The sequence below is a fragment of the Manacus vitellinus genome, unplaced genomic scaffold, assembly GCF_001715985.3.
Source record: "Manacus vitellinus isolate BGI_N305 unplaced genomic scaffold, ASM171598v3 scaffold_50_pilon, whole genome shotgun sequence".
In the NCBI taxonomy this organism is placed as follows: domain Eukaryota; kingdom Metazoa; phylum Chordata; class Aves; order Passeriformes; family Pipridae; genus Manacus; species Manacus vitellinus.
Window position 1 is genome coordinate 376,670 of NW_021940612.1, and position 264,760 is coordinate 641,429.

At 37.1% G+C, this 264,760-nt stretch overlaps 1 protein-coding gene across 1 annotated transcript; it reads left to right on the forward strand.

Annotated features, from left to right (window-relative positions):
• Window positions 1–36,420: 36,420 nt before the first annotated feature.
• On the forward strand, window positions 36,421–230,385 carry CNTLN (centlein). Its single transcript, XM_018080913.2, has 27 exons — window positions 36,421–36,694; window positions 53,935–54,023; window positions 69,675–69,759; window positions 78,709–78,753; window positions 82,859–82,993; window positions 83,581–83,760; window positions 89,577–89,710; window positions 98,132–98,294; window positions 106,115–106,309; window positions 124,609–124,734; window positions 129,765–129,886; window positions 132,583–132,708; window positions 156,005–156,054; window positions 160,811–160,902; window positions 163,803–164,323; window positions 166,899–167,052; window positions 170,286–170,379; window positions 171,061–171,284; window positions 193,277–193,441; window positions 196,818–196,915; window positions 198,572–198,698; window positions 200,327–200,464; window positions 200,831–201,016; window positions 219,390–219,575; window positions 220,861–220,938; window positions 225,049–225,139; window positions 229,253–230,385. Exons 1-27 carry the CDS (start codon window positions 36,602–36,604, stop codon window positions 229,300–229,302), a joined length of 3,747 nt encoding a protein of 1,248 aa, XP_017936402.2. The 5' UTR covers window positions 36,421–36,601; the 3' UTR covers window positions 229,303–230,385.
• The last annotated feature ends 34,375 nt before the right edge of the window (window positions 230,386–264,760 follow it).

The window sequence follows — 264,760 nt, forward strand, 5'->3', positions numbered from 1 at the left end:
CCTTCTTCCAAAGTCTGCATATTCCTACCCAAAGCTCTTCAGCTCGTTTCTGTCTGGCTTCTGCAATTTTCTATCTTCCTTGTAGTGGGTTCCATTTTGACCAGTTATCTTTTTCTGGCTTATGCAAGGAGAAGCATCTGACAATGTTGGCCAGACATACAGCATTCGGCTTCAGTTCCTAGAAATGCAAAAGGAGATTGGCCCAAGATTTGAATATACTCTTTACTGAGATACTAATCAGGTCTGAAAAGGTAATTACCTAGTTTGTTACACAGGTCTGACAGTTTTCCTTAAGAATTCTCCACCAAGCATATGCTGATTGTCGTTGCTTCTGAGAGATTATAAATTGTCATTGCTTGCAAAGACTAAAGCTTCTAGCAGACTGAAACTAGGTCTTCCCAAAAAATATATCTGATAGTGAATGTCACCCTGAATAGATGGTAGGGATTAGAGGGCAAATTTATGCATAAGATAAAATGGTATTTAAATACAGGAATAAATAATATATTTTTTTAATAATAATTTATCTTTTGGCTTCCTAAAAGCCTTTTAAAAAACAAGGATGTAGTATGTGCATATGTGTGTGTTTGTGGCCCTATAATGAACTTTTGCCTTTTTTTTGCTGTGTGGTCTGGAGTGTACATTTCCCTTTGCTTGTACTGAGTACTGTGTAAACAAGCACTCTTTTAAGAAATTTGTTCTGAGAACTTTTACATTCTCAACTTTGCAACTGAACTTTGTCTTCTTGAGACTATCATGTTGTTTGTGATGACAGGCTATGCAGGAACAAAAAATAAACCAAAACCAAAGCAATGTAACAGCTTAACTGTGGTGAGTGCAGGCAGCTGTAACCCCAGTGGAAAGGCACTCCCAAGCACAGAGCACCTGTGGGCAGCCTGTGCTCAGACTTCTCTTGGAACAGCCCTGCACTGAATTTCAGCAAAAAACCTAAATGGGATATTGAGTGGATTTCCAAAGCCAGATATAATCAGTATTTAGATAATTATTCTACTCATTTAGAGACTAATTTTGACCTTAAATTATGAGTGCATAAATAGGTCTATGTATGAAGAGGTCAGACAATAATAAAATAAGCATTGTATCAAATCTAATTAGGTACCAAGTTTTGTAATTATAGATTAGTCTTTCTGTACTATTGGTCACAGTTCAGAATCAATGGTATATTGTGGTTGTGGAAAAATTCTGCACAAGTGGCAGACATACATCAAAGTATATTGTGAAAGACAAAGAATCAGAATGGGGAAAATCTCAGAAATGGAAAAATATGTACAGTGATTGAGTGGACTTTATGATGCAGGCTTGTCATGGTTTGAGAGCTCCAAAATCCAATTCCCTAGTCCAAGCCCCCTCCTACATCTCAAGCCAGTGTGAGATGGGTTTTTCAGACACCACACGAGACTCAAAATGGGGAGAAAGGATTATATATTACAATGACTGTACAAAATAAATACTACAATACATTATATACAATCTTAACTATCTCTACCATGACATAAAAATATTTACAATGGATCAAATCTCTTCTCCCCTCCAAATAAAAGTCCAGGAGGGAAAGGAAAAGATCCTTTCCATTCTCAGAGCAGCAGTGTCTCTAAGGCAGCAGGCATCTCTTCTTCCCATGCAGCAGCTGTAGCTGGATCTCTGCCAGTACACACGACAGGGGTATTCAAGCCCTCTTGGCCACTCGTCTTCAAGCGAGGGTCTTATCTTCCGTGGGCTGCGTTCACCCGGACATGGTCGCCTCACCACGGTCATATCAACGAAGCTCAGGGGTCTTCGTGACGGTCCATATCTTCAGGGGATTCAAATTCCCTTTGCAGAACTCTGTGCTCTGTCTCAAGCCGGGGGGGGGGGGGGCAAGGTCCCCCCCTCCGCATTCCTTCTGAGCTTTTCAGCTCCTTTCGGCAGTGCTGTAGCACTCCAAGACCCTTTCAAGTAGGAGTCCATCATCCTCCTCTCTCTAGGAGGGGTCTCCAAGGAGTTTGGGGGGTTTCTGGTTCAGTTCTTGCCCCAAAAACTCTCTCTCTGTAGAGCTTAGTTCTGCTCTCTGCTGCTGGCTCTCTCTCTCGGCTCTCTCAGACAGCTTTGTGTCTTCCTGCTCGGCTGCATGCTTGTTTCTGCTGCTTCTCCCTTATCTCTTTCTGGCTCTCTGCCACCGTTTCTCTGGCCAGTGCTGTTTTTGCTGCTGCTTCTGCTGCTCACGGTGGAGAAAAAAAACTTCTAGCTTCTCAGTCACAGACCTCAGTCCAGTTTAACACTGTTTCCGAGTTTCTATGACCCCAGCCGGGGGCTGGTGGAGGGCCAGAGCCCCCCAGGGGGGCTCCTGCCCTCTCAGCTCGTGGCTTCAGAACATGGCCACCTCTCCAACAACTACAACTACACCTTCTCTTCCCGTCTGCTTGTGATATGTTTATATTTTGCAAAAGCACTCATTGGCTCAAAACTTCAAGGGTCACCACCCCCTGGGGATTTACCATTTTAGAACTTTCGGGGGAAAACTGTTTCCCCCCACCACAAGGCTTTATAGTTATTATGTATACACACATTGTATGTTCCCCCTGAGTTTGTATCTTCCAGGCATATCCCAGCCTGTCCACCTCCCTGCTCCCCTGTTTCTCTGCCGATTGGCTGAAGGAGCTGCAGGGAGGAAACAACCTCCATTCGCCCCTTCTCTCCCTGGTTCCTCCCACATTCCTCCCTCTTTCGCCTGTGCCTGTCCTGATTTGCTGCCCCATTTGTCTGTCTGATACCCCACCCTATGTTCTGGTCCTTTCCCTACCTGAACCGATAAGAATCCGGCGCACGCCTGAATAAACCATTCTACCTGCATCCCACCCTTGTGTCCCGGACTCGTGTAGTGCCACGGTCCCATCCCCTCTTCAGACCACGGCAGTACATGAAGTCAAAAACCCATCAGTGTATGTTACTCTTTACAAGAGAAATGAAATAAGAGCTTGTGCAAGTTCTACATTTATAAATCCTTAGTCATTATGCAAAGAAAGAGATACCTGTTCTCTAGTTATTTACAAGTTTGTCTTAATTCTTTCTAACCATAAAATCACTGAACAGCTCAGAGGTTGTGAGGGCCCTCAAAAGATCTGGTCTTCATGGGAAAGGGAGCCTGCATTATAGAGCACCCTGTCCAATCACATCTTGAAAACCTCCAGTGATACCTGAGGAGGTTGTTCCAGTGAACGATTCATCTTTCTTATGAAAAGATGAAAGCTCCCTCACTGCAATTTGTATCCACTACCCCTCGTCTTCTCCACGTGGCTCCAAGTGAAGAGAGAGCCTCTATCCTCTTTGTAGCTGCCCTTTAAGTGACCATCTCCAAACCAAACAAACCCCCCCCACCATTCTGTGTCATACTGAGTGTAATCACAGAATAAATTACAGCTGTGGTTAGTGATTATTAGCTTGGCATACAAGCATTTCTACAGTAAAATTAAATTCTGTCCTGACAAATTCCAAGATAGAATTTCTTCTCTATTTCTTATGATGAAAGAGGCTTTGTTTGCTGCATACAAGAGAAAAATATTTGACAAAACAAAATGTCCTCAATCAAGACAGTGGGTTCCAAATCATACAAAGGCTGATGACTTAGTTTTGCCCAAACAGCTTTAGACTAGTCCTAGATTATTATAGCCCCGTCCATCTGAATGAGACGTTTATTTCTTTCAGTATTTGGGCCACACTGTCTTTTGTTTTAAACTGAGGCGGGTGATTATTTTCTTCAGGTGCTTAGTGGTAAAGCATAGCTGATATGGCTTGGTGATGGCTGCTTTGCACAGTTTTATTAAAGCTTCACAGAAGAGATCCATCTTATATACAAAGTCATGTGCTGAGTTCCAGCAGAAAATCTAGACTGATAAACTTCTAGCTTATTTGTTGGGGTTTAGGGAATATAATTCTTTTTCTGAATATTTATTTTGCTGAAATGGGACATTAATTTAAAAAAACCCAAAACTCTGACTTAAGTATTTGTTTAGGATCAAGCACTTTGGTTAAGTGCTTTGCAGAATTAGGTCATGAAATAAGAAATACAGATTAACTTGTGTCTATCACCACATACGGAGAGCCTCTGCAGTAAATTTAGTATTCTCAAATAGATACATGCCTATGCCTCAAGTTCTGCTTTCAAAGATCAGAATCAGTGATTTCTAACTGATTTAATACAGTAACATTTAATCATTTACTGTTTCTGTGGAGAGAGACATGAAAAAATCAGTCATTACAGCAAGGGACAAATATATAATACACTCAAAACAATGTGGAAGAAATAAGCTATATGCCAGCTACATGCCAAGAAAAATAATATTGGGTGTAGAACTGATCTATATGCACATGAATAAAATATAGACATCAGGACTGAAATCTGCTGCTGTAAAATCCTGTGTTATCAATGCCTGACATGTAATTAGAAATTGTAGTTGTGGCTCTTGATTGCCCTATATGCCTTGGCATGCCCGTCTATGGTGTTGCTACAGAGTCATCCATTGAGAAAGGAAAATTATTTAACAGGGTTGTTTACATAGCAAATAAGCAACAAATTACGTACATAGAGGTCTTAAAATGCTTTGTTCTCATATAAATTCCAAATACAGATGTCAAAAGCAAGAGAACTTACTGTATTGGTAGCATTATACATACAATATTAGAAATTATTGCTTAGAAATCACATAGACTAATACATTTTTATTACTTCTGTGATACATGTTTCACAAGTAGAAAAGCATGTCAGGCAGATACATGGAAAATCGTTCTGGGAGCTATATTGCATATGGCATGCACAGATTCCTGTGGGATATCTTCAATAGAGTTTATTTACTTCCATGACAATAAATTACACTTTAAACTTCAACAATTTCATACTATTTAAACATGGTGCCTTTTTGAGAGGTGTTACTACTGAAGTCGGCTGTATTCCTATCATTTCATGGTAAAACACAATGGAGAAAAAAATATCTGTACAATAATCACAATGGAGATCATGGCATCCAAATTCAGAGAAGAAAATTCAGAGAAGAAAATTCAGAGAAGAAAATGTGAAACTGTACACCATCAATCACAGTTAAATAAAAAAACTCCAAAATTTCTGTCATACAGATTATAGTGTCCTTCATACACACCTGAAATTAAGAATTATTAGTGTTCACACCACCTCTACTCCTGGTACCTTTAGCAGCAAATGTAGTTCCTATTTGACCAATGTGTTTTCATTTCTTGGTCCAAGTAAACATAGTACAGTGTTTACAGCTTACAGTTTAAAAGATTTTTGCCATACATCACTGTTCCTTCATCTCAGTTTGTAGATTATTTTTGCTGAGTATTTCATTCTGCAAGGAAAATATAATTTATGAAATAATTAAGCAAATATATAAATAGGTCATCATGCTAAAAACAAACACTTTCAGTGGAAAATGCTGATTCTAGCAGTATACTTCCATGAATACTGTAAAATAATCATTAACTTTTGCTTTGATAGTCTGAGAAACTACATTCCTTTTAATTGTCATATTATAGCATATTCTGATGAATTTATGCAGTCTTCAGTCATCCCACTTTTTCAGCTAGTCATCCCAAGCATGTAATGTTACCATGATCCAGTGACAGGTGTCATCTAAGCAAAACTTGACTTCAGTGATGTTTTTTATATGGACTGTAAACTTCTTAGAATGTAGAACAATTTTCATAAATGGTTGTTGTTGCCATAAAGCATTATAAAATCATATTTATAAGGGATAGAATGGAATAGAATAGTTCAGTTGGAAGGGACCTATAGTTATCTAGTCCAACTGTGTGATGATTTACGGGCTGACTGTAAGTTGAAGCATGTTATTAAGGACAAATGTCTCTTAAACACTGGTAAGCCTGGGGCATCAACCAGCTCTCCACAAAGGCTGTTCCAAGTGTTTAATCACCCTCTCAGTTAGGAAAAGTTTTCTTATATCTAGTTTGAACCTCTCCGGACACAGCTTTGAGCCATTCCCACATGTCCTGTCACTGAGAACAAGGAGGAAGAGCTCAGCAACTACTTCTCCAAAAGGACAAAAGAATGGCTTTGAAGGTCATTCTCCTGCCTTATGTGCAGTGATGTCAGAAAAGCTAAGGGGAAATGATGTATTGCGGTAGAAAAGAAGCACAGTTCATTTAAAATTACCAGAAAGGATTTGTTACTGAGGTTGATTGCACCAGTATATGTTGGTGTCCATGCACCAATATAAGCTGGGGGTCACCCTGGAAAGCAGCTTTGCAGGAAAGGACCTGGGAGCCCTGTTAGACCACAGGTTGTCCATGAGCCAGCACTGTGCCCTTGTGGCAAAAATAGGCAAATTGTAACCTGGGCTTGACTACTGGGAGTGTTGCCAGCAGGTCAAGGGAGAAGATCCTTCCCCTCCACTCAGCCCTAGTGAGGCCACACGTAGAGTGTTGTCTAGTCTAGTTCTGGGCTCCTCAGTACAAGAGAAACTCAAATATACATCATATAAAGATGATGGAGGACTGGAGCATCTCTTCTATGAGAAGAGGCTGAGACAACTTGGTCTGTTCAGTCTGGAGAACAGAAGGATCAGTTATGACCCATCCCAGAAAGTGAGGGTAACCTACGTTCTTGTTAACAGATACCTTGGGGCGTGAAACAACGGTTTGTAAAAACATATATGTAGGGTTTATTTTAGAACAGTTTGGTTGCAATGGAAAGCAGGTATGTAGCCATTTTGGTTATTAGTATCTATAGTAATATAGCAACATAAAAAGCATAAAAATACCAATTAAGAAAATATAAGGCAATATATTGTATTTATACTATATTTATATATTATGTATTAATATTAATATAATATTTAATATATTATATATCAATATAATTTTTATTAGATAGGATGTGTCATAATATACATATATAATATATATTGTATATTTATATTATATATAAAGTATAAGGAAAAAAAAAAAAGAAAGAGAAAGAAAGGATAAGAGAGGAAACGTATCACCACCCTTGGATCCAATGATTTTATGGTAAGAGTTAGAGCATTTAAAAGACACTAGAGACTGTGCAGTGAAAGTACAGCAAACTGAATTTTAATATCCCTCACCTCTTGCCAATCTCAAAGGAGTCAGAAACTCAAAATTCCTCCACCTTTGCTGCCTAGCAGTGATCTTGTGTCTTAGTCCTTGTCATACAGTGGCTGGAGGAAATCTCTGCCAGGGATCTTTGCAGAGTTCTGCTTTTATGAAAAAGAAACAGAAAAAGAGTCCAGGCATTTTAAGAGCCACAAACCTGTTAAGGCTTCATTCACAAAGACCCTCCATATCAGTGAGGTTCTGCAACTGTAAATAGTTTTGTTCTGCCAGGCATTTTCAGATAAATCTGAAAATGTCAGAAGCACACGTTAGAAGTGAAAAAAACCATAGTTAATAATGAGGTCATAGTCTGAAGTTCTTGTTCAGTATCTATTCAGTGAAAATTTGACCTTTGGAAAAAACTTCAGAATTTGCCCCATAGTATTCTAATATTTAGGTGATAAAGCAATACACTCTATTTCTTATGTGCTTATGCACAACATTGGTTACAACACATAAATGCAGTAGTTTACCCTGAAGAATGTATTTTATTGGAAGTCTTGCAATCAAATCTGTCCATTTTTCTGATAAAATAATAAAAAAAAATTGTTCACGCTTTGACAAAGATTAAATCATCCTTCAATGCTTATCTGTGTGCTGTATTTGTGAATATGAATAGGTCATTTTCTTCAAAGTTACTGTTCATGCATGAAAAATTCAACACATGCATGAGTTTATGTAGTATCTTGATGTTAAATAAGCATTAGAAATGTTTTGTGCTTGTATTGCTATGTCAGTGTCTTCTGGATAGAGTTTAAGGATGTTTCTGTTGCCATGAGGAGCATTCACGTCCTGCCTCTAATCCTGTAATAGTTTTGTGGTTATGTAGAAGACAGTGTGTAATGCAATTTCTTAATTTTCATGAAAATTAAAATAACTTACACAGAAGTGAAATATACTACAATATAAAAATATTAAAAGTCATTAGATGTTAAATCCCTTATTTCAAAAATTCCCTACTGAACGTTTAAGGTGGTACCTACTGAATCTCTTCTTCATTCAAAACTTTCATTATCTTCAACCAAGTCAGTTCTTTTGGAGATCAGAAGATGCATCCCACTGAATTCAGTTGAATTTTGCTAAAGAACTATTTTTAATGCAAAATTCATAACTCTGGATATACCTGGTATTTTCTAAGTGCTCGAGGTTACATTTTTAGGTTCTATGCACCCACAAAGTGAGATAGCAAAACTAGAGGCATTGAAAAGAAAAAGCTGAAAAATTACTTCTTAGATTAGACTACAATTGTTGCTTGTAAGTATCATCCTATACTGCAACATCACATAGCAGAAGCAGGTTGCACAGTCATGACAGATAATTTAATTCAGGTAACAAAAATTCCAATATTACAGGCAACTCAGATAACACTTTGATAGATCTTTAAAAAAATGGCTGCTATTCCTCATATGTGACAGAGTTTGAGGTCTTCAAAAGCAGTTCTCAGACCATTATTAAGACTAAACATAAAATAGACATGATCTTCTTCAGCTTTAACTAGCTGACTGGCCTTAACTGTAATTCCTTTCCATCTGTGCTTTGTAATGCTTTGAAACATAACTTAGTGGACACCCAGTGCTTTCTTCCCTTCCAACACATTCAGCTTCCATTGACTTCAGTGGGAAATGAAGGGCAACAACTTTGCTAGTAATGCAAATTTCAAACATTAGTCATCACAGTCTTTTCTGTTCATACAGTTCTACAGGACGTTTTAACACACACAGGGCTGTGGTTCTGAATGCAAGAAAAAACTAAGTTTTCAAAGGCAAATACTGTCTGCTTGGTTCTTTAAAATCACTGTGCGGAATTCTGGTTTTGGTGTAATCATAATTATAGGATTGCTTTCAATTTACATGGGAGTATTGGAGACAGGCATTTGTCCCACTGAGATCACTTTGTAGGGTGATGTAGCAACCCATCAAAATTAGTAAAGATAGAAGAGTTTGTCTCACAAGGGAAAACCCCTCAGGATTTATAGTCCAACTGAAAAAGTAAGAGTGCATAGAATGCCTGACTGCACTACAAGAAGGAGAAGTCTCATAATTTCTGGTTTTCTGTATTTTATACATATAAGGCAATAAAAATACTAGATACAAAGTAAAATGAATGTTACTAAAAAATGACTTTGTCCTAAAGCAACATCCCACCCATCCTAATACTGTTACATTTATGGCTATTGTTTAGATTGTCTTTCAGATTTTAGAGCAAAATGCATTCCATGGAAAGCTGGATGATGGAGTTTAAGTGACAACATAATTTTCAGCTGCTTAGAAAGTGTATCATGGTGTCTGTTTCACAGTAAAATTAACTGATGGCCATATCCATCTGGGCCCAATCCTGTAAACTGTTAAGAGTCCTCAATTTCTGCTTTTCTGTTGAGGTCAGAGGGAGTCTAGAGTTTGCTGAGCATTTTGTAGTGAAAATAAGAGGAGCAAAGAAGATCTGTCACCACCTCTCAGACTAGGGCCAACAGCCAATAACATCAACTGATCCTACCATCATTAAATTAAGTCCAAGACAGATCAGTATGAAACATGGTGCCAGTGGAAATTTGCTGTGCAAATATGAGTTGTGTCTGTTTCTCTAACATTAACTTTGGAGGTCTCTTGGATCAACAGCAAAACAGAGTATGAAAGAAGCTTGTTTTCTGCATCCCAGAGGAAAAGAATCATCTATGTGAACTGCTGTTACAATGGTAAAAGATTTCTGAAAGTACTTTATTTGCAAAATATTTATGCAATCTCTGCAAAAGAAATGAGGATTATCTTAATCTTTACATCAGTTCTTATTTTAGAGCCAAAAAATGTTGTCCACTTTGGGAGGATAACAAATTTGACACTTTTCATCTGTCTAATTGATATGGTTTGAAGCTGGCTCCCTGCCAAGTCTCCAAACCTTACCACCAGAGTTCCCCCCCCCCCTCAAACCTCAGGGAGAAGAGGGAGAAAAAACGAAAGAAAACCCGAAACGAGAGAGAGACAACCAAAGTGATATATATAAATATATTTACACTTATATATAATTAAAAAAAAAGGAAAGGGAAGGGGGAAGGGAAAAGGAACAAAACCAAAATATTATATATATATAATATTCCCAATTAGCAGCCCAATATCTATCCACTAAAAGAGTTAGCAAAGAAATAGCTCACTACTCTCCTGGGACAACGGAGAGTCACTCCGGAACGATCGCCGGCAACCTCTGTCTCCCAAGGTCGACAAGGCCTAACCAGGCCTCGCTCCCCAACACGGCAGACTCAACAGCAGGGAACCTGCACCTCCAAGCCGCCGGAAGGAAAGAGAACGAAGGCCTCTCCTCCTTTCTTCTTATAATCTGGCTTACGTAAAAATCGTAGGGAATACTGGGTAAATCTGGACCCTTCCTTGGTTACAAACTAGTCACCAAGGAAGGCCTAGCCCAAACCACCACACTAATAGATATAAATTTTCCCTTTTAGTGCCCTGAAGGAACAATATCACAGTAAGACATATTTTCTGAGGATTGTAACTTCTTTACTGTGAACTGTAGGGCTGTAATGTTGTTACTTCTTTACTTCAACTGTAATCTTTCACTGGAATGACAAGCTTCTTCTCATTTGTCAGTCAGGTCTCAAAGCCAACCAGGTTCCTCATTCAAGAGCTTTGTCTCAAACACTGAATGGCACCATCTAAATGGCAAAATGCAAATGTGCCATTGCTTTATGTAACAGTCAACCCCCTTCTCTATCACATCCCATGCCACAAACATCATCTTGATTTGATACAAGATGAAAAGAAACAAGTGTTTCCATAGGCTCTCAGCCTGATTTCTTCCTAAGAAACTTGATTTCTTTGAGTGCCAAGCTCCTTTCAAATAATGTTTTCATGGACCATTAATAGAGAAGTGGCTAAAATCTTTTCCTGTTGCTCTGATAAATTCAGAGCAAATCAGGGAAAACTGTAGTACATTCTAAAATGTCTCAAAAATGTGAGATTATTATTATTTTGCAATTTAAAAAATCTATTTAACAGAGAAGATCAATGTTCACCTGAAGTCTGAGCCTACTTTCACAAAATTTAGTCTCCCAAGTGACTTTTTTTGTCTGTGAAGTCAGTAATGTGAAAAAAGATTACTGCTGTCATAAGAGCTCCCCTAACAACTTTACCATTAACATTCTTATTATTTCCTTACAAAATAATTTGTTAAAGTGCCATCGAGGTTGATGCTGTATACTAGGTCCTTCTGTGCCCTGTATCTATTCAGAGCGAACAGAAAGGCAAAACCAAACAGAAACTCAGTTACTCTCCTGTGATCCAAATCCCATATCTCTGAAAATGGCTGTACGTTATAAACTATGATGTCAAGAAAGTCAGCAAATGCATACTTTTTATAACCAGAATAACCTGATTTTGCAGAGATGCAACTAGGAACCAGTCAAATAAAAACCTCATAGCACTTCATAGGAAACTTAGCCTAAATGCAAGGGCAAACACTCAGGTAGCCAGATATCTATACACTATTACATATCCAGATAGGAGTATTCATGACAGTTTCTTCATTTAATGATTCCCAAAGCAAACATTTCAATATTTGCTTGATGTCTTCTTTATTTTGTTGCTTCTAACAACGTTTTTAAAAACCTCTCAGGACCTTTCTCTAAATATGTTATTTCTTTCTAGGAAAAATGAAGAAAAAGGCATGTGTTACAAATACTAAAATCCACAGAAATGTTACCTGTCTAGCCCAACTGTGATATTCTTTCACTGCTTTATATTGCTGGTATCTTTCTTTGAGAAAAAACTTTTCTTAAATGAGCATTATTCCAGGCTGGCGCAACATGCTACTGAAAAACCAAACAAATAATAGCAGTTGAAGCAAAAGATACTGAAGCAGTTGAAGCAAAAGATAAGTTGGTATTCACTTAGTCTACCTTTATCCATTCTTTAAAAAAAGGGGGGTTTAGCCACTATTATGTTATAATCACTATGCTATTTTAGTCACCCTGACCCATCTACTTTTTTCAGACATGCCTTGTTAGCATTAGAACTTCCATACCAAAATATCACTCTGTAGTTATCACGAGCCAAGAGCAGGAGCAAAGAGTCAAACAAATTATTGCTGGCTATTGACATTTCAATCCATTGTAATGCAGACAAGTGAAATGTTAAATGTCATAATGCTTAAAACACCATGATCTAGCTGTAGACTGCTCCACACTAAGGCTCTTTCCAGTCCATATTGGTAAAGCTATACAGGTACCAGAAATGACAGAAGACTTGAAAGAAAATTTTAGTTTCAGTAGATCTGAGTGGAATCCACTACTGAGAGTGCAATCCTCTTTATTTTTTTTCCTATCTCTCCTTATTGAACAGGTGGTGTAATTTCAAATAATTCCACTCTGAACTATAAACTTGAGAGGGAGCAAGGAGTACAGAAATAACCTCCCTGCACAATAGGAGGCTCCTTGTGACTTCAAGAGTTCATGGTCCCTAAAATAAGAGGTCATTCAACATCCCCAGGCTCATTGCCAGGTCTCTTTAGATCAGATGCTGCTGGTCTTACTGACTGGTGCCAAATTATGTGTGATGGTTTTCCTGATAGACTCAACTGTCTGCCAGGGACTGAGCTGAGACAACTAAACTAATTTCATGTAGGAGTTCAGGTTTAAGTCATTTTTAAACAACATTAACATATTTCATATATTTTATCTCCAGGAGAAAAAAAAAAAGCCCTTAAGAGGCCAAAGCAGAATAGTTTCTATAAATTAAGGTAATCTTAAATATGATAAATGTAGGATCTGCCTATGACTTGCCATCAGTTACAGAATTTATCCCATATCAGATGAAACAAGTTTAATAAACCACTTAAGTGTTATAAGGTATGCTTCCTACCAACATGAATTATGTATCTATCTGCAGCCAAATGTACGTGTTCTATCACTCTGAATATTAAATACAAAACCCATGTTTAAATAATGTGAAGGGTCTGATTTAAAGCAACAAAGGCCAATAAATTCAAAGTTTATGCTGGCACTCTATTCTTAACTCACAGAAATTGTTTCAAACAGGTATAATGGTATGAATTACACCCCTCTTATATTTATGTTTCTACTTCCACATTTGAATTTTCCTGACTTTTGTCAGCCTAAGTTTCTCCATGAGTGCCTTTAAATAGAGTTCCAAAATGTAATTTATTAGCTTTGTTTTTATTTTTTAAGGCAAACATATGCCTTATAGAAAATTTAAAAATGCACTTTTTTTTTGTCTGAGGATGGAATGGTTCCTTTGCAATTGTTTTAGTTTTTCCAATACACAATCAGAATGTTTAAAATATTTATTAATTACTTTATTAACTTTGTATTATTTGCAGAAAAGACTGCAACAAGTCCCTCAGAGCTTTTCTGATCTCTTGGGTTATGATAGACATGGCCAGATATTTAGTATGTAATAAAATAATAATTGTTATAAATTTTGTGGAGCCTTAGCAATATCAATAATAACAAAGTGAATGTCTACAGTGTTCATGTTTCAAATACTGTATTGGGTTTTAGCTGCTTTGCTGTTTCTACCTTTTTATGCATGATCACAAAACTGTGAATAGGACTTCAAAAGCCCAAAATAGACTCTACCCAAGTGGATTTCAACTGAAGATTCTGTGTAAGGATAATAGAAAAAAAAAACCCAAACCTGTTAGAAAACACAAAGGAAAGTGTGATTTTTATATCTATGGCAAGGCTGTTAATCACATACAAGTCCTTAGTGAGAGGTGTAATGAAGCAAGATGGCATTCAACATTTTGATGTCTCAGTATAGCAAATAAATGCAAATCTCAATATATAGGCAAATACAACACAGACTTAAAATGCCATCTTACTTGTAAGCTCCTCCAGAGAGGAGTATGAATTATAGCTAAGTTGTGAGCACAGAATGTATCTCTTTACTAAACAAGAAAAGTTCTATAGCATAGTATAAAAAAAATCTCAGACTTGGGAATTAAGTTGCAACTTTTAAAGTTAACACCAAAATTTAGGGAAAGTCACTAAATCATTTTCCCTTTAGAATTTCCCATCTGTAACACAGGAATACTTACTCCACTAAAAGAATCTCAAAGTGTTATTTGTTATTGCTGCTGTAGAACAAAAAAAATATACTACCTGTATGCAAAATCCTACTATCATATACTTATCTTGTTATATGTATATAAGGAGGGTCTTTTTAGGTTTTTATTATGGGCAGCTTATCAGATCTGTTTCTAGCTTTCCCAGTGTTCTTCAGCCAGCTGAGTTTGCTCTGTGTGCATTTATTGAGTTAGTTTGAATTGAACTATTATTGAGAGGAGTACAAATCTGTTAACAAAAGTAAACCCCTTAAAAGTACGCTGGTAGATAACCTCTTTCTAATAAATGTTCAGAAAAAAACCCTTAATAGTTCTCTTCAGTTTGGTTATACATCAACTATGATTTTCACTCTGGAAATTTTTCTTCTTCACCTTAACGTGTGAGAATACAAAACCACTAGTAAATATAGAAATGACCAAACACACTTTTTCACTGTTAATCAAAAGCAGCTTTATTCTGTTGTTCTGAGTTCTGCCCATCTGAAATACATGTAATTGTATGAATTTACACTTTTAGACATGTTTTACACATCATAAAGAAGTACAAAGGTGCATACTTATCTACATCTGGCCCACCAGTGCTAACTCTTAAGATTGATTCGAGACTCTTCTGCAATGGTAAGACTTACTACACCTGATGTCCGAGCAAGTTGTAACCTTAGTGAGTTAGAGATCACAGCACAGCCAATTGTCATGGGAAATATCAAACACAGTTAATAAACTAAACAGAAGAATATTACTTACATGAAAACAGCAAAATCTATTTTGTAAAGGAATTGGACAAGTCAAGGACAAGTCTCTGTCTCTTGCACTGCAGACATTTTGACTTACTGGATTCAGTGTCTAAATTATATTTCAGATTTAGTTCTGAGGGTCATCATAATCAATTGACAATTTAATTCCTATTACATTAACACTGTGGTATTTGCTGCTATGTCAGGGGCTGTTCATCATATGAATAATTATTTAGGTCGCTGGCTAACTGTGGTTTTGAATGCAGATCCATAATCTAGTGCTAATGTTTTGCCTGAAAAAGACTATATTACAAAATTTTTTAAGTGCAAGCCCACCTGCTAGTGATTTTTCTACCTGGAGCATAACGGTCTACCAGTATATCTATGTGGCTAATGTAATTTCATAATTATGTACTACTGTGTGTTTAGAAATCGCACATGAGCATGTGCACAGGGAGAAAGAGCCAACAGGTTAAGGTTTGGCAGTTTTGTTTAGTTGGTTATATGCTGTATGTATATATGCATAGATGATTCTATACAGTTTAGAACAATGAATGTGTATAGGACTGTATGTGCATTTCTCTAAGACACAGTCAGAAAAGAAAGATAGAATACCTAATACAGAAGTGGACAGATACTGAATGCAGAAGGTCTCTAAACAAAAAAAACCTTCACAGTTTTACAGAAAAGGGAAGTGTAATATAGAGCAGGTACATGATGGTAGTTATTGTGATTTTACTTAATTTGAGTAATTTATGTCTCAAGGATTTATTCATTTTCTTTTTAAACTTTAAAGAAAACTGAAAAGGAAGATGTTTTGTATTTGGATTTGAATGCCACATCTCACTCTTCCAAATGGGATAGGGCAGGATAAGTTCATTTTACTGCTGCAGCTGATTATCAGTGGAGACTCACATTTTAGCAAACAGTGATCAAAAACAGAGGTAAAAAAGGAGCAATGAGTCTTTTTTCTCTGTTTCATGATAAGAAAAAAAGATTTTAGGTCTTGTTTTGGTTTTGGCTTGTTTTTAAAGACATTCTAAGTCTTGTAGATCTTTGAAACTTACCGTTTTCAATTGAAAGATCAAAGAAACTATTACACAGAATCACAAGTTGAGAAGTTAAGCAAGTGAAGAAAGGAAATATCTTCTGATCTTAAAAATACTGCCTATGCATGCCCACCTTTGAATATGTAAGGTTTAGCAGTCTTATCTTTATAGAGCCTCCAGTAAGCAGCTTTTGTTCTGAAAAATTCCATATAGAGCTGTGATTACTCAGCATTCCTGAAATACACCTTACCTTATTTTACATGCATAATTTCTTAACCTGATTTTCCTCTTTTGCCCTTTTCTTTTTTTTTTCCATAGGTGATGATTTCTATTTCTTGAGGTAGCTTAGAATTCTGTTATAATGAGAAAAGGGTTTTGTTGTTGCTGTTTTTACTCTAGTAGTAATGAAAAAGCAGTTGAACAAATACAGTGAAACAACCCAGGAAACTCATTCCTTGGCCAGAGAGCCTATAAAGCCTCCCTTATGACCTGGCTCAGAATTGTTTATGCCTGCATTTAGAATATTCAAAAAAGAGCACCAAGATATAAGTACTAACAATTTAAAACGTTGTAGGAATTTGGGATTTTAGGTATTTATGTACAATTTTTGAATTTGTTGGTTATAATAAATTGACCGAGTACTGAATCCTTCAGTGCCTCTAGATTCACTCATCTGCTGTCTGTATTACTGTAAAATATAGAGGTGGATCAATGAAAAGTGACTACTCCCAGTGTTTCTCAGCTGCAGAATAGCACTGTGTCTATGGCTGTGAAGTCCAGCTTGACCCAACTTTTTTACCAGGTGGGGCAGAGGTACTTGAGAGTAAAAGTGTAGTAGAGATTCTCCAGACAAGGTAATAGAAGTTATTGAAAATTTGTTAAAGTTATTAAAATTTTGGTACATATATTTAGAAACACACATAGAGAAATAGACACAAAAGAACCCCACCTAAAAAAGGAGCAGGACATAAGGATACCCAACAAAAAGGCCAAGAAATATTAAAGAAATAGTAGTTTTTCCAAAAGAAGGCCTATTGGATGAGTTCTGCTCAGCAGAATGTGAAAAATGGTAGTGACACGGATATGAATCTCATGAGCATCATGGCTCGTGAGAAAACGAAAGCTAGTAATACGAGTATTTGTTGCTTTTCTTAGATCTGAATATCTCTCTTGCTTTCTAAAGTAAGGAGTGGTTGTTCTTCTAAAATATTTTTAAAGTCTTTAAAGTCTTTTAAAGTCATGTTAGCTGTTTGTTCTATTGATTGGATGACACTGAATGGGTGAAGTGTAAATCAGAGAGAGGAGCTCCAGGAAAACATTGAGCTGCTGAGATACTTTACAAGGTATGCAATGGTGCTGTTGGGTTCAAGGCAGCTGGCATGTGAATACTCAAATCTAGAAAGTCTTCACAATGATGTACTGAGGGTACAAAATGTTCTGGTGAATTAAGAGCCTATTCAGATTTAGAAAAGTGCAAAAGAAAAAAAAATATATATAGTTTGTGGCTCCAAGCACAGAAATCTAAAACATAGCAAACTCATGCTGTAATGGATTCTAGACAACTTCTTGGAAATAATAGATCAGCTGTCTTTGCTTAAATTATGCATCTTTTAAATGGTAAAGGAATATCCCTGAAATTTTTCCGTATCTGCTAAGGTCATGTTAGTTTACATGTTGTCATTTTGTGTAAAATACTTAGTGGATCAGTTTATGAAACTAATTTTCATATCACCATAAGCATCGTTTTATTTCCTGAGAACAGATGGATGGTGACTTTTGTATGTATTTATAGGAAGACTGCAGTGCAAACTACAATGTAGAACCACATCCCCCACACTGTCTCTTTGGAAATATCTCTCAAGCAACCAATTTTGTTTTTTATCAGGGATCTTTACTGAACCACAGCTCTGCTCAAGACAGGTTTCCCCTGTGAGATTCCCACATCCAGAACAGTGAAAATTTATACAGTTGCAGGTGTTAGCTGCCATTACATTAACTGGCCTGTCTCAATTTTATTATATGCCCTGCCCCTTTTCAGACTTCAGCCTCCTTTTTCCCCTCTTACTCTTATTTCTCCTCTCTACTAATTCTCAGTTCTGTTAACAGGATTCATTTCTTCCCTTCAGGTCTTTTTACTGGTTAAGAGCAAGATTATGAGGACAGAAAATTCACCCCAGCATCTTAAAATGAAAGAAAAATTCCATTCTCCAATCAAGCTGAAAACATGAAGTTCCAGTTGAACTAACAGAATTATGGCATGGCTTGCCTATCAAGCAAGATTTGTAATATTAAAGAGCTTGGTTTTTCATTTTAATTTTTTAGAATATAGTGTTCCTGATTATTATCATTAGGAAACGCATTTCTCAGCACTTTTGTGGTCCCTAATATTTGGCTGGGAATTCTTTACCTGTATCTGCCCTTTCAGTCTTGGAATAATCAAAAGTAAAAAAAGCCTAAATTTCTATACTCAGGTTTCAGAAGTGAAAACTTATTCACAGACATCCAGAAGTTGTTGTTTCAGCAACTGAGGTCTTATACAGCAGTTTCTGATTATGACAGAGAGCAGGGTGGATTATATAACTGCTATACACTTATACAGTGTAGAGCACAGCTGGTATGGTTATGTAAAAGATTTTTGCTGAAGTATGGATAGGATTGTGTGACTGATGGTGTTAGCTGAAAGAAGGGTTAACCATCACACTCTTGTGCAGTGATCTAGACATGAAAAACTCTTAGTTCAGTTTCTGAAGAAATTACAACTACGTGCAGCTGGTACTGCATATTCTTAAGACCAGATATGAAACAGAAAACTGAACCATATATGTTATCGATGTCTGGGAAAGGTGGCTTGTTACTCTCTCCAATGCAGTAAACAGATACTTCATTTTTTTTTTAATCTCTCCTTGGATACATCAGTCTCCTTTCAATCAAGTGCTGCTTTAGCTCAGCTGTTATGCCTGTGTAGCTTTTACTAAGCCATATTTGTTTCTTCCCAGCTCCTTTTACTTGTTTGACACATAAAAGCAGAGAAGAGGTGTAGATTCAATTCCCAAGACTAGGCCAATACACAGTAGGAACTTAAAATAGCATCCAATTAATTAAACAACAATAACAAAAATGCCCAAAAACAGTAAAGCAGAATTTACCAGAATGAGAAATTCCTATATTATAGTGAGATGCTGTCTCAACCAATCCTGTGCCATTTGCCTAAATACCAGAAAAATAGGCTTAAAATCCTCATGAGAACTGCAGATCCTGCTAGTTCACTGTGCACAGAAAGGCAGTCAGAAAGTCTACTTAATAATATTCTTTTAATGGTCTGGATGAAAAAACCAAAACCAAAAACAAAAACAAAAACAAACAAACAAACCCCCCTCCCCCCCCCAAACCAACCAAAAATCCACCCTGCTCTCTGTCATAATCAGAAACTGCTGTTAAATTAAAACCGAACTGGAGCAACTAATGTGCCAGCAGTATCTTTCAGACAGGAGTAGGGACATCCCTGTCTCCTGCTGTTTTCTTGGGAGGGGAAACCTGTGAATCTCTAGGTGTACAACTTGGACAAGTGAACAGCAAAAGAAGATCCAATCCAAAATTCAATAAAGATAAGGGAGTCCTTCTGTTACCTTCATGGGCTGTACATAATGGCATATGTGACTTGCACTTACCATGATATGTGAATAGACTACAACTATTCCTAAGTGTAGCAGCAACAATGCTGTTTTGAGTATCCAAGAAATTAAATGAATAGGGATTGTGTTTGAATATGTTGCTACATTATTAATTAAATTTTAAAGTATTTTAGTTATATAGAGAAGATTCTTTATGCCCATATTAGTAGACATCTGTGAGTTATTTCCTCTGTTATCATAATAATTAATAATTGATGAAAGAAAGGAAAAGCTGTACATTACTTTTATTTTTTCTTTTTATGCTTCAGTGTATTATGCTATTTGGATAATTTATATAACAAAGTGCTCAAAAAATGTATAATTATAAATGCTGTCATCTACATGACCAAAACAGAAATATGGATGTATAAAAGGAAACATTAAAACCAGAGAAAAAAAAGAGCTGAAAAATTCCTTCCTGACTTCACCCTTGGTATTATAATAGTTATGAAAACACTGAGACAGAAATTATGAAGTCATTTGAATACAAAAGAAGGAGTGATCTGATCAGTGTTACTTTTCTGAGAAGAAAATGATCCTCACAAGAGGTTTGTGAATTTTCAGAACTCAGACATGATTTTCCATGTGTTTTCTAGCATGTAGATATTTATACTTTAAGACAGAATGATTAAAATCCATTATAATTTTGAGTTTTTAGCACTTCATAGTCATTGTGATCAGGTCTAAGTACTTACATAAAATACAAGTCTGAGGAAACATCCAGGATTGAATTGGAACATCCTTCTGATCTGGAAAGCATCTGTCATTTGAACATTAATCATACTCCAATTATGTTGCAACTCATGGTTTACTCTAGGCAAAACAAAAGAAACAATACTGAACAAGTTCCTAAAAAAACGAAACAAAGCAGGAGCTGAAACAAAAAGTAAATAAAGCTTTTATTATTTTTAATAGTTTTCTACAATCTTTGATTCTTGAATGTGTTTGTTATTTCACACATTTATTCCCACCCATCAATTTCAAGGAAGTGATAATACAGATACCAGTTCTAATAATAATGATACTACCACTGATAGTAATAACTATAGCATTAATACTATTGCTATGTTATACACACATACTCTTTAAAATTTGTAAGTCAAAACTGCATTTGGCCAATTATGTTTGGCCTTAAATAGTAACATTTCAGCATTTGTGGTGTATTGCAGGGTATCGCCTCTCAACCAAACTGAATGCTTTGTTAGCTTACAGATGGCTCATTTAGCTCTGTCCTGTTATATTATCTTAATTCTAAATTACCTATTTATGCTAAAAGCTATTGATAAATACAGCTACTTTTAGGGACAGCATAATAAAGAAATTGTACAAGAATATAATTGCAGGAACCTTAATGTTATTATTAGACTCTTGTGTTCTTTGTAGAAGGCTTATTATTTTCACTGCTTATCCTTTCTGGAAATCAGAGTATTTACACAATCCACTAATAACACAAAAACAGTTAACTGAAAGCCCATTGTTATCTTTAAACATATGGGCTAACAATGTCAGTTTTACCAGTGACAGTTTTATAGACATTTATGAAACAGCAATCAAAGTTTTAATTAACTTTTACTTCAAAGAATCATAGAATGACTAAGGTTGAAAGGGACCATCAGAGAGGTCATCTGGCCCAATCTCCCTGCTCATGCAGGGTCATCCTAGAGCACATTGCACAGGATTAGGTCCCGGTGGTTCTTGAATGTCTCCAGTGAGGGAGACTCCACAACCCCTCTGGGCAACCAAGAAGAGCCTGGCTCCATCCTCTTGACACCCTCCCTTCAATTACTTATAGACATTGATGAGGTCCCCTCTCAGTTGTCTCTTCTCAGGGTTGAACAGGTCCAGCTCCCTCCGCCTTTCCTTGTAAGAGAGATATTCCAGTGCCCTAATCACGTTTATCACCCTCCGCCGAACCTGCTGCAGGAGCTCCATGTCTGTCTTGTAGTGAGGAGACCAGAACTGGACACAGAACTACAGATGTGACCTCACCAGGACTGAACAGAGGGGCAGGATCATCTCCAGTGACCTGCTGGCAGTGCTTTTCCTAAGGCACCCCAGGATACCACTGGCCTTCTTGGCCACTGCTGGCTCATGGAGAGCTTGTTGTCCACCAGGACCCCCAGGTCCTTCTCTGTAGAGCTGCTCCCCAGCAGGTCAGTCCCCAGCCTGTACTGGTGATTCAGGTCATTCTATCCCAGGTGCAGGACCCTGCATTTGCCTTTGTTGAATTTCAGATTGTTCCTCTCTGCCCGTCTCTCCAACCTGTCGAGGTCCTTCTGAAGGGCAGCACAGCCCTCTGGCGTATCGGCCACTCCCCCCAGCTTTGTGTCATCACTGAACTTGCTGAGGAGGCATCTGCCCCTTCATCCAAGTCACTGATGGAGAAGGTAAACAATACTGGGACCAGTACTGACCCTTGGGGAACACCACTAGTGACAGGCCTCCAGCTAGACCCTGTGCCACTAATTATGATCCTCTGGGATCTGCTGCTCAGCCAGGCTACACTTCCTGAGTTTGCCTATGAGGATGTTGTGAGAAACAGTGTCAAAAGCCTTGCTGAAGTCAAGGTAGACAGTATCCACTTTACCCTCATCCATCCAGGTAATTGTAATTGTAGACCTATTGCCAGGTAACTGTAGAAAGCAAGCAGATTGATCACGCATGATTTATTTTATCTTTGGTGAATCCACGCTGACTACTCTTGATCTCCTTCTTGCCATCCATGTGGATAGGGATGGCCTGCAGAATGAGGTGCTCCATCACCATTCCAGGGATTGAAGTGAGGCTGATTTGCTGGTAATTCCCTGGGTCCTTCTTCTTGCCTTTTTTGAAGACCAGGGCGACATTTGCTTTCTTCCAGTCCTCAGGAACCTCTCCTGATCACCATGACCTTTCAATTCAAAGATGACCATGAGCAGCCCAGCTGTGGTGTCCATTAGCTCTCTCAGCACTCACGGATACATCCCATCAGGGCCCATGTGGATGTCAGGTTTGCCTAGGCATTCTCTAACCCAATCCTCCTTGACCAATGGAAAAACTTCCTTCCAGCATTCCTTTACCCTGGTCTCCTTGGTCAGAGATTCCTGGACGCTGGTCTTGTCAGTGAAGACTGAGGAAAGAAGGCATTCAGTAACTCTGCCTTCTCTGCATCCTCTGTTACCAGAGTCCCTGCTCCATTTAGTAACAGGCCCACATTATCCTTATTTTTCCTTTTGTTATTGATTTATTAGTTGTTTGCTAGTATGTTGTTCTCAGGGTTTCTATTTGGAATGCTCAGCACCCCTTTGCATCTCTTGCTTTTTGTAGTATTTGAAAATGTATAACATTAAATAAACTGAGATCTTACATCTGCTAAATTATTACGTCTCTTTAGTTTTTTGGATCACTGTTTTTCAATTGTCTATACTTCCTTCAGAGAAAAAATATGGTGGTGTTTCTGTGAAAAGTTAAGGTATCCTGATGATGTACTGATAATGATACTGAGGAAGATTTTTTTTTTTAATTTTTACTTTAATAGGAAGAATAATCTTGTTACATGTGAGACTGCAGAAGACCTATTGGTTTATATTATGCTAGTGCTGTCTAGAGACCCTGGGATACCAGTGTGAAGGAGGCTCTGCGGCCTTGATTCCTAATACTTCACATCTACTGCAGATTTAATGTTGAGGTCATACAAGCATGTTCTGATCAACTTTACAGTGCATGTAATGTTTGCCCTACTTGGAGTATAATGTATTGTGGAAGGGTTTATATTTTACAACCTGGATTTGCTGTGCAGGATAGGTGCTATATAAGGTCCCTTAGTAAGGTCTGGCAGTACATTTTTAAAAAATTGGTGTTAGGCACTAGATCAGTAATTGTTGGGTCAGAACCACCTTGTGGAGGGGCGGGGTGGTGTGTGTGAAGGAGGAAGGGATGGGTCAAAACTCATGGAGGTGGGTGGCATTGTATCCCTCATGGCAGGCCCCCGGAACCCACACGGGGAAGCCCCAGAGTAGCTGTCAGTCACAAACAGCCCAGGAAAACTACAACACAGCACACCTCCTTGCAGATTGGCAGGGACAGTGAGGACAGTGCTCCTCACCCTGGCCTGGAACCCCAGAGTGACTGGTGGATGAGAGGCCCTGCCTGGGACCAGAGCAGATAAAACCAAAGGCACATATTTGCCTCATGTTGTGGCCCTGCCACTGGATGTGTGAGAGCTGGTCTTCCACAGGGTTCCAGTGGTAGCTATACAACCTGTCTCTCCCTCTTTCTCATTCTCCTTGCTCCCTCTTGGTTTTCTTTCTTTTCTCCTTTTTTGATGCTTTGGGTGGCTTGGAGCTAGAGAGGTTGGATTTTGACTTAAGTGTTGTGGATTCCTTGGATTTTGACTTAAGTGTTGCGGATTAGTATGTGCTGGGTCAGTATTGCAGTAGAATGTTTTGTCTAGCTTGTGTAGTGCCCTTTTGAACTTTTGCCAAATTCCCTTATTTTCTCCCCTAAATTATCAATAAAAGTACCTCTTGGGGACAAGTCTGTGGCTTATTCTCATGACACTAATTTGAGGTATTAAGGAACCCTATATCTATATTTTAAAGTAAAACTCTTGGCTGAGCCCATGAGCTTGCAGCTGCGGGGCTGGAGTGTTAGAACTGGACAGTGGCGAGATCACCTAAGCCCTAAACATAACGGAAGAACTTTGTAGTATCAAAAAGAATCAGAGCATATTATGAGATTTAAAGGAATAAAAGGTATAAAAATAGATTTATGTAATAGAAAGAGTTGGTACTGCCACACTAAACAGTACAATATATGATTCAGATCCATGTTCTTTCACAGGTTTTTTTTGTTGAAAACAGGTACAATTTTTCTTGCCAATTAATGCAAGTGTCAAGGACATAGCCTAATATTTTGTTCCAACAGTGCTAATCCATACAGGAGAGCCACTTTGGAATATACTCTGAATATCTAAGATTACTCAAGATGACATAAAATAAATTCCTCTCCAAATTCATTCCCTCCCCAATGCCCCCAAGCCCCTAAAAGCCCCAAACTAATGACCAAATAAACAAAAGAAAAATTTGTATTTAACCTCTTTTGATCTCTCTCTGGCTCCCTTTTCATGGGATTGACTATCTCACAGTGGCAGTTTCTTTCTGTAAATCTTTCACTGTAAGTGAAAAGAGCCCAAAAGTTTCAGTTTTGTAATTACTGAGCCAACATTACAGAATATGCTAAGACAAGCCCTGTTAACTATACTTATATTATATCCAGGCTTTTTGTTGGTACTTTGCCTAAGTCTTCAGCATAGGCTACTAGCTAGTATGAACTGGCTTTAAAATCCAATTGAGTCATACTCTTCTGCCATCTAGATTTGAAGGAAAATTTAATTCTTAAAACTGTACTAGCACCACAGTCATCTATTAGCCAGGTCATTATAGTTGCAATAGGATGGATAAAAAGCTGGCCAACATGGTAGTAGTGAAGTGCTTGTTGGCCATTTTGTTTGAAGCAGATGGTACTTCTGTTTCCCTTCTTCCTAAAAGACTTCATCCACTTTCCTGTCGTGTGGAGCAGAAGGTGCTTAGCTCTGTGTGTGCTGCCCAGGTCTCTGTGAAACCCACAGAAAGACTTCTGAGAGGGAAAGTGGCACCATATCTCCACTGACTGCTGAAGAAGAGGGGGTACAGGGCAAGAAGTAATAGGCAAGGAAACAGATTGCCAGGAAACAGATGCCACTACTGAGTATGGGTGGGTGAGTGCTCCTTCACGGTGTCATGGCTTAACCCCAGCCAACAACCAAGCCCCACAGAGCTGCGCGCTTAGTCCATCACCAGTGGGATTGGGGAAAGAATCAGAAGGGTAAAAGCCAGAATACTCGCAGGTTGAGATAAAGAGACTGTAATAGGTAAAGCAAAAGCAGCACACACAAGCAAAGCAAAACAAGGAATTCATTCCCTGCTTCCCATGGGCAGGCAGATGTTCAGTCATCTCCAGGAAAGCAGGGCCCCATCACATGTAAAAGTGACTTGGGAAAACAAACACCATCACTCCAAACGTCATCTGTCCCTCTTTCTTCCCCCCACTTTATGTACTGAGCATGATGTCACATGGTCTGGAATATCTTTTTGGTCAGTTTGGATCACCTGTCCCAGCCGTGTCTCCTCCCAACCTCCCACGGACCCCCAGCCACCTTGCCAGCCTGGCAGTACCAAAACCCCTTGCCTCTGTGTAAGCCCTGCTCATCAATAACAAAAACATCTCTATATTATCAAACCTGTGTTCAGCACAAATCCAAAACACAGCCCCATACAAGACACTGTGAAGAAAATTGACTCTACCACAGCCAAAGCCAGCACATATGGAAAGGCCCTATACTAGTATAGTAGTACATAGTACCATTTAGTGAAATTAAATGTATGACAAACACTGTGTATGAAAGGCTTTGCACAGATATCATGTGCTCTCTGAAGCCTCAGATAAATTAAATGTACAGTCTACACAAGGATTGCCTCAGATTATGAGTAAAATGACTGTGATGCAAGTAACTAGTCTTAAGAAGAAAGTACATCCCATAATACTTGCCACTACTACTCATTACCAGCCAACTTCTATTTTAACTCCATTCAAGAGAACAGAAGGGAACAAAAATTCTGAGAGGACAGTTGCAGAGAGATGTGATGGCTCATCCAACTGAGCAGGAGAAACCCATTAATGTACACTGGATGGAAAGGTATTTTAATTTTTCCAAAGTAAAGAACAGGCAGGAAGATGACTGGCAAGGCCACATAGTGACTGCCAAACAAAGGTGACTGTGGTCAGACACTAACAGACTTTTTGGAAGACTGTCTGAAGAACAGAGAAGATGGAAATTACAGTAGTCTACAGTGTAGGTTAGAAGAACTGGAGGAGGCTAGAACACAGGAAGCTGACAGCTTACCTAAGAATTTGTCAATAGTACTGAAAAACAGAACATGGAGGGGCAACTCCTGAATAAGAGGGATGGCCCATTTAGGGATGGTCCATTTAGCAACATAACCACAGGGATAAATCAGAAGAAGGATCTGACTGAAGGAGAATAAAATCATCAGTCACCTGCACTGATGATCAAGATGGAGAAATGAGAAAAAGGTGGTACCAAGGAAGAACCAGTTTTAGAAACAGTATGTTTCTAATGTGTAGAACAGCATGCATTTTTCAGAAAAGGAAAGCAAAAATCAGAGACAGGAATGATCTAAGAGTATGCTTGAATATGCCAGAATGAAGGAAATAAAGAATGGTGTGACCTTTCTCTTGTGGTCCCATGTTCCCGAGCCATCACACACACAGACACATAAACTCACTTACTTCTGAAGATTTTAGAAGTAAATAGATGCTATTGAGTTTCATTTGGTCAGAATAAAAGGCACTGATCAGCAAAAGGGCAGGTGACAACTGACAACGATTTAAATAAAATTTTACTGTTTCAAGGAACAGAAACATGTAGTTGAAGTTTTGTTACCCATACAAAGAAAAAGAGTGTGAAAGAAAGTAGCAGGCTTCCTGTTCGGTAGAACTGCAATTCATTCTTAATATTGTCTAGACATGGGCCCAAGATTAGAAAAAAGTAGTCTCTGCTCTCATTATGGATAATGCAGGTGCTTGGAGGCAAAGGCAATATACCTACCGGGCCTAGAGACAGTGGCAGACAACTACTGCTCCAGTCCTAGATACAATAAGTTTATATAAGGGCAAAAAAACCTGAGCAAATTAATAACATGTATGCAAACCAATCTGCTGTAATTTTGGTTCTGTAAGCCATAATTCCTGCGACAAGTCCTTATCAACATAACCACTTAAATAAATATAATTATTTTAAAATCATCACATTAAGGAAGGGTATATTTTACCTTTTGTTATATATTTCTAACTTTTTTCTACTACCTGGAATTCTGATAAACATTCTGATTAATAATTTCCATTTCTTAAGTGAGTCAGAGGCTGCACAGTTACCTGCACCTTTGTGTGAAGTTAACAATGAAATATATTGGTTTTGATTACTTTGGCTACTAGAAAACAACAGACCCAAGTAACAGCACTTCTGTAAGCAGCACTCTGCTCTATATAATCCTAGATAATTATATAATCTGTACAAAGAACATTTTCACCCAAATAAGCTTTAAAACAGTATTCATACAGAGGTATTATTCAACAGGAAAAGAAATCCATTAACATGATGCAAAGAAAAAGCAAATCATGTTCTCTCAATAACTGGGCCAGATAAGATGCCAGTTATTGATTTAATCTGGGATACCAGAATACTAAATCTTCTGCTGTATCTAGGCACAGTTTATCTTTTGGAACTCTCATAGTGATGTATTTTTTATGTTTAAAAAATAAGAATCCTATTTAAGAGCAAAAACTATCTTCACAGACCCAGATTTTCTTTAGCTGCTGGGAGAAATTACTGTCCTGAAATTTTCTTGCATAAATATTGTCTTTAATTTTTTTCATTGATGCCCTCCAGGCATTGAAGCATTTTTATTTTGTACCTCTCCAATTTGATGACTTGCCCAAACGCAGGCCTTCTAATTTATCCTACTATTTCAGAGTTATTTCCTACATGTACTTACTATCTTGTAAAATATTTCCAAACAGAAAGGTCAAGCTTCTCACTACACAATGGTGGGACAGGGAAAAAGGACAATGACTGAAAATGTTTTCTACCCATAGTCAGTCAGGGGAACACAAGTGTGACCCTGGGCCCACAAACATTTCATCTACAATATAAATCAATATAATAGCTATTTTCCCTATGCTGCATGTTGTAAGAATAATAGAAGAGTTTTTTGTGAAGCATGAGGTCAGAACCATCCTCTAATAAATATTGTGCAATTGGGTAAATAATTACAGCGGGCTGAATGACCCTCATGTATTAGGTTACATTTCCTCTGTCTACTCTGATACCAAGAGGTTTCAGAATGAAGTGGGTCTCCATGAGTTGGCAGACTTCTGTATTATTAGCACCAACAAAAATGCTTAAAGTGGTATCTGAGCAAGCTGAGGCATTAGCACCAAGCTTCCCAAATTTTTCTTTAAAAAAATCAAGGTATTTGGCAGGAATGTTGCAATGTATGCAAAATACCAAATAATCCCATTAGCACAATATATGACAGATTCTTCGGATATGCCAGATGAATATTCCCCATTCATAGTAGACAAAAACAGAATTATGCACATAGATAATAAGAATTTATGCAGTCCAAGTTATATTCTTGATTGTTCCTGAAGGGTATACGACTATTATCATCTAGTAAAGCTACAACATTTTAAGAAGCTACTGTCTTCTGCAGCTTGCTCTGCTCCTCATGTAAAAGCTTCTCAGTAAGACTCAGCCATCCACAGGGGGCCAGAGATGACTAAGACTATATTTGAAGCTGCTGCTGGATTATTCAGAGGTCGTTTGTCAAAGTACTAACATCTAAATTAACTTGGCTGGATTCTCAGAAATGACACCTTGGAAAAGATAAAAGACTTAACGTCACAAAGGATTTTCTAGTTCATGAAATACCGCCAGAAAGCACATGCAGAAGATCAGAGCAACTCAGGAATCGGATAATTTTGAGCATACTTCTAAAACCAATTATGTGGTCAGGAGTCATGTGGTCAGGATACAGGACTGGTCAGGGGAGACAGACGTCAACCTGGCACTCACTGGGAATACAAAGACTTAGCTGAGAATAACGAAAAAGCAGAGTTAGTTTGCAAGATGAGGCTACTTGTATCCCTGTATTTGTAGCTATATCTCATCCCCTGAATAAAGTGGAGGGAAATCAACGCATGATCTAATGCAATTGCTGTCTTGGCTACATATTTCCTTTATATAGTTCACAGCCTCAATATGTCATATTGTAGTAAGAGTTCAGACAACTAAAGCAGTGAAAAATATTAATATCATCTTTTTAGTATCTGTATCAAGTTTTCATTGGCACATTTCTACCATTTGGGTAGTAAAATCAAATTAGCTGTTTGGTTTTTTTTCCTGTGGGTTACAAGAGATGTCTAGTGTTACCTATACTAACTGTCCAAAAACCGCAGGTCGGAATGAAAATAAAACAGTGATTTCTAATAGCTGTTTATATTTCAGTTTCAGTTTTTGAATTCTTAGATCAAATTTGGGGCATATTTTTACAGTGTGGGATAGAAGTGCTAAAAGCGTAAGAAGAAGCAACCTAGAAATTCTTATGTAATCAAAAGACTCCAGAAGGAGTTTAAAGAAAATAACAACGAGCTTGCAATAAAATTGTGAGAGCTGGCAATAATTAAATTTCATTTTCTGGAGAAAAAAATAAAAGGAATGTAATAATTCTTGGCTAACCACTCTAATAGAATGTTATTTATTTACTTTTATACTAGAATGGAAAATAAACTGTAGAAAGAATTCTATTCCTGTGTTTTTGTAAATTTGAAACTGAACATGATCTGACAACTGCCTGTCCACTCCATAAATGAGTAAGCATGAAAAGCTAACCTCTGAACCCTTACTGTCTGACTTCAGAAAATAATTAAATTCTTTTACATGCTTAAATCAATTCTTGTCTTGTGCATATTACTAGGATACAACTGCTGACAAAAATTAACCAAAACAAACACATATATCAAAATTCAGTATTAAACTCTCCTTAATTTCTGCAAGAATTACTTTTTATCTCTCAGATAATTTTAATTGCAGTCTGCATTACATTTATAATACTTTTTTAAATGAAAATATAGATATTTATATAGTATTTATTCATTAAATATTTTCTATCTCTAAAGGAAGCAACTCTGTTGAGTAAAAAGTGTCTAAAAACTTGAATCAACAGACATGAAGTCTCACTTTGTTACTCTAAACTCAACCACAGTAGGAAAGGGAAGTTCAAATGTACAACTTTGCATCGCTGCCAAAATATACGATCTCTATCTCAGTAAACTGAGTCAGTTGAGTCCCACTGTGATGATGGAGTTCAGGCTGCAAGAAAAGTTCATGTTGGGCTGAGTCTGCAGTACCACCCTAGAATGCAATGTGCAGTATCTGTTTTTTATTCTCTTTGGGCTGGGAATTTATAGCAAACAGTTCTTTTGGGAACAGTGTTAGCAACTGAAATACTGCAGCACAAAGTGGCCTCCCAGTAACTTTTAGGTACTGCCACAATGCACACAGATAATAAAAATAGAACCCTGCTTGTTCATCTGAAGTAGTTTCTGAATTTAAGTGATTGTAAGTAACTGTAACTTAAACCTGATGGTCAACTGAGACAAACAGAAGGACATTTAGCTTGGAATTTCAAGCAAAAAAATTCAGCAAGATAATTGAGGCAAAAGGAAAATTATATAACAAGATGTCAAAACCCTTTATCTTGGAGTGGGAGCAAGTATTTTTTCTTCTTTAAAAGCTAGTGTCTGTAAAATAATATATAACAGTAATTAAAGTATATTGACAAAACTAGAAAGTGTTTTAATTGCTGCAAATATTTTTTGACTAAATTACCAGTGCTTATATTTCTTTTCAACTTGTTCGTTTTCCTGAAGTCTTTTTTTTGTCTTTTTAAGACAGTATGAACTGTTAAACAAAGACCTGAAAATCATACGGCTTGGCTCTGTTCTGAGCAAAAACAGCTTTATCAACACTACTGCTGTGCACTCTGCTGTGACTTAACCTGACTACACCTTAACCTCTCCATCACGTAAAAGGAGGTAAACTATACTTATATGAATTTTGCAGCTTGCCTGAGATATTCACATTAATACTTCTGTTAAAAATTCTCTTATTATTTCTGATTGATAAAAGCTTGTAGTGTAGCAATTTTTTAAAATTAAACCTGAATTTCTTATTTAATTAATTCCAGTACTTATACTTTTAATCTGTCCGCAGTCACAAAATCAGTGTGTTTCAGTGCATTGCCCAGCAGGGTACAATTCAACGGGCTGGTAAGAGGGAGGATGTGTAGGAGTATGTTCTCAGCTGCCATCCCTAGGGTTAGGGAGAGTCTCATCTGCATCCTCTGCATACTCAACAAGTTTGGTGGTCATGGATGGTATTACCCCTTCCAACAACCACTCCTTGGGTTAAGAAGGGTCTCATGTCTTACTTACTGAGCATGGGTGGTCACGTACTCTTCATACCCTGTTTCAGGGTTATGGAATTCTGCTCTTCATTTTCCATGTAACCCTCCCATAACCAGGTGACTCTCCCAGTTATGACACAGGCTACACAATACATGCAAGGTCAAAGTCAACTCCTTCCTTGTTTAATTTCACTTAGAAACAAATTAACAATTAAACGATCAACTCCCAGTGCTCAGCTAAACACACCTCCTCATCTTATGGCAACATAAACCCAATCTCCGTCTGCCAGGACAGCTGAACTCTGGAATCTGCTTCCCCCTCTTAATGACTTCCAGCTGTCTGTCTCTCCTTCTAGGCCTCCTGTTGCTGGCAGGTGCTATGGGGTGGGGAAAACTTCATCTTCATGTCCAGGACACTGATAACCACCTCCTTCCTCTGTGCTTTTTTTCCTGCTGACGCACCCTAATTTATATTAGTAGCTTGTGTTTTTCATTGCCTTGAAGGTTGCACTACCGAGGTCTGTGACCTCATTTATGAGACAACGAAAAAACAAAGCCTTCCTGATGGCAAAGGTAAGTGGAAGACTGTGACAGGAAGGCCATGTTACAGACTCCTTCGGCATCATGATGTAGCTGCCCTGTTGATTGATGTTTACACACCCAGCCTATACACATGGTAGTGTGTACTAGAAAAGTTTGCAGTAAACCAGAGGAACTTTCCCCAGGAAGCCATGTCCTAGGAATTTTGATAAATTTTAGGAGGTTACTTGGTTTTCTGTCTTGTCTTTTTGGGGGTAGATAAGACCTCTGCTGTATTCTTCTCTGATTATGAGATGAATGGCACTTTCTTGTCACTGAGTGAAAAGTGAATAACACTAATGGTGGAACTCCAGGTCCCTGCATCAATGAATCTAGGGCTGCTATGCTGACCTTTTCCAGGTCTGTTTTTTTAAACTGTGCTAATTCAATTGAATATGTTATAAGGGTAGGAATGAGGTCTGAAGTAGTATCCTTTATAACATGCAGTTGGAAAAAAAAAGTGTAGTTTTGGTCAAATACTTTTTTCACCATTTTTTTCCATTTAAATGGTCTACCTGTTCTCTTGGTTATGACAGGTGATCCGATATCAGATACTACTTCTCCTTACAGACCTTGCCATTTTTATATCCCCAAACTATTGTTCCTATAACTATAATCACATTATTATTTATAGCCGTCACAAAAGTGAAAAGAATGTCCCCAGCAGCCCTGAATGCATACATAAGTAAAAAAACCCAAACCAAATCTACACCACAAAACATCCATAAACTTTTATTGAAAACAAGTATGTTTTGAATTCATTGTCTAAACAAGATCTAACATATTTCTAGAGTTATAATATGTTCTTGAGAAGCACATAAATTACTAAAATATTGAGAACATTGCCAAAACCTGCTAGAAATATTTTCAGCAATTTTGTGTGTAATATGAACATGATTCAATGAAAGATGTGGAATTTCCCAGCTGCAAAAAAAAACCAAACCAAAAATATCAATGCTTCTGCCTCCAAGGCAAATTAGGGAGCACTTCTCTATGAGTAACTTTCACAAACACTGTAAGTGACAAAAGCCCTAGCAACTAGGTTTGAATTGCACAATATATTTCTAGTAGACCTCTTACAAGTGGAAAAGCAACAAAAAAATTGCATGCTTACTCAACAGTTATGTATTTGGAAAATTTCTTGTGCTGACCCAATCAAACTGAATGTAGTTTCATTTGAAAAAAGTGAAATCCAGAGGGAAACATTTAGAATTGGAAGAAATCTGCCTAGCAGATTTGCATTTGATAGCTGTAAATGCAGGTATTCCAAAATACAAAGATCTGGGAGAAAGACAATACACAGAATACTCTGATACAAGGCAAGGTCTCTCAATTCACCAAAACTTGCTAACCACACACTTTAGTTTTCTAAATTATTCTAAGAATTATCATGAATACTGTTTGGGTTAATAATTGGAAAGTTTTTCTAGAGAATCAATTTATGAAATGGCAGGAAAAAAAATGCAAAGGTGATTCATTATATAAAAAAGTCCTCAAAATAAGTATCTTGCAATGGGAAAGTGTTAGTTGTGTGTTAATTGCGGTAACATATTGTGTCTACACAAAAAGCATATGCACAAAGTTCTAAGATTCTAAAGTCATAGGAAATTGTGGTCTTTTGTGTTGTGTCAAGCTGTGAACCTAGCCCCTGTAATAAGTGAATTTTTTCAGCTAAACTTTGAATGACCCTGTACTTGGAAAATGTTTTTAAATACTGTTTAGTCATTGTAGTTGTTTAGCAGTTAATCCAAGCATATTGTTTTTTAAGTAAGGTTAGCTCCTTGTTGCCCAGGTGTAATACGGAACAAACGGTCAAAGGGACAATGATAAAAATATTAGGAAACAGAAAGCAGAGAAGATGGTTATTAAAGGGCAAGGGATGTGGAAAAAGCAAAGGCTACGTAGAATCATAGTAACTGGGTAACTTATGGTAAAGGAGAATTAGAAAACCCTAAAAGCAAACAAAAAGTTTAAAATATAAACATGTTAAAATTATGACATGATAATGGTCATTATAGTCAAATGCACATGTAATCATGGCTAGGCTTTGCGAACGAAGATTTGGGAAGGCTCTATCCACATTTGTTACAGGCACGCTGGTGGCTTATGAGGCCAAAACGTGACAGACATATCTGATTGCAAAAGGCACATGTAATAACACACAAAGATAAGTAACTGAAAGTGCAAGATCACTAATATGAGATGATACAATATACAACTGTAAAAGTTACAATAAAAATTATAAAGGATGTTCTGAGGAGAGACATAGTATTGATCCAGTAATTGTTGAATCTCCTTAGATTTCCATATAACTGGAAGAAAACAGTCAGTGCAGTCTCTCACCTTGAAGTTTACATTTGTAATTGTACATGCAATAATTGCAGTAATAGTAAAAACTCTTACAAAAATATATTAAAGAAATAGATAATTTGGGCTCAAGTAGTGTAGCCACTTTTCTTTTCTGAGAAGGGACTCTAGAGATCAATATGCAGCAAAAATCAAATTTGACAGGCAAAGCTATCCCCAAGGATGCAGAAATCTTTCTCCCACAGCCAAAGGTGGAAGGATTGGGTATTTTAACATATATTCTAGTTCACACAAAGCTTAAACCTCCTTTGCTTCTCTGCAAGCACACACACACAAAGAATTTTGTTTCTTGTTACAGTGGTACTTGTTACAGGGCAACTTTTCCACAAACTGTACAAAAGTTACAAAGGAGGGGAAAAGAAAATATACTTCTTTATAAAAGCAGCTGTTTTTATAAAGGTGTAGCAAGATACTGACATCGGTGAAATGCAATTCAGTTGGTGCTTCTTTCCAGGCTAAAATATATTCTGCCCCCATGTTTCAACTTTTTTCCATTTGTCTGGGAGAAACTCTGCTTTTTATGAGTACTTTGCTTCCCAAGTAGGCTACAGGAAATGCACAAGGATTTGCTTTGGCAAATGCTATTTAACCCCTTATTGGAAAACCAGGTACTCTGCATATCCGGATCTTAAAACCAATACATTTATATAACTGCACCAGCCCAAGTATTTCACTTACTTGTAATGGTTAGATCTTCCAAGCCTTAGCTTTCAGTTGGAGGCCCTGAAATCCAACTCTGGGACTGATAAATCTGAATAACCTTCCTGTCTGAGGAGGTATGCTCACGCATCTTAAAGTGCTATCAAGACCTGCTCTAAAAACAGGTTTCTGACATTGTCTTGCAAACGTTATTACTTAATTCAGAGAAAAAGGAAAAAAAACAAACCATATAAACAAAAAGGAAAAGGCAAGATGCATCTCACTGAGGTATGCTGGAGACTCAGCACCTCACAGCAGAACACCGAGAAAAATCTCATTACCTCAGCAATATCTCTAAGTACCTGAAGGGAGGGTGTCCTCCTGGTGCTGAGCAATAGGACAAGAGGCAGAAACTGGTGCACGAGAAGCTCCATCTGAACATGAGGAAGAACTTCTTTATTGTGAGGGTGACCGTGCACCGGAACAGATTGTCCACAGATGTTGTGGAGTCTCCCTCACTGTAGATATTCAAGAACTATCCGGACACAATCCTGTGCCATGTGCTCTGGGACGACTCTGCTTGAGCAGGGGATGGGACCAGATGACCCACTGCGGTCCCTTCCAACCTGACCCATTCTGCCATTCTATGAGCCTGTGATCTGCACGGTTCATATGGAAATATCTGATATCTAAACAGAGACGCGGCACAGGTGCTCCTACAGCTCAGGAAGGGCAGGAACCCGCTGGATTCCCAGGCATTTCCAACATCCCTCTCTTAGCACCCTGGCTAGACAGCAGCTGCTCCTATAGGGACTGTGAGGAAAAAAGAAGTCTGGACTCGCACATGGGGGGGGGACTGACGGCTCACGCAGCCCACCCTTCCGAGGTGCCGTTCCTCGCCAGCAGAACGTCTCCCGCTCCCAGTCTCCCGCTCCCAGTCTCCCGCCCCGGGACCGCCCGCCCCGACAAGGCGCATGCGCGGCCGCGGCTCGGGCGGGCGAATTCAAACGCGCCCCTCGCCCCTTCTCCTTGCTGGGGCAGCGCTGACGTCATTGCACCGCGTCCTCCCCTGCCCTGCGGTTTCCGGCGCTCGCCTGCGCCTGGAGTGCGGCGGAGCGGGGCAAAGTTTTCATTTCTGTGGTTCACGGCGACGTTTCTCTCCCCCAGGCGCGGGCGGGGGTTGCGTGAGCCCGCTCCGCCCGGCGCGGACCCTCCTGTATCCTCGCCGTCCCTGCTGGAGCAGCGGCGAGGGGCTCTCGGCGATGGCTTCGTGGGGCGTGGAGGCGGCGGCACGGCGGGTGGCGGAGCTGGAGGAGGAGCTGCGGGGTCTGGCGGAGGAGCCGAGCAGCTGCCAGGTACCGGAGCGCGGGGTCGCCCGGAGCCGGGCTGGCGAGTCCCCCGGGTGCTGCGCGTTCGGGTCACGCTCCTGGGGGGCCCGGAAGGCAAGGACGGGGAGCGGGGCCCCGGGCAGTTCCGGGACGGTAATTAAGCCGGTCCGGGCCCTTGCCCTGGCTGAAACCACCTGTCCTGAGAGCTTTTTCGTTCCTCCCCAGAAGCCACGATTTGCTTGAATTGTAATGGCAGTAGTCCCGATGTGCTGCCTTGTGCAACTCCGGGGAAAAATGAACAGGCAGAGGGGTTTTAGAGAATTGTAGGTCTTGAAGGAATCTTTGGAGGTCATTTAATCTCTCGCCCAGCCTTGCAGGGGGATTAAGTATACTTGAGCCGCTTCTGGGGAGGGAGGGCTTAATGACTAATTATGGGTGCACTTTGAAAAGTTCCCCCGTGTGTCGTTCCTTGAGACCTCCATTCATAGGTACGCTGCCCTCATTTTTCTATTTAGTTGTTCATCGCTGACATTTAGGTGTATTTCCTGAAAATATGAGAGTGTTGATAATACAAAATGAGTGAAAATTCTCTACCAAACACGTGGATTACACCAGAAGTATGCAGCAGAGAGGAAGGTGACATTTAATGCTGCAGATGCTTTCTCGCTTGATGGAAGCCAAAATAGTACTTTCATGTGGCATGTGGTCTGGTTAAGGCCATGAAGGCCTGGGCTGATGTGGTCATCAGAAGAAAGCATCCACCGTGGAGTTAGTCGAGGTTCCCTTCTCCAAGCAGCTTTGGTACACCTGACAACTGGCACTGGTCCCTGCTGTGGGTAGAATTCAGACTTCTTGAAAAAACATATTGCATGGAAGATCTATGAGGAGAGGGAGCTGTTAATGAAAATCCTGTTTGGAAATGCTGAATAATGCTGAATGGTTTGGGGGTATCTTCAATGTCTTGTGGGAGAAGTTCAGAAAACTCTTTATGAAGATATATATTCCTAGTATGCAGATGTGCACTATCAGACAAAATTTGGTGGAAGCAGAAGGAAGGCCCGGTCGTCTGCTCATTTGGTAGTTGAACATAAATTATAAATTACTAAAACATAGTAGGATATAATATTTTTGAAGAGCATTAAAAATAATAGAAACTTGGAAGTAAACAGTACAAATCTGAATTCCTAATCCCTTTGATAATGTAACTTAATATACAAAAATTGTAGTTAAACATCTGATTTCCCCTTTAGATGCATTCAATTATGTGCGCGTTTCTGTTTGTCTCTTAATGAACACATTCCAGTCTTTTTAAAAGTCAGAAAACAGAAAATATTTTAAATGTATTTATTTTAATTCTCCTGCATATTATCTTGCCGTTCTTGTATCTTTGTCTTTTATTAGATCAGGTAGTTTCTAGGAGGGAAGCAGGCAAAAAAGAACAGGAAATAGTTGAAAACAGAAGCCAGTCAGTGTTCTGCAATAATCTCTCCAGCACTAGGTAGTATCCAATGTATACCATCTTTCTGATGACAGGGGATGCATGTCTGCAGGATTTATTTCAGGTTCCTAATAAAATAAAAAGAAAAGCGAGGTAGTAATCTATAAACAGGGTTTCTCTGAAAGCACTGCAATGTAGACATCTTTACCATACTAATCCGTCAATAAATTTAGACAGGTTTAAGCATGTATATGTTATGTAAAGAACAGGGAAGCCAGTAAAAGCCAGTAAAAGAGGTGATAATGTAGTAAATTATGCAGCTTTTTCAATGTAGTATTATATAAGGTAATTAACTTTTTAAAAAGAAAGTTTTGTGAAGATATTCTGAATTTGAAGGGGAACTAAAGTGGGTTTCGGTAAGATCCTTCAACTGGTTTGAAAGTCAACTGATAAAATTATTTGGGGATGATTAATCCATTTTAAGGTCATATTTTGTGAAAAATTTGTGGAAAGACAGGCTATTTGAAAACATAAATACATATAGGTAGTGTCAATGTTATGTTTTTCTACTTTCTTCACAGTTGTAATACGAAGTTTTTGCTGGCCAACTAATTCCTTTTGTGGAATTTTGTTTGATCTGCTGTGATCTACTTAGTTTCATTTAGATCTAAGAACTTCTTTGGTTCTTGTGATGTCTTTGAAAATTTGTAGGTCTTTTTAGTAGAGTTGTGAAACCATTTATGTTGAAAGGGACCTCTTGAGAGAATGTATTGCACCCCACCCTAGAGCAGATTGCTCAGGATGGTGTCCAGTTAGGTTTTGAGTGTTCCCATGGCTGGAGGCTGCAACCTCTCAGGACAACCTGTGGAGGTGTGTGAAGACCCTTGCATAAAAGTGTTTCAGTATCTAGTGAGATTTTGCTTGTGCTATGTTCCATGCTATTGGGTGAGGCTATCCCTTCTGTAGACTGCCTTAGCAGGCATTTTGGATAGAAATGTTATGTAATGTCTTTATAAAAGATTTTAGTGAGAGGGTGTTAACATTTAGTCCAGCAACTGGACAAAATTGCCTGGGATTTTTCTTTCTTTTTTTTTTTAGTCTTTTTCCTTCTGAGTAATATGTTCACAGACACATAAATTGTACTTCCAAAAAAAACTTCCCAGATGAAATCTAGTTTAGTGGTTTAACAGTGTACCGGAACAAAGGGATTAGTCTTAGGTATTTGTTTAGGTATTAGCCTCTTGAATACTTTTTTCCAAAGAAAAAAAGACATAAAATTATTGATGCTGAAAGCTTTAATTTGTTCTAGGAAACTCTACTCAAAGTTTTAGAGAAGAGATGTATGCATCCAACAGTTATTTAGCATTTGAATAAATTATGCCAAGTTTCTCTTCTACACACCTTCTCGGACCATTATATTCACTGTAATATAAACTGCACTTCTGAAACAAAGTCTTTTCAGGGAACTGCAGCCCATTGATGATATGGGGTCCATTGGCTGAATACTTGGGAGCCTTTTCCAGCTAATGCAGCTCCTGAGTCTGGTGGAAGTATTGTGCACGCTAGCTTTGCTCTAACCACAGGTATTCCAGGCGTCTACTTCTGGATGTTGTCTCTGTTCTGCAGCAGAATCCTGGAGTACCTGACCATTTTACTCATCTGGGATGGTGCCCTTTCTGTTCAAAACTAGATTCTTATTCTTATTTATTCTGCCTTTTAAGATAACACTTCCCACTAAGTGAAGGTTCGTACAGAGTCAAATATGGTATTTTTGACTTCCTTTTTTTTTTCCCCCTTTCATTCTTTTCTAAAGCTGAGATTCTACTGATAAGTCTTGAATTCTGCAGCTTAGGTTTGGAGTATTTGATATTTTCTTTAGTACTCCTCAAAACATTGTGGGAGCTTGAATCATAAGAAGCAAGATCTTGGAGTAGGACATGTTAAAATCACAACAATTTTGTTGCAGTCAGTCTGTGAAAACTCGTGTTGACTTGTAATTCTATGATAGAATTTGCAAAAATGAGAAAGCCAAGTTCCCAAATTGTCTACTGAGGAACCTTGTATAAAGCTGAAAAGATCTGTCTCTATAGTATGCTGTTTTGGGAAAGTTATGGTTGTGTCTGCAATAAAGCACTGTATAATTATTTTGATAATAATTTTTAATTTAAATACTCCTCCTTATTTTACTTGAGAAATTAAGTAATTGTTCTGGAAAACAACTGAAAACATGAAATTGTTTTTTATTTTTAAATTTCTTGTTTCCATTGGGACCTTGTTACATTTCTGTGAAGGGCTTGATGTTGTTGGGGGGCAGTGAAAAGGCAAAGATGATAGTAAGATATGACATATCTTGTCTCTAGTGTTTGTGTTAACTGCTGCATTTCATTTCAGGGTTTTATGCTGTTGCCTACGACCATAAAATTTCAAGATCCTCCCATGGAAGGTCTTTGATACCTGTGTTCTTATTACTCCCAGTAGATTTTGTTTCTGCTTGGTGTTTAAAAGATCTGGCTTATGTTTTAACCCCATATTATTTTCTGTTGTGCTGTTTTTGCAAAGCATAGTGGCTCCTGGTGAAGGAAATTAGAGTGGTTTGGTGGGTTGTGTGTGGGGTTTTTTGTTTGGTTGGTTGGGTTTTTTTGGGGTTTTTGATAAGGGAAATGATAGTGAGTGGTGTTTCTGAGCCAACAGAAACAGTACATTTTGAGTTTTCATGTACTTTAAGCTCGTATATTTCTTTAAAACCACCTATTTCGTCTGTATTGGTTCACAGCATAATATTCCCTGGTTGGTTTCTGGCAGTCTTTTTTTTTTTCTTTTTTTTGTGAAAGATACTTCATTTGGTATCAAAATGGTATTTGGTGTAAAATTTTGTTCATTCCTCAAGCAGAAGATTCGTATTTGGTGTCCTAGCTCTCATTCTCTTGCTAAGCTACAGACTCTTTCATGCACCACTATTCTGTAATTAAAAAGATAGGAATGGTTCTTTCAAGTATTCTGTGATGGGAAACATCATCAAATCCTCGCTTTGGACAAGACAGTGTGATTCAAGACTGGGTTTTCCACAACCAGCAGTATTAATGGTAATACAGAAAGCTGGAAGAAGCAAATACATATCTTCCAGTTTTACTTATGCTATTGGTGTTGTTCACAAGACGGCTTTGGTTTGTTTAGCTTTATTTCATATTTTTCAGCCTAGGATCTCTTTAATTGTTGAAAATGCTGTTTTGAGTTCAAACAAGTGTCCTAACAATTTTTCCATTATTAGTTTAAAAAAAACCCCACACTATCAGCCTTCATTTTATTCATTGCAGTTTTGCTCTCAAAGGTAAGGTGACATCTCTTACTGCTGAAAGGATGCTGTGTTTTCCTAATTGAGGACTTCCTTTCTAAAATTGTGGTTCTGCAAAAACTGAAGTGCTTATAATGCCTACTCCTTTTCTGTGTTAGAAATTTAGTACACCATTGCATGGTACTCTGCACAGTTTATGCTCATGGCCCAAAAGGTACAGTCTGTCAGCCGCCAGTGGTCTGCAGACCATATAGTTTAGTCGGAGAAACCATTCTGCCCTATATGGTTTTCATTTTACAAATGCAGTTTATACATTAAAAAATAGATAGTTCTCCATTAGTAAAAAAGTTTGGAACTGATCAGTAATATGTCTGTGACTGTTCTGCTGCTGCAGATTCACTGGCAAAATTTTCACACTTTCTGTCAGAAAGTGGTAAATACAAATGGAGAATAAAGAGATCTTCCCGTGGTTGCTGCCGTTTTTGTTTCTCTTTATTAACAGCGGTTGGAAAGCAATCTTCATGAATGGACTTTGTGTAACTGTGGGCATTTTTGGGTAGAAAAGAATCAAAAAAGGGGACTAACAGCCCTTTGTGGGAAGTGGAGTGACAGGGACTTAGTTGCTTCTGGTCTTGTTTTATGCTTTACATTTCCTGCTTGTTGTGAAAAGCTGTGCATTAGACCCATTCTGGTCTTCATGTCCTATTTCATAGTGTATTCGCAGAAAAAAAACAGTACTTTGTGGGCAGTGGAACTCTCTCATTTTGGTCACTTTGTGGTTCAGGGAGGGCAGTAAAACATTCTCATTGCAATCACTAGCATTGATAACAGATCGGATTGCTATAACCCATTTTTCTCATGGAAAATATTTCATTAGCTGAAAAAGTAGATGCATTCATTCATTCTGGACCAATTTAAGATCCAGGACACTCACTGAAAATCTAGTTATAAATGATACCATTGAATAAGTAGTTTTAACACCCCCCCTTTATTTACAAGTAAACATGAAAAATGTATTAACTAACACCAAGGCGTTACATTGCTTCATAATAGATGAAGAGGTATTGGAGATGCATGTCAATCGTACATAATAGAAATGGTTTTAAATCAATAGCTGAGAATTGAAAATAACAGTAAATTTAAAAAAACAAAACCATAGTTCTTCCCTGGTGATGTGTTTTCTGTTGACTTTGCTGTTATTCTTCTGCCTTTGTGACCAACATTGAAATTTTTGTGAACTATCAGTATGAGAATTTGAGCATGTCAGTGTTTCTTCTGAATGAATTGTTGATATCCATACTGTTCTTTCAAAATGGGGCAAAGTGTTTAATGCTTCCATTCATTAAATGCAAATTTCTTTTATTAGTGATTAAGCGAAGACCATGTATTTATTGATGCCAAGGGATGCCAGGTGTTTAGTGCTTTTGGTGTTTTTTTTGTTATTTTATACTCTTATATTTTGCCATAAGGAGTGTGAATCACATGAGTCTAATTAGTACAGGTGTTGTTAATAAAGGTCTTACTCTTTATGTATTATAGACAGAAGTAGTGTTGTTGAATAGCTAAGTTTATTTCCTTTTACTTTTGACAAATTTCAGTTCACTAGAATGAAATTTTACATACCTGGTATTCCTTTTCAAAAGTACTGGTTTAGAATATTTGAGTAAAACTGAAGATGAACTAAGAGTGAGATTTAAACAAAAAAAAGTATACTTCTGCATTCTATAAAGTAGTTACCTATTCACAGTATGTCTGTGTGTGAATATTTCAAAATACCCTAGCGTGTGAGTGGAAATTTAAGATTTTATATAGAGATCAGAATCATAGAACAGCTTGGGTTGGATGGACCTTTAAAGATTATCTCGTCCAGCCCTTCCGACAGGGATGGCTTTCAGTAGATCATGTTGCTTAAAACCCTGTCCAGCTTGTCTTTGAACACTTCCAGTCTTGAGGGGTCTGCAAGCGTCTTCCACTGCCACATCATCTTGTTGTCCACACATTCTTTATGTCCAATCTAAATCTACATTTAATCTAAATTTAAATATTTTTAAATTAAAAGGCATTCAGTTTAAAACTGTTACCCCTTCTCCTGTCACTTCAGCCATTTGTAAAAAGTCTGTCTTTCTTACAAATGCCCTTCAGGTATTGAAAGGCTGTAATCAGGTCTCTTGTAAGCATTTTCCAGGCTACACAAACCTCTCTCTCTCATCCTGTTTTCACAGAGAGGCATTCCAGGCCTCTGATCAGTTCTGTGGCCCTGCTATGGACCTGTGCTGATATGGCCATGTCTTTCTGGTGCTGGGGTCCACAGAGCTGGACACAGTACTCCTGGTGGAGGTCTCACAATAGCAGACTAGAGAGTGAGAATTGTCTCCCTTGACCTGCTTGGCTTTTGATGCAGCCCAGGATACAGCTGACGTTCTGGTCTGCAAGTGCACGTTGCTGGCTCAGGTTCAGGGTTTTTTTCCACCAGTACCCCCAAATCCTTTTCCACAGGACTCCTCTCAATCAATTTGTCTGTGTTATAGATCTTGGGATTTGCCCAACCCAGGTACAAGACCTTGCACTTGGCCGTATTTGAACTTTGAGATTTTAATGGGTCTGCTCTTCAAGCCTACCAGTGTCCCTCCCTCAGGATGGCACCTCTTCCTACTGGTGCAGAAACTGTGCCGTTCAGCTTGGTACTGTTTATATCATGAAGACATAATTATGAAGATATTAAACACTGTTGGTCTCAGTATGGACCTTGGAGGGACACCACCACTCATGATTGGTTTCCATTTCGACATTGACCTATTAACTGTAACTCTCTGGACAGGATTATCCATCCCCTTCCTTATCCATCTAGTAGTCCATCCATCAGACCCATAGCTGTCCAATGAAATGGCAAGAATGTTGTGGGGGACTGTATCAAAGGCTTTAGAAAGTCTAGGTGGGTGACATCTACAGCTCTTCATTTATCCAGTGATGCAGTCACCCCGTTTTATAGGACCATTAGATTAGTCAGGCACAGTTTGCCCTTGCTGAAGTCTTGTCTGTATCTAATCACCTCCATGTCATCCATATGCCTTGTCATAGCCTCCAGGAGGGTCTGTTCCATGATTTTACTGGGCACCATGGTAATGCTGACAGGTTGTTGGTTCCCAGGATCCTTCTTTTTACCCTTTTTAAAAAAAGGCATGGAATTACCTTTCCTCCAGTCATTGGGGAGTTCTTCTGACTGCCATGAGATAGGCATGAGTGAAAAGCTACCTGCTATGGGAATGACAAAACATTACTATTTGTCAGTAAAGGAAGCTATATTTTACATGCAGAGGTGTAGGCTCCTGCTTGTAATTTTTACAATTGCACTGAGGAAGCCTATAGAACACACTTTGATGTCCGTGTTTACCATGTAGTTACAGATTCAGTGTCAAGAAGAATGACTGTAGCTGGTTTGGTTTTCCCATCGAACTGCTTTGGTTCAGGAAGGAGGTATGCTGTTCTTAAGGAATGACTTCAGATAATCTTGCCCTTTGTTGTTATTAAGAGCGCACTGTTTCAAGTATTTCAGGTACTGTCTAGCTCATGACTTAAAAAATATGCAAATATTCTCTGATTTCTCCCCAGTTTCACAGGATTTGTAAAATACTACAGTGTCATTTCAGGCAGAGTTGACATAGTGGACCCAAATTCCTCTTGGTTAGTTGTGGTAATTCAGAGTGAATATACCCAAATATATGCATATGGTTATATTGTCTGGAAAATAAAACTATTTGTGCATTCTTGTATTCTTGAGTGCATTGAAAACCACAAATGCATTATGATTATATTAATCCAGAGCATTATATTTAAACAAAAGCCAGCTCTGAGAGCTGTGGCGAAGCTTTTAGGTTAGCCTGTGTTCTCAGATAATCAGTTGAATTGTTAAAATAACTGTCAGAATTGTAGTGCTTCCAGTAAGCACTTATGTGACTTAGAAAATTCATGTCCTATTCAATACTGTGCATCTTCCATCTAAATTACTTCAACGACTATGGTTAGTTTTAATTAAAGTAGTTTAGAGACTTACAGCTTGAAGTGAAAGCTCGCAAATGAGTTATCCTATCCTCTTGATCTATAAAGGTATTAAAAGAAAGCTTTTACAGTCTCATATCCTCTCGTCTTTGAAAAAAATTCTTACATCCACAGAGAGATGTGTCTCCAATGTTGAGCACTCAGGAAAAAGCAACTGTTGGTGGAAGGCTGTAGCAGTGAATGAAGGGATGCAGAGACCATGTGTGCTCACCGAAGAACAAAGTAATGAAGTTTTTGCTATTCAGTGAGGGTGACATTGTGTTTGATAGGTCCATGTCTATCTGGTAAGTTCTCTCTACCATTTAATGCATGTTTGTTTTGGTTCCTTCCTCCTGTGATGGTACTGATCTGATTTCTCTGATGGTAATTCATGACCAGAGAACACCTTGTATTTCTTGTCCACTGGTGCCACAACGAATCATTTATGTTATTAAGAATGTGTAATAAAATTGTTCAGTTAAGTGCACTGCTGTTATTTTTGTCAAACTGATGGAGTCTGAGAGTATGTTGATGAGAGCATTTAGTACAAGTTGTGTGGTATTTTTGCTTAGACCACTATTATTGCATCAGTGTTGTAATGTGACAACATTGTATTATTTTTATGGTGCCTGTTTGCATTCAACAGAGTTATGGGTAAGGATGCAATAATCTCTACGAGGGGTGTGTATATACACACAATTTTTTATATTCTACATATATGTGTGAGTAAAGCAGTATACTATATTTTCCCATTTTTGATTCCAGCGTATATTTGTTGTCAGGACTACTAACAGAGACAAGATAATGGGAAATTCTTTGAATAAAAAATTATACCTGGAAGTTAAATTAAACTTCTTTTTCTGTGATAATAAATTTGCATATTAGTTTTATATCACTTATAATGCTAAGGAATTGGACAGGAAGGGGGCAAAATGCTCTTTTTTGCTCATGGCATCTGTTCAAAAAAGCTATCAATCTAGATGGGTTGCTTACAGCCCTCTTACAATTCTCTACCTGGTAGTAAGGTATTATAGTACATACTGTGTGTGAACTTGAAAGTAATGCAGTATTATCTTAAAAACCTGGGGCATCCAAGTTTTCTTGTGAATTACAGATCAGTCTTCTAGTGACTCTTTAGGTTATTGAAAAGCATAGCACCTCAAAGATAGGTTCCGTAAAGAGTAAGAGCATTCTTTTCTGTAACCACTCAGCAGGACTGGATGGGTTGTAGAGAGAATATTTAGAATGTAATATGTCACTGGAAATCACAAAGAAACTCTAGCACAGCTGGGTCAAGAGAATCTGAACTGACAGCATATAGCAGTGTAAGTTTAAACATCCTGTGAGACATCAAGAAAGAATCAAGTCTGTCACTTGCATGTGAAACATATATGTCAGCTTGATTAAAGGCTTGAGCTGTTTAGTCAGAAGTGTACTAGATGTTAGGGAAGTCTGAAACAATCCACAGTAATGCTTTTGTTGTAGATGTTTCAGTTGTTTTACCACCCAGCTTATATATTTTGTGGGGTTCCCCCCCCTCCCTCTCTATGCCATGTAGTGTTTTGCATTTCTGTATGAATTCTTCCAGCCTGACAATCATGTGTTTTTAAATATTCACTTCATAATACAGAAAATTATCAGTATGTAATTATTATAGAATTATTACTGGAAATTAACAGTAAACCAATAGCTCCCTCTGTCCTCCCAACTCTTTTATTTCCTCCTTTGGGGATATCTGCTGATAAAAGAACTAAACTGAGAGTTTGTGTCCTGTACTTTTGTAGCAATGATTGGCAGGATGGGGGTGGGGAAGGGGTTGTTTGGATTGGGTTTGAAGACCTTGGAGTTTGGGTATTGTTTTTTTCTGCTCTGTTGGTATTCTCTTCCAGATTTCAAAAGATGGTATCTTCCTAATTAGTGAATAATAATTTTTAATGCTGCAAAGATTTAAGGTATGATATGAAGACTGAGAGTAGTTAGCATGCTTTGAAATAAATACAGTGGAACATGGAAAAGAGTACTGATTTAAAATTGTAGATAACTGAGATACTTGATGTATGAAATTACACTAAAGAAGGAGGTTTTTCAGTTTATCTTTGTTCTCAACACAGTGAGTGATAGACATGTAAACAAAAACTAAACATACTTGTAAATTTAATACCCAAACTGTCATGAATATACAGTTCCTGGGGGATGGGAGGGGGAAGAAAGATGCTGCTTATGCTTTTGACACTTCTTTTACTGCTAATTTAAAAGTTTTCCTATAGTAATTCAGTATAATTTCTTTTAAGAAAATGCCAGCTAATTCTCCTTGATAAAGCAGTATAAAAACACTCAAAATATTCTATGTTTAGGTCACTTTTAAGTTTCCATTAGACAAATAAATGCAATATTGATGCAGTTTTCCACTTCTGATATAAAATATCCAGAGCAGTATTTATGCTTAGATTTCCCTTTCAAAAGGAAAATAAAATGTTTTAATTTAAATAAGGGTATTTGTCTTTCACTGCTTATAAGTCAGAGGGATTCTTTGTTTTGTGGTTTATACTAATGTTTTATAAATTCACAGCTTCATTTGAAGGCAAATATTCTTGCTGTAGCTAGTCATGCCATAAAAAGGTTGTTAATGGCTCATCTTCTATTTGTCCCTGCTTTTGAGCAAGGGATATGCAGTGTGCTGGGATTTTTTTCTTTCACAACTTTTTAGTTCTGGCGTGCAAACTTGATTGCAGGTTATCTTTATCTGACATTAGATGTGTTGTGAGTAATGTTAGTTTTAATGAGTAATTTTTGCCAACTTTCAAATGACATCTGTATTCTGCCTTGTGTATATAAGATCTCAGCTGTTCAAGGTACACTCCTGCTGACCTCTTGAGCTGTTAACTTACACTTGAGTAGGCTGAATATTCCTTGGGTAAGCTGAAGATTGATACATTCCAGGCCTTGACAGCTGCAGGCTTTTTCTGTGCCAGCTTCAGACAGTCTAAGCAGCCGTTTTTCGAAAGAAATTGTTTGGCTCCCAAAACCATTCAGGGAACAGCTTTACCAAGTCCATTAATTCTGCCAAGAGCTTAAAAAGACTGTTTAAACTTCTTTTCATCTTAAAACTGTAATAATTTCTAGCTAATACTAATTCTATTATACAAAATGCTTAATTATATTACTTACATTTAAATGAAACTGTTTTAGCTATTAAAATATTTAGCATGTTAAATATAAGAAAGTAACATATTATGGTCATTTAACATTCCTTGACTATTTTTTTAATAATACTTTATTGTCATAGTAAAAAATTGGTACATTTCTGTGTAAACTTTCTTTTTGTGAAATAAAGGTCACATATTTTAACTGCAGCTGAAGTTGGTGTTTTGTTTGTTTGGTTGGTTTGGTTTGGTTTTGGGGGTTTTTTTTGTGTTGGGCGGTTTGTTTGTTTGTTACTGGTAACATATAGTTGAAGATGAATTTGTGTCCTTATTCTTTTGCCTGAAGTCCACTTAGGTAGTGGACTATGCTACTTAGTTTTGTGTACCTTTACAAAAATTCAAGTACCTATCAAGTACATAGCTTTTCATGATTTAAATTAGAATATCTGGTGATGTAATTACAATATTGCTTTATAGTTCTGTGTGTGCTTCTTCACAGATTGCTGTAATAACTTTTAATGCCAGTTCCTGTCATCATGAAAAATAAAGAACATGTATTGAAATAGCACTGGTTTGCAGTTTTGGAAATTCTGGTGACTTTTAACTTATTTCTGTAGGATTGTAAAGGCTTTTGTTTGTATTTTGTGGTGGTTGTTGTTATTTCTTTTATACTTAGCCTGTTCTGTGTAGCTGTTCCTTTGAAGTTTGTTTGGTGCACATTCAGTATTCCTTACTGCAAGAAAGATTTTTTTTTTTTTTTTTAATTTTCCAGTTAGTATGAGTTTTTAAATCTTGTTTCGTCACTGTTCTTTTAGCATAGACAGAAATGTTGTGGAACTCAGGAGTGTCAATTTCACTGACATGAGCACAATTTGGAGCTGATTTTACTCTTCCTTGGACAACTTTTAACATAGTCTGCTTGTGCAATATTTATAGCTGATTAGAGGTTAAACCAAACTGCTTATTCAGTTAAAAAAGATTGTTTGTACCTAAGTGTTTGTCTTCTCATTAGGAATGCTCATTGAAACTTTGTATTTTATATTTATCTTATCAAAAGGTCAGTTTCTGGGAGGTTTGGCAAGGTTTAGGTAGAAAGGTGGTTGCCAGAGAGTCAATACATGCTGGATACTTAGCAAAAATTATGGAAGAGATGTGAACATTTCCCTCTTCCTGTATTGTACATATATACATATTGTTCATTTAGAAAAAATCAGTATGTATTAATGTAGTTTTTCTTTTTGTTGGTTTTTTTTTGTGATAGAGGAATGCCATGCTTAGAAGTAAGTGTAGAACTAAGTGTCTGAAAGTTGTGTGCTGTTCGGTGTTCTTGTGATGCCTCAAGCCATTTCCTAGCTGGGAATTGAACTGTATAGGAGCCTGCAGGGTAGGACAATAAGCAGACACTGCCGCTTGTACAGAATCTCATGGTATTTGATAGTGCTTCTTGCAGTCATAGAGAAGCCGAGTGTCTCAGCTCTTCTAATATATAAAAATATAAGCAGAAAACCCAGCAGCTACTCCCCCAGTCTTGTATACAGGACAGTAAAAGGGAAAGCTAAGGAAGCATGATTATAAGCAAATCCAACTTGTTAAAGAGGCAAACAAAACTGAACTGAACAAAGCTCATGAGCTCGTAAATCAGCATCAGAAACTTTGACTGTTTGCTTGCCTCAAGATTTTTGAGTGTTTGCAGGTGGAATACTATTAAGACTTTTTTATGTTCGTTCTTCTCTCTGGTGTAATGATTTCATGGCCCTTAGACTAATTTGTTAGTGATTTTAAGTAGTTTAGTATAAAATACATAGTGAATTCTGTATTTAAGATATAAATAATGCTCAAATACTATTTGCACTTCAGTTCTGCTCTCCATATCAATGATCAGCTGAGCAATTTGAATTAAAATTATTTTAAAATTAGAGTTAGATACAGTGGTTTATTCCTGTTGTCATTGTTCAAACATTTCTTTATCCTGGAAGTGGTGTCCTTTAGAGTATAAGAATTACTGATTTAATGTCATTCTAAATAATTAAAAAGAAGTCACATTTCCATTGCAGTTATTTAGTGAGGTTTAGTTTGGCCACTGTGGCTTGGGCTTTGTTTCATTTTTTTTTCTCCCCCTGGCTTTTTTTAGATGTTAAAATTACTCAGAATCTGGGTTCTTTATAGATCCTAATGCTTTTTGGAAGCCTTTTGCAGCAGTTTTTCCAAATCTGAAAAACATTTTTATTTTTCATTCTGTTTCTACTTGAAAAGGAGTAGTAGGTCATGCATGGTTCAGAGTGTACAGGCATTGTGACTCTTCAGGTGGCATGGCAAGGCATTTTCAGGAGTTGGTGTCTTTTTTGAGGACACATGAAACAAGTGCACACTTTTTACTGTCTCTCAGACTAGATCCGTAAAAATTTAGAACACTTAAGTGCATAGGGTGATAACATGCAATGAGAGGTTTTACTTTAAAAAAAAAAAGGTGGATAATCGTCTTTTCATCTGAACTGAGTAACCCAATTAATATGATGCTTACTGTTGGTCTTAATTCTGAGCTGAAAGTTAACCTGTATTTAGCATTTACACTGAACAATGACTTGTATACTGATGCAAAGTCATTTGAGTTCTTATTTATATGACTTATTGTTTAGTTCTGGTATTACCTTTCTTCAGAAAGTGAATGGGATCATGCACCATAATGCAGCATAATCCAGTTAGGATTGCTTGTACACAGCAGGGTCACTTAGGGTTTTGAAAAGAGGCCTTACGCTGCTAACCCGGTTTGGTTAAGAGAGAGATTTCATTCCTTTCAAGTGTTATAAGAACAGCACAAAGTTTTTTGTTAATTGTTCGGTTTTATTTAGAAATTCAAGAAATGCAGTCTTCATGTTCAACATATTAAAAACTGTGCACAACTCGCCAAGGCAGTTGGATGAAATTTCTCTGCTTTTATGAAGTAGGAACTCTTTCTGTTGTAGTCCATTCTGCATAAGCTGATAATAGTCTTGAATTCTAAGATCTTTGTGGCCATAGCCTTTGTTTTATTTGTTTTCTAATACATTCAGAAAGGTAGTCGGACTTGTTAGCGGTGTTCTTTCTTGCAGTAGGTGGTTGAATTTTTCTGAGTTTGCAGCAATACCTTAATAATGCATCAAATCTTCATAAAGTTTCATTTCTTGCTTGGTTGAAATAGTTGATGACATCTAAAGATTTAAATAAATGTTAACTAGAAATTGCAGTTGTTGAAAGAGGAGGATATTTTTTAAACCAACAGTCATGAATCCCCTCACTTCTCACTTGCTCAGCATTTTTTCTTATGTTTTTTAGTACATTTAGCACTACCTCATTTCTCTGCAATTTTAAAAATTAAAATATGTGCATTTCTAAATTTGAAGGAAAAACATATCAGAACTTTTAAAAAAATCTTTGAAGCTTTCCTCTTAAATCACAGAAAAATAGGTGCAACTATCTCTTCTATTTCTATAATAATTTTTAAGGTTTGCTAAATCCAGAATTCAGTGTGTTTGGCTGTTGCAGTGTTACTCTTGATGAAATAATTTGGACTCAGCAAAATTATAAATCTGCATAAAATCTGCTAGCTTTAGAGAGGTCTTTTGATTTTATATTGAAGATAGCTGTTTTCTTGTTCTGAAGAAAGAGAAGTATTATGATGGAATGATTTGTTATGCACTGGTACTGATACTGCATGTAAAGTTCAAATTTCCTTCCTGGAAGGCGAAAACTGATCAGGAGCAAATGAATGAAAAAGATAGCAAAAACTGAAAAAGCATTTTCTGATACTGAGTTATACTCTAATCATACAGTGTGTGGTCTTTATTGACTCCTGTGAGGCTTGTCAAACTTGTAGTGCTGTTGAACTGTTCTGCATCTTGGATGACCATTGCTTTTAGCTGTTTCAAGTCGCGGCCTCACAATACTGTGATTAAAAGTGCAATCTGTTCTTATTCTTAAGAAATGAGAAACAGAAAACCTGTGGAGAAACCAAAGAGTGGAGTTGAAGATAGGAACTCAGGTCTTCTGTTTCATTTTATAATCAAGATAGAGTTGTGCAGAGATGAGGTACTGTGCTGTTTGTTCAGATGATTTTAATGAAGTTCTGGTTAACTAATGATATCTGTGGTATCTTACTAGATTAAGTTCCAGAAACTTGGGAGAAGAAGGAAGTAGAGGAATGGATAGCTATAATAGTGTTGGTTTTCCCTTTAGATTATGTATTACTCTCATGCAAATTCTGTTTTCTTTTTAACATTTAAATTTGGTATTAGAAAAAATTTCTTCACACACAGGGTTATGAGGCATTGCAACAGGCTGCCCAGGAAGGTGGGGGTCACCATTCCTGAAGGTATTTAAAGCTGTGTAGATGTCCCACTTAGGGATTAGTGGTGGACTTGGCAGTGTTAGGTCAGCAATTAGATGCATTGATCATAAATGTCTTTGCCACTGTAAATGATTCTAAAAAACTAGTAGACATAGCTGCACTCTCATGATTTTTGGCTGTTGAATAGACTTAGCTGCCAATAGATGATTTTGGCTTATTAGTCCCCAGTTTAGTGTTAGGCTGTGTTTCTTATTGTTCTATTTGTCTTCATCTTTTGCTGGTTTTTATTTTTCTCCACTGACATTTTTATATAATGAACATAGGGTTTTATATTGTAAAATAACTAATATTGGTGCTTCCAGTAATAAAGTGGTATTGGAATAAAAGTACACCAGTGAAAAGTAACAACTAGTATGTAGTAGAAGATATAAATCTGGGAAAGCTTTTATCTGACATCTAGTTTTCACAAACTTTCTGAAGTCTGTTTTGAAAGAACATTGTTTTCTTGCTCTCACTTGAGTTTTTTTCAGAAGCTTTTATATACGGTAGGTTAGCTGAGTGTGTGTTAGAAGACTGATTTAGTGTATATTTTGAAATAAAATGAAAGAGCTGCATGTGGTAAAACTTAATGTCGAAGCATGTATTCCAGGCTTAATATGTAATACAAATTGTTTGACTGCTAAAAATAACAGTAACAGATATAGCAAAAGACAGCCTTGTTTGAAGATCATCAGTTTCTACTGCCATATGTGACATTGTATACTCTTTTATTGTTGATTGTAGGTATTTGTGTTCAAAATTCTGTGTGGTTAAAATCTTGTTTATTCCATAGAACCATTGACCATGTTTTTGTCATTCGCAGAACAGTGAATCACTTGTAGGGAATTTTCACTAGAATGCTTTCGGTGTTTGTTTAGTTGGGTTTTTTTTTTTAGCAATTGTCTTTTTAATATGCTCAGTGTAACTTTTTTGTCTGTTAAAGGCATAGCATACATGTAATGTATTTTTATCTTCTTTTTTTTTCCTGTTTCTAAGGCTGATAAAGAATTTGTGTGGTCTCTGTGGAAACACCTGCAAGTGTCAAGTCCAGATCTTATGCGAACTGTCGGCTTGGTTGTGGAAAGGTGAGTTTGAAGATTTAACATGATACTAAAATCAACAACCAGCTTCTTCTGCTGATACCTTATTCTTTATTTTTCTAAGTGAGAAAGTTTTTAAAAATGTGTTACAAAAGTTCAATTGCTAAATTTTGTCAAAAGTGCCTAGAATACATTGCAAGTTTCCTTTTTTGGTGCCAGTTGAAGCATACTTCAAGATCTCTTCTCACCGAGATTTTTGTGCTGCAGCTGAATACAATTTTTAAATTACAAATGTACTGCATATTTTGTTTTTCTATTGAAAGAGCAAGAGGAAGTAAATTACATTTTCCAGTGTCATAACTTGTTGGATAACAGTTAGATATATAAATTAGATTTATCTGAATACTTAATGAAGTGAAAAGCTAAGATATGGTAACAGAAAAGATAATCACAGAAATGCTGACTTGGATGGGACCCATCAGGATCATCGAGTCCAGCTCCTGGCCCTGTGCAGGATATCCTCAAGAGTCACACCATGTGCCTGAGCGTTGTCCAAATGCTTCTTGAACTCTGTTAAGCTTGGTGCTGTGACCACTTCCCTGGGGAGCCTGTTCCAGTGCCAACCACCCTCTGAGTGAAAAACTTAGATGCTGCCTTGATGCACACAAACATGATAATGAGCTGAATTTTTTTGCAGTGGTAGGAAATGTTTGTGAAACCCTTTTAATGTAGTGTTCAGCTTATCAGAAGGCTTGCTACAGAAATCTCGTATGTAATAATAGTCTATTATGTATGAAGGTAAAGATATATTCTGTGTATGTGCTTTGCACTTTGTATAGAGGGTGGTGAATGGTACTCGTACACGAAAGCCTAACAACATACTTTTGTTAAGGTGCTTGTCTAGTTTTTTTATGTCCTCTCCTATTTTAGAGTAACAGTAATGCCTTAGAACACTTCTGTGAACTCAAGGTTATACATCTATATCATACCTTTCTCATAATTCTCCGAATTATGAAGTTAAGAGAGAAGAATTGCTTCCACAGCATCTTTTTAGGTGTTAACCCCTGATAATCCTGGAAAAGGTTTGGATAAAACCCATTCAGTATATAAGAGTTTTACTAATCAAAACTTTGGAGTTGCTTTGATTTGACAGATGGAACAATATTTTTCTCTTTAACCGGTGTATCTTCATCTCTTCTTCCTAAGATCAATCTAATTGCTGCTTCAGAAATAGTTTCTAGCCAGGCTTTGCCTGTGAATCTTCTGCACAACCAAATTACAGCCCCATATATCCTCTCCTAACTTTCCCAGCTATGTTTCCATAATAATTGCCTAAGTAGCGTCAGTTTCATGACTGTACCTCTTTACACTGTCATCCTTTCAGAAAAGTTTTTGTCTTACTCCCTACCTTATAGCAGTAAGCAATTATTTTTTTGTTGTTATGCCAATGTCAATTTGTCTCAGTTCTAATACATTGATAAGCTTTCCAGGGAATCTGCTACCTAGCACTGCTACTGTCCAGAAAATTACAGGACAAGTGATTTTCTGGCTTTGTTAACCTAGGAAAAATATGTGGATTTAAAAGTTTTAAGAGAATAGGATTACAAAGTAATAGTTACAAGCACAATGATTCCTGAAGCATGTCACATGGGAGATCTGTGCTTCTCGCAGCTTCTTGCAGTTTTTGTATATTTTACATGGTTGTATCAGGTGAGCTGGAATTTGAAAATTTATGCTCCAGTCTGATAAAAACCAACTGAAGTCTTGGAGGCTTTTTTCCCTTCTCATCTATATTGGAAATAACATTGACCCCATCATAGCCAAGTTGATAATACTTTCCATCTTGTCCTGGCCTATGGGGAGATTTTGAGATAGAAACAGAATGAAATGGATTTAAACCTTTTGTTGTTTCTTCCTGTGACATGGATACCACCAATGTTTGCACAGCTTCATTTTTCGGTGTGTTCTTTCCACCAAGAATTCCATAACCAAGAAACTTTCATTGCCCACCAAATCTTTGTTAGACACTATCTGAGGTTAGAAGCCAGATACAGAATGGAAACAGACAACTGAAGAAAGCATAGACATGTGTATCCTAGATCATATATATAAAGAATCAAACAATATCATCCAGTAGATTTCAGTCATTAAATTGATGAAAGAGACAGCCGGGCTTTCTTCATGAGATTACAGTGACAAAAATAAAAAGATACAGGACAAAATGTTCATTTGGAACCTTATAACTTACACCACAGATGTGTGATGAATTAAAAAACAGATATATTAGGAGGAATTGAGTGGGCAATATTAGCTGTACAGTCAGCTAATTTATGTTTATAGCATTAGACACTTCCTTATAGTATCTTTTTACAAACAAATCAGGGAAATCTAAAAAGCATAATTTGGCGGACTAAGGGGGGAATTAATAGTACCTTGCCATTATTTGTCTGATATTTTGAAATGCTTTCATGGTCCCAAAATAGAAGTTCACCTAAAACTGTAAAAACATAGCTTGTACCTTTTTATGGCTGTGCTGCTGATTCCTGTAATACATCAATGATATACTTTTCAGCAGTCTTTGCAGTTCTTGCTGGATAACTGTAACTATATTCCCAATTTAATATTCAGATATAAACAAAAAATCATCTTTACTGTGCAAATGAGAAATGCCTTTGGGATATGTAAAAGCCTCCAGGTATTTTCAAACAAGCCATTGTAAAACTACTACTCATGTTAGTATACTTTCCAGCTACTTTAAATACTATTGATCTCAGTATTATGTAGAGAGCACACTATTTCTAGTTCACTGTCGTTTTTTTATGATTTAAAAAATATACTAGAAAATACCTCTTATTAGGTAAATGCATGTGTGAACTGAAATGGAGTTGGGGTTCAAATGAGAGTATCAAAGGTTTTGAAATATTTTTGCAAACTTCAGAACTCCGGTTTAGGACACTCCTATAGTACATGCAATCTTGACAAGTTAACAGACTAATTTTCCTCTAGGGCTTCTACCTGACTCCTTTCCTTTCTTCGGAAAGGGGATGTAGCAGGATCCATTAATGATTAAACTGTGGCAGTGATACAAGATTGGTAGATGTACATGGGGATTGTATTATGCTAGATGATACCCTTACAGATACTTACATTTGGCAAGCTTGCCTTACATAGATGTTTTTCCACAACTAAATTTCGACTCTGCTGTGTCTTACAGGTCTTAACAAAGAGAAAGAATGGATTTATCATTTCATAAACAGTGGCAACCTGAATGTTAGTTCTAGTGATTGAGAGTTTTGTTGTTGTTCTTCCTGGGGAGTTACATCTATCTAAAGGTGCGCAAATGGACAAAAATATGGCTGAAAAGCAAGAGATCATAAATAACTAAAGAATTTTTGGCAAGGTACTTGCAGGAGTTTATGCTGTGATTTACAGCATTCTGGGAATAGCAAATTGTGGAAGAAACATTAAACAGGTTGACATAGATTCTTCACTGACTGACAATATGCAGATGTACTGAAAATGGTAAGTACTTTTTATATAAAAGGATAAGTGAATGTGCTGTGTGAATGAGCAATATAGATTGCCTATGTTAATTGAAAAATAATTAAAAATCTGTATCTTGCATCTTTTAAAGGGCTGATAAATATCGTGCAGAAGCTTTCTGAAACCACTGTTTTACTCTTCTGCAAATTAACAGGAAACAGAATGACAGTAAGACAAGGAAGTAAACAAGATTCAAGACATTTTTAAAGGCCATTACCATTTTGTTACTCTGAATTTAAAGTAAAACGGACTCCCCAGTTATTATCACTCCATAAAGTGGACAGAATAATAGAGTATAAGAGTACAACCTTACTGTCTAAGGTCAAATAATTGTGATTTTCTACAGTTAATGAAAGTTTAATATCCTGTTTCATTAAAAATTCTCAGAACATTGAACATAAGTCAACATTCCATGGAGAAGAAGGTATTATGCAGTTTGCATGTGTGCATATCTGCATATCGGAGCACAAAATATTGACATGATAATTGCAGTCAAGCCTGATTGAACAGCGGCCTCTGGGAATTCAGCTGGTGTTGTACCAACTGGATGGCTGCTCAGGACACAGTTTGAAATGCAAGGTGCAAGTTAGCACTTTATTCAGCACAGGCAGGCATCATTTAAAAATCCTTGGGGGAAACCCTGGTGATGTGCAGATGTTAAAGCAGTCTGTTCTGAAGTGCTGATATTTTGAACACTATAAGAGACTTGTGTATTTTAGATGAAAAATGTTTGCAAAATTGTTAGGCAAAAATGTCACCATTTTCTGTACTCCTTTAGTGTAAAAATATGTTTAGTATTTTATGTATGTTGCTTAAAATAAGAGGCTTTAATAAATCATCTAATTAATTAAATCAAGTTGGAGATGCAAGAAAAATAACATTTTTGTAATGATGCCTTTCCATTTTGATATGTATCATGGAACATAGAACTGACTCTAAATAATTTACTACGGAAATCATTTCATTTTATGTATTTTATTTGGATCTTAAATTATTTTTGTAAAGAAAAATAGGTGTGTGCAACTATATTATAGAAAGTAACTGCTTAGAAAAGTGCAAAATGTGTGGTGTTCATTTAAGTTCCTTTTTGCTCTATGCTGTCTGAATCTTTTAAAAGTATATTTGTAAGTATTAAAATAAAAAAAATGTATGTGTATCAATTGTAATTCATCATGAAGTATAAAGATCTTCTAGGAGGTGAAATTAAACTCTTGATTAAATGCAGGCTATTTAACTGCATTTTTTTTAGCATTTCTTAATACATGGAAACACAGTAAGGTTTCTTCATGAAATATTAAGGCATAGGTTCTGTTTCTACTAACCACTGACTGTGCAACCGCAGGGATGTGACTGTACACAGTAATTACAGTATTGGTGCCATATTTACAGTAACATTGACAGTCTGTGCTCTACAACTTCACTTTGCACATGGGCGATTCATTTTCTGTTTAATACAAACATAGATTTTGAAAGTCTGTAAAATAGTTGAACGGTGGAGGACAGGGAAATAAGGTAATCAAATTAAAGCTGCATCACAAAACTGATATTTTACAGCCTTTCTAGTTCTGCAGTCTTTTATAAACAATGAAATATCTCTCAAAAGTAACAGTGTTTCTAGAAGCAATTTATTTTAGTTTGAATATACTGTTAAAATATAGCCTTTTCTCTTTTTACCATAGTGCCCAGAGTTCACAGTGTAACCTTAACTTTCTTTATAAGGCCAAATTTGTAGATGTGTTTTAGTTTTTGAGGGTTTTTTGGTTGATTGGTTTGGTTTCTTTTAATCCCACTGTTTGTAAAACTGAACAGACGAATTCCATGTAACATGTAAACAGCAAATTAAATTTATTAGTTGAAGTTATTTTCGTTTAGTTGATGTATGACATAATTACATATGACTTCAAGTTACTTTTTCTTGACAAATGGTTAGGTACTTGTCTGACTAAAACCTGTAGTAGGATACAAGATGCCTCTACGCCCATACTATTTTTGCTGAAGATTTTAGGAAGAATGTTGTTTTAGAAACTTAAACAAAATTCTGGTTTTTAAAATGTTAGGGGTTTTGATGATTTTGTACCTCATTCTTAGTTAAACATTTTCTCACAGTCTAATATTTCATTTGTGACAAGCTATTAAAATTGTGCAAAATGTCAAAAATGTTGTCCTGCTGTATAAATGAGTAGAGCATAACACAGGGAAAAAAATCACATCAGAGGAAAAGTGTCAAGCTTAAGAATATTTTCTCGATTTCTCAATTTTTGTGGGAAGCTGAATCTTGATAATCTTTGTATCTAAATGCATCTGTGTTAAACATTTAAAATAGGTAGTACTCATGGGAAGACTGATTGGAGCTCAAAACTTGTACAAATTGACAGCCTCTCTTCACTCCATTTTTCATACTAAAGAAGTCTGCAAATATTCTTAGCTCACATCATTATTGCTCATCAGTGATTCTAATTAGCTAAACAGGAGTTTGTCTCAGTCATTGATCATCATCAGCTTCTTGACAGTGCCAGAATTTCTGCCCCTTCCATATTCCAATGGACTTTTTAAAATATATTTTAAATACTTAACAGCTCAATTAATAAAGTTGTTTGAAGATTTTTTTTTCTTAATATTTGTTACTCTTCGAAAAATAGGAGGTGATTGCTGCAATTCCTATCAAGTCTCATTTCAAGGTGTAACTGCAGATCCAAATATGATATGTAAGTTCTAGTCAGTCCTACTACCGTATGGGGAACTATCCTGTGACGAGTATGGAAAACAGTCTTATACCTCCAGGAAAAGTTGCTGATAAAGTTGTATATGAGGTTTCAATTTGTGCTTTAGGCTTCTGACAACATCCATTGTGTGCTTATATTGTGGAAATTAGAACATTTTTCTTTAACTGTGGGTGGTAATGTGTGAAATTATTTTTGGTGGCATTACTACAGCCTGTGCTATCTAGGAAGTCTGAAAAAAAAACTCAGAGAAGAAAAAAAATTACTTAAACTTTTCCCATTCATTACAGTGATGATCTATCTGTTTTTATAAACTATGTTCCTTGACATCTTTGTTCAAAGGAGTGTTTGACCAAGTATCAGAAAAGTGGAAAATGCTGCATTTAACTAGAAATGCACTTTCAACCACTGGCTAGCGTGTGTGTCTATTACAGGCATATTTTTTGCTTTAACAGTGATCTGTGGTTTTTTTGTCTTCAGTCCCAGACTTTATTCTTCAAACCCCTTTCATGCAACCATATCCTTAAGTCAGAGGGCTCCAGAAATTCTTGACTACCAATAATATGCCAGAATTGGCTGTGAATACTATTTTTCGAAGCAGTTTGTTCTTTATTTGGTTCTTGGCTGGCTTATTCACTTTCTTCCTAAAAAAATTAGGAAAAATAAATAAAAAAAAAAAAAAATTACACCCCCACAACCGTAAAGTTCCTTAGGGCTGAGAAGTCTACTTCACTGAACAGATTTTCAGATCAATTAGTGCATTAGAAAAGAAGTTTAATAATACTTTTCAAGTGATAATTGCATAGTAGAGTTAGGAGACTAGCTAGTTACCCAGTATTGGTGTTTAATTGAGTCTTTTTCTAAGCAAGGTTGACTTTGTGAGAGGAGATGATGGTTAGAGTTGGGAAAATGATGGTATACTGTGGATGGTAGATACAGAAGGGGGGCCCCTGGTGGTCTAGTGGTTAGGTTGCAGCACTCTCACCGCTGCAACCCGGGTTCAATTCCCAGTCAGGGAAAAACTCCCCCGGGCAGATGGAGCTCGTCAGCCCTGTAAGGCCATCCATCTAAGAGAAGGTCACTCTAAACAAACCTACGTCCTGAGGACCTCGCTGCCACTGTCCAAGCTTGCTCGACCCCGGCAGATGAACCTCAGGATTAAAGGGTGGGCTCAGTTCAGCGCACACTGTGTCTCACCTAAAAAATCCACTGCGCAGGCTCGCGAAGACTGGCCATACGTACAGATACAGAATGAGCGGTAGAGCAGTGATTTAATAAACAGCTGAATTAAAATGGAGAGGGAAATGTGGGAACAAAGAATGGATTGGACTTCCCCGTGAACAGTTAAGGTCAGGATACTTCTGAGAACTGGAGGCAATGCTATTCAGTGATTCAAGAGGCTTGTGTGTTTGTGCCTTTTGTGATATGATTCTTCTTGTATCTGAACATTACTATTCTAAGTACATTGTAGTAAAGACTTTCTTTGCCTTATGTCATCTGAACTGCTTAGAATTTTGGATCAGCTAGTTTTGGGTATGTGTCTGATCTTAAATTCTTAAGTTGTCTAGCTGTACTTAAGACTTGAGGAAACTTTGAATGTTTAATACTTGAATACTTAAATTTTAGATGTATGCTGGTATAGGTCCATCACTTGCTCAAATAGACCATGGTGTAACATGCTTATTGGAGATCGATACCTTCCTCCCAAAATATTTGGGGTTTGATTACTAAACTGTTGTCTTTGAGGAAGGGTACTTGCTGATAGACACTAAAAACCCCACAGCAAAGTAATTAAGTATAAAGTGATGGGGGGTGAGCTGTAATTCCCCTTAAGCAAGACCCAGAAGGACAGAAGGACCACTCTGCATGCAAGTCACAGTGTGACACAGAATGGCCGTTTATTGGACATGGACACCGGCTTATAAAGGGAGAGCAGGGAACTTGCTAGAACAAAGGGTGGAGACTGGGAGAAGTATTCAAGGAGCAGCCAATCACAGTAACAAGGGGTGGAACTTCTCTAAACATGGACAAATGAAAAACTATCTCTGGAGAATACTGGAATGTGGCAGGGTTGGACAAATAAGGAAAGGGTTTACACAGAACCAATGGGAGAAAAGGTAACAGGAGTACAGAGAAGGGAATCACACATTCTCATAATAAAACATGCCAAAAAGAGAACAATTGTATAACACTGGAAATAGGCACTCCTGTGGTTATGATGATCATATCTTGTGCATGACGGCGTAGGACCACTCTGAGATGTTTACTTCCTCTTCCTCCACTCTCTCCTCATTAGTTCTCTTTCACCACTCGTAAGACTCTCTTGAGGCACCTCCATCTCCCCCTTCTTTGTTTTGAAGAATTGGAAAAGCTTGGGATACACTTTTAAACACAACTTTTTTGACAAAACATATGATGCATGGGATAAAAGTAAGAATGGAAAATGTGGTTAACAGAAAAATCATACTTTAAAAAATTAATTTATTTACCCATATCAGGAGTGAAGGAAAATGAAGCCAATCCAACAGCCCTGCAATTCCTCAGTCTCGATTAATGGTTATAACGTTCACTAAATTTTTTAATTTTTTAATACTATGGTGTAGAGCTTCGGCATGATCAGAAGAATTGAGGCAACAGAGGCCCTCAAAATCCTGGCATCCATGGCCATGGGCCAGGAGCAGGAAATCAATAGCTGCTCGATTTTGGAGGCTGGCTTCTTTGATCTTTAAAGTATCAGCCAAGAGCCCTTCAATAGCAGAGGTGGTAGCATTCGCTTCTTTTCCCGGCCAACAAGCCGTATGTGCAAGGGTAGAAAGTGTATATGCAGTCCTGATTCCAGAGAAGGGGAAAATACCCCAAAAGTTCCGGGTTCGGGACCACAGTTCCATGTGAGGGTTGTGATTAGGTGGAACATGAATGTAATGCAACTTTTCCTGTCCTTCGATGGCAGGAAGAGTCAGAGCATATTCAGGGACATTTCTCTTTTGCCAATTTAATGATTTTCTGGTTTGTGTAAATCTTAATAGTTGGAATTTTGCTGAGTTAAATAGGGCAAGTTTTCCAATGGAACATGGTCCTGCCACAGGGTAACCAGGAATTCCTTGCCGGGTTCTGTCTTCACAAAAGAATCCTTTTGGCAGTTTCCTAGGTTTTGTAAACCTCTCAGTGGGAAGGATGTACAGTTTGGTACCATTGCACCATGCAGAAGTATTTTGGTACACGTTCGAATTAGGGGATAAAAGGAATTCGTTATTTCTGTGGGTAGTATAACGCTGAAATGTTATACAAGCACTGGCCAATGTGGACCCTAAAATGTCTAATTCTGGAGGGATGGTGTCTATTGGTGCCATGCGAGAGAAGGTTTGGGAGAGAGTAAGTGGGGAGAGGTGCTTTGTCTGATATGCAGGTACTTCTCAAAAAGCCACCCCAGATTTCATAATTTTCAACTGGGACTCCTACTAAACAAGTTTTAAATGGATGACTTAACGCTGTCCAAGGATAGACACATAGTGTTGGTGTCGGTGGCTTTTGCTAAGGTGATCCAGACATTTTCACTGGTTTGCTGCATCCATTCTGGTATGGGAGATGCAAAAGTGTTTTTCCATGGTAAGAGGAAGATGACGATCAGCAGGATATTCAGGCATCTCCAAGGTATGGTTTTCTGCACTTGGAGGGTATCCATTTCAGCCCACTGTCTGTGGAGATACAAACATGACCTCTCCCCCAAGTGATGATGGGGAAAGGTCCCAACCAGTTATCAGTTAACAGGTCTTTATACAGGATTTTAGCTTTTGGAGACGGTACCAGATGTTTAACAGAAAAATGTCGGAAAACTGGAGGATGTCTGTCCTGAATTCTGTTAAGGAAGTTAAGGACGTACATTACTTTCTGAAGGCAATCATTGGGTGAAAGGTTCCCACTTCCCCTTTTTTGTTTCTCCAGTATGGACTTTATGGTTCTATGGGCTCTTTCCACAATACCTTGTCCAGTTGGAGAGTGGGGAATGCTCGTGCCATGTTCCACGCCCCACAATGCCAAGAACTCCTGGTTACTTTGCCAAGAACTCCTGGGTGTTGTTTTTATTTGTTTTGGGATTCCTATATGGGCAAAAGCTGTAGTTAGGTGTTTTTGGACATCATGGCTTTTTTCCCCAGAGTGAGCGGTGGCAACTATGTAGCCCGAAAAAGTGTCAATTGACACATGAATGAATTTCAGTTTGTTAAAATAACCGATGTGTGTCTGTCTGCCAGATTTGCAAAGGAGGTAATCCTCGAGGGTTCACACCCTCAGCTGGTAGAGGAGTGATTAGCTGACAGTCTGGGCAGGCAGAGATGATGTCTTGTGACTGTTTTTGAGAGATACCACATTGTTTTTGCAGGGCTCTCGCACTCTGGTGAAAGAAGTCGTGAAATATTTTTGCTTGTTCAAGACGCTGTGGGATGACTGCCGACCCTGCTAAAAGGTCGTCTTGGTGATTCCCCTCTGCTATTGGACCTGGAAGAGTGGTGTGGGAGCAGATATGAGTGATAAAAAAAAGAGATCTGTGATCAACAACATAAAGTAATTTTTGGAATAAATAGAATAACTTCATTTTTAATATCTTTCAAATAAGAATTTTCACAGCGTTGGACAATGCCAGAGACATATGCTGAATCAGAAATAATGTTAGGTTTATCTGGGAATAAGGATAGAGCTCAAACAACTTCTGATAATTTGACCAGTTGTAGTGAGCCTGGAATGTATGTCCTGTTTCCACTCCATATGTTCTTTCTCAATTATCACCGCATTTCCAGTAGTCCCCGAGCTATCTGTAAATACAGTCCGTATGTTAGGGATAGGATTTGGAGTCCAATTTGAACTGTATTCTAACGGAATTTTATTTATGTTTTGCACAAATTTGCACAATGGTAAATGTACTTTCATTTGGCCCACAAAATCTGAAAGGGAGACTTGGAAATCTAGGCTCATTATCAACATTTGCTCCAGGAGCTGGGAAGTCTCTTTTGGGTCTGAACCTGAGAGTTCTCAGCATGTGGTCCAGCCCTTTAAACATAATTTGGCTGAACTGTAAGGAAATCAAAGTTTTTGGAAACTGGTGAGGAAGGAAGATCCACAAACACATCTTACTGTTGCTGGAATAGAATTGGCCCAATAGTGTGAAAGGTTGAGTAGGTCCCCTCAACACAATGAGCACTGCATCTTCCTTTTCTAGTCTTCAATGTACCTGCAAGGAATTGATTTTGTTAGTAACAAGTTCTACGGACTCTGGCCTCTGGCGTCAGTGTTCGGGGAGATGTTAATTCAGAGTTCCCCTTTAATAATTCAAATAGGGGATGTAAATCGTCTGTAACTAGGCCTACTACGGGACGCAGCCAGTTGAGAGTCCTTAGGATTGTTTGCAGGTCGTTGAGAGTTGACACCTGTACAGGAATGGTTATTTTCTGAGGTTTTATAGTCAAGTTTGTAATTTACCACCCCAGATATTTCCAGGGGGCAGACACTTGTATTTTTCCTGGTGAAACAGTAAGTTTATTCTCTGAAAGGATGATAAGGACTGCTGTTGTAACTTCGTGAAGGCTTGTAGACAATGAGGTTGACAAAAGAATGTAATCTGTATAATGGGGACAGATGGCATATGGAAATTTAGACCTGACTGAAGATAAAATATTGGCAATAAAGCTTTGACAAATGGTTGGACTGTTTCGCATCCCCTGAGGAAGAACTGTCCACTGATATTGATGGAGCGGTTCAGTGAGATTTTCTGTTGGAATTGAAAAAGCGAATTTCTCTTGACCTAGGGGATGTAAGGAGATGCTAAAGAAGCAGTCTTGGATGTCAATGACTGTAATGGGCCAGTTTTTGGGGATCATGGAAGGTGCTGGCATTCCAGGTTATAAGGCTCCCATTGGTTTAATTGCTTTATTAATTTCTCTAAGGTCCTGGAGTAATTTCCATTTTCCTGAGTTTTTCTTGATACAAAAAATGGGAGAGTTCCATGGACTTTTAGATGGAACTATGTGGCCCAATTTTTGTTCTTCTACTAGATCTTCTAATGCGGCTAATCTTTCCCCTCTGACAGGCCACTGGTCTACCCAGATTGGGCAGGTGGACACCCAGTCTAGGTGGATTGGTTGTTGGATGCCAGTGGCCACTAAGATAAATTTGTAGACAGAAAACTCCCCATTGGTCTAGGACATCTCGTCCCCATAGGGTGAGTGGCACTTTTAGGATAAGAGGTTTTATAGGGGCAGTTCGGTTGTCTGAATTGGTGATTCGTATGATGTCGTGAATTTTCGTGGGTGTTTGGGTGCCACCAACACCTGTTACCTCTGTGTATGTTTTCGCAGTGGTCCAATTTCGAGGCCAGTCTTTAGCTGCTATAATTGTCATGTCAGCTCCTGTATCAATCAAGCCACTCACTGTTACTTGTTGTCCTGCTAAATGAGAGAAGATTCGACGTGTTAACATTGGTTTGGTTTTTGATACTTGTGTCCAATTCACAGATGGACATACAATCTTCAAAATGTTGCAATGGTCACAAACATGTGAGAGGAGTGTCAGTAAAGAGCTCTATTGAGGAAGAAGAAAGTTGCACAGTTACTTTTAAGTCACTTAAATTCCCATTAGGAACAATTTCAGGATTGATTGTAATTCCTTTTTCTTTACATTCTAAATGCGAGGATAATAAAAAGTTATCATTTCCTGCAAGGTTTTTGTCAGGAATAACTGACATTTCCTGTGGATCTAATGTTTCAATGACATAATTTCTTGCAGGAAACAAAATTACTTCATAAGTTTTTAGTCTGTCTCTTCTGCCATTGGAGTGGGAGTTTGTTGTTTGTCATGGTGGAATTTTGGGGCTCTTGGGGTCATCGCATGGTCCCTTGCACTCTCTCCCGTTTCCCTGTTTGCAGCACTGGCAGTGTCATTGTTTTCTGTTTTGTAGGGGACTCCCATCCTTATGTTGCGTTGAAGGGCAAAACCAATGCCAGTGATACCCTTTTTGGCATCTGGGACATGGGCTTTTTGATGGAGTAGGGGGTTTCCCCACTTCTGGACATTCATGTGAAAAATGTCCAAATCAATTACATTTAACACATTTATATTTTTGTTCTGTCTGCTTCTATTATAACATCTGTTATTACTTTTGTTCTTGCTTGTTCTGCTTCTACTAAGGCATCTGCAATAATTTTTCCTTTATGTTGATTAGAACTGATCTCTTTGCAGGCCTGTATCATAGACGTAGGCATGGGGTTTGAGAGTGCTTGCAGGACTGGTTGACAGTCTGAATTAGCCTGTTCAATTGCCAGTTTTAAAAACAATGCATCCTGAGCTTCTGGATGTTTTATTTGATGGGTAATTGCATCTCACAAACGGTTGGCAAAATCATAAAAAGGCTCTTTAAGGCCTTGTTGTATGTGAGCAAACAACAGTGTTGTCGTCGTTGCTTCTGCAACTGTCTTTATAGCTCTAAGTGCCAGACTTTTGGTTTTATCTGAATAATCCAGAGGGACTTTTGCTTGTGTCCTGGAATATGGACCCTCTCCATATAAATGGTTGATTGATTCTTGTACTGGTACTCGACGGCTATTAAGGGACTCTTGTGCAGATTGTCGGATTAAACTTTTCCATTCATGTTTGAAAAGCATATATTGCATTGTATTTAGAATTGCTTGGGTAACTACTCTAATGTCATTTGGGGTAAATGTATAGGCAGCAAAAAGAGAGTCTAACATTTCAGTAACAAATGGAGAGTTAAGTCCATATTCAGTTAAAGCTTTCTTTGTATCTCTCAAAATCGGATATGACACTGTTAAGATTCTGCCTCAGTTAAAATGGTAAATACATTTCAGACATTAAATGTCTTTTGGAATATTTGTTGAATATTCATGGTTTGACTTTTCTTTGCTCATTACAGCACCTGAATTGTTTTCTTTATGAAGATTTTTTTTATATACAACTGCTTAAGACTATTTCCTGTATATTTTTATTTCTCCTAGCTAAATGTAGCTTAAATGCATATCTTTTAAGGTGGGTTTTTCTTAGTTTTCTTCAAGTCCTACAACACATCAGTTGTCTTAGATTTGTAATAGGAGAGTGCTGCTTGAAGTCCTTGCCTTGAGACCTCAGTTTCCAAAAACTTCACTTGAAATTCCATACCATTTTTGTTTAGTTCTTTATTTACTCAAGATCAGACTAGATATTTTAGCAGTCATAAAACTTTATGAAAAAAAGCCATGTTATTGGGTGGTCTGTGATGACAGTGCAGTTTAGTCTTTAAAATCACTGCTAACAGTAGACTACACAGTAGTAACAATGGAGAAAAATAGTTCTCCATATTTCTACTATCCTTATTGGTCACTGTTATAAAATGCTTCAGCTATTAAACCTTTTGTGTACAGCTGGATATTTTCATCCACCTTAGATCACATTTACACACTCATGTACCACTGTTTCATTCCCTTACAGCTCTGAAACATTACCATTTTAGAAGAGCAAAAGTTGCACAAGTAGGATTTTCTGGCTTATGTAGATGGAAGTTTACGCGTACTGTGAGAAGACGAATAATCTGGATGAGTTTCTGCTTCTGTCACCTTGGTGCTGGAATTACCTGAATTATTTGACCATTTGTAGGGAATGTATGTTTCTCAGACCTTTAGTTGCAGGTATATGATAAGAACTTTGGCTTATGCCGAGGAATCTTTGAATATCCTTACTGCTGCAACATTTATTTTCTTTCTACCTAAAACAGAAGCCAGTAAGGGCATCAATGTTTAAAACTCAATTAAGAAAGAGGATAACCATGAGATGAGATAGTTTGTAACTAAAGTGTTAATGACTTATCAGCTGACATCCTACAAAGTGTTCCAGAGATGATAATAGCTCTGCACTTAATAACCACGTAAGAGTGGCTCTGCTCATCCCTGTTACCCGAGCTTCTGTACTGTCTTTCTTTTTTTGTCTGTGTGAAAGTTATGGATTCTGTCCATGTGAAAGATTGTAATGATCGATGATGTTCAAAAGTGTTGTTTCAGAGAAATGCCTTTTAACTGAGAGAAGGATTTAACAAATGCAAGCAGTTTTGTGACTCTACATTGCCAAGAAGAGAAGAAAGCATTTTGTTCATTCTGTGTCCATTGTACACTTTCTGCTTTTGGGAAAGAATGAGACAGATAATGTCAACTACTTAAAAATGTATTTTAAGACCCCTTGCTTCTATTTCTTTTTGAACAACGTTGTGTTAGCTGTTTTCAGATGTAATTTGCTGTCACTTGCCATATGCTCCCTGATTAATTCTGCAAAGCCTGTCAGCTTCAGATAATTTAATTTTCCGTGCTTTAAAATGACATTCATTATCAGGACATGAAAAATTCAAATGATTAACTGCAAATTATGACTATTAAAGTGTCTGGGTTTTTTTGTTTGTTTCCAGAGAAAAACAGAAAGCTGGAGTCAAGGACAGAAGAGTTTTAGAGCTTTTAGAAGCCAAAGACAGCAAAATAGAAACACTAGAACAGGTTTGTATTATGTTTAAACAGAGCAGTTAAAAAAACTTGATATTGACATGACATTTATATTTCCTAAAATGAGAGAATAGTTTACTGTTGTATCTTAAGGAGAAAGTTGCAGGTGATTCAGAGATTATAACCTTCTGATAAAGTATTAATTAAATTCTTCTGAGTTCTTCAAACAATTGATCTTTTACCTAAACGTTTCTATGATTTTAGATGAAACTTTTTCTGCAAATTTTAATTGGTCGTTCTCTCATTTTGCCTAGTGGGCTAACCTACACTTGGATTTCAGTCCAGAAGAGCTCTGACTATATTTAGGGTTGTAATGTGCCCATGCTTTGGAAAGATTTGCCTTCCTAACAAGTACAAAAAAATAAACCTGATGCACCTTCTGCCTGACAAGAGTGGTAGTGTTTCTCCTTTTATTATTAAATAAATTCATATTTGAATGAATATATAGAAAACATATATACATTATAAATACGATGATATACAGTAGATACATTATATATTATTATATAATTCTTTTTTTTATGTACTAAATAATGTATAGTATATTATCTGTATGCCCTCTATAATCTATATTATATACTCTGTATTTTTATATTTATATCCAAGATAGAATGTATTAGATATAATAGAATGTATTATATTGCATATAATATGTAGATATATGAAATATGTAAATATATAAATATGAGAATTTAATATAAAATATTGTTTATTATTAAATAAACTTTTATTTTGTATTATAGCAGTGGTCGAAGTTTCAGTGTGTTGTCACATCCTTATGGCTATAGGTGTGATGTGTAATGTGTTTGGTGCATGCACACACATCATTTTGATAAACCAGTAACGTATGATTCCTGTATTTCTACCCTGTCCCTATCTGAAAGACAAAATACTTGTTTATAGGAATATGTGTGCAGTAATGTGCTTTTAAGAAGGGTTGACTGCTGTGGCAGCTTCTGAACCTGAAGTGTGCATCTGCATGAGATTGCACTCTGTGGTTTCAGATCAATTTCAGAAGCTGAAACTGTAATTCATCAGAAATCTGAAATTGATGTTGTGATGCATTTACATCATCCACATGGAAGTGGAGAGAGGCTGGAAAATATAACTGGAACCTTCATAAAGTGGCAGCCAGGAAAGAAGAGTTTTGTCAGCAGGATGGGAGAAACCCTGGATATACATAAAAACAGGGGAATGAGAGGCTAGAGAGCAGCCACACAGAAAATCCAGGGGTCCTGATCAACAGCAAGTTGAATATGAGTCAGCAGTGCCCTGGCAGCTAGGAGGGCCAACCATGTCCTGGGGGCCATCAGGCAAAGCATCGCCAGCTGGTTGAGGGAGGGGATTGTCCCGCTCTGCTCTGCACTGGGGTGGCCTCACCTTGAATACTGTGTGCAGTTTGGGGCACCACAATATAAGAAAGATGTTGAGCTGTTAGGGAGTGTCCAAAGGAGGGCAACAAAGATGGTGAAGGGCCTTGTGGGGAAGCCGTATGCGAAGCAGCTGAGGTCACTTAGTCTGTTCAGCCTGGAGGAGAGAAGAGGGAAGGGAGACCTCGTTGTGGTCTACAACTTCCTCACGAGGGGAAGCAGAGGGGCAGGCACTGATCTCTTCTGTGGTGACCAGCAATAGGACCCGAGGGAATGACCTGAAGTTGTGTCAAGAGGAGCTTAGTTTGTGTATTAGGAAAAGGTTCTTCACCCAGAGGATGGTTGGGCACTGGAACAGGCTCCCCAGAGAAGTGGTCACAGCACAAAGCCTGATGGGCTCAAGAAGTATTTGGATGATACTCTAGGGCACATGATGTGATTCTTGGGGATGGTCCTCTGCAGGGCCAGGAGTTGGCCTTGGTGATCATTGTGAGTCCCTTCCAACTCAGGATATTCTATGATTCAGCAGTCCTAACAGATGAGGAGAACAGAAGCTGTTGTTTTGGTGATTGTCACAACTGTAATGCAGCCCTTTCAGTTAGCTTCTCTTGAAGTGTCATTGACTTGGGAGGTGGGTTGTGAAGGGCACCAGTTAGTGCCAGTGCTGTAAATAAAAGCTGTGTATAGAGGTGATGTCATTCTGACCTTCTTGCTTATCCACTGGCTGGGATGCTACAGGACTGAAACAAAGGATCGTTTTCTGAGTTCTGTTGATTTGGTAGTAAAAGACTGGAGGTGGCATAGAAAATATATTGTTCATTTGTTTTGTTTTACTGGATTTTTTTCTTCTTTGTTTATCTAAGGAGGAAAAGATGCTATTTTTGTAATTAATATGCAAATAGTCTACTTGTGAAAATGTGTATTGTGATGATAATGACAATGAATATTCTTTTCTGTAACGTACAGACAGCAAGACTTCAAGGCTGTGTATTGCAGTCTGTGTATTTTTTAAGTGTATTGCTGTGTATTGGTTTCGTCTAGGAAGGTGGGATTACCCAGTCCTGTCTTCTGTTGTTTTTCTCTTCCCCTTCATAGAATCATAGAATCAGCTGGGTTGGCATCATGCAGAGATTCAGTTGCAACAGTATAATTTGTGGTAGGGTATTTATTTACTAGGAGTTTCTGAGTGGCCACCAAACAGCTGATTGTATGAATCAGTGTTGAATAAGGGAAAAGGAAAATAAATGACCTATCTCATAATTCAGCATGAATGTAAGCTGATATTGCTGCCAGAAACAACAAGAAAACCCTACAAGGAGAACATGAGATTGTATTCCTTCTCTTGTGTTCTGCTTAAACTTTATCCTGCTTAAGAAAACTTTTAAAATTGCTGTAAGTAGAAGAGCATATTCTTCACAGCCTAGGTGAGATCCAACTAGTTAGTTCTGCTGAAAGCTGAATGAGCTTAATTTGTGATGAGATATTTCAAGTGTTAGAACAGTTTCCATTTTAATGGATATTACTGAAAATCAGCTAAATTAATTTGGAAACTTGTGATGGAGAAGTAGTATGGTCTTTAATCATGTTTGTACAACCTAACAAGGAAGAAAAGTGCTCAGATATTCATGAGAATGGTATCTGTGCCCTGAGGGGTAAAAAATCAGTGTAAATCATAGTTTTTCTAAACTTCTACTGTGCAATATCTTTGGAATACAGTACATGCATTGAACTTCTGTGTACTTAGAACACCTTCAGTCATGTACCTTTCCTAAATTACAGAGGTATAATCTTTTATTTTATATAAATAAAATAGAATAAGACTTTTTTCTTGACATGAGTTTATTGTATAGCTTCATATTGTGTTAAACATTTTAAATATGAATTAATGTGGGACATTTAAATATGTACCATTCAAAGTTTCAAACAAATGTAGTATTTATTAAAGCACTTAAGGTTATTTTTGTGTATTATTGCACATAAATTCAGTACAAAATATATTGTATTGAAGTTTTCCATTGTACTTTTCTCTTTGCTCCTTTTTTTTTTTAATTTTTGTCTTTTTAATTGGTTGATTTGTAACTTTTTATCCTGATAGTCACAACTGGGCCTCATCTAGTATATAGATATATTTATTCTAAATGCTGTGTGGGTAAAATCTTACTCATTTGAGATTAGTATCTGGATTTCTATAATGATTTTTTTACTATAACTTTTGTTTCATGCAGTGGCTCAAAACTCTTTTCTCAGTAGTTATGTATCTCTGACGTATATACATCACTTCTGCATGTGTTTCAAGGAAAAGAATTTCTAATTGCTACATTTAAGTGCATAAAACAGTCTCTTAGAATTTTAATTATTCATCTTCTAAAGGCTGATAGATATCTTGCTACAGAAATCTTGTTTCATGCTCCCTTTTCTTTGGAAACATTTTTCACTTGTATTTAATTTATAATAATTGTGTATGTCTCAAACAGATCACTGGTGTAATTTTTTTCTTAAAAAGTAAGGTGAGGTTTTGGACGAATGTATTACATTTTTAAAATCAAACAATTAGTTTAGTGGATAATGTGGAAACAGAGAACAGTCTTCTGCCATTCATGCAATAGATAAATTAAAATATCTTAACCTGTTTTCCTTAGAAGACAAAATTAAAGATGTGTAAAAATAGCAGTAAACCTTTTCTATAACATTGTTAATTAATTAGGTTTCAATTTAGATCTGGAGGAACTAAAGCTAATCTTTTTGTCCTAGACCTTGTAATGTTTCAAAACCTTATCAACTGATTATACTCTAGAGGGGTTAAAATAGTACTAGCTTGCCTCATTATCTGCAGTTGAAAATCTTCAGCTTGCTGTGCAAATCTATATTAAAGCCCCTTTAATGGGTCCAATTGAAAGAAGCATAATTCTACCTTCAGGCATTAATTAACACTAATAAATTTTTCTTAACTTTTGTACCTTCACATGATTGTATTTTTCTTTGTAGTAAAATGCTTTTGTTAAATTAAGACAAAGGTATACAGACATTACTGCCATTTAAACACTTTATTTCCAGTAGCATATAAGCCTGATTATTCTTGTATAATGAGGGACAGGAGGATAATTTCAGTAATAAGGAGTTTGGATGAATGTGTCAGCAGTGATGAGATTATGCAAAGTTTATAAACTCTTTGCAAAAAAGTTTGTCCAGTGAAGGAGATTTATGAATACTTCAGACATAATATGTCTGAGGACACTAACACATTTTTTTTCCTTAAAAAGTTCATTTTACTCGATATGTACACTGGAAAAGGGATCAGCCTTCAGTGGTGAAACCTGTGTTTTATGTAACACCTTTGAACTGCATCAGTGAATTATCATATATCTTTGTACCTTTCTGCTTGCCATCTACTAGTTAGTTTTCTCATAAAATTAAGGAAGGGAAATCTTGTTAAGGACTTGATCTCAGTGAGAAAGATGGGAAGGAAAGTATATTATTCACATAGTTGAAAGCTGCTGATTTTGGTTTATTGAAAGAACGCTACCTGAGGTAGGTAGTGTGATGACTCTTGCTAATATCTGTGGGCTTCTTTGTTTGAATAAATTAATAAGCTGTAAATTACAGTGTACCTTTACAGCTCATTAGTATTTTTGTTTGAATTCGTGGCAGGAATGCTTTTTCTACCTGTTGAAAATCTGTGAGGTAGGTAACTCCATTTTAAGGCGAGTAGTTTTCCTACTTAACTCTGCAAAAAACCAGCTATATTGGGTATTCCTACAGGTGTACTGTAAATCCGTGCGTTACCTTTTCAGTAATTTGCCTGTGTAGCCACTCCTGAAGTTGACTAAAGCTTCTGGATCTTTATAACTCAGCCTTCATACTCTTAGTGGTGATTCTACAAAACCATGATATGATAGCTGCACTTGGATTAGACAGGAAAAAGTACAGTAAGTAAAGAAATATGATGTCTCTTGTCCTCTGCCCATTACATTAGTTTGAAATGCATGATTTCTTAAATATTGAGCAGAATATTTAAGCCTAGAAGGAAGAGGTAGGTCATCTTTATGATCTCATTCATCGTCTTGGGAGCTAGTGTCTAGTTTGGAAATTTCATTTTCAGTCCAGTTAAGCATAGTTATCGTATAGCTAATGAGTATATTGTACAGCCAATAGCATAGCCTTTTTTGTGAGGTAGAAATGGTTTCTAAAGCCATTGGAATCTGATTCTACTGCAGAAGAGATTAACTGCTTAACTGTGTTCAGTATACTATTTCATTGCTGTAGTGACGCTTTTTTTTTTTAAAGTTCTAAAGTCAGTATGGTTTTAAGAGGTTGAAGCTGGATTTTATTCCCCCTTTAAGGATATTTGATGAGGAAGGTTTTCAAAAATCATGGCTTTATATTGGAATACAGGCAGATTTCCTCAAGTTCAAGAAGATGGTTGTGCTTTAAGGATCAAATAGCAGTGCCCTGTGAGATTAGGTTCTGGCCTTGCGAATCTGCTGACGTCACTTAGGAAGGGGCTTGTCGGAACACTTGATCAGAGCAACGGCTGTTATTTCTTTGCTACGCCTGATCTGGCAGCATTGATGCATATGAGGGTAATGAAATACTGCTGTGTCAGGCATAGATGCTAGTACGTATTGATTCCTGCAGATCTCAGATTGTCATGCACACTTCCAGAGGCAGAGGCTAATTCACTCTGAGAACGCTGTATAAGCCTTGCTGGAAAGGAGACCACAGGGAAAAAAAATCCAAACCTACATCCATCAAGATCATCCTCTTCAATGAGGATAAGAGAAAAGCTTATTTAGCAGATTGTTGATTTTGGTGTGAGATTAGTATAGGGAGTAGGGGGTAAAAAAAATACTCTGGATTTTATGTTGCCTGACCTAGAAGGCTGTGCTGCTGCTTATTTTCATGACATGGTTGCTAAGAAGAAAGGAAAGAATAGAGAAAAAAATCAATTTATTGGGCAATGTTGCTTTACAGCACTGTGTTATGGGTCATATAGAAAATCTGATCTGTCCTGATGCAGAGGATCACTAGTGGTGGCAAAACTGTCAGATTATATTGTCAGTGTTTGCAGTAGTTATCCTGAGAGCTGTTATACACTCATTAGAGGAAAATGGACAATTAATCTCTAAATGTAGCAGATGCATTGCTGCAATACATGCTGTACTGGTTGATATTGATGGTGCATTTATTATAGATGTACAGCTTTTCGATTTTGAAAAAATGCTGTCTTATTTCCAAACTAGAGGTGTATTTTTGTGAAAAACTGCCTCTAAGTATTTCCCCTTTAAAGGGCAAACAGCTTCTGTATTCATTGTTTCAGAGATGGAAAACCTATTGCACAGATGCCAGAAACAGCATTTGGTTCCCTTATTAATGCAAAAATGCAGCTGCTGTTAGTGTTTTCTTGCGCTATACCTGTGCAGCAGAAGAAACCAGGAGAAAGGGATACAAAGGGTTGCAAGGTATTGTAAGAAAAGATCTGTAAAGCTTTGTTTTAGTGGATGGAAGAAAGAAGGTGCTGCAGTGGAGTTGTAAGGAGCAGCTTGAGCGGAAGGAGATGGTGCACATCGTAAAAAAGTTTTGTCCATACTGTGACCTACTCAGTAGGTTGTTGATGAGAGACGGTTCCATTGCTGCTAGGGGAAAGTGAGATGCTAGACTTGCAAGGGTGATACACTCCATGAAGCTACTGTTTATTTCCACCATGTGTTTAAATACTGAAAAATTCTGACAGGTGTTTTGATTAAGATAGCAAACTCTGCTGAAGACACCAAACTAATCACATCAGGTAAGTCCAAAGAGGGCTATAGGGAACATGATGTTTATAGTAGATTATGCTGTTTGACCCTTCCTTAATCTGTGGGTCAGGTGAGAATTCAGGAGCAAGGCCGACTAATAGTAGAGGAGTAAATACATATTCCCTACCTGCAGGATGAAGTCAGCTGCTCATATTGTGGGTCTGCTTCTCTGTAGAACCATTATACCTGATCCTCTTAAAAAAAGGGCTTTAAAGAATCTTCATTTTCTGTTCTATTTCCTGCAAAACAGACCTGCCCTTTTCCTCCAGCGCATAAATGGTAGGAAAACACATTTGAATGGACAGTGTTTTAAGACTGTTTTTCCTTGTCTACATCTTTAAGTTACCATGTTTTATTTCATGTCTAGTATTGATAGAAATAGGCATTCAAAAGTTCTCATTCATTTTGGAAATTCATTTACAGGTGCTTGCTTGCAGTTTCATACTGCTTTTCCTCAGAAACAATTTTTTAAATTGTTTTATCTCAGGGAATCCTGGAAAGCATGGGATTGGATGAGGAAAAACAAACCAACTTCTGCTAGTATGAAAATCAAGTGAGCTCCCCTACTTCAATTACTCTCTATTTATGCTTTGTTTTTTAATTTATTTAAGATTGTTCTAGCAGAAAGTTAGGTGTGAAAAATAGGAATTAAAAATGGGATATATGTGGGAGACCAGGAGAGGTTTGATTACGAGCAGTGGAAAAAAGAAATAGAGATATGTGAAGAGATCTGCGGGACCGCCGAGGACAGCACCTTCTCTACATTCAGATGATGAATGGGACTGTTGAGACTCTGCAATTGTGTTCATGTTCAATGTTCATTGTATTTTTACCCTTTATTGTACCCTATTCCCCGCTTTTTATAAAAAATCCTCAGTGTTCTGTACCCTGGTTTATGCCCTTCTCCCTGATTGGCTCACAGGTGTCACATTGCAGTAACTCATTATTTAGTAATCCCTTATTTGGTTAATACCTCCCTTTTTTCTCCTTATATGGTCTGCATTAACATTCTCCTCCCTAACTCCTCCCTAGCTCCACCCATGTTTCCAGTATCTTCCTTCCCTACCCTTTATAAGTCAGCTCCTCCCTTCAATAAAGGTCCATTTCATCCTTTGTGTCCAAAGAGGAAGAATCCTTATTCCCCCAGGCTGTGTCAGATATGCATTCAAAATACTGTTGCATGAGTTATGTCACTTGCTATTTTTCATTGGTTTTTCATCCTTGTTAGGAGTCAAGTTCTAAGTTGAATAGTCAGCTGTGAATACAGGTATCTTCTGGAATCTGCCTACTGTAAAATCAGGTAGCACTGTTGAAATTTTACTTTTGGAGCAGTATGGATTTAAAAATAACTTCTAGTTTATATTATAACTAGCTAGTGTCATTTTGAGTCTGAAAGGATACTACAGGCTGCAGAATGCAGCAGATGACTTTTATAGCATATGGTTACCTTTTCATAAATTATTTACATGGAACTTCTGTTCATCCTACATCTGAAAATAATTAAAGAATCTAATGAATAGTCATGAGATGAAAGAGAGTGGATTTCTTTTGTTCATTTTAATATTTTCTTTTTTTTTCCTTTGTCTGGGAGAACTATATGAGAATATGACTGTTGCCTGTTAAACATGCATATGAACGTTCAAGTTTAGAACCATGAGAACTAATGAAGTTGTAAAAAATTTAAAGGGAGATTTAAGAAACTGAAATCAAGGGAAGCTGTGAGATGTTACTCACACATTTTTAGTGTGAGTGTCTACTTATTTTTCAATTCCTGCTAGAAACAAAAGGAGAAGGTGGAAGGAGAGGAGAAGTTAAAGAGTGTGGTAAGTCAACCTCAATTACTCAGTGAGGAAAAAGAGAGGATGAAAGGGAGGGAATAAGTCTCAAAAGGTTGAAGTCAAAATTTTGAGGAAAAGACATTTGAAAGAAACAATATTGTCACATTTAAGCTTTAATAAAATAATTTCATTACTAAATTAATTTTGTTTCCGCTTAAGATGGCAGTATTTCTTTAAAGTCACTGCTTGTGAGAAAATACTTCAATTTTTCATCAGTTTGTATTCATTTTTACTTTTTTTTTTCACATGGTATATTAAAAGTGGACTATGGCACAGTGAAAGCTTCTGATAAAGAGTGCAATGAAGAAAGCACAGAATATAGTATTTCTTTTTACCCTGATCCTTTCAGTGGTGGAAATCAAATGCATGCTCCTTTGTTGCAGTCATAAACGGATAACTTAATATTGTGGTGCAGAGATTTGAGTATTTTCATGAAGCACTTCAACAGCCAGCGTGTTTTTGCATTTGTATATTTTTAGAATTGTTAGCATTGAAGGATATATGTCATCCTTGTATTTCTGCTAGATGTTTTCACCCTAGTTTGAGTTAACTTGTTGTTGTGAAGTAAAACCTGCTCTTATCTGCAATTTATGAACCCATATAGAGGTAGGTATGCAATACTGATTTAGCAGTGCAGTCTGATCAGATTTCAAAATGCAGAGATAAGAGTTAGTTTTTCCCTGCCTTGACTCCCAAAATATAAAAGTTTGGAGAATACTTTATGCAGTAATAGCAAATACAGCTGTTGTTTCATAGTTCTTTCCACATGCTTTTAATTTAGCAGATGAAAAAAATCTTTCACTGAAGACTGGAATTTCAGTGATTGTGTCTGCAACATCAAACAGTACACAAGTTCTCGTATTTTTATGCTAACTCACATTGGTTTTGGAATCAGACTCCTAGTGTTAAGGAGTTGTTTTTGTTGCCACTTTCACTTTCTCCATACTGTCTAAATTCACAATGGTTGGAAATGAGGTTTTAATTTAAAAACTTCTGTTTTATATGTGTTCACATAAAATATGGACAGATAATTTTAACATCCTATTGCCATGAAAAGACTGAGATGTTCTCAACTAAGACAAAAAAGGATTAATTTCTTCTTTCAGTTCTGACCTGTCATTTTCATAGCAGATTTCCTCAGTTTGACGTAGTATGTTATTTTGCTTCCTCTTCAGGTTCATATGAAGGTATTTTAAAAAGTAGTATTTTCTAGTAAACAATATAACATTATTATGGAAGAAAAAAAATTGTATTGTGCTGTAGTTAAGTGATGAAAAATGAATTCTGGAATGACAGTCCTTTTAAACATCAAAAGGTCTGCTACACCAGGTCGCAGTGTTTCTTTCTTTGTATGTACTGTTGCCTGGAGCACTCAGAGCTCCAGCAGTATAGAGGGAATACTCTTTGATTCTTCCCAGCTAAACAAAAGAGTAAAATCAGATTCTTTTGGTTTTCATTAGAGAAAATTTACGTCTAGAATACAGTTTTCTTTCTTGGAAGTTTGTCTATGAAAAAACCTTTGGAAGTGTACTTTAGCTGTTTTAGTTATCATAGAATGATAGAATCAGCTGGGTTGGAAAAGACCTCCAAGATCATCAAGTCCAGCCCTTGATCCAACAGTGCTGTGGTTCTTGAGCATGAAGGTGTCAAACATTGCTTTTGTCCTGTTGTATTCAAACAAGTACAACTGATTCAACACAAAATGTAAGCTGAGTTTGTTCTTACGTAGCATCAGCCTGTCTTTATGGTATCTAGACAAATACCAGTAGATACTGTGGGAATAGACAAATTCCTGATGAGTGTTTCACCTGGTGAAATCTGTTAAAATAGCCTCGTGTAGGAGGTTGCCCTGTATGTTGATCAGGTATGTTTTTCTTCCCCGCTGTTTCACTTGCCTGTCAGAACAGGGAGGTCTTTTAGGAACACTGCTTGTGTTCTCTTCTTAAGAAATCAGTCTTTACTCTCTTTCTCCTATTAGGCAAGGTAATTTGTAGGTTGAGGAAGCAAAGTACAAAAACAGCTGCACAGGCAAGGGCAGACGATAATTTACTTGTCTGTATCTAGAAAATTCTTTTTAATGACCCTTATATCTGCCCAGTCATGGCTCCCAAGTCATACTTCTGGGTTTTTTCCCTTCTTTATAAGAATGTGAAATGAGCAGATATGAGAGTAAAAGTTCAGTTCATTTAGAGGAAAAGATGAGCATGCAAAGTGGTAACCCAAGAAAAATGCTTTGAAACATTACAGGATTTTTTTCTGTGCAAGTGTAACTTACCTAGATAATGTTTCACTACTGCTGCAGTAGATGACTTTGTAGACTACTCAGGTGAGTTTGCTGCTTAGTAATTGATGTGGTGTATTTGCCTCTTGATTAATTTAAAGTGTTAAGGGGGTCAGTTGTGGAGATAAGTAATTAGTGTGCAAGTGTGACTCAGGATAATCTGTCTGATTATCCTGAAAAGTATGCAGTGTAAGTACCTTATTTCAGTTGAAAATTTAATCTCAGCAATACAGAACAAACATTTGAAATAGCTAGCAGCACTTTTGTACCTTCATGTCTCCATTCATCCTCTACATTGCTGGAAAATATCCCATTCTAGACAGAACCTAAATATCATTGATTTTGTGTCACAAATATACGTCTGCTTACCAGTTTCCACAGAGTATATAATGAAACTAAATAGTAACATTATGTAGCTCTGTACTCAGAAATTAGATCCTTGAAGAGCTGGAGCTTTTTTGAGTGTGTGTATTTGTGAATTTTTAGGTCAGAGCCAGCAGTCTCTTTCAGATAGGTGGAATTTTTGAGGGTGTTCTTCAGATACAGACTTTGTCTTGATAAATGTTAAACAAGTAGTAATGAGCTGGCAGGAAAACTCAAAGGAGCTGCTTACTGAAATTATGTGAGGACCTGGGGAGTGGGAAGGCAACACACGAACTGATGCTTTCCATAATAATGTGGATTCATACCTTTCTAAAAATTCAACTAAATCATCTCTCAGCATCAGTTCATTCCTTCAACTGTAATAATATATCCAAAGTGCAAATGACTTCAAATGTATTGTTTTGTGTGTTTTTACCTGGCAAATTTTCATTTCTTTTCATGTCTTACATACCTGTGAACCAGATGTAACCTTTGAACACCAAAACCCCTTACGTATGTTATCAGCAATATTGTAGATTAATCTAGAGGTGTATCATCTTGTTGATAATTTTTTATGTTTCTGAACACATTCATTTTAGCCTATGTATTAAAGGCAGAGCAGTTACGTTTTTGTCCTGACATAAAATTTGCATCAATTTTTGTTCTACAGTTACAGTGTCACTGCTAGGAAAATGTTAGATTAATACCCTTTTGATTTCTTTAAGAAGAGGCAGGACAAAACAGTATGTGGAATTAAAACAGACTCCTGGAGAAAAATGCAGTGTTCTAATATGCCTTTAAGAGTGAGGGTGTTTTAGTACAAATGTAATAAGAATAGAATGCAAGTATTTATCACAGGAACTTGAAGTTCTTTTTTTATGGCAGCAAGATTTTGTTATATGTGAGTACACTGAACTCTTGTATGCATTGAGCAATGTTGTGTTATTTTCCTTGAGCTGCATATTCAGCTAGACTTAATTCTCTCTTTACGACTATTTTGTTTCATAATCTTTTTGGAAGCTTCACTTAAAAGTAATTTCTAATTACTATCAAAATTCTGTAGAATTTTGAAGTCAGCTCTCTGACTTGATTTTTGGTGTGCTAGAAGTTCAAGTTAAACAATATTCTATTGTGTTCTAAGTACATAAGCACAGATAAAACTTCTGCCAATGAGCTTCACTGAGTAATTTCCATTCAGTTCTGCATTTATTGACTTCTTAGTTCAGCAGCAGCAAGATATTTGGTTCCTCATTTACCTTAATGTGTCTTACAGTCTTTCAGTTTTGTGTATGATTAAAGTACTAATGAAATTAAAACAATGCTGTAAAAATTATATATGTCAGATAGTTACATTTCATAGGTCTAAAACATAGGACATGCATGCCCTTTCGCAATTGCTTTTTGTCTATGAACACCTTTTTTTTCTTTTTTTTTTAATTTAAATAGAGACTCACAGGACAGCACGAGGAGATAAACAACTTAATGCAGAGAAAAAATGCTGTGGAGGAGGAAAATGCCTGTCTGAAGAATGAATTCAGTACCTTGAACCAGAAATTTAAAGATAAAAGCCGAGAACTTAAGGTATATTGACTTGTACATCGTTTCTTAAGACTGTAGCTTTGAAGCAGTTCTTTAAGCAATGTCAGCCTTTGTGGCACAGAAAGTGACAAGCTTGGAGAAAAAATTGCCTTAGGCCTTGCTATACCTTACCATTTTCTCACATACCAACTCTGAGGAAGATGCTTTAAAGCCAAGAATCCAAGCTTTATAACTTTCAGATAAATAGTTAATGATGGAAATGGAGCAAAGAAAGTGGGAGTGTGAAGATGTGGCTTCTTGTAATTAGATTCTGATGGGACTGGCATTATTAATTGATAAAGCCGAGGTCTGGGAGGATATGTCTGTGTGGGTCTCAAAAATAGCTGGGGACAGCATCAAAGGCAGCTTGATCAATTAATGGGCTCTTTGCAAATGTGTACTCATCAAAGCTGTCATCCAGCTAAAAAATATGACCCTTCCACCTGCATGAAGGAGGCCAATAAAAGTACACAGGTGACCTTGGCCATCAAATATAGAAGAAGCTGCTGTGAGGGTAAAACTGCACAGTTTATATTTGCTGATTAGTTCTCACTTTTTTGTTTATCGGCCCTTGTGGTACTGTTCTACAGGACACTGAGGAGTGTGCACAGAAGAAGGAAGAGCAAAACAGACTGGTTATAAAAAAGCTGGAGGAGGAAAATAAGGGATTAAATACATGCTGTGCTGACCTACTAAGTGACCTGGAGAAACTGAGGAAGCAGGAGGCACAATGGAAAATGGAAAAATCTGGCAGCGATGCCATAATAAAGGTATGAATTGGAATGGACTCCTAGATGTTATTTCAGAATTAACTTCTCCAGACATTTCACTACAAGTTATTTTCTTTAAATAGCAAGTTATATATTCAAATTTATCAGTGGGGACTTGCATTCATTTACATTCCTTCACTTAAGACCCACAGCTTTTTAAAAATTGATGTTGCAAAGCAGGAATCTGACTTCAAATAGTAATCTTAAAATGTAAGCATTAAAAAATAAAAGATACTGTACTTTAAGATAATAGAAATATATGTGAAATAATAACAGCTTAAAACTGTTATCACAAATTTTTTCTTGATGTGTAATTAACTTACCTATAATTTTGTTGCAGTATTCTTCATAATTGTTGTTTTGCAACAACACTTTAAATTTTAAGTGTAATTTCAAATAAATTGTGTCCTAGCCTCCAAAGGTCTCCATTCTGTGAGAGAACTTATTATCGCTTGTATTAAAAAGTTCTTTTCACTGTTTATAAGAAAACAAAAAAGAATATAATTGAATACATGGTACGGAATATTTTCTCTTTTATTTAAATGACACTTTTTCTTGTTTGCTGGTGAAAATTGGCTAGCATTTTTTAAAATTCCTTATAAGAAATAAACCACAAACATAGTATCTTAGTGTTTGACAGCTACTTATATACATATCTAGGTATTGGATTCTTATTTTTTACATGACTAATTGTACACTTACAATGGTGTGTTCTTTTACATTATTGAAGTATATTCATTGTAGTAACTATCTAATTAATACCTCACCCAGAAACATCCTTTTTCCTTGCACTAGCAATTCAGTTGTTTTGGTATTGCTTCCAACTGTTGTGCTGATGGAAACCATTTGTCAAGAGTTTCATTCAGATCTGCTAACATGTGAAGTAAAGTTCCTGCAAATTGCCTCCTTTGGAGGGTTATCATGAAAGGATTATGGGATTCCCAGGGCAAGAAATGGTTTATTGATACTTGGGACAGAAAAATCTAGTGTGTGCTAAACTGATGTAATAATTTTCAAGTTGTCAAATGTGGTGCTTGTTAATATTGGATAAATTATTGGAAATCTGTTACTCATACCTTCAGTGAACACAGAATAATTTTTATGTCTCTCTCCTCCTGGCTGATGAGGCACACTTATGAGAGAAAGGTGTGTCAGAGCCAGGTGATTGCAGGGATGGGAATTAGTAGTGTTGGTGTTTCAGAGTGGCATTACAAGCAGGTCAAGGTGTTGTTTAGACTATGACAGAGGTTACTTCTGGGTATGGGTGTTGCCTGAGCCAGCCAGGGATGTCACACAGCTGGATTTGCTGTTTACAAACAAGGAAGAACTGATTAAGAAAATAATAATGACAGACCAGGCTACAGTTACCATGAAGTTGTCAAGACCAAGACCCTGAGACAATGAAGGAAGGAGAATAGCATAGTGCAGACCTGGAGGTGAGAAGCAGAGTCTTCAGCTTGTTCAGAGAACCAGTAAGTGAAATCCCATGAGAAGCAGCACTGAAGGATGAAGAACTCAGGAAAAAGTGTCAAGTCTTCAAAGACATCTTTCTTCAATCCCACGTATGATCCACCCTGATGCTCAGGAAAACAAGCGGATATATCAGGAGACCGGTGTGGTTAAACAGAATTAATCACCAGGTGCCAGGGTGGGTGTGGAAAACAGTGTTCAGGAAGTAGAAACAGTGAAAACTATAGAGGAGGAGTTCAGAAGCATTGTCTGAGCACCTGAGGGTAGTGGTAGCCAACCTGCCGTTGACTTGCAAGTAATGACTGTTATGAGTTTCTTGCACTACTTTATCAGTAAAAAGCAGAACAAGTAAAATGGGGACCTGTTGCTGAAACAGAATGATGAATTAGTGACAGAAGGTAATAGATACGGCACAGGTACTAAATATCATCTTTGCCTCAGTCTTCTCCAAGATGTCCCTAAAAGTTTGTGCCTAGAGACAGGCTTCAGTGAGAAGTACTGAGAGTGGATGTGTTGGGGGATACCTGAGAGAACTTGACTAGTACATATCTGTTGGACCACCTGAAAGGAACTGCATCCAAGGGTGCTGGGAGATTTGGCTGATGGCACTCTCAGGCAGCTGCCTATTGTCCTTCAAAAGTAGCAGAAAACTTTTATTGGGGGAACTCCATGATAAAAAGGATAATCCAAGAAGAAAGGTTGGTTAGTCTCTCTGCAGTCCCTGGGAAAATCACAAAGAAGGTAATCTTGGAAGTAGTTTCTGGGCACTAATGGAGAACATGACCAGAAACAATAATGGATTTACCAAGGGTGAATTGTTCCTGAGCAACCTGATTGGCTTATATGATAAAATGATTGTGTCTGTGGACAAGAGGAGAGCTTGGCTGTGATTGACCTTAACTTTAGCTAATATTTGACACTGTCTTGCTGTATGCTTTTATCGAAGTTAGGATGTTATAGCTAGATAGGTGGACAGCAACATGTTTAAAGAAACTATGTGGATGTTTGGATTGAGAGAGCTGTAGTTAATGGGTTGTAATAGTCTGTAGTCTGGTGGTAAGTGGTGTACTCTAAGATCCATCCTGGACCTTTCTTGCTTAAAATCTTTATCAGTGATCTGGAAGAGGGAACAGTGGGTGTGATCATCAGATTTGCAGATGACACCAAACTGGGGAGAAGTGGATGTGCTTGAAGGCGCTGTTGCCATCTGGGGTGGGGCTTGACAGAACTGGGACAATGGGAACCTTAGGCAGGACAAATGATGAGTCTTCCCCTGTGAAGGCAGAGCCCTGCAGGCAAACAGGGAACACCTCTGGGCAGTGGCAGGTAGCACGCTGCATCGGGGCCAGCAATGAGAGGTATGAGCGGGGCATGGCCCCAAGAACTCTGCTCAGTACTCTAGATACCACATCTCTTTTTGGGTACTGTTTTTGGTACATTTGCAGTACTGAAAGACATCAGTAAACTGGCTGAAGGTGGGACAGTGGATCTGGAGACTTTACCTTGCAAGGAGAGGTGGTGGGATAGGCTGACTCGGCCAGGAGAAGGAATGGCTCTGGGGCTGGGGCCACCCAGCAGCATCTCCAGCACGAACAGGAGGGGTTGGAGGAGATGCATTCATTCTTTACATCTTTGTGTGTTGGAGTGGTGAAAGGCAACACAAGCTGAAAGAGGAAAACTTGAGGCTAGAGTAAACCTTTTTCCCAGGAGGACAGCCCAGGAGTGGGGCGGGGTCCCGTGGAGGTCCCCAGCATAAGAAGAACATGGAACTGTTGGAGCAACTCCAGAGAAGGGCTACAACATCAATAAGGGGACTGGAACACCTCCTCTATGTAGACAGGGTGGGAAAGTTGGGCTCTTCAGCCTGGAGAAGATTGGATGGAAACCTCACAGCAACCTTCCAGTATCTGGAAGGGGCCTACAGGGAAGCCAGAGAGGGACTCTTCATCAGGAACTGTAGTGACAGGACAAGGGGTAATAGGTACAAACTGAAAGAGGGGAAAGTTAGGTTAGGTATTAGGAAGAAATTCTTTACTTTGAGGGTGGTGAGACACTGGAACAGGAAGTTGCCCAGGGAGGTTGTGGCTGCCCCATGTGTGGCAGTGTTCAGAACCAGGCTGGACAGGGCTTTGAGCAACCTGGTCTAGTGAAAGGTGTCCCTTGGCCATGTCAGGGGTGATTGGGATTAGGTGAATTTTTAACCCTTCCAACCCAAACACTTCTATGATTCAGAATTAGATTTCTGATTTCAGTATTCAGCACAGCTTTTGTATGTCAATATATGATATTTCAGTACCTAAGCTGCGGCAGTGAGAGCGCTGCATCCTAACCACTAGACCACCAGGGGGCCCGTTCGATTCCCGGTCAGGGGACTTCCCTGGGCAGATGGAGCTCGTCAGCCCTGTAAGGCCACCCATCTAAGAGAAGGTCACTCTAAACAAACCTACGTCCTGAGGACCTCGCTGCCACCGTCCAAGCTTGCTCAGCCCCGGCAGATGAACCTCAGGATTAAAGGGTGGGCTCAGTTCAGCGCACACTGTGTCTCACCTAAAAAATCCACTGCGCAGGCTCGAAGGGTAAAGACCTTTCCCAAATCTTCGTTCATGAAGACTGGCCATGATGATGAATGAAACCTAAGCTATTTGTATAACCGGTTGTTCCCTTATCCCTGTTTTCATGTTTTGGTTTTTCAGTAATGCTTCCAGAAAACTCAAGGTTTCAAAATACATTCAAAAGGTTGAATTGATTTGTTACTTAGTTGAAAGCAAAATCTGAAGTTATGTATGTCACAAATGAGGTGAAGTACTGAAAGTTACTTTTTTTTTATTTTTGCATTCTGCCATTAGATGACTTCTCAAGTTGTATTTATGGCCAGATCGTTTCTTACTTATTCTTTTTGTTGTGTTCTGCAATGGATGATGAGTACCCGTCAAAAATTTCATGTGTTGATAGTGAACTATCTCCTATAATTCTGAAATCTTCCATTATTCAAGGAAAAATTAAGTCTTTCTACTAGCCTTTGAGATTGAATGATGGCTCATTAGTTGGATACATCAGATATATAGCTTGAGACTTATCAAGAAGCAGTTTTCCTATGTCATTCACTTGTGGATTTTGCTGTTTCCTCACATCCATGTTACTATTGCTTAGCAGGACGTAATTCTTGTCCAAGTTCAAAGAATTCTATTGTAGTACATTCTGATACTTCTAAATATGTATAAACCATTTTTTATGTTTAAAGAGAAACAATTAATTATTTACATTTCAGTTAAAAAAACATTTTGATAACTTCGATATGAGAAGCATCATTGCTGAAAGGGAAAAATGTGCATTTTTTATCTCTTTAACTAAATCTATATGTAAATGGAAAACTAATATACTCTTGGCAGTAGATTAGGGATGCTATTCTACTATGGGGTTTTTATTTTAAATTATTGATGAATCCTGGAATATTTGCCTTACTGAGAACAAGTGATTTCATCTGTGAGTGGTATAATACCAAAGCAGGTCTAAGGCTGTTGCCACCTTCTCAAACTCTGTTCTAGATATTGCTGTAATATTTATATTTCCATTCTTGCCTCAAAACACTCTGTGGAGAATAGTCATATGAAGCTTCTTAAGGATTGATATACTCTTCTGAGTGAACTCTAGCAAGGTTTATGTAGAGATTGAGGTCTTGCTTGAGTAAGTTGCCTTGCTGCTATATTTCTTGTAGACACTTTCACAGTTTGCTAACTAACTTATACAGTAAGGCTTATGATAAAAGGCAAACTCTTGCTTACTTGCATTGTTTTCAGAGCACTTCCAGAAGTTTTCTTGTATGGTATTTCTTTTCCTGAAGAAACTATTCCTTGCACTGAATTAGCAGTGCAAAACCAGAGCAAGAGTTAAGCAGTCTCAAAAATGAATCTATGTCTATGTTTCTTAGTTGATCTACACATCATTGTGAATTTTTTAGAGAGCTTAAAACAGTAAAGCTGCTTTTTTTTTTTTTTTTTAAGGAATTTCTACTTAAAAAACAAAGTTTCATCAATTCAGTAGTTAAATTGGGTACTATTATTTTGCAAAGATTTGATTCAGGATTCTCCTTCCACATCCAGCAATAGAGTTAAGGAAAACTTCTTAAAGAACAGATGGCCAACTAAAATTTGAAATACACCTTTTTTTCTGGTATTCACAGTTTTCATACATGCACATATACACATATTTATGTATTTGCTTAGACCACAGTAAATGTATTCAGGTATATGCACGCCATATATCTCTATCCATAGATGACATGCATAGTAGATTTTGACTGTTTCTTATACGTTATCTTCAATGCATTTAAAATGCTTTCTTTGCAGAATTTGAAAACTGATTTAGCAGAGGCAAGAGAACAAATAAAAGAGTTACGCAGTATATGCAGTAACTTGTCATCTCATGTAGCTGTGAAACAGGAAGAACTCTTCCAAAAGAATTGTGATGTGATCAAAGCTAAGTAAGTATTTCATAATTTCATTACCTTCAAATCTGAATCTTCTCGAAAAGGCTACTGTTCCACTTAAAAAGCAGTATTTTACATTAGAAGTATTTTTGTGCAACAGTGTATTTTAATATCATTCTGTTTCCACAGGATGTAAGGCTACCAGTTTATGTAGACTAACTCTGATATATTTTGACACTTGGTCTATTTTACCAGTTTTTGAGTGGGTATAGACTTGTACACTTCTGTAATTGGCGTTGGGTCAGAGAACTACCAATCTCTACTGAAAGTAACAAACTAACAGTATGATTGGTGACATAAATATTAATTAGAGAGGCTAAATGCCCTGCACTTGGAAAAGCTTTAAACCTAAGTTTGACTTTCTAATGAGAGTCAAATCTGACAAGTCAACAAAAATCTACATAGGCCTGTACTAAATGTTTAAAACACAGTGACTTAAGCTTTATTTTAAGTCTCGCACACTATTTCTTTACACTGAATCTGTAAGATTAGTGCTGTGTTATTTGAGTCTTGGAAAAGAAATGAAGGACAGAATGAATTATATGAATTAACTAGACTACTGAATTCCTCAGAATGAAGGTAATGGCAGAAGACAATCAGTTACTTTAGCTGGATTGTCAGGAAATTGTCCATTTTTCACTTCTTTGTTTCAGAGGCATACACAGTACTTCGCTTCTATGTTAGACAAATAATATTCCCTTCAATATTCCTTCAAACTGTGGTTATACCTGAAGAGCTGCAGTTGGGATGTAGAAATCATTGGTATGGATACTTCTCTTTGCTTTCCAGGCAGAAATCATCTTTCTATAGGGAGTCAGTATCTACGTGTTTTTGGAAAAAAAGCCCCAAGAAATATTTTTGATGCATCTGACCTTAATTGTTACCCTAGTATTTGTTGAAATCTCTGCAAGAAAAATGAGATATTATTATTTTCATGTTTAAAAGGAATAAATACCAGTTGAGTTTCAAAAAGTCAATAAAAATAGGCAAGTTTATTGGGAAATTGTACTGATAGAGGCAGTCAATGGAATTTGTGAAATTGTGTGAGGACTAGGGACAGCAAAGAAGGCATTTTAAGGTTGGATAGTTAAGGTAAGAAAATTTACTGCTTGATGGTTTTGATTTACAATAGTCTGAATTGGCCAAATCCTTGAACTTCAAATTTCTCAAAATATTGTATTCTTTGCTATTTGCTGGAGCTGAAAAAGATCTTATTTGCAAATGTCTCTATTCTTCCCACTGCTCTGTCTCCTTGTGTCCTGGTTTTAGATAGGGTGTAGTTAATTTCTTCTCAGTAGCTGTTATAGAGCTGTATTTTGGATAGTGCTTATTGGAATGAAAATGGTGTTGATAACAAACTGATGCGGGTTTTTTATGCTAAGCTGTGTTTATCCTAAGTCAAGGATTTTTTTTTTTTCTTTTCTTTGTCCCATGCCCTGCCAGTGGGAGGGAACACAGCTGGGACAGGTGGCCGGAACTGACCAAAGGGATATTCCACACCATAGAATGTCATGCCCAGTATATAAACCAGGGGGGAGTTACCTGGAAGGGAGACTGACCTGGGTTCAGAAAAGTGGGCCTGACATCAGTCAGTGGGTGGTGAGCAATTGCATTGTACATCACTTGTTTCCTTTTTATTATCACTATTGATATTATTTAGCATAATTTTTTATTTTATTTTCAATTATGAAACTGTTCTTATCTCAACATGCAAGTTTTACTTAGATTCTCCTCCCCATTCAGCCTGGGTCAGGGGGTTGGTTGGGTGTTGAGAGAGTGGCTGCAAGGTGCTTGATTTCCACCGGAGCTTAAATCACGACACCCTGTCTGCTGCCTTCCTACCTTCCCCACCTTCCTCCTTTTTTAAAACAGACCAGGAACACAGTTGTAATTATTAGAAACAAACTCTGGAAGAACAAAGGAAGGAAAAAGGCTTCCTTCATTTGTTGTCTTCTTTCATAGGGAGCGTAGGCAGATCCAGAAAAATACACCTTGACCTCACTGGGTTTAATTTCAAACTCCTGAATTAGTTGAGAAATTCATTCCCTGGTTATATTTTTCATGTTTGCATTCAGTACAGATTTTCTGGATCTATTTAGAGTCCCTGATAGCTTTTCCATTCTCATGTTTTCAAAGAACATAAAATCTTGCCCATTGTTTCTGAAGATTAATTCCAATGCATCTCTGTGATTTTTGTTTTAAAATTATGCTAAATGCAGGATCTAGAACTTTTTGATCTGAGCAGTTGGCGGTCTGAGTCTCACTGACACAGAGCTCTGGTGGAACTCTGAACATCAAACTGGAGAGGTTTCCTTGACTCACTGAGACTTTAGCCTTGCTGTCACAGGTATCCAGAAAATGTTAAACTGCTTGCAAATATAGTAAGCTCTATTCTAAAATGAATTAGAATTTCTTGCCCCTGTATTTTTAGTGGAAGTGTGGGCCATGACTTTATTCCTTTGATTAGTGCATAGTCCAAATGTATCCCTGATGATTTTCCAAGTACTTCTTTTGTAGTAATATTGGGTTTTCTTCCCCCTTAGTTCGCACTCTTGTCAGATTTGAGTACCAAAACTGTCCCTACCCTTAACAATAGTAATGACTTTAAAATAGTTATTGTCAGGACAAGGTGTCAAATATTTTGAGTCTTTCTGCAGTCCAGTTTCTACTGTCTTTGTGTAGCATTCTTGCCATACTGAAAGCAAAGTCTGCTAAGGATATTGGAACAACCATCTTACTTTAGTAGTTGAAATAATTTAGTAATGCTTCTATTTTGACTTAAGAAAGACCTGACTTTTTTATGCCATGCTGATTATTGTTGTGCAAAGAGTACAGTAATTTCTGTAAATTTCTTCATTTCCCATTGTATTCATCTTGAGCTATTATACTGGAGACAGAGAGGTATTTTTTAATTCCTCAGTACTACCTAGTGATTTCACCATTAAATGAATTTAAATGCTCTCAGTGTATCATAGTTTTCTTGTTTATGGGAAGTGTAGGGATGATGGGGAAAAAGTAGACTTAAGGAGTGCTTCAGTTTGGGTCTTAGCTGATAGAATATTGGTTTTTTCAAATACTGTTGCTGGTGGTGACTTTTTTCTTAAATTTGTGTCTGTTTAGAGTTACAGTATATTGCAACATTTTATCAATATGTGCTTATGTTTGTATACTGCAACATTTTATCAATATGTGCTTATGTTTGTATACACATATCCTACTTATATCTACGTATATACACTTTCACATATAATTTATATATTTTACGTGTAGATGTATATATTTCTTTATCTCTGTTTATGTACTTATAGATGCCTATGTATACTTATCTATGGGTGTGTATATAGGCACTTATATTTTAAATGTAACTCATTACCTTTGTTGCATTCAATTTTCAATTTTTGATTGTTTCTTCTCTACATGCTCACCCAAGAGTATGATTTTTCTGGGGACACATGCCAGGCAGGTGTCTGTCTTGTAGAGTTGTTTACTGCTTTGAGTAAGCATGTTAATATATATTTTGATCAGAAATTAATTTTTGTCTTGTAACTTTTTTTTGGATTATCATGGGCTTGATTTTATATACTCTCTTTGAGCAAATTGCTCAAAGCAAAGTAGTAACAGAATCACACAGAATCACTGAGTGGCTGAGGCTGTGGAGATTGTGTAGTTCTGCTGCCCCAGCAGGTTGTTAGACACTAGATCAGTGATTATTGGGTCAGAACCACCTTGGTGGGAGGGTGTGTGTGTGAAGGAGGAAGGGATGGGTCAAAACTCATGGAGGTGAGGTGGCGTCATATCCCTCCTGGCAGGCCCCTGGAACCCACAGGAGGAAGCCCCGGAGTAGCTGTCAGTCACAAACAGCCCAGGAAAACTACAACACAGCACACCTCCTGCAACCCCTAAGCCAGCCACAGATTGGCAGGGACAGTGAGGACAGTGCCCCTCACCCTGGCCTAGAACCCCGGAGTGGATGGTGGGTCAGAGACCCCAGCTGGGGGGGCTGGCCATGGGATCCAGAGTAGAAAAAACCAAAAGCATATGTTTACCATGTGTCATGGCCCTGCCACTTGGATGTGTGAGAGCTGATCTTCCACAAAGTCTCAGTGGTAGCTATATGATCTCTCTTTCCCTCTTTCTCCTTCTCTCTTTTTGCTCTCTCTGCTTCTCTTTCTTTGCTCCTTTTTTGATGCTTTGGGTGGCTTGGAGCTGGAGGGAATGGGTTTTGACTTAAGTGTTGTGGATTAGTATGTGGTGGATTGGTATTGTGGTGGAACATTTTGTCTAACTTGTGTAGTGCCTTTTTTGAACCTTTGCCAGGTTCCCTTGTTTTCTCCCCTCAATTAATAAAGAAACCCCTTGGGAACAAGTCTGTGGCTTATTCTCTTGATGCTATCTCAAGGTATTAAAGAACCCTATATCTATATTTAAAAGTAAAACTCCTGGCTGGGCCCATGAGCTTGCAGCTCCCAGAGTTGGAGTGTTACACAGCTGCAGCCCTCTGCTCCAGCAGTATCAGCTACAACAGGGCTATCCAGTATTGTTGTGTCCAATTGAGTTTGAGTATGTCCAAGAATGGATACTCTGCAACATCTCTGGGTAGTCTTTTCCACTGTGTGGCCACTTTTAAAGGACAAAATCACTTTATTATATTTAGCTGGAATTCCATCTGATTTTTGTTTGTGCTTATTGACTCTTTTCCTTTCACTGTGCATCACTTAGAAAAGTCTGTCTGCATCTTCTTTCTAGGCTCCTATCAGGTATTTATACATCTTGATAGTATACCTCTGAACTTTCCCTTCTCCAGGCTGAGCAGCCCCAGTTTTCCCAGCCCAGCAGATGCTCCAATACTTTCATTGTCTTTATGGTCCTCCATTGGGCTCAGTCCATCATTTCCATGTCTCTCCCTTCCTGGGGAGCCCAGAATCAGACAAGCATCAAGATGTGCCTTAAAACTTTTGAATAGAGGGGAAGGATCGCCTTCCTCCCCCTGCTGGCAGCGCAGCACTGTTCTCCGTGCAGCTCAGGATGTCACTGGCCTTTGGCACAAGACCACATCACTGGCTGATGGTCAATCAGGTGTCCACCAGAATCCCCAGGGCACTTTCTGACAAGTTGCTTTCCAGCTTGTCAGTCCCCAGACTGTGCTTTTAAATGGGGTTATTGCTCCCCAGGGCTGGTAATTTGTACTTGTCTTTGTTGAACTTCAGGCCATTTGTCCAGCCTGTGAAGGACTCTCTCAATGGCAGTACAGACATCTGTTGAAACAATTAACACCCCCCATTTTTGTGTCATCAGCAAAGTTGCCACTGTGCACTCTGTCCCATTGTCCAGGTCATTAATGAAGATGCTAAAAAGTGGTGGCCCTAGTGTTAGCCCCTAGGATGCTCCACAGATGCCTGGCCTTGAACTGGTCTTTGTGCCACTGATCATAACTCTTTAAACCTGGTAGTTCTGCAAGGTTCAAGGGAAACTTACTGTCCACTTACCTACGCTGTACCTCATCAGTCCATCTATTGGCATTTTATAGGAGACAATGTCAAAAACCTTACTGCAATCAAAACACACTGCACCCACTGCTCACCCCTTATCCACTGAGATAGTAATTTCATCAGAGAAGGCTGCCAGGCCAGTTAGGCGTTATCTCCTCTTTGTGAATTCCTTATGACCACTCCCAGTGATTATCTTGTCCTTTATGTGGTTCATCACCTTCCCAGGGACTAAGGTATGGTTGATTGCTGGTAGTTTCCCAGACCCTTCTTCTTGAACATAGTTCTTCCTGAAGAACCTCTATCCATGCATGTCCATGCTTCAGTCATGTGAGTTGTCCCAGCTTGTCTCTATGATCCCAATGAGCCCTGCAGATCTTTCATTCCTCCAGAGATTTTCCATGGGGGTGTGCTGTGTGCATTTGAACAGCAACTTCAGATGCGTACGCAGTTGTGTTTATTTCCCAGAAAGACCCTTAAGAGCTTCCCCCATACTATCAGCACTCCCTTATTTATGTGCATATGGTGGAGGTAGTCTTCCCGGAGTGTTCTGATGCTCATCACATGGTCTTTTCTGTCCATATTTACCTGTGTCCCTTGCTTGCCAGCCCAGGCCACAGCTTCCTCACTTGTTATTTCATCAACATCGCTGTCCCCTACCATTCCTAGTTTAAAGCTCCCATCATCAGATTGGCCTGTCTGTTGTCAAAGGTGCTTAATTCTGTGTATTTATTTGTATTGCACCATTGGTACTGAATAATTCCTGGTAGGATGAGCATAATTTCCTTTTTCTTGTGTAAAAATGAAATAAAAGAAGGATCCCCCATTGATTTGTAATGTAAAAATAGTACCTCATTCACTAAAGAGGAAAGTAAGTTAAAGTATGTATCTGAATAAATAAAGTTTGATTTTAAAAATGTGTTGTAAAGGTGGTGACAGTTTCCTTACATTTGGAAATCCTTGGATTTAACATGAGAAAACATGTTAATGTGTTCTGACTGTGCTGCAGTTCTTGTGTGACTGCAAGGTTTAGCTTTCCCCCCATCCTCTCCCCTTAAGGATTTGACTCAAACCCTGATAAAAGTCAACAAAAAAAGATTCCCATTGACCTTAATACACTTTGTGGACAGATCACTAGAGAACACATAATACTGAGCATTCTCGAGTGACAGACACAGATAACTGCATTGATGTTTGCATACAAATTAAAGAGCAGCAATATAGCAGACTGGTCTTGGCAGTAGTTACTGCCAACATTTCCAGCAGTATCTGAGGATTCAATGTTATCCCATGTTTTTCCCTTCCACAACAAAACGAAGATCTGACTGGAGAACCTGTGTAAAATTAATATAATCTGTGTTTTAACTGCAGTGAAAAGTTGTGTCATTTCTACTTGAACTACTTGTTTGGAGACCTGTTGTACAGCTGCCAGAAAGTGCAGATATATTACTGTGTTCTTATTTCTGCTGCTGTGTTTCTGAGCAGAATGAAATTAGTACATATGAAGTACATACTGCAGTTGTACTTTGGTTTTCTTAATGTCTTTAATGTACCTCTGCCCTTGTTAGCTTTGGGGAACCACTTTACATTTCATGAAGAATGGTAGGACTTACTGTTAAGTCCTAGTAAGCATAGTGAGCATGTTAAGTGTCATCCTGTGTTGGTCTGTCAACAGGCTTTTTTAAACAGTTCTTTTTAACAAAATTAAGTTGTCTGACTGTCCTGTTGTGGTCCACGTAATTTAAATTCTTATGTAATTATTCAGATGTATCTTTATTGAATTATCATCCTATTAAACAGTGGCAAAGGTCTTCAGAAATGTTTTTTGGAAAGTTCCCTTAAAATATTTTCTTTGTCATTCTGCTTTTTCTCTGGAAAACACAATGAAGTTGGTATTTCTGCTTACCTTTTGTATGCTAATATTTGCCGGGACATCTCAACCGTATTATAAAATTGCAATGATAACTCCTGTTGTAAATAATTATTCCAGGTGCAAAGATGATGCTTATGTGTTGGAGGTTACAGACACAATTCTTTGAGGAAGTAAGGAAGAAAATTAGTTGGAGTGCTAAGTGTATATTTCAGTATGTGTATGTCTGCGAGATATGCTTGTGAATTAAAAAGCAAACTAAGCATAAAATATGTAAATAGGGATTAATAGTTATCTGAACTTTTAATATATGTTACAGAAAATATTTTAAATTTTTAATCATCATTTATAATAAGTAAGAGTTACTGATCTTCATTCTTAGTTTAGAAAATCCATCAGCAGTACAGTTAAATTATCAAGCAGGCTGATTATAGTAGCTTTATCCTATGGTTACATTACAGTGTGATTCCTATTATTGTCTTCATAGAACTTTTTATTATTTTATGTAATACACACTGAAGTGTTTGCTTATTTTGCTTATGGTTGTTGCAGTATGCTGTACGTGTAGACAAAAAAAAATTTATCAGCAAACATACTTCGTGTGTCTAGGGAGCAGATGCATTTCAGAAAAGAGACTTGCTTCAAACATACTCTGAAAGTTAAGAAAAACTTGTATCTCCTTCTGATAGTTCTAGTTTAAAAAAAAACCAACTTATTTTACAGTCAATGTGTTCTACATATTTTACATTTTGACACTGCTGAAGAGTTAACTGAATATTGATTAGAAAACAATGCAGTAGCGAAAATCCATTTATTTTAGAACAGTTAATGCATTAGAGGGAAATTGAAAGGCATTCCATTTTGAACCTAAACTGCTTTGTAGATATTTCTCAAAAGCGTGTGATATTTTATATGTAACTTCTAGTGTTTGCAAGGTAATTGGCAGAAAAAATAAATGAAAATAGAAAGCTCATTATCTACAGTAAAGTTATTTGAATGCAATTCTTTAATGGAGTTTGTTCTTTTTTTGAATTTCTTTTTATTGCTCTTTTTGCACAGGAAGGAGTTACAGGAGCTGCAGAATCTTTGTGGACAAAACACTGACTATACAGCACAGCAGGCTGAGCTGATAAAGCAGGTTCAGGCTCTCAATGCTAATACACAAAAAGTAATGAAAGACCAAGAAGATGCTCACACAGCTGAAATAACATTATATCAAAAAGTACGTTATTCTGCTTTAGGATCACAGGGTTCATTTTAATATCCATCTGTACAATATCAGTGGACAGAGTAACCAAAGCACTTTCTAGTGTTGTATCCTTTATATGTCTATATTTTTATTGTTGCAAAATATGGTTGAGTAGCAGAGTTTATTGGCTCAATTACATACCTGTGCATACATTGGATTGATGAGCCTCAAAAATTAAGATTTTGTTGCATCTCTAGAAAAATAGGAATGAGTTGCGAAGTATATAAATTTCTTTATGTAATTTTGTGTTATTTGTGTTTATTTCTTCCTCTGCTGGAGGACAGGAGCTTTTAGTTACTGAATTCTCCAAATTGCTTTTCTTAGTTTGGTGGGAGAAATTCCTTTTACTTGTAAACAATGTATGTGTGTGAATCGCAAATAATTTTAGTGATTTAAGATACAAAAACCTGCTCTATCAAAATTAACTGGAAAAATTGTTGCTATAGTATCTTTTTAAAATATTTACATTTGCAGACCAGTTTCATGTTTTTGGTGACTGTCAAGGAAAATGTTGAGCTGGCACACGTGTACTACTCAGAACTTCTTTTAGGTTACCAAGTTATATGGATTTGTTTTTCAGTTTATAAGAAATATGGAAGATACGTTTGCTTCCTTTTTAGAAACACTGAGAAGGAAGAAGACAAGTAATAAGTTGTATATATAATTTTTACACACCTTTTACCATCTTGGAACTACTTTCACAAATTGTGTACTGCCAGTGCTTTTTCCCAAAAAGGTGTCTCCCTCTGTCATCTTACTTAGAGTGTGCAGTTTGTAATAAAAGTGTGAAACTAGGCCTCAGTCAAGCCAGAATCAGTACTGGGTTTCTAAAGATGTTTTTGATTACCATTTTATAGCTCATAGTGCCCAGCACATTTTTATGTACTTAATGCTGTACTGTGTGCTGCAGTTTGCATTATAAATTTTGTGGAATTATAATTTTTTGTGGAATACCAGCATAAAGAACTCCTGTATAGAAAAAGGAAGAAAAAGTCCCCCCCCCTACAAAGCTCTACAGTTTACTATTGACTGCAGTGATGACAGACATTAAGTCTCTCATACATTACAATAGTAACCGAGTCAAGCAACAGGTTGTTCAGAACATTTATGAGGCAACAGGAGTTTACCTATTTGGGGCAGACAAAGTAAATTATAGAATGAAAAAAAGAGAGAATGTAGGTAATATGTAAATATGTTAAAAAAAAAAAAGGAAGTAAAAGAAAAAGAAGTAAAAAAAGGAGAAGTGAAGTTCCCAAAGTCAGAGTGGAATAGAATTTATAATGTTTGTGGCAGATTGAGTTGAGAGCTTTGGAAGGGAAAACAGACAATCTTGTTCTGTATTTCTGTTCTGTATCATGACAATCCTGTTCTGTATTTTTGATTAGAACTGTATAAAACACCCAACTGTAATTGCTTCAAAGTAATGTGTGTTTTTCAAATCAGAAGATACACAGTTCTACTGAAGTCACACAGTTTGGAAAACTCAGTATCTATAGAAGTAATACAAATGTCTATTTTCTCCTTTGAATGAGAAAGGCAAACTATTGCAGACAAATGTTTTTTCTGTTTGTCTTCCCTGTATTAATAATATGCAGGCTGCAACACCTAGATAAGGATGTGTCAGCTACTCCATAAACACAGTCACAAAGGAATATTTTCCTACTGCTTCAAATGGCATTGAGCCTATCAGCATGTACATCCTGTGATATATTGTCCCTTACTGCAAGATCAGTGACCTCTCTGGTCAGATAGGCAGTATATGCTATAGCTTAGGCAGTGTGGTTGACTCACATATTGCAAGTTCATTTTAACAGTCTACCATTGAGAAGAACAGATCTTTGTGCTGATGTTAATGTGTAGTATGAAACAGTGGACTGAAAAAAGAAAAAACTTTTCTAATAAACCTGACAAAGGTCATAAACTTACACTGGATTATGTGTAAATCCAGTCAAGACCACAAATTCTCTTCCAAGTCTAACTGTAGTGAGCAGTGCGTAAAGATCTGCAATCTCTTTTATCTAATTGCGTTGACTTTACATACTGCTCTTTTTTTCTCTAAGTGCAGATTTTAAGGATACTGTGTTCTACGTAACTCCTTTACATTAGAGCTTTTATGGAAACAAATTGGTATCTATTTCATATTGCAGCTGTAGTTCACATTCTCAAGGATAGAGAATATTTTTCTAAAATGTATAGCATCTGTTTTAGTGGTCCCAGATGCTCTGGGGAGTTCATTCCTGTGCTGGATTTAATGAGACTCCATAGATTTGTCCTCACCAACAATTTCAAGGTGGAGAGATTTCAATCAATACTAGAGATAATAAGACAAGAAGAGATTCTGAAGTCCTTAGCCAGCTTATCACAGTTTTCTGAAATTTACAATTTAAGGCCCTTGTTTTTATAATGCAGTACTTTCACTTATCTGATGTGACCTTTAGGACCTATGTTAATCACACTGATTAAGTCTTTCAATGGAAGGCCCTTTTAGTGGAGCAGAAATATTCCAGTAATTTGTCATTCAATGAGAAATGATAATTCATGTCCTGGAACTCGGCTCTCAAATAGAGAATACTGTGGATAATGGTATAGTGGAAGTCTGTAATGAAGAAAACATTGTTCAATAGTTAGATTTTTGGTGTAATTAGAAAACACAGTAAGAGTTTTCAATTATGGAAGTATGCATCAAGTGCACCAGCAAGTGGATGAAAAATATGAAAGTGATAGATATACTTTCAGATGTTAGTTTTGTACCTTTAGTTGCCTTTGCTAGTGTGTCAGTGGGTAGAGATAGTTTACTTTCCTTCAAGCCTGAAAAATTGTAATCAGGACATCAAGTTACTGTGTTTACCATATTAAGGTTAAATTTTACCATGTCCAGTATGTTTTGTAACTGCAACAACCTTTAAGCATAGTTAAAAATACATAAATGTGTTAATTTTTATGTAAGCAGCATCAAATTCACAAAATAAAAACTAAACCCATACAAATCTGTAAATGGCAGTAAAAATGCAGGTTCTTACGCATATTGGAATGAAAAGCATAAGTTCTTTCACACATGATAAGAGAAAAACTATCTGTCTGGTCAAATATGGTGACACCCACATCAGTAATAAGTAAACCATCATTTTCCTAGTCCACTTTGTATATTCAAGTTGTGAGGAACTCAGATCTTCAAGAGATTCACATACTTTAGTTCAAGCTCAGATACTGTTTTCTATTGTTGGGAAGTGTGTTAATTAGCTTAGTCTTTTTTCTTGTATAGCAAACATCAGTACAGTTGGTCACATGCTAGCAAGTAAATTTTGGCATCAGATGTGCCTGTAGGCTAAAGGCGAATAAATCCTGGGTAAACTCTGTTTCTTTTAGGGTGATGTTAAATTGTGGACTCAGAGGCGTTGATTTTCATGCTTGAAAAGCCCTGTACTGATACTCTTAGTGTACAGTAGTTCCTGTGCGTAGCGGTGTAGATTGGTATCTGCAGAATATTCAAGTATCTGGGAAAAAAAATTAATAATCTATAAATAAAATAAAACTAAACATCATGAAAGGGCTATGTACCGTTTGTCTGGAGTGTCTCTTCAGCTACACTCTAGAGCTTTACCAGCAGATTTCTGTCCTTGTTCTTTTCAAGTTCTCATAAACAGCATGGCTTGTAAATGGCTTTCTGCAATGGTGCTATAATAATTTCCATTATAGTTTTAGTATGTCTCAATTTAGACTGACTTTTTTTTTATTTATGTGATTAGTATTACTGTAGGTTAGGGTTCCTAAATGACTGGACATGGCACTGAGTGCTAGGGTTTAGTTGGCATGATGAGTTTTGGTCAAAGGTTGAACTTGACGATCTTGAAGATCTATTCCAACCTTAGTGATTCTATGATTTTATTTACTCAGGTCTCTGTAATACACTTTTTTAGGGTGTGAGCATTTAGATAAAACATGTAATGTTGGAGAATATTTGTTCTATACCCAATGCTTATATATGGCTACTGTTATGTTTCATTAGATGGATCTACCTTAGTTCCTCACTGGCGATTTTGAAGGAAGTCTCCTAAATGGCCCTGCTCCCTGTACTTTAGTTGATACCACAGAAAAATTCATGAGAGTATTAACTAAATGCCTTTTGGAGTATGGAACTGGAAATTATTTTGGAACTGAAAAGTATGCCCCAGCTGTTAGCTGGCATGTAGTGCAAGGAGCCATCTAAACCTAGTTTAAAATGAATCCTGCACACTTCTATACTGTTAGTGTTGGTCATTTGTTTCAACTGTTTCACTCTGCAGGTTTTTTTCAGGCTGCACTATGATTCTGGCTAGCATACCATACCACACCACACAATAAATAGCATGGGTTAATTATTTAATTTTGCTAGGGTTTGTTGGAATTTCTCAGCTTTCTTTGCTCTGATCTAAGATAATTTTGCCATAACATGTATTTAATGTATATCGGTAGTACTTCCTCATCCCACATTATCAGGCTGTTAAATGTTTTCTATTGCATATGAGCAGGCATTAGAGTTCCATTTTTTGGTTCTGGAATTCCTGGGTTTAGTTTGATATTTTTAGGTTACTTGATGGCATTACATTTTCTGTTTTAAGTAACTCTTCAAAGGTGTACCAAAAAGTGTTTTCTGGTGAAATCAGGTAAATCAATATAGAAAATTGTTAGGATAGCTAAGAAATACGGAATACTTTATTTTTTTGCAATTCAGCTAAGTTACCCTTTCTGACTGATGAATAATGCTCTTGTGTCATACAAACTAAATTTATTACAGGGTACTGATTTCAGATACTTCTAATCTTTTCTCCTTTGTTTTTAAGTACCTTCACCTGCAATAATCTGTACTGCCTGTCAGAGAAAGGGCAGCTGTAACGCCTTAGAAAGAGGTTCTGAAAGTATAGTCAGTGCAACAGTTTTTGCAGAGCAGTCTTCTGTCACTTGCTAATGCTTTTTTTTAAAAAAATACCAAGTGTCATAAAATGTAACAAAGAATTATTTAAAATATTTTCCTTTTTATTTCTATCTTGTAAACATAAATATTTTTTCATAACTTTGTTGGGGGATTACCAAGCTCACTGGGTAAATCTCATGTCCTGTTGACATTCAGGTAAGGTATAACCATTCAGATAGGTACAGTCAAGATTCCACTCATTTCTTCTGTGAAGCTTGCTAGTTCTGAGATAAATAATTTACAATATTTTTTCTTTCTCTGGCTGTTCTATGCAATGTTCCTTCTCTAATCATCTGATCTTCATTTTACAATGCTTCTCCACACCTGAATTTCTTTATTAATGATAGACCTATTTCATTGTGCTGTGCAAGTCTTTGTATTTTAGAATGTGCTCACTCTAATGTGATTAATTGTAGTGCCTCTTCTGAACAGGGTCAGAAATGAGCAGTAAACCCCAAAATAATCCAATATAAACATTAGGCACTCATTAATCCACAAAACAGTAAAAGAAAATATGGGGATCCAAATGGAAATTTAGAAGCTGTTCCAGTTGTCTGTGGACAGTAGATGAAACTATTTATTTTTGTACAGATAATTTTAATTTTGAAAATTCCTGATATTAAATTCCTTAAAAAAAGAATCTGTGTACTATTAAATAGTACATTGGTGGTGTTTAAAAAATATATAAACCTTAGTGTAAAGAGATGAACAGTATGAATGGTTTTTTGCACATAGGTTTTAGCTAGTTTTATGCTTGAAATATATGTGTTTTGTGTTTTAGTACTGTTTTCAAAGCAGGAAAGGTTGGAAAAGTTTGTCCAAGTCAAAAGATGTGCTATTTGTCTTGCCCTGACAAATGCTGACTACCAAATACCCATTAGCTGCATTAGGGGATGCAGCTGCCAACTAGGAAAAGACATCATATTTTTGATGTTCTCCATTCATCTTACTAGGATGCTACCTTTCAGATACTATAATTACAACCATTTAAGTACTTCTAGTCATAAAACCAGCAAATTGTCATACCAGGATGATCTAGCTAATGAGCTTATATAGTTATAGCTGGAAGTAACTGTGTCTTGATGTTCCATTCATTTGGAAGGATATTATCTAAAAATGCATGTTTTTGATAAATGAACTGTTTATTTTCCTGTGAGATACTTACTGATTTTTCATAAGAAATTGGCTAATCTTGAACTTAAATTTCTAGAGATGATGTAAGCATTCTTAAATAAAAAAGAAAGATTCAGTAGGCACAGAAATTTCAATGCAAATGTTTAATGACTTGGAGCCATTTGAAATATCAATCTGTCTGGACTTTGAATTAATTTTGCCTGAGAGACATGATCTCTGATCTGCCTTGGAAATAGGCAAGAAGTAATTTACTTTGTCCTAAGTGGATTTTGAGAGACCACGGGAGTAGAAAATGTTAGGAAGAAGGAAAGGGGAGATTATTATTTCCAAATTTCTCAGAAAATGTTAGGTAGACAGTTTACCACTTGAAAAGTTGTGACTGTTTTTCAAAGGCTTTAACTTCTAAGTGATGTAAACAGATGAAAGGGAGAAAGGATTGTAGAATTTAAATAAAACTGGCAACACAAGGGGTAAAATGAAGAGTAAAATAGTGTTTTTACAAGTAAAATATCGTGTCAATTTCTTGTGCTTACAAACATTATTGATATATTTGGAAAATCTGATTTTCATATTTAATTTTTTTTTTTAATTGAATGGCAGAGATGGATTTTCCAAAGAAAACTGTTCCCTACAGGTGTACATTCATACCTTCTGTAGATTATTTTATGGTAGAATAGTCAGAGGGTATATTGTTCATTTTGAGAAAAAAGGACAATCAAAGGAATGAAGGACTGAAATGAAGAGAGGAAGGAATGTATGGTTAGCTAGTGAAGGTGCAGTTGTGTATTTCCTTTAGAATCTGTACTGTTTATTCAACTACAGATTTATTTTCCAAACTGTTTTTTTCTCTTTTTTAATGATGAATCATTTTAAATAATGTTTAGATACTTAAATGGAAAAAGATGGGTAACAATGGAGGTATGGGGTGGTTATTAACTTATTTTGCAAGAATAAGAGAACTTATTTTTGTCAGATGGCATGTACTGCTAGTTTTTTAGAACTTGTTTTAGAAGTTCTTTGTGTGTGTGAAGTCTATTCTAAAGCAATTGCAAAATATATGTATAATATTCTGGTTTCAGAAAGAACAGTTGTACAACAGCCAGGGATAAGAACTTACAGTATAATCTCTGGGGTTTATAGTTAATGTGAAAAAAATTCCCACAGAATAATTACACAATCATTTTACACTTCGTACAAAATGCGATAGGCATTAGTGGATTCATTGTATTTCTATCCGAGCTATATTTAAAATGTTACTTTTAAAAGATGAAACTACTTTATAAAAGACAATAATGGTATTTGGTATTCTTACTCCTGAACAGATATTTTAACTTTTTTGCCTATTCTCAGGAAGGGATTTTCTTTTCCTTTTGTATTTTCTGTATTTTATATAAACCGTTCAAGAAGTAAAATCAATCCTGATTTTTAGATGGCCATTTCTATTTATAAATGCTATAGAGAAGCAACTGAAATTGATAATATTCTACCATGAGCTGTATTTTTCTGGAAAACTTATTTCAAACTTAAAGTTACAGTGATTGTTGCAATTTTGAAATGTATAGAACTGAACAGGGGGCAGGAGGACAAGTGGGTAAAAAAGAGGGTGATCTTTGTGGATAAGTTACCTAAACCATACTTTCTGTATTAATGTGGTTATCTGCATTGGAGTTATTTTTAATCCTAGTATTTCTCTTCTCCCCTCTCATAGCTTTATAACGAGTTGAGTTTATGTTTTGAAACTGTTAAAACAAGTGAAATTCAACTGCAGCAGAGCTGTGCCTCTCTTCAGGATCACTTACTTGAAAAAGATAAAACAATTTGTCTGTTGCAAGTCCAACTTCAGGAAGCACATAATGCTTCTAATGCATTACATCAGAATTCTTCTCCAAAATATCAGGTGCAGGTGAGTCCTCTTCTAGAATAATAAAAGTTGTTTCTGCATTTAAATTAAGCTTCTGTATCAGACAGTTTTAAAGGAAATTGCAATTTGGTGTTTGTTTTTCTTTTTTTTAGAAACAAACATGCAACTATGCTGCTGCAGTACTGTAACAATTTCTGCTGTTGCTAATCAAAGCTACTTCACAATTGAATCTGTCATGGGGAAAAAAAGAGTAATGGTGTCACTGTTCAACAAGACTCTTATTTATATTCTCTAACAAAGATACCAAGAATAAAAATAAAACCATAGTGCTACTGTTACTGAAAACAAATTCACTGAAAAAATTGTGAAGTATCTGAATTTCTTCTGTCAAAATGAAATGTACTGTTTCTGATTTGTTACACTTTTCCTGACCATGCAAATAAATTTGAGATCATGAATCTAAAGAAAGTTTTATGGTGGAGAGAAGCATTTGTCTAAAAATTTCTAAGCTTTAGTGTGCCATTTGGAACTATTACCATAAATACATCCATCTAACAGGCCTCCAACTTTACAAGTGTACCAGGTCTTACATGTATACTCCTGACATTTTCTGAAGGCCAATTTATGACTTGAAGAGAGTTTGAAAGGCTTTGAAATTATCTACCCACATTGTTTTTGTAAACACCGTTGCTTAGTTTCTTCCATAGATATGTCAGTGAGGTGTACATGTGAGTTTCAGTTTTACTAACACTCTTTCCCTTGATTAAGTAGAGAAGTGAAAATAATTAAGGTAATAATGCTTGTTAAATATAAAACTTTGCTTAGCATGGTGAGATACAGTAGATCTGTAATCAAGGATTATATTAATAAGAAAGTTGAATATTAAGAAAACCCCATAGTGTTTAATTCCTCAAGATTTGTGTTAATAGTAACCTGTTGTAAAGCAAAAAACCTGGATTTGTTCTGATAGTCTTTCCAGAATAAATATTCTAACTTTATTTGTTGTAAGATTCTTATTCTGTACTGTCATAGTTTGAGATGGCCCCCCCGGGAGTCAGGGGCTCAGAGGTGATTGGGTGCCAGGACAGTGTTCCCTGGAGAGCCAGTCACCACTCATCTTGTTCGCTTCTGCTCAAAATCATATATCACAGCACTGGAAGCTGTTGGTATATTTTCTGTTGGTGTCTGCTGCGTGTAGGTGTTGAAAGCCAGGGGGTGGCTGGGCTCCTTCTTCCTCCCCTCCGCAGTGGGGAGGGGAGCCCTGCGGCCCCCCTAACTCTGCCTAGGCCAGAGTTAGAGACAGCATTGGAATGAGTGCATGTTTGTGAGGGACGTGACTCACAAAACAACTGGTAAGTGAGAAGAGAGAGGTAGGCCTTGTGGCCGGGCCCTCTTCTTCCCCCCCCTTTGCAGCCAGGCTGCAGAAAGGTGCTGTTTTTCCCTCTCACTGTTCAGTGGGAGTGGATTTTAAGGCTCAGCATTGGAGCAGAGCCAAAGTGGATGGGCTAAATACAGCTCAGTGCCAGGGGAAGAGAAACCCCCAGGCGAAATTAGAGATGGACCGGAGAGAGGCCCGGAGGATGTCCTTCACAGTGATTTAAACGCAGGACAGCCGAAAACCCGGAGGAAGAATGAAATTCCAGGATGTTGATAAACTGACTACACTACAGCAGTCTACGAAACAAGGTATGAGAGGACAGACTCAAAGCTTGTCTTTGTTGACTTCGAAGGAAAAACTGCAGCAAACAGCTGAAGGTTGGTAAGGGAGTGTTCAGGGGCCCCGAACACTCCCATGAGACAGACTGCATTACATCAGCCTTGGAAGGCTTTTCCTGGACTAAAGTTAAAGGGAGGGGCTTAAAGGACTGATAGAAGTGTAATAATATATATATATATAGTTGCCTTTAATTTGTATAGTATTTATTTGTGTAAAATAAATGTATATATTTCCCCTTCCCCCTATAGAAGCCTCTGGCCTGAAAGTTTTCTCTTCGGTGTTGGGATAAATTGTTGCAAGGGGTGGGGGAAGCCTGGAAATTGGATTTTGGATTTCTAATGTGGCTCAAACTGCCACATGTATTTATATGATTTTTAAAGTTCCACTTAATCTAATGATGCAACAATTTTGTTTCACAAATGACAGAATACATTCTTTTAAGTATTGTGAAGTGTTTACCTCTTGTTATATTCCAGACCTCTTCCTGAGTCTTGAAATTTAGGCATTTTTCTTTTAGAAGTGATTTTTTTTTAGTGATTTTTTTAAACATTATAAACTTAGTCTCCATGCAGCTTTGGATTATAGTTTTTGAATTCTCAGGCTGTATTTCTCAATAAATCATTGAACTTTCATCATATTATATGGCTCTGAGGAGTTCTTTACAGTTTATTTTGTCATGTGATTTGATTTTTTTATCTTAAAAGCTTTCATTATGTCTCTGGATTATTTTTCCTGAAGTTAAGGAGGCCTTAGTTGTCTTTGTGAAGTGATCTCATAATGCTTTCCTCCATATACAACACCTGTATTGCCAAACCTGGATATTGTGTGACAGTTTAGTAGATTCTCCCCCTCTATCTACTCTGCTCTTGCGAGATCCCCATCTGGAGTGCTGTGTACAGTTCTCATGTCCCCAGCATAACATAGACAGGGAACTGTTGGAGCAAGAAGGAACATGACGTTGACAGGAGGATTGTAGCATCTCCCCTACAAGGACAGATTGAGAAAGTTGGGGCTGTTCAGCCTGGAGAAGAGAAAGTTGTGTGGAGACCTCACAGCAACTTTCCATTATCTAGAGGGAAGCCAGAGAGGGACTCTGTCAGGAACTGTAGTGACAGGACAGGGAGTAACGAGTACAAATTGAAAGAAGGGAAATTTAAGGTAGATATTATGATGAAATTCTTTACTTTGAGGGTGGAAACGCTGGAACAGGTTGCCCAGGGAGGTTGTGGATGCCCTAAACCTGACAGTGTTCAAAGCCAGGTTGGATAAGGCCTTGAGCAACCTGGTGTGGTGGGAAGTCTTCCTATGTTTCTTGAACATGTGAGACACTACAGGTGACTCTTTCCCACTGAGTAAACTAAGCGTTTATTGCTATTACTTATTTCTTATATTTAAAGCAATTCTGTAACTGTAAGATTTTTTTCTCCCTTGAAAATACAGCAGCTGGATTTCTTTAGTTGCTCCTGGTATAGAGCTTTCATGAAATGCATTTCAAATCCAAGTAGAAAATTTGACTTGGATCAATTTTCTTTTCTTCTTTAAAGAACTTCAAGAAATTTCTGAGGTCAAAAGTAAGATTATTTTAAAAGTTAACGACAATCTACATTAGTGATTCAACTTTATACTTGATTTCCTTTGGATATTTTAAATTAATTGCATCCAGCATGGGTGAATTATTACTGTTTGTTGATTTATTCCCTGTCTTCTTCCAGTGGTGTCTGAACTTCAAGTGCTTTCACCAGTATACTCCATGTAAATTAGCATGTAAATGTGAAGCAGTCCTAAATTCAGTTATGGTTCACTTAATGGTGAACATGGGTGCAAATAATTATTTTCCTATGACCTTCTGTTGGCTTCCTGCCATATTTCATAGAGAATTTCTTTTTTCATTAGTGAATGTAAGTTCAGTTGGACATTTTGCAGAAATATATTAGTTGAACATTCATGTGACCTGTCATGAGCTCAGTCAGATTATTTACCAATCTTAATGTAGAAGATAAGGTAGGAAGCAGAAGTAGACAACTTGTGATAATGAATGTAATATAGTAAGCTAAATGTAGTGTATGAAGCTTCATTTTTCAGTCAATTAATCTTAAACCAGGCTGTGGTGGGACAAATGATTAGTGTTACTGAGCAGCCTCATAGGGAAGGAAACGTCTTTCATTAGGATACATAGCTACTAGGTTTGTTGAGAGATGTTGAAGCAGTATGTGCTTAACATGCTTAATGTTTTCTCTTGACTAACATTCTTGCATTCTGCTATAACAAGTATCCCAAATTTTATTGACATGCAGTCCTGCTCTGGTTGAAAGGCTACAGTATGCCTTTTCGGAATGTATCATAATGCTCATTGTTGGCTGCATTTTGATGACAGACAAATTTCCCATCACCAACTTCACTATCTTGTATAAATTTTAGAAAGGTAATGGTTATTGTGTGTTTCCACAGCTGAGGTTTCTACAGGGGAAGAAAGGTGATTACTATCACTCCTTCTCTGAACTGTTAGATAAGCATAATTCTGTTCATTTGTGAAATTCTGAAGTTAAACATGATTAAGAGGAGCCTCCTAACTTACTCTGCTATCTCTTGACTGCAACATTAGAAAACAATGGATTTGGAAGTGAGGCTTAGTTAACAGGACACCAAAACAATGTAGGCACCTACAAGTTTTCCTATTACCATTCCATGAAACAATCCTTCCTAAAAAAGTAAGTTGGTTTAAATGCAATTTTATTTCTGCTATAAAATACTGATTTCTTGAGCATGTTCAGATTCATGAGTTGCTGAAAGTTCATCCAGTGTGACATGCTAACAGTCTGTTGACAGCACTGATGTATCTTCTTCAGACATTCAATAGCTAGTATACATCAGTGCTGCATATATTAGCACTAACTTTTTAGTGGATTCGCTGTTGAGATTACATCATAGTCAGACAAAAATGAGTTTTATATTATTGGCTTTATTAGCAAGAATATCTCTTTTTCAATAAGGGTAAAATATGCCTTTTTAAAATGTTGTAATCTTAATCTAGTCAGCATGGCACTTCTGTTGGTGAGGGCAAACTTTTGCTTCATTTCATTTTGCCTGTTCTGCTAATGTGTGTCATAAAGAATTTGAGTCTGCTTTACAATAAATTTCTATTTACATATTAGAATGTATGCATTCAGCAGCTCTCAAATGCCTGATCTCTCCTCAGAGATTAGCCACCTTTGAATTTGGAAGTTATTTTAGTTGGATCTATGCTCAGGCTACACAGTAAAAAAAAAAAAATTAAATAATTTTCAAGACATAAGCTTGTGGGGCTTGATTAATTTCATCTCATGTAATTGTTTTGGTTCTTTTTCATTATTGGTGTTCATTTTTAGGTCTGAGATGTATACCATACCTTTAGTCATGTAATTAGTATACCATAACTATTACCAATGTGAATAGTAAGTATTTAAATATATTTTCTGAACTGAAGCTGTAATTTCTGCCTTAACTCTTAAGTTTTTACATGTGCAGACATCAAAGACAGTATTAAGAGGTGATACTTGATCAAAGAACAGTAATTAAAAGACATGTAATTTTTTTTTTATTTGTAACTGTAACATCTGACAGGTATGGGCGTTCTACCTAATACAGTTACTTCCACTTATTTCTCATTATGAAGTTTTTACAAGTAGTTCGAATAGAAAACACCAGTAAAACAATGAAATAGAAACTGCACGTAGATGTAATTGAAGATTAGAGGGAAAAAAAGCTGATTTGTAACTAAAATAAAAATTTATATTCATATGTGAACTATGTAAAGAAAATATGTCAAAAAAACCTGCATCCATTATTGCCACACAAAAATCTATCAAGTCTTGTTTTCAGAGTATAACTTACTTTTATCTCTTAAACATTAGTATGTCAGTGATTTCAGTTTATTAGGCTTCTATAGTAGAGTCTTTAAAATACTGATTTTGACTGAAATATAAATGGTAAAAAAACTTAGCTGGACAGGGTAATTATAGTTTGTTTTAGTAGTTCTAGATTTAGTCCAACATACTGTGAATATTTAAAGTCTATGTTTGAGGCTTAATTTTCTGTTTCTTGTTAATGATGCAGCATAAAAAGAGGAAGATATCCTGTTCAAAGTGTGGTGCTGTAAATTTCATTTTATAATTTTATGATAATTTCAGTTACTGAAACTAATTCCTAACAAAATGCTTTATATGTTAAAATTATTTTGGCTTTACTGTTAGAAAACTTATTTAATTTATTTTTAGTCAAAGTTTCTCAAGCTTGCACCCTCTATGGATCAAAACTTGACAGAAATATCTTTCTGTTTTTAGAAATACTGAACTAATTAAAAAATAACTTAAAATCATCACAAAGATGTCAAAATGTAATTTTGTTTAAAGCAACTAACAAATACTGTAGTATAAAGTTATTTGTACAGGACAGGATGAAATGCGAGTGGTCATTAGAGCTGTGTAACTGCAGCACAGTGAGGAAAGCAAAAGATTTTATCACTGTTTGCTTGAAGGCTCAGGCTTTGAAGTAATAGAAAAAGAAATATGCAACTGAAATTGACCAATTTACGTGTCAAAACTTTATATATGAGTATATAACTTTATATATAAGTAAATAATTAGTCTTTAATGATGGAAAATACCAATAACATTTTTCAAATGGTTGTATTCCCCTAATTGAAACTAACTGTTATTTGGTGATTATTACCTTTATAATAAGGAGAGGTATAGATTATAGTTTGTAAACTTGAGTTTGTTCCCTGTTTAAATATATAATAGTAAAGAACCAGTATTTTCTAGTATTTGAAATACATAGATAAGTATAATTTTAACTTTAGCTTTACAGCATGTGTGATCTTCAATATTAATGATGTCATTTTAATTTTTGCTATTTTTATAGCAAATTATTTATGGTAGCTTCCAGCTAAGCACTTTAAAAAAAAAAAACAAAAACAAAAAAACACTAGTGTAAGTATATGTCTGGTTGTTTCTTAGTCAAAGCAGCAATAATAATTTCTTACTTTCCAAATGTTTTTTCTTATACTAGCATGTCATGAGACTACATTTAACAATGTCCTGTATACATGTCTTTTAAACAAAATGGAAAGGAGAAAATACAATATTGTTATTTTTCTATAGTCTTTTATTTGAGCTGCACAGTTGTGGGATAATATAGACACATACAAAGGACTGGGTACTCAGTGGCACTTGTCCTCAGAAAAGCTGTGTAGAGTTATAGCTTGTCTAACAGTCTGTGGAGTCATTGTTGCTGGTAGGATCACAGTATAGTAGCACTTGATCACCATAAAATGCAATTTTGGTTACACCTGGGTGTGTTTAACTATGACAATTTGGGACTCCACCTGCAATGTTGTAGGTGTGCCAGGATGCAGGCATGTGTTGTCTATAAAATAAGGAATAGTGGTTTGTGCAGCTTTTGAAATTACTTTAAAAAAGGAAAGAAATGCAGTGTACTTTAAGAAGATACTATAAGTTTTGAAAACTAATCTACATCCTGTTCTAGAGTGTTAAAAAGACAGAAACAAACAAAAAAAAAAGAGCTGTTTTGAAGAATAGGTTAATTTTCATTTAGTTTAGTTTAACATTCCATATATCTATTTTCAATGTAGAATAATCAAAAAGGACCACCATACTGATAATGTGGGTTTATAATGCAAAGAGCAACTCAACTTTAACTACTCTATTGTGGCACTATTCATGCTGCTGTAATAAAACTTAAGAACGTTTAGTGATTTTTTTTTTCCCTACAGTTATTCAAAATTACATTACCCTTACTGAAAACTGAATGGCTTTTAGTGGATTAATTAAACTATAGCTGGTTTGCCATCTGGGTGCTGCTTGTTTAGCTGCTTTCTCACAGAAAGATTTTTTACTGATTGAAGAATATTTTTTTGTTAGAAGACAGCTTCCAGACAATAATTTCTAAAATAGAAATGACATATGGACTATTAATTGTTATGAGGTTAAATTTTGGGTTATGAAGAGGAAACTACTTGGACATTTCTTTCCAATATTCAGTTTATTTTCATTCATCCACACACACACCCTCAATCCCCTCATTCTGTTGCAAAATGCTCAGGCTCTTAAAAAATAAAATCTGTTTATAAATGTACAAGGAAATAATTATATTTTACAGCAAGATCACCCATGACATTATGTTGGAGTCCAGGGTATAGGCTAAATGCAGAAAAGAAAAAAAAAGAGAAAGGGGGAATTAACTAAATCTGATTTTTATAGCTCAAGTGGTTTCATTAAATTAGAGTGCTGTGTGCTACTGTTCATTAATGAACTTGTGCCATATGCTTTAACTGTTCTGGTCAATAGCTGATAAAGAAAGGCTTGTGTTTAAAAAAAAATGGATAAAAATATCTTTGTGATGGGCTTTTATCAAAGGACTTGCTTTGAATTCAGTAACTACTACTGAGGCAATATGGCTCGCAATTTGCGACCCAAAGGTAGTCATACATTATTGGAATACAGCCTACTGCGCTTCACATTACACAGATGTGAAGGCCTGATTATAGCTGCTTCATAATTAACAGTGATCCGATTTGTTTTGTGGCATAAATGGTGCATGTGTAGAACATTAGCCATGGCACTCTCATTCAAATTCAACTCAAGGGCTCAGCGGCAGGCGGGTCACGAGCTTCAGGGAGTAGAAGCACAAGCTCCTCCATATGTTCTTGCTGCATCTTACTATGGCTATGAGTGCAAGATAAGTTCCCTAAAGAACCTAATCGTGTTCTGTAATTACAGCGCGGCTTTCTGCTGGCTAGAAATGAGGGAGAAGCTAAAACACTCCCTCATCAGATAATTTGTAAATTACTTTACATGGCGGATGCCTAACTCAGTTGGTTTTCAACTGCTGAAATTATAAATAATTGTAACAGATGTGGCAATATGGCTGGCCTCCAATAAATGAGGCCCTTGATAATTTGGCCGACCCTTTGACAGGCCAATTTAATAAAATGTGAACAAAATCTTCTTGCTAATAATTTATCATCCCTTTTCCCAATAGAATAAATTTAATTACCCTAGCAGTTAACAAGGTCACACCCAGATGCCAAACTCGGCTACAGTTTTGATAATGCAATCAGGAATTGAGAGGTGATGACAGCGTTGTTGTTTTTTTCATTACCTGGCTTCACATAAACACAGGTGGCGTAGCTTTCTTGTCAGTTTTTAATAATTACAGGCTATTATGGAATGCATAGTTAGCAGATTGAAAACCACACTTTAGTGAATTTGTTTGAGTATGATTGAGGTTCTAATGTACGGAGATGATAATGCATAACAAGCCCATTCCCTAGTTTACACAATTAGTGCACAGGTTTGATTTTTACTTGTGATAATAGTGTAATAGTTCAACAGATAACAAAGCTGCATTTTTTGGAGCAGCCTCACCAACAGCTGAAGGTTTACATTTTTTGCTTTCTAGTACTGAGTATGTAACTCAGAAAAATATGCTTTTTTTAAACTTACCTGGTAACTTACAGTGTGAATATGTGTGGATATATATATATACACACACGCACATCTTAAGATATCTTGACTGTCTGCATTTTGGTGTACTTGGTCAAGTAGAATCAAGTAGAATCTTGTGGTAACTAATTAATAAGCTCTTTAAACACGAAAATGCTAGAGAAGATGCTGTAAGAGTTCATAAGAAAAAAAAAAGAGAAGAAAAAGAAACTTAATATAAACTTAATAGAAACATATAAAACTTAATAGAAACTTCTAAGAGCCATAGTTGTAAAGCATTGCTTCCAAGTGTATAAAGATATTTTAACCAATCTTTAGTTGGGCTTCTGTAGTGTTATGTTCTGTTTATAATGTCTATTAATTGTAATGTATTAGAGCAAATAGTACTGATGTTCATCAATACTTGTTGAATTTTTGCATGCTGTTCTCTGATCAGTTTAATGGGAAAAATGCCCAGTTTTATTGTGTACTTGCTGCTAAAAAGTTGCCAGTCCAACAAATACGTAAGGAAATGAGTGGCTGATTTAACAAAAAGGCTTAATGGAATCCAGCTTTGTCTTGTTACTTCCTTCCAGTGATGATTCTTCTGAATGTTTTTGCAGACGAAAAAAGTTTTTCTTATCTTATAATTGCATATTTTTCCCAATAATTTGGAGCACTAATTTCATACTATGAGGTCTGATTTCCCTAATGAGAATGGGAAATCTTTCTGATGGTCTTCAGAAAGAATTGCATCCTCTTTTCACCTCCCTATTCTTCTCTAGAAGATGATCAGTGTGTTCTTTTTCATATGAATTTCATATTAATTGTCATGTGAATTTTGGAGGATGCCAAATATAAATGTTATGAGGATGCATGGATGGTGTAAACCCTTTTCTGGCTTTTAGCATCTTTTGGCAGCTCATGGGGACACATGAGATCAAGGTCCAGGCTGGGTAAGTTACTCTTCAAGAGTTTGCTAATGTCACCCATCCTAGATGTATGTGCAGTGAACAGAGATAAGGCTGTGACAATGGGATTTCTGTGCTGCAGAAAGGAGTTTGCAAATGATGCTGTGGTGACCATTGCCTCTGACTTAGCTGCCCAGCTGTGTAATTCAGTAACAGAATAAGAAGAAACCTTGTTTCTCATATATTCTTCTTGTATCTAAACTGTCTCTGAACACTTTGTGCATCATGGCTTTGCAAGGCATATGGCACCGGATTCTTGGAGTTTTGACTGGAAGAAAACTTGGGGGTATGGGTCATGGTCTGGTTGGGTGCCATAAGTCAAAAATACTGTACATTCTGATTGTTCATGTGTCCTCTAGTCTGAGCTGTAAGTACACATGAGGCTGTGTTGTTAGTTCTGAAGCTCTTAGATATCTGGTCTTTTGGTACCTGCTCTTTTGCTTGTTCAGGAAAGTCATGCAGAATAGAAGTGTGATGGAGCACAGCTGTATTTTCTCCACATTGAATGTACTCTTCGTGATAGCTGACAACAGTGGTATTTGATTGTTTTCCCTAAGTGCAGTGGATGGTTCCCCATGTGGTACAGCTTTGTGACAAAGATGGTGCTTATGCTTCATCTTGATTAATGCATCCAGTCTCATTGTGTAAGTGTAAGAATAGTGAGAGATCTGCTTGGTAGAAATAAGTACTTTCTTGATTGTATTTTTTTGTTTAAAACATAAATAAGCCTCTGACATTTGTTTGGACTATGTGTTTTGCATGTAAGTTAAGTTTCAATATCATAACAGACACATGATCTTTCATAAAATGGCATATGTTATAAACTGATTTTGCTCTTTGAAAGAAGAAACCATTACTCTGTTAGGCTAGACCTTGTAATATAGGTAGAGTCTAATCCAAGATCCATAGACTTGAAAGAAAACTACATTTGGCATGTAGATGGATAGACTGTGAAGAGGGTCAACATTATGTTTACACTGAAATTACAGTTCAGATGTAAAGCTAGAAAATGAAAAGCCAAGAAAAGGCCATGTCTCCTGGGGATCTGATGAAATTGCACTTCATAGAATCATAGAATGACCTGTGTTGGAAGGATACTTTAAAATCATCTAGTTCCACCCCCCTGCCATGAGCAGGGACACCTTCCACTAGACCAGGTTGCTCAAAGCCCCATTCAGCCCGACCTTGAACACTTCAAAGGATGAGGCATCCACAGCTTCTCTGGGCAACCTGTTCCAGTGCCTCACCACCCTCATAGTGAAGAATTTCATCAAAATACATAATCTAAATCTACCTTATTTCAGTTTGAAGCCATTTCCCCTCGTCCTGTCACTACATACTCTTGTAAAAATGCCCTTCTTTCTTCATGCATAAATCTTGGGAACTCTGGTTCTTTCATAGAGTTGTATTTTATACAACAGGAATTAAGGTTCTCTTGATAGCCAAATCTTTTCACTAAATAATTAGGGTTCAGTAATTTTTTTTCCCTCCTAAACAAAGATACCTGTGACAAAAATGCTAGTAGTATAAAGTTAAATATACATGAATCTGAAACAAAAGACCAGAGAGAGAAATTTCATCCAACTCTGTGAAAGACTTCTTTTCATGTCTTAAAAATTAATGTTTAAAATTTTCTTGATAGTTGAGTAAAAAAGTCTTCTAGGCTAGGAAATGTAGAAGAATATTTTTCAAGTATTAAAGGATATGTTAAATTTAACAGAAAATTATACCCGCCTCTTCTTTAACTGGAGTTCATTGATAAGCAAAATGTCAGTTTTTAAATGGATCTCTTCGGGTTACATCTGGGTTCTTAGAATTCCTGAAACTGAAGAAACTTCATAGGTACACTTAAAAAACTGAGCAGGTGTTGAGGATATTTTAGACCCCAATAATATAGCAAGATATGTTTAGGTAACAATGATACACTGAATATTTTGAGGGTAAAACCATAGGCATTTTTGAGGTGTAAGTTAAGATGTAAGACCCTGTTTATGTGGTTTAGTTTTCCAAGAAATATATTGTATAGGCATGTGCACAGAGACTGTTGTAAGGGGTTTACTAGAAATTGTGCCTTTATAGTATTTTATTTCAAATAAGTATCACAGTATGGCAATTTCTAGAGTTCTCTTTTGGAAGAAGAAAAGAGTGGAAAAATAACCTCAAAACAAATTGGTTTTATTAAGGTCAGTAGCAGAACTTACATGATATAGGGAGAAGGGTTTTGATGTATTTTATCACTTTTGAATGGAGTTATGTTTCAAAGTACTCTACATTTCATTTTTTAAAGAAGAAATTAAAAAGTGTGGTACTGTAAGAAATTAGTCATTAGTGTTATTCTTATGGCTTTAAAGTCATGAGGTTCATGGTTAAAAGGTTGGACTCAATGATCTTAAAGGTCGTTTTCAATGTAAACAATTTTATGAAGACTTAACAGTTGTTGACTTTTTAAAGTAACAGTAATATGAATTTAAATTATAACAGATTTGTTGATTCTTTTTTGAGTTACTAAGAAAATTATAAAGGTTATGTTACACATAGAAATCTTTTTTACATGCAGCTGAGAAATGAGTAAGATGTATCTAGTTGGTAAGTGTATTTATCTTTCTTAAGAAGAAAGAATAAAGTTCAGGTGAAAAAAACCAATTCTAACTTAAGCATAACTACATTTCACTTATCTACTGGCACTATTTCTGTCTTTTAGGTTTTTTTGGATTTTTTTTTTCTTGTATACAGTGCTCAGGTTTTGGTCAAACGAACATGAAGTCCAGTTTTCTTTGACGCATTCTTTTGAATGCCTAGCTTGTCTACTTCTTGTTTTCCTGCTTCCCTTTTTTTTTGTTTTTCCTCTGCATAGAGTTTTAATAAACTAATGGTTATAAACAGGCCTTTTGCTGATCATAGGTGGAAATGATATCTATTTGCAACTACATATGGCCTAAACTGCAAAATGAGGAACTGAATTTATTTAAGGAACAGTCAGCAAAAACATGGGCAACTTTTACTCTCTAACAAATTTCCTATGCTTCTTTGCTGTTTGAAGAGTTGCAGTTTTTCTAACACAAGTGTATGGTATTCTTAATTTGTGATTAATTTGTTGAAAATGTGAGTTTATAGTAGGCTTTATGAAAAGCTTCATATTCTGCACAGAAAGAAATAAAATGGCTATGCTGATTAGTCTGTTTCTATCAATACTATGCTTACTGGAGTGTTCTCTTGCTTGATTTTAATCAACTTTGGACCATCTCGTTTCTTGAGTGACATTAATTTGGAGATTTGCTTACTTAACCTTTTTCACACTGCCTTTTCTGATTTTTGTCAGTATACCTGACTTGATTTACTTATTTTACCATCTCAAGTAGGGGGGGAATACCAGTATTTGAGATGGTAGGAACAAATGGTAATTGTACCAAATCCTGTCTTCTCTGTTGAAGTGAGTATTTGTCTTAAGAATATGCTCAAACAGTTGCAAGGAAGTGACCTTGTCAGAACTTTGCTAATTAGGGAAAGTATGTATAAAATAAACTTTTAGTTAGTCTTGAGAAAGTTGTCTTCTGGAGCAAGTTTTGTTGATTAAAGACTGTACTGCTTCCTAGCTGCTTGTCATTGCTGTCAGAGCACCACTGGCAATAGAGTTTCATGAGTCTGCCCTCATCAATCCAATACAAGGTCAGCTGGGTCAGCTCAAGCCACTTGCATTGACTTTTTAAACTAACCTGCCCTTAAATTTATGCAATTGATTAGGGAGGCAGTTTCCATCATCCCTTCTTCCAGCAATAGTGTTGAGGTGCTAACCTCCAGCTGCCTGGATGCATTGACCATCTGGGAATTATATTATCTTTGTCTGGCACAGCTGTTTGAAGATCAGTGTGTGTCCCCAGCCTTAAAGCACTGTGGAGGAGATTTGTGGTAAAGCATTTCACTTTGTGATTTCCACAGACTGACACAACAGGCATATTGTTGGGTGGTTGTAACAGAGTGAGGTGTGATTGCAGTCAGTTCATAAAAACTCTACTGGCAAGGAGACAGTCATCAAGCCATGGTAATTTGACCACTCTTGGTCATATGTCTGCTATTGGACACCAGTGATATAACTTATAGTAGCTCGTACCAGTGAAATGTGAGTTGTCGGAACAGGTTTTGTAACTAGGCCAAGTAGATCAGTGTGCAGTAGTGTTGTATTATGGCAAGGAATTGCTATGCATGGATTGATAGCTGGGAAGGATCCTGGATTTCAGTGGTTTAATGAAATGACATACCTGCTTTGAGTAACACTGTGACCTAGAATTACCATCTATTTTTCTGTAAGTCTTCAGTTTGACCTCAATATTTGTGCCGAATTTAAGGACATAGCAGATATGTGTTGTAGATTGACATTAAAAAGATATCTTTCTGGGGCAGTTTTTAACTAAGAATATATTTATTGTCAGAATATGCAGTTAAGGGTTTTTGGTTTTCTCCCCCCCCCCAGTGTTTGTTAGGCTGGTGATACTTACCAACTTGAAATTTCACCAGAAAATGTTTCACCAGAAACAAGTTTAGGAGGTGAAATATTTTGTTAAGGAAACAAGTTTAGGAGGTAAAACATTTTGTCAAGAAATTTTGATGCACTATGATGTACAAAATAGTAGAATAAGTTGCTGCAGAAGAAACAGCTGTATAAAACAATCATTTTTAAGAATGTAAATTTAGATGTGGAAAATATGGTCATGGTTTGAAAATGTTTAGTTATTATTTTGAGGTCTGGTTTGAGTATGGAATCATGAATCATTTACAAAAGCAGAATTATTTACAGATTTTGCATGTTCCTGTAATATTGTTAATGTTGTGTTTCTCTAGGCAGTTTTATGTAAATGGTGCATTATGCTCCTAATTTTTTGTTACCAATATACCTAAACTTATTGTTAAGTATTTCAACAGCCTATTTTAAGTGAGCTAGAGTACCCTATTACAGTGCAAAAATCTGAAATAGAGCTTTTACAGGAAAAATTGAAAAACTCGGGTTTTAACCTAGCAGATCATAATTTGAGCACTGCAGATATGCTGGAAAGCAACAATGTAAGGATGCAAAGAAAGCATGAGGTACAGTAGTTTTAATGCCTTGTGTCTAAGTCAGACTGGTGATGCCAAACATTTTTGCTCAAGGGTCTAGATAATAATTTTAATATCTGTTGACGCTGCTTATAATTCTGGAAGCTTGTTTAAATGGTTCTTGTGTTATCTGCCAAAGACTTGTTAAAATAGCTGTTGGGAGTAGAAGGTTTTACCTTATTAAATACTGAATAAGGGATTCTTAATTAAATGAACTATTTGAAGGATAAATTCTTTGTAGGTTTGTTAAAATTAATATTTATCAGATATTTTGTGGTGTTTATCAGAATGACCATCTTTCCCTGGAAGGAAAATGAGAGAAATATAAATAGTTATTATTATGATTTTATAAATGAAAAATATTTTTTTTCCAAATTCTTGATTTTTATGGTAGGACAAAGTGGGTTTTTTTTAGGAAGAATGACAAAAATGTCCTTTGAAGGTTATACTTTTGACTTTGTATGGTGTTGGATCGCCTCTTTCATGGTGTCTCACTCTTAAATATAGGCATCAGTAACAGTAGCAGCTATAAATTATAGTAAATGAAAGAGAGCCATAAATAATTCTGTGGCTTAAACTGATCTATTAAATTAACTGAGGTCATGATGTTTTTTGTGTGTTCAACCTCTTCCTCATCTATTTTTTTTTATTGTGGTTGAATAGAATATTGGAAACTTGGAAGAGATTTCTTTAGTAAGGTTGCAAGTATGAACATGATTCTGAATGATATAAATAATTTACAGGAGTCAACCGTCATGTCCATTTACAAGAGTCAATCGTCATGTCCATTTCCCTGAAAACCTTCTGGTTTACCCATATTTGTTATCTCATAACATTTTCTTTGAAAAATGTATGATGTTCTTTCTTAATATCCTGTACTGTAGGCTATATTTGGAAAAAGACATAATTTACAACATTTGTTCAGGAGCATGTGATGGCACCTCTGTGAAAATGTGTGTAAGAAAGAACAAAATGCTGCATAAGCAATGTAGAGTGAAGAACAGAAGGTGAGAAACAGCCCTACAAACACCAAGGTCAGGGAAGGAGGAAAGGGAGAAGTTGCTCCACATGCTGGTATTTCCCTGCAGCCCATTGAGGGGATCACCATGGAGCAGATGCCCATACTAAAGCTTGTGGAGGAGCCCACAGCGAATGGGTATTCCATCATGGAAGCCGCAGCTTGTGGGGGGGAGTCCATACTGGAACAAGTTCCTCTTACACAAACTGTGGTCCATGGAAGACCCACTCTGATAAGGTTTATCCTGAAGGACCCTAGCCTATGGAGAGGCCTTATGCTGGAGCAGGGAAAAGTAAGGAGGAAAGAATGGCCTCAGAGGAAGTGTTATGGACTGACTAAACCTCTCTCTGCACTGCTCAGAAGGAGATAAAGAAGTTAGGAGTGATGGAATAAGTTGAGGGTGGGGAGCTGGGAGCTCCTCCTGGGAGGGGGATAAAGTGTTGGTTAATTTTTTTTCTTTATTTCTTACTACCCAAATCTATTTTAAGTGACAATAACTTAAACTGATTTTCTCCAAGGTGAGTCTGCCCATGATGGTGAATGGTAAACCCATAAGCTTTATTGCCCTATTTTCTCCTCCTATCCTAGTGAGGAAGGAAATTGAGTGAGCAGTAGAGTGGATGTTTGACCCTTTGCCAAGGTTAACCCACCACCAATGTCATTGTCTGTTTCCTCAGAGTAATGTAAATGAGACTACTGTGTTTGTCATGAATTGATCACTGTGTCAGAAATAAAGAAATTACACTTCCTTGTGTAAAACTAGATACAAACTTTTAAAACCTATTGTGGAGAATCTGTGCCAACTTGATATGTAGATCCTAGTATTTTTTTTTTTTATTTGTTTGGGGGTTTTTGGTGAGAGTGAGGGTAATGATGCTTTTTTAAAAAAAATTGTTGTTTGTTGGGGGTTTTTAAATCTCTTTTATGCACATTTCAGAAGTAAAAGTATCCCAAAACCACCTTGGCAATATTTACATTCGTAATTTAAAATGTGTGGTATTACTATTTTGTGATATTTCATGATAGATTTTTTTTCTCTCCTTTTTGGAAACCCATCCTGTTTAAAGTGAAAAGTATGTTCCATGGCATCTTGGAAATGTATCATACTGGAAAATAATGGACAAAATAAAAAACACCAGCTGCTAGTTAAGATATTATTTAAGGTTAAATCAATTTAATGGAAGAGTAGAAGTGTTGACATATACAGTATTGAAGAAGAGTTTATTCTGAATTCCTTTTGCTGTATATCGGTTATTTTACAGTGAAAGTGGCAAAATGCAACAACAATAATCATAAATTTTTTGTTTGACTTTATGTATTTACATATTAACATTTTACCTTATTGATATTAAGTGTGTGTTAGTATTTCTCTGTTCTTAACCAAAGTTATTCAGAAAATCTGAAAGTCTAATTTGATGAGGTCTTTCTTTCTTTGCCATAAGGACATATGACATAGAATGAAGAAAGCTGCCCAGTTTAAGTGTTATTTCACATACTCTTTCTCCAGATTGCTATATGAAGCTGTACATAATATAAACACATATTCTTGTCTCTAGTTAGTCACATTATAGTTAATGACCATATGGTCATTATGGTATAAGATCTACTGTCTGTTGTATTTATATTCCTCAAGCATATTGTTCCTTCAACTTCACAGTGTGTTAAACTATTTCAAAGGGAAAAAAATCCTTTCCCTCTTGTTTCTGGTTGTCCTATCAAGTGTAACCTTGGACCCTTATAGAGCAATTAGCCCAGCCTCTATCCCCTCCTTTGTAATGAGGTTTCTTGCATTTCTGAGTCTATAACCCTTTAGTCTTCCCTAATGGGACATCATTATTCTGAAAGAAACAATGTAAATGTAAATGAATATTCTCATTAACGAGTCACAGAGAAACCTTTAGTGGTAGCGCTGTGGTAATTCTGCTTGTTATTTCTCTGGTATTCCATGCAGATTTTTTTTTTAAAATTCATTATTAGTATTCAAAATTACTTCTTCTTTAATTCTGCACGTCTTTCATAATCCGGTGTTCCAACTAGTTCAACCATGTCCTTGTTTTATTCTCCAGGAACCACCTGTGAAACGTTCAAGGTCTCTGTCCCCAAAGAGCTCTTTTAGAGAGTCAGAGGAGCTAAGGAAGCTTAAAATAGCTGAAAGGAAGATTGAAAACTTAGAGAATACGCTACAGCTAAAGGTGAATGTTAAAAAAATCCAAACCAAAACCTGCTAGTTATAAGGTTGCATAGTAAGATACTCCAAAATAAACAGGCATTTTAAAAATTAAAAATACACATATTGTTATGGACTCTGTATTAGCGTAAGGGAGCACTCTCCATTAGTTTACCTTTTTGTTTTACTGTGTGAGTAATCCTGCAGTCCTATAGAAGCTTAATTGAGCTGTCATCAGTAACACATACTTGTTAAATACATTTTCAAAGTTTGTGTCTGAGAATATATATTCTGAGAAATTCTTGTACTCATATAGAAGTAAAGTAAATCAGAAAGTACAAAATTTTTTTTCTTTATAGTGAAGCCGGTATTTTAAAATGTTAGTCAATTACTTGAAACAGATTTACCCCTGGAAATATTAGCTGTTATGGCTCAGAAGTTGCTGTTCTAACAAATGCTGTTAAAAAACCCCAATAAACAATCCTCCTTCCTCCACCCCTTGGTAGAATATCTTAATTGAGCATGTATTACAATTTCTCCCTGTTTCATAGATTTTTGTAGGAGTTTTTTTGTTGGTTTGGTTTTTTGCTTCAGAAATACAGTACCTTTTGAACAAACTATTGGGTTCAAATTGCACCTCAGAACACAAAACTCAAACCCTAAGTCATATTTTCTTAAACATTTAAAATTCATCCTCTCCTCCCTCCCCTCCTTCTCCTCCCTTCCTTTTTTTGTTGCTTATGTTTGTTCAAAGTTACAGAATTTGAAAGGTGTTTTCAGTAGCCTAAAGCAGAACTGTTTATATTGAACATGCTGTGATAAATGTCAGGTAAGTGAAAAAATTTGATAGCTCTACCAACCATAGTCCTTAAGCTCCTGCCTCATGCAAAAAGACACCAATGTGATAAGTCAGTTTTAGAAAAACTGTAAGTGGGAATTATATTTTAGCACAAATGCCACAGGTCCTCACCCCGTATACTTGAGAGAGTTCAGTGCAGTGTCCTAACACATGTAGAGTATATGAAAGATTATTATAATAATATAGGAAAGATTATTTAGACTACGGATTCAGTCTTACAGGTCGTCTTGTTTCTGGGAGTCAGAAAATTAATTTTGTTTCATTTTTCCTCTCTGTTTAGAAATCTAAGGCATGTCCCACCAGCTAAATCTGAGGTTGAGAACTGGCCTTTGGGAGGCTTTCTTTTTGTTACTCTTACTTGGCCTGCCAGACGCTGATGCTACAGATTATTCTGACATGTGGACTACAGCTGTTCACCCTTAGAAGCAAAGCTCACACAGCAGTGTGTATGGTTGTTGCCTTAAATGATAGAGAGCTCCACTCTCTGTGTTTTCTTCTGGAAAGAAGAGTGAAGGGAAACACTGATTTTCTCAGTAGATACTGAGTAGATACTCAGAAGAGAAAGAACTCTCTCTGCATAACCTCATATCATAATTTGTACCAGTCACCATCCTGCCTTATCTTCTATTTCATCTTAAAATATAATTTAGGAATCTATGCAGGTTTATTATGTTGCAAGTGTGGGATCTCTATCACAGCTTTTAAACCATGATGTCATGAAGGGCTAAGTCTTATATCTCCCCTTGAAACTGAACACATGAACTCTTTGCATTTTCTCTTGAAAATCTTCTTGTCTTCTTTTGCAGAATGCTTTAATTATTTGAAAAGAAACTGTAGAGGCTCAGGTCAGCATACTAAAATGTTATGGCACTGCATTCAGAATTCAGTGAGGCTACTGCCAGCATGGCAGTGAACTAAGCTGTCATAACATTAATGTCAGAATATTTCTATTGGCGTTTTGTGATTTCTTGGTATTAGCCTTCTCTTAGGAATTTTTTCCAGCTAAGAATAATGCATATGAGCAACATTTTCAGAACTGGCACTTGCATTATTGCCTCCTCAGACAGGGTGTTGACTATATGATTACTTGGAATATTTTTGTTCAGAAAAATCCTTGCTCTATCGATAAACACACTGATGATGCATGTGTAGAAGATGAAATTGTGACCTTATCCATTAGTCTTTCTGAAAAACTGGTAACAATTAAAAAAAAAAAAGAGAGAGTGCTCTATTTATGGGGTTTTCAGGAACAGGAATGCCCCAGTCAGTATTGCAAAGGAGCAGAAAAGGACAAGATCCTATTCACAGGATTTTCCAGTTCTCCTCAGCTGATTCATTTCTGACCAAGAAAAGTTAGCTGTTACTATCTTTGTTGCTTTTATAAGCAGGATGATCATGTAAATTCAGAGTGTCCACAGTTTTTATACAGAATTGCCTTTGTGTCTGGACATACTAAAAAGTAACAGAGCATGCCTGATTGTGCAGTTGTTTACAGAAGAGAATGTCAAAATAAATAAGAGTACTTACTGGGTTTTAAATAATGAATTATCAAGCTGCTACTGAGAATGATCCAAAGCATAACTACATCAATCTACTTTTAGTCTTTCAGAAGTAGGTAAGAGTTTTGTTGTCAAGAGTAAGTATTTGATATGAGCTAAGAATATGTTATCTTCTCCCGTATTATGTTTTTAGAACTGTGAGCGCTGGCGTAGCCCAGAGTAGATAATCCTGGCTGTACCGGAAAGCTCTCAAAAGCAAGCAGAGCTCTTCCCTTTGAGTTTTCTCATCCTATTTAAGTTCTAAGTATTTTGGAGATAATTAAAACTAGGATATGTAGGTCTCTCTTTAGGCCCTCCTTAATATTTGTTTATGTGAGCAAGACCACACTCATGTTTAGCTCAGATTTCCCGTGTAGTCCTATTTCTTGTATGGTGCTCAGATGCTAAAAATAGATTGTTATTAGTATTGTGGCTTGTTCACATAACTGTTTGTGGAATAAACTATTTTGGTAATGATTGGGTATGTCACTTCTTGTAAGCCTAAGAATAGTAGTCAAATAACTGAATCAGCATAATTTTTAAAATTTCTTTTCTACTATAACAGAAGTTGTTACAGGTCAAGTTCAACAAAATTTTGAATTAACTGCTAATCTTTTGGCTTATCTGAGCTGCCTGCCAGAAAAGAATGGCTTTTTTTTCACAGGCATTTGGATTTTTCCTCTTGCAGATTGGACTTTCTGTTATTGTCTTTCATTATTGCTTAGGAAGTACTATAGAATGACAGTGAAGAGCTGGAGAATAATCTGGAGGTCCAGCACTGATAGAAATGGTTGTTCTGTCCATTTCTGTAAATATATAGAAAACTGTGTATAAGACAGTTTAGTTAATAAATATAGCATAATTCAATTAGAGAGAGACATATCTAACAAATTCTGGAAATTTCAGTGTATATTTAAAATCCTGAAGTGCTTAATTCAATAAAGACAGTGATTAAAGCAGTTAATTGTCCAGTTTCTATTTCTGCAAGAGCAGAGCAAGTGATAAAGGAAGGGAATAATTGTAACAAAACAGATAATAGAACAGGTAAGCAATAATGAAAAATGTAGATTCATAAATAGGAAAGGCCAAATTCTACAGTTGGTTGCACCTCTGAAAGGGCATTGACACTAATAAGCTTCTTAGAATTTATGCTGGACATTATTTTTCAGTACCTTGCCAGACTTGATCAGTTTTTACTAGCAATATCAAACAATGTTGGAACAATTGTTTCATGAACTTCTCTTGAAAACACATCTGTAATTGGATTCTTATGAAAATTTCCTGTTACAATGTGAAACACAGCATGGTAATAGTTTTTGTGTCCTTAGTCTGAGTTATATCTTGCTATTTGTGTGATTGGTTTTAATATTATGGTAGTATTTACATGAGCCACTTAAAAAAAGTCAAAAGTACTTTTTAAGCAATTCTAAATTTATAAATGTGTCTGGTTTACAGGTTGTTTCAGAAAAAAAGCCTACTACCACCACCACTTTGAGAAAGTGTTAATTGGTCATGTCACTTTGGACATGCTTCTGTTCCTAAATCTCTTTGTGTTGCCTGAGTCACTTCCAAAAAACTTCTGGAATTTTGTATGTAGTAACATTTGAAATTCTAGCTGGTAACTTTCAAGTTTACGCATTGTGAAAGCAGAGCTACATTTTAGAAGCCAAGCTTAGTCTAGCTACTTTGTAGTTAGCAGTACTCTAGAAACCCTTGCCATTTTTTTGTAGTGGGATTTTATTGCTTGAGACTCTGGCTATTGGTGTGTCTTATTTATTGGCTAGTGCTGAAAAGCCCTCCTTGCATGTAAGCAGTAAATACTTGCAGATAAAGTATTGTGATTTACTTAGTTATGTAGTTGCTCTACAAGCAGAGCTCCTATTGAAGTGGAAATGAAGCTCTGAGTGCAAATTTTGCTACAGGATAATGTCTGATGAATTCTTTATTGCTATATGTCAGAGTTTGACTTGCTTGGTACTGTGAAATACTTCTTCTTGGTATTCTTTTTATTTTTTTTTTCACAGCACTGTACTGTCATTTGGGAAAATCTTTTAAACTTAGATGATGTTGTCCTGTAATATATATTGAGGTGTATTGTTCTGTACATTTTTGGTATGGTTTTGATTATACAAAAGCTATTGTAAAAATTGGTTTTATTTCTTGTTTGCTGCATTACTAGAAGACAAAATCTGGAAGTTGCAGGTTTATATATATATATAAACAATATATGAAAAAATACTGAAACCTTTAAATTTAGGGGTTCCAGTATTTTCCTTGAAAATACAAAAGTCAGTTTTCCATTGGGGGAAAAAAAAAAGGTAATTTGAAAAAAAGATGGTGCCAGCAATCCTTTTTCAGTCTATATATTTTCAGATGTATTAGGCCAATGTATTCACAAGGTGAAAGCTGACATTTTGGTAGTAAATTTTTTAATTTTCTCAGAAGAATGAAAAAAATATTTAATTTTGCCAAATTAGCAAAATTTTCCAAAGTAGTAATAAGAAAATTTTGATCTCAAAGACTGTAATTCCTGATCATTCTATTTAGATTTCTGATTTGCTTAATAGTTGCTAAAAGAGAACTTCTGTTTCATGTGGTCTGTATGACAGTCTCTTACATTTTGACTAACTCTAATTCAATTTTTCTGGTTTCATACAGACTCGAGAAACTGATGAGCTAAGAGCAGCCTATGAAAAACACAAAGAAAGGCTGCAGATGTTACAAACCAACTACAGAGCACTAAAAGAACAATTAAAGCAGTGGGAAGAGGGTGATACCAGGTAAGTTACATAGCTCATTAAAAACATTTCTCTTACACGAGAAATCTGAACAGAACTATTATATAAGTATTGAAAAGAGAATTTGATTTGAAGGAAGAAGGTGCTATGACTATGATCAAGAGTTTATCCCTTGTTAAAGCAGAATATATGGCTTATCCCTGTATGAGAAGAATTGCAGTTGAAACCAAGAGGAAATGTATCAAGCTGACACCTTGACTTATTTTATTTAGGATCTCATGGTGAGCCTGAGTACTGGACAAAGGTCTGCTAGGATTACTTCCTTATGTTTATGTGATTCCCCAGTCAATTATTTTGTTGACTGTGTCTGTTTTTAGTTTTCTTTAATACAACAATTGCTGATTATGTTTCAAATGGTTTTAAAATATAGTTTCATTCATTAAAAATATAGAAATAACAGCCTCTCTAACATTAACTGAAACCAATCCTGAAATCTCCTTCCTAATAGGGAAAAAAATAATATGTGAATGAAAACAGGCTGGTTTTATATGTTAAATTATTTAAAAATCAATTATTCCTGATAATTTTACAAAAAAATTGCAGTAAAGATCTTTATTAATGGAAAGAGTAATGACTGTACTACATAAAAATTTATATGATGAACATTCTACATATAATTCTCCTTTAAATTCTATACAGAACAGTGAAAATTTTATTCAGAACTTCTTTTTTTTTTTTTTTTTAAGTCCTTAGCAGTCAGTTAGAATTTTTGGTAAAAAAATGCATTTGAAGTTATGAAAACATTTCACTTCAGTTATCAGACACTCCTGTCTTTTGGGACCTGGTTCAAGGAAGTAATTTCCTTGTAGCTTTAGCAGGACTTCAGCATGCACCTACAGCTCACCAAACGCATATGCGTTTTACTTAAAAATAATTCTTTTTGCAATTAGAACAATACTGACTAATCTTGACACAAACTTTGTAATGCTCTCTGAACAAAAAGAGAGTCAGAAAAAATGCTGCAAAACTGGTAGCTGGTCAGAGTCCTACTGATAAACTATCCCTCATATATAAGTAATGCTCTGGCCTATATGAGTAGATTTGCATTGCTTTGAAATACTGTGGCATTTACTTAAGAACAGTTTGTCTTTTAAAAAGACAAAAAAGTGTGGATGAAAATAATGGTAAAGTACAAAACTGCTACACCATTCGTGATAGCACAGAAAGATTTTTTTTAAAAATCCAAGCATAATTACAAATAAATTTGTCTAAATTATAATGAAAAGGTGCTTCTTATTTAGGAAAAACATGAATGATTTTTTTCCTCTAGCTCATTGTTTTTAATTCAGTGCAATCTGGAAGTGACTACAGGATGATAGTTACTATATTCAATGAAATTATTTAATCCTTTGTCTATAGCTTAATAGGCATTCATTGTCCACTGAGAGGCCAAGACTGAAAAGATAAAAAAATTCAACCTAGATAAAGACAGTAAAATCAGACTTGATATACAGTGAAGCACTGAGTGTTCTGGTTCTGATAGCTTTTAAAAGATAAATGAAAAAAAAAAGAACAGGAAAGAGAGACAAAAGTGACTTCTGTTTCTGTTTAAAATAAATAAAACTAGCTTGTGATATGACAGGAATGTGTTTGGGAAAAGTAGGTATTGGGTAAAATGTAATGTTAAATCTTCATTCATCTGATTCTTCATATATATTTAAGATAAGCGGAAAATAGCAGGGTTTTTTAATTGTTGTCATCATAGTAGAATTATATGAAGCCACACTAGAAGAGGTTTGGTTTTCCTTTTTAGTACGCTTAAACAAAGGAAAGTAGCTGAGGCTCAAATAAAAACAGTCTGTAGCAATAAGACTGTTATATAGTGCTGCTGTAATGTAAGTTGTGCATTAAGAACTCAGTATCAGGTCCTTATGTGGCACTTCTGATCCTTTATAAGTGATGGAGGACCCTATTCTCCTTATTTGTCTTAGATTAGTATCTGTTATCAAGATGGCAGCTGATGGGACCTAATCCACCTGTCAGTGTACATAAAACTTGCACTGATGTACATGACTGCAAAGATGATGGGGTCCTTAGGAGGTTATCACATTCTCTAAGACTTTATTCTATGCCCAGTGTGAATTCAGATTGCAGAGAGTTTTAAATTGATTTCACAAAGAATTTTTAATACAATTTTTAGCTTTTGCATTATTAAAATACATAAAAATATTTTAACGACAGAAAAACTGTTAAATATTTTAAATTTATTTTTCTGTGCTTTTAAATTCAATATGCTTTTTCCTTATACGTCATCTTGTCCGTAGACAGTTTATTCTTCCATTGATCTGTAGGACAGTACTTTGATTTAGAGTAGGCATTAGTGCAAGTTCCAGATTGGTTTCCCAGGGCATTAGGGGAGCTGGTGGCTCTCCATTTTTTTTCAAGAGATTATGTGATGGTTTCAACTTCTGCTTTCTCATACTTTTGTTTTAAGTAATGTTGATAGAATGTTCTGCCACATGTAGGTTGAGACGCATGGTGTCATACTAGCACAACATCTGTCTGAAACTATGCTATTGGACTTCTCTGTATTACCACAGTTAAGGTTTTGTGCCTCATAAAATGTATACTTCATGCAAAATGTAGATTCAGTAGATGATGTAATTGAAAATTTGTATTTTCGGAAAGCAAAACATGTAGGTATTTGAAAACAAACAAGCTGTTTTTTTCATAAACAGACTTGAAAATAGTAAAAGCAGATACCAGCATGCAGACTCCTGTCAGCTTCGTCAAGAGGATCCTGACATGGTGTGGAATGAACTGGCTTTTTTCAAAAGGGAACACAAAAAGCTGTTGATTGAAAAGTGAGTTTGCTTCTTAAAAGGTGTTTAAGTTAAGAAAAATACTGGGGTTTTTTCTGAAGATAGTACTTTGCAGACCATATAGGAGGAATTCCTTGCAAAATTGCAAGAAAAAATGTCTTCTACCAAAAGCAGAAAAGGAAAACATCAGCTCTTTTTTTTTTTTCTTCTCCCCCACTCCCTCCCCCTACCCCTTAAATCAGTGACAAGTTACAAGTTTGCTAGCACTAACAGAAACTGTATTCCATGATCTAGGGATTGTGTTAATTAATGTGGCTCTCATCTGTTGGAGGTGTCGCTCTTCATTAGCCTGTATTTTCCACACTGCCGTGCTTCATTTTTGGAATGAGGTGGTGAGGGGATAACCTAGCCAGCCATCCTTGTTTGATCTCTGTGATACATACGCAATGCAGAATGCCTCAGCTCTCTTGGTTCCCTGCCCTGTCCTGCTAATCCCAGCTGAGCTCATTATGGTGTAGCCTTGCTGCTACTCCTGGAGCCAGAGCTGTCCAAGCTAATTACTGGTAGCAGCAGAGCTGCCTGTTAAGGGTCTGGTGTGGATCTGCTAACATGGTCCTTGGTAGTGACCTGCAAAAAGCACGAGGGAGTTGCTCTCTTTCTTGCTGTGCACAGCCTGTCCTTTGGGTTTAGTGCTGATCCCTTCACACGGCTCTTTCAGCTGTAGTTAAGTGTAAAACTTGGTGAAGGAAACTCTTACTTTAGAAAACATACAGTTTGCTGCTTTGATCTCATAATTCATAGGCTATTATACTCAGCCAGGCAAAGTAAAAAAATGTCCTTTTATACTAGACAAAAGGAAGTTAGTATGGTATAATTAGCCCTTTGCTACTATTTAACACTTTCTGTAAGTCAAGTTGATTTTTTTGTTTTAATTTAAGAATCAAGACATCATAGAAAGTTTTATTCAGACTTTGGTTTTCTCTGCATTAAAGAAAATGTGTTTTCCCAATGGGTCACAATGTAAACCAATTTTGTGCCAATGCCATGAAGGCTGTTATCACAGAATTTCAACAGCAGCAAATTGTTTTGTACTAAGTCCTTGTGTTGCCCATAAGTTGCCTTCATGTATTACAGACAATATTGCCAGTAGCTGTGTTACATGGGATATTCTTATATCTGTCAGTTACAGTTGTCTGCCTGTTCTTGTTGCTTCATTGTTGTCTTTGTTTGCTGCTTTGAAACTATAGCAACAAATTATCACATGTAATTATTTTGTGGGTTTTCTTTTTGTATTTTTATATAGGAAAGAACACTTTCTTGCCATACATGTAATTGCAGTTGTAATTCTCCTTCCATCACTAAAGAATGTGAGCATTACAGGCAGTAGTGACTCAGGAGCAATAACATAAGCCTTCTTTTTCACGCAAAGCCATGCAAGAGAGATTGCTTATGTATTGTACACACCCCGAAGGTTGGTACACTTAGACTGGTTTTTTAGAGCTCCTGTGCACTCACACTTATGGGGAACACCCTTATGTCTTGTACATTGCAGATTAGTGGCTTTGACTAGATTGTGGTGAGGTGGCATGAGCAAACAGAATACAGAATTTATAAGACAAAATAGGTTCGTAAAATACTGCGCAGTACTTAGTAATAAGCCAGTATGGCATTGTGTTCATTAAGGTGAACTTCTTGTGTGGGTTTAGGTGCTTTTTATTCCTTATGGGCAACTTCACTTATTGTTGGTTGAAGTAAGGAAGAAATGAATACATAACTGCTGTGGGGTTTACATCTGTCTTTCTGTAATAATGACTGTCTTTAATTTGTTGAAGCCAGTCGTCGTTTCAAGATCTGAGTTCATTTTCTTAAGAAAGTCAATACTAAATTTAGTGTACTTTTGAGATCTGTGGATAGGGCTTCTTTATATTGCATGCATTCTTTTTTGAGCTCTGTGGATAAAGGGTATGATTACTGAGTTGTACCAATTACTTATATGTATAATTTTATCAGCAGTGTAAGTAAATCATGTTAACCCATAGCTTTTGTGGATGCACTTCATTTGATAGACCCTACTGCTTGTTAGCTTGAGTTGGTGTAGAACACTTATATGCCAAAACCAATGCAGCATTGCTTAAAGAAGGGTGTCTGTGTAGGGATTTCATTTTGGTTTAAGTAGTTTTAACTTTCAATGTGTAATTTTCGTCTCTGAGTAGGCCAAAGAGTAAATGTTAGGAAAACAGGATTATTTATTGTTGTTCGTTTATGTGTTTAACCTGTAAGAAAGATTTTCTCTCCCACCCTCTGAGGGGTAGAGCGATGATGTAAAATGTCTTTAATCTGCACATACATGGATCTGACAATTGATGGATAGTAAATACATTATAGGGTAAAGCCAGGGAAAACTGACTTCTTTTGCTGCTCCCAGGCTCCAAAGTGATCATTACCAATATTAGCACACTGTAAAGAGTCAGTTTGTGAGGTATGAAATCTGTTTTTAAGTCAGGAAAAACTGAAGTTGCTTGGGAAGTAACATGTTCTGATGGTGCCTAATTCCAAATCCTATTGAAATTGGTAGAAAGACTTTGTGTCAGCCGCTGCTTTCTGTCAGGTCTTTTCTTTTATAAAGTCTTCTTCGCATCATAGGCAAGGATTGCTATGACTGTCCTGTAAGCTATTAAACACTATCCATCTTTCCAAATCTATACTAACACACAAGAAAATACAGGCTTTGGGATTTAAGTTTAAGCACCTGTTTTTAAAAAAATGTGAAGTTTTCTATTTTTGTGAAGTTCAGAATGCCTAATATCAGAGTTAATTTTCGGAGATTTGTGGCATTGTTACTACTTCTTTTTTTAGCATTTTGATTAGTAATGAATAGTATGTACATGTTGTATTGCTTTGCAGTTAATACTGAAATATGATTCAGAGTCATGGGCTGCATACTTTCCATGAATTATGTATAAATTTAAGCCATTTTTTTATATAGAAAAAAGTATTTCTATATTGTTACAATCCCATACTAGATTAGTAAAATATAATAATCATTAAACTGGAGTTATTCAGTGTTTGCTCAATGTTTTATGCTTATATTTTTCTTGAATTTCCCAGTATTCCGCCTGAAATCAATGAATCGCAGAATGGATAAGGTTGGAAGGGACCACAGTGGGTCATCTGGCCCAACCTCCATGCTCAAGCAGGGTCATCCTAGAGCACAAGGCACAGGATTGCATCCAGACTTGGATTACTCAGTGAGGGAGACTCCACAATTTCTCTGGGCAATCTGTTCCAGTGCACCCACACAGTGACGAAGTTCTTCCTCATATTCAGGTGGAACTTCCTGTACATCGGTTTCTTCCTACTGCCTCTTCTCTTATTGCTCGATACCACTGAGAAGAGCCTGGCTGCACCCTTCTGACCTACCCTCTCTTCAGATATTTCTACACATTGATGAGGTCCTCTCTCAATTCTCTCTTCTCAAGGCTGAATAACTCTCTCAGCCTTTCCTCATAAGAGAGATGATCCAGTTCCCTAATCATCTCTGTGGTCCTTTGCTATATCTGCTCCAGGAGCTTCGTGTCTCTTGTATGAGGAGCCCAGAAGTGGACACAGCACTAGAGATGTGGCCTCACTAGGGCTGAGTAGAGGAGGAGGATCATTCATCTTGGCCTGCAGGCAGTCCTTTTCCTAATGCACCCCAGGATACCACTGGCCTTCATGGCCACAAAGGCTGGCTCACGGAGAGCTTGTTGTCCACCAGGACCCAGAGGTCCTTCTCAGAAGAGCTGCTTCCCAGTGGGTCAACACTTTGCCTGTAGTGGTGCCTGGGGTTATTCTATCCCAGATGTGTTTGCTTTTGTAGAATTCAGACAGTCTGCCCATCTCTCCAACCTGTTGAGGTCCTTCTGAAGGGCAGCACAGCCCTCTGGGGTATCGGCCACTCCTCCCAGCTTTGTGTCATCAGTGAACTTGCTGAGGAGGCATCTGCCCCTTCATCCAAGTCACTGATGGAGAAGTTAAACAATACTGGGTCCAGTAGGAGGACATCACTAGTGACAAGTCTCCAACTGGACCCTGTGCCACTGATTATGACCCTCTGGGATCTGCTGCTCAGTCAGTTCTCAGTCGACCTCACTGTCCACTCATCCAGGCCACACTTCCTGAGTTTGCCTATGAGAATGTTGTGAGAGAGAGTGTCAAAGGCCTTGCTGAAGTTGAGGTAGACGACATCTCCTGCTCTCCCCTCATCCGTCCAGGTAGTTGTTTTGTTGTTGAAGGCAATCAGGTTGGTCAAGCATCATTTTACTTAGGTGAATCCATGCTGGCTACTCCTGATTGCCTTCTCATCTTGAACACTGGTGTGATGTTTGCTGTCTTCCAGTCCTCAAGTACCTCTTCTGAGTGCTACAACCTTTCAAAGATGTCCATGAGTGGCTCATCTGTGGTGTCTGCTAACTCCCTCAGCACTCATAGATGCATCCCACCAGGGCCCATGGACATGTTTGCCTAGGTGTTCTATAAGCCAATTATCCTTGACCAAGGAAAGGAAGAGGATTTTTTTTTTTTTGGCTATTGAATTGATTTACTGTGGTACTAAGTGCATTACAGAATAATTATTTTCTGGCTTTATAGAAATTAGTTTTACCTGGCATCTTTGTTAAGCACTGTTCTCCCACTATTTACTCTTTCACAAAAAGTATCAAATTATATTCCACCATGTTTACCATACAGATTGAAGGCTTCATTTTTAATTTTACAAGTTACAAAATCTCATTTTTAAAATTCTCTATTAATAAACAAAACAAAACAAAAATAAAAAGGTCCAGAATTTTGGTTCACTTTGAGACCTAATCTGGTAGTTAAGAAAATAGTCTAAGTTTTAAGAGCCAGCAATTCATTATCTTTAGAAATCCTGTAGCAACTATCAACTAAATTCATGCCCAAACTGAAGAGTTGTAAACAGAACAAAAAAGAAGTGAAAAAAAATCCCTAAGTATTCTTTGAAGTGTAAGTATTCTTCAAAGTGCTTATTAGTCACAGATTATTCTGAGTTGGAAGGTATACACAGGAATCATTGAATCCAACCCTTAGCCCTGCACAGGACCATCCACAAGAGGCACACTGTGTGCCTGAGAGCATTGTCCAAATGCTTCTTGAACTCTGTCAGGCTTGGTACTGTGACCACTTCCCTGGGGAGTCAGTTCCAGCACCCTCTGGGTAAGGAACCTTTTTCAAATATCTCACCTAAACCTCCCCTGGCACAACCTCAGGCCATTTCCTTGGGTCCTGCCACTGCTCACCACAGAGATCAGTGCCTTCCCCTTCTCTTCCCCTCATGAGGAAGTGGTAACCTGCAATGAGGTCTCCCCTCAACCTCCTCTCCTCCAGGCTGAACAGACCAAGTGGCCTCAGCCACTCCTCATACGGCTTCCTTTCAAGGCCCTTCACCATCTTTGTTGCCCTCCTTTGGATGCTCTCAAACAACTTTAATATCTTTCCTGTATTGTGGCACCCAAACTGCACACAATATTCAAGGTGAGGCCACTCCAGTGCAGAGCAGAGTGGGCTGGCGATGCTTTGCCTGTTGCCCCCCAGGACACGGTTGGCCCTCCTGGCTGCCAGGGCACTAATGACTCATATTCAGCTTGCCATCGACCAGGATCCCCAGGTCCATTTTTATGACACTGCTTTCCAGCATCTCATTCCCCAGTCTGTACAAACATCCCGGGTTGCTTGGCCATTAATGCTAGTTGGCCAAGCAAAAACAATTCCACAGCTCTGCATGGATGTCCCATTTTGGTCTTTTCACGAGTCATTTTCCCAATGAAGAATGCAATACTTGTGTTATGCCACAGTCATTTTTTGTTAGTATCGTGTTGTTGAAGGCTACAGAAGCAGGTATTGCCTTGCATATAGTCATATATAGTTACATGAAAATAGGCATATAATGTTACAGATAGAAAGATACATTATTATAGATATATATGTAGCATAGACATATATGTCTATATCTCTAGTATGTTTCTTGGATTTTTAGATAGATTAATTAAGCTTTGTCTATGAAGTGCTAAATGTTACCTTACTTTCTATAGAGTTGTCTTGACATATATATGTCCACAGATATTTTTTTCCGCTTTAGATAGAATCATTTTTGTACCTATAGTACTTTCATTTTGCTGGAATTCGTGGTAAATTAGTATGTAGCTTGTCCAATTGAATGGCTACTTGATTGCAAACTGGCTCATTTAAATTGGCATTTCCATGTTAAAATTTAGTTTGCTGGGGTATAGGGATACCCTGTCCCTTTGGCCTTTATGTACAGACTTCAGCAAGGTATAGGTAACTATGTAAACTATTGTGTAAGCTTTACAATTTTACATCTTTCATTCTGTAATTATTTGTAGGACGTCTTTTAATAGATACCAACAGCACTGAATTATTTGACATAATACATTTTTCGACATTAGGCATTATGATGTAAGTCATCATTTTCACGGCTGACTGGAAATTTGTCCGTATGATATAGTCATATGCAGCTAGAGATAAGGAGGAAGTGTTTATGAAGTGAAAGAGATAGCCACATCATTCAAAGAACCTATGGTAGTCATTCTTTCCTCTGAGTGCCTGTGTATCTGTGCCTGGTAGCCATGTAGGAATGTGCTCTGGATCTTTAAAGCATGTGGAGTCACTGCTCAATAGCATCCTTGCTCTACTATAGCAGGTATTTAATAAAAGTTTCCGATTAGTTTTGCTTTTTCAGGAAAACAAGACCTCATGATTTGTGATTTCCTCGTTCCTGTAGAGTCAAAGCAACCGTTACATACCATGTGTTGATATGTCACAAACTAGTTGACAAGAGCCTAACTTGGGGCCAGCAACAGCATGCAATACCTCTTGCCTTTTCTAGATATCAGAATGGGTATGGTGGAGGAAAGCTAAATTAACTGTTCTGGAATGGTGGCAGTTAAGAAACATAACCTTATTGATTCATCTGCTTCTTGAATGTGTCTTTCCTCCTCACCCCCTTTTTTTCTAGAGAACCTGCTGAAATAATGCAGTTTCCACAACCTTAACTGTCTCTGACAGTAGGAAATACATGGTCATCAGAGACTTTTATTATTTAAACCTCCACTGTTGTGTGCAACATCTGAATACTGCAGTATTTTTTCTTTGTTCCCCTGACTAGCTACATTGTATGCCAGATAATTTGGAACAAAGTGCGTTCATGCTAAATCAGTGTTAAAAAGTGTAATCTACAGCCTATAACCCTTCTGATTTACGTATTATCTCTGTAAAGTAATCTTTCTAGTTCTCAGTTTTAGCAGACATCTTACTGCAAAATACTAAAATTTAGTAGGTCAGGGTTCTTGTTTACTTCTTTCTGCAATTAGTAATTCTATAGTGCAAAGGGATATATAGTTAAAATGATGATGTGTATGTGTTTGTTTAGCTTTTGGGTGGAAAAAAAGATTGCTAAATCTGAAATGCCATCTTTCATTCTGCTGAAAGAAATTGCAGCCTAAATTCTGCTGCTGGTGGTGGGACTCTTCAAAGGGTTGTGACAAAAGTGCATGATCACTGACTGATTGTTCAATGAAAATGACAGGCTCAAGTGTGAGAATGTGAAAGAGTATGTACAAATAATGTAAAATGTAAGAAACCAGCAACATTAGGTGTACTGCAGGGTGTAGTTTTTAAAAGATCTTTTTAAGGCACCAAAGTCAGCTGGAAATGCCACATGAAGTAAATTAGAATGAACATACATGGCCCTTTTTGGGAAGAGAACTATTTTCTCTTTTCTAGCAAGATGCCGGTTACATTATCACAAGGCACTGTGTCACCTAATTGTTTTCCAGTGAGAGCGATCAGTCAGGGATGATGAGATTAATGCTTTTTAATTGTTAAGCTTGTCTAGAACATTTCTTACCAATGTCTACCAGATCTTATAATTTCTTGCGTCCTAGCTAACGGACAAATTTGGAGGCTTAGTGTATTTTTTTAATCATATACATTGGTGCTTTTCATTTGTTCTTCCATGTTTAATCAGACTCTTCTTGTCTACAGATGTTTGTACCTCAGTACTTGTGCATGGTGGGATTGTGTCATATTGAAAACATGCAGTCATGCTGCTAAACGTTTTTCGTAATACAGAAGCAGAGAAAGGCAGACTTGAAGTTTCATTACTGATAAAATCTGGGCATTGTAGTGACAAGAACAGCAGAGAGATGGTGAAGGAAGGACACTGTGTATTAGCTTCCCTTTGTACTGCTTGCAAGAACTATTGCCTGCCTTGCTGTTGAATCAGAGTGGTTTCTGTAGATTATCTGAGTGGTTTAGAAATGAATTGTTGTACCTTTGGTAAGCACACTGCCTGCAAAAGGGCTGTCTTTTTCTTGCCTCTGTGGCCCAGACAAAAAGTCATCAGCATTTATATAGAAAGGTCTGATTTATCAGTCTACAAGTATGTATGTATATATAAAAATAAACAAGTATAAGTGTGTCTTGTTAAACTGTACTGAATGTTCATAGAAGAGACCTATAAACCTACAGTCTATAACACCAAAGCACACCAAAGCTAGTAACGTGTCAGACTGCTGTATTAAGAGAATAAGGAGGGAGTAATGAATGTAAGTTTCTCTGCAACACCTTCAGTTGGGTTCCTGGGAATTCTGGTAAAGATAGCAGTGCTTGGTGCTTTCTGGCAAGATGAATTTAGCATACAGTGCTAGTTTTCCACTTTCCTTTGCATAGTAATGATTTTTGAAGGAAAATCACAAATTTTTATGATTACGTCTCAGCTTAGCTAATCCCATATGGAACTTCAACAACTGAATTTTGGGAAGATGTAGGGACATTTTCTTCAAAGAGTTTGGATAGTATTTTACCACAAAAATTATTAAGCTTTATTTATGTATTCTTGCCTTATTTCTTGGACTCTTTTCCCTAAAGTGTACCATATTAGAATTCTAGAAACTCAGATGTGGAGCTAAGTGGACCTTTATTATGATCTTCATGATAAACTACTTAGCTGTCTTTTGTTGCATGAGGCAGAGTATGCATATACATGCAAAGGTTTAGCCTATCTTAATGCTTTTGGATCTTTTCAGAATTTGTAAGAAATTCAGAATACATCTTCTAAGAAGTATTGGGTTTTTTTCAAACACAACTACGTGAGAATAAGCATGGAATCATCCAAATTTTCCTAAAACTCAAATATTTCAGTGTAAGGAATAATTTAAGAAATTGATTTGCATCCTTATTTGCGTTATTAGAAACCAGTTGCTCCATATGAGCAACAGATGTAGGCAGTAGAGGCTTTAGTGTGTTGTCATCTGAGGTCTATATAAAGGCTAAAAGCACTGATGCAAAAATAAAATTCTCCTGACACCCACATGTGCTGGTTTAAAGGTAAACCAGCAGGGGAAATGAACTCAACTCAAAAAGAGAGATTATAAGTCAGAATAACAATTTAATAAAACAATACAATAAGTACGATTTTACAGACAAACAATTGGTTTTAACCCACAAAGCCCAAATATATAACCCAGCACCCTGGAGCATGAGCAGATTGGTGTTCTTTGGGCCCCCTGAGTCCAAAGTAAAAGGAGAGGGGAAAACCTTTTGGTGAGAGTGCTGTTGCAGTCTGGTCGAGAGTGGTGGTTGCAATCTGGTTGAAAAGTGGTGGTTGCAGTCTGGTTGAGGGCGATGATCTGCAGTCTTCCTCTGGATCCCATAAGTGGTTGAAAAGGTCCTAAAACTCCAAGATTATATATCCTCCAGTTCAGGCAGGAATGCTCAGTACCTCCCTCGGGGGGGGGGGGGGGGGGATGTTCCTTAATGGGTATGAGGACAAGAGCAACTCCTGTCTCGCAGGCCTCTTAACACCTAGTTTATAGCCTGAGGAGTCAGGCTCTGTGTGCAGATGGTGTAAATGGTTCATTGATAACAGCTTCTGGGAAATGGCATGGAAGGCTATAGAATACAGAGTTTTGGGTTACACCCATCCAGTGATGAACTGGTCTCAGCTGTCCTAGCTAGGATACCATGTAATAGAATCCTCATCCTCTGTGCTTCTCTGAGTTATGTTAATGGGCAGTGATACCTCAGTCTTGGCCCTTGAAGTTGAATCCATTCTGAACTAATTACAGGTAAACACTGTTTATGAGATTGTTAGGATGGTCTAGTTATAAAGGAATGAAAAATTGCAAATTAAATAATGAACACAATTCACACAATGTAACATTTATATTTTCTTTAAACACTTTTTGGTCAGTCAGGTGGATTTTGTGCTACAGTGAAACAAATTCAAGGTTACTAAATGGTAGATAAAATTTTAGGCATGTTATTCTACCATCCTTTTGCAAACTAAAGGTTATGCTGCATGTTGAAACTATCTTAGTCACTATCACTAGTGCTTCTTTGGTTTTGGAGTTACTGTTAATTTGAAATATATCTCAAAACTTACTCTTGACAACTATGACACTATTCACTTTTTTCTTATGTGAACAGACATTGGACTGGTGGGAGAGTTGCTTTTATCCTTTTTTGCTCCTGAATGTGGGTTGTAAATCAGAAAGACTTTACTTATCACCAGCAGATAGCTCTCCCTGCAATTTTCATCCATCCTACAAGTGACTGAATTGGGAAACAAGAATGATAAAGACGTATTTCTGGGAAGTGAATGGACAAGTAAGATGGATAGCTCAAAGACTCTATATAGTCAAAGACTTCATTTCTTTGGTTAATTAAGGCTATACGTTTCTTACTGTGAAGGAATTACAGTAAATCATTCTGGAGAGTTTGAATGATCACAGAACTGCAGTAATGCTGGTACTTTTTGCTTTACTCTTCCTTTGGCAGCGTTATGCCCAGACATATGTAATGCTCTCTTGCACAGTCTATATCAAACACCTGCTCCCAGGTTTGCTCTCACCTCCCAGGGCTGTCAGTTGACACATAAATATACAGACCCATGAAAAGAGCATATTTTGCTGTTACTGCAGGCAAATGTACTTGAATTGTAATGCTGTAGGAACAAAGTGAAGATTTTCTGCCAGAGTAGTATTTCACATGTAAGAGTTGGATAAAGTTTCTGCCTAGCTCAGTTCTCCTGACTCTAAATAATTTTGAAGTAGTAGAAAATTAGAATGAATGTTTGCGTTTTGATGCATCAGACTTAATTTGTGAAAGCCTCTTTCTGTATTTTCTGTATGGGCTTTTTACAAGAGTTTGTATAATGTGCATGTGTGTTCTACTCTGGTTTTACAGAGCAGAATTTTTACCCTTTTGAAGAGTCAAGAACAAAAAGTAAAATTCAGCTTTGCTTACCCAGAAGATGTTTCTATATTATTCTATGATGTTTCTATGATGTGCTGTCTTTCTTCTCAAGGATCTTTCTTTTCTGAGGGGAAGAAAGGAGAGCTACTTCTGCTGTCTCATTTTCCTTGCAAGGATTATTAGGCTATTTAGCTTAAGGTCTGGATAAGAAAAAATTCTCTGATACTACTTTGACCTAGTGTCTTTAAAACTTACTTTTTTTGGCTAATAAGCAATGCTACTGTCCCTTTTTAAGAACCCTGATAAAGAGCATGCAAAGCTTGCTTAGCAGTCTTTTTCTGTCTGATTTTCTTCTTAATTTGGCTTTCCAGTCTTTTACAGTCTTCCATGACCCTGGAGAAAAACATTGGAACATTTGAAAAGGCAATAGTTAACCCTTTGGACTCAGACTCCCTGACTACAGCAGCTCCTGGAGTAGCCCCCTGATATCAGTCCACACAAGCAACAATATGCATGAGGAGATTATGGTTGGTTATGCTTGTTTCTCCAAAGAGTCATCCTGCTGCAGTCTCTACAACATGTAATCCTTGGGAACGAGTCAGCTTCCTCAGTGGGTTATTTCATCTTATGTATTCAGCTCTATTAGAAATTAGATTCTCTTTATTTTCCAGATAAAACTCCCTGGGACAAATGGAAAAAAGTCTTATTGTTTGTTTGGATGTTTATTTTAGACTGCCATGAGCCTGGTCTCTTAATTCCTTTTATCTGTATGCAGGGGAATGTATGAGTCTCCTGCTTGCTTTACCTGCACATGCTGAAAGCTGCTGATGAGCAATGGCTGGCTTATGGGATGCGTATTACTCAGGAGACAGAGGTTTGCTGAAGAACTAACTAGAGTCTTCTGGCAATGGGTTAACCCAGGGTCAGCAACTCTGGAGGGAAGGAGCCCTTTAAACTTCTAAGTGCGGAGAGAAAGTTTATGCTATAGTTCAGGCTATCTTTCTAAATTAGCTTTTCTTTAGTGCATTGAGACTCAAGTGCGCATGTGTGTATGTACCTTAGATTTGGAGCTGTGTAAGAGCTCCTGATGTTATCTTTAGAATTGCTGACAATTAAAAATAGTGAGTACTAGGATATTTTGTTCTAGCAAGAAGGTATATTTTGCAGATGCCATGCTCATATGCAGATGGCAGGAGCATTTCTCCTATTCTAGTAACTTGATAAGTAAGCAACTATTACAAGGAATGTCTTGCTGATGCCTAGCTATAATCTGAAGGAAATCAGAAGTAATTCCTCTAGCATAACTGATACTATAGCACACATTTTTAATATACTATCTCTTCCTATGTTCCAAATTGGCATTAAAAATAAACTAAATAACGAAGGAGTAATCAAAAGTATTATATTGCCAAAAATAGAGTTTAGCATATTGTATGATTCTGGAAACAGCAGATACTGTAGTTGTGGATCAAGATGAGTACCTTAAAAATTTATAAAATACCACTATAAACTATTATCTGGATAGATTTGATCTCTTGATTTCTTAATATCCTTGTTTTAATATTACCAAGTGAGGCTGTGTTAATCATGGTTGGATAGAAAAGCATTGGTACATAAAACAGAATGGTGCACTCTTTCCTGCTCCTGGTGGTGCATTTTGTATATATGTTACAAGTAAGAAGAATGATTTTTTTCATGAAGTTATTTGTAGTAAACCAATCATGAGATTGGTTCTCAGGATGTAAAAACAAAAGACATGATTCTAGTTCTGACATGCCATGTTAGAAGATTCTGATGGTCTTCTAGGAAGTGCCAGTGGAGTCCTGCTAATTTAGAGTGCTGATTCCTGTTAATTCAAGGATTCAGTGGCTCCTCCTTGGAGTTGGAAGTTATTCTCAGACCATCTAGTATAGAGCATTTAACACTGTTGCTGCCCTGGACTGTTTCCTGTCAATAGAGTAATATTTAAAAGTAGTTTGGAGTAGATTATATTGTCAGAAGGTTACCTTGTTTTGGAACCAGATAAGAAAATGCTTATCCTTAAAAAGACTTACTGAAGAAACAGAGTAAAATCTACTTAAAGATATATTTACAAGCAGCATAACCTCTTTATGCAGAAGGCTCAAGACCATTGAGAAGTTTCAGGTCTGCATAAAGCTGAAAAGCAGTATACTAGTTTCTAGGCTTTGTATTGCTTTAAGTTGCTTTTCTTCCATCTGATGGGCTATCACTTAAACTTAGCAAAACTACTAGAAAATACAACATGTGAGTATAAATAAGAGCATGGCATTTTTTTCTGGAAAGAGTCATAAATTCTGGATTTTTTTTTCCAGTCTGCTAGTTTTTATTGCTCTTTCAACCACATTGCAAAACCAGTCTTTTTTTTTCCCCTCTCTTTTTAATAGCAGAAAAGTCTATGTGGGAGCTACACAGTTATTTTAAAGACTATTCTCAGTTCATCTGATAGACAGATATAGGATTAGCGTATTCTTAATATTAGAAATATCAATCATGTATGTCAGTTACGTAACCTTCATTATCGGCAAATTTGGTAGGTTGTTACTGTAAATTTTCAGGGTACAGTAATACAATCTTCTTTAGGACTTTCTAAACCTTGACTATAAGCTACTCAGGACTGTAAAGACTCCCCCAGTGTCATCAGAAAACAGTTGTTTGCCATGTTTTGAAAAGGTTTTATACCTCACTATGTTAGCGTTACCATTGCAGATATGAGTTTAGACTTCTGAGTTTAAAGAAACTTTTTAAAGTTTAACTGACTGGTTACTTGTTTTGTTCTGAATTGCTGATCTGTATTTCTGGTAATGAATCTCCTTTGCCTAAGCTTATTTATGTATACAGCTAGAAGGTGTTTTATGCAAATTTTCAGAGATAATTCTGAACAGTTTTTCCTATTGCTTCTCAAACACATTCAAATTTAGTAAGGTTTTATTTCTATTCCTTTCCATCAATTTATCAACGGATAAGATCTTATTTACAGAATTCTGGAATTACAACAATCTGCAAGGTTTCACCCACTTCCCATATCTATAAAAAAGATTATGTAAGTTGTCAGAGTACTTCACTAAGTATGTGATAAACTCTTGCTCAAAGGTCGTGTCTGTTATCTATCTATTCTTTTAAATTATATCCCAGGAACTTCCTTTTTTAAAACTTAAATAATAGAATGAATACACAGCAGAAATGTGACAGAGACAATAAAATGCAGTAGCAGCCTTTGACTTTGTCAAGAGACAAGGTGCAAAGATGTGAATTTTTCGTGAGCTGGAAGAGACCAATTTATACTCGTACTTAAGGTGCTTTGTCTTTTCTCTTGACGTGCATATTTTCATTGTATTCAAATCCCATCATTTGTTCTTGAATTATAGTTCAATGGTTTATCTCCTCTGAGTCCATCAAGCAAACCCCTTTCTTCCAAATGGTTTTTTTTCCTATTGTTATGACTATAGACCTTCAAGTTCTACGTTGCTGTGTGTATTTCAGTTTTGAACCTTAATCTTTTATCGATGTTTTGTTTGGTTTGTTTTGCAGTACTTGGATACCTACATGCAGCAGAGTCTTCCTCTTGTACAGCGATATCATCTCTAAATGAACTTCAGATTCTAGATCTTCCTTGTTTCTTGCAAAACGCTTTGAAGGTTGAAAGGTTTTAGTAGTATTCTATTTAGTAGTTTAACAGACATAATGGTGAGATTGTGTTTATGAGATTCCAACAGAAATAAGACACACAACCTAATCTACAGTGTAAATTTATAATTTCTTTCACTTTGTTTAGTAACTACTGGATTTATTAGAAAAAAAATTATTTGATATCAGATACAAAAAGTTTAAGATATACTTTTATTTTCTCTTTTTTAAATCGACCTTGTAGTTTTAGTAATTGTAAAATGTGAAATCCTAAAAGAAAAAAAATTGTAGAAACACAGATGGATAAGGCATTTCTTGGCTAGTCTTGAAGCATTTCCACCTCCCAGTGTTTCTACTGTCAAAAGATCAAGAGGACAGTACTAATATTCAAAGATTTCTTTTCAATTTCCATGACTCAAGTCTACAGTCAGCATAGGAACACTTTACACAGAAACCACCTTTCCACTGTTGAAATATCTTAAAAGATTCCATTCCTCAGCCTCAGTTTGTGTCTTGTATTCCTTCTTTCTGTTGTTTGATGTGCTAAATGAAACTGAATGATGCAAAAACTGATGCAGTAAATGCAGTGAGCATATGCTTTAGACAATTATAGCAAATATTAATCTGCTAAAATAGCATTGGAAGCTCTTGTTCATAATATCTGAAATTTGATGCTGCTGTTCTGACTCAGTAATTCTAGGAGGTTAGTATTCTTCATTACCACATACAGAGTTTATTTTTGATCCTCTAAGTTGAAGGATTGCAAAAGCAATCCTTCGTTCACCCTCAGTAGGTGAGGAAAGCATCTCATGTCACTGGAATCTGTGCAACTGTATCACAGGCCTCTTTAAGTACCTAATCTGCTTTATAAAAGTGTTGTACATGAATCATTTAAAGGACTGGTGGGGTAGACATAGTTTGTTAAAGGCAGTCCCACACTGCAAAAAACCACACTGAGATGTTTATCTTCAGGCTCACTTGCATTATTTTCTGGAGAGGGAGAAGAATTTCATAAAAATAAAACAGTTCTTACCTATTAAGTTGGCACATCTGTGTGAGACAGTGAGGGAGACAATGGTGTAAATGAAAGGCCAGAATGCAACTATTTCCCCCCCCCCCCCGGCTTTTTGCCACTAGTTCTTTCGGGTTAAGTAATTTCTGTCAGTGTTGCATTATACATCAGTAGTTTTCTGTGACTTCTTCAGTTACTTTGAATTCCTCAGAGTCCCTTCTTGCTCCTTAGAAAACTCATACTTGAACCTTCTTCGATGCTTCTTGTTATTGGGGAAAGTAGCAATTATACAGGCTCTGCAAAGAGCTGTACTCTTCAAGAACACCACATTACATCCTATCCCCCTATTTGTTCAGCTGCTCTCTTGTAACAAAAAGTGCAGGCTACAGTACTTTTGTGGCTAATTTTAGAGAACTGAACTAGATGTATATTTCTTGTTATAATGCATATACAGGTGCTTTTTTCCCTTTTTTACAAGTTCTAGGTTGAGTAGTTTAAAGATTTTATTATGTTGTTTTTCAAGAAAAAAAGTTTGATTAGAAATCAGTATAGAATCTGTTTTGAAATGAATTAAATACTTAGAAGTTGTCTCAATGCAAACATTTTGACCATGAGTGGCCTAATATTTGCATTCAAAACTTAAAAAGTTAGTGAACAGAAGATTGTCAGGCTTCAGATTAGAAATAATAAAAGAAACCAACTAAGTGACTAATTAGGATAGGATAAAATAAGATAGGATGACAGTAATTGGTTCTAAAGGGGAGGCTAACCTATGTTAGCTTCCCAAGACTTAAAAAAAATTAAACTGAGGATGCAGGTAGGAGTCCCCCAGTGGCATGCAATTTATTCCATTTGTTTTAGTGGGACATGTATGATTTTCTACATATAAGACATTTTAAATGTCCAACCACGAAGAGCGTAACTCTTGCAAAAAGAAGTTGCCAGGAGGAATTTAGTCTCTTAGATGAGACCATGAATATGAGACCTGTTGTCTAGCTGATGTGATAATGTCCTCTTGCACCAAGAGTGGTCCTGCAGTAAAGGAACTCTTTTAAGTATAGTGGGTGTTGGGATTGGGTGGTTTTCTTTCACCTTGTTGTCATAAATCAATAAATCATGTGCCCAACCCCTGACTACTGTGGTACCCCTTTGCTAGACCTAATCTGTTTGGGTCAATGTCTTTCTTGGAAGAGCCTAAAACAAGACACAGCCACACGTGCTGTCTCACAAGGGCTGAAATAGAATCGATTCTGTAAATTGACTGACTCTTGCCTATATAGCTGTCATGTTGTTAGCCTTCACCACAAAGGCCTGTCACTACCTAACGTTCAACATGTTGCTCCAAAGGACCCTATTTTTTCTGCAAAGCTGCTCTCTAGCCAGTTGGTCTTCTAGCATGTCCTGTTGCAAGCAGCTATTCTAACAGGACTTTGCCTTAACTTCATTAACTTCCCATCAGGCCATTTTTTTCCTTCCTATGAAATCTCGGTGAGCAGTGGTCCAGGCCTCTAGTGAGCCCTCAGTTACTTCCCTCAATTTTATATCATTTGTGAACTTGCTGTGAGGCACTCTAACACTTCTTTGAGGTTGTTAATGAAGACAGTAAACAGTACAAGCTCTGTTATGGATCCCTGAGGAATGCTTATAGGTGCTAGCTGCCAGTTGAACTCCACATGACAGATCATCACCCCTTCAGCCTCACCATCCAGCCAATTTTCCAGACACTTTATCTAATTTTCAATTCAGATTTCAACTCTTTCGCAAGAAGGAGATGGAAGACCATCTTGAATACCTTGCCAGATTCAAGGTATGCACCCTTGCCTGCTTTACCTTTATGCTTACAGCCAGTTATCTCTTACAGAAGCAGTGAGGTTCATAAAGCAAGATTTTTCCTTGGTAAATATATGCTACCTGTTTTCAGTCACCTTGTCCATTAGCTGACTGGACATGATTTCCAAGATGATTTGTTCCGTAACTTTACCAGGAAAAAAGAGAAGGCCTGTATTGGGTTTATGTGGGGGTTTTTTTGTTTTGATTATTTTAAATTATATCAAAAGACAGTAGACCAAACCACTTGGACTGGGGATATTCACTTTCCAGAAAGGGAGCCACATAAAAATGAAGCAACTAATCAAAAAATCTCCACCCCCCCAAACACTAGAACAAGCAGTACAGAAACCTATGTACAATTTGAGATTGTTAAGAAAGATACTGTAGCTGAAACCCACCCAAAATATGAGCTACAATTTTTAAAAATTGAATTAAAATAACAGAATCTCAGAATATGCTGAGTTGGAAGGAACTTACAAGGGTCATGAAGTCCAGTTCCTGGCCCTGCACAGGACCATCCCCAGGAGTCACACCATGTGCCTGAGAGCATTGTCCAAATGCTTCTTGAATTCTGTCAGGCATAGTGTTGTGACTACTTCCCCGGGAAGCCTGTTCCAGTGCCCAGCCACCCTCTGGGTGAAGAATCTCTTTCTGATATTTAACCTAAACCTCCCCTGACACAACTTCAGGCCATTCCCTCAGTCCTGTCACTGGTCAGCACAGAGGCCTCTCCTCTTCCCCTCACGGGAAGTCGTGACTGCAATGAGGTCTCCCCTCAGTGTCTTCCTCTCCAGGCTGAACAGACCAAGTGACCTCAGCTGCTCCTCAAATGGCTTCCCCTCAAGGCCCTTCATCATCTTTGTTGCTCTCCTTTGGACACTCTCTAACAGCTCAATAGCTTTCCTATATTGCAGTGCCCCAAACTGCACACAATATTCAAGGTGAGGCCACACCAGTGCAGAGCAGAGCGGGACAATCCCCTCCCTCAACCAGCTGGTGATAATTTGCCTGTTGCCCCCCAGGACACGGTTGGCCCTCCTGGCTGCCAGGGCACTAATGACTCATATTCAACTTGCCATCGACCAGGATCCCCAGGTCCCTTTCTATGGCACTGCTTTCCAGCATCTCATTCCCCAGTCTGTATGAACATCCTGGGTTGCCCTATCCCAGGTGCAAAATTTGGCACTTTCTTTTGTTGAAATTCATCTGGTTGGTGATTGCACAGTCCTCTGATTTGTCAAGGTCTCTCTGCAGGGACTCCCTGCCTTTGAGGAAGTCAACAGCTCCTCCCAGTTTTGTATCATCTGCAAACTTGCTTAGTATCCCTTCCAGTCCTGCATCCAAGCCATTTATGAAGATGTTGAAGAGCACAGGGCTCAGGATGGAGCCCTTTAGAACCCCACTAGTGACAGGTCACCAGTCTGATGTCATCCCATTCACTGTTACCCTCTGTGCTCGACCTGTGAGCTAATTGCTCACCCACTGCATGATGTGTTTATCCAGCTGTGTGCTGGACAATTTGTCCAGAAGGATCCTGTGAGAGACAGTATCAAAAGCTTTACTGAAATCCCAAGAGATTACATCAACTGGCTTCCCTTGATCAACTGTGTGGGTTACCTCGTCATAAAAGGAAATAAAGTTGGATAAGTGAGACTTTCCTCTCATGAGGCTGGGCTGTGCTGTCTCTGAGCAATGACTATGTTGTCTTTCAGCTGTTTTTCAATACTTCCCAGAATATTCTTCCACAACTTTACCATGCACTTAAAGTGAGTCTGACAGGTCCGTAGTTTCTGAGGTGCTCCTTCTTGCCCTTCTTAAAAACTGGGACAACATTCGCTACCTTCCAGTCAGCTGGGACCTCTCTGGGTTCCCAAGACTGCTCAAAAATCGAGTAACATTTTGCAATAAAATCAGCTAACTCTTTGAAGATTCTGTGATGAATTCCATCAGGCCCCATAGATTTCTAGGGATCCAGCTGGAGTAGCAGATTTCACACAGTTTCAGGGTCGACTAGGAGTTGATCATTCTCGCAGTCACAGTCCTCCAGCTCAGGGCACTGAGATCTCCTTGGTCCATCATCAGTGTTGAAGACAAAGCAATGAAAGCATTAAACACCTCTACCTTGTGTCTGTCCCTGGTTGTGAGATGACCATCCTCATCCTGTAACAGGCCAATGATATTTCTATGCTGCCTATTGACATTAATATATTTGAAAAAACAATTTTTATGGTCCCCCACATTTCTGGCCAGCTGCAACTCCAGTTGAGCTTTGGCTTCATGAGTTTTTTCCCTATTGTGACAAGCAGCATCTCTGAATTCTTCCCATGTGACTTGACCTTGCTTCCACTGGGCATACAGCTTCCTTTTTTGCCTTAATTCCAAGCAAAGATTTCTGTTCAGCCAAGGCAACCTTGTGCTTTGCCTCCTTGACTTCCAACATTTGGGAATTGTTGCTCTTTTGCCCTTAGGAGATAATGTTTAAAAGTGACCAGCACTGATAGTAACCTCAAACCAACCCAAATAACCGATCCACATAACCCCAAACCAACCTGTGTCCCAAAATAGTCTTAAGTAGCTCTATCTAGAGACTCGATGGGGAAGTTTTTATGGCCCTCACAGAGAAAAGGTCAGCATTTAATACTTAAACTTGTGTTGCTACGAAAAAGTAGGGCTAATAAAAAGTAGCAGGGCAGATGCATGTGAGAAGTTGAGAAGCTTAAACAGGTTTTTGAAGATTGTTTTACAAATGTGCTTAAGCTGTTACAGTAAAATTTTGCTTATAATAGGTGTAAAAGAAGACAGTAAGGAAATTTACAGGTTTGCTTAATGATAACAGTGTAGAATGATATGCTGGGTTTACAAGACAATAAAAGAACAATCTTTTGCTCGGTCAGTCTTTGCTACTAGATGATCTTTAGGATTCCTTCCAACCTAAACTATTCTATGAGTGTATGATTCACTGCTAATGATGCTTAGAAGATGCCAACAAGTCCTGTATTCTTTGTAACAGATAGATCAAAGCTGTTAGACATATTTGAAGCAATTATGAGGTCAAGTTGATTAGTTGTTAATATCTTGATGCTAATATTCTTCCTGCACCGAGGTGTGAAGAAACTGAAGCATGTTCACACCCAAGGGATGTGAAAGTATGAAGTTACTGAACTGTATCTCATTGTTAACAGTCACTGTGCCAGTGCACTGGCAGTTTGCCACTGTAACTCCCATCTATAGAGTGGGCTCCAGAGGGAGCTGCAGACCAGTGAGCCTGACTGCTTCCATACTTAGGAAGGTGGCAGTCAGTCTTTAGGAAAAAATGGTGCTTGGAGAGGGGTTAAAAAAACCAACCAACCAACAACCCCAAAAAAACCACCAGAGAGAAAGAGCACTAAGCGTGGATCAGCACAGTTTTGTTGGGGAAGCATTACTGTGACTCCTTTAAAGGGAAATCCTGCTTCATTAACCTGCTGGAATTATGGAAGAGTGATAGTAACTATGTGGTAACAGTAATCTGATCTGTATTTTTCAGTTGCCTTTGACAAGGCTCCACATTAAAGATTAGAAAGAAAAAATTCCATTGGTGTGAGATTGGAGGAAAGGTCCTTTTAGCAACAGGGAACCAGTTAAAGCAGAAGAAACAAAGCGTAGTGCTTACATGCCACTTCTAGGATAGAAAATTGGAATCAAACTGCAGAAACTGTTAGACTTGCTCTCTTTCCTGAGTAGAATCTGCTTTTGCCTCTGCTGGAAACAGAGCACTAGTGATAGATGGACCTGGCACTGGGCTAACCCAGTTGAGCATTTCTAACGTTCATGCAAGCCAGTCATTGACTTGTATGGGTTGGATCTTGTATTGTATATTGTAATTTCTTGTCCAGACTTAACTGAAATTTTTCCAGCTTAAATGTATCATAACATAGTTGGAGACTATTTCACAGGCATATTAATTTTTTTGGAGGCACTTCAGATTTTCAGACTAGAAACCTACCCCTTTACTTATTTTGTATGATTTAGTTACTTCTTCATGTGTTTCATCAGCCTGAAGAAAAATCTTTATGAAAAGTTTGCTCTTAAAAATCTTGTACAATCCTCATTGTGTGCTTGTCAATTAGTGTATAGAGAGGTATTATATATGTTCATAAACATTTTCATTCAAATAATGTTTTTGAAGTTGAAAACTAACTTGCTCAGAAGATAGAGGTTCAAGCAGGAAGCAGATATGTTGGATTCAGTCTTTAATTATGTAAACAATGTTTTTTCAAGGAAATATTTTGCCATTCAGTGCAAGAAGTTAACACGCTGTAAGGAGTTAGGACAGTGTGGAGACAAAGGCCACTGTAGTCTGTATAATAGAAATTGATGATAACTGACTGAGTATTGGAGGATGAAAGAAGATCACAGAAAGTCAGCCAGTGAAGGCAGCTGAGTGATTCTGAAAAACCAGCTGGATTCTTATGTGTCACGCAAAGCAAGTTACTTCAACCTTTTGTGTTTATAATTTTCGTTGTAATTCATGTTGTACAGCTGAGTCTGAGATGCATATGATGTATAATGTGCTGTAACATACTGTGTATACTGGAAGAACTTTTTCTTTAGACCTTTCCTTAAGATAGTTTGGCCAAATATTTTATGCCTTATCGCAGAGGGCAAAGTAGGGTAAAGCATAAATTTCCTGTGAAAAAGGTACTGCTGTTCAGAGTACAGCAGAAAATAACTGTGAGAAAACTAGCAGTCCAACTTTTACAACAGAGCTAGAATTATGTGTATTTGTATATGGTATGTGTTTATATTTTAAGTGAAAGGTGCAAATTAAATGACTGTGCACTGTTCTGTGTGCTGTAGGATCCTTGGCTAAAATGGGTGGGGATTTTATTGCTGAAATAGTGTGCAATTATATAGTTAGAGATTGTGTCAGAAAACATAAGTATAAATGAACAGTTTAAATTCATGTCTTTCATTCTAGCATTTCCCAATTTGACTTTGAGACTTTAGCACTGGTATCCTGGCGACTTTATTTGTTTGTAATTTTAATAAATTGAAAAAGACTGATTCAGGTATTTTGTTCTGCTGGTTGATATTACAGAATAGACTATGGTAGTAATATACTGGTAGATCAGGGCTGGAGAAGGGGAGGAAAGATTTTGTTAATAAGTTTCTCAAAGAATTGTGAACTGCTACAATATATCTGCTCAAGTTTGGCTGGTGGTTCCCTCTGGGACAGAGTACTTACTCCCATCTTAACAGGATTCTGCCTCCTACTGGTCTTTTTTTCATCTCAGGCATTTTCTTACCTAAAAAGATCAGCTGAAACTTCTTAGTGTATGATCAACGTTGTGTCTGAATTTTGGAAGTTCAGATGATTTGTGAATTTTAAAAAGCTGTTGTACAAATGACTCCTTATATATGAAGTATGCTAAGTTTTATCAAATAGAACTAATCCTGAGTGTTGATAACTTTTTTTCCAGTAATGTATTGATATAGGTTTGGTTTAATTTTTTGAATGATTTTAGTGGCATCTTGTGATTGGGTGGCATATGTGATTGTTCTGTGGTTCTTATTTTCTTATTTCCCTTTTTGTAGACTGAATCTTGAAGAAGAATTGGATCAAATGAAAATACACCAATCTGTGGGTAAGTTCACAATACAGGATCTTAACTATTTTTACAACAAAAAAGGGAAGGTATAGTATTTTATGTGTGTGTATGTAGTTGTAGTGGGTTGACCCCGGCACCCACCAAAGCTTCTTTGCAACTAAACAGGGGAGAGAAAATATAGCAAAATATACATGAGTTGTATATCAATATGTATATGTAAAGTCTAGAATATGTTTATATGCTTATGAAGTTCTCTCCAGAATCTGAAATGGTTTTTGCATGTTGAGATATCATCATCATCATCATCATCTTGGCCAGTCTTTGCAAACGAAGATTTGGGAAAGGTCATTACCCTTCGAGCCTGCGCAGTGGATTTTTTAGGTGAGACACAGTGTGCGCTGAACTGAGCCCACCCTTTAATCCCGAGGTTCATCTGCCGGGGCCGAGCGAGCTCGGACGGTGGCAGCGAGGTCCTCAGGACGTAGGTTTGTTTAGAGTGACCTTCTCTTAGATGGGTGGCCTTACAGGGCTGACGAGCTCCATCTGCCCGGGGGAGTTCCCTGACTGGGAATCAAACCCAGGCAGTGATGGCGAGAGCGCCGCATCCTAACCACTAGATCACCAGGGAACCTCGTGTTGAGATATAGTGATATAGAAATTTGGTGCTAATTCAGAATTCTATTTTAAAACTAGTCTGATAAAGTACGTGAATTTGAAAGTAAACCAAAATGGTGAAATTTGTGTAAGAATTTCATCAAGATATTGAACATCAATATCTTCTTTTAAATCTTTACAATCTTTACAGTAGTTAATGGTTCTATGAAGATGAGTCTTTGTCAGTCGGATAGATAGTATTACTGTTGCCTCTCCATCACTCCTCTGATTCTTTGTATTTTAGCTGTTTCTGAATCATCTAGGAGAAATATTAATAGTTACATTTTTCTGTGTGTTGCTTCTCTGGTGAATTCTTAATGCACAGTGTTGTGCAAAGGAAAGTAGGAGACTTGGTGAAGTACTCTACATGTTCTTAGAAATAAAGCCTTACCATTCTTTATCATAGTTTTCTGCTGGTGGCTGTTTTCTGTTTTCTATTTTCTTGTGATAATGTTGATCACGTGCATGAAAAAATAAAATCTCTTTTTCCTTTATTTTAAAATTTTATCTCTAAAACTAAGTGGAAATATCAAGCTGCTGAAAACTGAAAGTTACTGTTTTCTTTCATACTACTTCTCATATGTTACCTTCATAGCCACAGACAGAGATGAAGGGAAATAGTGAAGGTTTTAAATACTGACTTTAAAAATTGCTGCTTCATCTTTTTCCAATTTAGTCAGTCTTTGTGCAGAAAGAAAGGGTAAGACAACTAGTGGTGAGAAGGAGTTGAGGGCCTGCTGAGCAATATCCATGCTTTTCCAAAAACTAGAGAAATCTCTAAACCTGCCAGTTCTTGACATGTTTAGTGCTTTAACAGTTAGTCTTTTATTCCTTCTTTTTTCATTATCTTTCAGATAAAAATATCCTCTTTTAAAAGCTTGTGGGAGGAGGCACAGTTCTGGTTTGGTTATTGGTATGAAGATTAACTGTTCTTTTGTTGGGACTGAGAAAAAGGGTTAAACTAGTACTGAAGCATGTTAGGCAAATTTTATTTACCTTTTCCATCATGTGTTGCTTTAGCTATCATTTAAATGGACAGGAAACTTCTGATAAGATTCCAGTCCAAAGATTTGTATTAAGCAAAACCTTTTTAGCACATAGGACTGAGATGATTCCAGCCATTTCCAAACTTTTACCAATGGAAGTGTAAAAAAATAGCTGCTCATGAATTTCCTTAGTTTATCAATGTTGTTGGAATTCGCTTTCACCTTAGCAGATATCTGTTTTCATCAGGCATTCTAATATCAAGGGATAAATTCTGTAAAAGATACAGAGCTTTCCTGTGTTAAAATAGTGCATATTGTCTTATTTGATATCAGTTTTGTTTGTCAGGAAGAAGTACTGGATAGCTTTGTTGTTCTTCCAATATAATTTTTCAAACCGTGGTGGTCAAAGATGAAGGGAGTCAGGGCAAAAGGAAACTGTTCCTGCACTTCCCAATTTCTTTCCATTCTTACTTTGTTGTCCAGTTATTGTCTAGTAGTCATCAAATCCAAATTTACTATTCATGCTATTCATGTCATTATTTGTATATTAAGGTAAAGAAGATGCTGGCAGGTAGTCAAGTCATTTCCTCCAAAAGCAGGATAGTGGATCCATCAAATCTTAATCAGAAAAATAACAAATGCCTTCTTAAAAGACAGTAAACTGGCTCTTTCATTATGAGACTCCTAACTCTACTTATAACTTACAGCTTATATGTGAGAATGACATTCCCTTCTGGTCTTCACAGTGGTATTATCCACCACCTGGTTTTTGCCACCCAGTACCATGGGTAGCTGGAGTCAGTAACACAGTGACTTTGTGCACCATAGCACCTTCTGTCTGTCAGGGAAATCCTTCAACTGGTGTGTACTACAGAAAAAAATATCATTCTTTCGATGGTTTATATAGGTTCTATATGGTTTATATAGTGAGTGACTATTACACAGCTCTATAATATTTCTTAAAACTGGTATTTTTTTCTTTGTGTGAGAAGACTTTCTGCAAATACTAGTAGTGAACTGTGGTATCATAGTTCAAGTACCATTTTGGCAGCAGTGTTGAACTAACTTATCATCAGATTTGGTGACTATTAATTAGGAATTAAGTGTTACATTCTGAAGCTGGCAGTTAGCTATGTTTTCTCAGTGGGACATAAGTGAGCTTCTGTAAGACCATGGTAATCTGATGACTGAAGATAGTGGGGTTTATGACTTGTGGGTCTATTCCTTGAGGGAGAAGTTGGTATTTTTTTATGTAGCAGTATGACAGGTAGAGCACGTCTTGCTGAGTAGACTGATATGATGTATCTTTCTGCTATCACAGACAGACAGTTAGTTACAGGTGATGCTTTTTCATTGCCTCCCTAACCAATTCCAATGAACGCTTACATAACAATTAGAAGGGTCGAGAGGAGAAGGGGCTAGAATGGGCCATTTATTTTCTGCTCAGTAGAAAGGGTTATGTATCAGTGACCTTTGGCTTTACTTTTATTTACATTCCTTGTGTCTTCTGTGATAATACTGAACAAGTATAGTCTTTTCTATCTATTTTGCAGCAGTATTCTTTATTATCTGCATATAATATGTTTATTTATAGAGTTTTAAATTGCATTTTAATACATCCACATAATAAACATAACACCTTTTGTGCTTTGATCAGTTTCTTTGACTATGGGAAATAATTTTTCTTTTCAGTGGAGTACAGTAAATGCTGATATAAAAGCTACAACAGACATTCAAATGAGTGAATATTTAGAAAAAGATGAAAAGCATGTTCATATTATCTTTGTGTGTTACTTAAAGAATGTTCTAAATGTATGCAGTACCACTGTGCTGGGGGACTGTAGTCTGAAGTAACATGGGAACTAGCATATTAATATCAAGGTAAAGGTACATATTCCCCAGATGCATAGTTTTACCTTTTTCAGCTTTTATTATCTTTAGAATAGTGTTCCATTTATTTCATGATTACAGAAGTATTAATTGGCCATGACACGTTCCAAAGACAAAAGAAAGGTCTAATTCACTCTAACAAACTTGTTAGTCACTGTTTATATCAAGAGGGTTGTGAATCTACAGAGAGTAACACTGTTTTCTTCTACGCTTTCTTTGTTTATAAATCAAAAGTTTTTAAGTGACCTACAGTGTCTGCTTGTAGTTTGAAATATTACTTCTAAAGCAGACCTTCACCATGTAGCACAGATATTTATCCCTTAAGATTAATTTTTTAAGTTAATTTGGAGGAAAGAAGGACTAGAAAAGAAATATGAATATTGTGGTGTTTTTAGAGTGTTGGGATTCTTTTGTTCTTTAATGTAGTATTTCATATTCTAAGATGAAAACCTTCTGTAGTGTGTAATTGGACATTTCTGTGAGCAGTGGGCAATTTGTGAGTGCTAAGCTCTTGATTAAAATCTAAACAGAATGTGTTTTACTTCTGATTGACTGTATGTCTTAGTGCTTGTAAACATTTTCTTAGCATTCTTCTTTCTCAATAGATCTAATTTTTAACTTGGGATTTTTAGTACCTAAAGTGTATAGCTGTCTCTGACACTGATGCTTAGATTCATGTTTACTCTCATTACTTGTGTCAATTTCTAATTGTTATGATTTCCCAGTATTTCAGTGGAATGATTTGTATGATTCATCTGGTGAAGTACCTGATCTTTAACTTAACAAAAACCAGGGTTTAAAGTTTTCATCCATCCTAATTCAGTTACTGTTTGCTTTGTTCACCAATCACTCTGATCCTCCTAGCAGGGGACAAGACCTAGAGAACAAAACTGGTAGTGACTGTAGATAAAAAGGCAAGGAATTCTGCTTTTAAGGTATAGAGGGAATAGTCTATAAAAGACTAAAAATTGGAATGAAAGTGTAGTGTCTTTAACCTGCAGATCTATTGTACCTTTGAAAAGCTTGTACTCTGAAAAAACATACTGTGATGCTACAGAGATTCTCCAATAATAATTGAAGAGAGGTCACTCTTCAGAAAGTGACCAAAAGGCTTGTCAAGAAAATAGACCAAATTATAAATCATTGTGGAAGTAAATAATGCATTTCCTTAAAATGTCTAGGGATTGTTTTAGTGACATATTAAATGCCACAATGTGTTTTATTTATTCAATGATAGAGATTTGTTATTTATTTTCTGACAGAGCCACTTTTTAAACTTAGTGAAGATGATGGGATCAAAAATAATACTCTGGTGGGGAATATGAGAGAAGTTTCACATCAAATGTTACAGAAGGTGAGATACCAACCCCAGCAAACAGACCTAAATTTTGGTATAAGAATCCTATATCTATCTCTCTATATGTACACACACACACATATATATATATCTGTCAGTGATCATAAATTTAAGCAATGGTTTTCTTTCCTAATTTAAAAATGTGGATTTACAGGATTGCATGCAGAAATTAATTCTTGGGAAGTAGCTATCGTTTATCGTTAAGATAAACATGGCTAATGTCAGAGAAAATGAAAAGAATGTTTAGAGGTGTAATGTAAAAAAATAACAAATTATCTAAATTGGAAGTAACACATGCTTAGCATTTTGCCACTGAAAGTTCAGGAACCTTAATTTCTTTTGCTGACTATTTAACTTTACATGGTATCAGGTGTTAATCTCCATAGAGCTCTTGCTGCAGAATAGAATTGATGCATAATAGTGATAAATCTACCTTTTATTACATTTAAATTTTAGCACTATATTGCATATGAAAATATTTTCTACATATTTGAGCCTATCACTCTTTTCACAAGATAGCATGTAGTATTCTTTAGCTTAGCAAATATGATAGGTATTTTATCTTTATTGATCAACATTCTACATGTTTTGCCTCCTACAGTTACAAGATGCTCTTAACTAGTTGCTATTTGTACTGATCATTGTAACATACACAAGTAGTTTAGTATGTTAACAGGTGTTCACTTCAGAGGGCTCACTTGTATTTTACCATATGTTTTGTTTGCTTGCAAAGAAAAGGCATCCTTTAAACAATATCATGCCTTTTGTTTGTCATTTTGCAAAACTATTTGTTTAATTACTTATAAATCTTTGAAAGCATGCCTAAATTGAATAAAAACGAATCTATAACTTTGAACGTCAGTTCAGGTATGTCTATTTATTTTTTATTTGTGAATTAACTTGTAGAGAGTATGGTAATTTACAGCAGATGATGTGATTGCATATATTTGTAACACTTGCCATATGGTCGGGCAATGAAGGCTGTCATCTCGTTATTACTGAATGACAAACATCATGTTAAAATAATAACACACAGAATAGGAAGTGCTCACATTCATTTATCTTAAGGTAGAGTGAGTAATTGAAATAATATGAATACTACCATCTGAAATGTCACACAGTTTATGCTTGCTTATCATCTATATTTCAGAACTGTAATTTTGTTTGCCAGGTACTACATAATTTTTATCTCTATGGATATACAGAGTTATGATGGTACCTTGGGGAGAGGTGTAGAAGCTTTTCATTGTTTGTTTCCTTCCAGCTGTCATACATGACTTTAAGTACTACTGAGTGCAAAAGGTTGCTTTAAAGAACTGAGAAAATAATAGCAGAAAATCAGTTTAGGAAGGTGATTGAAGAAAGGTATTTGTCTAACACCTTGTCACTGGGGAGGAAAGTGCAAACTGCAATTTTTATCATAAACCTTAGTTTCATTGAAGCACTTGAAAAAATCCCTTTTATTTCTAATTTCACCAATTTGCTTTATGTAGCCATAAGGCAATGTCTCTTCACTGTGGGAGTGCTGTGAATTTCCATAATGGAAACTAGCAATGCATAGGCATTCATATTAAAGATTTGCTATCAAAGGCAGAAATTCAGTATCAAATTCACAAATGTATAGGAAGTTTGAGCAGCTCTTGTCCAAATCTACCCTGTACATTAAGACCTCTTATTTATCTGAATCACATCTGTGGTACCCATTTCGTAATAGATTCCATAAATTTTAAAATAATTCAAATACATTGACAAAATGTCCTTGTAAAAACATGTAGCATTCACTGACAAATAATATGGTTTCAGTATTTTCAGTGTCAAAGGTAGTTTTGACATGTTGTCTTGCTACAAAGTGAAGAAACTGGCCAGTATTTTACAAGGTGACAAGTTCATGTTAGCCTTGTGCATTTTTGAAATATAGTCTTTCCTAACCATATCCAGAGAAATCTAGAGTCCCTGACACTTCCGCTAGGGAAAGAGTGGGAATGCAGCTTGTACAAAGCTAACTAAAAAAGTGTTTCTTCAAAAATACTGGATAAAGTGGTTATTGAGCACAAAACTTACTCTGCTGCCATCTTCACACTTCTGGGGAAATCTCACAGACTAAATATTCATTTTAACATCTGCTAAAATTAAAATTGACCCTTTTTGCTGGAAATTGAGAGGTTTAGTTGCTGCTTTATGCAAATATTCCAGAACATCATAGAGAATCAGTTTATTTTTAATGACCTTGAATATGTGTAAACCTCAAAGGACTTTACAAACAAAGCATATATATCATATATAGGTAGAACGCTTCTTCAGAATTTATATGAGCAGCTTGTAAAGTTAAAGTATCTTAATTAAAACAGGATAGATTTTTCCTTTCAGTGAATAGAAAAACATATTAGCTTTCATGGTTTTAGGTGCTGAGTTTCTGATATCTCTTGCTAGGATTTGTTTGGGGTTTTTTGAAAGATAAAATTAATATTTTATGTGTGTATTTACGACACTTAAAAGAACTTGTTGATTTACATAGCTAGCGCAAAATTGTATTTCAAAGTAGTAATCCTTCTGAAAATGTTTTTTTAAATTCAATTAGTATGTATAACCAAATCAGTAATGAGCTCAAGATGCATCAGGGAGATTTATTAGCATACCTAAACTTGTGTGTCACTTTGCCTCAAATTTTAACTTCTTTTACCATCTGCCCTTTGTTCAACAGCTGTATTATTGCAGCTAAAATGTTTTCATCTGCACTACATTAGAATTATTTTTAATTTAAGGACTATAGATTGTTTTTGTCCTTGTGCTTCATGTGATATTATTGTCATATAAAAATATATTTGAGAACATAATTATTTTTTTTACTCGATGGGCTGAAATATTGTGAATGCTAAATTGTGAATTGCTTTTGTTAGATGCAACAGCTAGAAAGAAGATTCAGTGCTATTGAAGGGGAATTAAGGAAACAGAAAGAAGTAAATAAAGACTTATTGAATCAGAAAATTTATTTGAGAGAATCTTTAAAAGTACAAAAGGAAGATGCAGACACAACAGAAAGAGAGCTGGAAATGCTACTTAAGAGGATTTGTGAAATAAAAAAAGAAAAATCAGAACTTCAGTTAGTGATTGATGAGAAGGAAAAAGAAGCTGCCTCTTTGAAGAGGCAAGTGGCAGAAGCTAACAGGTTGAGAAATGAAAGTGAAGATTTGCTGAGTCAAGTGCAAGAGCCGAAATGCTTGCCGGATAAAGCCAAAGCAGTGACAACCTCCGGGCAATGTAATTGCAAGATAACAGGCACCAAGGTTAAATTAAAAACAGCCAAGGAAAAGAGCTCTTTGGGACATCATGGAGCTTTTCTCAAACAGTCCATCAAGGTTATGAGTAATGTATTTGAGAAGTTCAGTAAGGACGGCTGGGAGGATGTGAATGAAAGCAGGTACGATTCTCATTAACTTAGCCCTGTAGAGGGGACACTGTGCATATGTAAAGCACTAGCAAATGGAGATTGAATTTCAACTACTGTTGATTTGGTATTCAAAAAAAATACTGTCAGATCCTTTGAAATATCTTGGGAGGTCTTGTTCTGAGCTTATTGACTGAAATTTGCATGTGAAATTAACCACAACTGCATGAGTATTTGAATAGGTGCCAGGAAACCCAAAAGAAGGCAATGCTTGATTTCTTCCAGTGATGCTATTTTCATGCAGTCATGAGGCTTGAAATTGACAGTTTGGCAGGTTGATTTAATTTGCTGGCCCTTTGCATATTCACCACTGACAGCTAAGGATTCCCAGGCAAGCCAACTAAGTCGGTTTAGTTATCTTGTGACATGCCGACCCGGGAGGAGAAACATTTTTTCCCCTTAATTTAGTTAGATAAATTTTGAATGACCCATTTCAGCTTGCTAGCAGATGTCTACAAGCTGTTTAACATCCTTTAAATTAAGAACCATCCACACTAATTATTTCATGTATGTTTTATGCACAGTCATTGTACTAACTTTAATTGAACGATGGTTAAAAATCAGTTCTTTAAAGGTAATTGTTACCACATACAGTCCCAGTCAGGAGTCACAAAGCTCTCAGAAAATTGCACTGGCAAGCTAAATAAACATTTGGAAGTTTTGCTTCTTCCATTTGTCCCTACATACTTGAGGAGGCAGCAATAGGCCACTAGGCAAATGATTATCACACCTTGTCTTTCAGGACTTTGTCCTAACAGACAAGCAAAGAAGTTTCTCAAGCCTGTGTTATCCAAAATGCAGGAAGGGTGGCAAAAGAATAAAGAAAATGGAATCATTCATAGTCTTCTTGTTGGCTTTATGGGTTATACAGCAAATCAATAGTGGCAAATTAAGCCCTTCTGCTGCTTCTCCCTGTGCAAAATAAGTGGTTCCTGAACACAGTATTTTGAGCAAGTTAACAAATTAAGAACCATGTAATTTGTCAATTGATATCATTAATGTTAAGCTTATTTGTTTTTCTGTAATATTGTAGATCTGATTTCAACAGAAAACATTCATGTTTGCACATATGCAAGTGTGGATGCACGTTTGCAGTTAGTGAGCTTTTTGTTTCATTTACTGTGTTGTTCTCTTTAAGAGCAAAATTGAGCGAACACACTGTCATCGCACTTTGAGGTTGAAGTGGAAAATAATTGCATAGCTTATGAAAATAATTGCATCATTTCATAGCTAGCCATAAATACTATTTTTGATTATTGTACAAATGCTGGCTTAGGGAATTCTTGTAATAGAATAGTGAACACTTTTGAGAGTGAGGTTTCAAGATGTCAGTCTCAACAAGTTAGGAAAGTAGTTCCCTCTTCTACTTATTAGTAAATACTGTTCTTTATCAATAATACCTGCCTCTGAGTTTCTAAATTCAAGTTTCCATTTTCTAAATAGAACATTCCTTGAAAGCATTCAGGTGCGGGAAATGTGTATGTAGTTAGAAATGTCTCAGTGCTACTGCAACACCTTTAAACCATTACATTGATTTCTTTTCTTATCAGTCAATAAGACATACTAATGCGTCAGGACAAGTTTTGAAAAGTATAAACATTTTTCTGTGTGAACTCTTCAATTTGAGGCTTTTTCTCTGGTTAAGTAGCCTCAATCTCTAAACCATAGATTTTTATGATGGTGCAACTTAATTTGAACTCAGTTATGCCATTTTAAATATCTTGGTTTAAAGAATAACAAATCAAAATAACCTTCTGTCAAGGGATTCCTTCACAAATCTGTTTGCACAAATAATGATAAATAGCCACTGATGCTATAGAAAATTATACATCCAAGACTTCAAGTTTTAGGATAGACTTCACTGAATATAAGAAAGCAAATAGTAATCTGAGGGAAGGCAGTGAAAAACTGTCAATTAAGAGCACATTTAGTGCAATTTTAAGGAAAAATTTGAAAAAGAATTAAAGTTTCAGGTCTAGTTTCTCTGCATGGGAGGCAATCTCAGTGAAAGGATTACCAAGTTTACAGAATTTTAAAAGCACTCCAAAGGGGTGCTAAATAGAGATTTCACTGAAGTTCGATTTTTGGTTTTGTCTCAGCCAACACCCCAGATGAAGTTCAATTGAAGCAAAATATTATAAAGTATTATACATTTACTTGTTTTGTTATAAAATGTGAAAATGAAGGAAAGTAGAAATTTAGTACTTTATGAGCCATTAACAGACTTGAAATACTGTCAAGTATCTTTTCCTGTATGTCACTTTTGTAGATTGTAACAAAAGCTGTCCTTTAAGAAGCAGCTAAGTCTCGGACTTCATTGTAGAGTGAGATTCCTTTTCACAGAGTAGAAATTTTTAAGACCATTTTGGTGATAGATTTCTTCTTTATTTATTTGTAAAATCTATTAAATAAGTCACCTTAGTAGTGTTTGGATTTTATATTAGTTCTCTTCTTTCTTACATGTGTTAATTTCTATGTGCCTAATCATTGGCTCTTTGGAACTTTTAGTATTTGTCTTGATTTTGTTTTCCCGAACATGCTGTTTTAGTGACTCTGAGATACCAAATTCTGAAAGTTTGGAAACGGTGATTATGAAGACAGTGCAAAACATTGATCCACTGCCAGACAGAAGTAAACAACAAGAAAAAAAGTCCTGCAACACTGTTCATTTAGAAGGCAAAAACGAGCAATATAACCAAAAGGTATATAATAGAACTTGCTTTGTTCTCCCGTGTGGAGTGTTGAAGTTTAATATTAGCACTGCTGTTCTGCTCATAATTAATTTGACTCTTGTTGTAAAGGGAAAATAAAATCTGCTTCCAGATATTCAGTGGATAGATTCATTATCATTTAGAATATTTTCTGAATTATTAGTCTGCAAAAGTATTTGGAGAGGGTGTCAGGATTACAAAAACTGATTAAAAAATGTTAAGCTGCTGTAAGCTAGTGCTGCTGTCTCACAGGCCAGACAAAGAATGCCACAGACATCCCATTAAACTTTCTTGCAATCAGATATGCCATACAGAACAGGCTGACCTAGCCCATAACTGGGAAACAGCAACAATCCTCCCTCCCATCTAACCAAACTGTGTGCTGACTAACCAAGTATAAACATCTCTCAGTTTGTTTGGTGTGTACTGGACGAGTTGTCTCCATCTTAGAAAGATGCTTTTGACTCTACCTGTGTCCAGGAGATTTTATCTTGAGAAAAGTATACTTTTACCACCTTCTTAGCCTATTTAAGTTCATTGTCTGGGATTTGAACTGATTGTCTCATTGTTAACATCTATATGCTGTTTTCTCACGGAAGAGAGCCAGCTGGTTGTTTTCCAGGTCTTCAGAGGCTCCGTACAATCTGTAACACATGACTCATTCTTGGACTTTTGAACAGTGTCTAGTACTTTTTCTCTCCTGTCTTTGCCCAAATAAATCAGTTCATGGAATTTAAAACACAAGCAGATATTTTTATTTCTTAGTTCAAGAAACAGAATACTAAAACACTGAAAACACTACTTTAAGATAATTAGTTTGAAATTCAGTTTTATATGATCATATAATAAAAAAAAATGTATATTTTCTTAGTCTCCAGAATTTCAAAGCAAATACAAACTCTCTGGTCTTCTTACATATTCTTGATCGTGTTATTCCATCAAAACCTTTTGGGTCAGAAAAAAATGAAAAAAAAGGAAAATTGTTATGCAACCATCTGTTGGTATAGAATACATAGTATGAGTACGTGCACATGATATACGTGAAAATCTGACAGAGTGTGCTACTCCTGTTACCTCCTGCTGCTCTTGGGTGAGGACATGCAAGGCAGGCAATCCAGGAGGCTCTGTTCTCTCTTGCTCAGCCACTACCTCTTCTGTAGGCCTGTATTGCATTTATTCTCTGTTCCTACTGGAAGAGACAAGCACAGATATATCCTGATACTCATATTTAACAGACTGGTGGAATTGGAGCATACACAGAAAGCATCCGGAGGACCCTAAATAGTTAAATGTACTTCAGCAGAACTGCTCCCATGTTGCAGGAAAAGCATTTGAAAACATGGTTTGTGAGGACAGAAGATAGTATTGCACAAAGGTTTAGTGTTGACAGTTGGGAACCCTAAATGATTTTAATAGAATTCTTAAATCCATCCAGGGGATTTAAGGACTGTCCAGCTGTGTCATGGCATTCTCATACAAAGAAAGGCTAGAGGAATCTCCAAAGTGCCACGACCCGCGGGGAAAGGGAATGGGGTCGAGCACTGCAAAGAAGGGTTCTTGACACAGATAGAGGTCGAGGTGCAATGCCAAACTTTATTAAGGGAACAACAACTTATATAGGGTAGGTTTGAGGGTGGAGTTTGGGCTAGGGAGGAGCAAGAGACTGACAACTTGGGGGCAAAGGTGATTGGGTACTCAGGCAAGGAGGGGAGGAGTTTGGGTGTAACTAGGGGAATGGGCCAATGGCAGCTACCTCTGCACTGCACCAAATATTGACCAATGGCAGGCAGAGGAGCGGGAAAACAGGGAAAAAGGCGGGAAAACTGTGAGGGGAAGAAGGAGACAACATGGAGGACAATTTCAAAAAACAACAACTGGGGTACACACAACCATATAACAGTATAACAATAAACTGGGGAAAACTGGGTAAAACTGTCATATCCGTGAGGTGTCACATCCAGCATTGATAAGTCAAGTCCAGTATATAAATGTCCCGTTATGGATTGTAAACTCTCCTCCAGGCTTCATAACATTGCCATTCATCTTCATTCCTCCCAACACCAAAGTCCTGAGCTATGACAGGGGTTAAAGATGAAATCAGTTACGACACAATGACTTTTGTCAATTTTGCCCTGCATGGTATAAATATATAATACCCTGTGCAGTTTCATCGAAGTTATTGGCACTCTCTTACAACTCATACATTTATTAGAGCTGTGGCCTAGAGTGGAGATCTCCATCTTTTTACTGCAGGCATGGATCGTTTGCTCATCATCTGCTGAGACCTCAATTCTTGGTCCTTCAAATTGTGTGGTGATTGTGCAAATCTGGAATTCATGGCTAAGCTATCCTGCAATGTCAGTAGTCTGTTCAGTGCAGTTAGTAGTGAACGTTGCTCTTTGCTCTTTTAAATTTTATTAACAACTATTTTAGCTATTAATATTTCCAGAAATATTGCATGGTACCACATAAATATTACAATCTGAAGACTTTAAAAATTGAATAAATATTGCAGAATTCCAGAACAAAGGTGTTTAAAAATACACTCAGTGAAATAGTACTTTGATTTTAGAGTAAGCCATGCTCTCGCCATTTTCATTTTACGTATGGCAAGCAACATTCTTCTTCAGTCTCTTCTTCTGTCATTGGACATTGGATAGGTTCTGGAAACTGCTGATTTTTCAAATTACATATTTAAAAGGCATGCAGCAGACTTCTGTTAAACCCTGGTCAAACACAGCGATTTTATTTTGCATGTTCACATAGTTTCATATGTCTTCTAGTTACAGCTCAGTGTCTAATCTGGTCTTCCTCCTTTTGAACTAATGAGACCACTACTCCTTTTAGTTTCACTTAAATATCTTGAAAAATAAGATACTGTAGACTTTCAAATAATACGGACCATCTTTTTCCCCTACTAGTAAATTCAGATCTTATCTGAAAAAGTAATGGATACATTAACGGGTAATTAATTTTTCTCTGGGATTCTTCGGAAAAGGCTATGACTTACCTACAACAGTTCATTAATTCTTTTACATTTGATGGAAAAGTACTCTTCACTGGCTGATATTGTAAGACTGATTTTCAGATCAGAATTCACTAGAATTTGTATATTATTTGAAGTAATTTTTGTTGTTTCAGTTCAAACTGGAAAAATTTACAGTGTTGTGTTTGGTGTGCCGCAATGAAGAGTTGCTCACTTTGTGCTTCTCTTTTTTATTTAGTGCCATTCACAGAATAAAGACTTAGAAAAGTTACATTCCAAGAGGAGGAAGATCTGCTATCTTGTAACATCACATCCATCGATTCTAAGCAAAGGTAGAAATATTATATATTTTTGGCAACTTCGTAAATAAGACCGACGAAGCATTCCTACCTACCAAAACCTCTGCTATATTACACAAACCCACTGAATGCTGTTAAAAAATTTGCTTGTTTAAATTTGTGTGTGTACTTTCAAATATTTAGCTCATTATTTTGAAGTGAAATTGTCATATAAGTGACCGTCAAACAGCATCTTTTCACGCAGTTAATATATACTCTGTTTTTACTAAGTCTCACCAATTGAATCTACTGACTGATACGAGGCTTTTCATTACTTATTGTTCATGTTTGACCCTTGTAGCCAACACAGCTAATGAAACAAATTAATGGTTTTTGGCTTAGACCTTAAAAAAAACCATCTGTTAACAAGACACTGAAGACACCGAAGGCCTTATTTTTGGTAATACCAATCAGAGGCACATTTAACTTCCAAGTCCTCGTTGAGTTTGAAGTGTTGGCACTTCAGAAAAAGTACAACTTAGAGCACTTATAAGTTGATTGGTTTTATATGTTTTATATGTTGTATGTTTTTATAGGTCAACTGTTAATTTACCAGTTTGCTTACTGAAAAATATTTTAGAGACTTCAAGAGCGTTTTAAAGGGCCAAAACAAAATCAGAAATCATGTCACTTATGATGATCTGTCAGTTTAGTAACATGACATTTTATGTTTAGTGAACAGAGCAAAAAGGAGAAATATGACCGTCCAGAAACCAGGCTACTCTGTTACTCTACTGCAGGAAAGAATTAAGTCATTGCAGAAGCAGATAGCTGTTTTACAGAATGAAAAAAAGACTGCAGTGACTTCTGTGAAGGAGATGAAAGAAACCAATGAAAAACTAACAAATCAGCTACATTTGGCTAATCAGAAACTTCAAACTAGTAAACTGACCATAGAGGTAAAGTACTTTTTATTATGGTGTCTAACGATGTTCAGCTTAATTCTGTTGCAGTTCTCTGAAACCGTGATAACATTGATTTTTGTAGTTTAATTTATTATAGTCAAAATTATGAAAAAATATCTATTGGAATGCTTTTTGTGAGATTCTGAGTCAGTTATTGTTTACAAATGATACTGAGACCTGATTTATTATTATATCAACCCAATTCATTTATCCTTCTGAAAACAAAGTAGTCTTCATGGTGACATTTAAATGGTGCATTCAAATGAGTGAGGGAAGTTTCACTTTAAGCCTGTGATCTGCAAACTGCTTTGCTGAGAATCTGGTCAGTCTGCAGAAACTAGCACCCATTCCTCTGTGAAGAACAGACAGTGTCTCCTTATGCCCCAAGACAACTGGAGTTTTCTTCAATAGAGAGCTCAGACCAGTTCCATATGTATTTAATCCCATCTTTCTCTGTTAAGGTGGAAAGCCAGAGAGCAAAATTTATGAAAATAGAGACTAATAAACTTGGGTTAAATAGCCCAAAGATGCCAGCTTTCTTCTCTGCTTCAGTCTTTGTTCCTACTTAATCCTTTTCCAGCTATTACTCCTTTCTGGTTTTCCCCATTCTCATTTATATATGTGTTTTGTGTTAATCTATATGCAGCTCCTCAGCTGGAATTCTTTTCTGTTCATACTGTAGTGATTGGCCTGCCCTTTATAGAGCTGAATCAACAAACACTTATGCAGTAATTGTCTCCTGTTGGTCACACACACATCCTGCTTCCAGAATTATAGTGCTACAACAGATGGACTTGCTGGAAGGAGGCAGACATTAAAAAAGAAATCAAATCCCCTCCCTCTCAAACTTCTTTGCATTTCTTATTTGCACAGAAGGCAGAAGCAGTATCAGGAGCAGCACTTTTCTCTTTCTTAGGGCTAGGGAACTGCTAATTTCTAGAGGAGAGAAAACCTCATTTCTGTTACTCATTTTGCATAACTATATATATGTAATGAATTGAACTGAAAAGAGTTTCCAAGGTCATTGGAACCAATGAAGATCTGCCTATCTTACAAACAGTACTATAATATAAAGTTTCATGGGCAGTATAAGCTTCACAGGGAATTACATATGTAATTTAGGTAAAACATTATGATTTCTCAGGCATCTTGAGGTTTTGCGTTCCTAGAAGACTACACCTTAGATGTCCGTAGAAGACCACACCTTAGATGTCCATAGAAGACCAATATGAAAATTAAAATAAAAAACACCATTATCAGGAAACTGTTTAAAAAAACAGAAAAGGCAGGGGGATCAAATTTGTGTAAAGATAAGAGCTGCTGTAATGTAAAAGACTGACTAAAATCAAAGTAGCTTGGCTTTAAAACCAAACCAATTTTCTTTCACTCAGTTTTTCTGGAAGGTTTAAAAAAAGAAAAAATAGTCACCGATCTATTTAAAGGATGGTGCATTCTAAGCAAAAATAAATAAATGGTATTGCAGATACTCAAGGAAAAAATCTTTATTAGGCATGCACATTTTTTTCCTTCTCAGCAAACAGTTAAAATTCCCTTTCTTACAACTAATTACTCTTCAGGTGCCATAGTAGTGCTACCAAGTGGGAAATTTAAAGCAGAGACTTGGGCTACTTGCCAAGTGAAAATTAAGGAGGTAAAGAACCTATGCAGTCACTGCAGGGTACACTCACGTTTTAGAGAGAGTACCCTGATTCAGACATATCAAATGGTTGTAAAGCACACATTTGTGTGTGGGATTTGTGTGGTTTTTTGCAAGAAATGCTTTCTGGAAGTGAAGTTTTAAGACACTGCAAAGGAAATAATGGGTTTCTAAAAAAATAAATTTCACTATCAAGAACATTTTTATTGTTTCTTCTTAATACTTCTGCAACTTTAGATTTTAGAATTTTCTTACACAGACAGAAATTAAATAAACAAGCACACAAACTATGAAAAATAAAAGGTTGAAACAATATCTGGATTTAGGGAGACAAACACTTCAAGAGTGCCAAAATTACAAATATCCAAAAATAAGCTTCCATAAACCACCATAACTATAATGTTCTGAGTAAAGTTAGTAAAGTTGTGATCCTGGACTAAGGGAATTATAGCAGTCTAGCAACTGTAAACATTAACAGCATGGCTTGGAAGAGATGCCATGTTGCCTACTTTATCTAAGAAAATAAATCCTTCAGCAGACAAGGGCAGGTGTTTGTGCAGTCAGTCCTTCATTATAGTCCCTGAGGAATCTAGAAGATCGACTCTAGATTTAAGATTTAAATGTTCCAGATGTTCACTTGGAGACAGATTTTACAGTTCATGCAACCTAAGGACTGTCTGGCATCTGTTGATTTTCAAAATATATGTACATGCATGGTTTGGTGTATTTTTCTTGAAGATCCACACAGATACGTTTATTGTGTATATTTGTCTGCTCTAAAGAGTTCAGAATTCTGGACCCAAGTTCTGGTTTTGTTTGGCCTCATAAATGCTTTACAGTAATGTAGATTTCTGTCTTTGTTTCATTTCTGCAAAAGCAATTCCTTGCATATTTCTGAAAAAAATGACTGTGAAGTGACTGCATATGTGAGAATCAAAGTTTACATTCTCCAAGGATTCACATTAACACTGAGTCAGGACCATTTGTACAGAAGTACAGTAGTTAGATTTTGCTCTCTGTATATAGAAATAACAGCTAGAGCAGCTACTTAATGCAGAAGCAATGGTATGTAGAATTTTCTTAGTTTCTAAGAAAAGGATTTGATAGAAATTGTTGGAAAAATCCAGAAATTTTTTTTTCTAAAGTTTATTCCCTGCCCCCCATTTCTATCATTAAGTGACTGCTTTAAAGAAGTATGTTTATATTGCATACAACACAGTAATTGCAGTTAGTTTTATGCAGTGTCATTCTTGCTGCAAAATACCAGACAAAGTAAATTGAATAAGAAATTAAAATCATAAACAGGTTAAGTCACTAGTACTTATCTTATTCACATCAAAGCTATTCACAGGTCCACTGCTTAAAGGTACCATGGGATCATTTGCATCAGTTCTCCAGTGTTTCTCAAGGACCTGCAGGAAAAGCTGCATTTTTTAATGGAATGCCATGGGCATTTGCAAAGTGCTTGTCAATACTTCATCAGGAAACCTGAATCTCAGAATACGAACAAGTCAACCAGTCAAATGCTGGTTGGAGCATATCCTCTCCTTTGGAGAGGATAGTGTGAAGGTTTAAGTAAAGGGTTTTTTCCATTTCAGCAGATGTATCACTACATTTTTACTGAATTGGGAAGGATCTTTTTGCTTTCTAGAAGACTGCATATTTTAGCTGTAACTCAGACTATGCTTTTTTTTCTGACAGCACGTCAAATATACCTCCAAACTTTATTTTAGCTATTTGACTTCACTTTTCTTTGAATTTTAGGGGGACTTTTTCCCCCTGAGCTCATAGTGTGTTTACCTGGTAGATTATCTCAAGCGTAGAACATGAGCATGAAAAGCAGAAAAGTAAAGCGCAAAAGGAAGCTTTTTAGTCTTTAAAGTTAGTGTCTTTCTTTACATATTCTCTTGACTATTTTTGTCTTTTTTGCCCATCCAATGACAGCTCAGAATTCAGTGTTGCATCTATAAAATCAACATCACAGCTTCACTCCTCTTATGGTACCCAAATATGAGTAAATCAGCCAATTTATTATTCAATTACACTGAAACAAAGAAGAAACTGATGATGAACCTAGATGCATTGTAAATTGTTGAACTTAACTATTATTTATACAAACATTTCACTTAGACTCTGGTTCTCCTGAAGGGATTTTTCGGTCTTTAAATATGTATTGTTATTTACATAGTAATTTTTGCATGTCTGTGATTTCCTTAAGTAAATTTTCAGAATAATCATGAAATTATAAGCTGAATGCTCTTTGTAATTATCTTGCAGTAATTATTTGGGCCAGTTTTGTGGGCTTTCTGTACAAATATTGTCCAGTTAGAAATTCTTGTAGACATATCCAATTGTTTCCTACCAAAACACTTTTACACGTGTCCTAGTTTTATTTTTTTGACTTCTCTTACATGGAAACACTCCAGAGCATTTGTGCATTTTTTACTAAGTTAAAAGAGCTTCTGCATTTAGTGTAATCTTTTCAAAATTAAGTGTTGGGTTTTTTCTTCCTCTGATAGTACGAAAAGATATTTCTTGTTTTGTACATAAGATAATACTAATCATACATACAGAATTTATAAGTGATAAAATTTTATAAAGCATTTTAGAATTATTAAAATTTAGAAGACTAAGTTAATCATAAACGGTAATTTTTACAAATAAACTTTGCAAGAAATTTCTTCTACATCAGTAGCATATGCAGGAATTCTTACGTTTATATATACAAGTAATTAAAAAAGAGTAAAAACAGACATGCTCTAATGACCTCATATTTTAATAGATAAAAAATAATCTAAAAAGAATTCAAATTGTTTCTGTTCTGTTAAACAATATCCCTTTCCATTCTTACAAGCCACCCTTAAATCACTTGTTACTTTTATCTACCTTAAAAATAAAACCCCCATATTTAACACTTTTGCCAAACTTGATGCAAAACCATTTTTACCCCTATCCACCTTTGGCACAAAGTCTAATGAAACAATAAAAGAATTCTGTGAAGATGTTTAGAAAAAGTCTATTCCCAAAACCATCAGGAGAATCATGATTTTCTCCCCTTCTTTAGGAGCATGTAGATAATCTGTTCCTAACTGCTTTTAATAAGGGTAGTTTAGGTTAATTTATGGGAACTGTAATATTTGGGCACAATATTCAAAAATATGTAAAGAAGGCTTCTCAGAAATATTTAAAAATCAAACCAGCAAATTTTCTCTTCTACTTTTTCTGAAAATACAGCAGAAGTGGAAAGGTAAACCAGAAGGGATAAACATATGATAAAGCAGGATATACTGCCTGCCCTTTCCAAAGTTTGCAAATACAATCTAAATGAGCAGAGGCTTATCTAATAACTGAACTAAACTATGTGTCGGCATAAGACTGAAGTCTGCTCAACATTTGATTGAGTGTAAGTTCTGGTTTTTTGCTTATGAGGTAACACTGCTGCTACCCTTGTATATATGTTTTACAGGCCTTGAAGAGACTTGTTTGCAAACACAGTAGATAATTAAAAGCTCAAAACACACCACCAATCCATGTGTTCTTGACAGAGAGGCTTACCGTGTTGTTTCAGACCTGAGCAGTGACATTATCTGTAGGCAGGAAAAATTGTCTGTAATGTACTTCAAACTTCACTTTTGTGTAATTTAAGTTCTATTTCTGGGCCCTACTTGTAATTTTTGAAGGCCTTGAATCAAAAATATTGAGCAGAATAGGTTTTTCTGTGTTGTAGGTTTATTAAAGCTTTGCTGAGCCTAATAACTCAAAAATCAGGCTATGCAGTCACACTTATAAAGGCTGAAAACAGAGAAAGAAAATGCTCTGTGACTCTCTGAGACTAGAATTCACATCTTTCAAGTCCTACTCCAAAATTCTGCCTAGAATAAAACACAATCACTTAGTTAAATATGTTTGTTCTAACTGGCTACTAAATGGAGAAATCTCTGTGTAATATTTCCTCTGACCACTGATTGCTGCTGAAGTTGACTTGGAAATAAAATAAGGACTTGCTAAAGGTAAACATGAATGTAACTGACCTTTTAAAATACTTCTACTCCAACCTTTTTTTATTATTTTTATATTTTACTGCGTTGCTTACAGCATCCTGAAGTCAGTTTCGTTAACAGAACTACTCTGTAAAATATATTTATGGTGAAACTGTGCTGTCATTACAAAACAAAAATAAAGCAAAATATCTTTTGCATTTATATTGATCTCTGAAGAAAAATTACAATAGACCTGTTGCATTATTGATGAACAACATTTGAAACACATTGCATGTAGGAAATGAGTCTCATTCATAAATTAGACAGAACAGTTGGTATGAACTAGAACTATACTGGACTTATACTCCTGTCAAAATGAAATAATTTAGAGATAGGTAAATTCTAGAAAAATATGTTATAAACAAAAATTTCGGAGACTACATGAAATTCAGAGAATATGCTTACAATCAGCACAATTTGTATTGCTGTATCATTTAGAAATCTTAAAACGTATTTTTCTATATTAGAAGAAAGAACATGTGTCAAAAGAATTAACATGTTCTTGTAATGATACCAAACAGAGGTAGTACACATATCTAACGTGTTTATCTGATAGTCTATTATAGTAATAGAACATACATATAGAATATACAACATACTTTTACATATATTGAAATAAACCCTGACAGATATCACCCTGTAATTTTTATGTTATCAATTTGTTGCTTATTTTTTTCACCTTCCCTGTGATTTGACCAAACTTTCCTTGTGCATTGAATCTTATGTTATTATTAGGAAAAATAAAACACTAATCAAAACTGAACTTAATTTGCATTTTTTTTGCTAAAAATTTCCTGAATACAATACAATTTGAGCTCTGCAAAAGCTCAACAAATACTATCATAATAGGATTTCCTTTTGTGCTCACAGGAATGTCTTCATTGAATTCACTGACATCTGCTCATCAATTAAAGTTAAGCGTAAAGCTTGACTGCGTTCTTGAACCTTCTCTACAATGTAAAGTGTTCTATGGGTAATATGGTTTTGCCCGAGAATATTTATTCACCTTTAAATCTCATGCAAAAAAAGTTCATTGATTTGGGAATAATTAGTCATATGTTGCCAAGAGATTTTATTTCAGCTCTGCAAGTCTGGTTTTCTAATAGATCATCACAGAAAACCAGTTTGGGTTGCAACCGGACAAGTACTCTTAGACTTGTTCACTAGAGTGGTCCATGAACTATGCATTATTAGTAACTACTGCTATTAAGTATGAACGTGATTTACTAATCACTTCACACATGTGCTTATTTTCACTGAATTTAACGAAATGTCAAGACATCCTGGTTGTGGTCATAAAACTAAGTTTTACTGGCTCTGGTCTTGCATATCACTCTATAGTGAGATCACTCTATAGTGAGAAGTTCTTTTGTGCTTTGAACTTTCAGGGAAGGAATGACAATAGAGGAAGTAGCTGCAAATTTTTTTTTTTTAGTATTCTGTGTTTTAGTATTCTGATAGACTGTGCAACAACATGCAAGATATAGCTGCCATGTGTTTCCATCAGCAATATATCCTACCTTGGAAGTTTGAATTCTCTCCACTTGTTTCATGATGAATTCTTACCTAACAGTCTCTCTTCTATCTCTTTCCCAGCCTAGATAAATGTATTCTTGATTGTGTTATTATGAAAAGTTTTCAAGACTCACAGGAAATTGGGGAAATAATTTTATATTCCTTTATATTGTGAACATTAAATGAGTTGATTCTCTAACCTTCTTTTACCTTTGCTCCTGTCCTAAATTTCCCTGATTGTGAAGATATGGAACGTAAGATTGGTGGAAGAAAGTGCTCGGTATGTTTAGCAAGATAGATACATATACTAAGAGAATTGGTAAGAGACAGTTCTTTATTTGAGAAGTTGGATTTTCTAAGAAGTTGGATGAGCAAGGTCATGGGATTGCAAAAATGGTTCTATGACCTGAAAGTATCAGAAGTTTTATAAGCACATACACACATTTTTGTTGTGTGCCCCTGTGCAAGTCACTGCTTATTGAAATGTAAATGGGAAATAAAATTCCAAAAATTATTTTCATCATACTTGGTATTACTTAGTATTTGGATTGGAGCTAAGCACTGCTACATGGAACACAGTGTAGACTCAATGTCTCAGTTCATACCGTAAGGTTAAATTGGTGCACATAAGTACCAATTCATCATTTTCACTAGCTCAGAATCTCATATACCATGAAATTAATTTTTCAGTTGATCCTTCACATGAATGATAACATTATTTTTTTCCCTAAGATAATGGTTTACACCTTACACATATATTCTATCTGGATATACTATGAAATAAATGACATTCTTTTTGCAGTTTGTTTCAGAGGTAAAATCTTTCACTCATTTTTTTAAAAATTAGTGACAATGTGAAAAATCCAAGCCAGTGCAAGAGGATATCTTCAGTCATTGACAACTAGTCTAAGCTTTCAATCATCCACCAGAGTCTGATTGAAAAGTATAGATCATTATGACCTCACAGTGTTTTTAATGAGGAAATCATTACATCATAATGAAAACCAATACATCGCTCGAGTTCACATTGAGTTAGGCTGAATGGCTGTCTCCTGGGAACTAGGACTCTAAAGAAAAATGAGAGCCCTAGTATGTAATGAGCTGACTGTGAACTCCCATTGTCATTGTGAATAACACTAGTGCAGTCCTTGAATGTATAAACTGGATTCTATATAATAGGAGCAGAGAGAATATGTTTTCCTTGGCATGATTTGATTACTCCTAGAATACTCTGTGCAGTTAATACACAGAATCCAAGAAAGAAATTAAAGAAAGTAAAAAACATTTCAAGACTTATGAGAAGGATTTGAAAATATACCATTCCAGAGAACAATGTGTGATTTTCAGAGAGGAGATTAACAGGTAACTCAAGTTAAATATCTAGGAAAAAGAAATCTTGCGGAGTCTGCAGTCTGGTAAAGGAAGATTGAAAAAATATCCAAGGACTCAAATAAGGTAGAATCATACCGGATACGAGATCTGTATTTTCTATGTGACTGTAATTGATCATTGCCAGTTGGAGTCAGAGAACTGCAGTGATATTGGACAATGAAAAGGAAGAATTAGAGAAATCAGCTGCTTGTGGTTAGCAGTGGGCAGAGTCTTTCTTAGAGGAATAAAAAAAATGTGTCTGTTCTGTAGGAAGCATGAAAAAAATTGCAGGAAGAGAGAGGATGTGTTTAATGGCATGAGCTGAATTAATGAGAAGTATAAACAGGAAGGTATGTTCTCAACTTCAGTAACTCTGTTCATTTATCTGAAGAACTGATGGAAGAAATGCATGTACTTCATAGAGCACAGCTGGGCAACAGTATTTTTGTAATGAGTGCCAAAATGGGTTTAGTAGTGCTGTGGAAAAGAGATGTAAACATGGACAATGAATTTAAGATATGTCAAACTACTGTTTTATAAGGATGTACCTTAGACAAGGAAGAGTGTTATAATGACGTTCAAACATCAGGTGGTTATAAGGAAGAGAAATTATGAGGCAGGCTAGGAAAATATCACCACTCAAGACATATACATATGGAGTGTGGAAAATAGATATTGTAATAAAGGAAGTAACTCAAAGGAAATACATATTCCACAGTATGCGACAGGAACATTTAAAGAGAAGTAGTCTTGAGCAGAAGATATGCAGGGAAGAAAAAATAGCTTTTGTGGTGTAATGTACACAGAATTTAGGATACATTAACCCTGTACAACCATTTAACGTTGCTAATTGCAGAGCTGAGAGAAGACTAAAGCTCATTAATTTAGGTAATATGTAACTTGGTAAGGAAAATATAGAAGAGAAAAAGATAAATTATGATTTTTTTTTTAAATATTTCTTTCATATTCCACCTGTAAGGTTGAGCATAAAGAAACAGTTTTTCAGTGAGGTAGTAATGACGTTTTTAAAGGAAAAAGCTTTTAATTTCAGCTGGAGGCATAGAGGTAGATTAATCTTTTTTTTAGTCAAAATCTTGATAAAAGACTAAAGCTGAGATATTTTGTCAAAGGCTTGGATTCAAAAGAATAAAAATACTTATTTTTCAAAGTATTGTTTGTAATATAAATTTTGGCAGAAAAAATTACAACTAAATTTACCACAGAAAAGTGAGGGAAAGGCATTCTGATAGAAAGTAATTTCAATTAAGAATCTACAGGTGCTGCACTTACCTGAAGATATAAATTTTACAAGTTCTTTTACCAAAGTTGGATAATCATAAGTAAAACTAAGCAGTCGGAGATATAAATTTCAATTGTTTTTTTAGGGAAGTCTATAGTGAGGACTGAAACTTCGGGTAGTATATGTTGATTTACAATTTCAAGATTTCTACTTTGAGTAGTTACTCTGAAAAAGATAAAAGCACGTTTTCAATGAACATAATTTTGACAGGAAGGCATTACTACAGCTTAGAGTGTATTCTATTGCAGACCACTATCACATATATTTTTGAGTACAGTTCAAGACATACTTTCGCTTTCTTGTAAATTCCTCCAAAGTTTGTGAATATTGCATTGTCCTGTGTTTATTTCCTTGTCAGGAATCATAAAAGTTTAAATTTATTTTTATTATTCAGCTGCTGGTTTATGATATTTGCTATACTCTTCATAAGTAGGAGTGAAAAACTTCTTTATATATACAAATAAATATTTTCTTATTTACATATACTCAACTGTGTAGCTCTAGACTAGTCTTTACACTAGCAGCTTCTGTAGTAGTCATCCTGTGTACAGTATTCATTTTATATATATACCAGATTCTCAAGGGCCATGGCTTTTGCCAGATGAAGCACTTTTGATTTTGAGGCTATGAAGTACAGTTCTGTTATTGATCTGTGCATGACACAGCCAGTCTCTCTGCTGGCAGAGCGTAGCAACATTTATCCAGGAATTCGTGAAATGTCACTCGGATCATGTTCATAAGGTAAACTGTGCAAAAACCAGGATCCAAGCTGAGAATCCATGAGGAATTGGACGTGACTCTCTTATTCCTTCATCCTATCTTCTTGGTCAGCCAAGTGGTATTTGTTAAAACAATGTCTATGTTTTGTGTTAGGTGTTGAAGAAAGTGTGATTAGCACTAGGAACACCATGTAGTGTAGTCATACTGCTGTTTTTCTCAGGTTTTTAAGTCACTTGGGAGAACAAGATTTTAAGTCAATGAAAGTGATCTAAGCATTGCAAGTCTATAATTTTTGTTTCTAGTGAAATGATGATTCCTGTACAGCTGCAAGCAGGAAACTCCGCTTAGATCTTCTGAAGAATTTTAAGTTTTCTTACTTCCCTTTGCATGTAGAGATGTGCAGCAATTCATGTTTGTCATTAAGATCTCAGTAAGCAGTAGTGGTCAGAAAGGGTGTGTGACTGTTTCTACAGATAAAACTGTCAAAATACTGGTAATTACATGTTTTCTTTCTTTAAAAATTATGGTTGAAAAAGGTTGCACATTTTTACTAGTATCAAAAGCATGTCATGTAAAAAATATTGAAAACTAAAATATATAATTAAAAAGCACACTTCCATATACTATTTATCTATTTGTAAAGGGTCAGACATTTTTATAGGTAGTGTTTCAGCAATAGACTGTCTGTTATCTGCAAATGGCTGTAGCACCTTCTCATTTAAATAAATTGGTTTGAAGTATGAAAAAGACACAAAAAGCTGCACTGCCTATTTTTTTTTTTTTTTGTCTGTCTAAAGCAGTTATAGCAGTAACAATTTTAAAGTTAGCCATTAAGGAAAAAAATTATTTTTATATTTGCAAACATTTTTCAATTTGAAACATTAAAATTGTTTAAAAAGTATCTACATATTTGATTTAAAAATCAGTTATTAGTTAAAGTAAGAAGAAACAGGTTTTATTGAAGTGATAGTTTTGAGTTTGGAAGTCTTGGGATTTTTTTCCAAATATAACAAGGATTTTCTTTTGTTTCTCTAAGATAATTTCTTTAGTTTGAATCCCACAAGACAAAATCAAGATTTAATTGCAAAATCACTAGTGAATGACCACTGAAATGTTCTTGCTCTCTACTTTTTCAGAGGTTTTTCCAATGTTTGTACATAAAAATACGGAAAACCTGGGGGAGAAAACTTGTTGTTGGTCATGAAAAAATATTTGCATACATGATGCATTTATTTTTACATGTTATCTCTCCCATTACAAGGTTAACATATGCGAGATGCAAACTCAGTAAGGTGTGGAAAAAAATCAATATTTTAGTTCGTTGGATTTCAGGTTGAGTTGTGACTTTTTTGTTTGGTTAGTTTTTCTTTTGTTTCCTTGGTTTTTTGTGGATACGTGTGTTTATTTTGCAAAGATCCACAGGCTGAACAAATACTGTTGTTAGGAACATGATGATGGAACTTCATAGCATGAAGGCCACCAGCTTGTCAAACTACTGTTCTTCATAGCAGAACCATAGCTTGTCAGGCATTATTTATTAAAGAGGACATTTGTTGTACTACTTAGCAGTGTCAAGGCACTCTGTGCAATATTGTATCTTGGTTTGGAAACCACATACAAAATAAACATATTGGAAGAAAGGAACAAGAATTTTAGTAAGTTTTGAACATACTAACTATGAGAAAAGATTGAATGTCTATAATTAATGAAATACATAAAATAACAGATTAATGGTAAAGACTGAAGGAGTGCAATACCCACCTCCCCAGGCATAAAAGATTATTTAAAACAGCTAGTGGTCAATTGGTGCTTCTGTATCCCTTAAGGAGAATGGATTTCATTTTTCAGGAAAGACCATATGTATATATGTATAAGACAAATTTTCTCTCTGAGGGCACTAAAGAACTGCAGAAGGCTGCCAGGAGAATCTTCTCTGCAGTTACACCAAAGTATTCAGGAATTGTCTATTTATTCTCTAATGAAAACCTTTTTTTTTTGTAAATAACTAACATATCTTAATACTGAAGAGTTTGAACCATGGAGCTAGCAGCTAGTCCTTGGAAATTTCTACTCCTTGGACACAAAGTTCGCCTTTTCCTCCATGCAGCTTGTTACTACTTGCTTTCTAGTATGGTTTATCAATGATCAGAAAGCAGAACCGTAACAATAGTTCCCACATCTTGTCCTTCAGGGAACAATGTCAGAAATAAACATATGCTAGAGTTCTTCTGAACTCCTCTGGATTTCGGAAGAGGAATCTTCACCTTCACCAGTTCAGAACTGTTATGTCTTCTGCAAAGCACCGGTTTCCTGTTAGACGCTATTTTCTTACCTATTGCACACTAAGATATCTTTGTAGCTTTTTTTTTTTGTCTTTCTATCTAGGCATAAACGAATAGGAGTCAAGAGCTAAGGCATCTTCAACAACAGTAGAGAAGTTTTACAACTAAGACTACTTCTGAGACAGGGAACTACACCTGAGATTCCTTTTTAAAAAAATTTCTCTACAGCATTCCCTCCTTGGGATTGCTCTAATTTTAATGTGCCTTAGACACACCCCCCCCCCGCATTGTTGCAGCTGAGTGCTGTTTTACAGGATTCTATGGCATCCCTACCGATGTACTGTCTCTGTAACATAATGGGAGGAGTTTTTTAGATTTGACACCATATTCATTTGCCTAAAGTGCCTGAACCTCATGGACTCAGTTGCTGCTAGAGGAGGTAGAAGAATGTGCTTTCTTGCTGATGTTTTGCGCAATCTGATTTGCTCTCCTAAAGCTTAATTGGGAATTAATAAGGTAATCATGGACTGTTCCTGTAGCTTGTGTCATGTTCAGATTTATTTTGCATCACTCCATGCTATCTTTGATGCCTAATGTGCCAAGAGCTTCAGTTCTTTTCTCAGTAGTGTACGACTATGACTAGCTATAACAAGTCTCACAAGATTCACAGGCACTGGAAAAGGATTTACTTTTTGGTGGCCAAACTGTCCACAGTTTTCAGTTCATTTGCAGATTCAAATGTGGTTCTGTGGTGTTTAGAGTATTATGTACACCAAAGAGAAAGGTATGATTTTGTCTATGCTCTTATCTTGGTGAAGCAAGCAGAAGAGAATGAGGGAAATGCTAAGGGACAGCAGCTCTCGGTCTGGTTCAAGCTGGGATGTAGAATTACAGGGATTAGGTGCAAATACAGTGTTGTCCACAAACTGTTCATGTATGTGAAAATAATTAATTGCCCAAGTGAGTCATAGTATTGATGATCATAATGATAAAGGGAAAGTATATTTCACTTTATACATTAGACTGAAAACATGGCTTTTTCTTGTGATGATCTCTTCAGGTATTTAATAAGTAATGCAAGGGGTATTTTACCCAAAACTGTTCCTTTATGCCTGTAATTTTAGCAAGAGTTCCAATGATAACATGAATTACAAATTAAAGATAAGACTTTTGGGGTTCATTTACAGGAATCCAGGGATGAATTACCACCTTAATTTATATGCAGAACATTGTAGTGGTAATTTTTAAATGCAATTCATTGTTTTGAAAAATATTCCTGTCTTTGCATCCTCCCCGCAATGTCTGTCATCAGCTTTCTCATACTTCTCAGAAGTGGCTAGCAGTATGTTTTTATTTTCTTACATAAAAATGTAAATAATAAATAAATATTTGTATAATGTCACTTTTGTATGACTGGGAAAATTCCAGGTGCTTAACACTTTTTTCCCAACTCTTTGTTGTTTATTTCTATATTTCTCCTGCTCTATGACAACATAGACCTTTACCATTACCTGTGTTAATACAGTTCATATTTAAAATGTTTTGCTTTTACACAGCTGTCTACATTAAGAAAACAAAAAACAAAAAACCAAACAACCTTCTGAGGACATTTTTTTATCTTCTGTTGATATTTGAAGCGGTTACAGGTGAAATTCTTAAATAATTGTATAAAATTAAGCATAGAGCTATCTGTACAAATTTTGTTCCTTGAATATTGCAACCAACTTCTAACAATAACTATAACCTACATTTTAGTAATTTTTATCTTAAAACAGTTCTATCACTTCCTCAACATAAAATGGAAGAGAATGCTCTTTAACAATTGAAAATATTAGATTTAAAAAAAAGGAAAATGATATATAAAGAGGAGTATGGGAGATGGAACAGCTTTCCCTACAAGCACAGATTTCCTGCCCACTTATATTTGAGAAGCAGGAATATTTCAGTTGAAAATGGTTCACTCTAAAACAGATGGAAATGAGGAGAGGTTAAATTAACATTTCACCATTTTTTCAGCTGTTTTGTTTCTTTTTTTGCTTATATATTCTCTTAAAAATAACTTTAATTTTTAAAGCTATAGAGCTGTATGCTTTGGAACTAACTGGGTAAATCAAAGAAAGTTTAAAAACAGTATTTAAAATAGCATTTTCATTTCGGTTTCTCTCTATTTTATGTGAGTTATACAGAAAACAGATGGAAGCATTATTAATTTTTTCCCCCAATGAGTTTTAGTGCAGCATATTTGTATGTGTTATCTGAAACATATGAATACTTAGTATTGCTGCTGTTAAATTCGTAATGAGTTGTAGGGATTGTGGAATTCCCTGACTGGCTCTCATGCAAGTAGTTCATTTGCAGTGCTTAGATGTGTTAAGATTAAGCAGGGGGAATATGGCAAGCACTATCCCTGACCCTAGATGAAAAATTCAAATTTCTAGCTTTTTGAGTTTGCCCCAACTCTTGTGTTTGACGAAAACCTGATAAATACTGTGTAGTCCTGAAGAAGATTGTGCAGTAAAACCTGGTCCTAACAACAAAAGATCACATGGATTCCATGTCTTGTATTGAAAATTCCCTAGTAAGTACAAAGCCATGGAAATCTTGAGGTAAATGTTTGCATCAGCTGGAAGTCTTTGCTTGTATATAGCAATAGTTAATGTGCACAGGCACGTGAGGTATTGGAATACCCAACTTAACTAGTATTCATTTAAATAGCAATGGTGGGTACATGAAAAAATTGGGTTTGGACTTAAGCCATATCTTCACAACTGGCTTGCTATAATGTTGAGATATTTTCAGATGGGGCAAAGTGTTGTGAAACATCTCTGGTTATATTGTCATTTTTAATTTATTTGTAGTAAAACATTTTCATGTACTGTGTTGGGCCTGGTAGATATTAATGCTTCAAATAATCTAAACTAAATATGTAACATATAGTACAATATAGTGTAATACTGAATATTTTTATTTTTAAGAAATAATTTTTAAAGTTCTGTAATTTTTATCTGGAAACGTTAAGGCCTTGGAGGCAACGTAATGCACATCAGTATATTCTGGCAGTTTGCGTCTCCATATTGGAAACTCTGTCACTACAAAAATTAAATCACATAGTTGTGATCATATAATTGATCATAATGAAACTAGTTACATAAGTAATGTTAAATAAATAGTTAATAGTCTTTATATTCCTTTGAAATTTGCAAGGAGAGATGGAGTGCTGCATCTGCTTTAGTATGAAAGCAACCTAGTGTTAATATATACAGAAATTAGGCATGGGATACAGCAATGTTTACTTGTACAGAAACATGACACGAAATGAAAGTGATAGAAAATGAAGGCTAAAATAGAATGCTGAAGGTTAGAACCTTTACCTTTGAATTGGTGTAATCATTGTACAGATGACATGTTTCAGAAGCATTTTCATAGTCTTAAAAACTGTTACTTATATTATTATTATTAAGTTTTTTCTTATTTTCCATAATTTATTTGAAAGATCACTGGTTGCACAATGCACGGTTCTGCACTCAGACTTGTCTGTTGTTTAGAGGAGCAGATGATTTCTTGGAGAATTGGGCCCCGAATATATTACTCAAATTCCTTCATACATGAGTGTTGTGTATTTCTCTAGAGTAGATTTATGTATTCTGGTCTTTATCTTTGTGATGATGATGATCAATCAATATATATATATATATATATATATATATATATGTGTATATATATATATTATAAAAAGAGAAAGACAAAAGTATCTATCTGGACTGATTTTATGCATTTTCTTTTTTTATTATTTCATAAATTGCCATAGCCAGATGTTGCAATGCTAGGCTTTTATATGTTGTAGAATAAATTTAGCTGTAAGTTAACTATAAAATAGCTGAATTAAAATTACAAGTAAAGCCCTTGTTTATGAAGTGCTGTACAGTAAATAACCATTTATAAATGATTGATCAGTACTAGCACATGGTTAAGAAGACACTCAGAGTCTTTGACAGGAGTTTTTGTTAGTGATTACAACTGTTTTCCCAATAATAGCTGAATTTATAATTTGTATGTGTGAAAGGGCAATTCTGTAGATAACAGCAATGTAAACATTGCTTTTATAAAGCAGATGAACTGCAATTCTGTTACCATTATCAATAGGACAAATGTTTTTCTTTAGTAAAATACTCTTATCTACAGGCTGATGTCTGTATTTCTCTTCTGGGAACTAATTTAAACACTTCATGAGAGATTGACATTTTCACTATGTTATACATCCTTAAAAGCTGCTTTGTTCATTGCAAACCATATTTAGTATGACCTCATAATAATGTAGCACACCTCAAGTGTCATGCCTGTCTTTACTATGCACTTTGGAGCTGTGTTCATCTATATCAGACAACTGCACTTCAAGGAAAGGGTTTTTTTTTCCTTGATAGGCTATTAGCAATAATTAGGAAGATTCACTTCAGTAAGATGTCAACACCAGATTGTTTAAAAAAGTTGAATGTCAGTGGCTTTTAAAGAGAGTTCTTTTCTCTGACACATAGGTATGGCATGTGAAACATGAAATGTTAATTTAACTTTTCTGCTTATTATTCATGCACAATATTATTTTGTCATTCAGATAGTACACTGACTGAGTGCAAAGGGTGTTAAAATAGTGCTGCTAGAATAAAAAGAGGATTAATCTACCATTGGCCAATTAGCCAAAGGGTACTTAATGGTCTCTAAAGGCTACTGAAGTCTAACAACTAGCTAAAGCACTGGCAAAAAGTCCTCTATATTACCTTCATTTTGTGACATAGTCATTTATTTGACATTTTGTGACATAGTCAGCTGCTGATAACTGTGTTTTGCTGAAAAAAAGTTACAACTAAGTGGTTTGGTAGATTTTACTAAAATTTCAGGAGAGTAGATGACAAACATGTTCCACATTTTAGAAGTTTGTCGTGCTTGGGGGTTGTCTTTGTTTCAGTTTAGGGTTAGGATATTAAATCACCAAAGACTTCTGTTTGATATTTTGTCTTCATGTCTAGAATACTAAGTAATCAACCACTTACAGCACTTGCATGAGAAGAACTTTGATTGAGGATTTGGACTTATTTGCCTTTTCTCCATATGATCACATTAAGTATGCAGCACAGTTAGCTTTTTAGTCTGGTATATATCTTTTCATATTTTCAGCTACATACCATCTTTATTAATTTTAGCTTTTTTTTTTCGTCAGGCAGACGAAAGTTTTGATTCAAGGGAACAAAAAAAGACCAAATTTAATGGGGTTGACATAATAAATTTGTCTTGGATATTGTAAATATGTTCATCGTTATGTTATAGTAACATTTAATAGAGTGGGTAAAGTCATAAATACCTAACTCTGTGCCTCCAAGTATGATTTGAAAAGTTCTTTCTTGTTTTATGTATACAACAAGTACTTCTTATTTTGTTGTTTTTCACGATCAAGCTAAAACTGTGAGAAAACAGACTTCTCTGTAAACCTTTCATAGAAAGTGTTAAATCTTAATATAGAACCTGATATAGGATCTATGCATATAGCAAATGTATTTTATTGCCTACTGTAACAAGAGGTCTTGGAGAAGAGGAGTGTGTTAACCTCAGTTTTCTTACAGTTCTTGCAATATTTTCTTGTGCCAGGATTTTAGAATGGGAAGCTTTGTAGCAAATAGGATTTTTACACATCTGAGTATATTAGCTATATTTGGATTACAAAATTGGTAGTAAAGCAAGTTTATGTCATTGCTTAAAAAGGGTTTCAAGAATACCTGATTTACATCCTGTTTTATAATTTTGCTTAGAAATGTTTTCTATATGATATATTTTGCAAATATAAATGCATGGGATTGTGTTACAACAGTGGCAGTGCAGTCAGCCACTACTAACAGAAATGTTATTTTCATACATGCCAGTTGCAGCAGGAGGGTGACTGCTGTAAACTGAGTTCAAAGGCCCTCACAGGGTGGTTGTGATGCCAAGGAGCAATAGGCCATTCCAGGAACTTCCTATGTTAATCCATTTGGCCTTCCACATAGCTGTCTTTCTGAGAGAGCATTTATGGTGAAAAGCCTTGCTGAGTCAGTGGAAGTGTTACACTGAGTACATAGAAACTGAGATTTCATCACTTATTCCTTTGTGAACAGCAGAACAGAGTGTCGTGGGTATACCAGGAGCAAGGAGATTAAGATAGATGGATGTTAAAATATTGAACCTATAAACATCTGTTAAGCCAAAATACTCTGGAGGAGGTGCAGCAGACAAAGGCCTCTACATTGTAGAGGAACAGCAGTAGCCTGCCTTTATCAACATCTGGTCTAGCTGGTGTTTAAGATTCTGCCTTTCATCCGGGTGACCTCTTCCCCTGGAGTAAATTCTTTTTACTCTGTCACTCAGGATTTGCATGCATGGTAGCACACACACAAAACTTCCACTGTGTCTAAAAAAGAAAAAATAACAAAAGGCTTGACCTAAAATGTAGCAAGTGGTGAGGAACAGCAGGGTAATGAACTTGCTTCTTAAGTAAGTAAATGCAAGGAATATCTTTTAGGCATAAATATTTTCCTAGGGCATGGGGGCTGTTTTTCATGTTGCACATAGATTGATATAGGATTTTCACATAGCCGTTCAATATATTGTGAATAGAAGAGTAATGGAATAGAATTAGCAGTGCTGTAGCATATTTACATTGTCAACAGATGTATTGAGACAACCTCTTTGATATCTCTGATTGCAATTGCATGTTTGCCTGCTTTTGCAAGCTGAGGGTGTTTGCCGTGTACATGTGTTACTTTCATTTCACCCCTGTCATTCTGATACTGTTTCTGAATTTATGTAGATTCTTATTTTAAATTCTTTTTTTCTACATCTGTAAATAAATTCTACAACCAGCTGTCCTCTTTAGCACTCGTCCCATGAAGGCCTTATCTTTTTTCAATATATTTGCTATAATTTTTGAGAATGTGGCCAGTGCAATCAGGACATTTTAGAACTGATGCATATTTGCAGCAGCAGTAGCCTAAGAAACTTCTGAGAGTCACAAGCTCTCTTGGGCAGATATGGGGGCATTTCTAGTTTTAAACAGAGATATTGATCTAGCTATGTTTTTTTCTTCTTGCTTTTCTTTTTATGAATAATTTATTATAGAGACACTGAATCATGAAATTCTGCATGTAGAAATATTGGTTATACTTGACAAATTAACATAATCCTTATATTTTTCTATACTATGTCTTTCTGTACTACTACCGGCTGTGCTTATTGAAGTAGCCTTCATTTTGTCTTTTAATCTGAGAATGTATTAATTATGGGAATAGTATATCATATTGAGGAATAGTCAATTCAGAAATACATTGACACTATCTATTTCTTTTTCAATAATGACAGCAGACACAGAAGGGAATGGCAAGATTAACCCCTTTACTAAGAACAATGTTTACCTCAGATACATATGTAAAATGCCCAGTGACTTTAATAAGTTTGCTTAATGAATGCGGAAGAAATACTGTTAAGAGTTTTAACTTTAAATACAGAATGCAGTTTCTCATACCCATGGTATTTTTTTAAGCTAATGCAAAATCTACGAGCATTCTCTTGTCATTCTTAATAGGAATAAATATGACTATAAGTAATTTTTCTTTTATTTGGATATATGTGATCTTCAGGTTATCAGGGAGTTATCAGGTTATCAGGTTATTCAGCGTTATCAGGGAGTGTTGCATATATAAATACATATACATTAATAATTTTTTTCTAATACCGTTAAACAGTATAAGATCTAATTTTTTAGTTAAATAGTAAGCTACTTGGAAAGAGAATACTATTTTTAACTTTCTTTCAACCTTTTCTTTTTTTTGTACCAGCATATAATCAAACACACGTTTAGTCATTTCAGGCTGTCATATCTTCTCTGATTTCTGATCAGAATTCTTCACAACAGAAGGGTTTTCATTTTGTACAATTGTTCCTTATGTTAAATTACTGTTTTATAGTCTTCCTTGGAATAATAAGATAGTACTGTAGTTACTTCTAAGGAGCAGAGAGTTCTTGAGCCACTGTTGGCTTCCCACTGAACAGTTTTGTGAAGGCTAACCACTAGCATGGAGATTATTTCAGTTCCCTTTTTGCAGAACAACATTTGACATTATTTAAATTAAACAATTACTTAAAACATTAGCTCTGTAAGGGGTTCCATGAAATATATTGGTACAAAGATTGAATAAATCTTGTTGGTTGTCAATCAAGTGCAACAAGACTGAGAGTTTGTTTTCATGATATTTATTTGAACTAAATCCCTAACAAGGCTTGTCTGCTAATTGGACTTAGCATTTATGTTGCTAAATGAGAAGCATTTTGGCTGCAGTATAGGGTGGTAAGACCTACCCAGTGGAATAAACAACTAACATCTGTTATCCTGTCCTGCTCCAGCTTGTCTTTTAGCACTTAAGTACTTCAGCCCTAGAGTCAAGGTTATGGAGTATGTGGTTCTCTGGCTGTGGTGCATGTATGTGAAAGGGATGAAATAACACACGAGTAAAGACCAGCCAACCAGAAGATATTTAGTGCAGCTGGTACACTTTGCTTTAACCTCTACAAGCCCTACAAATATCAAAACAAAAGCCAAGAGAAGGGTGTATGTTTTATAGCAGTTGTCAACACAGCAATTCAGGTGAGCTTACAGTGGTCACCATTAAAATGGATTTGACATTTAACCACTTTTAATATGCACTGATGTCTGAGACAACTTAGTATTTCTTCATGTTCTGTGTAGAAATAATTGCTGAATGCCAGAGAGCCTCTAGGTAAACAGGTTTCACCAGTAACCACTGTTACAGGTTTTTTTAATGATGATTTTTGCTTGTCATGGTAAAACCAGTAAATACATTCGGTCAAAATTGAATTATTTTGCCTTTTAAAAAACTTCTTTTTCCTGCTCAGTTTGATCTTTGCCTGTACTAGAGAATTCAACCAACAATTATGCAATATAATTACAGACAATATATACTGTTTCATTCCTCTTGAATTTTGGACTGGAGAAGTATCTCATATGATCAAGCAGAAATATTTTTAGGATGAAACTGTGATTGTTTTTTCTGTTTGTAAAACAGATGTTGACCTCCAACCTGGCCAAGTGGCAACAGGAGAAGGAAGACTTACAAGGAAAATTAAAGTTGAGAGAACACCTGTCTCAAACTGCTGGCAAGAGTAAAGCCACACCAGCTCCTTCAAAGAACATTGATTTAGAGATGAAACAGCTGCAGTACAAACTAAAGGTGACAGAACATATTATCTAGCACTGAGGATAATTTATATGAACAGTAGTTCATAACTGGGTCAAGCAGACATACTTATACTCACATGTGCCTATCATTTATATATCTTAGCCAGTGATTAGCAACTGAGGTATTAGACTGCCTTTGATGGTAAGCAGAAATGTACTCATAAGCAGGAGAACTAAAAGTTACAATTAAAATAATTTTTGCAGATCAAATAGGCAAGACAGGGCATCTTGCTGGGTTTTCACACAATAATTAAATACATCTGTTTGTAAGGTGCTGTGGAATTAGTTCAGTGAGTATTGTGTTGATTCCTTTCTTCCTTTAACAAAGAGAAAAGCAATAGCTATCTGTGAAGGGGGAGCAAAGAATTTGAGCTGATGGGGCAGCTTATGTTACAGTGTTATGCTACCTATATGTCACTGTTGGTTTTGTCTTCAAAGAAACAGTTATTGTTTTAAATTTGTATTTTTGTAGATTATCTGGTAGGAAAATACTAATTTATTCATTATATAATTTTTCAGTCTCCTGTGATTCTGTTACATGTGAATGGTGTAGATACTGGACTGTGTTTTTCTGAAAGCTTTCTCAGCAGGTGGCCTGGCTCAAACATATTAATTCTTTTCCTCTTCTCACTGGAGGAAATATATGTGCAACAGAACGTCCTAAAGTTGTTTTTTCCTATCATTTTCTGTTAAATAGTAGAGGAAAGAGAAAAGGTCAAAATAGTACAGTTTCTTGCTGCTAGAAGAAAGGGCAGGGTAGCAAGACGTCTGCCAAGGGATCAGGTAGAAGAAAAGGCCATGTTACATGGGCAACATCGCTGGCCCTAAATACTGGATTAGCTGTGCTAATGCACAAATGTTGGTAATGCTCAGACCTCTAAGCTCTTGATGGCAGTCATGGTATTACAGATCTTGGCTATGCCACACTGGATGCATAACGTCTGAATTCAAGGATTAGTAAAGGTAGGTCACATTGATAAAGACATGAGGCCAGCAGGGAGTAGCCATGCAAAGGCACATAAATTCACCTGCTCTAATTATGAGAAAGAGATCTTGAAACCATACACACTGACTTCTTGACTATTGTTTTTACATTTAGGATTGACTAATCTGCTTCTGTTGCTGGTGAGTGGTAATTTCTGTTAATTAGGGCTGTACCTTTCAGATAAGTATCTTCATTATCCAGAAACCTAATAGTCAATTGTTCTATGCAAGTAAGAAAAATAAAAAAAGGGGGATTTATTTTTTTTAACAGTTTGAGAGTAACACCCATGCTAGAAGCCTACTTTATTTGTCTGCTACATTTGAACAGCAAAATAAATAGCTGAAAAATACAAGGCTTTTTCGTTTCTGTAGGAAAGGAAACGTTTAGCAAGCATCAATAAATCTGATGTCAAAATACTAGCATGACTTTTAATTCCTTTTTCAAAATATATTACACCCATACATTCACTTAAGAGTTGGACATGGCGATCCCTGTGGGTCCTTTCCAACTCAGACTATTCTGTGATTCTATGATTTTTGATAAAACAATATGCCATATATGCAAAATGGTATTTAGGGTGAAAATAGTCTGTGACCCCCAAATGCTGAGTAATAGAGTAAATTCGCTGCTTTCTGAATCGGATGAGAGTTTTGACTGTAAGGGCCTCAAGAGCTGCTTAAATCAAGTATCTAAAATTCCTAACTTTATTTAAGGCTAATTTAAGCTCTACAAGTCATTTTTTAGAGAAGAATTTGGCAAAAGTTGTTTGTCTGGAATAAAACTATTGTTCCAGACTATCTATCTTACTTAAAAAGGAGATACAAAGTTATTCTCTGAAATGTCTGAATGTGTAAGCAGCAAAAGCTTTCCTTATAGCTCAAAATATCAAAGTACCTGGTTTTGTTGTTTAGGTTTTTTTCCTCAGAGCTATCTTTGCAGTGCTTATGTTGTATGTAATGGCTCCTGGTATCTTTGCCAATAGAAATAAATGTTTTAAGTGTGGGTGGTGAGTTTGAAAGCGAAATACCACAGTCATATGTCTCTGCCTTTGAGCATGTGCAGAGGCCCACCTAAGTGTTCAAGTTCGCATCTTGTGTGTAACTGTGTAACAGGGTGCTGTGCTCTACGGTAATGAAGCTCAACCTCCACAAACAGGTCTCAGGAAACTCAGGAATATTTTGCTGGCATGCATCATTTTAACAATTATCTGGTTATACCTCACATTATAATAATACTAAATAGACTAGACAAGTTATTAAGAACAATATTTTACATCTAACAATGCACACAAGAATATGTACTCCCCTTGAGAGGCACAGAGTTATGTACAATACTCCCATTAATGTTAATAGGCATTACCAGTCTGCACTGAGCAGAGAAATTCTCCTGAAGTATCTTTGTTTACAGCATCTGATCTGTTTGCTTGTTGTTTATACATAGTGAATAAAAAGCTGTTGTACAGCTTCTGAACCTGTATGCATAGATGCACACATATATGTTGTGCTTATACTTAACGTGTATGTATCTTTTGACAACACTTTTTGGAGTTCTGAAATCTCTCTATGCGATGTGTTTGATGTGCCATTTTCAGCAACGGCATTCAATGCAAATACTCAGATTGCTAAGATGGCTACTTAGTTAAATTTCATATTTTTATATCTGTACACTGATTCTTTTATTCTGTATTTAAATCTTGGGTAGATGACATGTGTGTTTGCATGGAGCAATTGAGGCACTTTTTTTCTTATTACTGTATGCAATGAGGAATGGCCAACAACTGTATAGTTCTCCTTCACTGGAATTACATATGCCTGAATATTAGGATCATACCTGCTTGTTACTGAAATGTAGAATTTGTGTTAGTACAGGCAAATGGAAATGTCTCTGTCTTGTGCTTTGAATTTCAAGTGACAAAAAAACAACCACTCTTGTAGGTTGTCTTGTATTTGTAAAAGCACAGGAAAGGAATTATTGGACATTCTTGCTATGTAGATGTAGGCCCCTTGTGCTGTAGAACTATACCATTCAAAGAGGTAGTTCAAATAAAGATCCAGTTTTCTTTTCTGTTACCTTTTCATCTATGTCATCCAAGAGAAAATACAGTCGTTATAGGTGCACTGGGCTTGCAGGTGCCGTGGGGAACATACATTAATCATACATGATTAGAACAATGGAAAAGTACTCATTTTTTATCATATTTTCCAAGGAATGTGCTTCTACTTAAGTGTTTCTAGAAAGTAAGAATGCTCCTTCTGCACCAGTTAATTTCTAAGAACTTTCATAAAATACATGAAAGTTTACTCGGCTCATTATTTCCAAATTTCTTGTTGACTGCGACCATATTCAGTCTACTTTATTTATATTTTAATATTTTTCAATACAGAATTCGAATAATGAAATCACTAAGCAATCGACCACCATTAAGTCCCTAAAAAACGAAGTTCAGGAAAAAGAAGAACGGATTCGGGAACTACAAGCAAAGTATGGTCACTTTTCTATCCATTGTGTTTGGTGCCACCCAGTGACAGCTGTAAAATTGCTACAATGTTTAGCATTCTTAGATTTCTAAGAGACTGTTGTATTCTTTTTATTGCAGTCTTGCAGACTAGTACAGGGGTTTTTTTAGAAACTGCAGCAGTACATGCTAGATCTGTAAACTGATAAGAGACTAACTAACTACAGTATCTGTATTGCGGTAAGAATAACTTAAATCAAAACTCAGACTCTAGAGTAGACTTTTTATCCTTGATGTAAGTCAAAATGAATTCCTCAGCACTGTTAAACACAGTCTTTCAAATTCAGTAATTCTTTGCCTAGGGGCTAAGAGACATGTCAAGGTTCAGATGCTTAAATAAGATTAAATAGCTACTCTTATCTTCATTAAAAAAGTTCAAAAAGACAGTTGTATTTGTTTCTATTTGAAATTATTAAGGTTTACTACTCATTTTTAAAATCACTAATTGTCAAGTATGCAACTGAGATTTTTATTCTACCTACCTTAACTGATATAAATCTGTTATTCAATGATATTACTATAAAAAGTATAAAAAAGCTATTTATGTATCTGTGAATTTTTTGTCTGTCCAGAATTTAACTCCTCTAACAATTCTAATTTTTTTAATTGTAGAAAGAATGCGGTTTACTTCTCTGAAATTAGTTCATGTGAAAAATAGATAGTGCTTAAAGTGGTTATATTGTGTACATTGTTTATTTTCTGTTTCAAAATGAAAATGAATTTTTCCACCATAAGATTTTAAATTCAAAATACTTATTGGATGTCATGGTTTCTTGAAAAGACAGATACTGTTTTTTCGTAAGCTGTAATATATAGTCACCAAAATAACATTATTAGTATTAGAGTGAAACAGATTGAAGAAAATTTTAGGTGCACTGTTTTCCTGGGTGTTTTTTTAATATGGTATTGACATTGTATTAACTATGTTGTATTCCTGAACATATTACCATCAATCCTTTTGCTTTCATTAGAAAAAAATCCAGATGTCTGAACATATTCAGGTATTGATTATATTTATATTTACAATATTAATTTGTATCATGATCATGGAAGTACTGTATAAGGCATTCTCATTGAACAGATTAGTTTGTGGTACGTGAGGCTTTCTTTTTTATTTATCAGAGAATTTTCTGACAAATGCTGATGTTATTTCTAGGTTTTGCATTTTATCTCATCTGACATATAGGGATAGAGATTTTTCATCTATTTCTGTATATTAGTTGGATGAAAGGAGAGTTCCCCATTTCACTTTCTTTTGAAAATAATTTTATACAAAATAGTGTCTGAATGATTGCTTGAGACATCAAAGGAATTTAATTATTAAGTTTTGCATGCTCAGCAGGTTTCTTTTGTCTTTTTTGATAATAGTTTAAGAATTACTGTGATTTCAGTTCAGCAAGCAAAAAGCAAATCACAAATATATTGCATATTTAGAAATAGGTCTGTTTAATAAGAGTTTGAAACTGGGTTTAGTAGTTGAGAATGGGGGAAATTGCAAGAATTGCATCAGCAATTGTTTGAAACAGTATTTTAAAGCTACAGGAATAATAGTTTGTCTATTGCATTAGTTGCATATTAAGAAAATTTTCTGAGTGTCATGAGTCTGACTTCTTCCCTTGTAGAATTTCTCGATTGGAGAGGGACTTTACTATGAAAAGACATTTGATAGAAGACCTAAAGTCTCATCTGAAAGCAAGTAAAGAAAATGAGAAAACCTCAAATGAAACATTGGAAAGTCTTGAGAGAAAGGTATTTCTTTCTTGCAATTCCTAGTTTTAGGAAAAACAGAAGCTAGTGGATTTATGCAAGTTATTTCAACACACTATACGTATTAAATCAATAAATTGCTTTAAGCAAACAAGATATAGTTCATTTAAGTGTGTAATTCCCTCCACTATGATTTGTATGAAATCAGTATATGGTGATAGCTTGAATGAATCCAGAATGATTTAATGTATCTTCATTAGGGTGTAATTAAATATTAAAGTATTCAGAACACACAGTTGCAAGAATATGCTGTAAGTAGTGGGATTTAGTTTTATGCACTGTAAGTTTATAAAATATAGGAGACCTGAAACAAGGGTGATTTTACATGACGTATGCTAATGAAGTTCATGCATCTCTCCTGGCTATAGTAGTTAAATGCTTTAATATGTTAATCTGTTTTCTACTGAAGTGTTATGAATGATTCACAGTTCTTAGCTTAATGTAATTGTATCTGTGTAGGTAATGCTTGACTTCTATAGTAAATTATTTTATCCTGCACAATTTTAGGATGATTTCATTGAAGATAGGAGAACTTGTATATGCTTTGGCATATTTCTATATTATCCAGCTGATATATTGGACTTCGGTCTTTAATGCCAGAAAAAGATTATGATGTTTGTTTGTCTGTGAGGTTATATCTCTTGCAATCCCAAAACAGAAATAAACAATTTACTAATTTGCTTGTGTTTGCCTAGAATGGGTGTGCTTGCTGAATATCACAAACATTATCTCTACTTGCAGTCATATAGCACTTACAGCTCTAAAGAGAGCTACTATCTTACCTTACATGCCAAAGATAAGGTGTTATTAGGAAAACCACAGCCAGAAAGTGAGAGCATAAGTAAGCAAGGAAGCTAAAGTATGACATGAGAGAAATACGTGGTTTTGGGTTTAGGTAAAAGATTTGGAATGGAATGATGCGCTTTAATGCTCTCCTTTGAGTATTTTAAGCACTGCATTTCCAGAGAGTCAAATCCCATGCATTATTTTGATTATTCCAGGTGGAAAATCAGCTTGATAAATTTTACGTTATCTTCAGCAAAAGATCAAAGAAATTCCCTGTTACTCGATATTGTCAGGAAAACTTTGTGATTAATACTATCAGGAGTGATGAATGATCTATTAATACTATCAGGAGCACTGGCCTTTTTCTTTTTACCCCAAATCAGTGTTTGCATTAGATAATAATTATCTAGGAAGCTCTACAGACTATTAACATGTAGACAGTTGTTTTCTTGGTTGAATTGTGTTTTTACCTCTAACAGAAGAAATGAGTAGCAGTTGTGGATGGCTCCCTTTTGCAAGTACTGTAACTCTAAAATATATATAAACAAACAGTTCTGCAGATATATATAGAATATATATAAACAAACAATAAGTTTTGACTTAATACAAGTCAAAACTAATGTTAAAAGGTTGTGTGCGAACTGGTCTCTACTGGATCAGCAGTAGAGATTTAATAAATACTGTAAAATTTCTGAAAAAAGTATTTCAATAAAATTATATAGCGAAAGTATGTTAATGTAATATAGGTAGGCTTAGTTTCGATTTTATTTTAATTTTTTAGTTATACATCTTGATTCAATGCTCTTGGCCTTTCATTATTTCAGGTAAAGGCACTGGCTGAAGACTGTTCAGGCAAAAAAACTTCCATTGACTCACTGAAACAAAGACTTAATGTAGCTACGAAAGAGAAGTCTCAGTATGAGCAGATGTATCACAAGGCTAAAGATGAGTTGGAGAAAAAGGTATAAATAGAGTTGTGATGGCTGCACTGTGGAACTTTTTCATACCTTTCTTTCAAATGAAAAGTTGCAACGTCATCAGCTTAGACTTTTTAAATACAGAAAGGGAGAAAAGAGCAGAATAATAGTAACCTTTTTCTCTCTTCTGATTCAGTCACATCTCTAAAATTTAGATACTGAAACATGGACATAATGACTGAAAATGAGATTACTTTTTGCCATTAAATTACATTTTATGTGTTGCAAGTGGAATATTCTGTGATGTTAATCATGATGTGGGAGGTTGGTTTGTTCATACATTTGTGATCTACCATAACTCCTTATCAGCTTTTATCATAGCATTGTTGTGTCTCTGCGGATGTATTTCAGGATCTCAAGCTTACCAAACTAGAGAGCAAAATCATTGAGACTGAATGTGCTATGACTGAACTTGAGACTGCTACATCTGATCAACTACACAGCTTGGCTAAACAGAGTGCAGAGGCTTTGGAAACAGTACAGAAGAAGTTGCTGCTCACAAGTGACAAAGTAGAAGAATTCAAGACATTTGTAAAGGTTTGAATTTTGATTTTCTTTGAGTGTTCACCTAAATTAAGGTAATTTTGATTGAAAGAAAAATGTAAAAGATTAAACAAGAGCTAATCTTTGGTGCATTCCGTGTTCGGGAACAATCGTTGTAGTTCCTGCAGTGGTCTGGTGTCAGGTCTGAACTGGTCTAAATACGGAGAAAGAATCAAAGTCTCTCTCCCAGATTTACAAAGACTTCAATAATTTTTATCTTTATATATATGGCTGCCATATACTTGTTCCCAAGAAAAAGTGCTTAGTTTTATATCAGACTACTCTGCAGCAGAAAAATTCCCGACACATTTAATATAATAATTCATATCTGTTGATCAGTCTGAAGTACATCATTTTCCATATGCACATACTTTTTATTTTAGAAATATTGAATAAGGAAGCCTCTATATTGCAAAATTGAAAGCAGTTTTAGTAACAGTATATAGAATATTATTTCCTTATTTCAGCTAAATACTTAACAAACTGCTATAGTGCATCATGCAACAATACTGTCTTGGTGGTGTCAGACAGATCACTTTGTCATAATAAATCAGTGAAAAGTTTCACTGAATACACTAATATGTGTTTTATAATTTAATATTTGAAATGTAAATATTATTTATTTTTCTGAAATATTCACCACATAATTAAGAAATATAAAGCCTATTCAGTATATATCTGTCTTGAATACATAGTATCTGAGGGAATGGCCTGAAGTTGTGTCAGGTGAGGTTTAGGTTAGATATAAGGAAAAAGGTTCTTCACCCAGAGGGTGGTTGGACACTGGAACAGGCTCCCCAGGGAAGTGGTCACCGCACCAAGCCTGACAGAGTTCAAGAAGTGTTTGGACAAAACTCTGAGGCACATGCTGTGATTCTTGGGACTGGCCCTGTGCAGGGCCAGGAGTTGGACTGGAAGATCATTGTTGATCAATGCCAACTCAGGATATTTTATGATTCTATGATTTTATTAATTTAGCATATATCTACTATATACCTACTTTCAAACAAGACTATAACTTATTAAACCATGAAATAGATCCACTCTTCTACTTTTCTTGGATCTCTGTAGAGGTGAGCATCTTTCAGATATGTTTGGGCAAGTGTGGTAGCATCCAAAGTAAAGAACAATGGTATTTTGATGCACTACATATAAAAAGAAGGCATATATAGTTATCTCTTCACGAATAACTTTCAACTGGTGATTGAAATTTAGTAACTTAAATACTTGTGCATTATATCTTCTTTCTGTTGTCATCTGATAAGAAGTCACTCTACATGGCAGTTCTCAGACCTTTTATGTTTGCCTGTTTTCTCAAGTTCGTAGAACATTAAAAAAAGGGGAAGTGAAAGGTATTCTGTTCTCAAAAGTAACTGTAATGAGCAAAATCACCCATTAGCAAGTATTATGATAACTTCATTCATTGTTGAATAAGATGACAGCTTCAGTGTTAGTTGCCATGAATATTCATTAGCACTTACACAATTGTACTGCATGTGAAAAGAATGTTAATATGTAATTTCTCTCTAAATAATAATAATAATAATAATAATAATAATAATAATAATAATAATAATAATAATAATAGTATTTAGCTAATAAAACTAAATACCTAGTTCCTTGCCCAGATAAAAAGAATATGCATGCATATTTCAAGTAAGATTTTTGCTGAGTACCGTTCCTCTGCAGAAAGATTTTTTTGAAAATTAAGATGCTGTCTATAAGTCAAATGTTGATGAATAAGGAGTTCCGAAGTAGACTAATTTGTTTAGTTAGGTGCTAAAATCAGATTCTAGTCATGGTGTACCACTGTAAAAAAATATTGTTGAAAATCCTTGGCGATTCAGTGGAATTGCACAGTATATCAAGTAAATCCTGTTAAAATACCTCTTGTGTATCTGATGTTATAACCTGCGTGGCAAGATCCAGGTATTGTGATAATACTTACTGTGATAAGTAGCAGTACTTCTTCTTGCACCAGCTCTTCCTTTGAAGTCTGGTCTGTATCATTTCTACTCTCTTCTTCCAGGTAGCTGTCAGTTTTCCCCTGACCTTGATTCTCCAGTTCCGGTAACTTGAGTAATATTTTCTGTATAGAGATAAGTTTAACCTTCATCTTACTTAAACAGGTTAACATATTTGTCTTCTATTCTGATCACTTCATAAGCCTTACTTGTTTTCAGAGTGCAGTTGTAATCTTCTCATTCATAAATTGAATGCAGTTGCTTTTTCTACTTATTCCATGTCTGTTGTGACATTACATAGTTCTTTTTTTAACATAAAATAATTAAATTATTTCAGTTACTAATTAATGGTTACAGCTATTAATAAGACAACAGAGGAACTTCAGAGAAGAGAGTGTGACTCTTTCTATTTATACCAGACAGTGTTACTGGCTTTTAGAGTTATTTATAACACAGAACCACAGGATCTTGAATCCATCTGGGTCAAGATACTAAGTAAAAAAACCTGGGGGAGTGGTTTCTGGTACAAGTACAGTGTACATAACTGAATCACATTATGATGAGTTACTAATTGAGCCCATATTTGCAATATACTGTAAAAAGTTGCATTGCTGTGGGCACTCCAATTTAGGACACTTATGCAATGAAATAAAATAGCTAAATTGTAGCATCTATTTAATAGTTTCCAAAAATCATGGAAGAATTAATTGCAAACAAAAGTTGCTGTATCCAGTACGTTGTAAGTAACTGTTGGACTTATTTTTGTGGGAGCATGGTATAGGGATCAGACGTTATGTCCTGAATTGCTTTCAGTGGGAACTAACAGGGCATCTAAAATAGGTCGATTCAGAGCAGTTCATTTCTCCAAAGCTGTATGAGGAAGATATAGGCTAGTAGGAAATATGAATAGAAATTTTGGAGTGTTACAGTTTATTAAGTAACCAAAAAACCACAGTTCCATAATTAGAGAGTAGCTCCTTATAAATATCTATTTCAGCTTAATAGGAAAGTTAACAAAATATTTAGAAATAAAAAGGCAATATAAAGGAATTGGAAATGAATTATAGATAATAACCTGAAAATATGAGCAATAATAGACTATAAAGGATGGAGAAGAGACTAAAGAAATCAAGAAGATATGTGTGGGTAGCAAGACAAGAACAATAATAAACGGGCAGTATTTAAAAATGTACTATTAATAAGGTAGCTATTACAGGGTGCATACAATCTATATTAGATTTTAAAAATCTGTAACTGTATCAAGATAGAGGTCTTGCATGAATATTTCTTTTCTGTGTCTGGAATGAAGTAGGCTAATGTTATATGAAGATATTACAATATCCCCAGTCTTTTATTAACCAAGAGAAGATTTTAAACATTTTGTTAAAAAAAATAGTATTCTTAAATTGAGAATTTTTATAGCTAACAAGTTTGCTGGTTAATTCTCTTGCTGGTCCTCCTTTTGAATAAATATTCAAAGTTAGGGTATATATGTTACAACACTGCCTTGAATCTAAAAGAAGGATACTATTGAGTCAATATTCAGAAAAGGCAGTATTTTAGGTTCATTAGCCTAACCTCATTTCTGGGTAAAATACTGAAAATCTGATATGAAATTCAATTATTAAAATATTAAAGCATAAGATTATAGTTATACTTCTTAGAACACTTTTATGGAAACTAAATTTCATTGAATAAATCTGATTTATTTTCTGGAAGGTGGTAAAAGGCAGTTGATAAAGGTTACTATTAATTTTAGTATACTGTTTTTTAAGATGTCTGACCTACTATTAAGATGTTCAGATAAAAAATGTATACTATGCAATAGCAATAATATGTTAAATGGACTGAAAATAGCCCATGCAGTTGATCTGAAAAGTATAGGTGTCTTTAGAGTTTTGTAAAGATCAGAGCTAATCTTGATTACTAAGTATTATCACAAAATTCAAATCCTGATAAAATTTGTCCATGGCATTTATGAAGACTGCAAAATAATAATGAAAGTAAGGCTGTAAGTATAATGTTAACTAGGCTCAATGAAACATTTTAATTACAGAAGAATGCAAGCTACCTGTACAAGAGACCAGGTGGTTCTGACAATACTTCAGATGCCTTTTTTAAGCTGCACATTTTTATCCCATCTACATTCCATCAGCACCATAAATTCTCTTTGAGCCATTCACTCAATTTCTACGGTCTATCATTGTTCAGGATTTTCTATAACATGTGTTGCACTATCAGACCACTATCAGGTGGATCTTGCCAGTTATGTACAGCACAGCAACTGGAGCAAAATGTTCTTTGTTGTGTTTGCAGTACCTCTGAGAACTCATGCAGAAAACAACCATTGGATAAAGTTAAAAAACTACTATTAGAATGCTTCACTGGATGTCTATTGAAAATTTGGTACAGCATGTTAGTTTGCTATGAAACTGTCCAAAATTCTGCATGAATTCTATTTTCCTGCATTACTGTAGTTTAGGTTTTTTTGCTTAGCTAGACTTTGACTGTATGTTGCTGTTAGAGACCTTGTAAGCTCAAGACTCAATAGTGTTGTCTGTCCCATTCAGCTTGTACATGAGCAAAACTTGTTTTGAAAGGTTAATCTGCAGTGATGACGCCACCTGAGAATGAGAATATCAGAGCTTTTCTGACCTTGAGGAAGATGTTTTGATTAGGCATCTATATTCAGCTCTGGCTGTAATAAATAGGTGATGGCAGCTGAATGCTTCGAAATTATCTAAGTGCATTTCTCACTTAGATAGTGCCTCTGTCATTTGGGACTTGTGTGCTTTCTACAGAGGATACTAACTGCAGCACAGTGCACATCTGGTATGTTCTGGCATTGTTCTTGATAGGTCTCCAGTACAACCATCTAATAGAAATTGACTGCCAAAATCAAGACCCATGGCAGTTTACTTGGCAAGCTTAATGGATCTACGTGGGGATCTAGCCCTCACCCTCTTAAGACATATGCCCTCATTTTGGCTACTGAGAGCAGGGCTTAAGCTAGGTGCATTTCCCCCTCTCTCTGTTGTTTGACATACAGCTGTGGGCAGCCACATGTGTCAGAGGACTTACTTCACCTCTGCTTGGCCAAGTAATGTTCTGACAGTTATTTGCCATTCAGTCAGTTTACCTTATATCCCAATATATGTCAGTCTCACCTTCCTGCAGTTTATCTTGAATACTGGCATCTGTTTTGGCACAACTGTTTCTCACTGTTATCTTGGGCTGTAGGTAATAGGTAAGTTAACACTTCTGTTAAAAAGTTCCACCCCTGAATGAGCCTCATTGCTCATTTCTGCCTTAGGAAGCTTCCTCCCTACTCCATTTAGGAAATGTCATCATAGGTGTTATATGGGTCAGTTGTGAGCTAATTCATGAAAATTCAGTTAACCTTTTGAAAACCCAGAACACCAGCTTTTGTGTACCACAGAGAGTCAGAACAGGGACAGGCTTACAGGCTAGAGATGCTGGTACTGCCCTTACTGTCAGTGCTAATTGAAAATGTTACATGAAATTTCTTCCTGTTGCAAAGAATAAGTAATTCATGACTGGCCACTTTCACATTAAAATTTTCCTTTATTTGGCAAATTCCTGTTATTTACCATCATTGTCTATTTCTCTTGAGCAGTTCTGTGTTGGTGAAGCTAGAGCATTGCTAGGAAACATGTTCTTCTCAGAATGGCCATATGCAGATGATGTCCTATTTTCTCTTTATTTAAAAAAAAAAGAAAATTAAAAAATTAGACATAATTGGTAGTTGGGTTGGGAGGCATGAATATTTGGGAAATATTCTGTTGGGTTTTGTCAGCTCCTTTATAACACGAGAGCAACACAAGTGCACTGCTAGTGCCTGTACTGCCAGCCAGAGAGTCAGTTCTTTGGATAGATGGAAATCCTTGCAGGGGACTCTCAAAATTCTCCAGTTATGGTGAGCCAGCAAGAAATATTCTTCATAGAGCATTTCTGTTGCTGAATGTATTCTCAAACCGTGACAGTACTACTGCTCCAGTTCCTTGCAGGCCCAGGATATGCAGAACATATTTTTTTATATGGCTACCCAGATCAGATGCACAATAACCATTTGTTTCTTTATCTGAAAAAAAAAAAACAACTGCATCATAGGTAGTTGTAAAATTTAGTAATTGGCAGTGTTGTTTGACCAAACAAAGGTTTCTTTAGTGAGTCACAGGGACATTTTACAAACAACAGCAGATAGTATCATATAAATCAGCACTGTCAGTTTTGATTTGGAAGTGGACACCTTTAATATGACTTCAAGTTGCTAGAAAATTTTCCCCACTGGGAACACTTGAAAGCAAAAGATAAGTATATTTCATTTATTACACTCCAAACTGTCAACACTTTACCCAGAAAAGTATACCCAGAGTAATTATTTTGTATTGTGTAGAGTAGAAGATAAGTCTACCAATCTGTGTTCAGTCAGAATCAAGATAATACTTGGTTTCAGGGATGTGTTCCAATATGATGAGAATCAGTAGTCTTATTTGCAGAATACACACCTTAAAAGGTGGTGTTCTATATGCAAAGCAAAATCTCTGTAACTGAGAAAATATCACCATTAAAAAAAATCAGGCATTTATTGCTTCTTCTTTCACTATGTGTGCTACTTCAGGAAAAAAGGAGAAACACAGCTTTTATTATGAAATACCAACCTTTCTTGGTTCTGAGAAGAAATTGGTGATAAATTAAGCTAATCTCCATCAGGATTACTCTGCATCTGGGATTTAGGCAAATTGAATCAGAGGCCTGAATAGTGACAGTGAATATCTATTAGACTGTAAACAGAATAATAGGCCTTGTGAATTTTAATGAATGAAGTGAATGAATTCTTACAGTTTACAGAAGGCATATGGTTAGTGATGCATACAGTGTGCCAGGAACAAAATATAATGTAGATGTCTTAGTGGATAAAATCTTGATAAATAAAAAGGAAGAATAAAGAGAAAGATTTTGAAAAGCTTTTTCTTACTCTATTTTTTCTTTGCTCCTTAGACTTAGAAGGATAGAACTTCACTTTGGTTTTTGACTATGATAGGTAAAGACCATAACAGATGTAGCTTAAAATATATTGAATGTTTCTATACCCTACTTTTATATAACTCTCTCAAGGATTTAGTGATGTTGATTTAAATTATTCAATCTATGTAATGAAATTTTAAGATATGTCAGGTTTTTGTAGTTGTGTATGTATGTCTCATGGAAAGTTTATGCATGTCTGACTTGCATAGGTGATTTTGTTGATGTTAGTACTATTTTCATTTTTCTTACAGTGCATGAGCACCATTCTCACAGACCATAACTCTGTAATGGTAGATAGTGTGTGAACAGACCCAACAAACTTGAGCTGAATAGGAAACGGTTTTAACCAACTTGCAAAAAAAATTCCTTTTCAGCCTCAAGGAAAAAACCCACCTAAGTTTAACAGAGAATGAGACAAGCAGGATCATCTGGGAGCTACCTGGAGACTCTGCACTGCACTTCTTGAAAGGGTCTAGATCCACCTGGGATTCCTTTAAATGGATTGGAGAGACTTCTTTTTAAAGCTCTGACTCAGCTCTCTGTTGGACATAGAAAGATGCGGGTTTTAGAGGTAGTAGCTAGTTTGGTGTCTAAAAGACAGAAAACAATGTTGGCTGGAAAAAGGGGTAACTGGCATACTTGAGGAATGGACATATGAGTACATGCTAAAGGCTCTGGGCTTGAAGTGGTTAGATAACCTTTTGGCAAAATAACAGGAAAAGCAGCAAAACTTGGAAAGAAGGAGAAAGGTCTCCAGTAATTATGTACTTCAGTGTTCATGTAGATATAATTGTGTAATGTATGTTGACTCGATTGCTAAGAAAGTGAGCTGAAGGAGGGTGAACAGAAAGTACTCATATACAGAGTCTCCACAGTAATTCAGAAAGTTGGGACTTAAGGAGATTCTGCAAGGTAAATACCAAGAGAGCTACAGAGAAGAGCTCTAGGAGGACAGAATCATAAAATTACAGTATTTTTAGAAAGCACAGTTGATAAGTTTTGTCTTTTAACCATTTTTTAAGAGTTTAATGCCAGAGCTGAGCTCTTAAATTAGGTTTCAGACACATTCGTTTCAGCAGTGCAGCAGTCTTACACAGAGCATCTGATTTATAGTTCTTATAGTTTTTTGTGTGTTTCTGCAGAAAGATTGCATAAATTAAGACACTGAACTGAGTGTCAGGAAATCACAGTGCTCTTCACATCTTGGTCACTGACCTGCTATGTGACCTTTGGAGTGTTGCTTCACCTCAGTATTTCTTGGTCTGCCCTAAATATCTTTTTTTGCTATGTCCGGTACAACTGTGCTGAATTTGAGAAACCAGTATATTTTGACAGAAATATTCTGCCCGTCATCCCATGCTGATTATACGTATTTCAACTCATTCTCTGCTATAATGAAAACTATTATTTTTTTCCCTGTTACAGGTCACAAAACATGGTAATTGTGTTGAAAATTTAGCAACAGTACAATGAAAACTATGGAGTATTTACTGAAACTTAAAAACCAGCATCAGTCTGAAAACATTTGGGTCTACAATTTAAGTTTTTAACAGTCTTAAAGCTTAGCGTACAGGAGAGATTAGATAACTCTAAAGCTGTAAAATTATATATGACCATATGTCCCTCATATATACTTACAGTACCCGCTGTATGCTCTGTAAATGAGATATCTAGCAGTAAGATGGACTTTGTTGTATCTAAAGGTATTACAAAGAACACTTGCAACCGGACTTGTCTATCTCGTATTGGCCTCATAAGCCACCAGCGTGCTTGTAACAAACGTGGGTAGAGCCTTCCTAAATCTTCATTCGCGAAGCCCAGCCATGATGACAAAGAACACTATGAGAAGAAACATATTTTTAAGACAAGATTTCAGGCATAAAATAAAGTGTGATGGCTAAACAGTTATCAAAAGAGGATTAGAAAAGAAAAAGAGAAAAAGCTGACCAGTAATACAAACCCCCTTAACTTTTATTCACAAAGTGAATTTTAAAATGAGTATGTATACTCTTAAGTATATATTGTATACTTTTCAACTGAAATATAAAATACATTGTAATTGGCCAGAGTAAGTCCATTGCTGTATCTTTGTTTAAATATGCTTTGTTTTGAAGACAATCTAAAATTAAAAACTGTTCATGACTAAAGTCACTTTTCTCTATGCATTTGTAAATAAATTGAACTATTTTTTAGAACATAGCACAGTGTATTCAATTTCGTTTTCTTATAAATATAAAATATAGGTTGAAATATTTTCAGTATTCTTCCCTGTGGTTTCCTGCACCTGGAGATGGTTAAGAAAATGCAGTCAAAAGGACATTCTCCATTTTGTACTCAGAAATAAATGATTATAAAGAAACCTTTGTTTTCAATCGTTTTGAATCCAGAAGGAATGATGTTTTGATAGAGTGTGTGGGATGAGATTGGTAGCAAAGGTATTTTGGAGAAATGGGAAGCCAGCCAAGGGAGACTTTCACTCCTCTGTTCTCATAGGGGCAAGGAGGAATAACACAACTTAAGCCAGCATAGTTATACAAATTCAAATCTTGCCTGATTATCAAATTTTATGCAACACAGTTACTAATTTCTGTCATTGTACCTTATTATCCTTATACCATTTTAACTGGGTTTTTGGGGTCTGCAGTTCTAAGTGCCAGGAACCTACATTTTGTGTGCAAATACTAAAATCGTCATGCCCCTTTTATATTTTATGACTCCGGGGTTTTGACAGAAAAGCTGTGGTTTAGCTTTAGTAGTTGAAAAACAATACTGTGCAAATTTGTCTACACTTCTGCAGATGTTCTTGTGATAGTTGGGTTTGGAATGTTACTGAATTCACGTTTTCTAGTTCGCAGTCTGTCATCCATAGCTCAGAGCCATGGAGAAGGCAAGGTTGGGCTGGGATGTTGGGCTGCAAACTGGAGTTAGCTTTTGCCACTAGAGTCGAAGAGGCTGGTAATATTTTAAATTACTTCAATTAATTTTTCAGATCTTACCTGTTGAATCCTTAGTTATGCTCATGTGTGTTCAGGTTTGCCTGTATTAATTGATGTGGAAAATCACGTTGTAGATGCAACTACAATATCACATTATTTTTTTACATACATACTGCAATTTTTCAATTTTTATGTGTAATGAAATTCTTACAGGTCATCAGGTGAGACATTTCTTCCACACGATGCATGCTTTCATCTTCCACTTACCTCTGTGAAGTTGTGAACACTATTCTCAGTGCCAGTCAACATAGGACTGTTTATTTTAAGTCATATATGTCAGTCTGATACCTAGCTTTACAGTATGTATTATCTTTTTGATTTTTGGGGGGATTTAACACATTCAACAGCTTGTTTCTTTATTATTAAATGAAAAGATAATAAAATCCTATCTTAATTCCTCCAGATATGCACAAGTAAAGAGCTGAGACACATAGTTTGAATATGTATGTTCATAAATTTTAGAACTACCTCAGAAACTGTAACTGCAGATAGGTAAATAAAACCAGCTTACCACATTATAGATGTGACCTGTGTGACATTGGTAAAATTATGATATTAGCACTTTAATATTTGGTAATAGAACTCTTGGTCACTACTGAATACTGAGCTTGGCAGAGGAAGGTAAGACTGGTCTATACGTCCTGTACATCTTTACACTCTACTTAGAAGGCATCTACTGGAGTCTCTAAAATCACATGTGATCTCTGGGGATCATAAGAATTAAGTCAGCCTCCTGAGACTGACTCATTCCCATGGATCAGAATGGTACATGTTATAACCCTTGGCCAGACAAGTCTATTGCAGTGGTCTGTCTTTATTTCTTGTGTACACTCTTGTCCTTTTTCTGATAAAAAAATGTTTATGCCTAGATGATGTGTTTTTTCAAGTGAAGGAGCTAGCTGAGGTAACTTAAATAACATATATAAATATATATTAAATAATATATATTAAAAAATTAAATTACTAAAGAAGAGTTTTGAATCATGCTGTGAGATCAGTTTAAACATTATTACCAAAAGTATTTTAAAAGTCATTTTTGGAGGGACAGTAAGGAACAAATAACTATATTTTCATTGAATTCTTATTTCAGCTGCATGACATCATCTCTTTGTGTCATTTTGTCCATTCATTCTGTTTTATCTTGTTGATTATGAGGTACTTGGGGCAGTAATGTTTTCTCAGCCTTTTGCGTCGCTAGGATCTGCCCTAATCTTTGGCCAGCGATAACTGTTCTACCACAAAATAGAGTTCTTTAAGCTCAACATTCAGTTCTGTGAATTCAGATCTTGTTCACAAACAGCTACATCTTCACAATCCTTTTGTTTCTTTAGGAAACTAACGTTGTATCAGAAAAGATTTTCCACTTCTTTTTTGGTTTAGTGCTCTGGACCACATCCATATACTACTCTAATTTACAAAACAGGTGAGTTCCTAAGAATGCATTACTTGTATCTAAAAGCACTTTCACATTGAACTACGCACAAAATACTATCTTTAGAATTGTTCTGTATATTATACTCTTCTATACATTTGTGATTGGTTGACCCTGGCCAGCAGCTAAACTTTACTACATGGTTTTTTGTACATTCCCTGCTCACTCCCTTCCCTCGGTGAGACTAAGGAGACAATAGGAAGAGCAAAAGTGAGAAAACTTGTGTGTGGATAAGGAGTTTAATAAGGGAAGGAAATGGGAATAAAACCCCAAGAGATGTAGGTCAATACCCAGTCTCTGAGCAGTGGCCACCTGACAGACATATCACCATCCCCCTCAGTTTTTATTGTTGAGCAAAATACTGTATGGTATGAAATGTTCCTTTGGTCACCTGGGGTCAGCTGTCCCAGCTGTGTTCCCTCCCTGTGTTGAGTGCATCCCCAGCCCACTTGCTGAGGTGACAGAGTGGGAAAACAGAAGGTCCTGATGTTGTGCCAGTGCTGCTCAGCAATGACTCATGTGTTATCAACACTGGTTTAGTTACAAATCCCAAACACTGCAACATACAAACTGCTAGAAGATGATTAACTACATCTCCATTTGCTGTATGACAAGCCAGTGGGGAAAAAGACTGGCCTTGTTAAACAGAGAATTTAGGCTTGAACTCAGGGATAAAAAGAGAACGTATCACCTCTGGAAGGATGGGTAGGTAACTTCAGGGGGACTACCAGATGTTGTGAGGTGTGTAGGGAGAAAATTAAAGGGGCCGAAGCCAAATTGAAACTTACTTTGGCCACTGTGGTTAAAGATGACAAAAAAAGTTTCTATAAATACATTGGCAGCAGAAGGAGGACTAAGGAGACTCTCCAACCTCTGCTGGATGCAGCAAGTAACTTAGCGTTAGGGAATAAGGAGAAGACTGATACACTTAATGCCTTCTTTGCCTCACTAATACCAAAACCAGTTGTCCTCAGGCTACCCAGCTCCCAGAGTTTGAAGTTAGTCATAGGGAGCTGAGTGAAGCCCCAGTAATCCAGGAGAAAATGGTTAGTGAGCTGCTATGCCAGTTAGACACCAACAAGTCTGTGGGCCCACACCTGAAAGCAATGAGGAAGCTGGCAAAAGAGCCTGCCAAGTCACTTCCAGTCATTTACCACCCAATCCCGGTTAACCCAGTGGACTGGAAATTAGCAAGTGTAATGCCCATCTACAAGAAGGGTGGGAAGGAGGAACCAGGGAACTACAAGACTGTCAACCTGGCCTCAGTTCCATGGAAGGTCACAGTGCAGATCACCCTGAGTGCCATCACAGAGCACATGCAGGAAAACCTGGGTATCAGGCACAGCCAGCAGGGGTTTACAGAAGACAGATCCTGCTTGACCAGCCTGATCTTCTTCTATGTCCAAGTGACCCACTTAGTAGATGGGGGAAAGGCTGTGGATGTTGTCTATCTAGACTTCAGTAAAATGCTGGACACCATCTCCCACAGCATTCTCATGGAGAAACAGGCAGCCTACATCATGGACAGGTGCACTGTTCACTGGGTGAAAAGCTGGCTGGACGGCTGGGCCCAGAGAGGGGTGGTAAAATGGAGTTGCATCCAGCTGGTGGCCTGTCACTTGTGGGTGTTCCCCAGGGCTCATTACTGTAACCAGTTCTGTTTAATATGTTATCTAATATGTTAATCTGGACTAGGGGATTGAGGGCACCCTCAGTCACTCTACGTATGACACCAAGTTTGGTGGGAATGTTGATCTGGAGGGCAGGAACATGTGGACAGTCTGGATTCATGGGCCGAGGCCAATAGTATGAGGTTCAATACGTCGAAGGGCTGGGTCCTGCCCTTGGGTCAAACCAGTTCTGTGCAATAATGCTACAGGTTTAGGGAGGAGTGTCTTGAGATCTTCTCAGCAGAAACAGACTTGAGGGTACCGTTTGACAGTGGCTGAACATGAGCCAGCAGTGCCAGGAGGCCAAGGAAGGCCAGTGGCATCTTGGCCTGTACCAGTCATAGTGAGTCCAACAGAACTAGGGAAGTGATTGTCCTGCTGTAGGGAAATGAGAGTGCTGCTGTACTTGGCACTGATGAGACTGCACCTGGAGTACTGTGTTCAGTTTTGGGCCCCTAACTTCAAAAAGGACATTGAGGTAGGTGTTAGAGCATATCCAGAGAAAGGCAACAGTGCTGTTGATGGCTCTGGAGCACAAGTCTGATGAGGAGGGAGTTGGGGGTGTTTAGTCTGGAGAAAAGAAGGCTCAGGAGGGAACCTCACTGCTCTCTACAACTACCTAAAAGGAGATTGTAGTGAGGTGGGGGTCAATCTCTTCTGCCATATCTCAAGTGAAAGGACCAGAGGAAATGGCCTTAAGTTGCACCAGGTAGGTGCAGATTAGACATTAGAAAAAAACATTTCACTTAAAGAGTGGCTAAGCATTGGAATAAGTTGCCCAGGGAGTTGCTCTGGAGTGTTCAAGAGGCATATGGATATGGCACTTGGGGATATGGTTAAGAGGTGATTATGGTGGTGCTCGGTTGATAGTTGGACTAGGTGATCCTAGAGGTCTCTTCCAACCTTCATGATTCTGTGATTCTGTGATCTCAGCCGGACCCAGCACACTATTATTACTATTGTACAATACACAGTAAAGTTTAAAATTATCCATCACTCATGTGAACCATGGCCTCTGCCATGAGATCTGCACCAATGCAAGACTGAAATCTGACCATATATAGTGTCAGTGCTATCTAGCATCAGACTTTGGTTTGTCTTAGGGGCATTAACTTTTATTATGCTACAAACAACAACAATAGAGTGTGTAAACTAACATGGTAATTACAGGAAAAATTTTAGGTATTGACTCAGTCATATGACATTACTTGGGACCATTGATCAAATTGTGTCAGTTCCAGGATCAACGAGTGTCAGTGTTTTGGGATGTAAAGACCTTATTAATAGTGTGCTGTCATGGTCTTTGTATCACCATGGCTTCTTTGAGTGTTTAATTAAATATTACCTTTTAATTGAAAAAAGATCTTTGTCTTTATACATCTCAAAACTGGCAAAAGATACAGTGCTAAGTGATTACATAGGGAGGCCAAAATTGGAAACAATATATTAGCTTAAGAATGAATATTTTGCATTGTGAAAATAAAGTAGAAGGCCTTATAAGGGAGATATTTCAGAACTCTATGCAAACCAGCATATATAATATGTACAGTATTCCCATATGGAGTTAGTAGATGATTCAACAATTGCTACTGATTAAAAAGGGCTGGGAACTTTAAGGTCATGCTGTTAGAATTTTAAGCTGATATTTTTTCTAGTCTGATCAGTAGTGATTGCACTGGTCTGACAATATGTGTTGTAGATTTGTTTTAGGAATTACTCAGGAATTTCTATTCTATTTGCCTGGTAACAGCTAAGTGTGTCCCACAGGAACAACTCTGATGGTAACATTTAAGTTGGGAAAATGGCTTTACTAACAAAATATCCCCTAGATTTGACACCAAAGAAAAACAGAGAAAATATCAAATCCTAGTATTACTAGTACTAATAAAGGCATTGTTATGCATCAATATAGTACCAAAATCATATACTGCATTGATTTCCTTGCAGGGAGATTTGTATCACCTATGTATGCTTGTAAGTTTAAACATAAACTGTTTTTAAATGCACAGGAGAAAATTTTTTCATTCAAAATCCTACACTTAGCACCATAATGCATTGGATCAATTTTGTAATCAAAGAATGATATTATACTGGCTTCAGTATACTCTCCAATAACACCTCTGTGGCTTAACTCTTAAGTTTTTGTAATTTTTGGTTTGGAAATGGATCTTCCTAACTCAGTTTCTAAGAGCTGTGTGACTTGACACTGAGCATTTCTGTATTGGAGGATGAACTGACATATAATCACTAATAATAAGTAAAGAATTTGGCATATGAATACATTAGTATATGTCAGATAAGAAAATATAAACAGAAAAGGCATCTTAAAATTTTTAAGGCACTTATCCAGTAAAAAATGTATACAAAAACATTATTACAGCCTAATAACATGAAGGAAGGAAGTTCAAAAATAGCTAGTCTGTCACAGTCCAATTTGAAAATCCATAAAGTAGTCTTATTTTTCACATATGGCTTGTGTTTTACATATGCTTTAGTGTACTAGAACTGCGTGAGGGAAAAAGGAATTGAAGTGCAAGTCCTCCATGTGTATGATCTACTGTGATTATATATAAAGTGTGTGCTTGCATATCAAAATCTATTAGTTGTAATTTTCTCTCTGATTTTTGTTTAAACTTCCTTTTTCTTCTTTTTTTTTCTTGTTTTAGTTTTTTTGTAGGTTTTTTTTTGTTTAGGTTTTGTTGTTGGGTTTTGGTTTTTCTGTTGGGGGTTCATTTGGTTTGGTTTTTTGCTTGTTTGTTTGTTTGTTTTCCTTTTCAATTGCTGTAACAGATTCTTCAGTGTCTTTCTGGTACCTTCTTTTCTGGAGCTGTGGACTAAAAGGCAGTCCCAGTGGAGTTGCAGTTTCTGGATTCCACTGCTGCTATCTGCTTATTCATTCATCATGAACCTCCTTTGGACTTTGGATACACCAATAATATTTGTCTAATAATATTGAATGACTATTGCCTGGCAATGTTTGTATGTTGTCTAAGGCATTCAAGTGAATGTTTAACTTTGTTTATTATCATGCTTTTTGTCTGTGCTGAGCTATTTATCATTATTTGTAGTGGCTTTGCAGTTTATTTCCTTGATAGTTTGATTTTTTAATTTACATTTCCTCTTTTCATCAGGATACAAATGTGCATCTTCTAGACGTCACTTATGTCTAAAAGAGATCTTTTAAAATTTGGGAAGCTGATTCAATTTGATTGAAAAAGTGCAGTTGAATTTATTTTTCCATTGTCAAATACATCTCCTACATGTTGCAGGAGCCACTTCACTGTTGGACCATTCCACATGCTACAAAAACATGTGATTTAACTGTATTTTTTTCATAGCGCGTGCTTTTCTGTTTGGGGCTCCCTCTTCTCCTAGTCTATTTCCTTCTGTGAGCTTGATCCACAGTGCCCTAGCTCCTTGCTTCATTCCTCTCAACTCTGCACATCTATGTACAAAACAGTTTATTGGAAATACTGTAGGTGGAGGGACCCACACTTTGACCAGAAAATCAGAAAAATTTCATTGTACCTCCTCTCCCCATATTTGTGGTAGGGTATTTTTATTTTTATGAATTAAATTTTATTAAATACAGAAAACTGTGAATTTGGGAAGTGGTAGGCAAACATAAACAAATCTTGGGATCAGATGTGCTTTCTTTGAAATATATCAGCAAATGCTCTTTAATGACTGTGTTTTGAATACGCTAGAGGCTGTAGGGTACTTTACCCAAAATGCCAATAAACAGGCTTCATAATTCTGCAGTCAGTTTCTATGAGATGAAGGCATTCTGCAGAAAAAGAATTTTCAGGAGTTAATCAGCTACTGGTGAGATATAGCTTAATAAGATGGGCCCCACATAGGACGATCAAAAGAAAACCTTATTCTCTCATTTTAAACTCAGCCGAGGTGTCTGTGTTGACAGTCACAGTTCTGCTTGAGTCATGGAAGTTGAATATGCTAGGAAAATCTTCTGACAATGAGTTACCGCTCTTGTTTCTCAGTCAACAATTTTTAAATAAAATTCTCTTCCTCAGCTTTTGACAAAATGTTTTTTTGTAGTTGCATAAATATTAAAACAAAAATAACTTCTGTTATACAACTGATGATTTATACTAATGCTTAGTGTTATTTCACAGAACCAGAGAACTTAAGGTATAGGAGAGGTAGGAACTTGAAGCATTGGTTCTTTTTTGTACAGTTTGGTTCATGTTCAGGGGTGGAAAGTACTGTTGAAGCTTGGTACTTGTGTGGTGTTGGGGAATAAAAGCCAAAATTAGGTTGGGATTCCATTCAGGTTTCATTCAGATCAACGAAGTCTTTTCAGCAGGATGTTTCATGCTGTTTATTTTATTCTGCTTTGAAATAAACAAAGGAGAGTGGCCTCAGGCCTGCTGGATTTCTTCTTTCCCTTTAACTGCAAGTACAATTTTTAGTCGTATCTTCAGCAGCAGAAAAGGGATGTAAAATTGAGGCTTCTGTTAGAACCTCTGCTTCATACCTTGTCAGAGCCATGGTTCTGGTCTGGCATCTCAGGTGGTATCTGTATAAAACAGCTACTATCTGCAAAGAGCACTCTTGCAAAGAGACTGCCTGGCCTGGCCAGGACATTGATAGAGCCAGCTGCATAGAGAATGCAACTCTCTTATGCAAGCCTTGAATACTGTGGACTTGTGTTTTCCAAGGTTGTGCTGCATATCAACAGTGGATTACCGCTACTGTGATGATTTAAATTGTAGAAATTATATCAGGAAGAATTGGTAGCCAGGATAGTTTTGAATTACCTTGTCTTGGTGGGAAACAAAATTTCATGTTTTGAATAAAGAGATGTACTGGTGTTTCTGCATGCAGTGAGGTATCAATAAACTTTAAAAAAAATCTCAATTTGACTGCAGTAAAGCCTGACATTTCTCTTTTTATTTCAAGAACATTTCTGATAGACTGCATTGGGAAAGGATTTTGATTGATTCTGTGGAATCTGCTTTGTCTTACTTCTGATGGCATTATGAGTGTAGCTATTTTGCTAAAGACATATAAAAACTTATATTTAAGAACATTTTTGTTTTGTTGTATTAATTCATATTTTGTGTTGTAAATAGTGTGTTATTTAGTATTCCAACACATATTCTGTTAAACCAATAACAGAGAATGAAGATAATTCCTATCTAAAGGAGCTTAGGCTAAATGATACTGCTTTTTCCATATGTTTTGTACTATAAGAAAAATTACAGTGGAATATCTTTTGCTTGTGTCTTCTAGACTCTCAGCAGAGAGTTACAGCACAGCATACAAGAGCTGAGAACAAAAATCAAAAAGGCAAAAAGAGTGGGCAAGATGAAAGCATGTAAAAACATTCTTTCCCAAGAGTCTGTTCAGTTGGCAGCATCTATCCTTAATGTTTCAACAACTGATCTTGAGGAGATACTAGATGTAGAAGACGAGGAGGTAAGTTATTTTAAGGACATCAGTAAAAAGGAGCTAGATGAGAAGATGCTGTATATTTCCATTCTTGAGGAAAAGGATTTCCAGGTAAAGACTGAAATTTCATTGGGCAGCATCTAGCACATAAATCACAGAACAATTTAATTTAAATAATAAGGTCAGGTTAGAGACTCATAAGGTGGCAAGACTTCAGGCATGCACAAATATAAACATACTGTTTTGAGCATGTGGATGTAGAGACAGTATTTTCCTTTTTCATGAGACTATTTGGCAGGGCTGTACATTATAAATAGACTTCCACATTAATGAAAACAAAATTAGAATGCGTCTTGCTGTGACAGATTGATTTCATTGATGCTTCCTTTCTTGAATTGTGATACCTATTAAAGGTATTTCTGGTAGACAGATGGTTTCTGGGGAAATCCATTGCCTTTTTTTGTTGATTCTATCATACATTTTACTATGAAATATTTGATAGTGTTTCATCAAATCACCCTCTATTAAATAGATACAGTAATAGGATTTCTTATCCATATTTATTTAGGACTGATCAAATAATACATGAAAAAGCCCATACAGTTGCTTTAATAAGTGTCTAGGAGTTGGCCATTATTGGCCTGTAACAGTACTCTGGTCATGACTTAGATTTAATCTTATTGGAGCTTTATATTAAAGAAGCCACAAAAGAGAGTTTTCACGTTGGTTAAACAGCAGTGCATGGTATGTGTATGCACTGATATGGATTACATTCATGAATACAAATATAATGGACTGATCCCTGCCCTGTTTACTAACATTTATACATATATGCCCTATAAAGCGATTCTCTTTGGCAGAATTGTTCCATACTTACCTCATTCTCAGAGTAATTTCTACATCCTTTGTCTTTTGTCGTAGTTGCCACTGTGCATACATGTTAAAACACAAATATACTTAACTATAAATAGAAAACAAATTTAAAGCACAGGTGATGAATTTGCACTACACATACACTACATATTCCATTTATCAGTGCATAGACTCAGGCACCATTATGTTGAACTCATGAAATTTAGATGTAGATCACACATACACCTGTATATTCATATAAAGAGAGTGTGCCATGCACGTTTTTAGGGACACGCACAGACAAGGGTGGGTTTATAAATTTAACAGAGCACTGATACTTGGTGGATAACTTCAGATAACTAATTTTGCAAGCATAGTTCCCACTTCCACATGCTTTTTATTTAATGTATACCCAATTACACATTTCCTTTATTGTTTCTTATGTGTTTCTATTTTTTAGGAAACAGCAAAGACAAAAATGGAATTTGAAAAAGATAAAGAATGGCTGCAGCGTATACAGAAACTTATGGAAGCACAGGTGCTCAATTTATATCTTCCCTTAATGAATTATAATTTTGTACTCTGAGTAGCTAAGTGTTTTTAGGTTGTAATTAATACATTGCATTTGTTATTATGTTGCCATTGATGGTCCCAAACTGTATTGTGATAAGGCAATGTGAAATCTTTGTTTCGTAGTGTTTTGTTTTTATTTCTTTTAAAGGAAGAGTCACTGCATAAAACTGAAGAAATGTTACTCTAGGATTTGTGATAACTTAACAGCTGAAACCAGTGAAACAATGCTGGAGAAAACCAGCACAGATCTTGGCAAATGTTAATTGAATTATTGAAAGAGTGTGTACTGCTTGCTAGAGTGAAAATGATCCATTCTCTCATACCTCTTAGGAAAAAGAGACTTTTTTTTTATGTGCCTTTAAAGTTACTAGTTGTTATGGACACCTGAGGAGTTCATGGGTTTCGATGACCTTTTACTGCGGACCTGTTTCTAGTCAATTCATGTTTTCCTCATAGCCAGACAGCTGTTTATTATCGTGTCTTCTCGCATTCTCTACAATATTTTCTACTGAGACCTCGAGCAGCTTGTTAGTGGGAAGTAAATATTGATTTGGCATCCTGTCAATGCAGAAAGAATGAAAAAATTTCCACCAGAGGCCCCTCAAACATTTTCCTATCGACATTTTCTGGGCAGAGAGGAAAGCTGCATAGAGGATGACAAGTCTGAGACTAGTAGAAATCCCTGCGGGGTCCATTGAGACTGCTGCTGTGACCTGTGTGATACTTTTTCTTCTCTTTCAAGTCTTTTTTTTTAATACACACAGAATCTGCTGGGATGCTCCCCTCTTGTAAGTGATCAAGGGCAGTTTATTGGCAGGTGAGAGCCCAGCTTTTGTAGCCATAGTCAGTTTTTGTTTGGACATCACCGACAACATATACCGACTCTTGAAACTTTTCCATTATATTTTTAGTTGTCTCCTTTATTTAGATGATGGGTAGCTGATGTCTGAAAGGAAATAAAATTTGATTTATAAATACAGTGTTCCTAATGCATATTCACTAGCATGGGTCCATTAGCGATGGAGTTAATAACAGTTAAGAATGCAAATGATTGAAAATATTTTGAAAACCATTTCAGGGGAACATACACATCATACATTTTATCATGAACAGCTTTTGTGTCTAGATTGTATCTTGTGACCAGATTTTAAGAAATGACAGGTTTTCCCTCTTTCATTGTCAAAACTTACTGCCATTAAGACTGCGTAATTGCTGCAGCAGAGGAGATAGAAATATCAGCGTGCTTTTACTGGCTTTGTCAGATATACTGGCATTTTAATTAAACCTCATGAAACTCAGCAGTAAAAGCACAATTATTTATATTCATTTAATTGCCTTAATTTTAAGAATTTTTTTCAAAATCTATACATTTCAAGATTTTGTACATATTACGAGCTCTAAAGCAGGAATCGGATTTATGGAATACAATGAAGACTTCTTGCTCTATCTTTTGTTATCATTCTTTGGTAAATCACTAAAAACTTCATAGCAGAATTTTATCACTTCTCTTTATCTGCTATAGACAGACAGCAAAAAACAGGGCATGGAGAGTGAAGGAATTATTGACTATGAAACAAGCTATATTAGGATTGCAGATGTCAACTAGGGATAGAAGAGCTCATTGCTCTTAGCTGTGTAAGTTTGTGTACAAGTAATTGTGATTTTCAGTGATTTTTGCTCCATCTTGTGGGTTCCTTAGGAGGAACACTGAGGGTGCAAGTAATTTTGTAGCAAGCAGCCCATTTTTAGAATTGTGAGAGGATTACAGTGCTTTTTAGGAGCAGCCAGCTGTGCTTTTCATTTCTGTACATGTTAAGGCACATAGATGGAAATTGTTAAGATTTATTCCTCTGTATTTGGGAGCAGCTCATGGAAGAGCTCTATGCCCTTTAAAATGCTTTACTCGTATCTTGTAGAGCTTGGTTGTGGTTTCTTTTAGTAAGCTTTGGTAGTTCTTCTGATCAGAAAACTAAAGCTCATGCTGAAATGTAAGCTTTCTGTCAGACTTTGCTCATAACAGACTGGCTACTTAGTGTTACATGTTGGCAAACTGTGTACCATTTGCAATCTTGAACAAAGATGCAGGATTGCCCTTTTCTGTTTTTCTGAGTAAAGGTTCTGTTGAAAAGTGCATCAGATCTCCTAACACTGCAGTTTGATATAGGGTCTATTTGTGCCATTGAGCCAGGACTTTGGAACATAATTGCCCAGCAGTATTGATTTAATTGCCTAGGTTTATTTGTGGACTCCTAATTATTGACTGGAGGTAAATTTAATGGAGAAACTTTTATGAACACTGGGAAACTGCTGCTATTGCTGTTATACATAATGAACTGCATCATATCCCTTTAGATCATTCTTCAAACTAATTTTATTCCACTGTGACAGTACGATAACATTTAAAATGTCATAGACGTTTTATTTTTATTACTGACATACGCCGTTTTACTGCTGCATTAGAATTTTGGGGGGGACTGAGGGAAGCACTAGTTGCTTTTTACTGTCATTTTATAGATTTTCCTAAAGTGTAAGGATAAAGGATAGCACACCTCTATTTTCACTTCATCTGTACCTTTATTTTCCATACTCTTATGACTTGAAAATGTCTAATATCTGTCAGCTTTACAAGAATATTAATTTTAGTGATAAATATTTTTGCATTCCTGACACTCACAGGCACCAGTCAGAGTTTGTGTCTTTATTTTATCGACTACTATAGAAACACATGTCAAGAAATTATACCACTGCTTATGTTTTGAAAGAGACATCTCTACATTGGGATGTTATTACGTAAATACAGATCATATAATATGAAAGTACAGTCATGTTATGAATTTGGCAGAGCTGGGAAAAATCACTTACTGTCTAAATCTACATTTGAATGGCCAAGAAGTGGTTTTTTTCTGTTGCTTTTCTGTATTTATATGGTAACACCCTAGAGTGTTTTCACTAAAGAATAAAAATAAATCATCTTAATAATTGCCATTAGGATAAAAAGAAAACTATTCGCTTGCCTATGAAGAACCTGGATGTAGAGAGGCTTCACATGAGTGCATGCAGATAGCTGCTACCTGAATATGAGTAGAGGCATCAGACTCATTATGCATTACTATTTGAGCTCAGGAGAAGTTGGGAGAGGTATGACAATACAGACTTTTGAGCTTTCAATGGTTTATGGTATCTGGGAGGGAACAAATATGGTTATCTCAATATGTTTGTGCATTTACTGCTTGCAAGGCAAGTGGTGGGGCTTTTACCCACTTTATCCCTTACGTCTGTGTGTGTGTGTCTTATTAATTGAACGTAGCTCTCTCTTTTTACAATTATAAACACACACCCCAAAAATCCCCAAACAAAATAGCAGTCTTCTCTATTTTTTTCTTATCATAGGAAACTTAGTAGCTAAAGCAAGAGGATGACTTTTATTTCATTTAACTTAAACATGATTTCTTATATCACTCTCAGCTTTCATTCATTGTGACTGATTGTAAGGAACATCATCTCAGAACAATCCATTAATAATTTCGTATGTGAGTACAGCATGTTAGCCCAACCCAGATTGCTGCCTGAAGTCTTCAAGAACTATTTTTTAGTAAAATGCAAACATCTATCTAACTTTTCCAAGCAGTGAAGCAAATGACAGCATTGATTTAGTATGTCCCTATAAGATCTGCTTGCCTTCTCTCCCTTCTCATGTACTCCTAGGGATATCACATAAACAAAGCTACCTAGTAAAATCTTTACTCTTTTGACTTCATTATGAATCTAAATATCATATTCCAATGGTGAAAACTTCCACAAAGGCTCCCTTCCCTCTGTTCTGTGGGCATTCTGTAAGTATGTATGTAACCCATTTCTAGAACAGGTTTTGGAACAGTATGTTCACTAATCATCAGTAGGGATTTTCCCCAGCCCCTTTTTAGGATTTGCACTGGCTTCCCAATACAGATTTGTGTTGCTGTCATCTGGGAATGGACACCTACAACTATGGTTGTTTCCTTTCAAATTCTTCCAGTTGGAACTCACCTGCTTTGCTTTCATTAGACTGTCTCCAGTCTGTCTTTTCTTTGAACAGGTCTCTACTCACTGCCTGTCCTCTGATCACACCCACATATTGACCCGTGCACAAGCAGCTGCACACACTCACCACTGCAACTCATCACCAGGTATTTCAAGTACCTATACCTTAAAAAGCAGCACCAGCGTAGTCTAAACCATATTGTGGGCACCACTGGCATTGATGCCAGACCATCAGAAAGTAACCATGATTTTGTTCTCACTACAAGAGTAAGAGCTTAGTCCTGTGCATTGACAATCCACTGCAGTATAAATCTGTGTTTTATCTCATACACACAAGCAAAACCATGTTACATCACTTGTTCTGAACTGAAAACAAGGAGAAATTGGCTTGATTACTCAGAATAAGAATACAGATGGGCCCACACATCTTTATATAATCACGTATATACAGTCGTCACAAAGCAGTATAAGAACAAAGAAGTCAGGAACAACAATGAAGTGAAGCATTTCTCTAATTTATTTTTTTTTAACTTTGACTTTTATTTTATGGTGAAATTAGGAGGCTTTGGTTATTGGTCTGAGTTTCTAGTTTTATTTCAAATTATTTTTTTGTGGTTCACTTACTTCAATTTAAATCAGCTCTGCAGTGCATTTGAATAGTTTTCTTGGGCAAGTGTATTTTACTGATGATCCATATGGGAAGATTTAAAATAGCTGTAACCACTAATTTATGTACTCTAAAATTTAAATACCTTTATTTTTATGATAGCACATTTTAGATTTTGTAAAGCAGAAGACAAGTAATGCTACACTCTGCGAATGGAGACACTCTGTCTCATCAGAACAACAACGTTGCCTTGCATTCATTATAAGTCTTTTCATGGGCAAATATGTGTATATTTATACACTTGTGTTGAGGGAGACTCAGTCATGTGGTGTAAAGTCGATAAGTATTACTAGTTTGTTTTTCACAGAAGGGATAGCCAAAAGAAGCAAACTTAAGGTCAGAATAAATAGGTGAGAGAAACAGAATTAACTGTCACCATTTCTGACTTTTTAGGATCATATTACCTTACATATATCCATACACCAAGGTATCTCTCTAATAAGTTGTGTAAGAAATATGCCTTTCATTCATATGGCTTTCTAGTATGAAAGAATAAATCTGTAAGTCTGGAAAGATGTATAAATAAATAAAATTCTTTAAATACACAGGTAGTGGATTTAAAGCTTGCACTTTCAAATGTTGTGAATTTATACAAGTCAATTAAATACTGCTTCTGTTAAAGCCTACCATAATGTAGTGATTTAGGATCACTGCCCATTCAGTTAGATGGATTGTGGCACAGATAATTATAAAGCATTTGAAAGAAGTACCATTGTGTATTAAAATATCTAACTATTGTGGTATAAATAAGTTTTGACTCTTTAGGTGTGCACTTAGCAGTCACTGAACTTCCAAAGCCTTCCCCAAGCACATGACAGGTTTGGAAGCTGGGATAAATAGAGACATCTTCAAAAGTTGTGAAGTTCTAGAGAAAAATGTAAAGGAAAGCTTCCCAGTATAATTACAGAGCCATCATTAAAAGTAAATCTTACAGGCTTCTATTAAAGATGAAGACTCTAGAGATCATCCAGTTCTGGGTGTCTGTGTAGAAAGAAAACCAGATAGAACCATACAGCACTTTCTCTGAAAACAACAAATGTTGAAAGAATGACATAATGTTCCACTTCCAAATGCTCTTGATTTAAATGAGTCATTTAAATGGAAAGGGTTCTTAAAATATCACTTCGCTATCACGTGGAAGCCACAGAGAGAAGTGATTAGCAAGTGAAATTTAGCTAGAATTATATGAGCCAGAGACATCAATAAGAAACCATTCATCTCAGGTACAACATTAAGGAGATGAAATCTATCAGAAATGAATGAAGTCAAGCTAGGCCAGAAGAATTAGCGACTTTGAAGTAATGATATAGTGTTCTCGTAGAAAACATATTTAGACAAAGAGAGAGAGCAATTAGAGTGAACAGGATGCTGGAGTCTGTGTTTTTAAAGCATGATAGCAAATAAGTCTCACAGAATGTCAGGCAAGATTATGTCTTATATTACGCTGAATAGATTTGTGCTCAGTGAATTCGATCCCTCTATTCCCCCAAAAGTCATCACAATAGCACACAGGAGAAAACTGACAGGTGTAGATGACTACTAGAAAATTCTTACCATAGGCATAAGTTATTTATGACAGGTGGAGACATGTCTGGCCAGAAGTACTAGCCCTTTAAAACTCCATTTCCTGTAGAAAAGGGAAATAATGTGTATTATTGTCCTTTTTCTGTAACTACAAAGTGACTGTTCAGCAACATGCAGAATTGCCATTATAGACACTTCACAATGGATGATTGCTATTGATAAGATTTTCCTTGCTACCATTTTAGACTTTTTTTCTGACTTGTTAGTAATTACAAATATCAGTATAGAGATTCATATCTGTATATCAGTTCACACATTACATCAGCATTTGTATTTTATGTACTTTTATGTCTGGGTTTTTTATTTGTTTCTTTTGTAATTTTTGTTTCATATATCTAGGAAACAGGCAGTACTCCATCTGGTGTAGATACTATACAATTTTCTCTTTAAAATGGAATAAAAAAGTGAAAAAATAAAATCAGGGCAGCAACACTGAACTAGACAGGAATTCTAGATGAAAAAGTATTGCATTCAACTACAGTTGTGAAAAGCACAAGCAGGTGATTGGCTTGTTTCACCAAATGCTATATTTTACCAATTTTTTTTCTGGTGGCCTTATTAAGGTAAAATTCTCTCTCCTTCTGATATGAGAAAAAGCTGTTAACTGCTGGTGTGGGGCTGATCCCTCAGTCACCACTGGTCTCTCCAGGAGTTCAAGGAAGCTGACAGAGCTCTGTGAAGCTGATAGAGACTTTTCGACGGTGAACGAAAACTGCCTTGCTCTCCTCTGTGGCACAGCACTGGCCACTCTGAGTGGCACTGCCACGACCACTGTTCTATACCACCTTTAAAAATAATTCCCAGCAAACAGTGAACTGACACATCAAGACTGTGAAAGAAAACCCCTTAAGCATTAAGGAGATGACACTGAAAAATATACCAAATATCTTTCTTTTAAGGCATCAGTTATGCAAATACAACTCTTATACAGAGGAGTTAGAAAAGAGGGTTTCATTTTTCTCTGTAGATCAGAATCACAGAATATTCAGAGTTGGAAGGGACCCACAAGAATCGTCAAGTCAAACTCTTAGCCCTACACAGGACCATCCCCAAGAGTTACACCATGTGCTTGAGAGTATCATCCAAACAGTTCTTGAACTCTGTCAGGCTTGGTGCTGTGACCACTTCCCTGAGGAGCCTGTTCCAGTGCCCAAACACCCTCTGGGTGAAGAACCTTTTTCTAATATCCAACCTAAACCTCCCCTGACACAACTTCAGGCCATTCCCTTGAGTTCCATCACTGGTCACCACAGAGAAGAGATCAGTGCCTGCCTCTCCTCTTCCCCTCATGAGGAAGTCATGACTGCAATGAGGTCTCCCCTCAGTCTCCTCTTCTGCAGGCTACAATATTTTGCTATCATGTTTTACAGAGGCAGACGTTTGTGGCATATTCCAATTAATGCACTTAGAGGTTTGAGGGTTTATTTTGCTTTGAGTGTTTTTTTGAGTGTTTGTATTTGGGGATATTTTTTTTTGGTTTTGTTTTATTTTGGTATTTTGGTGGTGGGGGTAGTTTGGGGGTTTGGGTCTTTGTTTTTTTGTTTATTATACAAGTTTTCATGTGTGAGTCTAAGGCAATTGACACAGCACTGAAAATTATACTGGTAGTTCTGTCTCATCCCCCTGAGAGTAGTGAACATACACTCATATACTACCATTTCTGCATGCCCTAGAGGTGACTGTAACCTTTTATTGATCAGCTGATTGAAGAGAAATGACAGAGATGCTGGTACTGCAGTTTACATCATTAACATGGTCAGTAAAGCATGAATTGTTCAATAAGGAGTTTATCTTTTTTCATTTTACTCTGCTTTTATATCATTTTTATGATAGAGAGCAAATTTTCAGACACTAACTGAGCAGATGAACTTTAAAGATCAGATACGTCTGTGTGTGGTAATTGTCAGAACTAAGTGTTATCTGATAGTTTAAAGATATTTAATAAATGTCTTTCACATGGGAAAAATGAAGTCCAATGATCATTTTTCTTACTATGTTTCTTTTTCAGTTTCCTTTTGCCTCACACTTAATGGATGTCATACTGGAAAAATTAAATGAGAAGAAGAAACTGGTAGAAGAGTACAGTTCTCTCATGAAGCAAACTCTATGATATTGCTAAGACCTATCTTGCAAAGTGTGTCTTTCCTCTTCACATAAAGAACTGTCAATATGCATGTTCAATACAGACATAGAAACTATGAACTAATTAATTGTTGAACAAGAAGAATTAATTAAATTCCTATTAGGAAGCAGTGTGGTATTTGATTCCTGAAGACAGAAGTTGCTTCAAATCAATGCAAAGTTCAGAATTATTTTTCTTTAAATGCATTGGCAGTGAACACTAGTGCAGGCTTTGTAGAGAGCAGATGTCTTTGTTATGACTAATATATATCTGTACAATTTTGAAAGCACAAAATGCACCTAAGTAACACCTGGTTGTACTAATCAGAACAGTAGAAGTAGGATTTACAGAGTGTCTTGGTGTAAATGCTAATTCATGTAGAAAATAGGTCTCAAAAGGAGAGAACTTCTCAGCCTACTACTTTTTTCTCAAAACTTACACATCTTGCTTTACTGGCCCTGCAAACTGCTGTATCTCCTGGGCAACTGGGTATGGCGAGACGTCTTTTCTTGACCCAAGAGTAAACAAGAGCAGTGAATGGTGCAGAACCCAATTATCTACTTCATCTGAAGACAGAGAGCAAAACAAAATCCTTAAACCCACTGAAGCCAGATTTATTCACAGGTGTTCCTGAAATTATAACACTGCTAGTCTTTCTGAAAACTTTGCTGGAAAGGTTGCCAAATATCTTTCAAGATCTTTCTTAATCTTTTAAAGGTATTTTAATGGTATTTTCATTCAACTTCTCTAATTTGATAAACACAAATGAAAATGAAAATGAAAATATCAGTCAGCATTTTTTCAGTGAAAAAACCCCCAAACATATAGTTTGAGATATTTTTGTAAGGAGAATAAAAAGGGTGATATTACAAAGAGAACAAATTTTTGCCTTTCACAAGTGTGGAATTCTGTGTGCAATGAACATACTTGTTTTTACTGCTGATTTGGTCTTTACTCCACCAGCAGAAGAGATGGTCTCTCGAAAATTTTTATTTCTGTAAAAGGATTAAAATTAATTATTTTGATGTTGTTTTATGAATATTTTAAAAATCCCCTTACACTAGAACCAGGCTCATTACACATGCATGATACAAATTTCATGAAGAACTGATTCTGGTTTAGGGAGAAGCATTAGCTCAAGGCTTTCAAGATGATATTTCCAAGAAAGCTAAGCATGAAATATATTAAATGCAGTGCTGTTTTGAACTAACTGTACCTACGAACAACCAGAAAAGCCACTTAGTCCGTTTTTCTCTCATTAAGGTAGTTTTCTATGCTGGTGCTTCCTGATATGGCCTCTAGATGGCAAACTTTGACAAAAAATGGGCTCAGTGCTGGCTGCTGTGAGCGGCCTGTGCGGGACCCCCACGCAGCCGGGCTGGAACATTTGATTACTGCAGCCCCTGAAGTGCTGTGTCGGACAGACCTGTCCCTCGGGCAGCAATAGCTGATCTCTGTGCTTGTGAAATAAGTTGACTAACTACAGCCATTACCGCACAGTGCAGTGACACAATGTGAGACTCTAAAACAGAACAGCTTTTATACATATATATATATATATATGTCTCTGTGTGTATTTATAAAAGTTGTTCTATATGCACACACACGTGTACGTATGCCCACATGCATAAATGACCATACATACATATGTATGAAATATACAGCATTGTATAGAGCTTCAAAGTTGTTTAGGTGTTCTGACCCTCTCAAAAGGGTCACCGAGGCTCAGGCAGCTGTAAGTGAGGAAGTCTAGGGCATGTAAGCTGGCTGTACAAGGCAGGGATTCCTGAGTCCAGGAGCACACAAGCAGCAGCCCCACGACCTGGATGGCTAGAGCAGCCATGGGGAGAGGAGGGGACATTGCTGGGAGCAACCAAGGGGAATTTAAATGGCTCTAGGGAGTGGGGCTGACCCAGAGCACTGGAAACAGGAGTGGGCAAAAAGGGATGTGATACAATAGTGAGGGTGTCACGGCAGTGAAGGTGTCAACAGACAGTTATTTTGCAGAAGGTGTGCTGTGGTTGAAGAACCGTGTTGCCAGGTGAAGGAGCTACAGGAGGAAGTGAACAGGCTTTGTAGTATTTGAGCAAATGAGCAAGAGAGAGACTAATTACATTCAGAGATGCTACAGCCTCAAGACTCTCGGGATTCTCGAACCTCCACTGTAGTGGAGAAGCAGGTGGACTTGGAAGCCTACAACGTAAGTAGTTAAGGGACTGTTGGTCAAGAGTTTGTTAAAGATGAAGGATGGAAGATGATCACTGCACATACCAGGAGAAAGGTTCCTCCTCCTCAGAATCTGACAGGTGGAACTGGTGCCTTCTAGAACAGGTATGACGCTCCAGCACTAGAAGGCCAGACAGCTGATGAGGTAGCCAAAGGTCCTTCTGGGATAGAGGGGCCTCCTGAAACCACCACCTGTATCCTACATCAAGACCTTCTCTGTCAAGAGGGAAAGAAGGATAGTTATTATAGGAGACTCCGTACTAAGGAGAACGGAGGGCCTGATATGCAGACTAGACCCAACTCACAGGGAAGTTTGCTGTCTCTCAGAGGCTTGGGTAAGGGACATTACTAGAAAACTCTCTAGTCCAGTAAGGCCCTCTGATTACTGTCAGCTAATCAAACTGGCAGTGACGAGATAACAAAGGGCAATCAAAAGAGACTTCAGGGCCCTGGGATGATTGGTAGAGGGATCAGGAGCACAGGCAGTGATTTCCTAGATCCTTCCAATAACAAGGAATAATATTGATAGGAATAAGCAGATCCATCAGGTCAACAAGTGGCTCTGAGGTTGATGTGATTGGAAAAATTTTGGGTTTGTTGCCCATGGGATGATCTACTCAACACCTGGTCTACTGACACCTGACAGGATGCACCTATCTCAGAGAGGAAACAGAGTTCTAGCACAGGAGCCAGCGAGGCTTGTTGACAGAGCTTTAAACTAAATTGGGAAGGGGAAAGGGACAAAACCGGCCTTGCCAGAGATGAGCGATGGGATGCTGTGCCAAAACTCAAGAAAACCAGCACTCATGGGATCCCTCAATCTGCCTACAAGGTGTTGGCTACAATGTACCACGCCTGAAATATTTCTACACTAACACACACAACATAACAAACAAACAAGAGGAGCTTGAAGCTTTGGCCCGGTCCCAGGGATTTGACATCACTGGCATAAGTGAACCCTGATGGGATGAGACTTGTGACTGGAGCTGGATTGTCCTGTTAGATGGGTTTCAAGCTCTTTAGGAGGGATAGGCAGGGCAGAAGAGGTGGAAGAGTGGCACCGTATGTATGGAGCTCACAGTTGGGAATGGCACAGTTGAGAGCCTCTGGGTAAGATCAAGGGGAAAGAAAATAACATGGATGTAACTGTTGGAGTCTGCTATAGACCTCCTGGCCAGGACAATGACACCAAAAAATTATTCTTTGAGGAACTGAGGGACACTTCCAAGTCAAATGCCCTTGTCTTTGTGGGGTACTTCAAATTGCCAGAAATTAATTGGGAGCCTCACAAAGCTGGTACAACCTAGGCCAGAAGATTCCTAAAAAAAATGATTGACAACTTTATGGAACTGGTCCTACGGTCCTTTCCAACAGGTCCTTGTTGACTAGGAAAGATGTTCTCCTTCTCAAGAGAGTAGATATCATGAGTGAAGTGGAGATTGGTGGCTGTCTTGGCCACAGTGACCATGAAGTGATTGAGTTTAAAAACTCCATTGACGGAGGAAAAGTGCCAGTAAAACCTCGACTCTGAACATGAGGAGAGCAGACTCCAGGCAGGTGCTGGGGTCCGTCAGTGCTGGTCGCTTTTTAACCATCACCTCCTAAGGGCACAGGAGCAACAATTCCCAAATGTCAGAAGTCAAGCAGGTGAGGCAGAAGGCTGGCTTAGCTAAACAGGAATCTTCTCTTGGACATAAGGCAAGAATGCAAGGTGTATGCCCAGTGGAAGCAAGGTCAAGTCACATGGGAAAAATTCAGAGATGCTGCTTGCTGCTATAGGGAGAAAATCCCTGCAGCCAAAGCCCAACTGGAGCTGCAACTGGCCAGAAATGTGGGGGACAATAAAAATTGTTTTTTCAAATATGTTAATGTCAATAGGCAGTATAGAAATATCATTGGCCTGTTACAGGATGAGGATGGTCATCTCACAACCAGGGACAGACACAAGGCAGAGATGTTTAATGCTTTCTTTGCCTCTGTCTTCAACACTGATGATGGACCAAGGGTGTCTCAGTGCCCTGAGCTGGAGGACTGTGACTGCGAGAATGATCTCCCAGTCGACTCTGAAATTGTGCGGGATCTACAGCTCCATCTGGATCCCTAGAAATCTGTGGAACCTGGTGGAATTCATCACAGAATCCTCAAAGAGCTAGCTGATGTCATCACAAAACCTCTCTCAATGATTTTTGAGCAGCCTTGGGAATCCTGAGAGGTCCCAGCTGGCTGGAAGCTGGTGAATGTTGTCCCAGTTTTCAAGAAGGGCAAAAAAGGAGGACCTTGGAAACTACAGGCCTGTCAGTCTCACTTAAGTGCCTGATAAAGTTATGGAGAAGATTATTCTGTGATGTATTGAAAAATACCTGAAAGACAACAAAATCATTGGTCACAGCCAGCACAGCTTCATGAAAGTCCTGCTTATCCAACCCAATTTCCTTTCATGGCAAGGTAATCCAACTAGTAGATCAAGGGAAACCAGTTGATGTAATCTTTTAGGATTTTAGTAAAGCTTTCAATACTGTCTGTCGCAGGATCCTTCTGGACAAATCATCCAGCACACAGCTGGATAAACACATCATATGGTGGGTGAACTGTTGGCTCATGGGTCAAGCACAGAGGGTAACAGTGAATGGGGTGACATCAGACTGGTGACCTGTCACTAGTGGGGTTCCGCAGGGCTCCATCTTAGGCCCTGTGCTCTTCAACATCTTCATAAATGACTTGAACACAGGACTGGAAGGGATACTGAGCAACTTTGCAGATGATACAAAACTGGGAGGAGCTGTTGGCTCCCTCAAAGGCACAGAGGCCCTGCAGAGAGACCTCAACAAATTAGAAGGATGGGCAATCACCAACCAGATGAAATTCAGCAAGAGAAAGTGCCGGATTCTGCACCTGGGAGGGGACAACCCTGTGGAGTATTTGCAGGACAATGGACGCTTCGTGAACAATCCATATGACCAGTTCTTAGGAGCGGTAGGCCTCAAAGGGCTGTTGAAGTGGGCTCGAAATAAGGAGCTTATCCCCACAGTAAGTGCTGCTTTTGAAGTCCCAGTTTGGGAAAATATAGGAAAGCAGCTGTGGGAAGAGATCAGTAAGGGATCTACAGAGGCAACCCGCTATCCAACGTTGTGATGGCTGTTGACCGAAACACTGAAATCCATGAGAACTGAGCAGCAGATTACACCCTCGGCGTATGCTGCATTAGCTAGCAGCACAACTGAAAGTAAAGAGGGCGGCTTGGTTTCCCAGTATTTGTTTGCCATTCCTCCGATCCCATTGCCAGCTGGTTCCAAGACGTTGGCCCCTCCCCAACTGTCAGCCAGTGACCCAGGAGGGACTGTTGTAACTGCTACGCTGGCTACAGCATGTTCCACCACCAGCAGCACCTTCCCCCACAGCGAGCCCAGTGACAGTGGCTCCACTGCACCAAGCGGCCGCACCGCCAGCCCTGCCAGCCCTGGCAAAGGCCCTTGCCGCTCCCCCGCCGCTCCCCTCACCGCTCCCCTCACCGCTCCCCTCGCTGCTCCCCCACCCATGCCCACCGCCGCCATGGCTCGCACTGAGCTCCTGCCACCACCGCACTGTACCAGCCCTGAACCACCACGATCTGCCTCCGCCACCGCCCCCTCGCTGGGCCTGGCGGGACAGTCTCAGCAAGAAAGAATGGAAGGGGAAGGGGACCGTGGACCAACACACAGCGCAGTGTCACTGTACCCGCCGTTGCCGTCGTCTACACCTTCGGCCTCAGAACTGGACTCTGAGGACGGAAAAAGGGCTACAAAGGTGCTGCTGCAGGAGCTCCTATGGCAATTGAAAGATTTGGAGGCGTCCATGGCAGAAAAGGAGCTAAGGCGGCAGGAGCTCTCTGCGCCCCCTATGCCGTTGCTGACTCCCCCTATCCCCGTACAGGCGCAAGCCCCCCCAAACCCTTTCCTGTCAATCCCACCACCTCCACAAAATCCATTCATAGAGGGGGGAGGGGGTGGGACCATGCTGGGAGGATCTGTAAATCTGCTGTTTGGGAGTTCAGGGGGTGGCGCGAGTGGGGAGGATCCGGTGCAGAGATGGAAGGAAATTGTGCAAGACGCTACGATAGAGGGAGAATTTTTGTCTTTGATTCCTCATGTATTTCCGGTTATAGTAGACGGGGGGGGGGGAAACAGGGGCTACCAGGCCTTGGACTGGAAAATACTAAAGGAAGTTAAGTCTGCAATCACTCAGTATGGGTTAAAATTGGGTTATACTATATCTGTGTTGCAACACTTGTTTGGTTCCACATTGATGACCCCCTATGATACTAGGATGATAGTTAACACTTTGCTATCACCCCATCAGCAGTTGCAATTCTATCAGAAGTGGCAGGCAGCGTGTGATACAGCGACTGCAACCCCTAGGCAACAGGAGGATCCTCTCTTTGGAGTAACATCTCAAATGCTTATGGGAACGGGTCTGTTTGCGCGAGCAGACTGGCAGGTACAATTTTGCAACGAAGTATTGTAGCTCAGTCAGGAGCTGACACAAAAATCAATACAGGCAGTGCATGACGATAGAGCAGCCCCATCTTTTACTATGGTACAGCAGGGACCAACAGAGCCATTTGGGAAGTTTATTTATCGGTTACATCACACGATTAATGCAAATCCTGATCTAGATGAGACCATGAAGGTCAAATTTTTGGACATGTTAGCCTATGACAATGACAATGACAAAACTAAACAAGCTTTGAGTATCCTGCCCCAAGGTTCTACCACGGCTCAGTTATTAGAAGCCGCAGACAGAATGATTCAACAGGAGAAGGACGCTTATGTGGCTCCAGCTGTCGGAGCAGCAGTAAAGCCGTTGGTGCAAAAAGGAAATAAGTCAGGCAAAGGGAAGATAGAGAAAAGATGCCATAACTGTGGGCAAAAGAGACATTTTAAAGCTCAGTGTCCTGTAGGTCAAAAGAGTGGGCCTGAAGGAGCTGCTGTTTCAAAGTGGTGTGAAACATGTCAGAAAGATAGCCATAACACACACGAGTGTAGGCGAAAGGGAAACAGGAAGCTGAGTGCGCCAACCCCTCGCGCGATGACAGCAAGTCAGGGTGCTTGGACAGCTGCCGTGCTGCCACCACCAGCAGCGCCGGAGTGGACTTGGCAACAGCAGTAGATGTCACTCTCGAGACACAAGAGGTAGTGATAGTAGATTCGGTCTCAAGGGGACCCCTAGGCCGAGGTCTTAGTGCATTATTAATCGGAAGATCTTCTGTGTCTCGACAAGGTATTTTTGTTGTTCCAGGATTGATTGATGCTGATTATTTGGGTGTTATCAAAATTATGGTATATACATACCCTGACACCACCAATTACCATTCCAGCCAGGAGCAAAATTGCCCAGCTCATCCCCTTTCATTCTCAGGTCCCACACGTAACAGAAAGAGACCATGGAAAAGGGAGTTTTGGTTCTACCAGAGCCCCAGAAGTGTTATTTGTTATTGGCCATAGATATTAAAAGAGGAAAGCCAGAAGAAACAGTGATAGTGCAGCATCCTAGCAGACAGTCCACCCAGCTGACAATGCTTCTGGATACAGGTGCTGATGTCTCCATTATTCCTTGTCATAAGTGGCCACCAGCACGGCCTTTGACGCCAGCCCCCACGGGCGTGGTGGGGGTGGGCGGGGTGCAACAGACATGGATAAGTCGTGACGTGATAACCTTTTGCTTTAAGGATGGCAAGTCGTTAGGAACTAGGCCGTATGTTCTTGCATTACCTGTTGCGTTACTCAGACAAGACGTGTTGAGCCAGTTAGGAGCAAGGCTAGTGACAGACCCTTTTTAGGGGGAGTCACTGAGAGGCAGCCAACCCTGAAACTGAGATGGAAGACAGACACCCCCATCTGGGTAAATGGGTGGCCGCTCAAAGGCAATAGGCTGCAGAATGTTCAATTGTTGGTCCAAGAGCAACTTGATGCAGGGCATATTGTACCATCCACTAACCCCTGGAACACCTCGATTTTCACCATTCCCAAAAAGTCTGGAAAGTGGCGCCTTTTGCATGATCTCCATGCCATTAATGAAGTCATAGAAGACATGGGAGCGTTACAACCAGGACTTCCATCCCCTGTCATGATTCCACAGGACTGGGACATCGTAATTATTGACTTAAAAGATTGGGTTTTTTATGATCTTTTTGGATCCTCAGGATGCAGAGAGGTTTGCTTTTACCGTGCCTTCCACCAATAAGGCCAAACCCACCAAATGTTATCACTGGGTAACCTTGCCCCAAGGTATGAAAAATTCCCCCATGTTGAGTCAGATGTACATTGCATGGGCATTGCAACCTTTTAGAAAGGAAGATCCCCACTTGTTAGTGTGTCACTATATGGATGATATTCTGATTGCAGGAAAACAACTGGAGGTAGGTCTGACCATGGCTAAGTTACAGGAACAGCTGGAGAAGCGAGGGTTAAAAATTGCCCCAGAAAAGGTAAAAAAAGTGATCCATGAAAGTATCTAGGATGGATCATAACTCAAGGAACAGTGCGCCCACAGAAAATTAATGTAAAGACACAATTATCAACTTTAGCAGATGTACAGCAACTAATGGGATGTATTCAGTGGGTTAGGCCTGTGTGTGGAATCACCAACGACGACATACGTCCTCTTATGCCACTGCTGGGAACATCTAATTCAGACGAGCACAAGGAACTCACTGCACTGCAAAAGAAGGCTTTCCAAGAAATAGTAGACAAAATAGCTGCAGGATATAGCAATCGCATAATAGCAGAATGTGCAGTGACTGTGATGATCATTAACTCGGGAGGGAAAAGACAGCACCCCATTGGGTTAATTTGTCAGATAGCAAGTAATAAAAACCTGAATATCTTGGAATGGTTGTTTTTGCCATATCAGCCAGCAAAGACAGTTGTAACTAGGCCAGAATTGTTAGCTCAATTGATCATAAAAGGTTGAAGGAGAACTATTGACCTTACAGGTAAAGAGCCACAGACCATTATTGTTCCCGTAGCTCAGGAATATTTGACGTGGTTGCGAGAATGCTCTAATGCATTCCAAATAGCCACGGCAGATTTTCTAGGAAAATCAGTACTCATTACCCTGCACCCAAGCTGCTGCCGTTGTTGCAGCATCAGAAGATTGAGCAACGAATTATGAGATCTGAGATACCAGTTAAAGGTGACACAGTATTCACTGATGCTGGGAAGAAATCAAGGCAAGCAGCCATCACGTGGAAGACAGGTAGGAGCTGGCAGAGTCAGCTGCTCCCCAGGATTTTAGAGGACTCTTTACAAACCTTAGAGCTCAGGGCTGTTGTGTGGGGTTTTCAGCGATGGCAGGATGCTCTGGTGAATATTGTGTCTGATTCCCTGTATGTAGTAGGAACAGTAATGAGAATTGAGGGAGCAATGGTCAAAACAGTGAAAAACGACAGGTTGCATTCCTTACTGTTACAGCTGTTACATCTTGTTAATCAACAAACTCAACCCTATTTCATAACCCACATTCACAGTCATCAGAAATGAGGAGGGTTAGCCACTGGCAATAATAAGGCAGACCAGTTGGTGGCTCCAGTCTGGGCTGGGCCTCCGGCTAACTTATTTCAGCAAGCAGTTTTGTCGCATGAATTTTTGCATCAATCGGCAAAGATATTAGTTAGGCAGTTCGGAATAACCTTTTTGGATGCCCAGGGTATTGTTCAATTGTGTCCATCTTATCAAAAGGCTGGAGTAGGCATTGGGCTTGGGGTCAGCCCTCGTGGTTTGCAGGCCCTACAGCTGTGGCAGATGGGTGTTATACATGCAGCAGAATTTGGGCAGTTGAAGTATGTTCATGTTAGCATTGATACCTTTTCACACGCCATGTGGGCAACTGCTCAAACCGGCGAATCAAGCAAGCACGTCATCAAGCATATGCAAACCTGCATTACAGCGTTAGGGGTACCAAAACAGCTGAAAACAGGTAACGGCCCAGGTTACGTGTCACAACGTTTTCAGCGGTTTTGTCACAACTGGGGAATTGTACACGTTACTGGCATCCCACACTCTTCTACTGGTCAAGCAATCATTGAACGTGCGCATGGCACGTTAGTCGCTTTTGCTAAAACAAAAAGGGGGAGAGGAGTTGGAAAGTCCTCATGATAGATTAGCAAAAGCTTTGTATGTTTTAAATTTTTTGCAGCAGGAGCCCCCTATTAGTTCCCTTAAAACAGGTAGGGAAGAGTGTTTGGACAAGATATTGGTGCAGTATTGCAATTTGGTAACAGGAGAATGGAAAGATCCTGCAGAGGTAAAAATGACTGGCCAAAGATATGTTTGTGTGCTTACAGATACTGGCATACGCTGGATACCTGCTCGATGGGTCAAGCCCTGGAAAGGGGATGTGTTGGGACGTTCTTAGCCTGGATGGCCCTGTGGGCTTCGGGTAAAGATAGTGTGTTGAACATCAACCCAAGACAAAACATGTGGGTAACTTGGGCACACGAAACAGGACAGTCATCCTTTTGCTTATCGGAAACCACTCCAGGAGACCCTTTTTGCACCTGTCTTATAGGTTTTCCTACATTGCCTTTACGAGAATATCAGGGATGGGTGAAACAGAGAAAGACCTGAAAAAGTTAATACAGTAGAGTGAGACAAGGACTAACGAGTTAAATAAGAATATATATCCAGAGCAGAAAAAGGGAAAAATATGTTCCAAGGACTAACGGAAAATAACATGAGTATAAATCTGACAAACTGACACAGAAGAACATAAAGTTTGAACACTAAGGAATGCTGACGTAGGCACATGGGAGGAAGACAGAGGGACATAAGGAAAGGGAATGAGCCAAGGTCTAGGTGTTCTTGCCAAACATCAGGAACTCCTGCCAAATACACTAGGAAACCAGCCAGATTAGAAAAGTTCACAAAGTTTATGATGATGATGAAAGAAGAGATGGGGGTTCGTGAGGCCGAAGAACAGGAACTACCCCTCAGATTCTCCCCAAATTAAAGACCGCGCCCCTAACTCCACCTAAACTCCGCCTGTTATGAATATTAAAAGTGTATGTTGCAATATTAAAAATATTCATGTATGATAATGCAATTGCTTGGCAAAAACTGTATAAAAGTCCAGCTGTTAATTAACACTTCGAAGCAGTTTGTCCAGGGAGACCTGGCTGCTCCCCGATGTCGCAATAAATATACCTCCTGCTTATAGACTGAAACTTTGTCTCTGAGCACTTTCTCTGTGCCCTTTTTGGGGGCATAAAATTGGCATCATGGGGACCCAACATTTCAGAGCTGCATTCATTGTGGACGGAAGGAAACGCCACCTCTTGTAATCACTTAGTTTGGCCCAATATGAAAGGGGCCCAGATACAAAAGACAATAATTGAAAAGCTCTATGTGAGTAGCCCCATTCCCTGGCAGGAGCTAGAATTGTTAGGGTTAGTAGTCCCCTTTACGCTAACTAATGTAACCTCTCAGTGTCCAATCATGAGACCAGTGTGGCAACCAATAAATGGGACTGAAGGAGTGTCCTTTGGAGACCCTTTTTTCTGATGCCTTAGTCACCAGGGGGAATCAGGATTTTTTTAATGGGTATCAAAATGTTACAGGTCACCCAAAAGAGCACTTATCTCACATTACCTATGACGAGGACAAATTGTCCAATTGGCTAAGCAAATTTGGCTTCACTGGGTGGGTGAAAGGATTAGTGATTCAGGGCTTGACACTTTTGGTAGCTATAATTTGTTGTGTAGTAATTGCTAGTTGTGCTTTACAATGTATAATGAAAATGATCTACAAGGCTTTCAATCAAGTATGGATTGTTCAAAAACAGAAAGGGGGATTTGTGGAGTATTTGCAGGACAATGGACACTTCGTGAACAATGCATATGACAGCTCTGAGGAGCAGTAGACCTCACTTGACATAACTTTGGAGGTTATTAAAAGAATAGTTTATAATTGCAAGTTGTGTGAAACTGTGTGTTTATAGTGTGTGTATGTGACCAATAAAGAGAAAACTGGACAGTCTCCTGGAAAGTCCCTAAGGCGGATCAGTAGGAAGGACTTCGGGTGGCGCGAATGATGTCCGGACACGTGGACAGGGCATCAGGACCAATGAACTAAAGGCATGAAGTGCGTGCATGGACTGAGCTATCCAATCACTTTGTTGTAATCACATACCCGGAAGGAGCTGACTGTATAAAAGCTAAGCCATTTAAATAATAAACTGAACATCGTTTGATTGTACTGATCATCTGTGCATTGTTTCTGAACTCCTGCCACCACACAACCCTCGATGTTTGTACAGACTGGGGAATGAGATGCCAGAAAGCAGTGCCGGGAGAGGGACCCGGGTGGGTCGTGGCACGTTGAATATGAGTCAGCAGTGCCATGGCAGCCAGGAGGCCCAACCGTGTCCTGGGGACCATCAGGCAAAGCATCGCCAGTTCGTCAAGTGAGGGAGTTGTCCTGTTCTGCTCTGCACTGGTGTGGCCTCAGCTGGAATATTGTGTGCAGTTTTGGGCACCACGACACAGGAAAGATATTAAGCAATCAGAGTATGTCCAAAGGAGGGCAGCAAAGATGGTGAAGGGTCTTGAGGGAAAGCCGTATGAGGACCAGCTGAGGTCACTTGGTCTGTTCATCCTGGAGAGGAAGACACTGAGGGGAGACCTCATTGCAGTCACAACTTCCTTGTGAGGGGAAGAGGAGAGGCAGGCACTGATCTCTTCTCTCTGTGGTGACCAGTGACAGGATCCAAGGGAATGGCCTGAAGTTGTGTCAGGGGAGATTTAGGTTAAATGTTAGAAAGAGGTTCTTCACCCAGAGGGTGTTTGGGCACTGGAACAGGCTTCCCGGGGAAGTGATCAGGGCACCAAGCCTGACAGAGTTCAAGAAGTATTTGAACAATGCTGTCATGCACATGATGTGACTCTTGGGGATGGTTCTGTGCAGGGCCAGGAATAGGACTCAATGATCCTTGTGGGTCCCTTGCAACTCTGCATATTCTGTGATTCTGTGAAAATCTTTAGTGAGTCCAGAGGAAGGCCACAAAGATAATCTGAAGACAACTCTCCTATGAAGAAAGGTTAAGGGAATTGGGGTTGTTCAGCCTGGAGAAGAGGAGGCACTGGAGAGACCTTAGAGGAGCCTTCCAGCACTGGAGAGACCTTAGAGCAGCCTTGCAGTACGTAAAGGGGGTCTACAAGAGAGCTGTAAAAAGAGGGTATATAGTGATAGGACAAGGGGGAATGGTTTTAAGCTGAAGGAGAATATGTTTAGGTTTGGTAATAGGAGGGAGTTCACCACTGGAATGCTTCACGTGATTTAAAATGGATATGTAACTAGTATGTGAAAGGAATATGATGCCAAGCAGGTCCAGAGCCGGGTAAGCAAAGTGTTCAGCTTGTTGAGGATATTGACTCAATATTTTGAGATTTTTTTTAAGATCAAGATAACAACCTTTCTGAGATAAGTGGATTAGTATTCACTTCTTCCTCAGCTATATATAAGTCCATTCTGTGAGGGCTATTTTATAGCATGTTTCACTGGCTGGGGAAATTTAAGGCTCCCATCTTTGTGGAAGAATAAGCTTATCAGATTAAGAGCCTATTTGGATATCTCTATCAGATGCTACAAAGAGGAGGTTCAAGTGACTCTGACCTATTGAACCTATTGCAGAACACTGATTGGACATCTTCCTGAAACAGGATTCTTCCCCTGGTAAAAGAATCACATAACATTATCTGTAATTCAACCAATCCTAGATTTTGAAGGATGATAGTCAGATTTCCTTTATAGTTGTTTGTTGTGGAACAAAACAGAACTTGCAGCATAAAATGTTTCAATTTGTATTTAAAAACATTACTAAACATGCTCCTCTCTTAGCTCTGCTTTGATTTCTTGCTCTTTCTTGGCTCTTGCTCTGCTTCCAGTCTGACTTTCCAAGCCTTCGCAAGAACAATTACATGGCTGTGAAGTTAACCAATGTTCACATGTCATTGTTTAGGTTGTTGTTGCCTTCATCTGTTATTTTGGAAGTAATATATGTTAGACAAGAATGTCTGTGAAGTGTGAGTCTGAAGTACTAGAGCTCATTAAAAAAATCGAGTGTGTCAGTTCCACACTGAAGATGATAATCTCCAAAGACAGCAAAATGAAGTGCCATGTTCTCTTCCTCTGTCTGTCAATTCAAATGGAAAAATAAGCAGTGATAATTATTTAAACATTCTGCCAATAAAATACCCTCCTTCAGAGGAAATCTTTAGTGGGGCTTCCTGTGGAAGAAAGTGGCTACAGGATAAGTTCTCAGTCTTCTGAGGCAACCATGTCCTCCAGATAAGATAAACCCCCTCCAAATGATGAACAAAAAGGGAGCTCATTGATATGAGGTGCCGCTAAGACAAATAGGAGTCAAATGATCTTTTTTTTTTTTCAGGACACACAATTTCTCAGACCATTTTGATCCTCTTCCTTTTCTATGTTTAGCATTTGCAATTCTGTAATTGAATGTAAAATTCAATGTTTCTAAAAGATTTTAAAATAGTAAGTAGGTGTGATTGGACATAAGTGCAGTAAACTTGGAGAGGTAAATTAGGAACTAAAGTATTAAAACATCAGATTGCTTTTTTTAGGTAAATGACCTTATGTCTAACACTGGATGGCACTGAAGTACATGCTATGAAGCCAACTAGGGTACAGGAAATGGCTAGGTTCCATTACAAAGCGTCATTTTACATGGAACTAACTGGATAAGGGGTTTTCGTGGTATTAACCTCTCCGAAAATAGAATGTCTTTAAGATGCTATGCAAAGAGGATTTATAAGTCATCTGTGAGGTCTGATTCAGAATTAATCCTGGCATTATGGCAGAAAGCAGACACTTGGCATAGTGACAATAATTTATATTGAAACTTCGAGACAGAGTGCAAACTCTATTCTGACACAGTGCTGGCTAACTGTCTGTCTTATTCTATGTGAACCTGGCTTACCTACTTACGGATGTAGACAGTTTGCTGAGAGTTGAATGTATGGTCTATATTTAAGAGGGATATTTCAGTGTTCATCAATATGTAGGGTTTGCAGTTCTGCAAATCAGATGAGGAGGGAAACTGAGCATGTGCTGAATTTTAGGCACACTAGAAGTCCCCTGGGTCTTAAACAGCCTCTTACATTAGTGCTCAGCTTGTTATGAGAAGAACAAAGAATGATGATGCAGTGCAAGCATCAGATGAGTGGTAAGGTCTTCCTCCTGCCTTCTCATATTTGCACCTGCTGTGTATTCTACAGAAGGAAAGTCTCAAAACATTCCATTTTGGGGTGACCTTGAAGAAATTCTCTGGCCTAAGTTTTGCATTTTTCTTACTCTCAGAATTTCTGGATCTTTAGAAGTCTTGTGTTTAGCAGAGCAATGAAAGAGCAGGATCCCTCCTTGTACATGTCCAAGACCTTGTGAAATCCATTGTTGCTTACTATGAGACAGAGACCATCTGCAGGAGTTGGGCTGATTCCTTCATATGACTTCCCATAAAAGAAAATAAAACTTTAATATATCTTAATATAGGAATTTAAATATAAATACAAATATTTTCCTTGATTAATTGTTCTTTTTGAAACCATAATGATTAATTATGATTCATTTCTGCTCTTGCCCTTGACTGTGCTGTTAATTTTCATCCTTGCACTACCTTGGAATATGATCCTATATTTTGTCAGAGATACATAAAAGTATCAAAGACTGCTCAGTTCATAAATAAAAATAATTTTCCTCAAACAGTAAACATAGCCTAGTAATAATTTTAAAATTATAGTTTTTATAGCAATCATTACCTGAATGAGGTCTCCCAGCTTCCTGTATATGCAAAGTTTATTTTCCAACAGCTTTCCAGTGACATCCAAAACACCTTCTTAGTTATGACTTTGAACTGGAGGATGTTCTGTGTGGGGGACATCATCTAATCAAGGCCTGATTTTGACACCCTTGTGTACAAATTATTGATATCAGTAAGTTTTTTTCTAGAGTTGTATGATGGACACTGGCATATGGCAGTAGCATCTGAAATAAGACTAGCATCAACATCTGGCTACTAATTAATATTTAAACTCAATGATAAAAGCCAACACACAGATGTGAAGTGGTAGAAGATCTATTAGTATTTATGTCTTACATCCATATTGGGTCTGGCTGAGCTGGAGTTCATTTCCCCACAGTAGCCCTCACAGTGCTGTACTTTGCATTGGTAGTTAGAAGGGTGTTGATTACACACTGGTGAGCATAGCATCAGTGCTATAACATTCCTTCCTCAGTTGAGGGCAAGATTCTGGGAGACAACCCAAGTAGGCCAGCTGACCCAAACTGACGAAAGGGATATTCCATACCATATGATGTCAGCTCAGATAGAAAAGCTAAGGCAAGGAGCAGGAAGGCAGGCATTCATGGTCTCCAATGGCTGTTTTGCTTTGCTTGTGTGCATATCTTTTGCTTTGCTTATTAAACTGTCCTTATCTTAACCCATGAGTATTCTCAGTTTTACTCTTCTAATTCTCTCAGGGTGGTAGTGAGCGAGCAGCTGCCTGGGATTCAGCTACCTGTCAATGTTAAACTTGACACCTGTCTTCCTCAGATATTATTTCTTATCATATTGGATGTTCAGTTCCACAGTGCTGTAAACACTTGCTTACCTTCATTACAGACTATGACTTCCAACATCTTCATAAATTAATTGGGCGCAGGACTGGAAGGGGTACTAAACAGCTTTGCAGATGACATAAAACTGGGAGGAGCTGTTGACTCCCTCGAAGGCATGGAGGCCCTGCAGAGAGACCTCAACAAATTAGAGAGGCAGGCAATCACCAACCAGATGAAGTTCAACAAGTGAAAGTGATGGATTCCGCACCTGGGAGGGGACAACCCTGGATGTTCGTACAGACTGGGGAATGAGATGCCAGAAGGCAGTGTTGGGACCCGGGGGTCATGGTCGATGGCAATTTGATTCAGCAGTGCCCTGGCAGCCAGGAGGGCCAACCGTGTACTGGAGGGCATCGGGCAAAACATTGCCAGCCGGTCGAGGGAGGGGATTGTCCTGCTCTGCTCTACACTGATGTGGCCTTACCTTGAATATTGTGTGCAGTTTGGGGTGCCACAATACAGGAAAGATACTAAGCAATCAGAGAGTGTCCAAAGGAGGGCAATAAAGGTGGTGAAGGGCCTTGAGGGGAAACTGTATGAGGAGCAGCTGAGGTCATTTGGTTTGTTCAGCCTGGAGAAGAGGAGACTGAGGGGAGATCTCATTGCAGTCACAACTTCCTTGTGGGGGGAATAGGAGGGGCAGGCACTGATCTCTTCTCTGTGGTGACCAGTGACAGGATCCAAGGGAATGGCCTGAAGTTGTGTCAGGGGAGGTTTAGGTAGGATATTAGAAAAAGGTTCCTCACCCAGAGGGTGGTTGGACACTGGAACAATCTCCCTTAGGGAAGTGGCCATGGCACCAAGCCTGACAGAGTTCAAGAAACATTTGGGCAATACTCTCAGGCACAAGGCGAGACTCTTGGAGTGGTCCTGTGCAGGGCTAAGAGTTGGACTCAATGATCCTTGTGGGTCCCTTCCAACTCAGCATATTCTGTGATTCCTGTCCCTGAAAAGGTCTTATTGTTCTGTCAGAAATTCATTGTGTTCACTCAACCTCACCTGATCCCAATGACGTCTGAATTTCTTGTCCCAGAATCTTCTCCTGACCTGCCTTCTCAGTAGGTGTTCAGTCCTTTAAAGTCATAAGACTGTTTCTTTTATAATGAGGTTAGCCACATGCTCTTTTTTTCAGTTTGCTTAAAATAGAACTATTTTCTTACATTTCCCTTTTGTATGGTTCTCCCTGGTTTCATAGAATTTAGTTACCATTGCCCAACAACTAAAAGGCGTTTAATTTATTGTGTGCTTCAAAACCAAAGATTGTCCTATTTTTCTTGCAAAGTGAACTTTCAGTTAAAATTTTTCCAATACCAATGTCTGCAGACCAAAAGTCTGTACTTATGTGTACTGATTTGAAACTATATTTTGGCTTTTAACTGCTCCATCTTTCCCATTAAGGTTTCTTTCCTCTATAAGCGGTGATCAGGCAGTGTAGCTTTACTGTCTCCCAAAACCAGTAGAATAACTGGCTGCCATTAAAAGTCCTGACCTAGATTGCTGTAGAGATGCAGAAATCCAGCCTGTCACAACATGGAGGAGAAGGGAGAGTAGGCAGAAGAAACATAGGCTTGGGGAAGAGGAAGAAGGGGTAGGAAATTTATCCTTATGTCTTAATCTTTCTTCAGGAGATCTAGTTACCTTGTGTTCATCTTGTGTAACAAGATACACCCTCCAGACCCAAATGTAATAATGAGCTTCTAAATTCAGGTTCTCTTATGCAGCAAGAATAAGGATATGGGCCAGATACTTTTGACATCAGAGTTAAGATCCCCTTTGACTTAAATGCAATAAAGATGTCACTTTGGGGAACACAGAACACAGTCCTTGTTGGTTAGTTGCCTTGTGCTAAACATCTTTCAATCTGTTTAAACCTGCTTAGACTGCTAAGGCAGGAGAAGATCCCAAAAGCAGAATTGGTGGCAACATACGTATTATATACAAACTGTACAGTTTGTATATAATATGGACAAAGTAGTACAGGCAAACTAGATAGTCCCATTGTTGAAATACTGAGCTTTATGAACACAGCCCTCAGTTTTACCTTTGGGTGTACGGATGGTTCCACCTCTGATTCAGATCTTGTAGGTATGTCTACACTGCAGATTTTGTAGGTCACCTCACAAAAATGAGGTAACCTATGGACCTCTCATGACCGAAACTTTGCCATGCAAACTCAATGCAAATAGGAAAAGTTTGGCAAGAGCATCACAAAACTTTTCATGTGCATCCTTCAAGTTTACCCTCCTGTAGGAATACCATGTGAGGTTCTAATTCACAAAGGAACAAATTAGCCTTAAATTCGATAGAAAAATTGTTGGCTCCAGGAAGTTTTGGCTTAAGCAGCATCTAAAGTGCAATTTCAGTAAGTGTTAATGGCATTGTAGGCATTAAAATAATGACTACTTCATCTCATTTAAAACCAAACAAGCAAACAAACAAAGTCAAAACCAAAACCAACTGCTGTTACGACAATGTTAAAAAGTACTTTGTGACACAGACTTTCAGAATGTTTTACACTACCATGGTAAATGAAAACTGTTTGTGTCTGAAAAACTTCCTTTCAGATTGGTTTGCAAAACACCCAAATAACGGTGCATCAGTTTGGTTTTCTTTTTTCTTGGTCAAAGACATTAGAGTGCCAGGGTCTAGTCACAGCCTCCACTGTAAAGATTATGACACCAAGAAGGAGAGTGCCTTCAGGTTAGCTAGTGGTGTTGAAATTGCTCTTAACTCAGCCAAGTGTTTTAATTTTAAACCTGAACACAGGACACTGATGCAGAATTTGTAAAGATACAAGGAGTAGAAATAAAGGAAAACTATTCTTCATATAATTGTTTTAAAATGCAAATCCAAAAGTCTTCTTTCTCTTTCTTTATTTCCAGCTGAAAAGCATATATCTGATAACTAGATCTAGCATATCCACTGATGACTAACTAGGTCATAATGGATTTAAAGTTGGCAAATTATTCTTCTGTGGTGCTCAATTTTCTCTCTGGAAACCATGCAGATTATGATCACTGCACTTATCGAACAGGAGACAACTTTGGAAATCATCTTATAATTCTACCTTCCCTTTGGCAATGACTCACAATTACACAGATAATTTGCTATTTCTTGTATTTAAGGAATCATTTTGCAGTAATCAAGATACCTCAATAACTTTGCTCTCATTTGCTAAGTAAGGTAACGTGCAAATTTCCATCTCTAAAGTATCTCCATACATTGACTTTTATATTTCAAATAAAAAATTATGTTGGTAATCATTATCTGATAGAAGGACGTACATAAAAATCTTACTCGTGGGATGAATGAGACAACAGACACAACAGTATACCACTTCTTTAGGATGATAATGTGTTTGGTGTCATCAATCGCACAGCTTTATCTCTAAAGGAACCTATAAAAATAGGCTGTTATTTTTAAGAGGTTTTTTGAAGGTTTGTACATTCATTTTCTCATTTTGTTTCTACCTACCATAAGAAAGAATGCTATCATCCCAGATACTAGAAACTTCCTACTGCATCCTTGTAACTGAGGGGAAAGATGTGGAAAGATCAGTGGTGGCATACAGATGAAGTAAAATCTACTGTGTAAATTGGAGAGCAAAACAGCTGTCAAGAGCAAGCAAGACAGAAGTATAACAATGCACCAAAAAGATAAAATATGCAAGGAAAAAATTATTACGAAAGAACAAAGAGAAAAAGACAGTAAGAAAATATTTTTTTTAGTGAATGAGGGTCAGAAGGAAATACACAAGGGAAAACAGCTGTCGTGGTTGTGAGTTTGTCAATGACTGCTTTGAAAATTTATGTGAAAGACTGTTCTTTGGATGACTAATACAAGTTAGGTACCTTATCTCATATCATGCACTTTTTTAGCCTCTTTCTACAGTGGCATAACTGGAACTTTTTAAACATGTGATAAAAGTAATGTTCACAGTATTGTGATGGAGGAACCACACTGAATTGGGAAGATTTGGATTTGGGGCTTTTTGTAAGTAGTCCATAAAATAACAGTTGTGCTTAGTCTTTTCCCACATGCTGTTAATAACTCCAGAAAGCCTGATGCTGAGATTTAGGAAGTGATCTAAAATAAGGATCTGTTAAGAGTTGTAAGAACAAAGCTGCAACTTTTTTAGCCTAATATTCTTTGAGCACAGGATCCCAATATACAGTTGTAGGATTTAATTTCTCTGTGGCAGTTAGTCTATACTTTTTTGCTTTCTAACCATGTCCACTAATTGTGATGATACAGGATTTTAACGACTATTGATTTTTTACTATTAATGTTAATCCACTGACCTTCAGCAGCGTGAACTGAAGATATTTATAGTTTGGCACTGTCTGAAGTCTTGGATGTTGAAAGGGAAAACAGTAAGTGCTTCCTCCAGTTGTTCATTTCTGACTATCAGCTTGGACTCTTGGCATTCCATCAACATCTGGGACTAGGTGGCCTGTTTTGTCTTGTATGCACTAATGTTGTATTAAGTATTTAAAATTACATTAGTAAGAATGGTCTGATGACAACACTGTGCTACATGACCCATGATCCAGGGTCAGTTTCCAATTTTAAAGCATTGTGACAGAGGCAAGTGCAGGGCAGTACTAGTTTGAGCAGTTCTGGAGACACTGAGGGGCTCCAAAATACCAAACAACAGATGGAAAAGAGCATTTAAAGCATTTCTCTTCTTAGCTGGCCTAAGGTAATTCATTGTTCTTCTTCACAAGAAAACAAAGTAGTTTTTAATGCTAGGATTAATTTATTGCAGAATCTGCCTCTTTTTTTTTTTTTTTTTTAAATTGAACTCCAAGAACTCAAATAAAATCCTGGGAGAAGATAATGATCCTTCACTACTTCCATCTCCTTTATAGCAGACCTGAATTTCTCACTAGGCCTAAAATTCAATTTGCAAATGAAACTGTGCACAAAAATAGGGATTCTTAAAACAGGTTCTCCTTTTAATATGGAAGTTTCATTTAGGAAGCACAGACCCAGAGGTAACAGAAACAGAGTTCAGGACAGAACATCAGTAATACATTTTACTTTATGTGCTGAGCAAGCACTGCACCCCTGGAAGTTTAAAACTGTCTTTTAGAAGCTCCCTCAAGTATGCAAGGAAAGGTACTCATTTTTATTGGATATCCAGACTGGCATATTTGGAAAAAGAAGCCTTCTTCACCACATCATTGACACTTCTAAATGTACCAGAAACATGCCTGATTTTCGCAATGTTATCCTTTGTTCTAACAACCTGCCTATAAAATATGCATTGTGTGCATTTTAACAAAACATTATGGGTACATAATTAAATACAGTGCACTTTTGCTGTTTACATACACAACCTTTATCTCTTACGGAAGTCTCATTGGGACTTCAACAAAGCATGCCCATATTTGGGAGGGGAGATACCATCCCATGTTAACTAGATCTTTCTCTCCTTCTATGAGTTCACCTGCTCTCCCAAAGCATCATCAGCCTGCAATATTTCTTCCTCCTAGTATTTCCTTTAGAAAATATTTTCAAAATATTTTCCAGAAAACTTATTATTTAAAAATACTGATTCTTTATAACAGCATAGTTTTATTGATTTTGAGGTATTGTTTAGGAAGTGTAGCAAAACCTCAGCATAAATTGCTGCTATATGTAAAAGACAAATTGACTGATAGTAGTGAATGTGGCACCACTGGCAAAGAGCACAGAGATATGTTGCAAGGCGTACAAACCCACAAATGATGTTTCTTTCAAACCATGAGTGAAAGAATTATTAGAAAGAGATTTTTGCTTCCAAAATTATCATACATTTTTAAATTATTGTCTTATCTCAAGAATTTTTCTTCTAGAAATGATGTAAGCATTTCTTCAGTTGAAGCCTTGCCTCTTTAAACTTGCTATTCAGCAGAAAATAAAGGTCACTTATAAGTCAAAAGACATTACACAGGTAAGGTTTTCAGCAAGTAGCTGCAGTCTTCAAATGGGAAATAATCAGAAGAGTATCTGAAACAGCTGCCAACTTAAAAAAAAAGTATTAATCAAAAAGAGGGAGGTAATTTCAAATTACAAGGATTCCCTGAATATTATAAAATAGGGAATTCAAATTAAAATGCTTCTGCCTCTAATTATTTCTATAATTAGCTCTTTAGTCTATCTTTTTCCTCTTCATCATTATGAGGTTTTCAGGTTATTTTCATAATGAATTAAATAATCTCTTTATAGTAGTTTGCAGAGTCCCTCTAGGGAAGGAATAACATCAGGAAAATCCTGTGGGTTTATCAGGTAAGCTGTAAATGCTCTGTCTTGAAAACCTAATATTATCTGCTAGGTGAGTATCAATGACCAGTTTAATCATACCACCTTCAACTAGTAAGAAGTGTAAATATCTGTTTGTATCTCTCTCTTTATGAACATCTGCCTTCTGCATATCTTTTGTACTTTTAATACAATTAAAAAATGTACTGTCCCTCCCTCTACCCATGCAGTCTTCTTTTCTACTCTGTACCCAGCAATATTATTGCCCCCTAATTTTAGATGTCTGCTTTGTAAATAGTCCACATCTGAGCGAGTGATCTAGTTGTCTTTCAGACTCCATTGACAGAATGGAAGGCATCATATTGTCTGAAAACAGACAGATTAATCAGGTAACTTCTGCTCTAGAAGTAGATGTCTCTCTTTATTAATTGAATAGAGAGACGTAGAGATAGCTTAGATGTACCCTTAATGAGTTTGGAGATGACATCAAGACTGAGTGGTGTATGATACTGTGGAGGGAAGAGATGCCATCCAGATGGACAGTGGCAGGCTTGAGAGGTGGGCCTGTGTGAACTTCATGAAGTTAACCTCATGAAGGACAAGTGTAAGAACCTGCACTTGGTTTGGGGTAATCCCAAACACGAATATAGACAGGGAAATGAGCCCTGTGGAGAAGTACATGGGGTACTGGTGGACACAAAACTGAATACAACCGGTCAATGTGCACTTACAGTCCAGAAAGCCAGTTGTGTCTTGGGCTGCATCAAAAGAACTGTGGCCAGCAGGCTGAAGGAGGTGATCCTGCTGCTCTATTTCAGCTTCATGAGACCGCACTTGGAGCACTCTCTTCATTCAACTCTGGGCCCCTGGCATGAAAAGGACATGGAACCGTTGGAGCGGGTACAGAGGAGAGCCACCAAGATGACAAGAGGGCTGTAATGCCTCTCCTGTGCGGAGAGGCTGAGAGAGTTGGGGCTGTTCAGTCTGTAGAAGACTCAACACTACAGAGACGTTATAGCAGCCTTCCAATTCCTGAAGGGGGCCTACACAAGAGAGAAACTTTGGACAAGGGCATGTGTTGACAGGACAAGGGATAGTGGTAGATTTGGATTAGATGTTAGGAAGAAATTTAGTATGAGGGTGGTGAGGCACTGAAACAGGTTGCCCAGAGAAGTTTTGGATGCTCCATTTCTGGCAGCATTCAAGGCCAAATTAGATAGTGCTTTGAGCAACCTGGTCTAATGGAAAGTGTCCCTGCTCATGGCAGAGGGGTTAGAATTAGAAGGTCTTTAAAGTCCCTTCCAACCCAAACTATTCTATGACTCTATGTCTCTCTTGTATATTTCCAAAGCTAGGTGAGAAGAGTATTAACACTGAACGTTTACAGTATTTTTTTCTTGTTTTCAAGGCAATTTTCTTACATGAATTGAGAAAGTCCATTTTGCTCTACCTTTTGGATTTCATGCAAATCAAAATTATACTAACAACACAATGTGGATTTAGCTTTGTGACATCACACATGAACACAAAGTAGAGGAAGGCTAGGCCAGTGGAAAACCCAGGAAAATGCTTATGAATTTGCTAAATACTGTGTCTTTTGATGGTAAAATTCACCAATGAGTTGTAAAAGACACTTTTTTTGCCTAACTATTTTTTTTTTTGTGCAAGTGTCCTAGTTAGAACAGCTGGGACCAGTTCATCACTGGATGGGTGTAACCCAAAACTGTGTATTCTATAGCCTTCCATGCCATTTCCCAGAAACTGTTATCAATAGACCATTTACACCATCTGCCCAGAGCATGCCTGATTCCTCAGGCTATAAACTGGGTGTTAAGAGGCCTGTGAGACAGGAAGATGTTCCTGTCCTCATACCCATTGTGGAACTTCCTGCCCTGAGGGAGGTAGTGGGCATTCCTGCCTGAAACAGATGTTATATATAATCTTGGAGTCTTGGGACTTTTTTAACCACTTGTGGGATCCAGAGAAGGACTGTGACCTCCACTCTCAACCAGACTGCAGATCACCACTCTCGACTGGACTGCAACCACCACTCTTGACTGGACTGCAACAGCACTCTCACCAACAGGTTTTTCCCTCTCCTTTTACGTTGGACTCAGGGGGCCCAACGAACACCACTCTGTTCATGCCCCAAGGTGCTGGGTTATATATTTGGGTTTTGTGGGTTAAAACCAATTGTTTGTCTGTATAATCGTATTTATTGTATTATTTTATTAAATTGTTATTCTGACTTATAATCTCTCTTTTGAGTTGAGTTCATTTCCCCTGCTGGTTTACCTTTAAACCAGCACAGCAAGGAGTGGTGGTTCAAATGTTATACAGATGACTACATAAGAACAGAGAAATGTGGTTACAATATGTGGAAAAAAATGCCTGATTCTCAAATTATAGGTGGAAGTGGTTGTGAATCCCTGCAATAGTTGGATATTAAACCTCTGGCATAAGCAGATTCATGAGAAAAAGCTAATTTCTGCGTTGTACTCAAAAGTAGCACTATTGCAGTCTGGGATAAGGATGTTTGTTGTGAGTGTGTATGCTGGAGACAGGACAGGAAACCCAAACTGTAACTTTTGGTTAAAATCCAGACAGGAAGGAATGAAATGAGCTAGCCAGTGCTTCAAATAAACTGTATCACAGAATCACAGAGATGATGTAATGTTATAAAATATTGTCTAGGCAATACTGATGACCTCTTTAGGCTGCTCAGAAAAAGATGGGTTGAAGAGTTCGCACAGTGCTCAAAATCCATTCTTTTCTCATTGACATTCCACTCCAACTTCTTGTGGGGCATTTACATTTATTGTGTTTCAAAATGCTACAAGGCTAAGTATTGGGACCTTTCTAAAAGAGCGTTGTGCTCCGGCAGGAATCTGCTGCCTGCCGTAAAGGAGATTCTGTCTCCTTTACTGTGCAGTGCAAGCTCATAAAAGCATGTAGGAACTCTGCCCATTTCACTCTGCCTGTTCAGGTTGCACTGAGTCCCATCTGCAGGTATAGAAAAGGATATGAGAAAATACAGCTTGATAATCCCACAATATTTTTGTGAGTTATCTTGTCACATTTTTTGGGAGAATGCCTGAGAGGCCCTGTAGCAAAGAAGCAGGAACTATGGGGAAGAGACAAGTGATCTTTGTTTCTACAGCGTAAGACCAAAACGGTTTTTTGGCTTTTTGCAGTCAATGGAGTAGGGGGACTTATCTGTTATCCATTTTGTTTTCAAAGAAGCAGCAAAATAGATTCCTTCTTCTTTTTTTCTCTAGATTAAGCCTTGAGATTAGTTCAAACTGTGATTCCTAATCAATTAATTTAAGCTAATTTCTTTCATTGCAGGGCTTCGCAATAGCCACTGGAAATGTTTTGGCAGTCAGTTTTTCACTTTCTGTACAAGCTCTGTTATAACTCGAGCCTGGTCATACAAATGGGACAAAAACCCCTGCACTGGAATTTTGAAAGCCCCTCTTGTGCAGGGAAAAAATGGAATATTAATGATCTTGATAGCTGAGAAAAGGCACACCAGAAAGAATCGTGCCTTGCAGAATTTACCCCCTAAGGAGTCTTTCTGCTGTGCCTTTTGCAACTGGACATGCCTGTCTCGTATTGGCCTTTTTAGCCACCAGCGTGCTTGTGACAAACGTGGGTAGAGACCTTCCCAAATCTTTGTTCGCGAAGCCTAGCCATGAGCTGAGAGAAGCGTACTGGTTAGTTAATTAACAGAAAGAAATCATAAATTTAAATCTGTGTGGGTGATGCCAAGCTCTGGCTTGGATGCTCTCCTGTTTCAACTTCTCTTACCCAGTGAGGAGAGGATAACACAGGACTGAGAACCTGGGACATTCCAGGCTCATATTGACACAGATGCTTTTACAGAAGCAAACGAAGTGAGCATAGCAACAGAAGCTTAACAGGGGCACAGTGTATGCTGAATAACAAAAGCCTCTTTCTTTCCAGCTTGGACATCAAGCCTAGAGAACTCAAGGCACATGTGTTTGTGATTGAGGTCCCTGGCTCATTACTTGGGTGGGATCTGTTACATGGTACAGTACATAGCATTCTTAGATTATAACTATTACAAGGTTTTTACTGGAGCTGGTAATCCTTACCTAACTAGTCAAAAGAAAAAAATAAAACAATACAAACTCAGAAAGGAGGGAGATGAATCTGGATGCTTCATTCATACTACTAAATACCCAAAGCAGCAGGTAAAAATCAAGAAGTTTTAGGATCATCTTATTTCAGCTGAAGCCTTTGAATACACCAATCACTCCTTCATTGCCTCTTTTGCCCCTCGTCTGGCCTATTTAATCCATTCAAAAGGCCTGGAAATGCTCTTTCTGCAATTAGACCAAACTCATGTTAAATTTCAAGCTTGCGGAGCCATGTGCTTGCATTAGTGTCTTAGCATTATTCTTGCATTAAGGAGCACTGGGAATAGGTTATAATACCTGTGAACTTTGTTGCTAATCTTTGTCAAGGGTGGCAGATAATTCTTCTCTACAGCAAATAGCCACAGATGGAGTAGCCTCTGTGGACAACAATATGAACAACTGAACACAGTATGATTCCAATGCTGTCTGATTAGAGTTATTGGACATTCATTTGCACAGAAGGACCAGTTGGTACCCAAAACCTCACACAGATTTATGGCAGATGAAACACAAATATATGGGAAATAAATTGTTATGATAGACGTTAAGAGCTAATGGCACCTCACTAAACCAGAATTCATTGCTTCAGCTATTGCTGCAGAGCTGGAAGATCTGTTTGTTCTTTAAACTCATGTTCCAATATAATTTGCTATGAAACGTTGGCTGTTTCATGCTGACTGCACTAGTAATTTTTATCTCTGAATATATCTTCACCGAAATAAGGTCCTTAAAAAAGAGTACATTGGAGGTTCTCCAGTTCCATCCAGTATTTCTGTAATTCCCTCCCAACACATTTGCCAACACAACGTCTGGAATGTTTTGTCCTGTATTAACCAACCTATGTTTCCACAAAAGAAAAGACATCTGATAGGTGAGCAGAATCACAGAATCATAAAATGGTTTGGGTTAGAAAGGACCTTAATGATCATTCATCTCCAACCCCCTTGCTGTGGGCAGGGACACCTTCCACTAGACCAGGCTGCTCAGAGCTCCATCCAGCCTGGCCCTGAACATCTCCAGGAATGGAGCATCCACAGTTTCCCTGGGCAACCTGTTCCAATGCCTCGCTACCCTCACAGCAAAGAAATTCCTCCTAATATCTAACCTAAATCTACTCCCTTTTAGTTTGAAGCCATTCCCCTGTGTCCTGCCACTACATGCTCTTGTAAAAAGTCCCTCTCTGTCTTTCTTGTAGGCTCTCTTCAGGCACTGGAAGGCCACAATTAGGTCACCCCAAAGCCTTCTCTTCTTCCGGCTGAACAATCCCAGTTCTCTCATTCTTTCCTCATACAAGAGGAGCTCCATCCCTCTAATCATCTTCGTGGCCTGCCCTCCTCTGGACTTGCTCCAACAGGTCCATGTCCTTTCTGTGCCGGGGACCCCAGAGCTGGGTGCAGCACTCTGGATGGGGTCTTACTGGAGCAGAGCAGAGGGACAAATCATGTCCCTCAACCTACTGGCCACACTGCTTTTGATGCAGCTCAGGGTATAATTTGGCTTTCTGGGCTGAGAGCTCACATTGCTGGCTCATGTCCAGCCTCTTATCCACCAGCACCCCCAAGTCCTTCTTAGCAGGGCTGCTCTTGACCTGTTCATACTCCAGCCTGTATACCAGGCATTGCCCCCACTCAGGTGCCACTGGTCTTTTTAAACCTCATGAGATTCCCATGGGTCCACTTCTTGAGCTTATCTGGGTCCCTCTGGATGGCATCCTGTCCTTCAGGTGTTCTATGATACTTTTTCCCAGAAGTCTAGAAACAATGGCCAGTCATTGATTCTTCAGAGTTTATAGTCTCAAGAGCCAGAAGCTTCTTTAGGATGTCTGCATTAGTTTTTGTTAGCTGCTGGTGCATCACTGTCAGGCAAAGATAATAGACTAAAAGTTTCTAAAGGTTAACATACTTAAAAACATCTCCATTGGGACTAAAAATAAAAGTAAATATAAACCAATTACTTAGGTACAACTGGAATTAAAGACAGAACTGAAAAACTGAGTAAGAATTTTGCAACATGTTTACAATTGTGATGAGTTCTCACTCTGCACAATCTTTATCTGATTAGATACAGAAGCTGTAATTAACCCAAGACAAGAAATATATCACTATGCCTACATTAGATTAAGTAACCTGAAATAAAATTACACTTGCTGCAGTGCTTCATTTATGACAATCTTGCTGATACAGTACTGTGAGGGACTGCTCACCAGCACAGAGATCACAAGAACACTCATTAATTTAATGAAGAACAAATGATGCTTACCTTTTCACTGGGCTCTGTTTCCTGGGAATTGGAATGTGAGCACACTGACATCTGTGCAGTTTTGTAGCTGATCATCTGTTGCAAGGAAACAAGCAACAGAATATGAGCAATTAAGCCTAATTCTTCTGCTAATTAAAAATTTTGATTTAAAAATCTAAGCTAGCTTCACACTTAAGGCACATTTCTTCTTCTACTGTACACACACAAACGCATATATGTGTGTGCATGTCTCTTGTCTGCACAAGAAACAATCTGAATGGATGCAAAATCCACTTTCAGGACTTCTGGCTTACTAAGACACCAATGTCTAGACTATGCAGCAAGCATTTATGCAGAGCAACTCTGTCAGGTGCTCCAACAACTCTGAAATTGAGCTAGGTTATTCTAATAGCTGCTGCTGTAGCTGCCCTAGCTGGAAACTGGTTCTAGATATATTGTCCAAAGGCTGTGTCTTGTCTGCAGGCAATTTTTCTGATATTTCTTAGTTTTTATGATGAAATGACTGCTGTTACAAAATGCAGATAAAAACAGCTAGTCAAAAAAATTAAGGTGGCCGAAAATTAATTTTAGTTGTTATTCTTAAAAATCTATTTATTATCTAGACTAGATCTATTTATTAGACTAGTCAGCATGCAGTTACTAAGGGACCTAGCTACTTATTCAATTATTGGCAAACTGAAATTAAAGGAGACTTGAAGTTTGAAAAGAACCAGTTCATGCTCTCTCTTCATAACTAGTGGAGCAATTCACAAAAACGTACTATGTTACTGCTGGTAGTAAATCACAATGACAAGAGTCATGATTTCATTGTCTTGCATTTTTCAAATATGTAATTTTAATGGACAAGGCAAGAGATACATGCAGAACAGCAAGATTAAGAACACACCTCATGGATGACAGATTGAAAGTGCGTAAGTATTTTTGGGAACAGTCAGGACAGAGTTCAGAAATAATTTTATCAAAAACATGCTGTCAGAAAAGGCTCTCATCAGCTAAGACAGATGAAAGAATGCTTGTTAGTAAGGTACTACGGAAAGAACACAGACCTTGTTTTCTGTTGAGCATGGTGACAAAAAACCTGCAGTGCTTTAAAAAACACAATTTGAGGAAATATCTAGCGGAGTAACGGTACTGTGTTAAATTAAGATTTGTGTACTTTTATAGAGGAGAAGTCTTGGACATTAAAGGAAACCTCATGTGTTGATTGTCTGTTCAGACAGAAAACTGAAGTTGTTAATCCATGAGACTGAAGACAAATGGTTTGGAAAGGTAAATCTATCAGGGCTGAACCTGGATAATCTATATTATGCTTGAAACAAACACAAAAATTCAACTATTCAATCTATAAACTACTGTGGTTGGAAGAGTAATAATAATTTATAAGAACAATGCTGTTGATCCTTCTTTATTTTATTAATTTGTATGAAGTGAAATTATATGGTTCATGTAACTCAAAAAAATGGATGAGGATTATTGACATTTTTTCTGCTTCTTTCCTTGTTAGATGTTTCCATTTTCCCTTGCTTGGAACTTACGGCCTATGTCTTGTGTATCTTTTTACCTTCAGAAGCTGACAAGATATTTTCTAATCAATGAAGGGATTAATTTTTTAAGAGATAATACAATAACAGATTTTTTTGTTCGTTTCCTTTATATCTCACACTTTCATGTCCAGCTTCACCCCTTTTAAGACTAAGCATTGGTTTCATGCAATTATTTTGTGCCTGCTGATTTACATTCCTTGAATTCAAACATCTTTGCTAGCTGACCAGTAGTAGTGTAGCCCAGATTAGATTTCAAATGAGGGCTCTGATTTTTAGTTTCTGGCCTAATTTCTGACTGAACTACACTGTTCCTGATCAATTGTAGGTGATTGACTAAACCTTCTGTGGAGCCTTGAATTTCTATTCACGAGGCTTTTCATGTTTTTCTGTCTTAATCAAGGACTGTGAAGATAATATCAACAAAGATTTCATGTAAAATCATTGACACAGCACCATAAGTAACTTTATAAATATACAAATTATTTCCCAGTGAAATATGAGTGAACACTCTGAGTACATTTTGTATTTCTTTGATGTTACTTATTTTGAAAAACTTGTATTCATAATGCCTGCTGCTTTCTTTTTTTTTTTTTTTGTTTGATTATATTCAGCTTTGGGTTTTCAGTTTGATTTTACTAACCAAGTGCTGAACAGAGTGATTTGCTTCCACTGTACATTCTGTAAGGACATAGCAGCCATGCCTTCTTCTCCTGGAATTAGTTTTTTGCATTCTGTGGATCGAACACTTTTTGTTAATATTTTTATTTTATTTCTAACATTTTATTTTATTTTGGTAGGCAACGTAATGAGAAATTTTATTATGCTTTACACGTCTTTATGCTGTTGAGATACTAGCTTACTGATTTTTAAGAAAAAAAAAAACTAAAAAGGAGCTGTATCAACTAAAGTACAAATCAAATTTTTTAAGACCTACTGAAATTAATATTTCCACTTATTTCACCAAATGACTTTCAAAATGAATGCAGTTCAAAATTTGCAAAATCAACTGTGATATGTAAGAACTGTAGTGATTAGCAACCTTATAATATTAGCAATATTATAACAGCGCACAAAAGACAAGACTAGGATTGCACCTACAAAAGTCTTTGCATGTACTGCTTTTGATTATTTCTTGTATATGCAGCAATGGCAACTTTCTTAGGTTATTGTTAGAATTTCATTTTTCCATATGGAATAAAAAGAAATGCTCAGCCTATTCTATTTATTCATGTTAAAACAAGATTTGGAGTTGAAATACGTACACATGCACATATATGTGCAGACCTCATAAATACATATAAATATTTTAAAATCAGATGTGATACATTATAAGCAAACATCATTTGTTATTGTTCGCTACAGTTTATTAAAACCAGAAGTCATTTCACTGAAGCTAATTTCAAAGCATTATTCATGTATGTTCCTCCAGGAGAAGTCACAAATGACACGATATACTGAAGAACAGGCACCAAGTTAAATTCTCTTTGGCCAAAAAGTGGCACTATTTAGTTTATTCAAAGTAGTTTAAAGTCTACTGACACTGACACACATGAATTGTGTTTTAATAAAGATAATACTTTCCACTCCCAGGAATATAGATATTTCTAGAAAGGAAAAAAAAAAAAGAAAGAAAAGGAAAGAAGTGTGAGCACAAGTAAAAGTGTCAGATTCAGCTGTGAGAATACTGCACAGGCAGTAATATAACATGAGTCAGAGCATTCAACTACTATTTAGGATGATTTATAGCCAGGTGTCATACTATCATTTCAGTCAACTGGCAATGGGAGCTGCTAGGGCATAATACACTTGAAAATGGGGGATACATTTTGTCTCCAGCTCATCACCTAGAAATTGAATTTCGTGGACCCTTATATGTCCACCACTTTTATTTTTTATTTATATAGTTTTCACATAAAATTTGTAGTAGGCAGGAATGTACTCTTTTGAAATATCCAGCAAAAGTCAGATCCTGGAATGTAACCATTGAATTCCAGCTATTTAGTAACATGGAAATATATTAATTTTATAAAAATAATTAAAAGTATGACATTTATAATTTTTATAGTTTATTTTCTAGCATTCACTGTGTTTCCAGACTGTAGTGCCCTTTCCCAGATACTAGGCACAATGGAAGTTTTCCGTTCAAAGCACAATGGCTGGCACAAGAGACTCCGACTCCTTGCCTAGCATCTCCACATGGTCTCGTTTCTCATCCTTTAAAACAATAATGTTAGAGTGGATGGAAGCATTTCTATGCAGACTTGGGACTAGGCCAGAAAGCATAAGCCTCCTGCTTATGCTCAGAACAAGGGTGTTTTTATCTCTGACTCTCCAGTGAGCAGAGGTATATTCTTGCTTTGCCTTTCTTCACAAGGAACAACTTTGGTAATTCTTCCAAAAGCACTGACATGACCCTTTGTGGGATGATGGATTGAGTTAAACCTAGAGGGGATTTAGAATTTTGGGGTAAAAAGCAACTACAACTCCCTAGATGGACTGAGGTTGACATGCTCCCCAGTACAAGGATAAACATCTGATGTGGCCTCCCTCCATTCAATCCCAGCAGAATGGGAGAACACTGTGCTACTGAGACCATACAGTACCTGTCTGATAAGGGAAAATCAAGATGTTCTGCTGCTGAAGCCAACAGCCATGTCAAACCCCCTCCTCAGGTGCTAAACCATGACCATCACCCACCTCCCACTAGGTACACCAATAATAAATAAAAAGTATTTATGACTAGAGCCACTCAAACTCCACCCAAACATAAAGAAAATAGTATAAAAGTAAGTTGGGGATAGGGGAAAGTGGGAGAAGACCTCCACCAAAATTGCTGGGATCAGTCAATGGGCTGAGTCCATTTTGTCCTCCCCTATGGGAACGCCTGGGCGAGAAATCCATTCTACACGTGTTAAAGGCTGCTTTTAGGACTGAGCTTTTGCTTCTGCTTAGCCCATAGCATATTAATTAGATCACTTCATATCAGAGCTTATGCTTGCTTAATACATGTACCAGTAGATCAGTTTAAACATATTTTTGCAGTAGACACTATCACCTACAACCTTCGAACCTTATTAACCTGTCACAATTTGTATTAATAAAAAGTGTTGTTCCGTAAACTGTTAAAGTGAGTCCTTGCAGTTGCCGGTGGTGGATAACACCTTGGCAGGACCTGCTGAAGGGTCTTGGCTCTGTTGAGTTCCCCCCAGCAAGGGAGGTTGAGGTACCCTCTGATCTTGTGAATCTGTTGCTGAAAGGTCTCCTTATGAGACGCTGACAGACAGTCAGACACTAGAGTCTCAACTTTCCTGGGGGACCGATGAGCAAACACCTGAACTCCCACCTTTCATGTGACACCCACATTCGAGATCTTTTCCTTCACTGCAAGTCACTTCCAAGACCTGTGAAAGAGTGTATCAGTGCAGCCTGGTGAGGTGCAACAAGCCTGCATGGAGCACCATGGCATGCCCATATAGATTTTAGAAACAGCTTTAGGTGCTTCTGAAAATGCAGTTGCCACATCAACTAGCTTGAGTGATCAGTGTTTGTTGTGATGGAATTACAACACCAAAGTAGCATGGCTGCTTTCAGACAGCTGACAAGAGCTTTCTGTGAGTGTACATCTCGATTGTGCTAATTTGCAGCACATGCAGTGACTGTCCAGCCTGCTGAGATGGATCATTTTGTTTGCATCACATTGTTCACGTTGTTTAGTCTTTGGCTGGCAGAGCCTAATAATTACTAATTACTGTTCTGCTAGTGCTTATAACACTGAACTGCTAAAGTACATGACTTTTATCTGTGTTTTAGGCTTTTACTCTCCAGCCAACAGCCACGCCAACAGGCTGGAATGGGCAGGCTTTAGATTTGCTTTTCTATGCACCACTGACATTGTGATGAAAGAAGAAAACAGCACTTGTTGCGGGATCCCAATTAGCCGCGGTTCGACTACCATCCACCGAGGCACGATCAGGCCAAAGACACTGGTATGTCTGGCTAGACACTGGCATGACACTGGCTAGAAATGTTTCTTCAGGAATCTGGACCACGTTGATATTCCCTCTGCTACCGCTTTCCTCTCTTGCCCCCATTACTGCTCCGCCAACTTCTTCCCTTCGGGATTATTTCCGCGGATGATGTCTCCCGGGTACAGGCGTCCTGCTCCCTGCCGGGTAGGACGCTGAGGCGAGGTCCGCGCAGGGAGAGGAGGACCGAGAAGCCCTACGCCCGTGACCCAGACGGACGCGGCGGGGCACGGGTGCTCCCCCCGAGAGTGTCCGCACGGGA

Coding starts and splice junctions, on each gene's coding strand:
- CNTLN (XM_018080913.2), top strand. CDS start 36,602: ATGGCTTCGTGGGGCGTGGAGGCGGCGGCACGGCGGGTGGCGGAGCTG. Junction 160,903..163,802: donor CACATCAAATGTTACAGAAG/GTGAGATACCAA, acceptor TGCTTTTGTTAG/ATGCAACAGCTAGAAAGAAG. Junction 198,699..200,326: donor TGGAAAGTCTTGAGAGAAAG/GTATTTCTTTCT, acceptor TCATTATTTCAG/GTAAAGGCACTGGCTGAAGA.